The 257813-nt window shown below is 49.0% G+C and overlaps 4 protein-coding genes across 5 annotated transcripts in view; 1 reads left to right on the top strand and 3 right to left on the bottom strand.

Annotated features, from left to right (window-relative positions):
- The window catches only part of DNAJB2 (DnaJ heat shock protein family (Hsp40) member B2), a 53840-nt gene extending 53487 nt beyond the window's left edge, over positions 1 to 353 (bottom strand). The window contains exon 1 of the mRNA XM_038753279.1: positions 325 to 353. Coding sequence (XP_038609207.1) covers positions 325 to 353 — 29 coding nt within the window. The remainder of the gene's footprint in view (positions 1 to 324) is intronic.
- A 14902-nt stretch (positions 354 to 15255) lies between these two features.
- DDX18 (DEAD-box helicase 18) lies at positions 15256 to 57869 on the top strand. The gene is made up of 13 exons (XM_038751611.1): positions 15256 to 15445; positions 26335 to 26472; positions 30958 to 31093; positions 33788 to 33888; positions 37346 to 37545; positions 37629 to 37743; positions 43138 to 43277; positions 45500 to 45661; positions 46738 to 46890; positions 47000 to 47113; positions 51437 to 51493; positions 57336 to 57513; positions 57640 to 57869. The coding sequence occupies exons 1-13, from the start codon at positions 15337 to 15339 to the stop codon at positions 57789 to 57791; spliced, it is 1755 nt and encodes a 584-aa protein (XP_038607539.1). The 5' UTR covers positions 15256 to 15336; the 3' UTR covers positions 57792 to 57869.
- Positions 57870 to 63316: 5447 nt separating this feature from the next.
- Positions 63317 to 137380, bottom strand: CCDC93 (coiled-coil domain containing 93). Of its 2 annotated transcripts, XM_038751537.1 has the most exons (23): positions 137232 to 137380; positions 132976 to 133089; positions 119415 to 119509; positions 119159 to 119270; positions 111018 to 111116; positions 110829 to 110885; positions 107388 to 107488; positions 105552 to 105588; positions 104049 to 104141; positions 103872 to 103922; positions 102142 to 102228; positions 94568 to 94678; positions 92956 to 93018; positions 92778 to 92851; positions 89341 to 89422; positions 84450 to 84521; positions 77972 to 78043; positions 76493 to 76601; positions 74410 to 74492; positions 73487 to 73524; positions 73301 to 73385; positions 71966 to 72079; positions 63317 to 63510 (listed from the first exon to the last, which is right to left on the bottom strand). In XM_038751537.1, exons 1-23 carry the CDS (start codon positions 137364 to 137366, stop codon positions 63457 to 63459), a joined length of 1938 nt encoding a protein of 645 aa, XP_038607465.1. In that variant the 5' UTR covers positions 137367 to 137380; the 3' UTR covers positions 63317 to 63456. The 2 variants fall into 2 exon arrangements, with proteins under 2 accessions (XP_038607465.1, XP_038607473.1); XM_038751545.1 differs by lacking the exon at positions 103872 to 103922.
- Positions 137381 to 197817: 60437 nt separating this feature from the next.
- Positions 197818 to 216498, bottom strand: INSIG2 (insulin induced gene 2). The gene is made up of 6 exons (XM_038744944.1): positions 216434 to 216498; positions 210907 to 211185; positions 206660 to 206784; positions 202032 to 202198; positions 199210 to 199309; positions 197818 to 198158 (listed from the first exon to the last, which is right to left on the bottom strand). Exons 2-6 carry the CDS (start codon positions 211124 to 211126, stop codon positions 198117 to 198119), a joined length of 654 nt encoding a protein of 217 aa, XP_038600872.1. The 5' UTR covers positions 211127 to 211185; positions 216434 to 216498; the 3' UTR covers positions 197818 to 198116.
- Positions 216499 to 257813: the final 41315 nt, after the last annotated feature.

The following is a 257813-nucleotide window of genomic DNA, read 5'->3' as shown; positions in this document are numbered from 1 at the left end:
CAATTGTCAGCTGGGTGATTTGGGCAAGTCCACTTAACTTCTCTGGGCCCTCAGTTACCTCATCTGTAAAATAGGGATTAAGACTGTGAGCCCCGCTTTGGGACCAACTTGATCACCTTGTAATAATAATAATAATAATAATAATAATAATTGGCATTTGTTAAGCACTTACTATGTGCAAAGCACTGTTCTAAGCACTGGGGAGGATACCTCCCAAGCACTTGGAACAGTGTTTTGCACATAATAAGCACTTAATAAATGCCATCATTATTATTATTATTATAGCAAGGCCCTCCACCCGGAGAACATCTCCCCCCACCTCACCCGGCCCCTCCCTCAACAGTGGTTTCCATGGCAACGGAGCCCCCTCTGTCCACACCCCCTGCCCCGCGGCGGCTCTACCTGTCTAAGAGAGCCAACCGGGCTACTGTGAGACAACTCGGCTCCAGAAGAGACCCATTTGGCTCAGCGAAACCAACGCGAATTGACTTCCCGAACGTCCAGACAGAGTCCCAGACCTGCCCCAGCCCCGGTGAGGAGCGTCTGTGGGTTTGGGGGCTGGGGGTGTCCCCCTTGAGGGAGGCTGGAAATGGGGGGCCACAAGGCCGGGGCGGGGTCCCCGGCCGCTGAGGAGAGGGAGGGTCTCACTTTGGGCCTCTTTGGGGCCTGTTATCCAAAGGCCAGTGCTCCCCAAGAAGGAGCAGAAGGGCCTGGAGGTCATCCTATGGAGCGCTTCCGTGGGCCAGAGCACTGTACTGAGCTCTGGGAGAGCACCCCAGGCCGGGAATCAGGTCCGGCCCCTGCCCCTCGGGAGTCACCTGGTCAACATCATCATCATCATCATCCATCGTATTTATTGAGCGCTTACTGTGTGCAGAACACTGGACTAAGCGCTTGGGAAGTCCAAGTTGGCAACATATAGAGGACAGTCCCTACTCAACAGGGGGCTCACAGTCTAAAAGGGGGAGACAGAGAACAAAACCAAACATACTAACAAAATAAAATAAGTAGAATAGATATGTACAAGTAAAATAAATAAATAGAGTAATAAATAAGTACAAACATATATACATATATACAGGTGCTGTGGGGAAGGGAAGGAGGGTAAGATGGGGGGATGGAGAGGCGGACGAGGGGGAGAGGAAGGAAGGGGCTTAGTGTGGGAAGGCCCTCCTGGAGGAGGTGAGCTCTCAGTTGGGCTTGAAGGGAGGAAGAGAGCTAGCTTTGGCGGATGGGCGTAGGGATTGGGGGCACTCCAGGCCCCGGGGATGACGTGGGGCCGGGGGTCGATGGCGGGAACAGGTGAATGAACGAGGTACGGTGAGGAGATTAGCGGCAGAGGAGCGGGAGGGTGCGGGCTGGGCTGGAGAAGGAGAAAAGGGAGGTGAGGTAGGAGGGGGTGAGGTGATGGACGGCCTTGAAGCCCAGGGTGAGGAGTTTCTGCCTGATGTGCACATTGATTGGCAGTCACTGGAGATTTTTGAGGAGGGGAGTAACATGCCCAGAGCGTTTCTGGACAAAGACAATCCGGGCAGCAGCATGAAGTATGGATTGAAGTGGGGATAACAGTGTCAGCAGCGGGAGGGGCCTGGGGTAGCCCACAGAGAGTGACGAGACGATAAATCATGACATAATGTCGGGCCCCGACGGGAACAGACTGTGTGTAGACTGTGAGCCCACTGTTGGGTAGTGACCGTCTCTATATGTTGCCAACTTGTACTTCCCAAGCGCTTAGTACAGTGCTCTGCACACAGTAATAAGAGCTCAATAAATGCGATTGAATGAAGGAATGAATGAACAGATGTGGTGGGGGGAGAGAGGGAAAGAGTCGGAGAGCGAGGGGACCACGGCCCGTCCCCACTGACGACAGATTTTCCGCCTGTCGCTTTCTTTCCAGAGCCGCCATGGCGGAGCCAAACTGGCAGCCCCCCAAACCAGCGGCGACTGAGCTATTTTCTCAGGAGAGAACGGTGAGTCCGAGTGGGGAGACAAGGCCTGGGATGGTTTCCGGGATGGGCAACCGAGATTGGGGGGAAGGAGAGACGAAGCAAGGGAGGGGGTCCGGCCTGCACTTCCTTCCCTTTAACCAATCCAGTGACATCTTTATTGAGCACTTACTACGTGCTGGAAAGGGACTGAGGGGAAGTGGCTCAGGGAGGAGAAGAGCACCTGAGGGGAAGTGAACCAGAGAGGAAGTGGACCTAAGGGGGAGTGGGCCAAAATGGAAGTGGACTTGAGGGGGAGTTGGGCAGAGAGGAAGTGGACTTGAGGAGGAGTGAGCGTTGAGGGGAAGTGGGCCGGAACAGGAGAGGAAAAGGAAGGGGAAAGGGACTGAGGGAAGTGGCCCAGAGGGGAAGAGGGCCTGAGGGGAAATGAACCAGAGAGGAAGTGGACCTAAGGGGGAGTGGGCATGAGGGGGAGTGGGCCGGAGCGGGAGTGGGCATGAGGGGGAGTGGGCTGGAGCCGGGGAGTGGGCATGAGCGGGAGTGGGCCGGAGAGGAAGTGGACTTGAGGGGAGTGGGCCAGAGAGGAAATGGACCTGAGGGGGAGTGGGCATGAGGGAAGTGGGCAGGAGCGGGAGTGGGACAGGAAGGGGAAAGGGGCTGGAGGGGAAGTGGCCCAGAGAGGGAAGAGGGCTGAGGGGAAATGAACCAGAGAGGAAGTGGACCTAAGGGGGAGTGGGCCTGGAAGGGGAAAGGGGCTGAGGGGGGGGAGTGGGCCAGAGAGGAAATGGACCTGAGGGGGGAGTGGGCATGAGGGGAAGTGCACAGGAGCAGAGTGGGCATGAGGGGGAGTGGGACGGAGTGGGAGTGGGGACAGAATGGGGAAGGGGGCTCAGGGGGAAGCGGTCCAGAGAGGAAGTGGACCTGAGGAGAGTGGGCCAGAGAGGAAGTGGACCTTGAGGGGGAGTGGGCCAGAGAGGAAATGGACCTGAGGGGGAGTGGGCATGAGGGGAAGTGGGCAGGAAGCGCGAGTGGGACAGGAAGGGGAAAGGGGCCTGAGGGGAAGAGGCCCAGAGAGGAAGAGGGCCTGAGGGGAAATGAACCAGAGAGGAAGTGGACCTAAGGGGCAGTGGGCCAGAGAGGAAGTGGACTTGAGGGGGAGTAGGCATGAGGGGGAGTGGGCCGGAATGGGAGTGGGCCAGGAAGGGGAAAGGGCTGAGGGGAAGTGGGCCAGAGAGGAAGTGGACCTGAGGTGGGAGTGGGCCAGAGAGGAAGTGGACCTAAGGGGGAGTGGGCCAGAGAGGAAGTGGACCTGAGGGAGAGTGGGCCAGAGAGGAAGTGGACTTTAGGGGGAGTGGATGTGAGGGGCAGTGGCCGGAGTGGGAGTGGACCAGGAAGGGGAAAGGGGCTGAGGGGAAGTGGGTCAGAAGGGAAGTGGACCTGAGGGGGAAGGGGCCTGAGGGAGAAGTGGGCCAGGAAGGGGAAGGAGTCTGAGGGAAGAGGGCCAGAGCGGAAGAGGACCTGAGGAGAGTAGGCCAGAGAGGAAGTGGACCTGAGGGAGAGTGGGGCCTGAGAGGAAATGGGCCAGAACGGGAGTGGGCCGGGGAGGGGAAAGGGGCCAGGAGAGGGAGTGCACCGGAGGGGAAGTGGGCCAGAGGGGGAAGTGGGCCAAGAAGGGGAAGGGGCCTGAGGGGAAAGTGGCCCAGGGAGGAAGTGGGCCTGAGGGAAAATGAATCAGAGAGGAAGTGGAACCTAAGAGGGAGTGGGCCAGCAGAGAGGAAAGTGGACCTGAGGGGGAGTGGGCGTGAGGGGAAGTGGGCCGGAGCGGGAGTGGAACAGGAAGTGGAAAGGGGCTGAGGGGAAACAGGGGTCAGAGAGGAAGTGGGTCAGTGGAAAGAGCCTGGGCTTTGGAGTCAGAGATCGTGGGTTCAAATCCCACGCTCCGCCAATTGTCAGCTGTTTGACTTTGGGCAAGTCACTTCATTTCTCTGTGCCTCGGTTCCCTCATCTGTAAAATGGGGATGAAGACTTTGAGCCCCCCCACGGGACAACCTGATCACCTTGTAGCCTCCCCAGCGCTTAGAACGGTGCTTTGCACATAGTAAGCGCTTAATAAATGCCATCATTATTATTATTATTATTATTGTTATTAAGTGGACCTGAGGGGAAGTGGGTCAGAGGAAAAAGTGGGCGTGAGGGGTAGTGGGTCGGAGCGGGAGGGGGCCAGGGAGGGGAAAGGGGCTGAGGGGGAAGCGGGTCAGAGAGAAAGTGGACCTGAGGGGGAAGTGGGAGTGAGGGGGAGTGGGCCGGGCCAGGAGAATCTATGGGATGTCTGGACTTGGGACTCTCAGGGACCCATCATCAATCGTATTTATTGAGCGCTTACTGTGTGCAGAGCACTGTACTAAGCGCTTAAGACCCAGATGGGGCAGATCCTGGAGGAGTGGCTGTGGGGGAGATATTTTGTCCAACCCCTTCCTGACTCCTTCCGTTGAGAGAGGGGGACCCACTGCCCCTGCCGGACCCTTAGGTGTGACTCCCACTCTGAGCCCTGCACCTTCCATGCCTTACCTGTGCCCCCCCTCAATCCAGGCACCCCCTCTGGGCTCCACCCCCAGGCCCCTTCCCCTTCAAACCCACCCCCCCTCCCCTCCTGATGGACATCACCACTGGTCCGCGCCGGGAGGAACGTGGCAACAGTTTCACATTCAATCATTCAGTCATATTTATTGAGCACTTACTGTGTGCAGAGCACTGTACTAAGCGCTTGGGAAGTCCCAAGTTGGCAACATATAGAGACGGTCCCTACCCAACAGCGGGCCTCCCAGGCTAGAAGGGGAAGACAGACAAGAAAACAAAACATATTAACAATACAAAATAAATAGAATGAATGTGTACAAATAAAATAAATAAATAAATAAATGGAGTAATGAATCCGTACAAACATATATCAGTCAATCAATCAATCATATTTATGAATGTGTACAAATAAAATAAATAAATAGAGTAATAAATCCGTACAAACGTATATCAGTCAATCAATCAATCAATCAATCAATCATATTTGTTGAGCACTTACTGTGTGCAGAGCACTGTACTAAGCACTTGGGAAGTACAAGTTGACAACATATAGAGACGGTCCCTACCCATCAGCAGGCTCACAGTCTAGAAGGGGAAGACAGACAAGAAAACAAAACAATATTAACAATATAAAATAAATAGAATAAATATGTACAAATAAAATAAATAATAAATAAATAAATAGAGTAATAAATCCGTACAAACATATATACTATATACAGGTGTTGTGGGGAGGGGAAGGAGTTAAGGTGGGGGAGATGGGGAGGAGGAGGAGGGGGAGAGGAAGGAGGGGCTCAGTCTGGGGAAGGCCTCCTGGAGGGCTTCAGTCAGTCAATGGTATTTACTGAGTGCTTACTGTGTGCAGAGCACTGTACTAAGTGCTTGGGAGATTCCAGTAGAACAATAACAGACACATTCCTTGCCCACAACAAGCTAGAGTCCAGGCTGCCGAGCCTGGCCAGAGGCGAGGGTGGCGGGAAAGTGGGCTGGGGGTCCTGCCGACCCTAATTCTCCATCCTTCTGGAGGCTACAGTTCATAATAATAATAATAATGGCATTTATTAAGCGCTTACTATGTGCAAAAGCACTGTTCTAAGCGCTGGGAGGTTACAAGGTGATCAGGTTGTCCCACGGGGGGCTCACATGTATTCATCCCCATTTTCCCGATGAGGGAACTGAGGCCCAGAGAAAGTGAAGTGAACTTGCCCAAAGTCACACAGCTGACAATTGGCAGAGCTGGGATCAATCAGTCAATCAATCAATCGTATTTATTGAGCGCTTACTGTGTGCAGAGCACTGTACTAAGCGCTTGGGAAGTACAAGTTGGCAACATATAGAGACGGTCCCCTACCCAACAGTGGGCTCACCAGTCTAGAAGGGGGAGGACAGAGAGCTCACCTCCTCAGGAGGCCTTCCCAGACTGAGCCCCTTCCTTCTTCTCCCCCTCATCCCCCTCTCCATCCCCCCCATCTTACCTCCTTCCCTTCCCCACAGCACCTGTATATATGGATAAATGTTTGTACATATTTATTACTCTATTTATTTATTTGTTTTACTTGTACATATCTATTCTATTTATTTTATTTTGTTAGTATGTTTGGTTTTGTTCTCTGTCTCCCCCTTTTAGACTGTGAGCCCACTGTTGGGTAGGGACTGTCTCTATATGTTGCCAATTTGTACTTCCCAAGCGCTTAGTACAGTGCTCTGCACATAGTAAGCACTCAATAAATACAATTGATGATGATGATGATGATATTAACAAAATAAAATAAGTAGAATAAATATGTACAAGTAAAATAAATAGAGTAATAAATATGTACAAACATATATACAGGTGCTGTGGGGAAGGGAAGGAGGTAAGATGGCTGGGATGGAGAAGGAGATGAGGGGGAGAGGAAGGAGGGGACTCAGTCTGGATTTGAACCCATGACCTCTGACTCCAAAGCCCCGGGCTCTTTTCACTGAACCACGCTGCTTCTCTGTTCATGCTTCTCAGTTCATGCCTTCATGCTCCGGAGAGGCAATACTGGAAAGACATCTGGCCCTTGGAGGAGGAAGACAAAGAGGAGGAAGAGGAAGAGAATGAAGAGGAGAGACCGAAGGAAGAGGAGGAGAAGGAAAAAGGAGGAGGAGGAGGAGGAAGAGAAGGAGGAGGAGGAGGAGGAGGAGGAGGAGGAAGAGAAGGAGGAGGAAGAGTGGGAGGAGGAGAAGGCAGATGGAAAGGAGGAGGAGGAGGAGGAAGAGGAGAGAGAAGTAGAGGAGGTGGAGGACCCCAGCAGGTGCTCATACAGTACCTCGCCATTGGTAGTGAGGCTCTGCAGACTGAAGACTTGGACCCTGGGGTCTGGGAAAATAGGGTCAGAGGAAGCTGAGAGTGACTACCAGAGGGGGAAAGGAGGGGTGCTGGGCTGGATGGCCTGGGCCCGGAGCTGGGTGCGAAACACCGTGCTGGGGAAGACCAGGGTGCACCCCCAAAATGGGGAATGAGCAAGACACCGGCGATGCCCAGTCAGAACCCAGTGCCCCGGCCCTCCCCGATCCCCGACGGCCACAGGAAGCCCGGCCCTGCCCTCCTCCCGGCTCCTCAAATCAGTTCCACCCCCATCAATTAGTCTACACTGTCTGCCAGGAACGCGTCTACCGGTTCTATTCTACCGTACGCTCCCAAGTGCTGAGTACAGTGCTCTGCCCATACTAAGTGCTCAATAAACACCAGTGATGATGCTGGAGGTGATCACCCTGATCTCTTGTCATATACCGTCGAGTCGTCTCCGACCCATGACGACGGCAAGGACGCATCTCTCCCAGAATTCCCGCACTCCATCTGCCATCGTTCTGGGAGCGGATCCAGAGAGTTTTCTTGGGAACAATCTGGAAGTGGTTTACCATTGCCGCCTTCTGCACAGTATAAATATATATAATGACATTTATTCATTCATTCAATCTTATTTATTGAGCGCTTACTGTGTGCAGAGCACTGTACTAAGAGCTTGGGATGTACAAGTCGGCAGCATATAGAGACGGTCGCTACCCAACAACGGGTTCACAGTCTAGAAGGGGGAGAGAGACAACAAAACAAAACATGTGGACAGCTGTTGAGTCGTCAGAACAAATAGAATTAAAGCCAAATGCACATCACTTATTAAGCGCTTACTATGTGCAAAGCACTGTTCTAATCAATCAGTTGTATTTATTGAGCGCTTACTGTGTGCAGAGCACTGTACTAAGCGCTTGGGAAGTACAAGTTGGCAACATATATTTCAGAATATTTCAGAACGGTGGGCTGGCACACAAAACCCGCCCAAGGAAGAAATCTAAGGCAAGACCTGCGAAATGACCTTAATAACCCACCAAAGTCAAATGAAAAAAGAGCAAAATCAGCCGTTTCGTCCCCGGGAACAGAGCGACCATTATTAAAATAGAGATCTGGGAGTGGGGAGGGGGCTCCCCTTAAGTCTCTCCCTCCCCAAGCGACTTCTGGACCCCAAATCAGCGGATCGGATAAAAGAGGGTCTCTTCCAGCATCCCTCGGGCTACTTGCGGGGAGACCCTTCGGGTTGTCATAGCAACCTGGATGGTTATCATCAATCGTATTAATTGAGCGCTTACTATGTGCAGAGCACTGTACTGAGCGCTTGGTACAAGCATATGGTTGGTAGCATAAGCCGGAGGAAAGAGCTTAGGGATGGGAGAAGGGAAACCCTGGTTCTGTTAATGATAATAATAATAATAATAATAATAATAATAATAATAATAATAATAGTACTGATGGTATTTGTTAAGCGCTTACTATGTGCCAAGCACTGTTCTAAGCGCTCGGGGAGATACAAGCTCATTGGATTGGACGCAGTCCCTGTCCCACATGGAGTTCAGAATCTAAGCTGAGAATAACAATAGTAACAATAATTATGGTAAAAATAATAATAATGGCATTTGTTAAGCGTTTACTATGTGCCAAGCACTGGGGTACATACGACATAATCAGGCTGTCCCACTTAGGGCTCACAGTCTTAATTCCCATTTTACAGATGACATCAGCTGAGGCACAGAGAAGTGAAGTGACTTGCCCACAGTCACACAGCTGACAATTGGTGGAGTCGAGATTTGAACTCATGACCTCTGATTCCCAAGCCCATGATCTATCCACTGAGCCACGGCGCTTCTGGTACTTGTTAAGTGCTTACTATGCGCCAAGCACTGTTCCCAGTGCTTAGGACAGTGCTTCAAGTGCTTAGTACAGTGCCTGGCTTAAGAAATACCATAATTATCATTATTATTCTAAGCACTGGGGTAGATACCACTTAATCAGGATGGACACTGTCCCTTTTTACGTGTTTATTACTCTATTTTACTTGTACATATTCTATTTATTTTATTTTGTTAATGTTTGGTTTTGTTCTCTGTCTCCCCCTTCTAGACTGTGAGCCCACTGTTGGGTAGGGACTGTCTCTATACGTTGCCAACTTGTACTTTCCAAGTGCTTAGTACAGTGCTCTGCACACAGTAAGCGCTCAATAAATATGATTGAATGAATGAATGGGGCTCACAGTCTTAATCCCCATTTTATAGATGAGGGTGACTGAGGCACAGAGAAGTTAAATGACTTACCCAGAGTCACACAGTAGATATGTGGCGGAGCCGGGATTAGACCCCAGGTCTTTTTGATTTTTTTATATAGCATTTATTAAGCACTTACTATGTGCAAAGCACTGTTCTAAGCGCTGGGGAGGTTACAAGGTGATCAGGTTGTCCCATGGGGGGCTCACAGTCTTCATGCCCATTTGACAGATGAGGGAACTGAGGCCCAGAGAAGTGAAGTGACTTGCCCAAAGTCACCCAGCTGACAAGTGACGGAGCTGGGATTCGAACCCATGACCTCTTGGGAGTCCTCTGACTCCCAAGCCCGGGCTCCTTCCACTGAGCCCCGCTGCTTCTCTATGCTGCTTCATGCTTATTACTCTATTTATTTATTTATTTGACTTGTCCCTATCTATTCTATTTATTTTATTTTGTTAGTAAGTTTGGTTTTGTTCTCTGTCTCCCCCTTTTAGACTGTGAGCCCACTGGGGGTAGGGACTGTCTCTGTATGTTGCCAACTTGGACTTCCCAAGCGCTTAATCCAGTGCTCTGCACACAGTAAGCGCTCAATAAATACGATTGATTGATTGATTGATTGATTGATTGGGGAGAGTCACTGTGTCTCTGGGAGTCTGGGTTGCTGGACCTGGAAAATGGGATGAGCTCCGTGCTGGGGCGCGAGGGAGGGACAGGGATAGACAGGGGAGAGTCAGGGGGGTGGGAGGGTCTGTGATGGGTCACTGGGGAGGGTCAGGGAAAATAATAATAATGATGGCATTTATTAAGCGCTTACTATGTGCAAAGCACTGTTCTAAGCGCTAATGGACAGGGGACAGTCAGGGGAGGTGGGATGGTCCAGGCTGGGTCACTGGGGGAGCACCTGTATATATGTATATATGCTTGTACATATTTATTACTCTATTTATTTATTTATTTTACTTGTACCTATCCATTCTATTTATTTTATTTTGTTAGTGTGTTTGGTTTTGTTCTCTGTCTCCCCCTTTTAGACAGCCCACTATTGGGTAGGGGCTGTCTCTAGATGTTGCCGACTTGGACTTCCCAAGCGCTTAGTCCAGTGCTCTGCACACAGTAAGCGCTCAATAAATACGATTGATTGATTGATTGATGGATGGATGGCATTTATTAAGCGATTACTATGGGCAAAGCACTGTTCAAAGCGCTGATGGACAGGAGACAGTCGGGGGGTAGAGTGGTCCAGGCTGGGTCACTGGGGGAGCACCTGTATATATGTATATATTATTGATTTATTTATTTATTTTACTTGTACATATCTATTCTATTTATTTTATTTTGTTAGTATGTTTGGTTTTGTTCTCTGTCTCCCCCTTTTAGACTGTGAGCCCACTGTTGGGTAGGGACTGTCTCTAGATGTTGCTGACTTGGACTTCCCTAGCGCTTAGTCCAGTGCTCTGCACACAGTAAGCGCTCAATAAATACAACTGATTGATTGATTGATTGATGGATGGCATTTATTAAGCGATTACTATGGGCAAAGCACTGTTCAAAGCGCTGGTGGACAGGGGACAGTCAGGGGGGTGGAATAGTCCAGGCTGGGTCACTGGAGGAGCACCTGTATATATGTATATATGTTTGTACATATTTATTACTCTATTTATTTATTTATTTATTTATTTATTTTACTTGTACATATCTATTCTATTTATTTTATTTTGTTAGTATGTTTGGTTTTGTTCTCTGTCTCCCCCTTTTAGACTGTGAGCCCACTGTTGGGTAGGGACTGTCTCTATATGTTGCCATCTTGTACTTCCCAAGCCCTTAGTACAGTGCTCTGCACACAGTAAGTGCTCAATAAATATGATTGATTGATTGATGGCATTTATTAAGCAATTACTACGGGCAAAGCACTGTTCAAAGCACTGATGGACAGGGGACAGTCAGGGGGGTGGAATGGTCCAGGCTGGGTCACTGGGGGAACACCTGTATATATGTATATATGCTTGTACATATTTATTACTCTATTTATTTATTTATTTTGTACATATCTATTCTATTTATTTTATTTTGTTAGTATGTTTGGTTTTGTTCTCTGTCTCCCCCTTTTAGACTGTGAGCCCACTGTTAAGCGCTTAGTACAGTGCTCTGCACACAGTAAGCGCTCAATAAATACAATTGATTGATTGATTGTTGGGTAGGGACTGTCTCTATATGTTGCCAACTTGTACTTCCCAAGCGCTTAGTACAGTGTTCTGCACACAGTAAGCGCTCAATAAATACGATTGATTGATTGATTGATTGAGGGTCAGGGATGGACAGGGGACAGTCAGGGGGGTGGGATGGTCTGGGCTGGGTCACTGGAAAGGGTCAGGGATGGACAGGGGAGTGTCAGGGGGGTGGGATGGTCAATCAATCAATCAATCAATCATATTTATTGAGTGCTTACTGTGTGCAGAGCACTGGACTAAGCGCTTGGGAAGTCCAAGTTGGCAACATATAGAGACCGTCCCTACCCAACAGGGGGCTCCCAGTCTAGAAGGGGGAGACAGAGAAGAAAACCAAACATACTAACAAAATAAAATAAATAGAATAGATATGTACAAGTAAGATAAATAAATAAATAGAGTAATAAATCTGTACAAACATATATACATATATACAAGTGCTGTGGGGAAGGCAAGGAGGTAAGATGGGGGGATGGAGAGGGGGACGAGGGGGAGAGGAAGGAAGGGAATAATAATGATGGCATTTATTAAGTGCTTACTATGTGCAGAGCACTGTTGACAACACTGTTGACAACTTGTACTTCCCACGTGCTTAGTACAGTGCTCTGCACACAGTAAGCGCTCAGTAAATACGACTGATTGATTGATTGACTGTTCTAAATTTGTACATATTTATTCTATTTATTTTATTTTGTTAATATGTTTTGTTTTGTTGTCTGTCTCCCCCTTCTAGACTGTGAGCCCGCTGTTGGGTAGGGACCGTCTCTAGATGTTGCCAACTTGGACTTCCCAAGCGCTTAGTACAGTGCTCTGCACACAGTAAGCGCTCAATAAATACAATTGAATGAAAAGCACCGGGGGAGGTTACAAGGTGAACAGGTCGTCCCCTGGGGGGCTCACAGTCTTAATCCCCATTTTACAGATGAGGTCACTGAGGCACGGAGAAGTGAAGTGACTTGCACGAAGTCACACAGCTGACAGTTGGCGGAGCCGGGATTGGAACCCGTGACCTCCGACTTCAAAGCCTGGGTTCTTTCCAATGAGCCACGCTGCTTCTCAAGTCTGGTCCGTAATGGGGAACTGGGGGTGAGTCCGGGATGGACAGATGAGTCTGGCCTGTGGGATACTGTATCCCTGACCACAACATCTGTGTCTCGGCGTTCCGGTGGCCCCGAAGCAGAAAGATCCCGGGATGGGCGGCCCCTCGCTCCGATCCCGGCCTGGGGATGGTGGCCCGGGCCTAACGCCCGCGAAGGATGGGCGGACTCGGATCCTGCCCGATGCCCAACTCAAACCCACTCGGTCCGACAGGACCGGCCCTGCCAACTGACCCCATGGTGTGACCAGCTCGGAGGGCATCATCAAGCCTACAGGGATGGGAAAGTCAGGGAGAGGACAGGGTTCGGGCGGGAAGACGAGCAGTTCCGATGGGAACGCGGTAAGTGGGAGGCATCGGCGGACCTTCCGAGTGGAGATGTGAGCCCACTGTTTTTGTTTTTTTTTTATGGCATTTATTAAGCTCTTACTATGTGCAAAGCACTGTTCTAAGCGCTGGGGAGGTTACAAGGTGATCAGGTTGTCCCACGTGGGGCTCACAGTCTCAATCCCCATTTTACAGATGAGGTAACTGAGGCACAGAGAAGTTAAGTGACTTGCCCAAAGTCACACAGCTGACAATTGGCGGAGCCGGGGCTTGAACCCATGACCTCCGACTCCAAAGCCCGGGCTCTTCTCCACTGAGCCACGCTGCTTCTCTAACAGCAGCCAACATCCCACTGTTGGGTAGGGACCGTCTCTATATGTTGCCAACTTGTACTTCCCAAGCGCTTAGTACAGTGCTCTGCACACAGTAAGCGCTCAATAAATACGATTGATTGATTGACTGATTGAGATGTCCTGAAGGCAGGAAGAAATAATAATAATAAATGATTACTCTTAGAGAAGCAGCGTGGCTCAGTGGCAAGAGCCCGGGCTTTGGAGTCAGAGGTCATGGGTTCAAATCCCGCCTCCACCACTTGTCAGCTGTGTGACTGTGGGCAAGTCACTTCACTTCTCTGGGCCTCAGTTCCCTCATCTGGAGAATGGGGATGAAGACTGTGAGCCCCCTCATGGGATGACTTGATAACCTTGTCAGTGCTTTGCACATAGTAAGACCTTACCATAGTAACAAATGCCATCATCATTATCATTATTCATTCTTTCATTCAATCGTATTTATTGAGCGCTTACTGGGTGCAGAGCACTGGACTAAGCGCTTGGGAAGTACAAGTTGGCAACGTCTAGAGATGGTCCCTCCCCAACAATGGGCTCGCGGTCTAAAATATTCATTCATTCAATCGTATTTATTGAGCGCTTTCTGTGTGCGGAGCACTGTACTAAGCGCTTGGAAAGTACAAGTTGGCAACATATAGAAACGGTTCCTACCCAATAGTGGGCTCACAGTCTAGAAGGAGGAGACGGACAACAAGACAAAACATATTAACAAAATAAAATTAATGGAATATGTACAAATAAAATAGAGTAATAAATCTGTACAAACATATATACATATATACAGGTGCTGTGGGGAGGGGAAGGAGGTAAGGCGGGGGAGATAGAGAGGGGGAGGAGGGGTTGTTGTAATTATTATGAATAATATAACAATACATAATGATATTGTTGTGCCGAGAATCAGCGAGTGAAACCCAGGTAGTAATTTAGAAGTGGATTTTATTAGCGCGGCGGCTGCAAGGGGCCAGGAACCCAGATCAAGCAGCACCGATCCCATTCTCACTGTGTCTTTTATTGAGTTACAGCAACATGGGAGGGAGCATTTAGGAATTTCAGGAATCCAATTAGGACCCCCAGGATGCTGTAAATTCTCTGTTTTTACTGCCTTGTAAAGGTTGTAGTTATCTGCCCTATGGCCTTGTATAAATAGGTGTGTAAATTCTGTTATCTTCTGTTGTCACTGTCTTGTCAGGATGTCATCTGACCTACGACCTTACATAGATAAGTGTTACTTGTTAATGGCCTTGAAGGCATCTGTTGCAGACAATACAAAAAGGAGTTGTTCTCTCAGCCTGCACAAAATGGAGGGTTCCTGTCAGCATACACAAAATGGAGTCAGTCATGTCAAGTCCGCTAGTGGACAACAGGGATGGCTTTTGTCAGGCAGGTCAGGGTGGGGGAGGCCTTTGTTAGGCAGGTTTTGTGGCGGGAAGTTTTGGCGGGCATTCTTCTTCCATGAGGAAGGGTGTACAAAGGGATGGGAGGAAGGGATGGGAAAACAAAATGGAGATCAGACAAACCCGATCACAACAATATAAGAATATAATTATTAATAATAATAAGAGAAGCAGCGTGGCTCAGTGGAAAGAACCCGGGCTTTGGAGTCAGTGGTCGTGGGTTCAAATCCCGACTCCACCAACTGTCAGCTGTGTGACCTTGGGCAAGTCACTTCACTTCTCTGGGCCTCAGTGCCCTCATCTGGAAAATGGGGATGAAGACTGTGAGTCCCCCCCGTAGGACAACCTGATCACCTTGTATCCCGCCAGCGCTTAGAACAGTGCTTTGCACATAGTAAGCGCTTAATAAATGCCATTATTATTATTATTATTAATAAGGCCACTACTCGAGCACCCCGGCCGGAAGCCCCGCCCCCGTCGCCTAGGTGACGGCCGCCGGTAGCCCCCGCCCTCCCGTTGCCTCGGTGACGGCTCCGGGAAGCCCCGCCCCCGTCGCCTAGTGACGGCCACCGGAAGTCCCGCCCCCGTCGCCTGGGTGAGCGCCTCGGAAAGTCCCGCGCCCCCGTCGCCTAGTGACGGCCACCGGAAGTCCCGCCCCCGTCGCCTGGGTGACCGCCTCCGGAAGTCCCGCCCCCCGTCGCCTAAGTGACGGCCCCGGAAGCGCTTGCTGCCGGCCGGGGTCAGGCTCGCGGGGGCTTCCGGTCGGACGCGCCGATCGCCCGCGTGGGGCCCCGGAGGAGGAGGAGGAAGAGGAGGAGGAAGAAGTCGAGCAGGGCGCCATCCATCCCCATCATCACCGCCGCCATGTCCCACCTGCCCATGAAGCTCCTGCGCAAGAAGATCGAGAAGCGGAACGAGAAGCAGCGGGAGCGGAACCTCCGCAAGCGCCAGCGCCGGGAGCTGGAGCAGCTGGGTGAGCGCGCCGATTATCCGCCTCACGCGTGTCCCCCGGTTATCCGGACAGGAGGCGCGGGCGCCCCCCAGTGGCGGGCGGCTCTCCCTGCATTGTGCCCCCGTTTCATGGGTGCGGGACCCGATTATCCACGCACCCGCGCGGGGGACGCCGGGTCCGATTATCCGCGTGTGGGTCCTGCAGGCGCGTGCAGACCGATTATCCGGGGCGCGCGGGCCGGTTGCCCGTACGCGGGGTCGCGATTATCCGTGCACCTCTCCGATCTTGGGCGCGGAGGCCGTTTATCCGCACGCGGGTACCCGGGCCGCCGGTTAATCCAGTGAGCGCGAATCGATTATCCGCCGCCAGGCCCGCTCAGGAGCCGGTTATCCGGGGAGGAGGCGCGGGCGCCCCCCAGTGGCGGGCGGGCGGCTCTCCCTGCATTCTGCCCCCCTTTCGTGGGTGCGGGACCCGATTATCCACGCACCCGCGCGGGGGACGCCGGGTCCGATTATCCGCGTGCGGGTCCTGCGGGCGCGTTAACGCCGATTATCCGGGGCGCGCGGGCCGGTTGCCCGTACGCGGGGTCGCGATTATCCGTGCACCTCCCCGATCTTGGGCGCGAAAGCCGATTATCCGCACGCGGGTGCCCGGGCCGCCGGTTAATCCAGTGAGGGCGAGTCGATTATCCAGCGCCCGATCCGCTCGGGAGCCGGTTATCCGGGGAGGAGGAGGCGCGGGCGCCCCCCAGTGGCGGGGGACTGGTTATCCGGGGAGCGCAAATCGGTTATCCGGCGCCCGACCCGATCTGGTGCCGGTTATCCGGGGAGGAGGCGCGGGCGCCCCCCAGTGGCGGGGGACCGGTTATCCCCATACCGGGCGCCGGTTATCCGGGGAGCGCAAATCGATTATCCAGCGCCCGGCCCGATCTGGAGCCGGTTATCCGGGGAGGAGGCGCGGGCGCCCCCCAGTGGCCGGGGACCGGTTATCCCGGTAGTGGGCGCGCGATTATCCATGCACCTCCCCCGGTCCTGGGCGCGGAAGCCGATTATCCGCACGCGGGTGCCCGGGCCGCCGGTTAATCCAGTGAGCGCGAGACGATTATCCGGCGCCCGATGCGCTCGGGAGCCGGTTATCCGGGGAGGAAGCGCGGGCGCCCCCCAGTGGCGGGCGGCTGCTCTCCCTGCATTCCTCTCCCCCTTCGGGGGTGCGGGATCCGATTATCCACCTTCCCGCGCGGGGGACGCCGGGTCCGATTATCCGCGTGTGGGTCCTGCAGGCGCGTGCAGACCGATTATCCGGGGCGCGCGGGCCGGTTGTCCGTACGCTGGGTCGCGATTATCCGTGCACCTCCCCGATCTTGCGTGCGGAAGCCGATTATCCGCACGCGGGTGCCCGGACCGCCGGTTAATCCGGTGAGCGTGAGTCGATTATCCGGCGCCCGATCCGCTCGGGAGCCGGTTATCCGGGGAGGAGGCGCGGGCGCCCCCCAGTGGCGGGCGGGCGGCTCTCCCTGCATTCTGCCCCCGTTTCGTGGGTGCGGGACCCGATTATCCACCTTCCCGCGCGGGGGACGCCGGGTCCGATTATCCGCGTCCGGGTCCTGCGGGCGCGTTAACGCCGATTTTCCGGGGCGCGCGGGCCGGTTGTCCGTACGCGGGGTCGCGATTATCCGTGCACCTCCCCGATTTTGGGCGCGGAGGCCGATTAGCCGCACGCGGGTGCCCGGGCCGCCGGTTAATCCAGTGAGCGCGAGTCGATTATCCGGCGCCCTATCCGCTCGGGAGCCGGTTATCCGGGGAGGAGGCGCGAGCGCCCCCCAGTGGCGGGGGACCGGTTATCCCCATACCGGGCGCCGGTTATCCGGGGAGCGCAAGTCGATTATCCGGCGCCCGGCCCGATCTGGAGCCGGTTATCCGGGGAGGAGGCGCGGGCGCCCCCCAGTGGCGGGGGACCGGTTATCCCGATACCGGGCGCCGGATAATCGACTTGCGCTCCCCGGATAACCGGCGCCCGGCCCGATCTGGAGCCGGTTATCCGGGGTGGGGGCGCGGGCGCCCCCCCAGTGGCCGGGGACCGGTTATCCCGATACCGGGCGCGCGATTATCCGTGCACCTCCCCCCACGATCCTGGGCGCGGAAGCCGATTATCCGCGCGCGTGTGCCAGGGAGCGCCGGTTATCCGGTGAGTGCAAGTCGATTATCCGGCCCGCTCTGGGCCCAGCTATCCGGGCGGAAGACGCGGGCGCCCCCCAGTGGTGGGAACCGGGGCGCGATTATCCGCGCTCCCCCCATTCTTGGCGCTGGAGCCGATTATCCGCGCAGTGGACGCGCCGGGCCCGATTATCTATATGCGGGTTATCGGGAGGCGGAGACCGATTATTATACAGTGCTCTGCCCATAGTAAGCGCTCAATAAATACGATTGATTGATTGATTGATTCGGACAGGAGGGCGACGCCCCTCTCCCCCGCCCCCAGTCGTGCGGGAGCCGGTTATCCGGACAGGGGGGTGTATGTTTGTATTATCCGGGCCGCGCCGTCTGATTATCCGCTCCCTCGCGCTTGGGGGTTAATAATACTAATGGCATTTATTGAGCGCTGATTTCATTCATTCACTCAGGCGCATTTATTGAGCGCTTACTGTGTGCAGAGCACTGTACTGAGCGCTCGGGAAGTCCAAGTTGGCAACATATAGAGACGGCCCCTACCCAACAGTGGGCTCACAGTCTAGACGATGTGCAAAGCACTGTTCTAAGCGCTGGGGAGGTTACAAGGTAATCAGATTGTCCCACGGGGGCTCACAGACTTAGGCCCCATTTTCCAGGTGAGGGAACTGAGGCCCAGAGAAGCGACTTGCCCAAAGTCACCCACGTGACAATTGGCGGAGCCGGGATTTGAATCAATCAACCAATCGTATTTATTGAGCGCTTACTATGTGCAGAGCACTGGACTAAGCGCTTAATAAAACTGGTATTTGTTAAGCGCTTACTATACGCCAGGCACTGTTCTAAGCACTTGGGGGGGGGGGGGGGGGATGCAAGATGATCAGGTTGTCCCGCGTGGGCCTCCCAGTTTTCATCCCCCTTTTCCAGATGAGGGAACTGAGGCCCAGAGAAGTGAAGTGACTCGCCCAGAGTCACCCAGCTGACAAGTGGCGGGCCCGGGATTCGAACCCACGGCCACGGCCTCTGACGCCAAAGCCCGGGCTCTTTCCACTGAGCCACGCTGCTTGTTCGCTGTGACCGATTAATCTGTAGGAGGCCGAGTGGATTATCCGCGCGCCGGTGGGTGGGGGGGCCTGGGCCAGTTTCTGGAGCACCTTCCATGTGCGCGCGCAGCACTGGACACAACGCTCCGGACAGCGCCTTAGAATAATGGTAAGAATGGGGTTTGTTGAGTGCTTACTATGTGCTGAGCACTGGAGTAGATACTACCAGAAAAGCAGCGTGGCTCAGTGGAAAGAGCCCGGGCTCTGGAGTCAGAGGTCCTGGGTTCAAATCCCGGCTCCGCCAATTGCCAGCTGGGTGACTTTGGGCGAGTCACTTCATCATCATCATCATCAATCGTATTTATTGAGCGCTTACTATGTGCAGAGCACTGTACTAAGCGCTTGGGAAGTCCAAGTTGGCAACATCTAGAGACGGTCCCTACCCGACAGTGGGCTCACAGTCTAAAAGAGGGAGACGGAGAACAAAACCAAACATACTAACAAAATAAAATAAATAGAATAGATATGGACAAGTAAAATAAATACATAAATAAATAGAGTAATAAATATGTACAAACATACATATATACAGGTACTTCACTTCTCTGGGCCTCAGTTCCCTCATCTGTAAAATGGGGATGAAGACTGTGAGCACCCCCTACCATGGGACAACCTGATCACCTTGTAACCTCCCCAGCGCTTAGAACAGTGCTTGGCACATAGTGAGCGCTTAATAAATGCCGTCATTATTCTTACCGGGTCGTCAGGTTGGAGCCAGGCCCCGTCCCACGTGGGGCTCCCAGCCTTCGTCCCCATTTTCCCGATGAGGGAGACTGAGGCCCGGGGGAGTGAAGCGACTGGCCCAAGGGCATACAGCAGACCTTAGAGAATAATAAATAAATAATATTAATGGCATTTGTTAAGCGCTTACTCTGTGCAAAGCACTGTTCTAAGCGCTGGGGAGGATACGAGGTGATCAGGTTGTCCCACGGGGGGCTCACAGTCAATCCCCATTTTCCAGGTGAGGGAACTGAGGCTCAGCGAACTGAAGTGACTTGCCCAAGGTCACACAGCAGATGTGTGGCGGAGCCGGGATTCGAACCCATGACGTCTGACGCCAAATGGCTCGGTGGAAAGAGCCCAGGCCTGGGAGCCAGATGGTCCTGGGTTCGAATCCCGGCTCCGCCACTTGTCTGCTGGGTGACCTCAGGCCAGTCGCTTCACTTCTCTGGGCCTCAGTTCCCTCATCTGGAAAATGGGGATTAAAACTGTGAGCCCCCCGTGGAACAACCTGTTCACCTTGTATCCTCCCCGGCGCTTAGAACATTGTTGGCACATAGTAGGCGCTTAACAAATGCCACCATTATCCTTATTATTATTATTAACTTCTCTGTGCCTCAGTTTCCCCATCTGCAAAATGGGGGTGAAGACTGTGAGCCCCCCCAGGGGACAACCCGATCACCTTGTGTTTACCTCAGCGCTTAGAACAGAGTAAGCGCCGAACAGGTGCCGTCGTCGTCATCCCAGCAGATAAGCGGCGGAGTAGGATTGGAACCCAGGACCTTCTGACGCCCGGGCCTGGGCTCTAACCACTAGGCCACCCTGCTGCTTCACCGTAAACAGACCCATTCCCTGCCCACGACGAGCTTAGAGGGGGAGTCTAGACAAGAGTTGAAATCAATAAATGAGGGAGCCCACTGTTGGGTAGGGACCGTCTCTAGATGTTGCCAACTTGGACGTCCCAAGCGCTTAGTACAGCGCTCTGCACACAGTAAGCGCTCAATAAATGCGATCGAATGAATGAGGGAGGGGGGGCATAAATGGTGTGAGGCTGGGACGGGGGGGAGGAAGAAACCGTCTCTATATGTTGCCAATTTGTACTTCCCAAGCGCTTAGTACAGTGCCCTGCACATAGTAAGCGCTCAATAAATACGATTGATGAGGATGATGATGATGATTTTCTGAGCGCCTGCCGCGTGTGTGCAGAGCACTGTGCTGAGCCCTTGGGAGAGGACAGTGCAGCTCGTTCGCAGACACGTTTCCCCCCCCCACAAGGAGCTAATGAGAAGCAGCGCGGCTCAGTGGAAAGAGCCCGGGCTTTGGAGTCCGAGGTCATGGGTTCAAATCCTGCCTCCGCCACTTGTCAGCTGGGTGACTTTGGGCAAGTCACTTCACTTCTCTGGGCCTCAGTTCCCTCGTCTGTAAAATGGGGGTGAAGACTGTGAGCCCCCCCGTGGGACAACCTGATGACCTTGTAACCTCCCCAAGCGCTCAGAACAGTGCTTTGCACGTAGTAAGCGCTTAATAAATGCCATCGTTAATGACCCGGGGAGACTGACCTTCATTCATTCATTCATTCAGTCGTATTTATTGAGCGCTTACTGTGTGCAGAGCGCTGGACTGAGCGCTTGGGAAGTACAAGTTTATCCAGCTTGGGGAATTTTTTTTTTTATGGCGTTCACTAAGCGCTTACTATGTGCACCGTTCTAAGCGCTGGGGAGGTTACAAGGGGAGCAGGTTGTCCCCCACGGGGGGCTCACAGTCTTCATCCCCATTTTACAGATGAGGTCACTGAGGCCCAGAGAATCAGTCAATCAATCAATCGTATTTATTGAGCGCTTACTGTGTGCAGAGCACTGTACTAAGCGCTTGGGAAGTACAAGTTGGCAACATATAGAGACGGTCCCTACCCAACAGTGGCCTCACAGCCTAAAAGGGGGAGACAGAGAACAGTAGCGCTTAATAAGTGCCATTATTATTATTACAGATGGATTCTCTGCCCATCAGTAGTAAAATAAAATAAATAATGGCATTTATTAAGCGCTTACTATGTGCAAAGCACTGTTTTAGAGTAGGGTCATTGTAGAAACAGCGTGGCTCAGTGGAAAGAGCCCGGGCTTTGGAGTCCGAGGTCATGGGTTCAAATCCTGCCTCCGCCACTTGTCAGCTGGGTGACTTTGGGCAAGTCACTTCACTTCTCTGGGCCTCAGTTCCCTCTTCTGTAAAATGGGGATGAAGACTGTGAGCCCCCCGTGGGACAACCTGATCACCTCGTAACCTCCCCAAGCGCTCAGAACAGTGCTTTGCACGTAGTAAGCGCTTAATAAATGCCATCGTTAATGACCCGGGGAGACTGACCTTCATTCATTCATTCATTCAGTCGTATTTATTGAGCGCTTACTGTGTGCAGAGCGCTGGACTGAGCGCTTGGGAAGTACAAGTTTATCCAGCTTGGGGAATTTTTTTTTATGGCATTCAATAAGCGCTTACTATGTTGCCAAACTGTACTTCCCAAGCGCTTAGTACAGTGCTCTGCACATAGTAAGCGTTTAATAAATACAATTGAATGAATGATTGAAGAGCGGCGGAGTGGGATTAGAACCCAGGTCCTCCGACTTCAAGCCCCGGGCTCTTTCCGCTAGGCCGTGTTGCTACGGATGGATTCTCTGCACATCAGTAATAATAATTATAATAATAATAATAATAATAATAATGGCATTTGTTAAGCGCTTACTATGTGCAAAGCACTGTTCTAAGCGCTGGGTAGTAGAGTAGGAAGCAGAAAGCAGCATGGCTCAGTGGAAAGAGCCCGGGCTTTGGAGCCAGAGGTCATGGGTTCTAATCCCGCCTCCGCCACTTGCCGGCTGTGTGACCTTGGGTAAGTCACTTCACTTCTCTGAGCCTCAGTTCCCTCATCTGCAAAATGGGGGTGACGACTGTGAGCCCCACGTGGGACAACCTGATCACCTTGCATCCCCCCCCAGCCCTTAGAACAGTGCTCGGCACATAGTAAGCACTTAACAAACGCCATCATTATTATTATTAGTAGGAGAATTGTAGAAGCAGCGTGGCTCAGTGGAAAGAGCCCGGGCTTTGGAGTCAGAGGTCATGGGTTCAAATCCCAGCTCCGCCACTTGTCGGCTGGGTGCCTTTGGGCAAGTCACTTCACTTCTCTGGGCCTCAGTTCCCTCATCTGTAAAATGGGGATTAAGACTGTGAGCCCCCCCGTGGGACAACCTGATGACCTTTTAACCTCCCCAGCGCTTAGAACAGTGCTTTGCACACAGTAAGCGCTTAATAAATGCCATCGTTATTATTATTACGGGTGGATTTTCTGCACATCAGTAGGAGAATTGTAGAAGCAGCGTGGCTCAGTGGAAAGAGCCCGGGCTTTGGAGTCAGAGGTCACGGGTTCTAATCCCGCCTCTGCCACTTCAATCAATCAATCAATCGTATTTACTGAGCGCTTACTGTGTGCAGAGCACTGGACTAAGTTCTTGGGAAGTCCAAGTTGGCAACATATAGAGACGGTCCCTACCCCACAGTGGGCTCACAGTCTAGAAGCTGCCACTTGTCAGCTGGGTGACTTTGGGCAAGTCCCTTCACTTCTCTGGGCCTCAGTTGCCTCATCAGTCAAATGGGGATGAAGACTGAGCCCCCCATGGGACAACCTGATCACCTTGTAACCTCCCCAGCGCTTAGAACAGCGCTTGACACGTAGTAAGCGCTTAATAAATACCGTCATTATTGTTATTAGTGGCGGGGAGACAGATGTGAATACCCTTGACAGACGTCAAGGCCCTGCTGAGAGCTCCCCTCCTCCAGGAGGCCTTCCCAGACTGAGCCCCTTCCTTCCTCTCCCCCTTGTTCCCCTCTCCATCCCCCCCTTCTTACCTCCTTCCCTTCCCCACAGCACCTGTATATCAATCAATCAATCAATCAATCGTATTTATTGAGCGCTTACTATGTGCAGAGCACTGTACTAAGCGCTTGGGAAGTACAAATTGGCAACACATAGAGACAGTCCCTACCCAACAGTGGGCTCACAGTCTAAAAGGGGGAGACAGAGAACAGAACCAAACATAGCAACAAAATAAAATAAATAGGATAGAAATGTACAAGTAAGATAAATAAATAAATAGATAAATAAATAGAGTAATAAATATGTACAACCATATATACATATATACAGGTATAGATGGATATATGTTTGTACAGATTTATTACTCTATTTATTGATTTATTTTACTTGTACATATCTATTCTATTTATTTTATTTTGTTGGTATGTTTGGTTTTGTTCTCTGTCTCCCCCGTTTAGACTGTGAGCCCACTGTTGGGTAGGGACTGTCTCTCGATGTTGCCAGTTTGTACTTCCCAAGCGCTTAGTACAGTGCTCTGCACACAGTAAGCGCTCAGTAAATACGATTGATGATGACGATGACTAGAAATCAGTAAATAGGTAATAAGTCGATGGATTTGTTGATTGATCGCCCAGAACTGTGGCACCGCGGGGCTGGTTTTGGGGGGTCCCTCCAGCCAGGCTGGCATGGCCGTGCCCTCCGCCACAGGCGGGCGGGTCTTGACCGCCGGGCAACCGTGTCTCCCGACAGAGTCCGGGGGTCCGGGGGCCGAGGGGTCGGAGGCCGGGGGTCCGGGGGCCGAGGGGTCGGGGCCCCCGGCCCCCCCCCCCCCGGCCCCAGGACCACAGCGCCCACAGCAAGAAGAAGAGGAGGAGGAAGAAGAGGAAGGAGGCGGCCAACGAGGAGCCGGGTAGGAGGGCGGGTCACCCACCGGGTGGACCCCCCCACATCGCAGCCCCCGGGGTGGGCCGGGGCAGGCGCGCACACATACACATAAACACGCACACACATAGACACAGACACACAGAGACAGACACAGACACATCATCATCATCAATCGTATTTATTGAGCGCTTACTGTGTGCAGAGCACTGGACTAAGCGCTTGGGAAGTCCAAATTGGCAACATCTAGAGACAGTCCCTACCCGACAGCGGGCTCACAGTCTAAAAGGGGGAGGCAGAGAACAAAACCAAACATACTAACTAAATAAAATAAATAGAATAGATAGGTACAAGTCAAATAAATAAATAAATAGAGTAGAAAAATATGTACAAACATCTATACAGGTGCTGTGGGGAAGGGAAGGAGGTAAGATGGGGGGATGGAGGGGGGGGCGAGGGGGACAACAGACATGCAGACACAGATACAATCAATCCATCAATCGTATTTACTTAGCGCTTACTGTGTGCAGAACACCGTACTAAGCGCTTAAGTACAGACACACACATAGACACAAATAGGCACACAGAGACAGACACAGACACACAGATATAGAGGCACACACAGACAGACACAGCAGACACACAGATACAGACACACACACACACAAATAGACACACATAGGTACGCACACACGTAGAGACACAGACACACACACATAGACACACAGACAGGGACATTCATTCAGTCGTATTTATTGAGCGCTTACTGTGTGCAGAGCACTGGACTGAGCGCTTGGGAAGTCCAAGTTGGCAACATAGAGAGACGGTCCCTAGCCAGCAAGGGGCTCACAGGCTAGAAGTCTAGAAACTAAAACTAGAAACTGGAGCTTTTCGAAAGTACACTTACTACAGCACTCAAACGGCAGCAAATCTCAGGCATCATTCATTCATTCAATCGTATTTATTGAGCGCTTACTGTGTGCAGAGCACTGGACTAAGCTCTTGGGAAGTCCAAGTTGGCAACATATAGAGACGGTCCCTACCCAACAGCGGGCTCACAGTCTAAACACAGACACACATAGACACACAGACACGCACACGGAGAGACACAGACACGCATTCATTCATTCAATCGTATTTATTGAGCGCTTACTGTGTGCAGAGCACTGGACTAAGCTCTTGGGAAGTACAAGTTGGCAACATATAGAGACGGTCCCTACCCAACAGTGGGCTCACAGTCTAAACACAGACACACATAGACACACAGACACGCACACGGAGAGACACAGACACGCACATGTAGACACACAGAGACAGACACAGCGGACACACAGAGAGACACAGACACAGAGACACGTAGACACACAGACACAGATACAATCAGTCAATCAGTCGTATTTGCTGAGCGCTTACTGTGTGCAGAACACTGTACTAAGTGCTTAAATGCAGACACACAGATACGCACACACATAGGCACACAGACACACAGAGACAGACACAGACACGCACACAGACACGCAGACACACAGAGACAGACACACAGAGAGACGCAGACATGCACAGACACAGAGACAGACACACAGAGAGACGCAGACATGCACAGACACAGAGACAGACACACAGAGAGACGCAGACATGCACAGACACAGAGACAGACACACAGACACAGACACACATAGACACACAGACATGCACACGTAGGCACACAGACACACAGAGACAGACACAACACACAGAGAGACACAGACACACATAGACACACAGACACGCACACGTAGACACACAGACACGCACAGACACACAGAGAGGCACAGACACGCACAGACGCAACAGACACACAGAGAGGCACAGACACGCACAGACACAACAGACACACAGAGAGGCACAGACACGCACACGTAGACACACACACACACCCCAGCCCCGGGCAAGTCACACCGCCTCTCTGGGCCACACTCGCCTCCTCCGCCCCGTGGGGGAAACCGAGGCGGGCCCACAAGCCCCGGAGGCCCCTCAGCCCCCGGAGGAGGAAACCGAGGCCCAGGGATGGTGAAGAGCAGGGGTGGGGGGCTGGGAGTCGGGAGCAGGACGCTTAGGACAGTGCTTGGCACATAGTAAGCGCTCAACAAATCCCGTCGTTATTAGTAGTGTTATTATTACCTCTCCCTCCCCCCTCAGAAACCAAGAAGGTCAAGTCGGAGGAGGCCAAAGAAGAGGAGGACGAGGAGGAGGCCAAAGAGGAGGAGGAGGAGGAGGAAGGAGACGAGAATCCGGCAGAGGCCCCGGAAATTCCCAGCCTGCCCCTGGGCCTGACGGGTAACGGGAGCGCGGCGGGAGCGCGGCGGGAGCGGGGCGGGAGCGGGGCGGGAGCGGGGCGGGAGCGGGGCGGGAGCGGTCACTTCCCCGGCCCGACGCCCAGTACAGTGCCCCCGAACCAAACCAGACAAGCGGCATCATAGCCGAGGGGCTACAGCCCGGGCCCGGAAGTCCGAGGTCCTGGGTTCGAATCCCGGCTCTGCCGCTTCATCACTTCTCTGGCCCTCGTCTGGAAAATGGGGGGGGAGACTGGGAGCCCCACGCGGGGCGGGGGACCGGGTCCAACTTAGTACCGTGCTAAGCGCTTAGCGCAGTGCTCTGCACACTGTAAGCGCTCAATAAATGCCATTGAATGATTAGCTTGTGTCCAGCCCGGCACTTAGTACAGGGCCTGGCACATAGTAAGCGCTTGACAAATATAGTACATACATATTTATTACTCTATTTATTTTACTTGTACATATCTATCCTATTTATTTTATTTTGTTAGTATGTTTGGTTTTGTTCTCCGTCTCCCCCTTTTAGACGGTGAGCCCGCTGTTGGGTAGGGACTGTCTCTAGATGTTCCCAATTTGTACTTCCCAAGCGCTTAGTACAGTGCTCTGCACACAGTAAGCGCTCAATAAATACGATTGATGATGGTGATACCATCATCATCATCATAATAAAAACCGGTGCTCAGTAGGGCACTCCACACATCATCATCATCTTCATCATCATCATCATAATAATCATAGGCGCTCAGTAGGGCACTCCACACATAACAAAAATAATAATAATGTTGGTATTTGTTAAGCGCTTACTGTGTGCCAACGTATAGAGACAGTCCCTACCCAACAGTGGGCTCACAGTCTAAGCACAGACACACATAGACACACAGAGAGACACAGACACACATAGACACACAGACATGCATACGTAGACACACAGGCACACAGGCACAACAGACACACAGAGAGACACACGTAGACACACAGACACGCACACGTAGAGACACACAGAGACAGACACACAGAGAGACACAGACACGCACACGTAGACACACAGACACACACAGACACAACAGACACACAGGGAGACAAAGACACATGTGCTCTGCATATAGTAAGCGCTCAATAAATACGATTGATGATGATAGACACACATACATGCACACGTAGACACACAGACACACAGAGACAGGCACAACAGACACACAGAGAGACACAGACACACATAGACACACAGACACACACACGTAGACACAGACACGCACAGACACACAGAGACAGACACAACAGACACACAGAGAGACACAGACACGCACAGACAGAGAGAAACACAGACACGCACAGACACACAGAGACAGACACAACAGACACACAGGGAGACACACACACATAGACACACACGCACACGTAGAGACACACACACACACACCCCAGCCCACGGGCAAGTCACACCACCTCTCTGGGCCACACGGTTGTCCCGTGTGGGGCTCATAATCTTCATCCCCATTTGACAGATGAGGGAACTGAGGCCCAGAGAAGAGAAGTGACTTGCCCATGGTCACACAGCTGACACGTGGGGGAGCCGGGATTAGAACCCATGACCTCTGACTCCCAAGCCCGGGCTCTTTCCACTGAGCCACGCTGCTTCCCCACATAGCAGGCGCCCAGTACAGCGCTCCGCACACAGTGTATGCGCAGCGCGGCACCCTGCCTCCATCCCCGTCCAACCCGATTAGCTTGTAATAATAATAATGATAGCATTTATTAGGCGCTTACTATGTGCCAAGCACTGTTCTAAGCGCTGGGGAGGTTACAAGGTGATCAGGTTGTCCCACGGGAGGCTCACAGTCTTCATCCCCATTTTACAGCTGAGGGAACTGAGGCCCGGAGAATGAATTGATCGTATTTATTGAGCGCTTACTGTGTGCAGAGCACTGTACTAAGCGCTTGGGAAGTACAAGTTGGCAACAGATAGAGACGGTCCCTACCCAACAGTGGGCTCACAGTCTAAGAGAAGTGAAGTGACTTGCCCAGAGTCACACAGCTGACAAGTGGCGGGGCCGGGATTTGAACCCATGACCTCTGACTCCAAAGCCCAGGCTCTTCCCACTGAGCCCCGCTGCTTCTTGTTTCCAGCCTAGCGCTTAGTAGTAATAATAATAATAATAATGGCATTCATTAAGCGCTTACTATGTGCAAAGCACTGTTCTAAGCGCTGGGGAGGATACAAGGTCATCAGGTTGTCCCACGGGGGGCTCCCAGTCTTCATCCCCATTTTCCAGATGAGGGAACTGAGGCCCAGAGAAGTGAAGTGACTTGCCCAAGGTCACACAGCCGACAAGTGGCGGAGGCGGGATTAGAACCCATGACCTCTGACTCCAAAGCCCGGGCTCTATCCACTGAGCCACGCTGCTTCTACAGTTCTCCTACTCTACTACTGATGTGCAGAGAATCCGTCCGTAATAATAATAACGATGGCATTTATTAAGCGCTTACTGTGTGCAAAGCACTGTTCTAAGCGCTGGGGAGGTTACAAGGTGATCAGGTTGTCCCACGGGGGGCGGCTCACAGTCTTCATCCCCATTTTACAGATGAGGTAACTGAGGCACAGAGAGGTGAAGTGACTTGCCCAAGGTCACCCAGCCGACAAGTGGCGGAGGCGGGATTAGAACCCATGACCTCTGGCTCCCAAGCCCGGGCTCTTTCCACTGAGCCACGCTGCTTCTCTGGTACAGGGCCTGGCACGTAATAATCACTTAGCAAATACCGTCATCATAATAACGATAGCAGAAACCGGCGCTCAGCAGGGCGCTCCAGCGTGGCGTCCATAACAGTGTCCTTCCTCAAGCCGGGGCTCATTAAGTGGCCGCGTCCTGAGTTGCCGTTGTGTGTCTTTGCGTGTTTGTGTGTGAGCCCGCTGTTGGGTAGCTCGCTCTCTTCCTCCCTTCAAGGCCCTGCTGAGAGCTCCCCTCCTCCAGGAGGCCTTCCCAGACTGAGCCCCTTCCTTCCTCTCCCCCTCATCCCCCTCTCCATCCCCCCCCGCCCTACCTCCTTCCCTTCCCCACAGCACCTGTATATATGTTTGTACAGATTTATTACTCTATTTATTTATTTTACTTGTACATATCTATCCTATTTATTTCATTTTGTTGGTATGTTTGGTTCTGTTCTCTGTCTCCCCCTTTTAGACTGTGAGCCCACTGTTGGGTAGGGACTGTCTCTATGTGTTGCCAATTTGTACTTCCCAAGCGCTTAGTCCAGTGCTCTGCACATAGTAAGCGCTCAATAAATACGATTGATTGATTGATTCAGGGCCCTGCTGAGAGCTCCCCTCCTCCAGGAGGCCTTCCCAGACTGAGCCCCTTCCTTCCTCTCCCCCTCGTCCCCCCCTCCATCCCCCCCATCTTACCTCCTTCCCTTCCCCACAGCACCTGTATATATGGATATATGGTTGTACATATTTTTTTTACTCTATTTATTTATTTTATTTGTACATATCTATTCTATTTATTTTATTTTGTTAGTACGTTTGGTTTTGTTCTCTGTCTCCCCCTTTTCGACTATGAGCCCACTGTTGGGTAGGGACTGGCTCTAGATGTTGCCAATTTGTACTTCCCAAGCGCTTAGTACAGTGCTCTGCACATAGTAAGTGCTCAATAAATACAATTGATTGATTGATTGATTCAAGGCCCTGCTGAGAGCTCCCCTCCTCCAGGAGGCCTTCCCAGACTGAGCCCCTTCCTTCCTCCCCCCCTCCTCCCCCTCTCCATCCACCCCCCCATCTTACCTCCTTCCCTTCCCCACAGCACCTGTATAGATGGATATATGTTTGTACATATTTATTACTCTATTTATTTTACTTGTACATGTCTATTCTATTTATTTTATTTTGTTAGTACGTTTGGTTTTGTTCTCTGTCTCCCCCTTTTAGACTGCGAGCCCACTGTTGGGTAGGGACTGTCTCTAGATGTTGCCAACTTGGACTTCCAAGCGCTTAGTCCAGTGCTCTGCACATAGTAAGCGCTCAATAAATGCGATTGATGATGATGATAGTAAGCGCTCAATAAATACGATTGATGATGATGATGTTGGGTAGGGACCGTCTCTATATGTTGCCAACTTGTACTTCCAAGCGCTTAGTCCAGTGCTCTGCACATAGTAAGCGCTCAATAAATGCGATTGATGATGATGATAGTAAGCGCTCAATAAATACGATTGATGATGATGATGATGATGTTGGGTAGGGACCGTCTCTATATGTTGCCAACTTGTACTTCCAAGCGCTTAGTACAGTGCTCTGCACATAGTAAGTGCTCAATAAATGCGATTGATGATGATAGTAAGCGCTCAATAAATACGATTGATGATGATGTTGGGTAGGGACCGTCTCTATATGTTGCCAACTTGTACTTCCAAGCGCTTAGTCCAGTGCTCTGCACACGGTAAGCGCTCAATAAATGCGATTGATTGATTGATTGTGTGTCCGCATCCCCAGGGGCCTTCGAGGACACGTCGTTCGCCTCCCTGAAGGACCTGGTGAGCGACAACACGCTGCGGGGCGTGGCCGACATGGGTTTCACCGCCATGACCCAAATCCAGCACAGGAGCATCCGCCCCCTCCTCGAGGGCAGGTGAGAGACGCCCCCCACCCCATGGTGGGGGGCAGGTCTGGGGGGATGGGGTGGACGCTAGCCGGCCGCGAGGCTCAGTGGAAAGAGCCCGGGCTTTGGAGTCCGAGGTCATGGGTTCGAATCCCGGCCCTGCCACATGCCCGCTGTGTGACCCTGAACAAGTCACTTCACTTCTCTGAACCTCAGTTCCCTCATCTGGAAAATGGGGATTAAGACCGTGAGCCCCCCGTGGGACAACTTAAGCACCTTGTATCCCTCCCCAGCGCTTAGAACAGTGCTTTGCACATAGTAAGCGCTTAACAAATGCCATCATCATCAGTGGAAAGAGCACGGTCCTTGGAGTCCGAGGTCGTGGGTTCGAACCCCGGCTCTGCCGGTTGGCAGCGGGATGGCTTCAGGCAAGTCACTTCACTTCAAGCGCTTCGTACAGTACAGTAAGCACTCAATAAATACGACTGAATGAATGAATTCTCTGAGCCTCAGTGACCTCATCTGTAAAATGGGGATGGAGACTGGGAACCCCCCGTGGGACAGCCTGATCACCTTGTAATAACAATAATAATAATAATAGTAATAATAATAATGGCATTTATTAAGCGCTTACTATGTGCAAAGCACTGTTCTAAGTGCTGGGGAGGTTACAAGGTGATCAGGTTGGCCCACGGGGGGCTCACAGTCTTCATCCCCATTTTACAGATGAGGGAACTGAGGCCCAGAGAAGTGAAGTGACTTGCCCAGAGACACACAGCTGACAATTGACAGAGCCGGGATTTGAACCCATGACCTCTGACTCCACAGCCCGGGCTCTTTTCCACTGAGCCACGCTGCTTCTCTAACCTTGTAACCTCCCCAGCGCTTAGAACAGTGCTTTGCACATAGTAAGCGCTTAATAAATGCCATCATTATTATTATTATCATTGTTATCTCCCGCTGTCTATTGGCGTCCCTGCTGACGGACCACCGACTAGAAAAGCAGCGGGGCTCAGTGGCCAGATCCCGAGGTCGTGGGTTCTAATCCTGGCTCCGCCTAGTAATAATAAATGTGGCATTTGTTAAGCACTTATTGTGCCCGGTCGTATTGTCCTCTCCCGAGTGCTCAGTACAGCACCCTGCACACAGTAAGCTCTTGAATCAATATAAAAATAATAATGGCATTTATTAAGCACTTACTATGAGCACTTACTATGGGGACGTCACAAGGTGATCAGGTTGTCCCATGGGGGGCTCCCAGTCTTCATCCCCATTTTCCAAATGAGGTCACTGAGGCCCAGAGAAGGGAAGTGACTTGCCCAGAGTCACACAGCTGACAAGTGTGTCAGGGAAGCAGCATGGCTCAGTGGAAAGAGCCCGGGCTTTGGAGTCAGAGGTCGTGGGTTCAAATAATAATAATAATAATGGCATTTGTTAAGCACTTACTGTGTGCAAAGCACTGTTCTAAGCGCTGGGGAGGTTACAAGGTGATCAGGTTGTCCCATGGGGGGCTCCCAGTCTTCATCCCCATTTTCCAGATGAGGGAACTGAGGCCCAGAGAAGGGAAGTGACTTGCCCAGAGTCACACAGCTGACAAGTGTGTCAGGGAAGCAGCGTGGCTCAGTGGGAAGAGCCCGGGCTTTGGAGTCAGAGGTCGTGGGTTCAAATAATAATAATAATAATGATGGCATTTATTAAGCGCTTACTATGTGCAAAGCACTGTTCTAAGCGCTGAGGAGGTTACAAGGTGATCAGGTTGTCCCACGGGGGGCTCACAGTTTTCATCCCCGTTTCACAGATGAGGGAACTGAGGCCCAGAGAAGTGAAGTGACTTGCCCAAAGTCACCCAGCTGACAATTGGCAGAGCCGGGATTTGAACCCATGACCTCTGACTCCAAAGCCGGGCTCTTTCCACTGAGCCACGCTGCTTCTCTCAAATCTTCAAATCCCAGCTCTGCCAGTTGTCAGCTGTGTGACTTTGGGCAAGCCACTTCTCTGGGCCTCCGTTCCCTCATCTGTAAAATGGGGATTAAAACTCTGAGCCCCCCCGTGGGACAACCTGATCACCTTGCAACCGCCCCAGCGCTTAGAACAGTGCTCTGCACACAGTAAGCGCTTAATAAATGCCATTATTAAGTGGCGGGGGCCGGGATTGGAACCCACGACCTCTGACTCCAAAGCCCGGGCTCTTTCCACTGAGCCACGCTGCTTCTCAGTATCATCATCATCGATCATATTTATTGAGCGCTTCCTGTGTGCAGAGCACTGGACTAAGCGCTTGGGAAGTACAAATTGGCAACATATAGGGACAGTCCCTACCCAACAGTGGGCTCCCAGTCTAAAAGGGGGAGACAAAAGCAAACAGACTAACAAAATGAAATAAGTCATCATCATCATCAATCGTATTTATTGAGCGCTTACTATGTGCAGAGCACTGGACTAAGCGCTTGGGAAGTACAAATTGGCAACATATAGAGACGGTCGCTACCCAACAGTGGGCTCCCGGTCTAAAAGGGGGAGACAGAGAAAGAAACCAAACATACTAACAAAATAAAATAAATAGAATAGATATGTACAAATAAAATAAATAAATAAATAGAGTAATAAATATGTACAGACATATATACAGGATGTATACAGTATGAGGGGGTCGGGGGCGTAGCGGGGGGTCACCCCCGGGATCCGCGGTGGATTGTTGGGCGGGATTTTCCCTCCTCTCCGCAGAGACATCCTGGCGGCCGCCAAGACGGGAAGCGGGAAGACCCTGGCCTTCCTCATACCCGCCATCGAGCTCATCTACAAGTTGAAGTTCATGCCCAGGAATGGTGAGGACGCCCCTCTTCTCCCCCCCCCCCCCCCCCTTGCCGTCTTCTAATAATAAGAATAATTGGCATTTGTTAAGCGCTTACTATGTGCCAAGCACTGTTCTAAGCCCTGGGGGGATACAAGGTGATCAGGTTGTCCCACGTGGGGCTCACGGTCTTAATCCCCATTTTACAGATGAGGGAACTGAGGCCTGGCGAAGTTAAGTGACTTGCCCAAGATCACACAGCAGACATGTGGCTCAGAGAAGCAGCGTGGCTCAGTGGGAAAGAGCCCGGGCTTTGGAGTCAGAGGTCGTGGGTTCAAATCCCGGCTCCGCCACTTGTCAGTTGGGTGACTTTGGGCAAGTCACTTCACTTCTCTGGGCCTCAGTTCCCTCATCTGTAAAATGGGGATGAAGACTGTGAACCCCCCGTGGGACAACCCGATCACCTTGTAACCTCCCCAGCGCTTAGAACAGTGCTTGGCACATAGTAAGCGCTTAATAAATGCCATTATTATTATTATTATTATTATGTGGCGGAGTCGGGATTCGAACCCATGACCTCTGACTCCAAAGCCCGGGCTCTTTTTCCACTGAGCCACGCTGCTTCTCTAGATTGCGAGCCCGCTGTCGGGTAGGGGCCGTCCCTCTCCGTTGCCAACTTGGACTGCCCAAGCGCTTAGTACAGTGCTCTGCACACAGTAAGTGCTCAATAAAGCAGTGTGGAGAAGCAATGGGAACGAGCCCGGGCTTTGGAGTCAGAGGCCGTGGGTTCAAATCCCGGCTCCACCAACTGTCAGCTGGGTGACTTTGGGCAAGTCACTTCACTTCTCTGGGCCTCAGTTTCCTCATCTTTAAAATGGGGGTGAAGACTGGGAGCCCCCCGTGGGACAAGCTGATCACCTTGTACCCTCCCCAGCACTTAGAACAGTGCTTGGCACATAGTAAGCGCTTAATAAATGCCGTTATTATATTATTATCATAATAAATGCTATTGAATGAATGGTTCCGTGCCCCTCCTGCCCTCTCCCAGTTGCGCTCACCCCTACCCCGTCAACCTCTGCTGAGAAGCAGCGTGGCTCAGTGGAAAGAGCACGGGCTTTGGAGTCAGAGGTCATGGGTTCGAATCCCGGCTCTGCCTATTAATAATAATAATAATAATGATGGCATTTGTTAAGTGCTTACTATCATCATCATCATCATCAATCGTATTTATTGAGCGCTCACTGTGTGCAGAGCACTGTACTAAGCGCTTGGGAAGTCCAAGTTGGCAACATATAGAGACAGTCCCTACCCAACAGTGGGCTCACAGTCTAAAAGGGGGAGACAGACAACAAAACCAAACATACTAACAAAATAAATAGAATAGGTATGCACAAGTAAAATAAATAGAGTAATAAATATGTACAAAAATACATACATCTATACAGGTGCTGTGGGGAAGGGAAGGAGGTAGGATGGGGGGGTGGAGAGGGGGACGAGGGGGAGAGGAAGGAAGGGGCTCAGTGTGGGAAGGCCTCCTGGAGGAGGTGAGCTCTCAGTAGGGCCTTGAAGGGAGGAAGAGAGCGAGCTTGGCGGGTGGGCAGAGGGATTGGGGGCATTCCAGGCCCGGGGGAGGACGTGGGCCGGGACAAGTTTGTAAGATATAGAGACGGTCCCTACCCAACAGCGGGCCCACAATCTAGAAGAATTGGGAGGAGGGAAAATGTAAATCTGTCAAATCAATCAATCAATCGTATTTATTGAGCGCTTACTATGTGCAGAGCACTGTACTAAGCGCTTGGGAAGTACAAGTTTGTAACATATAGAGGTGGTCCCTACCCAACAGTGGGCTCACAGTCTAAAAGGGGGAGACAGAGAACAAAACCAAACATACTAACAAAATAAAATAAATAGAATAGATATGTCCAAGTAAAATAAATAAATAAATAGAGTAATAAATCTGTACAAACATATATACAGGTGCTGTGGGGAAGGGAAGGAGGTAAGACGGGGGGGGGGGTGGAGAGGGGGAGAGATGGGGAGTAAGACTCCATGGGACAACCTCCCCAGCGCTTAGAGCAGTGCTTTGCACATAGTAAGCGCTTAATAAATGCCATCATTATCATTATAATAAGTGAGAGGGAGAGATGGGGACAACTTCCCCAGCGCTTAGAACAGTGCCTTGCATGTAGTAAGCACTTAATAAATGCCATCATCATCATTATAATAAGTGAGGGGGAGAAATGGGGATTAAGACTCTGTGGGACAACCTCCCCAGCGCTTAGAAGAGTGCCTTGCACATAGTAAGCACTTACTAAATGCCATCATTATCATTGTAAGTGAGGGGGAGAGATGGGGACAACTTCCCCAGCGCTTAGAACAGTGCCTTGCATGTAGTAAGCGCTTAATAAATGCCATCATCATCATTATAATAAGTGAGGGGGAGAGACGGGGAGTGAGACTCCGTGGGACAACCTCCCCATCGTTTAGAACAGTGCCTTGCACATAGTAAGCGCTTAATAAATGCCATCATTATCATTATAATAAGTGAGGGGGACAGATGGGGATTAAGACTCCGTGGGACAACCTCCCTGGCGCTTAGAACAGTGCCTTGCACATAGTAAGCGCTTAATAAATGCCATCATTATGATTATAATAAATGAGGGGGAGAGACAGGGATTAAGACTCTGTGGGACAACCTCCCCAGTGCTTAGAACAGTGCTTTGCACATAGTAAGTGCTTAATAAATGCCATCATTATCATTATAATAAGTGAGGGGGAGAGACGGGGAGTGAGACTCCGTGGGACAACCTCCCCAGCGCTTAGAACAGTGCCTTGCACATAGTAAGCGCTTATTAAATGCCATCATTATGATTATAATAAATGAGGGGGAGAGATGGGGATTAAGACTCTGTGGGACAACCTCCCCAGCGCTTCGAACAGTGCTTTGCACATAGTAAGCGTTTAATAAATGCCATCATCATCATTATAATAAGTGAGAGGGAGAAATGGGGATTAAGACTCCGTGGGACAACCTCCCCAGCGCTTAGAACAGTGCCTTGCACATAGTAAGCGCTTACCAAATGCCATCATTATCATTATAATAAGTGCGGGGGAGAGATGGGGATGAAGACTCCGTGGGACAACCTCCCCAGCGCTTAGAACAGTGCTTTGCAATAGTAAGCGCTTAATAAATCATCATCAATCGTATTTATTGAGCACTTACTATGTGCAGAGCACTGTACTAAGCGCTTGGGAAGTCCAAATTGGCAACATATAGAGACAGTCCCTACCCAACAGTGGGCTCACAGTCTAAATGCCATCATTATCATTATAATAAGTGAGAGGGAGAGATGGGGATTAAGACTCCGTGGGACAACCTCCCCAACGCTTAGAACAGTGCCTTGCACGTAGTAAGCGCTTAATAAATGCCACCATTATAATAAGGGGAATGAGAAGGATGGACGTAAGGCGTCGTGCGGGTGTCCCGGCAGGCACGGGCGTGGTGGTCCTGTCCCCGACGCGGGAGCTGGCCATGCAGACGTTCGGCGTGCTGAAGGAGCTGATGGCCCACCACGTCCACACTTACGGCCTCGTCATGGGCGGCAGCAACCGCTCGGCCGAGGCCCAGAAGCTGGCCAACGGCGTCAACCTCGTGGTGGCCACCCCGGGACGCCTCCTGGACCATATGCAGGTGAGGGGGACGGGCCGGGGGGCGGCCGGTAGGTAGCCGGGGCCGTCTCACCCACCGTCCCCGTCCGTCCGTCCCGCCCGCAGAACACGCCGGGCTTCATGTTCAAAAACCTGCAGTGCCTAGTGATCGACGAGGCCGACCGCATCCTGGAGGTCGGCTTCGAGGAGGAGATGAAGCAGATCATCAAGCTGTTGCCAAGTAAGCGCCCTTCCTCGGGGGCGGGAGGGAGACGCCGCCGTCCCTTTCATTCTGACTCCGAAGCCCGGGCTCTTTCCACTGAGCCATGCTGCTTCTCAGCACTTAACCAATACCACTATTATTATTAATAATAAATACTAATCACCGCCATCACTGATCAATAACGTGGACGGCCTGAGTTGGGGAGGAACTAGGAGCCACTCACGCGACCTCACTGTGGGCAGGGAATGATGAGGAGGAGGAGGAGGGAATTTGTTAAGCGCTCACTATGTACCAAGCACTGTTCAAAGCGCTGGGGTAGACAAGAGGCCATCGGGTTGTCCCCCCGTGGGGCTCGCCGTCTTCATCCCCATTTTCCAGATGGGGTGACCGAGGCCCCAAGAAGTGAAGCGGCTTGCCCAAGGTCAGGCGAGTGAGGGAGCCGGGATTAGAACCCACGTCCTGTGACTCCCCATCCTAGGGTCTTGCCACTGAGCCACACTGCTTCTCCCCGTGTCTGTTTGTTGTTCATTCATTCTTTGAATCGTATTTATTGAGCGCTTACTGTGCGCAGAGCACTGGACTAAGCGCTTGGGAAGGACAATTAGGCAACAAATAGAGACAGTCCCTACTCGTTCATTCAGTTGTATTTAGTGAGCGCTTACTGTGCGCAGAGCACTGGACTAAGCGCTTGGGAAGGACAATTAGGCAACAAACAGAGACAGTCCCTTCTCATCAATCAATCAATCATACTCATTGAGCGCTTTCTGTGTGCAGAGCACTGTACTAAGCGCTTGGGAAGTACAAGTTGGCAACATATAGAGACAGTCCCTACCCGACAGTGGGCTCACAGTCTAAAAGGGGGAGATATTTAGAGAACAAAACCAAACATACTAACAAAATAAAATAAATAGAATAGAAATGGACAAGTAAAATAAATAAATAAATAGAGGAATAAATATGTACAAGCATATATATATATACTCATTCATTCAGTCATATTTGTTGAGCACTTACTATGCGCAGAGCACTGGACTAAGCGCTTGGGGAGTACAATTAGGCAACAACTAGAGACAGTCCCTACTCATTCATTCAATCGTATTTATTGAGCGCTTACTGTACGCAGAGCACTGGACTAAGCGCTTGGGAAGGACAATTGGGCAACAAATAGAGACAGTCCCTACTCATTCATTCAGTTGTATTTAATGAGCGCTTACTTTGGGCAGAGCACTGGACTAAGCCCTTGGGAAGTACAATTAGGCAACAAATAGAGACAGTCCCTACTCGTTCATTCAGTCGTATTTATTGAGCGCTTACTGTGCGCAGTAAGCTCTTGGGAAGTACAATTAGGCAACAGATAGAGACAGTCCCTACTCGTTCATTCAGTCGTATTTATTGAGCGCTTACTGTGCGCAGAGCACTGGACTAAGCACTTGGGAAGTACAATTAGGCAACAAATAGAGACAGTCCCTACTCATTCATTCAGTCATATTTATTGAGCGCTTACTGTGTGCAGAGCACTGGAGCGCTCAATAAATACGATTGAATGAATGAATGACTAAGCTCTTGGGAAGTACAATTAGGCAACAGATAGAGGCAGTCCCTACTCATTCATTCAGTCGTATTTATTGAGCGCTTACTGTGTGCAGAACACTGGACTAAGCGCTTGGCAAGTACAATTAGGCAACAAATAGAGACAGTCCCTACTCATTCATTCAGTCGTATTTATTGAGCGCTTACTGTGCACAGAGCACTGGACTAAGCGCTTGGGGAGTACAGTTAGGCAACAGATAGAGACAGTCCCTACTCATTCATTCAATCGTATTTATTGAGCGCTTACTGTGTGCAGAGCACTGGACTAAGCGCTTGGGAAGGACAATTAGGCAACAAATAGAGGCAGTCCCCACTCATTCATTCAATCGTATTTAGTGAGCGCTTACTGTGCGCAGAGCACTGGACTAAGCGCTTGGGAAGTACAATTAGGCAACAGAGACGGTCCCAACTCATTCATTCAATCGTATTTATTGAGCGCTTACTTTTCGCAGAGCACTGGACTAAGCGCTTGGGAAGTACAATTAGGCAACAGATAGAGACAGTCCCTACTCATTCATTTAGTCGTCTTTATTGAACGCTTACTGTGCGCAGAGCACTGGACTAAGCGCTTGGGAAGTACAATTAGGCAACAAATAGAGACAGTCCCCACTCGTTCATTCAATCGTATTTATTGAGCGCTTACTGTGCGCAGAGCACTGGACTAAGCGCTTGGGAAGGACAATTAGGCAACAAATAGAGACAATCCCTACTCATTCATTCAGTCGTATTTACTGAGCGCCTACTGTGCGCAGAGCACTGGACTAAGCGCTTGGGAAGTACAATTAGGCAACAAATAGAGACAGTCCCTACTCATTCATTCAGTTGTATTTATTGAGCGCTTACTGTGTGCAGAGCACTGGACTAAGCTCTTGGGAAGTACAATTAGGCAACAAATAGAGACAGTCCCTACTCATTCATTCAGTCGTATTTATTGAGTGCTTACTGTGCGCAGAGCACTGGACTAAGCGCTTGGGAAGGACAATTAGGCAACAAATAGAGACAGTCCCTACTCATTCATTCAGTCGTATTTAGTGAGCGCTTACTGTGTGCAGAGCACTGGACTGAGCGCTTGGGAAGTACAAGTTGGCAACATACAGAGATGGTCCCTACCCAACAGCGGGCTCACAGAGAGCAGGCTCACAGTCTAGAAGGGTAGACACAGTAAACGCTCAATAAATACTATTGATTGATTGATTGATAGAAGGGGAGACAGGTGACAAAACTGAACAAGGCAAGGATTGTGTTTATTGTTCTGTTGTCCTCTCCCAATCCATCAGTCCAGTGCTCTGCACACAGTAAGCGCTCAAAAAATACGGTTGAATGAGTCCATCCAAGTGCTGAACAAATACCAACATTATTAGTAATAGTAATAATAATAACGATATCATTTATTAAGCGCTTACTATGTCCAAAGCATTGTTCTAAGCGCTGGGGAGGTTACAGGGTGATCAGGTTGTCCCACGGGGGGGCCTCACAGTCTTTGTCCCCATTTTACAGATGAGGGAACTGAGGCCCAGAGAAGTGAAGTGACTCGCCCAAAGTCGCACAGCTGACAATTGGTGGAGCCGGGATCGGAACCCACGACCTCCGACTCCAAAGTCCAGGCTCTTGCCACTGAGCCACGCTGCCTCTCATTACTGTCTGTGCCCCAGTTATCTCCTCTGTAAAATGGGGATGAAGACTGTGAGCCCCACGGGGGACAACCTGATCACCTTCTATCTACCCCAGTGCTTAGAACAGTGCTTGGCACATCATGATGGCCTTGCTTATTATTCTCTGGGCCTCAGTGAACTCATCTGGAAAGTGGGGACTGAGACCGTGAGCCACCCCCATATCCAGCCCGATTTGCTTGTATTCACCCCAGCACTTAGTACAGTGCTTGGTACATAGTAAGCGCTTAACAAATACTGTCATTATTAATAATGCTGTGTGCGGGGCACTGTTCTGAGCGCTTGGGAGAGGACAATAGAGTGAGGAGACACAGGCCCTGCATTCAAGGAGCTGACAGTCCACTGTGTGCGGGGCACTGCACTGAGCGCTTGGGAGAGCATTCATTCATTCAGTCGTATTTATTGAGCGCTTACTGTGTGCAGAGCACTGTACTAAGCATTTGGGAAGTACAAGTCAGCAACATATAGAGACGGTCCCGACCCAACAGCGGGCTCACAGTCTAGAAGGGGGAGACAGAGAACAAAACAAAACATATAAATAAAATAAATAGAATAATCAATCAATCAATCGTATTTATTGAGCGCTTACTGTGTGCAGAGCACTGTACTAAGCACTTGGGAAGCACAAGTCGGCAACATATAGAGACGGTCCCGACCCAACAGCGGGCTCACAGTCTAGAAGGGGGAGACAGAGAACAAAACAAAACATATTAACAAAATAAAATAAATAGAATAAATATGTATAAGTAAAATAAATGGAGTAATAAATATGTACAAACATATATACATATATACAGGTGCGGCGGGGAGGGGAAGGAGGTAAGGCAGGGGGGATGGAGAATCAATCAATCGTATTTATTGAGTGCTTACTGTGTGCAGAGCACTGTACTAAGCGCTTGGGAAGCGCACGTCGGCAACATATAGAGACGGTCCCGACCCAACAGCGGGCTCACAGTCTAGAAGGGGGAGACAGAGAACAAAACAAAACATATTAACAAAATAAAATACATAGAATAAATATGTATAAGTAAAATAAATGGAGTAATAAATATGTACAAACATATATACAGGTGCGGCGGGGAGGGGAAGGAGGTAAGGCAGGGGGGATGGAGAATCAATCAATCATTTATTGAGCGCTTACTGTGTGCAGAGCACTGTACTAAGCGCTTGGGAAGTACAAGTTGGCAACATAGAGAGACGGTCCCTACCCAACAGCAGGCTCACAGGCTAGAAGGGGGAGACAGACAACAAAACATATTAACAGAATAAAATAAATAGAATAATCAATCAATTGTATTTATTGAGCGCTTACTGTGTGCAGAGCACTGTACTAAGCGCTTGGGAAGCGCAAGTCGGCAACATCTAGAGACGGTCCCTACCCAACAGCAGGCTCACAGTCTAGAAGGGGGAGACAGACAACAAAACAAAACATATGAACAAAATAAAATAAATAGAATAAATATGTACAAATAAAATAGAGTAATAAATCCATACAAATATATATACATATATACAGGTGCTGTGGGGAAGGGAAGGAGGTAAGGCGGGGGGGATGGAGAATCAATCAATCAATCGTATTTATTGAGCGCTTACTGTGTGCAGAGCACTGTACTAAGCGCTTGGGAAGTACAAGTCGGCAACATATAGAGATGGTCCCTACCCGACAGCAGGCTCACAGTCTAGAAGGGGGAGATGGAGAACAAAACAAAACATATTAACAAAATAAAATGGAATAAATATGTACAAATAAAATAGAGTAATAAATCCATACAAACGTATATACAGGTGCTGTGGGGAGGGGAAGGAGGTAAGGCGGGGGGGGGATGGAGAATCAATCAATCATATTTATTGAGCGCTTACTGTGTGCAGAGCACTGTACTAAGCGCTTGGGAAGCACAAGTCGGCAACATATAGAGACAGTCCCTACCCAACAGTGGGCTCAATAGAGTAAGTAGACGCGGCTCCTGCCCTGGAGCGATGTACTGAACGCCCCCCAAGAGAGGCAGGTGAGCCGAGCCCGTGGCCCCGCGGTGGTCAGCTCGCTGTGGCAAGGGAACGTGTCCGTTTATTGCTTTGTCGTCCTCTCCCGAGCGCTCAGTCCAGCGGCCTGCCCACGGCAAGCGCTCACCAAGTACATCTGACCGTCCCGCAGAGCGGAGGCAGACGATGCTGTTCTCGGCCACGCAGACGCGCAAGGTGGAGGACTTGGCCAAGATCTCCCTGAAGAAGGAGCCCCTCTACGTCGGCGTGGATGACCACAAGGACGTGGCCACCGTGGACGGCCTGGAGCAGGTCCGGAGCGGGGGGCGAGGGCGGGGAGGGGGCGTCTGCCGCCGTTCACGCCCCGCGTCATCATCATCATCATCATCAATCGTATTTATTGAGCGCTTACTATGTGCAGAGCACTGGACCAAGCGCTTGGGAAGTCCAAGTTGGCAACATCTAGAGACAGTCCCTGCCCAACAATGGGCTCGCAGTCTAAAAGGGGGGAGACAGAGAACAAAACCAAACATACTAACAAAATAAATAGAATAGATATGGACAAGTAAAATAAACAGAGTAATAAATATGTACAAACATATATACATATATACAGGTATATACTAATATACACTAATTCCTCCCCCCTCCGATCGATTGGAGCTCTTTATCGAGCGTTGCCGGCACGCGGGGCACTGTGCTGAGCGCTCGGGGCAGGTCCGCGGAGGCACGGGCGCCGACGGGCTAGAGGCGATGGAGGCGTATTTATCAAGCACGTCCTGCGTGCGGGGCACCGTACTAAGCGATCAGGGGAAGCAGCGCGGCTCAGTGGAAAGAGCCCGGGCTTCGGAGTCAGAGGCCACGGGTTCAAATTCCGGCTCTGCCAATTGTCAGCTGGGTGACTTTGGGCAAGTCACTTCTCTTTTCTGTGCCGCAGTTACCTCATCTGTAAAACGGGGATTAAGGCTGTGAGCCCCCCGTGGGACAACCTGATCACCTTGTAACCTCCCCAGCGCTTAGAACAGTGCTTTGCACGTAGTAAGCGCTTAATAAATCATCATCATCAATCGTTTATTTATTGAGCACTTACTATGTGCAGAGCACTGTACTAAGCGCTTGGGAAGTACAAATTGGCAGCATATAGAGACAGTCCCTACCCAACAGTGGGCTCACAGTCTAAAAGGGGGAGACAGAGAACAAATAAATGCCATTATTATTATTATTATTATAGGAGAGGGCTTTGTTCTCTGTCTCCCCCTTTTAGACTGTGAGCCCACTGTCGGGTAGGGACTGTCTCTAGATGTTGCCAAATTGTACTTCCCAAGCGCGTAGTCCAGTGCTCTGCACACAGTAAGCGCTCAATAAATACGATTGATGATGATGATGATATATACTAGACACATTCCCTCCCTACAAGGAGCTGAAAGTCTGGACGGGGGGACAGACATGGTTAGAAATGAATAAGTGAGGCAGACGTAAGCGGTGTGGGGCTGGGACGTTTTTGTAGAAAAACGATGCGGGCGGCGGAGTGAAGTCTGGACAGTCCAGTGCTCTGCACACAGTAAGCGCTCAATAAATAGGATCGATTGATTGATTGATTGATTGACCGGAGTGGGGAGAGACGGGAGGCAGGGAGGTCTGCCAGGAGGCCGATGCGAGCCTCCTGTGAGCCCGCTGTCAGGTAGGGACCGTCCCTATATGTTGGCAACGTGGACTTCCCAAGCGCTTAGTACAGTGCTCTGCACACAGTAAGCGCTCAATAAATACGATTGATTGATCCGGGAGAGGAGGAGTGATCGGATCCATATGGGAGCCACTTGGAGAGGGCAGGGCGGGTTTCAGCGGTGCTGCCAAGGTGGTGATGGATGGAGTATGTGGGTTGAGTGAGAGAGACCCCATTGCTGAGTAGGGACCGTCTCTGTTGCCGATTTGAACTTCCCAAGCGCTCAGTCCAGTGCCCCGCACACAGTAAGCGCCCAATAAATATGATTGAATGAACGAGAATGGCCTGTGAGCCCGGGAGGGTGGGGGTGTTGTCTACAGTGACGGAACTGTCGGCCCATATGAAGTTCCCAAGCGCTCAGCCCAGTGCCCCGCACACAGTAAGCGCCCAGTGAATATGACTGAATGAACGAGGAGAACGGCCTGTGAGCCAGGGAGGGTGGGGAGTGTTGTCTACAGCGACGGGACTGTTGGCCGATATGAGCTTCCCAAGCGCTCAGTCCAGTGCCCCGCACGCAGTAAGCGCCCAATAAATATGATTGAATGAACGGGAACAGCCTGTGAGCCAGGGAGGGTGGGGGGTGTTGTCTACAGCGATGGGAATGTCGGCTGATATGAACTTCCCAAGCGCTCAGCCCAGTGCCCCGCACACAGTAAGCGCCCAATGAATGTGACTGAATGAACGAGGAGAACGGCCTGTGAGCCAGGGAGGGTGGGGGGGGGGGGGTGTTGTCTACAGCGCCGGGGAAGTCGGCCTTCCTGGCCGTCTCTCCCCGGCCGCGGGGAGTGGTGTGAACGCCCCGCTCCGGCAGGGTTACGTGGTCTGCCCGTCGGAGAAGCGCTTCCTCCTGCTCTTCACCTTCCTGAAGAAGAACCGCAAGAAGAAGCTGATGGTGTTCTTCTCCTCCTGCATGTCCGTCAAATACCACTACGAGCTGCTCAACTACATCGACCTGCCCGTCATGGCCATCCACGTGAGTCCCCACGCGCCCCGGCGCGCTTACTGAGCACTTCCCCGCCTGCAGAGCGCTGGGCTGAGCGCCTAGGAGAGGGCAGCCTATTCGTTTCACCTGCCTGTTTGCTTTTTTTCTTGTCTGTCTCCCCCTTCTAATAATAATGTTGGTGTTTGTTGTGATGCCAATTTGTACTTCCCAAGCGCTTAGTACAGTGCTCTGCACATAGTAAGCGCTCAATAAATACGATTGATTGATTGATTGTTAAGGGCTTACTATGTGCAAAGCACTGTTCTAAGTGCTGGCGGGGGATACAAGGTGATCAGGTAATAATAATAATTATGTTGATGTTTGTTAAGCGCTTACTATGTGCCAAGCACTGCTCTAAGCACTCCCCCTTTTAGACTGTGAGCCCACTGTTGGGTAGGGACTGTCTCTAGATGTTGCCAATTTGTACTTCCCAAGCGCTTAGTACAGTGCTCTGCACACAGTAAGCGCTCAATAAATAGGATTGATTGATTCACTTCTCTGTGCCTCAGTTACCTCATCTGTAAAGTGGGGGTTAGGATTGTGAGCCCCCCCGAGGGACAACCTGATCACCTTGTAACCTCCCCAGCACTTAGAACCGTGCTTTGCACATAGTAAGCGCTTAATAAATTCCATCATCATCATTATTAGTAGTAGTAGTATGTGCCAGGCACTGTACTGAGCGCCGGGGGCGATGAAAGCAAATCAGATTGGACCCAGCCCCTGCCCCGGATGGGGCGCTCGGTCTCAATCCCCCGTTTTCCGGATGAGGGAACTGAGGCCCAGAGAAGTGAAGTGACTCGCCCAAGGTCACACAGCAGACAAGAGGCGGAGCCGGGATCAGAGCCCCAGGCCTCTGCTTTGTCCACTGTGCCGTTTATTGAGCGCTTACTGGGGGCCGAGCACTGCGGTAAGCGCGTAGGAGAGCACGCCGTGACAGAGTTGGGGGAGCTGGAGGTCCGAAGGGCCGTCGTGGTCGGTCGGTCCCTACTGAGCGCTCAGCGTGCGCAGAGTACTGTACTGAGCGCCCGGGGGAGGCCCGAACCACCGTAAGCCGCCGTCCTCTCCAGGGCAAGCAGAAGCAGACGAAGCGGACCACCACGTTCTTCCAGTTCTGCAACGCGGACTCGGGCACCCTGCTGTGCACGGACGTGGCGGCCCGCGGCCTGGACATCCCCGAGGTGGACTGGATCGTCCAGTTCGACCCCCCGGACGACCCCAAGGTGGGTGGGCGGTGGGGGGACGGGGGGAGGACGGCTCGGAGGCGGCGCCCCCGGGGTCCTGTCGTCCCCCCCCCCCCGCCGACCCGGACTCTGGATTTGCGCCCGGCAGGAGTACATCCACCGCGTGGGCCGCACAGCGCGGGGCATCGACGGCCGAGGGCACGCCCTGCTCATCCTGAGGCCGGAGGAGCTCGGCTTCCTGCGCTACCTCAAGCAGGCCAAGGTCCGGGGGGGCCGCCGGGGACCCACCGGGATCTGGGGGGGCGGGCTCGCCGGGCTCCCCCCATAAAGTTACCCCAAGAATTCGTCCGATTGTATTTATTGAGCGCTTACTGTATGCAGAGCACTGTGCTAAGCGCCTGGAAAGTCCGACTCAGTAACATATAGAGACGGTCGCTTCCCAACAGCAGGCTGACCGCGGATGCCGGCCGGGCTCCCCCCTAACGTTACCCCAAGCGTTCGATCGTATTTATTGAGCGCTTACTGTGTGCAGAGCACTGTACTGAGCGCCTGGAAAGTCCAACTCGGTAAGATATAGAGACGGTCACTACCCAACAGCGGGCTGACCGCGGATGCCGGCCGGGCTCCCCCCCAACGTTACCCCAAGCGTTCGATTGTATTTATTGAGCGCTTACTGTGTGCAGAGCACTGTGCTAAGCGCCTGGAAAGTCCGACTCGGTCACATATAGAGACAGTCCCTACCCAACAGCGGGCTGACAGCGGATGCCGGCCGGGCTCCCCCCTAACGTTACCCCAAGCGTCCATTCGATCGTATTTATTGAGCGCTTACTGTGTGCAGAGCACTGTGCTGAGCGCTTGGAAAGTCCGACTCAGTAACATATAGAGACAGTCCCTACCCAACAGCAGGCTGACCGCGGATGCCGGCCGGGCTCCCCCCTAACGTTACCCCAAGCGTTCGATCGTATTTATTGAGCGCTTACTGTGTGCAGAGCACTGTGCTAAGCGCTTGGAAAGTCCGACTCGGTAACATATAGAGACGGTCCCTACCCAACAGCGGGCTGACCGCGGATGCCAGCCGGGCTCCCCCCTAACGTTACCCCAAGCATTTGTTTGTTCGATCGTATTTATTGAGTGCTTACTGTGTGCAGAGCGCTGTACTAAGCGCCTGGAAAGTCCAATTCGGTAACATATAGAGACGGTCCCTACCCAACAGCGGGCTGATCACGGATGCCGGCCGGGCTCCCCCCTGACGTTACCCCAAGCATTCGTTCGTTCGATCGTCTTTATTGAGCGCTTACTGTGTGCAGAACACTGTACTGAGCGCCTGGAAAGTCCAATTCGGTAACATATAGAGACGGTCCCTACCCAACAGCGGGCTGACTGCAGATGTTGGCCAGGCTCCCCCCTAACGTTACCCCAAGCATTCGTTCGTTCGATCGTATTTATTGAGCGCTTACTGTGTGCAGAGCGCTGTACCCAGTCCCCAGACTGAGCCCCTTCCTTCCTCTCCGCCTCGGCCCGCTCTCCATCCCCCCCATCTTACCTCCTTCCCTTCCCCACAGCACCTGTATAGATGTATATATGTTTGTACAGATTTGTTACTTGTACATATCCTATTTATTTTATTTTGTTAATATGTTTGGTTTTGTTCTCTGTCTCCCCCTTTTAGATTGTGAGCCCACTGTTGGGTAGGGACCGTCTCTATATGTTGCCAACTTGGACTTCCCAAGCACTTAGTACAGTGCTCTGCACACAGTAAGCGCTCAATAAATACAATTGATGATGATGATGTACTAAGCGCTTGGAAAGTCCAATTCGGTAACATATAGAGATGGTCCCTACCCAACAGTGGGCTGACCTCGGATGCCGGCCCGCGGATGCCGGCCGGGCTCCCCAGTAACGTTACCCAAAGCATTCATTCATTCGATCGTATTTATTGAGCGCTTACTGTGTGCAGAGCGCTGTGCCCAGTCCCCAGACTGAGCCCCTTCCTTCCTCTCCCCCTCGTCCCCCTCTCCATCCCCCCCATCTTACCTCCTTCCCTTCCCCACAGCACCTGTATATATGGATAGATGTTTGTACAGATTTGTTACTCTATTTATTTATTTATTTTACTTGTACATATCTATTCTATTTATTTTGTTAGTATGTTTGGTTTTGTTGTCCGTCTCCCCCTTTTAGACTGTGAGCCCTCTGTTGGGTAGGGACTGCCTCTATATGTTGCCAACTTGGGCTTTCCAAGCGCTTAGTACAGTGCTCTGCACACAGTAAGCGCTCAATAAATACAATTGATGATGATGATGTACTAAGCGCTTGGAAAGTCCAACTCAGTAACATATAGAGACAGTCCCTACCCAACAGCGGGCTGACGGCGGATGCCAGCCGGGCGCCGGCCGGGCTCCCCCCTAACGTTACCCAAAGTATTCGTTCATTCGATCCTATTTATTGAGCGCTTACTGTGTGCAGAGCACTGTACTAAGTGCCTGGAAAGTCCAATTCGGTAACATATAGAGACAGTCCCTACCCAACAGCAGGCTGACCGCGGATGCCGGCTGGGCTCCCCCCTAACGTTACCCAAAGCATTCATTCATTCGATTGTATTTATTGAGCGCTTACTGTGTGCAGAGCACTGTACTAAGCGCTTGGGAAGTACAAGTTGGCAACGTAGAGAGACGGTCCCTACCCAACAGTGGGCTCACCGTGGATGCCAGCGGGGCAGGGGCCCCGTGGCTTGGGGGTGACGGGTCTTGGGGAGAAGGGAAGACTGCAGAACCCTTTTTCCTCTCCTCTTCCTCCCCCTTGCCCTCCCACATAAATATTACTGTATTTATATTTGTACATCTCGCCCTCCCACCTAAATATTAGTCTATTTATTTATATTTGTACATGTTTATTCTATTTCTTTTATTTTGTTACTATGTTTGGTTTTGTTCTCTGTCTCCCCCTTCTAGACTGTGAGCCCGCTGTTGGGTAGGGACCGTCTCTATACGTTGCCAACTTGGACTTCCCAAGCGCTTAGTACACAGTAAGCGCTCAATAAATACAATTGAATGAATGAATGAATGAATCCTCCCACCTAAATGTTACTCTACTTATTTATATTTGTACATATTTATTCTATTTATTTTATTTTGTTAATACGTTTGGTTTTGTTGCCTGTCTCCCCCTTCTAGACTGTGAGCCCGCTGTTGGGTAGGGACCGTCTCTATATGTTGCCAACTTGGACTTCCCAAGCGCTTAGTACACAGTAAGCGCTCAATAAATACGATTGAATGAATGAATCCTCCCACCTAAATATTACTCTACTTATTTATGTTTGTACATGTTTATTCTGTTTATTTTATTTTGTTAATATGTTTTGTTCTCTGTCTCCCCCTTCTAGACTGTGAGCCCACTGTTGGGTAGGGACCGTCTCTATATGTTGCCAACTTGGACTTCCCAAGCACTTAGTACACAATAAACGCTCAATAAATACGATTGAATGAATGAATGAATGAACCCTCCCACCTAAATATCACTCTATATTTGTACATGTCTATTCTATTTACTTTATTTTGTTAATATGTTTTGTTTTGTTCTCTGTCTCCCCCTTCTAGACTGTGAGCCCGCTGTTGGGTAGGGACCGTCTCTAAATGTTGCCAACTTGGACTCCCCAAGCGCTTAGTACAGTGCTCTGCACATAGTAAGCGCTCAATAAATACGATTGAATGAATGAATGAATGAATGCCCTACTTCCTTCCCCTCCCCACAGCACTTGTATATAATAATAATGATAATAATGGCATTTACTAAGCGCTTACTATGTGCAAAGCACTGTTCTGAGCCCTGGGGAGGTTACATGGTGATGGGGTTGCCCCACGGGGGGCTCACAGTCTTCCTCCCCATTTTGCAGATGAGGGAACTGAGGCCCGGAGAAGTGAAGTGACTTGCCCAAAGTCACACAGCTAATTGGCAGAGCCGGGATTAGAACCCATGACCTCCGACTCCAAAGCCCGGGCTCTTTCCACTGAGCCATTACTCTATTTATTTTACTTGTACATATTTACTACTCTATTTGGACTAGAGAAGCAGCATGTCTCAGTGGAAAGAGCCCGGGCTTGGGAGTCAGTGGTCATGGGTTCAAATCCCGGCTCCGCCACTTGTCAGCTCTGAGACTTTGGGCAAGTCACTTCACTTCTCTGCGCCTCAGCTCCCTCATCTGTAAAATGGGGGTGAAGACTGTGAGCCCCCCGTGGGACAACCTGATCACCTTGTAACCTCCCCAGCGCTTAGAACAGTGCTGGGCACCTAAGTAAGCGCTTAATAAATGCTATCATTATTATTATTATTTTGTTAATGATGTGCATATAGCTATAATTCGATTTATTCTGACGGTTTTGACACCTATCTACCTGTTATGTTGTCCGTCTCCCCCTTCTAGACTGTGAGCCCGTTGTCGGGTAGGGACCGTCTCTAGAGGTTGCCGACTTGGACTTCCCAAGGCGCTTAGTCCAGTGCTCTGCACACAGTAAGCGCTCAATAAATACGATTGAGCGAATGAACCCCCTACCCTGCCTCCATTCACCTCTGCCGCTGTCCCCTCTAGGTGCCCCTCAGCGAGTACGAGTTTTCCTGGGCCAAGATCTCCGACATCCAGTCTCAGGTAAGAAGGGGGACGAGCATCATGGCACTTCTTCCGCACTTACTAGGCACTAAGCGCTGTTCTAAGCGCTGCGGTAAGTCCAAGTTCACCAGGTTGGACACAGTCGCCGTCCCACGCGGGGCTCACACAGTCTCCGTCCCCACATGACAGATGAGGGAACCGAGGCCCAGAGAAGTAATACTGATGATGATGGTGCTCGTTGAGTGCTTACTATGTGCCAGGCACTGTACTAAGCACCGGGGCGGATACATCGTCATCGGGTTGGATGCAGTCCCTGTCCCGCGTGGGGCTCACTGTCGTAACCCCCATTTTACAGATGACAGCTGAGGTTTAGAGAAGTAATAATAATGATGATAATAATGGTGATGGTATTTGTCGAGCGCTTACTATGTGCCAGGCAGTGTACTAAGCACCGGGGTGGATACATCGTCATCAGGTTGGATGCAGTCCCTGTCCCGCGTGGGGCTCACTGTCGTAACCCCCATTTTACAGATGACAACTGAGGTTTAGAGAAGTAATAATAATGGTGATGGTATTTGTCGAGCGCTTACTATGTGCCAGGCACTGTACTAAGCACCGGGGCGGATACATCATCATCATCAGGTTGGACGCAGTCCCTGTCCCACGTGGGGCTCACTGTCGTTACCCCCATTTTCCAGATGACAACTGAGGTTTAGAGAAGTAATAATAATAATAATGGTGATGGTATTTGTCGAGCACTTACTATGTGCCAGGCACTGTACTAAGCACCGGGGCGGATACATCGTCATCAGGTTGGACGCAGTCCCTGTCCCACGTGGGGCTCACTGTCTTAACCCCCATTTTACAGATGACAGCTGAGGTTTAGAGAAGTAATAATAATGCTGATAATAATGGTGATGGTATTTGTCGAGCACTTACTGTGTGCCAGGCACTGTACTAAGCACCGGGATGGATCCATTGTCATCAGGTTGGACGCAGTCCCTGTCCCACGTGGGGCTCACTGTCGTAACCCCCATTTTACAGATGACAACTGAGGTTTAGAGAAGTAATAATAATAATGGTGTTGGTATTTGTCGAGCGCTTACTATGTGCCAGGCCCTGTACTAAGCACCGGGGTGGATACATCGTCATCAGGTTGGATGCAGTCCTTGTCCCGCGTGGGGCTGTCTTAACCCCCATTTTACAGATGACAGCTGAGGTTTAGAGAAGTAATAATAATGATGATAATAACGGTGATGGTATTTGTCGAGCGCTTACTATGTGCCAGGCAGTGTACTAAGCACCGGGGTGGATATATCATCATCAGGTTGGACGCAGTCCCTGTCCCACGTGGGGCTCACTGTCGTAACCCCCATTTTACAGATGACAACTGAGGTTTAGAGAAGTAATAATAATAATGGTGTTGGTATTTGTCGAGCGCTTACTATGTGCCAGGCCCTGTACTAAGCACCGGGGTGGATACATCGTCATCAGGTTGGACGCCGTCCCTGTCCCACGTGGGGCCCATTGTCTTAACCCCCATTTTACAGATGATAACTGAGGTTGAGAGAAGTAATAATAATAATGGTGATGGTATTTGTCGAGCGCTTACTATGTGCCAGGCACTGTACTAAGCACCGGGGTGGATCCATCATCATCAGGTTGGACGCAGTCCCTGTCCCACGTGGGGCTCACTGTCTTAACCCCCGTTTTACAGATGACAACTGAGGTTTAGAGAAGTAATAATAATGATAATAATAATGATGATGGCATTCATTGAGCGCTTACTATGTGCCAGGCACTGTACTAAGCACCGGGGTGGGTGCCTCCGCATCAGGTTGGACGTAGTCCTTGCCCCTCCCAGGGGTTCCCAGTCTCAGTCCCCAGAGTATGAGGAGGAGGATGATGGCATTTGTTAAGCGCTTATACTATGTGCAAAGCACTGTTCTAAGCGCTGGGGGGGAATATACAAGGTGATCAGGTTGTCCCTCGTGAGGCTCACAGTCTCCATCCCCATTTGACAGATACTAATAATTATAATGGCATTTATTGAGCGCTTACTATGTGCAAAGCACTGTTCTAAGCGCTGGGGAGGTTACAAGGTAATCAGGTTGTCCCACGGGGGGCTCACAGTCTTCATCCCCATTTTACAGATGTGGTAACTGCGGCACAGAGAAGTTGAGACTTGCCTAAATGGGGGAACCGAGGCCCAGAGAAGTCAAGTGACTGGCCCGAGGCCACCCAGCAGGCGCGTGGCGGAGCTGGGATTAGAACTCAGGTCTCCCCGTCCCGAGCCAGGGCTTGGGAGTCAGGGGTCACGGGTTCTAATCCCGGCTCCGCCACATGTCTGCTGGGTGACCTCGGGCAAGTCACTTGACATGGGTTCTAATTCCAGCTCCGCCACGCACCTGCTGGGTGGCCTCAGGCCAGTCACTTGACTTCTCCGGGCCTCAGTTCCCTCATCTGTCCAATGGCGATTCATTCAGTCGTATTTATTGAGCGCTTACTGTGTGCAGAGCACTGTACTAAGCGCTTGGGAAATCCAAGTTGGCAACATATAGTGACGGTCCCTACCCAACAGCGGGCTCACAGTCTAGAAGGGGGAGACTGTGAGCCCCACGGGGGACAATACGGTGGCCTTCTATCTACCCCAATGCTTAGTTCTTGGCACATAGCGCTTAACAAATACCATCATTATCATTATTATTCATTCATTTGATCGTATTTATTGAGCACTTACTGTGTGCAGAGCACTGTACTAAGCGCTTGGGAAGTCCAAGTTGGCAACATATGGAGACGGTCCCTACCCAACAGCGGGCTCGCAGTCTAGAAGGGGGAGACTGTGAGCCCCACGGGGGACAATACGATGGCCTTCTATCTACCCCAACGCTTAGTGCTTGGCACATAGTCAGCGCTTAACAAATACCATCATCATTATTATTATTATTCATTTATTCATTCAATTATATTGAGCGCTTACTGTGTGCAGAGCACTGTACTAAGTGCTTGGGTTATTCATTCATTTAATCGTATTTATTGAGCGCTTACTGTGTGCAGAGCACTGTACTAAGTGCTTGGGAAGTCCAAGTTGTCAAAGGATATGATGGCCTTCTATCTACCCCAATGCTTAGTGCTTGGCACATAGCGCTTAACAAATACCACCATTATTATTATTATTCATTCATTCCATCGTATTTATTGAGCGCTTACTGTGTGCAGAGCACTGGACTAAGCGCTTGGGAAGTCCAAGTTGGCAAACCATATGATGGCCTTCTATCTACCCCAACGCTTAGTGCTTGGCATATAGTCAGCGCTTAACAAATACCATCATCATTATTATTATTCATTCATTCAATCATATTTATTGAGCGCTTACTGTGTGCAGAGCACTGGACTAAGTGCTTGGGAAGTCCAAGTTGGCAAACCATATGATGGCCTTCTATCCACCCCAACGCTTAGTGCTTGGCACATAGTAAGCGCTTAACAAATACCATCATTATTATTATTATTCATTCATTCATTCAATCGTACTTATTGAGCACTTACTGTGTGCAGAGCACTGGACTAAGCGCTTGGGAAGTACAAGTTGGCAACGTCTAGAGACGGTTCCTACCCAACAGCGGGCTCACAGTCTAGAAGATGGAGACTGTGAGCCCCACGGGGGACAATACGGTGGCCTTCTATCTACCCCAATGCTTAGTGCTTGGCACATAGTCAGCGCTTAACAAATACCATCATTATTATTATTATTCATTTATTCATTCAATCATATTTATTGAGCGCTTACTGTGTGCAGAGCACTGTACTAAGCACTTGGGAAGTCCAAGTTGGCAAACAATATGATGGCCTTCTATCTACCCCAACGCTTGGTGCTTGGCACATAGTAAGTGCTTTACAAATACCATCATTATTATTATTATTCATTCATTCAATTGTATTTATTGAGCGCTTCCTGTGTGCAGAGCCCTGTACTAAGCGCTTGGGAAGTCCAAGTTGGCAAACCGTATGATGGCCTTCTATCTACCCCAACGCTTAGTGCTTGGCACATAGTAAGTGCTTAACAAATACCAACATTATTATTATTATTCATTCATTCATTCAATCGTATTTATTGAGCGCTTACTGTGTGCAGAGCACTGGACTAAGCGCTTGGGAAGTCCAAGTTGGCAAACCGTATGATGGCCTTCTATCTACCCCAACGCTTAGTGCTTGGCACATAGCGCTTAACAAATACCATCATTATCATTGTTATTATTCATTCATTCATTCCATCGTATTTATTGAGCGCTTACTGTGTGCAGAGCACTGGACTAAGCGCTTGGGAAGTCCAAGTTGGCAAACGATACGATGGCCTTCTATCTACCCCAACGCTTAGTGCGTGGCACATAGTAAGTGCTTAACAAATACCATCATTATTATTATTATTCATTCATTCATTCAATCGTATTTATTGAGCACTTACTGTGTGCAGAGCACTGGACTAAGCGCTTGGGAAGTCCAAGTTGGCAAACCATATGATGGCCTTCTATCTACCCCAACGCTTAGTGCTTGGCACATAGTGCTTAACAAATACCATCATTATTATTGTTACTATTCATTCATTCAGTCGTATTTATTGAGCACTTACTGTGTGCAGAGCAGTGGACTAAGCGCTTGGGAAGTACAAGTTGGCAACATATAGAGACAGTTCCTACCCGACAGCGGGCTCACAGGCTAGAAGATGGAGACTTTGAGCCCCACGGGGGACAATACGGTGGCCTTCTATCTACCCCAACGCTTAGTGCTTGGCACATAGTAAGCGCTTAACAAATACCATCATTATTATTGTTATTATTATTATTCATTCATTCATTCAATTGTAGTTATTGAGCGCTTACTGTGTGCAGAGCACTGTACTAAGCACTTGGGAAGTCCAAGTTGGCAACATAGACGGTCCCTACCCAACAGCGGGCTCACAGTCTAGAAGATGGAGACTGTGAGCCCCACGGGGGACAATACGGTGGCCTTCTATCTACCCCAACGCTTAGTGCTTGGCACATAGTAAGCGCTTAACAAATACCATCATTATCATTGTTATTATTCATTCATTCATTCATTCCATCGTATTTATTGAGCGCTTACTGTGTGCAGAGCACTGGACTAAGCACTAAGTCCAATTTGGCAACATATAGAGACAGTTCCTACCCAACAGCGGGCTCGCAGTCTAGAAGATGGGAGACTGTGAGCCCCATGGGGGACAATATGATAACCTTCTATCTACCCCAACGCTTAGTGCTTGGCACATAGTCAGCGCTTAACAAATACCATCATTATTATTGTTATTATTCATTCATTCATTCCATCGTATTTATTGAGCACTTACTGTGTGCAGAGCACTCTACTAAGCGCTTGGGAAGTCCAAGTTGGCAAACGATACGATGGCCGCCTATCTACCCCAATGCTTAGTGCTTGGCACATAGCGCTTAACAAATACCACCGTTATCATTATTATTCATTCATTTAATCGTATTTATTGGGCGCTTACTGTGTGCAGAGCACTGGACTAAGCGCTTGGGAAGTCCAAGTTGGCAAACCGTATGATGGCCTTCTATCTACCCCAACGCTTAGTGCTTGGCACATAGCGCTTAACAAATACCACCGTTATCATTATTATTCATTCATTTAATCGTATTTATTGAGCGCTTACTGTGTGCAGAGCACTGGACTAAGCGCTTGGGAAGTCCAAGTTGGCAAACCATATGATGGCCTTCTATCTACCCCAACGCTTAGTGCTTGGCCCATAGCGCTTAACAAATACCGTCATTATTATTGTTGTTGTTATCATCACGGACCCGTGCCGGCCGGTTCCCCCCCCCCGACTTCTCTCCGCGCGCGTCTGTAGCTGGAGAAGCTGATCGAGAAGAATTACTTCCTGCACAAGTCGGGCCAGGAGGCCTACAAATCCTACATCCGGGCCTACGACTCCCACGCCCTCAAGCAGATCTACAACGTGGCCAGCCTGGATCTGACGCAGGTGGCCCTCTCCTTCGGCTTCAGGGTGCCCCCCTTCGTGGACCTCAGTATCCTTTCCGCCGGCGGACGGGCGGACGGACGGGGAGAGGGTCTGGTGGGGGGCGGCCGGACCCCGCGGCCCGGTTCGGTCTGGGGGCTTTATTTCCCTTGACCCCGGGCCCGCGCCCTCCCAGACGTCAACGGCGGGCAGGGGCGGAAGCCGCAGAAGCGCGGGGGCGGCGGCGGCGGCTTCGGCTACCAGAAGCCGCGGACGGTGCGGAAGGCCAAGATCTTCAAGCTCGTCAGCAAGAAGCCCCCCGCCGACCGGCGCCAGTTCTCCCACTGACCCCCAGGCTGGGGGCACTGGGAGGGGGCCTGGATTCGCTCCGAGGCCCGTGGGTTTTGTAATGAATCCGTACCTGGATCCCGCCGGCTGATTTCTCCGTCTCCAGCCCCGATTCCCGAGCGATCGGGTTGATTGAGCGCTTACCGCGGGCCGGGCACTGTACCGAGCGCGGAGGAGGGCACAACGCGATAGGACAGGCACGTTCCCCGCCACGGGCAGCCCCCCTCCAATTAGTAACAACGATAATAATGATGGTATTACCATCATTATTGCCAACTTGTACTTCCCAAGCTCTTAGTACAGTGCTCTGCACACAGCAAGCGCTCAACAAATACGATTGAATGAGTATTAAGCGCTATGTGCTGAGCACTGTTCTGAGCACCAGGGGAGATACAAGATACACGGTCGGCAGGTTGTCCCAGGTGAGGCTCACAGGCTTCATCCCCATTTTACAGATGAGGGAACTGAGGCACAGAGAAGTAAAGAGACTGGCCCAAGGTCACACAACTGACAAGTGGAGGAGCAGCTGGGATTAGAATTAATAATAATGATGATGGTACGTGCTAAGCACTTACTATGTGCCAAGCACCATTCTAAGCACTGGGGGAGATACAAGGTGATCAGGTTGTCCCAGGTGGGGCTCACAGTCTTCATCCCCATTTTACAGACGAGGGAGCTGAGGCCCAGAGAGGTGAAGTGACTGGCCCAAGGTCACACAGCTGACAAGCGGCGGAGCTTGGCATTAGAATTAATGATGATGATGATGGTACGTGCTAAGCACTTACTAGATGCAAAGCACTGTTCTAAGCGCTGGGGGAGATGCAAGGTGATCAGGTTGTCCCATGTGGGGCTCACAGGCTTCATCCCCATTTTACAGACGAGGGAACTGAGGCCCAGAGAAGTGAAGTGACTGGCCCAAGGTCACACAGCTGACAAGCGGCGGAGCTGGCATTAGAATTAATGATGATGATGGTACGGGCTAAGCATTTACTATGTGCCAAGCACTGTTCTAAGCGCTGGGGGAGATACAAGGTGATCAGGTTGTCCCACGTGGGGCTCACAGTCTTCATCCCCATTTTACAGACGAGGGAACTGAGGCCCAGAGAAGTGAAGTGACTGGCCCAAGGTCACACAGCTGACAAGCGGCGGAGCTGGGATTAGGATTAATAATGATGATGATGGTATGTGCTAAGCACTTACTATATGCAAAGCACTGTTCTAAGAGCTGGGGGAGATACAAGTTGATCAGGTTGTCCCATGTGGGGCTCACAGTCTTCGTCCCCATTTTACAGACGAGGGAACTGAGGCCCAGAGAAGTGAAGTGACTGGTCCAAGGTCACACAGCTAAGTGGCAGAGCAGCTGGGATTAGAATTAATAATAATGATGATGGTATGTGCTAAGCACTTACTATGTGCCAAGCACCGTTCTAAGCGCTGGGGGAGATACAAGGTGATCAGGTTGTCCCACGTGGGGCTCACCGTCTTCATCCCCATTTTACAGATGAGGGAACTGAGGGCCAGAGAAGTGAAGTGACTGGCCCAAGGTCACCTGGCAGAGAAGTGGCAGAGCAGGGATAATTCTTGTGATGCCCCCATTGTCCCTGACCACTTGGGGACCCTGCCAGGAGCTGGGAAAGACTTTCGGTGTCTGTGTCCCTGGGGTGTGAGCTGGGGGAGACCCCCCCACCCCAAAAAACCTCAGACGACACCCCCACCCCGGCCAAGCCTCACCTCTGCAGCGTGGCTCAGTGGAAAGAGCCCGGGCTTTGGAGTCAGAGGTCATGGGTTCAAATCCCAGCTCCGCCACTTGTCAGCTGTGAGATTTTGGGCAAGTCACTTAACTTCTCTGGGCCTCAGTTAACCTCGTCTGTCAAATGGGGATTAAGGCTGTGAGCCCCCTTGAGACAACTTGATCACCTTGTATCATCATCATCATCAATTGCATTTATTGAGCGCTTAGTGTGTGCAGCGCACTGTACTAAGCGCTTGGGAAGTACAATTTGGCAACCTCCCCAGCTTGTAACCTCCCCAGCGCTTAGAACAGTACTTTGCACATAGTAAGTGCTTAATAAATGCCATTATTATTATTATTACCTCTGCACATGGCCAGGCTTTGCCCTGTGATGAAGGTGGGGGTGTGGAGATCAGGTGACTTGCCCCGGGTGCGAGACGCTATGCTAAGCAGCACGGTGTAGCAGCTAGAGCATGGGCCTGGAATTGGAAGGTTATGGGTTCTAATCCCAACTCCACCACGCGTCTGCTCTGTGACCTTGGACAAGTCGCTTCACTCCCCTGAGCCTCAGTTACTTCATCTGTCAGATGGGGATGGAGGCTGTGAGCCCTACCCGGGACAGGGACCGCGTCCAACCCGATTTGCTTGCATCTACCCCAGCGCTTAGTACAGTGCCAGGCCTATGAGAAGCAGCCTGGCTCAGTGGCAAGAACCCGGGTTTGGGAGTCAGAGGTCATGGGTTCTAATCCCGGCTCTGCCACTTGTCAGCTGTGTGGCTTTGGGCAAGTCACTTGACTTCTCTGGGCCTCAGTGACCTCATCTGTCAAATGGGGATTAAACCTGTGAGCCCCATGTGGGACAACCCGATTCCCTTGTATCTACCCCAGTGCTTAGAACAGGGCTCAGCACATAGTAAGCGCTTAACAAATACCGTTATTATTAATTATTGGGCAGCACTGGGGCAGATATCAAATATACAAGTTGGGGTGGTCCCTGCATGCCCTCTCCCCCTCCTACGGGCTCAGTTTATGGGGGTGCTTACCTCCTTGTGTCGTTGGGGAAACTGAGGCCCCGAGAAGCTGTAGGGCTGCCCAATCTCCCTGCCTCACCAGAGAGCAAGTTTGGGGGTAGGGGGGTGTCTCAGCAGAGCCTGGAGGCCCCCTTCACCCCAATCCCTGCTGACTGCTATTAATAATCAATCAATCAATCATATTTATTGAGCGCTTACTGTGTGCAGAGCACTGTACTAAGCGCTTGGGAAGTACAAGTTGGCAACATATAGAGACAGTCCCTACCCAACAGTGGGTTTCATTGGGTGATTACTAGGTGCCAGGCCCTGTACTAAGCGCTGGAGTGGGTACAAGCGCTTAGAACAGTGCCTCGCACATAGTAAGCGCTTAATAAGTGCTCTCATTATTATTACAAGCAAACCAGTTTGGATGCAGGCCCACTTGGAGCCCACAGTCTTCATCCTGCCCATTTTTACAGAGGTAGGATTAGAACCCAGGTCCTCCTGATTCCCTCTAGCCCCCCAAGCCACGCTACTTTAATCATAATCATTGTCTCTGTGGAGGGGGCGGCTCGGGGCTGCTGCCACTCGGAAAACTCACATTCCCCTCCGCCTCCCGCTGGGTTACCTCAGGCGAGTCCTGACCCTCTCTGGGCCGCAGTTTCCTCATAATAATAATAATAATAATGGCATTTAAGCGCTTACTATGTGCAAAGGACAATTCCCAAATCTGCAGCCTGGATCTCTCCCCTTCTCTCCAGTCTCACATTTAATAATGATAATAATAATAATGGCATTTATTAAGCGCTTATTATGTGAAAAGCACTGTTTTAAGCGCTGGCGAGGTAACAAGGTGTTCGGGTTGTCCCACGGGGGACTCACAGTCTTCATCCCCATTTTACAGATGAGGGAACTGAGGCCCAGAGAAGTTCTTCTAGACTGTGAGCCCAGTGTTGGGTAGGGACTGTCTCTATATAATAATAATGAAGGCATTTATTAAGCGCTTACTATGTGCAAAGCACTGTTCTAAGCGACTGTTCTAAGCGCTGGGGAAATTACAAGGTGATCAGTTTGTCCCACAGGGGGACTCACCCCATTTTACAGATGAGGTAACTGAGGCCCAGAGAAGTGAAGTGACTTGCCCAAAGTCACACAGCTGACAGGTAGCGGAGCCGGGATTTGAACCCATGACCCCTGACTCCAAAGCCCGGGCTCTTTCCACTGAGCCACGCTGCTTCTCGTAGCACAGTGCTTTGACTGAATGCGAGCGCTTAGTACAGTGCTCTGCACATAGTAAGCGCTCAATAAATACGATTGATGATGATGATTGAATGACTGGGGGCTGGGAAGACAGGGACTGCAACCCTATTTTCCGGAGGAGGAAACTGAGGTTCACTCCATTCTGCCTCGCCCTGGCAGATGAGGTCACTGAGGCCCAGAGAAGTGAAGGGGTTTGCCCAAAGTCACCCAGCTGACGGGGCGGAGCCGGGATTTGAACCCAGGACCTCTGACTCCAAAGCCCGGGCTCTTCCCACTGAGCCACGCTGCTTCTCCTCTTCTGCCTCCTGTGAGTCCGAGTGGGGGTCGGGGACCGGGTCCGCCCTAGTCATCTTGGAGCTCCCCACTGGGCTTAGCACAGTGCTTCGCCCACCAGAGTCCTACATAATAATAATAATAATGATGGTATTTATTAAGCGCTTACTATGTGCAAAGCACTGTTCTAAGCGCTGGGGGGATACAAGGTAATCAGGTTGTCCCACGTGGGGCTCACAGTCTTAATCCCCATTTTCCAGATGATAATAATGGTGGCATTTAATTAAGCGCCTACTATGTGCAAAGCACTGTTCAAAGCGAGTCCTAAAGAGCCAAAGGGAGCGGACAACGTCGACCACCGGGCCCACTTGCCCAGGGGGGCGGCTGTGGGAAGCACAGAGAAGCAGCGTGGCTCAGTGGAAAGAGCCCGGGCTTTGGAGTCAGAGGTCCTGGGTTCGAATCCTGGCTCTGCCAACTGTCAGCTGGGTGACTTTGGGCAAGTCACTTCACTTCTCTGGGCCTCAGTCACCTCATCTGTAAAATGGGGATGAAGACAGCTCCCTGTGGGACAACCTGATCACCTTGTAACCTCCCCAGCACTTAGAACAGTGCTTTGCACATCATCATCATCATCAATCGTATTGAGTGCTTCCTGTGTGCAGAGCACTGTACTAAGCGCTTGGGAAGTACAAGTTGGCAACATATAGTTGCCAACTAGAAGTACAAGTACAAGTACAATAAGTACTCATACTATACTAGTACAAGTATATAAGTACTAGTATATTTAGTTAATATAGTATAGTATATAGCAGTATATAGTATATAGTTAATATACTAATTAATTAGTATATTAATGCAAGTATATAAGTACTTGTCAAGTACAATAAGTACTATATACTATAGTACTATACTATAGTACTATATAAGTACTAGTATATTTAATATAGTATATAGTTAATATACTTATTAATTAGTATATTAATATAAGTACTAGTATATTTGTACTTGTACTAGAAGTACAAGTTGCACATAGTTAAGTGCTTAATAATGCCATTATTATTATTAAGTTGGGGGCTGCTGTGGGAGGGTCGGATCTCCACCGCTTCCCTCCTGCTGCCGCTAAACCCCGCTGGCATTGGACACCTCATTCTGCAGCAAGAGGGATTGGGGGCAGATTGGCAGGAGGACTTCGCAGTGACGGGGGGGGGAGGGATGGAGGGTGAGACGTGAGGCAACAAGGGGGTCACTGAGGAGGGTCTGAGCTGGGTTTATTCCCACGGATGGGGTACACGCGCCCGCACGGGGGGCATTTAAGGAGAAGGGATGGGGGAGAAACGTTGGACCAGAAGTGGGGGGCGGGGGTGTACCCGGTGATGGGCTGGGCGGCCATCTCACAGTCTCTGCGCCTTCACCCTGGACAGCAAGGCCTCGTTCTTCCGGCACTCCTGGAGGGAGACGGTGAACACACGTGTACAGCCGTGCACACAAACACGCGTGCACACTAGTGAGGTGGCCTTGTCTCAACGCAGGCCAGAAAGTCCTAGACTGAGAGCCCGCTGTTGGGTAGGGACCATCTATGTTGCCAACTTGGACTTCCCAAGCGCTTAGTCCAGTGCTCTGCACACCGTAAGCGCTCAATAAATAGGACTGAATGAATGAATGAAAGGTGGCGACCGGGTGGCGTGCCCGCCCTGGGCTGGGCACCTAGGAAGAGGCCACGGCATGGCCAAGTGGATTAGAACAGGGCTTGGCACATAGTACCAAGCACAGAGAGAATCAATCAATCATATTTATTGAGCGCTTACTGTGTGCAGAGCACTGTACTAAGCGCTTGGGAAGTACCAGTTGGCAACATATAGAGACAGTCCCTACCCAACAGTGGGCTCGCAGTCTAGTCAATCAATCAATTGTATTTATTGAGCGCTTACTGTGTGCAGAGCACTGTACTAAGCGCTTAGGAAGTACAAGTTGGCAACATATAGAGACAGTCCCTACCCAACAGCGGGCTCGCAGTCTAATCAATCAATCAATTGTATTTATTGAGCGCTTACTGTGTGCAGAGCACTGTACTAAGCGCTTGGGAAGTACAAGTTGGCAACATCTAGAGACAGCCCCTACCCACCAGTGGGCTCACAGTCTAATAGGGGGAGACAGAGAACAAAACCAAACATACTAACAGAATAAGAGAAGCTGCGTGGCTCAGTGGAAAGAGCCCGGGCTTTGGAGGCAGAGGTCGTGGGTTCTAATCCTGACTCCGCCACTTAGCTGCGTGACTTTGGGCAAGTCACTTCACTGCTCTGGGCCTCAGTTACCTCATCTGTCAAATGGGGATAATAATAATAATGATGGCATTTATTAAGCGCTTACTATGTGCACAGCACTGTTCTAAGTGCTGAAGGGGATTCATTCATTCAATCGTATTTATTGAGCGCTTACTGTGTGCAGAGCACTGGACTAAGCGCTTGGGAAGTACAAGTTGGCAACATATAGAGACGGCCCCTACCCAACAGCGGGCTAAAACTGAGCCCCACAGGGGACAACCTGATCACCTTGTAGCCTCCCCAGCGCTTAGAACAGTGATTTGCACATAGCACTTAATAAATGCCATTATTATTATTATAGTACCATCAACAAATACCATCATTATTATTATAAAACACGGGCCTGGGTTTCAGAAGGACCTGGGTTCTAATTCGACCCCACCACTTGTCTGCTGGGTGACCTCGGGCCAGTCACTTCACTTCTCTCATGAGAAGCAGAGTGGCTCAATGGAAAGAGCCCGGGCTTGGGAGTGGGAGGTTATGGGTTCTAATCCCACCTCTGCCGCTTGTCAGCTGTGTGACTTTGGGCGAGTCACTTCACTTCTCTGGGCCTCAGTTCCCTCATCTAGAAAATGGAGATTAATACTGTGAGCCCCATGTGGGACAACCTGATCACTTTGTATCCCCCCAGCGCTTAGAACAGTACTTGGCACATAGTAAGTGCTTAACAAATACCATCATTATTATTATGCTCTGGGCCTCATCAGCATCATCAATCGTACTTATTGAGCGCTTACTGTGTGCAGAGCACTGTACTAAGCGCTTGGGAAGTACAAATTGGCAACATAGAGACAGTCCCTACCCAACAGTGGGCTCACAGTCTAAAAGCCTCAGTTCCTTCATCTGGAAAATGGGGATTAAGACTGCACGCCCCACGTGGGACAGGGACCGTGTCCAACCCGATTTGCTGGTCTCTATTAGAACAATGCTTGACATAGTATTAACAAAGACCATTATTATTATTATTATTCTCTGGGCCTCAGTTCCTTCATCTGGAAAATGGGGATTAAGACTGCGAGCCGCACGTGGGACAGGGACCGTATCCAACCCGATTTGCTTGACTCCATTAGAACATTGCTTGACATAGTATTAACAAAGACCATTATTATTATTAATTATTAATACTAAAGAGACACAGTTCTTGCCCTCAGAGATTTTCCAACATAGCAGGGAGACTGACACAAACGGTTTCCCAACCAGGGGAGCGGGAGGGATGACAGGAAGCCGGGGAAGGGAGCGGATATGCTCAATGTAGGGGCATAATAATGGTGGTATTTGTTAAGCGCTTACTATATGCAAAGCACTGTTCTAAGCACTGGGGGGATACAAGGTGATCAGGTTGTCCCACGGGGGGCTCACAGTCTTAATCCCCATTTTACGGATGAGGGAACTGAGGCCCAGAGAAGTGACTTGCCCAAAGTCACACTGCTGACAAATGGCAGAGCCGGGATTTGAACCCATGACCTCTGACTCCAAAGCCCGGGCTCTTTCCACTGAGCCATGCTGGGGATTCATTCATTCATTCAATCGTATTTATTGAGCGCTTACTGTGTGCAGAGCACTGGACTAAGCTCTTGGGAAGTACAAGTTGGCGATGGCCATTGATATAAATGACCAATCGTATTTATTGAGCGCTTACTGTGTGCAGAGCACTGTACTAAGCGCTTGGGAAGTACAAGTTGGCAACATATAGAGACAGTTCCTACCCAGCGTGCAACTCTGTGCTAAGCACTGGGAACATCATTCTGCATATGTGTCACTCCTCAAGCCCCTCCAGTGGTTGCCCATCCATCCTTACAGCAGACAAAAGCCCCTCACCGTCGGCTCCAAAGCCATCCATCATCCGGCCCCCTCCCTGACTGTCAAAGAAGCAGCGTGGCCCAGTGGAAAGAGCCCGGGCTTTGGAGTCAGAGGTCGTGGGTTCAAATCCCAGCTCGGACAATTGTCAGTTGTGTGACTTTGGGCAAGTCACTTCACTTCTCTGGGCCTCAGTTCCCTCATCTGGAAAATGGGGACTAAGACTGTGAGCCCAAAGTGGGACAACCTGATCACCCTGTAACCTCCCCAGCGCTTAGAACAGTGCTTTGCACATAGCAAGCGCTTAATAAATGCCATCACTATTATTATCTGGCGCTTAGAACAGTGCACTGCACATAGTGCTTAATAAATGCCATTGTGTGTATATATATATGTAGATATAGATATATCTATATAGATATCTATATCTATATATCTAGACATCTATATACCTATATATATATAGATAGATATACCTACATATATAGATAGATATACCTATACATAGATAGATAAATAGATATACCTTTGATCATTCATTCTCCAAAGGCCTTTTCACTGCTTTCAAACGTGCCCATCATGATGATGGCATTTGTTAAGCGCTTACTATGTGCTAAGCGCTGGGGGAGATAGCAGCGTGGCTCAGTGGAAAGAGCCCGGGCTTTGGAGTCAGAGGTCATGGGTTCGAGTCCCGCCTCCGCCACATGTCTGCTGTGTGACCTTGGGCAAGTCACTTAACTTCTCTGAGCCTCAGTTACCTCATCTGTAAAATGGGGATTAAAAACTGTGAACCCCACATGGGACAACCTGATCACTTTGTATCCCCCCCCCAGCGCTTAGAACAGTGCTTTGCACATAGTAAGCGCTTAACAAATGCCAACATTATTATTATTATTATTATACAAGGTCATCAAGCTGTCCCACGTGGGGCTCACAGTCTTCATCCCCATTTTCCAGGTGAGGGAACTGAGGCCCAGAGAAGAGAACTGGCTTGCCCAAAGGTCACACAGCAGACAAGTGGGGGAGCCGGGATTAGAACCCAGGCCCTCTTGACGTCCAAGCCCAGGCTCTTGCCACTGAATCACACTGTTTCTCATCTCAACTATGTCTCCCCTATCCTAAGCGCTATCCTGAGCGCTTACTGTGTGCAGAGCACTGTACTGAGCGCTTTGGAAAGTACAATGTAACAACAAAAAAGCACATCCCCTGCCCACAAGGAGCTGACAGTCTAGAGGGGGGAGACCGACGTGACTAGAAATCAATAAATGAGGGATGGGGACATCAGTGGTGAGGGGCTGGGAGTGGGGGAGGAAGAAAAGGAGCAAGTTGGGTTGAAGCAGGAGGGAGTGGAAAAAGAGGAAAGGGAGGGCCTTAGTCGAGGAAGGCCTCCTGGAGGAGATGGGCCTTCAATAATAATAATAATAATAATAATGATGGTATTTGTTAAGTGCTTACTATGTGCAAAGCAGTATTCATTCATTCAATCGTATTTATTGAGCACTTACTGTGTGCAGAGCACTGGACTAAGCACTTGGGAAGTCCAAGTTGGCAACATCTAGAGACGGTCCTTACCCAACAGTGGGCTCACAGTCTAGATGACTTGTACTTTCCAAGCGCTTAGTACAGTGCTCTGCACACAGTGAGCGCTCAATAAATGATTGAATGAATGAACCCTTGACTATCAGTCACATATTTAATCTATCACTGACTCCTGTTGGTTCCACCTTTACAACAAGGCTAAAATCCGCCCTTTCCTCTCCATCTAAACTGCGACTGAGTTCATCTCGATCCCGCCTGGATGACCGCGTCGGTCTATTACTCTATTTATTTATTTATTTATCTTATTATTACTCTATTTATTTTATTTGTACGTATTTATTCTATTTATTTTATTTTGTTAATATGTTTGGTTTTGTTCTCTGCCTCCCCCTTCTAGACTGTGAGCCCGCTGTTGGGTAGGGACCGTCTCTAGATGTTGCCAACTTGCATCATCATCATCATCATCAATCGTATTTATTGAGCGCTTACTATGTGCAGAGCACTGGACTAAGCGCTTGGGAAGTACAAATTGGCAACATCTAGAGACAGTCCCTACCCAACAGTGGGCTCACAGTCTAAAAGGGGGAGACAGAGAACAAAACCAAACATGCTAACAAAATAAAATAAATAGAATAGATAGGTACAAATAAAATAGAGTAAAAAATATGTACAAACATATATACACATATACAGGCGCTGTGGGGAAGGGAAGGAGGTAAGATGGGGGGGATGGAGATGGAGCACTTCCCAAGCGCTTAGTCCAGTGCTCTGCACACAGTAAGCGCTCAATAAATACGACAATGAATGAATGAATGACCTCCCTGCCTCCCGTCTCTCCCCACTCCAGTCCACGCTTCACTCTGCTGCCCAAGTCATTTTTCCTACAAAACCGTCCATGGTTCAATTCCATTCAGTTCACGTCTCCCCACACTTCTCCAGCCCCTCCAGGGGTTTCCCGTCCCCCTCCGCATCAAACAGAAACCGGTCACCGTGGGCTTTCAAGCCATCCATGGGGTCGCCCCGTCCTCCCTCCCCTGGCCGCTGTCCTCCTCCGGCCCGGCCCATACGCTCCGCTCCTCTCATGCCAACCTCCTCCCTGCCCCTCCGTCTCCTCTATCTCACCGCCGACCCCAGGCCTACCTCCTGCCTCTGGCCCGGTACGCCCTCCCTCCCTATGTAATAATTATCGTATTTGTTAAGCTCTTACTATGTGCCAAGCACTGTTCTAAGCACCGGAGGAGATGCAAGGCCAACAGATTGTCCTACGTGGGGCTCACAGTCTTCATCCCCATTTTCCAGATGAGGGAACTGAGGCCCAGAGAACAATAATAATAATAATAATGGCATTTATTAAGCGCTTACTATGTGCAACATAGTGCTATATACACTCACTCCCTTGGTGACCTCATTTGCTCCCACGGCTTCAACTATCATCTCTACGCTGATGACACCCAGATCTACATCTCTGCCCCTGCTCTCTCCCCCTCCCTCCAGGCTCGCATCTCCTCCTGCCTTCAGGCCATCTCCATCTGGATGTCCGCCCGCCACCTAAAGCTCAACATGTCGAAGACTGAGCTCCTTGTCTTCCCTCCCAAACCTTGTCCTCTCCCTGACTTTCCCATCTCTGTTGACGGCACTACCATCCTTCCCGTCTCACAAGCCCGCAACCTTGGTGTCATCCTCGACTCCGCTCTCTCCTTCACCCCTCACATCCAAGCCGTCACCAAAACCTGCCGGTCTCAGCTCTGCAACATTGCCAAGCTCCGCCCTTTCCTCTCCATCCACACCGCTACCCTGCTCATTCAAGCTCTCATCCTATCCTGTCTGGACTACTGCATCAGCCTTCTCTCTGATCTCCCATCCTCGTGTCTCTCCCCACTTCAATCCATACTTCATGCTGCTGCCCGGATTATCTTTGTCCAGAAACACTCTGGGCATGTCACTCCCCTCCTCAAAACTCTCCAGTGGCTACCAATCAATCTGCACATCAGGCAGAAACTCCTCACCCTGGGCTTCCAGGCTGTCCATCCATCCATCCCCTGGCCCCCTCCTACCTCACCTCCCTTCTGTCCTTGTCCAGCCCAGCCCGCAACCTCCGCTCCTCTGCCACCGCTCCCCTCCTCACCGTTAGGCCTCCCCCGGGCCTGGAATGCCCCCAATCCCTCTGCCCATCCGCCAAGCTCGCTCTCTTCCTCCCTTCAAGGCCCTACTGAGAGCTCACCTCCTCCAGGAGGCCTTCCCACACTGAGCCCCTTCATTCCTCTCCCCCTCGTCCCCCTCTCCATTCCCCCGTCTTACCTCCTTCCCTTCCCCACAGCACCTGTATATATGTATAGATGTTTGCACATATTTATTACTCTATTTATTTTACTTGTACATACCTATTCTATTTATTTTATTTTGTTAATATGTTTGGTTTTGCTCTCTGTCTCCCCCTTCTAGACTGTGAGCCCACTGTTGGGGAGGGACTGTCTCTATATGTTGCCAACTTGTACTTCCCAAGCGCTTAGTACAGTGCTCTGCACACAGTAAGCAATCAATAAATATGATTGATTGATTGATTGCAAAGCACTGTTCTAAGCACTGGGGAGGGAATACAAAGTGAACAGGTTGTCCCACTGGGGGCTCACAGCCTTCATCCCCATTTTACAGATGAGGGAACTGAGGCCCAGAGAAGTGAGGTGACTTGCCCAAAGTCACACAGCCGACAAGTGGCGGAGCCGGGATTCGAACCCAGGACCTCTGACTCCAAAGCCCGGGCTCTTTCCACTGAGCCACGCTGCTGACTTGCCCAAAGTCACACAGCTGACAAGTGGCGGAGGCGGGATTAGAACCCACGACCTCTGACTCCCAAGCTCGGGCTCTTTCCACTGAGCCATAGCTGACAGACAATGACCCTCTCTCCTCCAGGAGGCCTTCCCTGACTGCGCCCACCTTTCCTCTTCTCCCTCTCCCTTCTGCGTCTCCCTGACTCGCTCCCTTTCTTCATCCCCCGTCCCAGCCCCACACCGCTTATGTCCACATTCATTCATTCATTGATTCAATCGTATTTATTGAGCGCTTACTGTGTGCAGAGCACTGTACTACGTGCTTGGGAAGTACAAGTCGGCAACATATAGAGACGGTCCCTACCCAACAACGGGCTCACAAATCCCTCGTTAATTTATTTCTATTCATGGCTGTCACCCCTTCTAGACCATAAGCTCACTGGGGGCAGGGAATGTGTCTGTTTATTGTTCTCTTGTCCTCTCCCAAGCGCTTAGCCCAGTGCTCTGCGCACAGTAAGCGCTCAATAAATATGATTAAATGACTGAATAAGCACTTAAATACCAAAATTATTATTGCCCTGAACACAGTAAACCAAAAGCTCCTTAAGGGCAGGGATGTTGTCTGCTCACTCTACTGTCCTTCTCCCTAGCGCCCAGCACAGTGCTGTGCACACAGCAGACTGTCAGCTCCCTGAGGGTAATAATAATAGTAATGATGGTATTTGATGATGATGGTGGCATTTATTAATAATAATAATAATAATAATGGCATTTGTTAAGCGCTTACTATGTGCAAAGCACTATTCTAAGCGCTGGGGGGGATACAAGGTGATCAAGTTGCCCCATGTGGGGCTCACAACCTTAATCCCCATTTTACTGATGAGGTAACTGAGGCTCAGAGACGTTACGTGACTTGCCCAAGGTCACACAGCAGACATGTGGCTGAGTCGGGATTCAAACCCATGACCTCTGACTCCAAAGCCCGGGCTCTTTCCACTGAGCCACGCTGCTTCCCAGCGTGGGAAGTACTTACTAAGTACTTACTATGTGCAAAGCACTAAGTGATCAGGTTGTCCCATGGGTGGGGGGGGATCACAGTCAATCCCCATTTGACAGATGTGGTCACTGAGGCCCAGAAAAGTGAAGTGACTTGCCCAAAGTCACACAGCGGACAACTGGCGGAGCCGAGATTTGAACCCATGACCCCTGACTCCAAAGCCCGGGCTCTTTCCACTGAGCCACGCTGCTTCTCTGTTAAGCGCTTACTATGTGCAAAGGATCGTGTCTGCTTGCTCCGCCGTCCTCTGCCCAGTGCTCCGTGCAGCGTTCTGCACCCCGTCACCCGTCCGTTTCCAGAGAAACGGCACGGGGGCCGTGTCCGTGAGGTCTGCGGCCGTCTCCCCCACGGTTGGCATGGCACTGTGCCCCTTGGGGGGGGTCGGGGCAGGGTGGCCCAGGGGGCAGGGGGGTCTCACCTCCTTGAAGTCCTTGACGGTCTTGAAGTAGAGGCGCTGCTTGTCGAGGAGGCCCAGGTGTTCATCGTTCAGCTCGTCGCGACGCATCTTGTTCTCCTGCTTCTGTTTCTCCATCTGAGCGGGCAGCACGATTCAGGACGCCCCCTTTCCCTCCCCCCCACCACCTCCCCACGTGCCCACCCCGAGGGGGGCACCCCGGGGACCCCAGGCGTTGGTCGGCAGCTCGAGGAGCCAACTTTACTGCCCCGGGGTCTGGGGAACTGGGGAGATGGGATGGTCCAGAAACCAGGCCGTGGGAGTGGGCGGGTGGCGTGGCAAGAAGAAGAGGAGAATAATAATAATAATGGTATTTGTTAAGCGCTTACTATGTGCAAAGCACTGTTCTAAGCGCTGAAGGAAGTGGCGAGAGTGGGAGAAGAAGGAGGAGAGGGAGAAGAAGAGAAAGGGGAAGGAGAAGGGGGAGAAGGGGAGGAGGAGGAAAGAACTGAGAAAGGGTAGAGAGAGAGGAGGAGAAGGAGGAAGGGGGAGAGAGGGAAAAGAAAGAAGGAGAGAGAGAAAAGGAGGAAGGGACGGAGAGGGTGTAGGAGGGAGAGGGAGAAGGAAAGGGGAGAGAGAGAAAAGGAAGTGGGACAGAAAAGGAGGAAGGAGAAAGGGAAAAGGAGGAAGGGGAGAGAAAAAAGGAGGAAGGGGAGAGGGAAAAGGAAGGAGAGGGAGAAGGAGGAAGGGGGACAGGGAAAAAGGAGGAAGAAGGACACGGAGAGGGAGTAGGAGGGACAGGGAGAGAGAAGGAGGAAGGGGGATAGGGAAGAGGAGGAAGGGGGAGAGGGAGTAGGAGGAAACAGGAGAGGAAGAAGGAGGAAGAAGGAGAGGGAAAAGGAGGAAGGGGAGAGGGAGAAGGAGGAAGAAGGAGAGGGAAAAGGAGGAAGGGGGAGAGAGGGAGATGGAGTTGGAGGAAAGGGGAGAGAGGGAGAAGGTGAGAAAATGAGGAAGGGGGGATAGGGAGACGGAGTAGGAGGAAACGGGAGAGAGGGAGAAGGAGGGAAAAGGAAGGGGGAGAGGGGGAAAGGAGGGAAAGACGGAAAAGGAGGAATGAGACATGGAGAAGGAGGAAGGGGGAGACAGGAAAAAGGAAGGGGGACAGGGAAAAGGACAAAGGGAGAGTAGAAAAAGGAGGAAGAATGAGTTGAGAAAGAACACAGAGGGAAAAGAAGAAAGGGGGAGAAAGGGAGGAGGAGGAGGAAGGGGAAGAGAAAGGGCCTGGGGGAGGGAGGGGGTGGAAGAGGAGAGAAAAGGGGTGGAGAGGGGGAGAAGGGCCCGAGGAGGGCGGGGACCCACCTTGATCCGGTTCTGTTTGATGCCGTCGACGATCTGGTCCAGCTGCCGCAGGAACTGGTCCCGGGTGCCCGGGGAGGCCATGGCTCTGAGGGGGCGGCGGGCGGCGGGGGGCGGGCGGGGGGCACCGTTACCGGGGAACCCCGAGGGGAAGCCCGCCCCCACCCCCGCCCCACGCCCCCTACTCACTGCTTGAAGTTGTCGTGGATGGAGTTCAGCAGATTCACCTGCGCCCGGGGAGAGAGGGGACAACTTGCATGAATGATGGTGGTAATAATAATAATAATAATAATTTTGGTATTTGCTAAGTGCTTACTTTGTGCAAAGCACTGGTATTGGATAAGCGCTCACTATGTGCCAGGCACTGTACTAAGCGCCGGGGTGGATACAAGCAGATCGGGTTGGACATAGTCCCTGTCCCCCGTGGGGCTCACGGTCTCCATCCCCATTTTCCAGATGAGGGAACTGAGGCGCAGAGAAGTGAAGTGACTTGCCCAAGGTCACACAGCGGACGTGTGGCGGAGCCGGGATTAGAACCCATGACCTTCGAACGCCCAGGCCCGGGCTCTAACCACTAGGCCATGCTGCTGCTTGTACGGTGGGAGGGGTCGGAGAAGGGGAGCTGGGATTGGGGGGGAAGGGAGGGGGTTGTCTATCACAGCCTCCCCTCTGTCTCACCAGGGAACATCTCTGATATATAGAGAAGCAGCGTGGCTCAGTGGATAGAGCCCGGGCTTGGGAGTCAGAGGTCATGGGTTCTAATCCCGACTCTGCCACTTATCGGCTAGGCAAGTCGCTTCACTTCTCTGGGCCTCATCTGGAAAATGGGGATGAAGACTGTGAGCCCCACGGGGGACAACCTGATCACCTTGTATCCCCTCAGCGCTTAGAACAGTGCTTTGCACATAGTAAGTGCTCAACAAATACCATCATCATTATTATTATTATTATATATTGTTCCATTTCCCTCTCCTAAGCCCTCAGTCCAGTGCTCAGCCCACAGTAGGCGCTCAATAAATACCACTGACCGATGGCTCTGCCTGCTGGGGGCATCTCCCCCAGTGCTTCCCAGCTTAACCACACTCTCCTCCTCCTCCTCCTCGGCCTCTCACCTCTTTCTCCAGGCAGACCTTCTTGTCGTCCAGCGTGTTGTACAGCGTGAAGAACTGTTTGGTCTCCTTGTGCGTGGCCAGCACTGTAGAGGGAGGGGAGAGAGAGGACGGGGCTGGGACCCTTCCTCAGGCTACGACACCCCCGGCCCTCAGCCCACTGACCGATCATTCATTCAATCGTATTTATTGAGCGCTTACGGTGTGCAGAGCACTGTACTAAGCACTTGGGAAGCACAAGTCGGCAACCTATAGAGACGGTCCCTACCCAACGGGCTCACAGTCTAGAAGGGGGAGACAGACAACAAAACAAAACACGTGGACGGGCGTCAAGTCGTCAGAACAAATAGAAATAAAGCTAGATGCACCACATTAGCAAAATCGATTCATTCATTCGATCGTATTTATTGAGCGCTTACTGTGTGCGGAGCACTGGACTAAGCGCTTGGAAAGACCCCCAGCCCACGTCCTCCCCTGGGCCTGGAATGCCCCCAATCCCTCCGCCCATCCGCCAAGCTCGCTCTCTTCCTCCCTTCAAGGCCCTACTGAGAGCTCACCTCCTCCAGGAGGCCTTCCCACACTGACCCCCTTCCTTCCTCTCCCCCTCGTCCCCCTCTCCATCCCCCCCATCTTACCTCCTTCCCTTCCCCACAGCACCTGTATAAATGTATATATGTTTGTACAGATTTATTACTCTATTTCACTTGTACAAATCTATTCTATTTATTTTATTTTGTTAGTATGTTTGGTTTTGTTCTCTGTCTCCCCCTTTCAGACTGTGAGCCCACTGCTGGGTAGGGACTGTCTCTAGATGTTACCAACTTGTACTTCCCAAGCGCTTAGTACAGTGCTCTGCACACAGTAAGCGCTCAATAAATATGATCGATGATGATGATGATGATGAAAGTCCAATTCGGCAACAAGATAGAGACAATCCCTACCCAACGATGGGCTCACGGTCTAGAAGATCCCATTGCTATCATGAGGAGCGGCATTGCTTAGTGGAAAAAGCACGGGCTCGGGAGTCAGAGGTCGCGGGTTCTAATTCCGGCTCCGCCTCTTGTCAGCTGTGTGACCTTGGGCACACAGTAAAAGCGCTTAATAAGTACCGTTATTATACAGTGCTTAGAACAGTGCTTTGCACATAGTAAGCGCTTAATAAGTACCATTATCATACAGTGCTTAGAACAGTGCTTTGCACATAGTAAGCGCTTAACAAATGCCATTATTATTATTGACAGGTGTGGAAACTGGGGCCCAGAGAAGGAAGTGACTTACCCAAGGTCTCCCAGCAGAGGAGTGGCAGAGCCAGGATGAGAACCCTCGTCCTCTCTAAGTCCCGGGCCCGGGATATTGCCACTAATCAATCAATCAATCAATCAATCGTATTTATTGAGCGCTTACTATGTGCAGAGCACTGTACTAAGCGCTTGGGAAGTACAAATTGGCAACATCTAGAGACAGTCCCTACCCAACAGTGGGCTCACAGTCTAAAAGGGGGAGACAGAGAACAAAACCAAACATACTAACAAAATAAAATAAATAGAATAGATATGTACAAATAAATTAAATAAATAAATAGAGTAAAAAAAAAAAGGGGGGAGCACTGGACTAAGCGCTTGGAAAGTCCAATTTGGCAACCAGATAGAGACAATCCCTACCCAACAATGGGCTCACAGTCTAGAAGATCCCATCGCTACCATGAGGAGCTTAGTGGAAAGAGCCCGGGCTTGGGAGTCAGAGGTCGCGGGTTCTAATCCCGGCTCCGCCACTTGTCAGCTGTGTGACCTTGGGCACACTGTAAGTGCTTAATAAGTACCATTATTATACAGTGCTTTGCACATAGTAAGCGCTTAACAAATGCCATTATTATTATTGACAGGTGTGGAAACTGGGGCCCAGAGAAGTGAAGTGACTTACCCAAGGTCTCCCAGCAGAGGAGTGGCAGAGCCGGGATGAGAACCCTCGTCCCCTCTAAGTCCCAGGCCTGGGATATCGGCACTAGGCCGTGCTACTGTCAGGATGCCTCCCCCACAGCCCCGGCGAAGCCCCTGGAAGCCCCCCAAAGCCCCCCGCCTGCACCCACCTTGCCCGTAGAGTTCGATGAACCTCTTCTGGTACTGGCTGAGCTCGGCCCGGCAGGGCACTTCGTCGATCTTGCGCTGCAGGATGGCGATTTCCCGGTTCCTGCGGGCCTGGGATGCAGGGGAGGGAGGGGACACGCTTGGGGAGGGAAAGGGGACCCAAGCGTCCGGGACCCCCGGACTCCCTCCACGCTCAGGCCCTGGCCGGAGCGGTGCTCCGCGCTTCACGGACCCTCAACCCCGAAGCTTTGAACAACAGCATGTAAGGACGGTGCCCAGCACTGTCCTAAGCGCTGGAAGGGAAACAAGGTCATCAGGTTGTCCCCCGTGGGGCTCACGGTCTTCGTCCCCATTTGACAGATGAGGGAACTGAGGCCCGGAGAAGTGCAGTGACTCGTCCACGGTCGCGCGGCGGGCAAGCGGCGGAGGCGGGGTGAGTCTGGGCTCTACCCAGAGAAGCGGCGTGGCTCAGGGGAAAGAGCCCGGGCTTTGGAGTCAGAGGTCGTGGGTTCAAATTCCGGCTCCGCCACTTGTCAGCTGGGTGACTCTGGGCAAGTCACTTCCCTGGGCCTCAGTTCCCTCATCTGGAAAATGGGGATGAAGGCTGTGAGCCCCACGTGGGACAACCTGATCACCTTGTATCCCCCCCGCAGCGCTTAGAACAGTGCTTTGCACATAGTAAGCACTTAATAAATGCCATTATTATTATTATTACTGTTATTATTATTACTACTAACCACTAAGCCACGCTGCCGAGCACTGGGCAGCCTGGGGGGAGCACGAGGACCAGCCAATAGTAATAATAATAATAATAATGATGGCATTTGTTAAGCACTTACTACGTGCCAAGCACTGTTCTAAGTACTGTTCACCTTGGGGTGAACATCACCTTGGGGGTGTTATTGTTCACCTTGTAACCTCCCCAGTGCTTAGAACAGTGCTTTGCACATAGTAAGCGCTTTATAAATGCCATTATTATTATTATTATTATTATTATTATTATTACTGGGGGGGATACAAGGTCATCAGGTTGTCCCACGTGGGGCTCACAGTCTTCATCCCCATTTTCCAGATGAGGGAACTGAGGCCCAGAGAAGTGAAGTGACTTGCCCAAAGTCACACAGCTGACAAGTGGCGGAGCCGGGATTAGAACCCATGACCTCTGTCTCCCAAGCCCGCGCTCTTCCCACTGAGCCACGATGCTTCTCAAGACAGAATCACAGTGGTGGGGGCGGAGGGGGAGAACCGGATTTGGGCAAGGGTCTTGTGGGAGCGAGGGGGCGGCCAGCTTGGGCTGCAGTGGGAGGGCATTCGGCTAGACTGCGGAGAGCACCCTCAGGCCGGCCAGCCGGCCTCCTTTGGGGAAGCCCCGGGGCCGGGGCACTGGGGAGTCCTGGGGGAGAGGGAGCCCAGGGTGGGGAGTTGGGGGGTCTGGGGGTCAAGGGTCAGGGGTCAGGGGCCGGGGGTCGGGGACCACTGACCAGCAGGAGCCGGATTTTCTGGAGTTTGTCCTTCTCGGCTTGGTACTGGCGGCCGATCCTTCTCGCCGGCTCCTGAAGGCCGGAACCGCGGGGAGATGCACGGGGAGACGGCCGCAGGGACGGGCGGGGAGACAGTCGGGGAGACGGACAAGGAGACAGTCAGAGAGACGGACGGGGAGACAGTCGGAGAGACGGACGGGGAGACGGTCGGAGAGAGGGACGGGAAGACAGCCAGGGAAATGGACGGGGAGACAGATGGGGAGATGCATGGGGAGACAGCCGGAGAGACAGACAGGGAGACAGTCGGAGAGATGGACGGGGAGACAGTCAGAGAGATGGACGGGGAGACAGAGAGACGGACGGGGACATAGTCGGAGAGACGGATGAGGAGACAGCCAGGGAAATGGACGGGGAGACAGACGGGGAGATGCATGGGGAGACAGACGGAGAGACAGACGGGGAGACGGTTGGAGAAACGGACGGGGAGACAGCCAGAGGGACGGACAGGGAGACAGCCAGAGGGACGGACAGGGAGACAGCCGGAGAGACGGACAGGGAGACAGCCAGAGAGACGGACAGGGAGACAGCCGGAGAGACGGACAGGGAGACAGCCGGAGAGACGGACGGGGAGACAGCCGGAGGGAGGGACGGGGAGACAGCCGGAGGGAGGGACGGGGAGACAGCCGGAGGGAGGGACGGGGAGACAGCCGGAGAGACGGACGGGGAGACAGCCAGAGAGATGGACGGGGAGACAGCCGGAGAGACGGACAGGGAGACAGCCGGAGGGAGGGATGGACGGGGAGACAGCGGGAGGGAGGGATGGACGGAGAGACAGACAGGGAGACAGCCAGAGAGACAGACAGGGAGACAGTTAGAGAGACAGGCAGGGAGATAGCCGGAGAGACGGACGGGGAGACAGCCGGAGGGACGGACGGGGAGACAGCCGGAGGGACGGACGGGGAGACAGCCGGAGGGACGGACGGGGAGACAGCCGGAGGGACGGACGGGGAGACAGCCGGAGGGACGGACGGGGAGACAGCCAGAGAGACGGCCGGTCACCCGGGATACAGGGACACACACGAACCCCCAGAAAGTGCAGCCGCCCCGGACCGACACATGGCGGGCCCCAACAGAGACGCCGAGGCAGAGACGCCGAGACAGAGGGACGGGGCGAGACAGAGACACCGAGAGAGAGTGGGGCGGGCGAGACAGAGACACCGAGACAGAGACACAGCGAGAGATGGTTAGACAGCCACACCAAGATGGAGGGACAGGGTAAGGATAATGATGATGATAATTGTTAAGTGCTTATGACGTGCCGGGCACCGTACTAAGCGCTGGGGTAGATATGAGATAATCAGGTTGGACACAGTCTCTGTCCCACAGAGTCTCAATCCCCATTATCCAGATGAGGAAAACGAGGCCCAGGGAAGTGAAGTGACTTGCCCAAGGTCACGCAGAGGACGAGTGGTGAAGCCGGGATTAGAACCCACGTCCTCTGACTCCCAAGCCTGGGCTCTTTCCTCAAAGCACCGTTCTAAAGCGCTGGGGAGGATACAAGGTGATCTGGTTGTCCCACGTGGGGCTCACAGTCTTAATCCCCATTTTCCAGATGAGGGAACTGAGGCACAGAGAAGTTAAGTGACTTGCCCAAGGTCACACAGCTGACAAGTGGCGGAGGAAGAGGGCGAGACAGAGACACCAAGATACAGAGACAGGGAAAGAGGGGGAGACAGAGACACTGAGACAGAGACACCAAGGCGGAGGGAGAGGGTGAGACTGGACAGAGTCTGTATATATGTTTGTACATATTTATTACTCTATTTTATTTGTACATATCTATTCTATTTATTTTATTTTGTTAGCATGTTTGGTTTTGTTCTCTGTCTCCCCCTTTTAGACTGTGAGCCCACTGTTGGGTAGGGACCGTCTCTATATGTTGCCAATTTGTACTTCCCAAGTGCTTAGTACAGTGCTCTGCACATAGTAAGCGCTCAATAAATACGATTGATGATGATGATGATGATGATGACAGAGACGCCGAGATAGCGAGGCAGAGACAGAGCGAAATCAGAGAGGGAGCCAGAAAACCCGACAGAGACACCAGGAAGCCAACACGGAGGGAATGGGGTTGGCAGAGACTCAGAGACACAGAGACAGAGGGAGAAAGCGAGGCCAGAGGAACAGAGACATGCGGAAGCTAGAGAGACACAGAGCAAGGAAGGGGGAGTTAGGAGAGTCTACTGTGTGCGGAGCACTGCGCTAAGCACTGTGCTGAGCGCTACAGGGAGGATGATAGAGCAAGCAGCCACGGATCCTGCCCTCAAGGAGAAGGCAGGGAAACAGATACTCAAACACATTATATATGTATATATGTTTGTATATATTTATTACTCTATTGATTTATTTTACTGGTACATATTTATTCTATTTATTTTATTTTGTTAATATGTTTGGTTTTGTTCTCTGTCTCCCCCTTTTAGACTGTGAGCCCACTGTTGGGTAGGGACCGTCTCTCTATGTTGCCAATTTGTACTTCCCAAGCGCTTAGTACAGTGCTCTGCACACAGTAAGTGCTCAATAAATACGATTGAATGAATGAATGAATGAATTATAATAATAATGATGGCATTTGTTAAGCGCTTACTATGTTCAAAGCACTGTTCTAAAGCGCTGGGGAGGATACAAGGTGATCGGGTTGTCCCACGTGGGGCCCACAGTCTTAATCCCCATTTTCCAGATGAGGGAACTGAGGCACAGAGGAGTTAAGTGACTTGCCCAAGGTCACACAGCTGACAATTGGCGGAGACGGGATTTGAACCCACGACCTCTGACTCCCAAGCCCGGGCTCTTTCCATTGAGCCACGCTGCCTCTCCAGCAGCACGGGAAGACGGGAAGAGATAAAGGTGGATGGAAAGAGAGACACAGAGGGGTTTGTACTTCCCAAGCGCTTAGTATAGTGCTCCGTACACAGTAAGCACTCAAGCAGCGTGGCTCAGTGGAAAGAGCCCAGGCTTGGGAGTCAGAGGTCATGGGTTCGAATCCCGGCTCCGCCACTTAGCTGTGTGACCTTGGGCGAGCCACTTCACTTCTCTGGGCCTCAGCTACCTCATCTGGAAAATGGGGCTGAAGACTGTGAGCCCCACGTGGGACAACCTGATCACCTTGTATCCACCCCAGCGCTTAGAACAGTGCGTCGCTCATAGTAAGTGCTTAATAAATACTATCACTATTAATAAATACAATTGAATGAATGAGTGAGACTGAGACAGGGCAGTGAGACAAGACGGAGAGACGGTGAAGATAGACAGAGATGACAGAGATAGGGGAGGGAGAGAGAGACAGGGAAGACAGAGAGAGACAAAGAAGACGTAGATGGGAGAGAGAGACAAAGAAGACAGATGGGAGAGAGAGAGAGACAAAGAAGACAGAGAGAGATGGGAGAGAGAGAGAGACAAAGAGAGAGAGATGGGAGAGAGAGAGACAAAGAAGACAGAGATGGGAGTGAGAGAGACAAAGAAGACAGAGATGGGAGAGAGAGAGATAAAGAAGACAGAGAGAGATGGGAAAGAAAGAGACAAAGAAGACAGAGAGAGATGGGAGAGAGGGAGAGAGAGAGACAAAGAAGACAGAGAAAGATGGGAGAGAGAGAGAGCCAAAGAAGACAGAGAGAGATGGGAGAGAGAGAGACAAAGAATACAGAGAGAGATGGGAGAGAGAGACAAAGAAGACAGAGAGAGATGGAAGAGAGAGAGACAAGGAAGACAAGGGAGATGGGAGAGAGAGAGAGACAAAGAAGACAGAGAGAAATGGGGGAGAGAGAGAGACAAAATGACAGAGAGAGATGGGAGAGAGAGAGACAAAGAAGACAGAGAGAGATGGGAGAGAGAGAGACAAAGAAGACAGAGAGATGGGAGAGAGACAAAGAAGACAGAGAGATGGGAGAGAGACAAAGAAGACAGAGGTGGGAGAGAGAGGTGGGAGAGAGAGACAAAGAAGACAGAGGTGGGAGAGAGAGAGAGAGACAAAGAAGACAGAGAGAGATGGGAGAGAGAGAGAGACAAAGAAAACAGAGAGAGATGGGAGAGACAGAGAGAGATGGGAGAGAGAGAGAGACAAAGAAGACAGAGATGGGAGAGAGAGAGAGACAAAGAAGACACAGAGAGAGACAAAGAAGACAGAGAGAGATGGAAGAGAGAGAGATGGGAGAGACAAAGGAGACACAGATGGGAGAGAGAGAGAGACAAAGAAGACAGAGAGAGATGGGAGAGAGAGAGAGAGACAAAGAAGACAGAGAGGGGGGAGAGAGAGACAAAGAAGACAGAGAGAGAGGGGAGAGAGAGAGACAAAGACAGAGAGAGGGGGGAGAGAGAGAGAGACAAATAAGACAGAGAGAGATGGGAGAGAGACAAAAGACAGAGAGAGATGGGGAGAGAGACAAAGAGAGAGATGGGAGAGAGAGAGACAAAGAAGACAGAGAGAGATGGGGAGAGAGACAAAGAGAGAGATGGGAGAGAGAGAGACAAAGAAGACAGAGAGAGATGGGAGAGAGAGACAAAGAAGACAGAGGTGGGAGAGAGAGGTGGGAGAGAGAGACAAAGAAAGAGGTGGGAGAGAGAGACAAAGAAGACAGAGAGATATGGGAGAGAGAGAGAGACAAAGAAGACAGAGAGATATGGGAGAGAGAGAGAGACAAAGAAGACAGAGAGAGATGGGAGGGAAAGACAAAGAAGACAGAGAGAGATGGGAGAGAGAGAGACAAAGACAGAGAGAGATGGGAGAGAGAGAAAGATGACAGAGAGAGATGGGAGAGAGAGAGACAAGGAAGACAGAGATGAGAGAGAAAGAGAGAGACAAAGAAGACAGAGAGAGATGGGAGAGAGACAAAGAAGACAGAGAGATGGGAGACAGAGAGAGACAAAGAAGACAGAGATGGGAGAGAGAGAGAGAGACAAAGAAGACAGAGAGATGGGAGAGAGAGAGAGAGACAAAGAAGACAGAGTGAGATGGGAGAGAGAGAGACAAAGAAGACAGAGAGAGATGGGAGAGAGAGACAAAGAAGACAGAGAGAGATGGGAGAGAGAGAGAGAGAGACAAAGAGGACAGAGAGAGATGGGAGGGAGAGACAAAGAAGACAGAGAGAGATGGGAGAGAGAGAGAGAGAGACAAAGAGGACAGAGAGAGATGGGAGAGAGAGACAAAGATGACAGAGTGGTGGGAGAGAGACAAAGAAGACAGAGAGAGGTGGGAGAGAGGTGGGAGAGAGAGACAAAGAAGACAGAGAGATGGAAGAGAGAGAGAGAGACAAAGAAGACAGAGAGAGATGGGAGAGAGAGAGACAAAGAAGACAGAGAGAGATGTGAGAGAGAGACAAAGACAGAGAGAGGTAGGAGAGAGGTGGGAGAGAGGTGGGAGAGAGAGACAAAGAAGACAGAGAGAGATGGAAGAGAGAGAGAGAGACAAAGAAGACAGAGAGATGGGAGAGAGAGACAAAGAAGACAGAGAGAGATGGGAGAGAGAGAGATAAAGAAGACAGAGAGAGGGGAGAGAGAGAGAAAGAAGACAGAGAGAGATGGGAGAGAGACAAAGAAGACAGAGAGAGATGGGAGAGAGAGAGACAAAGAAGACAGAGATGGGAGAGAGCGACAAAGAAGACAGAGAGATGGGAGAGACAGAGAGACAAAGAAGACAGAGAGAGATGGGCAAGAGAGAGACAAAGAAGACAGAGAGATGGGAGAGAGAGAGAGACAAAGAAGACAGAGAGATGGGAGAGAGAGAGACAAAGAAGACAGAGAGATGGGAGAGAGAGAGACAAAGAAGACAGAGAGATGGGAGAGAGAGAGAGACAAAGAAGACAGAGAGAGATGGGCGAGAGAGGCAAAGAAGACAGAGATGGGAGAGAGAGAGACAAAGAAGACAGAGAGATGGGAGAGAGACAAAGAGACAAAGAAGACAGAGATGGGAGAGAGACAAAGAAGACAGAGAGAGATGGGAGAGAGAGAGACAAAGAAGACAGAGATGGGAGAGAGAGAGAGACAAAGAAGACAGAGAGAGATGGGAGAGAGACAGAGAGAGAGAGAGAGAGACAAAGACAGAGATGGGAGAGAGACAAAGAAGACAGAGAGAGATGGGAGAGACAGAGACAGACAAAGAAGACAGAGAGAGATGGGAGAGAGAGAGACAAAGACAGAGAGAGATGGGAGAGAGAGAGAGACAAAGAAGACAGAGATGGGAGAGACAAAGAAGACAGAGAGAGATGGGAGAGAGAGAGACAAAGAAGACAGAGAGAGATGGGAGAGAGAGAGAAAAACAAAGAAGACAGAGAGTTGGGGGAGAGAGAGAGAGAGAGAGAGAGAGAAAGGGGCAGACAGAGACAGGACAAGAAGCGGCACAGCCCCTGGAGGGGAAGACCACCCCACCTCCCACCCTGGGAGCGGCTGTGAGTTCGAATGGCGCCCCGCGGGGTGGATCTCTCACCTCATCCTCGCCGCCCTCGGCAGCCCCGGCCTTGAGACTCTCGATGTTCTGCTTGAGGCGAGACATCTCCTCCTGGAAAATCACCGGACCCCATCAGACTACCCCCCACCAGGGACACCACCCCCCGCAACTACCCCCGGGGTCCACCCAAGCCCCCCTCAACCACCCCCAAGCCCTCCCTCCTCCCTCCCCCCATAACCTCCAAGCATCTCTGACCCCCGGCCCACATCCTGCCTCCGCCCCAGAACGCCCTCCCTCCTCAAATCCCCCAGACAATGACTCTCCCCCCACTTCAAAGCCTTATTGAAGACCCACCTCCTCCAGGAGGTCTTCCCGGACTAAGCCCCACTTTTCCAGTAAGCGCTTAATAAATACGGTTCGGCAGAGTCAGAGTGAACGTGGCAAAAATGAAAACTTCCCCCGAGTGGGGTTAATAATAATAACTAATAGCAATTAAGGCATTTGTTAAGCGCTTACTATGTGCCAGCCACTGTACTAAGCGCTGGATGGAAGCAAATCAGGTTGGACACAGTCCCTGTCCCCTGTGGGGCTCACAGTCCCCATCCCCATTTTCATTCATTTATTTATTCAATCGTATTTAATAATAATAATAATAGCATTTATTAAGCGCTTACTATGTGCAAAGCACTGTTCCAAGCACTGGGGAGGTTACAAGGTGATCAGGTTGTCCCACATGGGGTTTACAGCCTTAATATCCATTTTACAGATGAGTTAACTGAGGCCCAGAGAAGTGAAGTGACTTGCCCCAAGTCACACAGCTGACAAGTGGCGGAGCCGGGATTTGAACCCCTGACCTCTGACTCCAAAGCCCGGGCTCTTTCCACTGAGCCACGTTGCTTTATTGAGCGCTTACTGTGTGCAGAGCACTGTACTAAGCGCCTGGCAACTGAAGCGATTTGCTCGAGGTCACAAAGGAGACAAGCGGTGGAGCCGGGATTAGAACTCGTGACCTCCGGACCGCCCGGCTAGGGCTCTAACCACTATGCTGTGATACTCCCAAAGATTCTCCTTGTCAGTCTGCGTTTTCCCGGCTCTGATTGTGCGACGACCTTCATCTTAATCTTTTCTATCCCCCGATCTCTTTTCTTTTGTGGTATTTGTTAAGCGCTTACTCTGTGCAAGGTACTGTCCTAAGCGCTGGGCTGGATCCAAGCTCATCAGGTTGGACACAGTCCCTGTCCCACTTGGGGCTCACAGTCTTCATCCCCATTCTACAGATGAGGAAACTGAGGCCCAGAGAAGTGAAGTGACTTGCCCAAGGTTCAATTGTATTTATTGAGCGCTTACTGTGTGCAGAGCACTGTACTAAGCGCTTGGGAAGTCCAAGTTGGCAACATCTAGAGACGGGTCCCTACCCAACAGTGGGCTCACAGTCTAGAAGGGGGAGACAGCGAACAAAATAGAACATATTAAACAAGATAAAATAAAGAGAATAAATATGTACAAATAAAATAGAGTGATAAATCCGTACAAACATATATACATATATACAGTTGCTGTGGGGAGGGGAAGGAGGTAAGGTGGGGGGGATGGGGAGGGGGAGGAGGGGGAGAAGAAGGAGGGGGCTCAGTCTGGGAAGGCCTCCTGGAGGAGGTGAGCTCTCAGTAATAATAATAATAATAATAATAATGGCATTTATTAAGCGCTTACTATGTGCAAAGCACAGTACCCAGTAGGTGCTCAAGAAATAGTAATAATAATAATAATGATGGTATTTGTTAAGTGCTTACTATATGCTGAACACTGTTGTAAGTACTGGGGGGGATACAAGGTGATCACGTGGTGTCCCACATGGGGCTCCCAGTCTTCATCCCCATTTAACAGATAATAATAATGATGGCATTTATTAAGTGCTTACCATGTGCAAAGCACTGTTCTAAGCGCTGGGGAGGTTACAAGGGGATCAGGTTGTCCCACGGGGGGCACAAAGTCTTAACTCCCATTTTGCAGATGAGGGAACTGAGGCCCAGAGAAGTGAAGGGACTCGCCCAAAGTCACCCAGCTGACAAGTGGCGTTGCCGGGATTAGAACCCACGACCTCCCTCGTCTTTGCTGAGCACCGCCAAAGCCCCCCGGAAGAGGTCAAATCTCCCGCGCCCCTCCCCGGGTCTCCCCGGAGACCCCAGGACAAGGTCAGATGATAATGATGGTATTTGCTAAGCGTCGGACACTGTACTAAGCATCAGTACTAAGTACTAATGCTAGCCTTCTCCCTGGGCCTCCATTTCGCCTGTTTATTCATTCATTCATTCAGTCGTATTTATTGAGCGCTTACTGTGTGCAGAGCACTGTACTAAGCGCTTGGGAAGTACAAGACAAAAGAGCAAAGAGAAGCAGTGTGGCTCACTGGAAAGAGCCCAGGCTCTGGAGTCAGTGGTCGTGGGTTCAAATCCCGGCTCTGCCAATTGTCAGCTGTGTGACCTTGGGCGAGTCGCTTCACTTCTCTGGGCCTCAGTTCCCTCATCTGGAAAATGGGGGTTGACTGTGAGCCCCCCGTGGGACCACCTGATCACCTTGTATCCCCCCCCCAGCGCTTAGAACAGTGCTTTGCACATAGTAAGCGCTTAATAAATGCCATTATTATTATTATTATTACAAGTTGGCAACGTCTAGAGACGGTCCCCACCCAACAGCGGGCTCACAGTCTAGAAGGGGGAGACGGAGAACAAAACCAAACATATTAACAAAATAAAATAAATAGAATAAACATGTCCAAATAAAATAGAGTAATAAATCCGTACAAACATATATGCATATATACGGGTGCTGTGGGGAGGGGAAGGAGGTAAGGCGGGGGGGGTGGGCAAGCGCTTAGTACAGTGCTCTGCACACAGTAAGCGCTCAATAAATACGATTGATTGATTGATGGGGAGGGGGAGGAGGGGGAGAGGAAGGAGGGGGCTCAGTCTGGGAAGGCCTCCTGAGCCTATCTCACCGCCGACCCCCGACCCACATCCCGCCTCTGGCCCGGAACGCCCTTCCATCATCATCAATCGTATTTATTGAGCGCTTACTATGTGCAGAGCGCTGTACTAAGCGCTTGGGAAGTACAAATTGGCAACATACAGAGACAGTCCCTACCCAACAGTGGGCTCACAGTCTCCCAAACAATGACTCTCCCTCCGCTTCAAAGCTTTATCGAAGGCCCACCTCCTCCAGGAAGCCTTCCCTGAGTGCGCCCTCCTCTCCTCTTCTCCCCCTCCCTTCTGCGCCGCTCTGACTCGCTCCCTTTCTTCATCCTCCCTCCCACCCCCACACCCCTTACGGATAGATCTATGTATAAATATATCTGTAATTTACCTATTTATATTAATGTCTGTCTCCCCCTCTAGACTGAGAGCTCGCTTTGGGTAGGAATGTGTCTGTTTGTTGCTGCAGAGAAGCAGCGTGGCTCGGTGGAAAGGGCCCGGGCTTTGGAGTCAGAGGTCATGGGTTCAAATCCTGGCTCCCCCAATTATCAGCTGTGTGACTTTGGGCAAGTCACTTCACTTCTCTGGGCCTCAGTTCCCTCATCTGTAAAATGGGGATGAAGACTGTGAGCCCCCCGTGGGACAACCTGATCACACTGTAACCTCCCCAGCATTAGGACAGTGCTTTGCATATAGTAAGTGCTTAATAAGTGCCATTATTATTATTACACTGTTCTCTCCCAAGCGCTTACTACAGGGCCTTGCACACAGTAAGCGCTCAATAAATACGACTGAACAATAATAATAATTACGGTGTCTGTTAAGCGTTTACTACGTGCCAAGCACTGTTCTAAACACTGGGGTAGACGTAAGGTGATCAGGTTGTCCCGCGTGGGGCTCACAGTCTTCATCCCCGTTTTCCAGACGAGGTCACTGAGGCCCAGAGAAGTGAAGCGGCTTGCCCAAGGTCAACACAGCGGACAAGTGGCAGAGCTGGGATTAGAACCCACGACCTCTGACTCCCAAGCCCGGGCTCTTTCCACTAGGCCATACTGGCATAATGACTTTTAGACTGTGAGCCCACTGTTGGGTAGGGACTGTCTCTATATGTTGCCAACTTGTACTTCCCAAGCGCTTAGTCCAGTGCTCTGCACACAGTAAGCGCTCAATAAATACGATTGACTGAATGAACGAATCGGGGTGGATACAAGCAAACTGACCGAGTCCCACTTTTCCTCATCTCCCGCTCCCTTCGGCGTCGCCCTGACTCGCTCCCTTTCTTCCTCCCCCATCCCAGCCCCACACCACTCACGTCCACCTCCCTCATTTATTCATTTCTATTCATGTCTGTCAATCAATCAATCAATCGTACTTATTGAGCGCTTACTGTGTGCAGAGCACTGGACTAAGCGCTTGGAAAGTACAAGTCTGTCTCCCCTCTAAACTGTCAGTTCGCAGTGGGCAGGGATTGTCTCTCTTTATTGCTGAACTGTGCTTTCCCAAGCGCTTAGTCCAGTGCTCTGCACACCCCCTCGTCCCCCTCTCCATCCCCCCATCTTACCTCCTTCCCTTCCCCACAGCACCTGTATATATGTACATATGTTTGTACAGATTTATTACTCTATTTATTTATTTTACTTGTACATATCTACTCTATTTTGTTAGTATGTTTGGTTTTGTTCTCTGTCTCCCCCTTTTAGACTGTGAGCCTAATGTTGGGTAGGGACTGTCTCTATATGTTGCCAATTTGTACTTCCCAAGTGCTTAGTACAGTGCTCTGCACATAGTAAGCGCTCAATAAATACGATTGATGATGATGATGATGACGGCCGGCGCTTAATAAATACGATCGAATGAATGAATGAATGAGTGGGACGGGGTCAGATCTGGTTGCGGGCCAGGCGGCGGTCGTCCCCCGAGCCCCCGAAGCCCCCTCGGCCCGACCCAGGGTGGGCACTGACCCGACAGTGAGCGCGGAATTCCTGCTCCTGGTTCTTCAGTCCGTCGTTCACGGCCACCAGGGCCCGGAGCTGCTGCAGCGTGCTGGGAGGGAGACACGTTCATTCATTCACTCAATCCTATTTATTGAGCGCTTACTGGGTGCAGAGCACTGGACTAAGCGCTTGGGAAGTCCAAGATGGCGACATCTAGAGACGGTCCCTACCCAACAGCGGGCTCACAGTCTAGAAGGGGGAGACAGGGAACAAAACATATTAACAAAATAAAATAAATAGAATAAATATGTACAAGTAAAATAGAGTAATAAATATGTACAAACATATATACATCTATACAGGTGCTGTGGGGAGGGGAAGGAGGTAAGGCGGGGGATGGGGAGGAGGGGGAGAGGAAGGAGGGGGGGCTGAGCGCACTGTCCCACCAGACAGGAGGGTCTGAGCGCAACGTGCTGGGAGACACAAGGGTCTGAGTGCAGCGTGCCAGGAGACACAAAGGGCTGAGCACAACATGCCAGGAGACATGAAGTTCTGAGTGCAACGTGCGGGGAGATATGAGGGTCTGAGCACAATGTGCTGGGAGACACAAAGGGCTGAGCACAACATGCCGGGAGACACTAGGGTCTGAGTGCAACGTGCCGGGAGACACAAGGGTCTGGGCACAATGCCCTGGGAGACACGAGGGTCTGAGCGTAATGTGCCGGGAGACATGAGGGTCTGAGCGCAATGTGCCATGCCGGGAGTCATGAGGGTCTGAGCGCAACGTGCCAGGAGACATGAGGGTCTGAGCGCAATGCGCCTGGAGACATGAGGGTCTGAGCGCAATGTGCCGGGAGACACGAGGGTCTGAGCGCAATGTGCCGGGAGACACGAGGGTCTGAGCGCAATGTGCCGGGAGACACGAGGGTCTGAGTGCAATGTGCCGGGAGACACGAGGGTCTGATCACAATATGCCGGGAGACACGAGGGTTTGAGCGCAACGTGCCGTGCTGGGAGACACGAGGGTCTGAGCGCAACATGCCGGGAGACACGAGGGTCTGAGCGCAACATGCCGGGAGACATGAGGGTCTGAGCGTAACATGCCGGGAGACACGAGGGTCTGAGCGCAACGTGCCGGGAGACACGAGGGTCTGAGCGCAACATACTGGGAGACAGAAGGGTCTGAGCGCAATGTGCCGGGAGACACGAGGATCTGAGTGCAATGCCCCTTTTAGACTGTCCCCTTTTAGACTGTGAGCCCACTGTTGGGTAGGGACTGTCTCTATATGTTGCCAATTTGTACTTCCCAAGCGCTTAGTACAGTGCTCTGCACATAGTAAGCGCTCAATAAATACGATTGTTGATGATGATGATGATGAGACATGAAGGGTTGAGTGCAATGTGCCGGGAGACAAGAGGGTCTGAGAACAACGTGCCAGGAGACATGAGGGGCAGAGAGCAATGTGCTGGGAGACACGAGGGTCTGAGTGCAACGCGCCAGGAGACATGAAGGGTTGAGCGCAATGCCCCGGGAAACACAAGGGTCTGAGCACAATGTGCCAGAAGACACGACAGTCTGAGTGCAACGTGCCAGGAGACACGAGGGTCTGAGTGCAATGTGCCAGGAGACACGAGGGTCTGAGTGCAACGTGCCAGGAGACACAAAGGTCTGAACGCAATGTGCCGGGAGACACGAGGATCTGAGTGCAACACACTGGGAGACACGAAGGGCTGAGCACAATGTGCTGGGAGACACAACGGGCTGAGCGCAACGTGCCGGGAGACACGAAGGTCTGAACGCAACGTGTCGGGATACACGAGGGTCTGAACTCAACGTGCCGGGAGACACGAGGGTCTGAGCGCAACACACTGGGAGACATGAAGGGCTGAGCACAATGAGCTGGGAGACACAAAGGGCTGAGTGCAACGTCCCGGGAGACACAGAGGGCTGAGCACAACGTGCCGGGAGACACGAGGGTCTGAGGGCAATATCCCAGGAGACACGAAGGTCTGAGCACAACGTGCTGGGAGACATAAGGGTCTGAACGAAATGCACCGGGAGACACGGGGATCTGAGCGCAATGTCCCGGGAGACACGAGGGTCTGAGCGCAACGTGCCGGGAGACACAAAGGGCTGAGCGCAATGCCCCGGGAGACACAAAGGGCTGAACGCAACGTGCCGGGAGACACGAAGGGCTGAACGCAACGTGCCGGGAGACACAAAGGGCTGAGCGCAACACCCCGGGAGACACAAGGGTCTGAGCGCAACGCGGCGGGAGACAACAACAATAACAATGATGGTGTTTGTTAAGCGCTTACTATGTGCAAAGCACTGTTCTAAGCACTGGGGAGGCTAATCCCCATTTTACAGATGAGGTAACTGAGGCCCAGAGAAGTGAAGTGACTTGCCCAAAGTCACACAGCTGACAGTTGGCGGAGCTGGGATTCGAACCCATGACCTCTGACTCCAAATCCCGGGCTCTTTCCACTGAGCCACGCTGCTTCTCTAACACGAAGACACGAAGACATGAAGGACTGACCACGGGGCTGTCCACATGTTTTGTTTTGTTGTCTGTCTCCCCCCTTCTAGACTGTGAGCCCGTTGTTGGGGAGGGACCGTCTCCATATGTTGCCCAATTGTACTTTCCAAGCGCTTAGTCCAGTGCTCTGCACGCAGTAAGTGCTCAATAAATACGACAATGAATGAATGAGCGTAACACACTGGGAGACAAGAGGGGTTGAGTGTAATAATAACAGGAGGGGTTGAGTGTAATAATAATAATAATTATAATGATAATGATAGTATGTGTTAAGCGCTTACTATGTGCCGAGCACTGTTCTAGGTGCTGGGGGAGATGCAAGGTAACCAGGTTGTCCCTCAGGGGGCTCACAGTCTTCATCCCTATTTCCCAGATGAGGGAACTGAGGCCCAGAGAAGTGAAGTGACTTGTCCAAAGTCACACAGCCAACAAGTGGCGGGGCCGGGATTAGAACCCACGACTCCCGAGCCCGGGCCCTTGCCACTGAGCCACGCTGCTTCTCTGTATAGAGATGGGGGGCTTTAACTGCAATGTACTGGGAGACACGAGGGGCTGAGTAATAATAATAACAATGATAACTGTGGCACTTAAGTGCTTACTATGTGCCAGACATTGTGCTGAGCGCTGGGGAAGATGCGAGCTAATCAGGTTGGCCACAGTCCCTGTCCCACGTGGGGCTCACGGTCTCCATCCCCATTTTACAGATGAGGGAACTGAGAAGCCAAGTGATTCGTTCAAGGTGACGCACGGCCCAGAGAAGGGAAGTGACTTTCCCACAGTCACCCAGCAGACAAGTGGCGGAGCTGGGATTCGCACCCAGGTCCTCTGACTCCCGGGTTCTAGCGACTTATTCCGTATTCCGGGGCCCCTCCGGTGGGGGTGGGGATGGGGGTGGGGGTGGGGGCGGGGGGGGTGCAGCGTTACCCGGGGTCCGCCTGAGATTCGGCCTCCTGGAGGGTGTCCAGTTCAGCGTCCAGTTGGTTGCGGTGGCTCTGAACCTGGAGGGGCCGGGCGGTCAGGGGGGTGGCAGACCCCGGGGGGAGGCGCCCCCGGCCCCGGCCCCGGCCCCCAGGCCCGCCCCCGGCCCCGCGGTGCCGCTCACCTCTGCCAGCATCCTCTTGGCGCTGTCGCAGTCGGCCTGCAGGGTGGCACGCTGGGCCTGCAGCTGGGGAAGGGGAGGCCAAGGAGGACCACCAGGAGGAGGAGGGGGGGGAGAGGGAGGAGGAGGAGGAGGCCATGGAGGAGCAGGAGGAGGAAGAAGAGGAAGAGGAAGAAGAGGAGGAAGAAGAAGAGGAGGCCATGGAGGAGGAGGAGGAGGAGGAGGAGGAAGAGGAGGAGGTGAGGGAGGAAGGAGGAGGATGAGGAGGGAGAAGACAGGGAGGAGGAAGAGGCAGAGGCCATGGAGCAGCAGGAAGAAGAGGAAGAGGAGGAGGTGGCCATGGAGGAAAAGGAGGAGGAGCAGCAGCAGGGGGATGAGGAAGAGGAAGAGGAAGGGGAGAGGAAGAGGGGGAGGAAGATGAGGAAGCCGCGGAGGAAGAGGGGAAGGAGTGGGGGGAGGAGGAGGAGGAAGAGGATGAAGAAGAGGAAGAGGAGGAAGCCATGGAGGCGGAGATGGGGGGGGGGGGGAGGAGGAAGGAGAAGAGGAGGAGACCATGGAGGAGGAGGAGGAGGAGGAGGAGGAGGCCATGAAGGAGGAGGAGGAATAGGAGGAGGCCATGAAGGAGGGGGAGGAAGAGGAGGCCATGGAGGAGGAGGAGGAAGAGGAGGCCATGGAGGAGGAAGAGGAGGAGGCCATGAAGGAGGAGGAGGAAGAGGAGGAGGCCATGGAGGAGGAGGAGGAGGAAGAGGAGGAGGCCATGGAGGAGGAGGAGGAGGAAGAGGAGGAGGCCATGGAGGAGGAGGAGGAGGAAGAGGAGGAGGCCCTGGAGGAGGAGGAGGAGGAAGAGGAGGAGGCCATGGAGGAGGAGGAGGAGGAAGAGGAGGAGGCCATGGAGGAGGAGGAGGAGGAAGAGGAGGAGGCCATGGAGGAGGAGGAGGAGGAAGAGGAGGAGGCCATGGAGGAGGAGGAGGAGGAAGAGGAGGAGGCCATGGAGGAGGAAGAGGAGGAAGAGGAGGAGGCCATGGAGGAGAAGGAGGAGGAAGAGGAGGAGGCCATGGAGGAGAAGGAGGAGGAAGAGGAGGAGGCCATGGAGGAAGAGGAAGAGGCCATGGAGGAGGAGGAGGAGGAAGAGGAGGAGGCCATGGAGGAGGAGGAGGAAGAGGAGGAGGCCATGGAGGAGGAGGAGGAGGAAGAGGAGGAGGCCATGGAGGAGAAGGAGGAAGAGGAGGAGGAAGAGGAGGAGGCCATGGAGGAGAAGGAAGAGGAGGAGGAGGAGGAGGAGGAGGGCTTCAATAAGACTCCACCTCCTCACCCTCAACTGCCACCTCCCCACAACCCAGTCTGCATCTCCCAGTAGGCCTGGCCCGGTGGTCTGCCCACAGCGGGCGGCCAGCACAGCCTTCTCTGCACACGGTGGGCGCCCAGCACAGCACCCAGCACAGACAGGGAGGCCGGCCCGGCCCGGCCCAGCACCGCCCCGCCCTTTAAGGGTGGAGTTGCGCCCGCCGGTTTTCGGGAACGCGCTGGGAGGATTTCCGGGGGCCCTCCGGCCCCGCGCCCCGCCCAGGCCCCGGACCCCCGGGACCCCCGGGACCCCCGGGACCCCCAGACCGACCTGGTCCAGGAGGCGGGTCTTGTGTGCGATCTGCTTGTTGAGGGAGGCCACGAGGCGGCTGTGCTGCTGCTGCTGGGCCGCTCCCACCGCGCCCTCGCCCGACGCCGACGCCTGTGAGACACCCAAGACGCCATTCCGTCATTCATTCAGTCCTATTTATTGAGCACTTACTGTGTGCAGAGCACTGCACTGAGCGCTTAGGAAGTCCAAGTCGGCAACATCTAGAGACGGTCCCTACCCAACAGCGGGCTCACAGTCTAGAAGGGGGAGACAGACAACGAAACAAGTAGACAGGTGTCAATACCATCGGAATAAATAGAATTAGAGATATATACACATCATTATAAGCGCTTAGTACAGTGCTCTGCACACAGTAAGCGCTCAATAAATACGATTGATTGATTAATGAAATAAAGGAATAAATATGTACCTCACCGTACCTCGTTCTCGCCTGTCCCGCCATCGACCCCCGGCCCCCGTCCTCCCCCGGGCCCGGAATGCCCCCAATCCCTCTGCCCATCCGCCAAGCTCGCTCTCTTCCTCCCTTCAAGGCCCTGCTGAGAGCTCACCTCCTCCAGGAGGCCTTCCCACACTCAGCCCCTTCCTTCCTCTCCCCCTCGTCCCCCTCTCCATCCCCCCATTTTACCTCCTTCCCTTCCCCACAGCACCTGTATATATGTATATATGTTTGTACCTATTTATTACTCTATTTTACTTGTACATCTCTATTCTATTTATTTTATTTTGTTAGTATGTTTGGTTTTGTTCTCTGTCTCCCCCTTTTAGACTGTGAGCCCGCTGTTGGGTAGGGACTGTCTCTAGATGTTGCCAACTTGTACTTCCCAAGCGCTTAGTACAGTGCTCTGCACATAGTAAGCGCTCAATAAATACGATTGATGATGATGATGATGTACCTATGTACACAAGTTCTGTGGGTCGGGGAAGGGCAGAGGGAGGGAGTCGGGGCGATGGGGAGGGGAGATTTGGGAAGCGGTCCATATTTTTCCCTCCCCACATCCGCCAAGCTCGCTCTCTTCCTCCCTTCAAATCCCTACTGAGAGCTCACCTCCTCCAGGAGGCCTTCCCAGACTGAGCCCCCCTTTTCCTCTCCTCCTCCTCTTCCCCTCCCCATCACCCCCACTCCCTTCCCCCCAACACTTGTATAGCTTTGTACATATTGATTACCTTATTTTATTTGTGCATATTTATTACTCTATTTTATTAACGATGTGTATCTAGCTATCATTCTACCTTAATTAATTAAACACATTCATTACTCTATTTATTACTCTATTTATTTATTTATTTATTTTACTTGTACATTTCTATCCTACTTATTTTATTTTGTTGGTATGTTTGGTTCTGTTCTCTGTCTCCCCCTTTTAGACTGTGAGCCCACTGTGGGGTAGGGACTGTCTCTATGTGATGCCAATTTGTACTTCCCAAGCGCTTAGTACAGTGCTCTGCACATAGTAAGCGCTCAATAAATACGATTGATTGATTGATTGATTGATTACTCTATTTTATTTGTGCATATTTATCACCCTACTTTATTCCTTAATTAATTAAACCTATTTATTACTCTATTTTATTTGTACATATTTATCACCCTACTTTATTCCTTAATTAATTAAACCTATTTATTACTCTATTTGATTTGTGCATATTTATCACCCCATTTCATTAATGATGTGTATCTAGCTATCACTCTATCTTAATTAATAACGGCATTTGTTAAGCGCTTACGTTGTGCCAAGCGCTGTTTGACGCCTGTCCCCTTGCTTTGCTTTTTTGTCCGTCTCCCCCTTCTAGACCGGGAGCCCGTTGTCGGGGAGGGACCGTCTCTACCTCTTGTCGATTTGGACTTCCCAAGCGCTCAGTACAGTGCTCTGCACATAGTAAGCGCTCAATAAATACCACTGAATGAATGAATGAATGAATGAATGAGCAGAGAAAAGTGGGGGGGGCACCACCACCACCACGTCCACCCCCACATGGGACGCCCCCACCTCCCGCCCTACTCTGTGCACAACGCTGCGCTGAGCGCTCAGAACAGGACGGCAGCAATAAGGGACACTCCCCCTGCCCTCAGGGAGCTTCCAGGCTACTGTGTGCGGCGCCCTGTGCTGAGCGCTGGGGAGAGGACAATAGAGACAGTAGACAGGATCCCTGCCCTCAAGGAGCTGACGGTCTACTGTGTGCCCGGCACTGTACTGAGCACTTGGGAGAGGACGACGGAGTCAGCAGACACAGAAGCAGCAGCGTGGCTCAGTGGAAAGTCATGGGTTCAAATCCCGGCAACGCCACTTGTCAGCTGTGTGACGTTGGGCAAGCCACTTCGCTTCTCTGGGCCTCGGTGACCTCATCTGGAAAATGGGGGTGAAGGCTGTGAGCCCCCCGTGGGACAACTTCATCACCTTGTAACCTCCCCAGCGCTTAGAACAGTGCTTTGCACATAGTAAGCGCTTAATAAATGCCATCATTATTATTATTGCAACCTCCCCAGCGCTTAGAACAGTGCTATGCACATAGTAAGCGCTTAATAAATGCCATCATCATTATTATTATTATTATTGCAACCTCCCCAGTGCTTAGAACAGTGCTTTGCCATAGTAAGCGCTTAATAAATGCCATTATTATTATTATTATTGCAACCTCCCCAGCTCTTAGAACAGTGCTTTGCACATAGTAAGCGCTTAATAAATGCCATTATTATTATTATTATTGTAACCTCCCCAGCGCTTAGAAGAGTGCTTTGCACATAGTAAGTGCTCAATAAATGCCATTATTATTATTATTATTGTAACCTCCCCAGCGCTTAGAACAGTGCTTTGCACATAGTAAGCGCTTAATAAATGCCATCATTATTATTATTATTGTAACCTCCCCAGCACTTAGAACAGTGCTTTGCACATAGTAAGCGCTTAATAAATACCATCATTATTATTATTATTATTGTAACCTCCCCAGCGCTTAGAACAGTGCTTTGCACACAGTAAGCGCTTAATAAATACCATCATTATTATTATTATTATTGTAACCTCCCCAGCACTTAGAACAGTGCTTTGCACATAGTAAGCGCTTAATAAATACCATCATTATTATTATTATTGTAACCTCCCCAGCGCTTAGAACAGTGCTTTGCGCATAGTAAGCGCTTAATAAATATCATTATTATTATTATTATTATTGTAACCTCCCCAGCGCTTAGAACAGTGCTTTGCACATAGTAAGCACTTAATAAATGCCATTATTATTATTATTATTATTATTGTAACCTCCCCAGCGCTTAGAACAGTGCTTTGCACATAGTAAGCGCTTAATAAATACCATCATTATTATTATTATTATTGTAACCTCCCCAGCACTTAGAACAGTGCTTTGCACATAGTAAGCGCTTAATAAATGCCATCATTATTATTATTATTATTGCAACCTCCCCGGCGCTTAGAACAGTGCTTTGCACATAGTAAGTGCTTAATAAATACCATCATTATTATTATTATTATTGTAACCTCCCCAGCACTTAGAACAGTGCTTTGCACATAGTAAGCGCTTAATAAATACCATCATTATTATTATTATTATTGTAACCTCCCCAGCGTTTAGAACAGTGCTTTGCACATAGTAAGCGCTTAATGCCATCATTATTATTATTATTGCAACCTCCCCAGCGCTTAGAACAGTGCTTTGCACATAGTAAGCGCTTAATAAATACCATCATTATTATTATTATTGTAACCTCCCCAGCGCTTAGAACAGTGCTTTGCGCATAGTAAGCGCTTAATAAATACCATCATTATTATTATTATTGCAACCTCCCCAGCGCTTAGAACAGTGCTTTGCACATAGTAAGCGCTTAATGAATGCCATCATTATTATTATTATTGCAACCTCCCCAGCACTTAGAACAGTGCTTTGCGCATAGTAAGCGCTTAATGAATGCCATCATTATTATTATTATTGCAACCTCCCCAGCGCTTAGAACAGTGCTTTGCACATAGCAAGCGCTTAATAAATACCATCATTATTATTATTATTATTGTAACCTCCCCAGCGATTAGAACAGTGCTTTGTACATAATAATAATAATAATAATAATAATGACGGCATTTGTTAAGCGCTTACTATGCGCGAAGCACTGTTCTAAGCACTGGGGAGATACAAGGTGATGAGGCTGTCCCACAGGGGGCTCACAGTCCTAATCCCCATTTTACAGATGAGGGAACTGAGGCCCAGGGAAGTCAAGTGACTTGTCCAAAGTCACACTTGTCAGCTGTGTGACTTTGGGCAAGAAGTAAGCGCTTAATAAATGCTATTATTATTATTATTATTATTATTATTATTATTATTATTATGTCACTTCACTCCCTACTGAGAGCTCCCCTCCTCCTGGGGGCCTTCCCAGACTGAGCCCCCCCTTTTCCTCTCCTCCTCCACTTTCGCCCCCCCCCACCATACACCCTTCGCCTCCCCACAGCACTTTTATGCCTATTTGGCACTATTTGTGCCTATTTATTACTCTATTTATTTCATTAATGACGTGTCCATAGCTATAATTCTATTTATTCTGATGGTATTGACGCCTGTCTACTTGTTTTGTTGTCTGTCTCCCCCTTCTAGACCGCGAGCCCGTTGTTGGGTAGGGATTGTCTCTATCAGTTGCCGACTTGTACTTCCCAAGCGCTTAGTCCAGTGCTCTGCGCACAGTAAGCGCTCAATAAATACGATTGAATGAATGAATGAACTTCTCTGTGACTCAGTTCCCTCATCTGGAAAATGGGGATGAAGACTGTGAGCCCCACGGGGGACAACCTGATCACCTTTTATCTCCTCCAACGCTTAGTACAGTGCTCTGCACACAGTAAGTGCTCAATAAATACAACTGATTGATTGATTGATTGATTAGAACAGCACTTGACACATAGTAAGCGCTTAACAAGTACCATTATTATTAAGGAGCTGACAGTCTGCTGTGTGCAGAGCACTGTACAGAGCGCTTGGGAGAGGATGATGAAGGGAGTAAGCAGCGTGGCTCAGTGGAAAGAGCCCGGGCTTTGGAGTCAGAGGTCATGGGTTCAAATCTCGCCCCCGACACTTGTCAGCTGGGTGACTTTGGGCGAGTCACTTCACTTCTCTGGGCCTCTGCTCCCTCATCTGGAAAATGGGGGTGAAGACTGTGAGCCCCCCGTGGGACACCCTGATCACCTTGTAACCTCCCCGGCGCTTAGAACAGTGCTTTGCACGTAGTAAACGCTTAATAAATGCCATTATTATTATTATTCATTCATTCAATCGTATTTATTGAGCGCTTACTGTGTGCAGAGCACTGTACTAAGCGCTTGGGAAGTCCAAGTTGGCAACATATAGAGACGGTCCCTACCCAACAGCGGGCTCACAGTCTAGAAGGGGCTATCCCTGCCCTCCAGGAGCTGACAGTCCACTGTGCGCAGAGCACTGTGCTGGGCGCTTGGGAGAGGACGGTCGAGCGAGTAGACCCGATCCCTGCCCCCGCATCCTGAGACCACCATGCTGCAGTCGTCGTCGTCGTCAATCGTATTTATTGAGCGCTCACTGTGCGCAGAGCACTGGACTAAGCACTTGGGAAGTCCAAGTTGGCAACATCTAGAGACGGTCCCTCCCCAACAGCGGGCTTGCAGTCTAGAAGGGGGAGACAGACAACAAAACCAAACATACTAACAAAATAAAATAAATAGAATAGATATGTACAGGTAAGATAAATAAATAGAGTAATAAATCTGTGCAAACATATATCCATATATACAGGTGCTGTGGGGAGGGGAAGGAGGTAAGGTGGGGGGGGATGGGGAGAGGGAGGAGAGGGAGAGGAAGGAGGGGGCTCAGTCTGGGAAGGAAGCACTTAATCAATCGATTGTAAATATTATTATTATTATTATTATGGCATTTATTAAGCACTTACTATGTGCCAAGCACTGATCTAAGCGCTGGGGAGGTTACAAGGTGATCAGGTTGTCCCACGGGGGGCTCACAGTCTTAAGCGCTTACTGTGTGCAGAGCACTGTACTAAGCGCTCGGGAAGTCCAAGTTGGCAACATCTAGAGACCGTCCCTACCCAACAGTGGGCTCACAGTCTAAAAGGGGGAGACAGAGAACAAAACCAAGCTTACTAACAAAATAAAATAGAATAGATATGTACAAGTAAAATAAATAAAAAGAGTAATAAATATGTACAAACATATATACAGGATATAATAAGGATATAATAACAATATATAATACAACATAAATATAATATAATATAATAATATAATACAATATAATATAATATAATGATATAATATATACTATATAATACAATATAATATATTATATAATAATATATAATAGAGAATAGAGAAGCAGCATGGCTCAGTGGAGAAGAGCCCAGGCTTTGGAGTCAGAGGTCCTGGGTTCAAACCCCGGCTGCACCCATTGTCAGCTGTGTGACTTTGGGCAAGTCACTCGACTTCTCTGGGCCTCAGTTCCCTCATCTGTAAAATGGGGATTGAGACTGTGAGCCCCCCGTGGGCCAACCTGATCACCTTGTAACCTCCCCAGCACTTAGAACAGTGCTTTGCACATAGTAAGCGCTTAATAAACGCCATCATTATTATTATTATGATAATGCCATCATTATTATTAATAGAGTAATAAATATGTACAAACATATACACATGTATACAGGATATAACAAGGATATAATAATGCCATCATTATTGTTATTATTATTATTATTATTATCATCACCTGGGCCTGGAATGCCCCCAATCCCTCTGCCCATCCGCCAAGCTCGCTCTCTTCCTCCCTTCAAGGCCCTGCTGAGAGCTCACCTCCTCCAGGAGGCCTTCCCACACTCAGCCCCCTCCTTCCTCTCCCCTTCCTCCCCCTCTCCATCCCCCCCATCTTACCTCCTTCCCTTCCCCACAGCACCTGTGTATATGGATATATGTTTGTACACATTTATTACTCTATTTATTTATTTTACTTGTACATACCTATTCTATTTTATTTTGTTAGTATGTTTGGTTTTGTCCTCTGTCTCCCCCTTTTAGACTGTGAGCCCGCTGTTGGGTGGTATAAAAAAAACCATATTTATTACTCCATTCATTTATTTATTTATTTTACTTGTACATTTCTATCCTATTTATTTTATTTGGTTGGTATGTTTGGTTCTGTTCTCTGACTCCCCCTTTTAGACTGTGAGCCCACTGTTGGGTAGGGACCGGCTCTCTGTGTTGCCAATTTGTACTTCCCAAGCGCTTAGTCCAGTGCTCTGCACAGAGTAAGCGCTCAATAAATACGATTGATTGATTGATTGATTGATTAGGGACTGTCTCTCTATGTTGCCAACTTGTACTTCCCGAGCGCTTAGTCCAGTGCTCTGCACATAGAGAGCGCTCAATAAACACGATTGATGATGATGATGATGATTAGTCAGTCCCGGCCCTGCCTTAGCCCGGCTGGGTGACCTCGGGCAGGTGGCTCAACCTCTCTGGGCCTTGGGGGGTGGCATCCGTAAGACGGAGGGTGGGGTGGTGGGGCGGGGGGCGTACCTGGCTGGCATATTTGGAGGCGGCGTGGCGGATCTCCAGGACCTGCTGCCCGACGATGTGGCCCAGGGCGCCCGCCGTCACGGGACCCTGCCGGACCAGGAGGGCGCTGGGACCACCCTCCCCGGCCCCCCGGCAACCACAACCCGGCCCCCCCAATCCCTCCCCCCCAGCACCTCGGCCCCCGTGAGAAGCAGCGGGGCCCGGTGGCACGAGCCCCCGAGGTCGCGGGTTCTAATCCCGCCGCCGCCACTTGTCACCGGGGTGACTTTGGGCCAGTCACTTCACTTCTCTGGGCCTCGGTTCCCTCAGCTGGAAAATGGGGATGGAGACTGTGAGCCCCCGCCCGTGGGACAACCTGACTCATTCAGTCATTCAATCGTATTTATTGAGCGCTTGCTGTGTGCAGAGCACAGCGCTTAGAACAGTGCTTTGCACATAGTAAGCGCTTATAAAATGCCATTATTATTATTCTCTGGGCCTCAGTTCCCTCATCTGTAAAATGGGGATGAAGCCTGTGAGCCCCCTGTGGGACAACCTGATCATCTTGTATCCTCCCCAGCGCTTAGAACAGTGCTTTGCACATAGTAAGCGCTTAACAAATGCCATTATTATTATTATTATTATTATTATTCTCTGGGCCTCAGTTTCCTCACCTGGAAAATGGGGATGGAGACTGTGAGCCCCCACCCGTGGGACACCCTGATTCATTCAGTCATTCAATCGTATTTATTGAGCGCTTGCTGTGTGCAGAGCACAGCGCTTAGAACAGTGCTTTGCACATAGTAAGCGCTTAAAAAATGCCATTATTACTATTCTCTGGGCCTCAGTTCCCTCATCTGTAAAATGGGGATGAAGCCTGTGAGCCCCACCTGGGACAACCTGATCACCTTGTATCCTCCCCAGCGCTTAGAACAGTGCTTTGCACATAGTAAGCGCTTAACAAATGCCATCATTATTATTATTATTATTATTACTCTCTGGGCCTTGGTTATCTCAACTGGAAAATGGGGATGGGGACTGTGAGCCCCACGTGGGACAACCTGATCACCTTGTATCCTCCCCAGCGCTTAGAACAGTGCTTTGCACATAGTCAGCGCTTAACAAATGCCATCATTATTATTATTATTCTCTGGGCCTCGGTTCCCTCATCTGTAAAATGGGGATGAAGCCTGTGAGCCCCACGTGGGACAACCTGATCACCTTGTATCCCCCCCGGCGCTTAGAACAGTGCTCGGCACATAGTAAGCGCTTAACAAATACCATCACTATTATTATTATTATTATAGGCAGCCCCAGAGCCAGGGGGTAAGGGAGAAACAGCATGGCCTAATGGTTAGAGCCCAGGCCTTGGAGTCAGGAGGACCTGGGTTCCAATCCTGCCTCTGCTACACATCTCCTGCGTGACCTTGGGCAAGTCCCTTCCCTTCTCTGTCTCCCCCTTTTAGACTGTGAGCCCAATGTGGGGTAGGGGCCGTCTCTAGATGTTGCCAATTTGTACTTCCCAAGCGCTTAGTACAGTGCTCTGCACAGAGTAAGCGCTCAATAAATATGATTGACTGATTGATTCTCTGGGCCTCAGTTCCCTCATCTGTTCTGTCAAGTGGGGATAAGAGGGTGAAGCCCACGGGGGACAGGGACCGCGTCCGGCCGGTCAGGTAGCATCTCCCGCAGCGCTTAGAACAGTGCTCGGCACGTAGCAAGCGCTCGACAAGCAGCGCGACCGTCGTCACCTCCTCCGTGGCCGCGGCGGCCATCTTGGTCATCAGGGTTTCCATGCGGAGCTGGCGAGAGGGAAAAGGCAACGGGAAATGAGCGGCCGGAGCCCCCGGGCCGGAGCCCCCGGGCCGGCCCTCACCCTCTGGAAGAAGAGGAGAAGGTTCCCGGGTCCCCCGCGCCCCCCGACCCACCTCCTCGGCCGCCTGCAGCTCCTCCTCAGGGCGGCTCTCGGCGGGCCTGACCCCCGACCCCGGGGCAGCCGGGCCCACCTGCCTCTCCTCCGCCTGGAAGAGACCCCCCCAAGCCCCCCGCCACGGAGGAGACCGAGTCAGCACTAGCTGCCCGCACCCGCCAAAGCCCACCCGCCCACCCAACCCCTCTCCCACCCTCCCATCCATCCACCCACCCATCCACCCACTCAACCCCTCTCCCCTCCATCCGAACTTCCATCAATCCATCCACCCGCCCACCCACCCTCTCCCACCCACCCATCCATCCACCCAACCCCTCTTGCATCCACCCATCTATCCAACCTTCCATCAATCCATCCACCCATCCCCTCTCCCACCCATCCACCCAACCCCTCTCCCATCCATCCATCCATCTATCCAACCTTCCACCAACCCATCCATCCATCCATCCACCCACCCAACCCCTCTCCCACCCACCCATCTATCCAACCTTCCATCAATCCATCACCCATCCACCCAACCCCTCTCCCACCCATCCACCCAACCCTCCTCCCATCCATCATCATCATCATCAATCGTATTTATTGAGCGCTTACTGTGTGCAGAGCACTGTACTAAGCACTTGGGAAGTACAAATTGGCAACATATAGAGACAGTTCCTACCCAACAGTGGGCTCACAGTCTAAAAGGGGGAGACAAAACCAAACATACTAACAAAATAAAATAAATAGAATAGATATGTACAAGTAAAATAAATAAATAAATAAATAGCCTTCCACCAACCCATCCATCCATCCATCCACCCACCCAACCCCCTCCCACCCACCCATCCACCCACCCAACCCCTCGCATCCATCCATCTATCCAACCTTCCATCAATCCATCCATCCACTCAACCCCTCTCCCACCCATCCACCCATCCACCCAACCCCTCTCCCATCCATCCATCTATCCAACCTTCCATCAAGCCATCCATCCATCCATCCCCCCACCCATCCCCTCTCCCACCCACCCATCCATCCACCCAACCCCTCTCACATCCATCCATCATCATCAATCGTATTTATTGAGCTCTTACTGTGTGCAGAGCACTGTACTAAGCGCTTGGGAAGTACAAGTTGGCAACATATAGAGACAGTCCCTACCCAACAGTGAGCTCATCTATCCAACCTTCCATCAATACATCCAACCATCCACCCACCCACCCAACCCCTCTCCCACCTATCCATCCATCCACCCGCCCACCCCTCTCCCACCCACCCATCCAACCTTCCATCAACCCATCGCCCACCCATTCAACCACCCATTCAACCACCCGCCCACCCACCGCCTCTCCCACCCATCCATTCATCCATCCAATCCAACCTTCCACCCACCCATCAATCCATCCATCCATCCGCCCACCCAACCCCTTTCTCACCCACCCACCCAACCCCCTCCTACCCATCCATCCACCCACGCACCCACCCACCCCTCTCCCACCGGCCCAGGCCTCCCCGTTACCTTGGGGGCTCCATCCGGCCGCCTGAAGCCGTACCTCCTGCAGACCCAGAAGGAGAGAGAGCGGTGGGCGGTGGTTGGGCCCCTTCCCCGGCCCCACAGCTGCCCGGCTGGTGTTCGCCCCGGCGCTCAGCACAGGGCTTGGCACCGCACGGGGGCCTCACCGGCCGACCGACGGACGGCTCCAGGATGGGAGAGGGTGGGGTGAGGGGGTGGTAGACTGTGAGCCCACTGTTGGGTAGGGACTGTCTCTATATGTTGCCAATTTGTACTTCCCAAGCGCTCAGTACAGTGCTCTGCACATAGTAAGCGCTCAATAAATACGATTGATGATGATGATGATGATGGTACTGGCCGTCCTCCAGCAGGGGGCAGTCGTCCGGGGGAGGGGGAGAGGGGGTGGTACCCGCCGTCCTCCAGCAGGGGGCGGTGGGGGGAGGGGGGAGAAGGGGGCAGTACTGGCCATCCTCCAGCAGGGGGCGGTGGTCGGGGGAGGGGGCAGTATCTGCCATACACCAGCAGGGGGCGGTGACGGGAAGGGAGGGGAGAGAGGGCAGTACCGGCCATCCTCCAGCAGGGGGCGGTGGCGGGAGGGGGCAGTATCTGCCATACACCAGCAGGGGGCGGTGACGGGAAGGGAGGGGAGAGAGGGCAGTACCGGCCATCCTCCAGCAGGGGGCGGTGGCGGGAGGGGGCAGTATCTGCCATACACCAGCAGGGGGCGGTGGCGGAAAGGGAGGGGAGAGGGGGCAGTACCGGCCATCCGCCAGCAGGGGGCAGTGGCGGGAGGGGAGAGGGGGGCGGTACTGGCCATCCTCCAGCAGGGGGCGGTGGGGGGAGGGAAGGGAGAGAGGGGGCGGTACCGGCCGTCCTCCGGCAGGGGGCTGTGAGGGGGGGAGAGGGGGAAGTACCAGCCATCCTCCAGCAGGGGGCCGTGGTTCAGGGAGGGGGCAGTATCCGCTATACAGCAGCAGGGGGCGGTGGCGGGAAGGGAGGGGAGAGGGGGTGGTACCGGCCATCCTCCAGCAGGGGGCGGTGGTGGGTGAGAGGGGGCAGTCGCAGCGGTCATCCAGTAGGGGGCAGCAGGGGGCGGGAGGGGGCAGTACCAGCGGTTGTCCAGCGGGGTGGGGGGGGGCGGTGAGGGGGCGGGGGGATTACCTGCCATCGTCCAGCAGGGGGCGGGAGGGAGGGGCAATGTCCGCGGTGGTCCAGCAGGGGGCGGTGGTGAGGGGTCGGGAGGGGGCAGTGTCGGCGGTGGTCCAGCAGGGGGCGGCGGTGAGTGAGGGTTCGGGAGGGGGCAGTGTCGGCGGTGGTCCAGCAGGGGGCGGCGGTGAGTGAGGGTTCGGGAGGGGGCAGTGTCGGCGGTGGTCCAGCAGGGGGCGGCGGTGAGTGAGGGTTCGGGAGGGGGCAGTGTCGGCGGTGGTCCAGCAGGGGGCGGCAGTGAGTGAGGGTTCGGGAGGGGGCAGTGTGGGCGGTGGTCCAGCAGGGGGCGGCGGTGAGGGTTCATGAGGGGGCAGTGTCGGCGGTCGTCCAGCAGGGGGCGGCGGTGAGGGTTCATGAGGGGGCAGTGTCGGCGGTCGTCCAGCAGGGGGCGGCGGTGAGTGAGGGTTCGGGAGGGGGCAGTGTGGGTGGTGGTCCAGCAGGGGGCGGCGGTGAGGGGGCGGGAGGGGGCAGTGTGGGCGGTGGTCCAGCAGGGGGCGGCGGTGAGAGGGTTCGGGAGGACGCAGTGTGTGCGGCTGTCCGCCCAGCAGGGGGCGGCGGTGAGTGAGGGTTCGTGAGGACGCAGTGTGCGCGGCGGTCCGCCCGCCCAGCAGGGGGCGTGTGGGCCCTCAGCCTTACCTGCCGTACTCGAGCAGGGTGGCCCGGACCCGGGCGTCCTGGTCGTGCAGCTCGGCGGCGCCCCCTGGACGTCGGTAGCGGCGCAGCGGCTTGTAGATGTCCTGCGGGCGACAATCCATCCATCAATCAATCAATCGTATTTATTGAGCGCTTCCTGTGTGCACAGCACTGGACTAAGCGCTTGGGACGTACAAGTTGGCAACATAGCGAGACGGTCCCTACCCAACAGTGGGCTTACAGTCTAGAAGGGGGAGACAGAGACCTAAACCAAACATATTAACAAAATAAAATAAATAGAATAGATACGTACAAGTAAAATAAATAGAGTAATAAATATGTACAAACATATATACATATATACAGGTCCACCCCTGCGCTCAGCAAGCACAGCTGACACACTAGACTGTGAGCCCACTGTTGGGTAGGGACTGTCTCTATATGTTGCCACTTGTACTTCCCAAGCGCTTAGTACAGTGCTCTGCACACAGTAAGCGCTCAATAAATACTACTGAATGAATCAATGAATGAATCGGTGCAGGCCAGCACATCATAGTAATAATAATAATCATAATAATAATGATGGTATTTGTTAAGCGCTTACTATGTGCAACACACTGTTCTAAGTCCTGGGGAGGTTACAGGGTGATCAGGTTGTCCCACAGGGAGCTCCCAGTTTTAATCCCCATTTTACAGATGGGGGAACTGAGGCCCAGAGAAGTGAAGTGACTTGCCCAAAGTCACCCAGCTGACAGTTGGCAGAGTCAGGATTTGAACCCGTGACCTCTGACTCCAAAGCCCGGGCTCTTTCCACCGAGCCACGCTGCTTCTGTGACCCCCTTCTAGACGGTGAGCCCACTATTGGGGAAGGAACCGTCTCTATATGTTGCCAAATTGGACTTCCCAAGCGCTTAGTACAGTGCTCTGCACACAGTAAGTGCTCAATAAATACGATTAAATGAATGAATGAATAATAATGATGGTATTGGTTAAGCGCTTACTATGTGTCAAGCACTGTTCTAAGCACTGGGGTAATAATAATAATAATTATAGATACAGTAGATTCAATAGATAATAGATACAAGGTGATCAGGTTGTCCTACATGGGGCTCACAGTCTTCATCCCCACTTTCCAGGTGAGGTCACTGAGGCACAGAGAAGTGAAGCGACTCGTCCAAAGTCACATAACCGACAAGTGGCAGAGCCGGGATTAGAACCCATGACCTCTGGCTCCCAATAATAATAATAAGAATAATTTTGGTATTTGTTAAGCACTTACAATGTGCCAAGCACTGCTCTAAGTGCTGGGGTAATAACAATAATAATGACATTTTGTTAAGCACTTACTACGTGCCAAGCATTGTTCTAAGCGCTGGGGAGGCTACATGGTGATCAGGTTGTCCCACGGGGGGCTCACAGTCTCGATCCCCATTTTCCAGAGGAGGGAACTGAGGCCCAAGGGAGGGAAGTGACTTGCCCAAAGTCACACAGTCGATAAGTGGCGGAGCCGGGATTAGAACCCACGACCTCTGGCTCCCAAGCCCGGGCTCTTTCCACTAGGCAACGCTGCTTCATATCCCCCCCAGCGCTTAGTACAGAGCCTGGCTTAACAAATACCATTAAAAAATAAATGAATAAACAAATAAATCCTCATTGTCCCTCCCCCTTAAACTGGAAGACCTGCATGGAATTGGGACTGTATTTTATTTTTTGATTTTTTTTTCCATGGTATTTGTTAAGTGCTTACTAGGTACCAAGCACTGTAATAAACGCTGGGGTAGATAGATATAAGTTAATCGGGTAGGACGCAGTCCCTCTCCCACATGGGGCTCACGGCCTTCGTCCCCATTTGACAGATGAGGGAACTGAGGCCCAGAGAAGTGGAGTGACTTGCCCAAGGTCACACAGCTGACAGGTGGCGGAGCCGGGATTTGAACCCATATCCTTCTGATTCCCAAGCGTACGCTGCACCCACTAAGCCACACTGCTTCTCAGCCTTGTCCGAATGATTATTAATAATAATGATGGTATTTGTGAAACGTTTATTGAGTGCCAAGCACTGTTCTAAGCGCTGGGGTAGACACAAGGTGATCAGGTTGTCCCGCGTGGGGCTCACCGTCTTCATCCCCATTTGACAGATGAGGGAACTGAGGCCCAGAGAAGTGGAGTGACTTGCCCAAGGTCACACAGCAGACAAGCGGCGGGGCCGGGATTAGAACCCACGACCTCTGATTCCCAGGCCCGGGCTCTTTCCGCTGAGCCACGCTGCTTCTCTAATAATGATGGTATTTGTTAAGCGCTTACTATGTGCCAAGCACTGTTCTAAGTGCTGGGGGAGATATAAGGCGATCAGGTTGTCCCCCGGGGGCTCACAGGCTTCGTGGCTCAGTGGAAAGAGCCCGGGCTTTGGAGTCAGAGGTCACGGGTTCGAATCCCGGCTCCACCAACTGTCAGCTGTGCGACTTTGGGCAAGTCACTTCACTTCTCTGGGCCTCAGTTACCTCATCTGTAAAACGGGGATTAAGACTGTGAGCCCCATGTAGGACAACCTGATCACCTTGTAACCTCCCCAGCGCTTAGAACAGTGCTTTGCACATAGTAAGCGCTTAATAAATGCCATTATTATTATGATTATTATCCCCATTTTGCAGATGAGGGAACTGAGGCCCAGAGAAGTGAAGTGACTCGCCCAAAGTCACACAGCTGACGAGTGGCAGAGCCGGGATTGGAACCCAGGACCTCCTGGCTCCCAAGCCCGGGCTTTTGGCCGCTAAGCCCCGCCGCTTCTCAGCGTCGGATGGACTTGCGGAAGAAGCAGCGTGGCCCAGTGGAAAGAACCCGGGTTTGGGAGTCAGAGGTCCTGGGTTCTAATCCCGGCCCTGCCACTCGTCAGCTGTGTGACTTTGGGCAAGTCACTTCCCTTCTCTAGGCCTCAGTTCCCTCCTCTGCAAAACGGGGATGAAGACTGTGAGCCCCATGTGGGGCAACCTTCATCATCAACCATCATCAATCGTATTCATTGAGCGCTTACTATGTGCAGAGCACTGTACTAATCAATCAATCAATCATATTTATTGAGCGCTTACTATGTGCAGAGCACTGTACTGAGCGCTTGGGAAGTACAAATTGGCAACATCTAGAGACAGTCCCTACCCAACAGTGGGCTCACAATCTAGAAGGGGGAGACAGAGAACAAAACCAAACATACTAACAAAACAAAATAAATAGAATAGATATGTACAAATAAATTATATAAATAAATGGATAGAGTAAAAAAAAAAAAAAAAAAAAAACCTTGATTACCTTGTATCCCCCCCAGCGCTTAGAACAGTGCTTGGCACCTAGTAAGCGCTTAACAAATACCATCATTAGTATTATTATTACCCGAGTCGCGGGCAGAGTGCTGGGCCCAGCGATGTGCGCAGCGTTCGGCGCGGGACTTACCAGGACGGCGCTCACCGTCTTCACGGCCTTGTCCCTCCTCAGCAGGTAGTCCACGTCCTGGGAGGGGGCCGGAGGGAGGCAAGCGCTTAGTACAGTGCTCTGCACACGGTAACAGCTCAATAAATACGATTGAATGAACGATGGTGCTGACCCGGCCCCCCCCAGTCCCCCCAAAATGGAGCCCCTCACCTCGGGGAGACAGTGAGTTTTCTGAAACTGAGTCACGGAGAAGGATCGGACGTAATCCCCGCTCTCCTCGCGGCTCTCGATGGCCCTCTTCACCAGCCACTGCCCGGAACAAACCAAACGCTCCGTCAGTCCGGCCCTCGGACGGATTGATCTTTCATTCAGATCACGTAGTAAGCGCTCAATAAATACGATTGATGACCAATGGATGGATTGATCTCTCCCCCTTTTAGACTGTGAGCCCACTGTTGGACTGTCTCTATGTGTTGCCAGCTTGTACTTCCCAAGCGCTTAGTCCAGTGCTCTGCACACAGTAAGCGCTCAATAAATACGATTGATGATGATTCAGGCAATCAATCTTCAAAGAATTATTAAGTTCACATGTCCTCCAAGAGACTTTCTTCCTTTCCATTCCTCCCATCTTACCTCCTTCCCTTCCCCACAGCACCTGTATATATGTTTGTACACATTTATTACTGTATTTATTTATTTAATTTACTTGTACCTATTTATTCTATTTATTTTATTTTGTTATTATGTTTGGTTTTGTTCTCTGTCTCCCCCTTTTAGACTGTGAGCCCACTGTTGGGTAGGGACTGTCTCTATGTGTTGCCAGCTTGTACTTCCCAAGCACTTAGTACAGTGCTCTGCACACAGTAAGTGCTCAATAAATACGATTGATTGATTCAGGCAATCAATCTGCACCTGTATATATGTATATATGTTTGTACATATTTATTACTGTATTTATTTTACTTGTACCTACCTATTCTATTTATTTTATTTTGCTAGTATGTTTGGCTTTGTTCTCTGTCTCCCCCTTTTAGACTGTGAGCCCACTGTTGGGTAGGGACTGTCTCTATGTGTTGCCAGCTTGGACTTCCCAAGTGCTTAGTCCAGTGCTCTGCACACAGTAAGCGCTCAATAAATACGACTGATGATGATGATGACTGTCTCTATGTGTTGCCAACTTGTACTTCCCAAGTGCTTAGTACAGTGCTATGCACACAGTAAGCGCTCAATAAATACGATTGATTGATTGATTCAGGAAATCAATCTTCAAAGAATTATTAAGTTCACATGTCCTCCAAGAGACTTTCCTCCTTTCCATTCCCCCCATCTTACCTCCTTCCCTTCCCCACAGCACCTGTATATATGGATATATGTTTGTACATATTTATTACTGTATTTATTTATTTTACTTGTACCTATCTATTCTATTTATTTTATTTTGCTAGTATGTTTGGTTTTGTTCTCTGTCTCCCCCTTCTAGACTGTGAGCCCACTATTGGATAGGGACCGTCTCTATATGTTGCCAATTTATACTTCCCAAGCACTTAGTACAGTGCTCTGCACACAGTAAGCGCTCAATAAATACGATTGATGATGATTCAGGCAATCAATCTTCAAAGAATTATTAAGTTCACATGTCCTCCAAGAGACTTTCCTCCTCTCCATCCCCCCCATCTTACCTCCTTCCCTTCCCCACAGCACCTGTATATATGTATAGATGTTTGTACATGACGATGATGATGGCATTTGTTAAGCACTTACTATGTGCAAAGCACTGTTCTAAGCGCTGGGGGGGGGATACAGTGTGATCTTTTAGACTTTTAGACTGTGAGCCCACTGTTGGGTAGGGACTGTCTCTATATGTTGCCAACTTGGACTTCCCAAGCGCTTAGTACAGTGCTCTGCACACAGTAAGCGCTCAATAAATACGATTGATGATGATGATGATGATGATGAAGTTGTCCCACGTGGGGCTCACGGTCTTAGTCCCCATTTTTACAGATGAGGTCACTGAGGCTCAGAGAAGTTAAGTGACTTGCCCAAGGTCACATGGCAGACTTGCGGTGGAGCCGGAATTCGAACCCATGACCTCTGACTCCAAAGCCCGGGCTCTTTCCACGGAGCCACGCCGCTTCTCTATTGTACATATTTATTACTCTATTTATTTATTTTACTTGTACCTATCTATTCTATTTATTTCATTTTGCTAGTATGTTTGGTTTTGTTCTCTGTCTCCCGCTTTTAGACTGTGAGCCCACTGTTGGGTAGGGACTGTCTCTATATGTTGCCAACTTGGACTTCCCAAGCGCTTAGTACAGTGCTCTGCACACAGTAAGCGCTCAATAAATACGATTGATTGATTGATTCAGGAAATCAATCTTCAAAGAATTATTAAGTTCACATGTCCTCCAAGAGACTTTCCTCCTTTCCATTCCCCCCATCTTACCTCCTTCCCTTCCCCACAGCACCTGTATATATGGATATATGTTTGTACATATTTATTACTGTATTTATTTATTTTACTTGTACCTATCTATCCTATTTATTTTATTTTGCTAGTATGTTTGGTTTTGTTCTCTGTCTCCCCCTTCTAGACTGTGAGCCCACTATTGGATAGGGACCGTCTCTATATGTTGCCAACTTGGACTTCCCAAGCGCTTAGTACAGTGCTCTGCACACAGTAAGCGCTCAATAAATACGACTGATTGATTGAACGATTCAGGCAATCAATCTTCAAAGAATTATTAAGTTCACATGTCCTCCAAGAGACTTTCCTCCTTTCCATCCCGCCCATCCTACCACCTTCCCTTCCCCACAGCACCTGTATATATGTTTGTACATATTTATTTCTCTATTTATTTTACTTGTACCTATCTATTCTATTTATTTTATTTTGCTAGTATGTTTGGTTTTGTTCTCTGTCTCCCCCTTCTAGACTGTGAGCCCACTGGTGGGTAGGGACCGTCTCTATATGTTGCCAGCTTGTACTTCCCAAGCGCTTAGCACAGTGCTCTGCACACAGTAAGCGCTCAATAAATACGATTGATTGATTGATTGCCCCGGCTCCCATCCCTTCTGCCTCAACTACGTACTTGGATCTGTGACCTTTGGGCATTTGATATTCACCCCACCCTCAACCCCACAGCACTTGCGGACACATCTTTCAATTATATTATTTATTTCTATTAATGTCTGTCTCCCCCTTTAGACTGTAAGCTCATTATGGGCAGGTAACGTGTCTGCCAACTCTTGTAATAATAATAATAATAATAATAATAATAATAATAATAATAACGCTTAATAAATGCCATTATTATTATTATTAAGCGCTTACTATGTGCAAAGCACTGTTCTAAGCACTGGGGAGGTTACAAGGTGATCAGGTTGTCCCACGGGGGGCTCACAGTTTTCATCCCCATTTTACAGATGAGGTCACTGAGGCACAGAGAAGTTAAGTGGCTTGCCCAACGTCACACAGCTGACATGCTCTGCGTATAGCAAGCGCTCAATAAATACCATCAACTGATGGATTGAAAAACCTGTCCTATAGGAAACTGAACATTTGGTGTTGACTTGACACCTGTCCACACGTTTTGTTTTGTTCTCTGTCTCCCCCTTCTAGACTGTGAGCCCGCCGTTGGGTAGGGACCGTCTCTATATGTTGCCAACTTGGGCTTCCCAAGCGCTTAGTACAGTGCTCTGCACAAAGTAAGCGCTCAATAAATACGATTGAATGAATGAATCGTGTTGATTGAGCGCTTACTGTGTGCAGAGCACTGGACTAAGCGCTTGGGAAGTCCAAATCGGCAACATATAGAGACGGCCCCTACCCAACAACAGGCTTACAGTCTAGAAGTCTAAATATGATTGATCGATTGATTGACTGATTAGAAGGCGGCGACAGACGACAAAACAAAACAAGTAGACGGGTTTCGAGACCATCAGAATGAACAGAATTATAGCTATAGACACATCATTAATATAATAAATAATAATACTAATGATGGCCATTTATTAAGCACTTACTATGTGCAAAGCACTTTTCTTAATCAATCGTATTTATTGAGCGCTTACTGTGTGCAGAGCACTGGACTAAGCGCTTGGGAATTACAAGTTGGCAACATCTAGAGATGGTCCCTACCCAACAGTGGGCTCACAGTCTAGAAGGGGGAGACAGAGAACAAAACAAAACATATTAGCAAAATAAAATAAATGGAACAGATATGTACAAGTAAAATAAATACTGTTGTTATTATTGTTAATAAGAGAGTAGCAGTGTGGCTCAGTGGAAAGAGCCCGGGCTTTGGAGTCAGAGGTCACGGGTTCAAATCCCGACTCCGCCACTTGTCAGCTGTGTGACTTTGGGCAAGTCACTTCACTTCTCTGGGCCTCAGTTCCCTCATCTGTAAAATGGGGATGAAGACTATGAGTCCCACATGGGGCAACCTGATCACCTTGTAACTTCCCCAGCGCTTAGAACAGTGCTTTGCACATAGTAAGCGCTTAATAAATGCCATCATTATTATTATTATTAATAACAGCAATTGTTAATAACAACAATTATTGCCGCTTGTCTGCTGTGTAAACTTGGGTGAGGCTCTTCACTTCTCTGTGCCTCGGTTCCCTCATCTGTAAAATGGGGATTCATTCATTCATTCAGTTGTCTTTATTGAGTGCTTAACTGTGTGCAGAGCACTGTACTAAGCTTAATAATCATAATAATTGTGGTATTTGTTAATAGTAATGATAACAATGACAATCATAAATGCCTGGTGGCTTCCAAGCCCCCCGCCCGCCACCCACGACCCCTCTCCGGCCCCACGGCCATCAGTCAATCAATCAATCGTATTTATTGAGCGCTTACTGTGTGCAGAGCACTGTACTAAGCTTAATAATCATAATAATTGTGGCATTTAATAGTAATAATAACAATGCCAATCATAAATGCCTGGTGGCTTCCAAGCCCCCGCCTGCCGCCCACAACTCCTCTCCGGCCCCACGGCCGTCAGTCAATCAATCAAACAATCAATCATATTGATTGAGCGCTTACTGTGTGCAGAGCACTGTACTAAGCTTAATAATCATAATAATTGTGGCATTTGTTAATAGTAATAGTAACAATGACAATCATAAATGCCTGGTGGCTTCCAAGCCCCCGCCCACCGCCCACGACTCCTCTCCGGCCCCACGGTCAGTCAATTAATCAATCAATCAATTGTATTTATTGAGCGCTTACTGTGTGCAGAGCACTGTACTAAGCTTAATAATCATAATTGTGGCATTTGTTAATAGTAATAATAACAATGACAATCATAAATGCCTGGTGGCTTCCAAGCCCCCGCCCGCCGCCCACGACTCCTCTCCGGCCCCACGGCCATCAGTCAATCAATCAATCGTATTTATTGAGAGCTTACTGTGTGCAGAGCACTGGACTAAGCGCTTGGGAAGTACAAGTTGGCAACATATCAGTCAATCAATCAATCGATCGTATTTATTGAGCGCTCACTGTGTGCAGAGCGCTGTACTAAGCGCTTGGGAAGTCCAAGTTGGCAACATATCAATCAATCGTATTTACTGAGCGCTTACTGTGTGCAGAGCACTGTACTAAGCGCTTGGGAAGTACAAGTTGGCCACATATCAGTCAATTCAGTCATTCATACTCCAGCGCTGGGGAGGATACAAGGTGTCCCCCTCTCCGTCCCCCCCATCTTACCTCCTTCCCTTCCCCACAGCACCTGTATATATGTATATATGTTTGTACACATTTATTACTCTATTTATTTATTTATTTATTTTACTTGTCCATATCTATTCTATTTATTTTATTTTGTGAGTACGTTTGGTTTTGTTCTCCGTCTCCCCCTTTTAGACTGTGAGCCCACTGTTGGGTAGGGACCATCTCTAGATGTTGCCAACTTGGACTTCCCAAGCGCTTAGTCCAGTGCTCTGCACGCAGTAAGCACTCAATAAATACGATCGATGATGATGATGACGATTTATTGAGCGCTCACTGTGTGCAGAGCACTGTACTAAGCGCTTGGGAAGTCCAAGTTGGCAACATATCAGTCATTCATACTACAGCGCTGGGGAGGTTAGATGATGATGATAGGGACCGTCTCTAGATGTTGCCAACTTGGACTTCCCAAGCGCTTAGTCCAGTGCTCTGCACGCAGTAGGCGCTCAATAAGTACGATCGATGATGATGACGATTTATTGAGCGCTTACTGTGTGCAGAGCACTGTACTAAGCGCTTGGGAAGTCCAAGTTGGCAACATATCAGTCAATTCAGTCATTCATACTACAGCGCTGGGGAGGTTAGATGATGACGATAGGGACCGTCTCTAGATGTTGCCAACTTGGACTTCCCAAGCGCTTAGTCCAGTGCTCTGCACGCAGTGAGGGCTCAATAAATACGATCGATGATGATGATGACGATTTATTGAGCACTTACTGTGTGCAGAGCACTGTACTAAGCGCTTGGGAAGTCCAAGTTGGCAACATATCAGTCAATTCAGTCATTCATACTACAGCACTGGGGAGGTTAGACGATGACAATAGGGACCGTCTCTAGATGTTGCCAACTTGGACTTCCCAAGCGCTTAGTCCAGTGCTCTGCACGCAGTAGGCGCTCAATAAATACGATCGATGATGATGATGACGATTTATTGAGCGCTTACTGTGTGCAGAGCACTGGACTAAGCGCTTGGGAAGTCCAAGTTGGCAACATATCAGTCAATTCAGTCATTCATACTACAGCGCTGGGGAGGTTAGATGATGATGATAGGGACCGTCTCTAGATGTTGCCAACTTGGACTTCCCAAGCGCTTAGTCCAGTGCTCTGCACGCAGTGAGCTCTAAATAAATACGATTGATGATGATGATGACGATTTATTGAGCGCTCACTGTGTGCAGAGCACTGTACTAAGCGCTTGGGAAGTCCAAGTTGGCAACATATCAGTCATTCATACTACAGCGCTGGGGAGGTTAGACGATGACGATAGGGACCGTCTCTAGATGTTGCCAACTTGGACTTCCCAAGCGCTTAGTCCAGTGCTCTGCACGCAGTAGGCGCTCAATAAATACGATCGATGATGATGATGACGATTTATTGAGCGCTCACTGTGTGCAGAGCACTGTACTAAGCGCTTGGGAAGTCCAAGTTGGCAACATATCAGTCATTCATACTACAGCGCTGGGGAGGTTAGACGATGATGATAGGGACCGTCTCTAGATGTTGCCAACTTGGACTTCCCAAGCGCTTAGTCCAGTGCTCTGCACGCAGTAGGCGCTCAATAAATACAATTGATGATGATGATGACGATTTATTGAGCGCTTACTGTGTGCAGAGCACTGTACTAAGCGTTTGGGAAGTCCAAGTTGGCAACATATCAGTCATTCATACTACAGCGCTGGGGAGGTTAGACGATGACGATAGGGACCGTCTCTAGATGTTGCCAACTTGGACTTCCCAAGCGCTTAGTCCAGTGCTCTGCACGCAGTAGGCGCTCAATAAATACGATCGATGATGATGATGACAATTTATTGAGCGCTCACTGTGTGCAGAGCACTGGACTAAGCGCTTGGGAAGTCCAAGTTGGCAACATATCAGTCATTCATACTACAGCGCTGGGGAGGTTAGATGATGACGATAGGGACCGTCTCTAGATGTTGCCAACTTGGACTTCCCAAGCGCTTAGTCCAGTGCTCTGCATGCAGTGTGGGCTCAATAAATACGATCGATGATGATGATGACGATTTATTGAGCACTTACTGTGTGCAGAGCACTGTACTAAGCGCTTGGGAAGTCCAAGTTGGCAACATATCAGTCATTCATACTACAGCGCTGGGGAGGTTAGATGATGACGATAGGGACCGTCTCTAGATGTTGCCAACTTGGACTTCCCAAGCGCTTAGTCCAGTGCTCTGCACGCAGTAGGTGCTCAATAAATAATAATAATAATAATAATAATGTTGGTATTTGTTAAGCGCTTACTATGTGCAAAGCACTGTTCTAAGCGCTGGGGTAGATACAAGGTAATCAGGTTGTCCCACGTGGGGCTTACAGTCTTCATCCCCATTTTCCAGATGAGGGAACTGAGGCCCAGAGAAGTGAAGTGACTTGCCCAAAGTCACCCAGCTGACAAGTGGCAGAGCTGGGATTTGAACCCACGACCTCTGACTCCAAAGCCCGGGCTCTTTTCCACTGAGCCACGCTGCTTCTCTTCAAATACGACTGATGATGATGAACAGTGGTTCGCACATAGTAAGCGCTTAACAAATGCCAATTATTATTATTATTATTATTACTATCCCGATGATGATGATGATCCCGGGGCCGTTCCCGGCCTCACCTGGACCACGGGGAAGATGTGGATGAAATCCAGGCCCTGGATCTGGTGCGGCTCCAGGCGGTGCGGACACTGCATCCGCGGCAGGACGGACACCAGCTTCTCCGTCAGGGCGCTGCCCGGGGAAGACCCCCCGGCCCGGGAATTGGGAGGCCGACGGCGAGCGGAGGGGAAAGGGATGGAGAGGAGGGAAAAGCGGAGGGAGGTGGGAAGAGTTGGGATGCCCCCCGCCCGCCCCATGGGAGCCCCGGGCCCTCACATCTTCTGCCCGATGGTGGAATTCTCCTGGAACAGCAGGTCGACGTCCACATCATAGCTGCACGTGCTGATACACCACGTCAAACCGCCGACCACCTGCAATGGACCCCCCCCCCCGCACGCCCCTTCCGCTCAGCTCGTCCCCTCCGTCGTCACCTGGACGGCTCCGGGAGCCCGGACCCCTGGCTTAATAATCATAATAACCGCGGCATTGGTTAATAATAATAATAATAATAATAATAATAAAGGATGGCATTTGTTAAGCGCTCACTTCGTGCACTGTTCAAAGCACTTAATAATCACAATAACTGCGGCATTTGTTAATAATAATAATAAGGATGGCATTTGTTAAGCGCTTACTTCGTGCACTGTTCAAAGCACTTAATAATCATAATAACTGCGGCGCTTGTTAATAATAATAATAATAAGGATGACATTTGTTAAGCGCTTACTTCGTGCACTGTTCAAAGCACTTAATAATCATAATAACCGCGGCATCTGTTAATAATAATAATAATAAGGGTGGCATTTGTTAAGCGCTCACTTCGTGCACTGTTCAAAGCACTTAATAATCATAATAACCGCGGCATTTGTTAATAATAATAATAATAATAATAATAAGGATGGCATTTGTTAAGCGCTTACTTCGTGCACTGTTCAAAGCACTTAATAATCATAATAACCGCGGCATTTGTTAATAACAATAATAATAATAATAAGGATGGCATTTGTTAAGCGCTTACTTCGTGCACTGTTCAAAGCACTTAATAATCATAACTGCGGCATTTGTTAATAATAATAATAATAAGGATGGCATTTGTTAAGCGCTTACTTCGTGCACTGTTCAAAGCACTTAATAATCATAATAACTGCGGCATTTGTTAATAATAATAATAAGGATGGCATTTGTTAAGCGCTTACTTCGTGCACTGTTCAAAGCACTTAATAATCATAATAACCGGGGCATTTCCTCTCCCCCCTCTCCATCCCCCCATCCTACCTCCTTCCCTTCCCCACAGCACCTGTATATATGTATGTATGGTTGTACATATTTATTACTCTATTTATTTATTTATTTTACTTGTACATATCTATCCTATTTATTTTATTTTGTTGGTATGTTTGGTTTTGTTCTCTGTCTTCCCCTTTTAGACTGTGAGCCCACTGTTGGGTAGGGACTGTCTCTATGTGTTGCCAATTTGTACTTCCCAAGCGCTTAGTACAGTGCTCTGCACATAGTAAGCGCTCAATAAATACGATTGATGATGATAATAATAATAAGGATGGCATTTGTTAAGCGCTTACTTCGTGCACTGTTCAAAGCACTTACTAATCATAATAACTGCGGCATTTGTTAATAATAATAATAATAATAAGGATGGCATTTGTTAAGCGCTCACTTCGTGCACTGTTCAAAGCACTTAATAATCATAATAACTGCGGCGTTTGTTAATAATAATGATAATAAGGATGGCATTTGTTAAGCGCTTACTTCGTGCACTGTTCAAAGCACTTAATAATCATAATAACCGCGGCATTTGTTAATAACAATAATGATAATAATAAGGATGGCATTTGTTAAGCGCTTACTTCGTGCACTGTTCAAAGCACTTAATAATCATAACTGCGGCATTTGTTAATAATAATAATAATAATAAGGATGGCATTTGTTAAGCGCTTACTTCGTGCACTGTTCAAAGCACTTAATCATCATAACTGCGGCATTTGTTAATAGTAATAATAAGGATGGCATTTGTTAAGCGCTTACTTCGTGCACTGTTCAAAGCACTTAATAATCATAATAATCGCAGCATTTGTTAATAATAATAATAATCAATCAATCAATCAATTGTATTTATTGAGCGCTTACTATGTGCAGAGCACTGTACTAAGCGCTTGGGAAGTACAAATTGGCAACACATAGAGACAGTCCCTACCCAACAGTGGGCTCACAGTCTAAAAGGGGGAGACCGAGAACAGAACCAAACATACCAACAAAATAAAATAAATAGAATAGATATGTACAAGTAAAATAAATAAATAGAGTAATAAATATGTACAAACATATATACATATATACAGGTGCTGTGGGGAAGGGAAGGAGGTAAGATGGGGGGATGGAGAGGGGGACGAGGGGGAGAGGAGGGAAGGGGCTCAGTCTGGGAAGGCCTCCTGGAGGAGGTGAGCTCTCAGCAGGGCCTTGAAGGGAGGAAGAGAGCTAGCTGGCATTTGTTAAGCGCTTACTTCGTGCACTGTTCAAAGCACTTACTAATCATAATAACCGCGGCATTTGTTAATAATAATAATAATAATAATAAGGATGGCATTTGTTAAGCGCTCACTTCGTGCACTGTTCAAAGCACTTAATAATCACAATAACTGCGGCATCTGTTAATAATAATAATAATAATGAGGGTGGCATTTGTTAAGCGCTTACTTCGTGCACTGCTCAAAGCACTTACTAATCATAATAACCGCGGCATTTGTTAATAATAATAATAATAATAATAAGGATGGCATTTGTTAAGCGCTCACTTCGTGCACTGTTCAAAGCACTTAATAATCATAATAACCGCGGCATTTGTTAATAATGATAATATTAATAATAATAATAATAATAATAAGGATGGCATTTGTTAAGCGCTTACTTCGTGCACTGTTCAAAGCACTTAATAATCATAATAACCGCGGCATTTGTTAATAACAATAATAATAATAATAAGGATGGCATTTGTTAAGCGCTTACTTCGTGCACTGTTCAAAGCACTTAATAATCATAACTGCGGCATTTGTTAATAATAATAATAATAAGGATGGCATTTGTTAAGCGCTTACTTCGTGCACTGTTCAAAGCACTTAATCATCATAATAACTGCGGCATTTGTTAATAGTAATAATAAGGATGGCATTTGTTAAGCGCTTACTTCGTGCACTGTTCAAAGCACTTAATAATCATAATAATCGCAGCATTTGTTAATAATAATAATAATCAATCAATCAATTGTATTTATTGAGCGCTTACTATGTGCAGAGCACTGTACTAAGCGCTTGGGAAGTACAAATTGGCAACACATAGAGACAGTCCCTACCCAACAGTGGGCTCACAGTCTAAAAGGGGGAGACAGAGAACGGAACCAAACATACCAACAGAATAAAATAAATAGGGTAGAAATGTACAAGCAAGATAAATAAATAAATAAATAGAGTAATAAATATGTACAACCATATATCCATATATACAGGTTCTGTGGGGAAGGGAAGGAGGTAAGACGGGGGGATGGAGAGGGGGACGAGGGGGAGAGGAGGGAAGGGGCTCAGTCTGGGAAGGCCTCCTGGAGGAGGTGAGCTCTCAGCAGGGCCTTGAAGGGAGGAAGAGAGCGAGCTGGCATTTGTTAAGCGCTTACTTCGTGCACTGTTCAAAGCACTTAATAATCACAATAACTGCGGCATTTGTTAATAATAATAATAAGGATGGCATTTGTTAAGCGCTCACTTCGTGCACTGTTCAAAGCACTTAATAATCATAATAACCGCGGCGTTTGTTAATAATAATAATAATAAGGATGGCATTTGTTAAGCGCTTACTTCGTGCACTGTTCAAAGCACTTAATAATCATAATAACCGCGGCGTCTGTTAATAATAATAATAATAAGGATGGCATTTGTTAAGCGCTTACTTCGTGCACTGTTCAAAGCACTTAATAATCATAATAACCACGGCATTTGTTAATAATAATAATAATAATAATCAATCAATCAATCGTATTTATTGAGCGCTTACTATGTGCAGAGCACTGTACTAAGCGCTTGGGAAGTACAAATTGGCAACACATAGAGACAGTCCCTACCCAACAGTGGGCTCACAGTCTAAAAGGGGGAGACAGAGAACAGAACCAAACATACCAACAGAATAAAATAAGTAGGGTAGAAATGTACAAGTAAGATAAATAAATAGAGTAATAAATATGTACAACCATACATACATATATACAGGTGCTGTGGGGAAGGGAAGGAGGTAAGATGGGGGGATGGAGAGGGGGACGAGGGGGAGAGGAGGGAAGGGGCTCAGTCTGGGAAGGCCTCCTGGAGGAGGTGAGCTCTCAGCAGGGCCTTGAAGGGAGGAAGAGAGCTAGCTGGCATTTGTTAAGCGCTTACTTCGTGCACTGTTCAAAGCACTTAATAATCATAATAACTGCGGCATTTGTTAATAGTAATAATAAGGATGGCATTTGTTAAGCGCTTACTTCGTGCACTGTTCAAAGCACTTAATAATCATAATAACCGCGGCATTTGTTAATAATAATAATAATAATAAGGATGGCATTTGTTAAGCGCTTACTTCGTGCACTGTTCAAAGCACTTAATAATCATAATAACTGCGGCATTTGTTAATAATAATAATAAGGATGGCATTTGTTAAGCACTTACTTCGTGCACTGTTCAAAGCACTTAATAATCATAATAATAATAATAATAATAATGATGGCATTTATTAAGCGCTTACTATGTGCAAAGCACTGTTCTAAGCACTGGGGGGATACAAGGTGATGAGGTTGTCCCACGTGGGGCTCACAGTCTTCATCCCCATTTTACAGATGAGGGAACTGAGGCACAGAGAAGTTAAGTGACTTGCCCAAAGTCACACAGCTGACAAGTGGCGGAGCCGGGATTTGAACCCATGACCTCTGACTCCAAAGCCCGTGCTCTTTCCCACTGAGCCACGCTGCTTCTAACCGCGGCATTTCCTCTCCCCCCTCTCCATCCCCCCATCCTACCTCCTTCCCTTCCCCACAGCACCTGTATATATGTATATATGGTTGTACATATTTATTACTCTATTTATTTATTTATTTTACTTGCACATATCTATCCTATTTATTTTATTTTGTTGGTATGTTTGGTTTTGTTCTCTGTCTTCCCCTTTTAGACTGTGAGCCCACTGTTGGGTAGGGACTGTCTCTATGTGTTGCCAATTTGTACTTCCCAAGCGCTTAGTACAGTGCTCTGCACATAGTAAGCGCTCAATAAATACGATTGATGATGATAATAATAATAAGGATGGCATTTGTTAAGCGCTTACTTCGTGCACTGTTCAAAGCTCTTAATAATCATAATAACTGCGGCATTTGTTAATAATAATAATAATAATAAGGATGGCATTTGTTAAGCGCTTACTTCGTGCACTGTTCAAAGCACTTAATAATCATAATAACCGCGGCGTTTGTTAATAATAATAATAATAAGGATGGCATTTGTTAAGCGCTTACTTCGTGCACTGTTCAAAGCACTTAATAATCATAATAACCGTGGCGTTTGTTAATAATAATAATAATAATAATAAGGATGGCATTTGTTAAGCGCTTACTTCGTGCACTGTTCAAAGCACTTACTAATCATAATAACCGCGGCGTTTGTTAATAATAATAATAATAATAAGGATGGCATTTGTTAAGCGCTTACTTCGTGCACTGTTCAAAGCACTTAATAATCATAATAACCGCGGCGTTTGTTAATAATAATAATAATAAGGATGGCATTTGTTAAGCGCTTACTTCGTGCACTGTTCAAAGCACTTAATAATCATAATAACTGCGGCATTTGTTAATAATAATAATAAGGATGGCATTTGTTAAGCGCTTACTTCGTGCACTGTTCAAAGCACTTAATAATCATAATAACCGTGGCATTTCCTCTCCCCCCTCTCCATCCCCCCATCCTACCTCCTTCCCTTCCCCACAGCACCTGTATATATGTATATATGGTTGTACATATTTATTACTCTATTTATTTATTTATTTTACTTGCACATATCTATCCTATTTATTTTATTTTGTTGGTATGTTTGGTTTTGTTCTCTGTCTCCCCCTTTTAGACTGTGAGCCCACTGTTGGGTAGGGACTGTCTCTATGTGTTGCCAATTTGTACTTCCCAAGCGCTTAGTACAGTGCTCTGCACATAGTAAGCACTCAATAAATACGATTGATGATAATAATAATAAGGATGGCATTTGTTAAGCGCTCACTTCGTGCACTGTTCAAAGCACTTAATAATCATAATAACCGCGGCGTTTGTTAATAATAATAATAATAATAAGGATGGCATTTGTTAAGCGTTTACTTCGTGCACTGTTCAAAGCACTTAATAATCATAATAACTGCGGCATTTGTTAATAATAATAATAATAAGGATGGCATTTGTTAAGCGCTTACTTCGTGCACTGTTCAAAGCACTTAATAATCACAATAACCGCGGCATTTGCTAATAATAATAATAATAAGGATGGCACTTGTTAAGCGCTTACTTCGTGCACTGTTCAAAGTACTTAATAATCATAATAACTGTGGCATTTGTTAATAATAATAATAATAAGGATGGCATTTGTTAAGCGCTTACTTCGTGCACTGTTCAAAGCACTTAATAATCATAATAACCGCGGCGTTTGTTAATAATAATAATAATAAGGATGGCATTTGTTAAGCGCTTACTTCGTGCACTGTTCAAAGCACTTAATAATCATAATAACTGCGGCATTTGTTAATAATAATAATAAGGATGGCATTTGTTAAGCGCTTACTTCGTGCACTGTTCAAAGCACTTAATAATCATAATAACCGTGGCATTTCCTCTCCCCCCTCTCCATCCCCCCATCCTACCTCCTTCCCTTCCCCACAGCACCTGTATATATGTATGTATGGTTGTACATATTTATTACTCTATTTATTTATTTATTTTACTTGCACATATCTATCCTATTTATTTTATTTTGTTGGTATGTTTGGTTTTGTTCTCTGTCTTCCCCTTTTAGACTGTGAGCCCACTGTTGGGTAGGGACTGTCTCTATGTGTTGCCAATTTGTACTTCCCAAGCGCTTAGTACAGTGCTCTGCACATAGTAAGCACTCAATAAATACGATTGATGATAATAATAATAAGGATGGCATTTGTTAAGCGCTCACTTCGTGCACTGTTCAAAGCACTTAATAATCATAATAACCGCGGCGTTTGTTAATAATAATAATAATAAGGATGGCATTTGTTAAGCGTTTACTTCGTGCACTGTTCAAAGCACTTAATAATCATAATAACTGCGGCATTTGTTAATAATAATAATAATAAGGATGGCATTTGTTAAGCGCTTACTTCGTGCACTGTTCAAAGCACTTAATAATCACAATAACCGCGGCATTTGCTAATAATAATAATAATAAGGATGGCACTTGTTAAGCGCTTACTTCGTGCACTGTTCAAAGTACTTAATAATCATAATAACTGTGGCATTTGTTAATAATAATAATAATAAGGATGGCATTTGTTAAGCGCTTACTTCGTGCACTGTTCAAAGCACTTAATAATCACAATAACCGCGGCATTTGTTAATAATAATAATAATAATAATAAGGATGGCATTTGTTAAGCGCTTACTTCGTGCACTGTTCGAAGCACTTAATAATCATAATAACCGCGGCATTTGTTAATAATAATAATAATAATAAGGATGGCATTTGTTAAGCGCTTACTTCGTGCACTGTTCAAAGCACTTAATAATCACAATAACTGCGGCATTTGTTAATAATAATAATAATAATAATAAGGATGGCATTTGTTAAGCGCTTACTTCGTGCACTGTTCAAGGCACTTAATAATCACAATAACTGCGGCATTTGTTAATAATAATAAGGATGGCATTTGTTAAGCGCTTACTTCGTGCACTGTTCAAAGCACTTAATAATCACAATAACCGCGGCATTTGTTAATAATAATAATAATAATAATAAGGATGGCATTTGTTAAGCGCTTACTTCGTGCACTGTTCAAAGCTTTTAATAATCATAATAACTGCGGCGTTTGTTAATAATAATAATAATAAGGATGGCATTTGTTAAGCGCTCACTTCGTGCACTGTTCAAAGCACTTAATAATCATAATAACCGCGGCATTTGTTAATAATAATAATAATAATAAGGATGGCATTTGTTAAGCGCTTACTTCGTGCACTGCTCAAAGCACTTACTAATCATAATAACCGCGGCATTTGTTAATAATAATAATAATAATAATAATGGCATTTGTTAAGCGCTCACTTCGTGCACTGTTCAAAGCACTTAATAATCATAATAACCGCGGCATTTGTTAATAATAATAATAATAAGGATGGCATTTGTTAAGCGCTTACTTCGTGCACTGTTCAAAGCACTTACTAATCATAATAACCGCAGCATTTGTTAATAATAATAATAATAGTAAGGATGGCATTTGTTAAGCGCTTACTTCGTGCACTGTTCAAAGCACTTAATAATCCTAATAACTGCGGCATTTGTTAATAATAATAATAATGATAAGGATGGCATTTGTTAAGCGCTTACTTCGTGCACTGTTCAAAGCACTTAATAATCATAATAACCGCGGCATTTGTTAATAATAATAATAATAATAATAAGGATGGCATTCGTTAAGCGCTTACTACGTGCACCGTTCAAAGCGCTGGGGACATTACAAGGTGATCGGGTTGTCCCACGGTCTTCAACCCCATTGTACGGATGAGGTCACTGAGGCCCAGAGCAGTGGAGTGACTCGCCCGAAGTCACACAGCTGACAACTGGCGGAGCTGGGATTCGAACCCACGACCTCGGACTCCCAAGCCCGGGCTCTTGGCACTGAGCCGCGCTGCTTCTCTTAAGCAGTGTTAAGCAGTGTGGCTCAGTGCTAAGAGCCTGGGCTTGGGAGTCAGAGGTCGTGGGTTCGAATCCCGGCGCCGCCACTTGTCGGCTGGGTAACCTTGGGCAAGGCGCTTCACTTCTCCGGGCCTCGGTGGCCTCATCTGGAAAATGGGGATGAAGACTGTGAGCCCCACGGGGGGGCAACCTGCTTATAATGATGGCATTTATTAAGCACTTACTATGTGCAAAGCACTGGGCAAGGAGCTTAACTTCTCTGGGCCTCGGTGACCTCATCTGGAAAATGGGGATGAAGACTGTGAGCCCCACGGGGGGGCAACCTGCTTATAATGATGGCATTTATTAAGCACTTACTATGTGCAAAGCACTGGGCAAGGAGCTTAACTTCTCTGGGCCTCGGTGACCTCATCTGGAAAATGGGGATGAAGACTGTGAGCCCCACGGGGGGACAACCTGCTTATAATGATGGCATTTATTAAGCACTTACTATGTGCAAAGCACTGTTCTAAGCGCTGGGGAGGTCACAAGGCGATCAGGTTGTCCCCCGGGGGGCTCCCAGTCTTCAACCCCATTTTACAGATGAGGTCACCGAGGCACGGAGGAGTTAAGTGACTTGCCCCAAGTCACCCAGCTGACAACCGGCGGAGCTGGGATTTGAACCCATGACCTCTGACAGTGCCCTGCACACAGTAAGCGCTCGATAAATACGATTGATTGATTGATTGACTCCAAAGCCGGGGCTCTTTCCGCTGAGCCACGCTGCTTCTCTTGTAACTACCCCAGCCCTTAGAACAGTGCTTGGCACGTAGTAAGCGCTTAACAGATACCATCATTATTCATCATCATCATCATCAATCGTATTTATTGAGCGCTTACTATGTGCAGATGCTCTTCACTATGTGCCACGTACTGTACATGTATGGTCCTAGCTGTCCCTGCCGGGGCGGTGGCATTAGGCGAGGGGTGGAAATCCGCAGAGACGGCCCGTGGACGCGAGCCCCCGCCCGCCGCCCACGACTCCTCTCCGGCCCCACGTCCAGTCAATTCATTCATTCCATCGTATTTATTGAGCGCTTACTGTGTGCAGAGCACTGGACTAAGCGCTTGGGCAGTCCGAGTTGGCAACATATAGAGACGGTCCCTACCCAACAGCGGGCTCACAGGCTAGAAAATCCAGACAGTCTAATCAAGCCATCAGCCCATCGTTAGACTGTGAGCCCACTGTTGGGTAGGGACCGTCTCTATACGTTGCCAATTTGTACTTCCCAAGCGCTTAGTACAGTGCTCTGCACATAGTAAGCGCTCAATAAATACGATTGATGATGATGATGAGCGTTTATCGTGTGCAGAGCACTGGACTAAGCGCTTGGGAGAAGGGCAGTAAAGAGTTGGCAGGCAGGTTCCCTGCCCACAAGGATGCTACTGAGGCCCGGCTACTTGTTTTGTTCTCTGTCTCCCCCTTCTAGACTGTAAGCCCGTTGTGGGGTAGGGACCGTCTCTATAGGTTGCCAAATTGTACTTTCCAAGCGAATAATAATAATAATAATAATAATAATGGCATTTGTTAAGTGCTTACTATGTGCAAAGTACTGTTCTAAGCGCTGGGGAGGATACAAGGTCATCAGGTTGTCCCACAGGGGGCTCACAGCCTTAAGCCCCATTGTACAGATGAGGTAACTGAGGCACAGAAAAGTGAAGTGACTTAGTAAGCGCTTAATAAATGCTGTTATTATTATTCTTCTCTGGGCCTCAGTTCCCTCATCTGTGAAATAGGGATGAAGACTGTGAGCCCCACAGGGGACAACCTGATCACCTTGTAACCTCCCCGGCACTTGGAACAGTGCTTTGCACATGGTAAGTGCTTAATAAATGCCATTATTATTATTACTATTATTATTATTATTATTCTCTGGGCTTCAGTTCCCTCATCTGTGAAATGGGGATGAAGACTGTGAGCTCCACAGGGGAAAACCTGATCACCTTGTAACCTCCCCGGCACTTGGAACAGTGCTTTGCACATGATAAGCGCTTAATAAATGCCATTATTATTATTACTATTACTATTATTATTATTCCTGGGCCTCAGTTCCCTCTTCTGTGCAATGGGGAAGAAGACTGTGAGCCCCACGGGGGACAACCTGATCACCCTGTAACCACCCCAGCGCTTAGAACAGTGCTTGGTACATAGTGAGCGCTTACCAAATGCCATCATTATTATTATTGCCCAAAGTCACACAGCTGACAATTGGCGGAGCCAGGATTTGAACCCACATCCTCTGACTCCCAAGCCCGGGCTCTTTCCATTGAGCCACGCTGCTTTGCTTAATGCAGTGCTCTGCACACAGTAAGCGCTCAATAAATACGATTGAATGAATGAATGAATGAAAGGAGCTCACAGTCTAGAGAAGCAGTGTGGCTCAGTGGAAAGAGCCCGGGCTTTGGAGTCAGAGGTCATGGGTTCGAATCCCAGCTCCGCCACATGTCTGCTGTGTGACCTTGGGCAAGTCACTTCACTTCTCTGAGCCTCAGTTCCCTCATCTGTAAAATGGGGATGAAGACTGTGAGCCCCCTCGTGGGACAACCTGATCACTTTGTAGCCCCTCCAGCGCTTAGAACAGTGCTTTGCACATAGTAAGCGCTTAACAAATGCCAACATCCTTATTATTATTATTATTATAGAGAAGGAGATAGACATTACGCTGCGCTCAGTGCGGCCAACAACGGGACCTACCTCTCCCTCCAAATCTGGGAGTCAGGGGTCAGTCTGGGATTGGGGTCAGGGGTCAATCAATCAATCAATCGCATTTATTGAGCACTTACTGTGTGCAGAGCACTCATCATCAATCGTATTTATTGAGCGCTTACTGTGTGCAGAGCACTGTACTAAGCGCTTGGGAAGTCCAAGTTGGCAACATATAGAGACAGTCCCTACCCAACAGTGGGCTCACAGTCTAAAAGGGGGAGACAGAGAACAAAACCAAACATACTAACATAATAAAATAAATAGAACAGATATGTACAGGTAAAATAAATAAATAAATAGAGTAACAAATATGTACAAACATATATACATCATCATCAATCGTATTTATTGAGCACTTACTGTGTGCAGAGCACTGTACTAAGCGCTTGGGAAGTACAAGTTGGCAACATATGGAGACAGTCCCTACCCAACAGTGGGCTCACAGTCTAAAAGGGGGAGACAGAGAACAAAACCAAAACATACTAATGAAATAAAATAGATAGAATAGATATGTACAGGTAAAATAAATAAATAAATAGAGTAACAAATATGTACAAACATATATACATCATCATCATCAATCGTATTTATTGAGTGCTCACTATGTGCAGAGTACTGTACTAAGCGCTTGGGAAGTACAAGTTGGCAACATCTAGAGACAGTCCCTACCCAACAGTGGGCTCACAGTCTAAAAGGGGGAGACAGAGATCAAAACCAAACATACTAACGAAATAAAATAGATAGAATAGATATGTACAGGTAAAATAAATAAATAGAGTAACAAATATGTACAAACATATATACATCATCATCATCAATCGTATTTATTGAGCGCTCACTGTGTGCAGAGCACTGTACTAAGCGCTTGGGAAGTACAAGTTGGCAACATATAGAGACAGTCCCTACGCAACAGTGGGTTCACAGTCTAAAAGGGGGAGACAGAGAACAAAACCAAACATACTAACAAAATAAAATAGAATAGATATGTACAGGTAAAATAAATAAATAAATAAATAAATAGAGTAACAAATATGTACAAACATATATACATCATCATCATCAATCGCATTTACTGAGCGCTTACTATGTGCAGAGCACTGTACTAAGCGCTTGGGAAGTCCAAGTCGGCAACATAGAGAGACAGTCCCTACCCAACAGTGGGCTCACGGTCTAAAAGGGGGAGACAGAGAACAAAACCAAACAGACTAACAAAATAAAATAGATAGAATAGATATGAACAGGTAAAATAAATAAATAAATAGAGTAACAAATATGTACAAACATATATACATCATCATCAATCGTATTTATTGAGTGCTCACTGTGTGCAGAGCACTGTACTAAGCGCTTGGGAAGTACAAGTTGGCAACATCTAGAGACAGTCCCTACCCAACAGTGGGCTCACAGTCTAAAAGGGGGAGACAGAGAACAAAACCAAACATACTAACAAAATAAAATAGAATAGATATGTACAGGTAAAATAAATAAATAAATAAATAAATAAATAAATAAATGAATGAATAGAGTAACAAATATGTACAAACATATATACATCATCATCATCAATCGCATTTATTGAGCGCTTACTATGTTCAGAGCACTGTACTAAGCGCTTGGGAAGTCCAAGTCGGCAACATATAGAGACAGTCCCTACCCAACAGTGGGCTCACAGTCTAAAAGGGGGAGACAGAGAACAAAACCAAAAATACTAACAAAATAAAATAGATAGAATAGATATGTACAGGTAAAATAAGTAGAGTAATAAATAGGTACAAACATATATACATATATACAGGTGCTGTGGGGAAGGGAAGGAGGTAAGATGGGGGGATGGAGCTCACTGTTGGGTAGGGACTGTCTCTCTATGTTGCCAATTTGTACTTCCCAAGAGCTTAGTACAGTGCTCTGCACATAGTAAGCGCTCAATAAATACGATTGATGATGATGGAGAGGGGGACGAGGGGGAGAGGAAGGAGGGGGCTGAGTGTGGGAAGGCCTCCTGGAGGAGGTGAGCTCTCAGCAGGGCCTTGAAGGGAGGAAGAGAGCGAGCTTGGCGGATGGGCAGAGGGATTGGGGGCATTCCGGGCCCGGGGGAGGACGTGGGCCGGGGTCAGGGGTCAGGGGTCAGCCCCCCTCCGCCCTCACCTTGTCAAAGGGCGTCAGGCCCTTGATCCTGGCGCGGAAGTAGCCAGCGGCGACCAGCAGCTCCAGAATCTCCGTCAGCTTGACGCTCTGCTCCTCGTCTTCCCGGCTCTCCGCCTACACACCGCGGACACGGCAGCGCTGGCGTCGGCCTTCACCCGCTGCCCGGGCCGGTGGCATCTCCAGAATCCGCTTGGACAAAGGTCCCCCCACCTCCCCTCAACCCGGGAGAAGATTTTCCCGTCTCCGCATCGTACTGAGGAGGGAAACTGAGGCCCGGAGAAGGGAAGAGGTCACCCGGCAGGCAATAATCATCATTATAATTATGGCACTTGTGAAGCGCTTACTATAATAATAATAATGATAATAATGATGGCATTTATTAAGCGCTTACTACGTGCAAAGCACTGTTCTGAGCGCTGGGGAGGTTCCAAGGTGATCAGGTTGTCCCACAGGGGGCTCACAGTCTTCATCCCCGTTTTACAGATGAGGTCACTGAGGCACAGAGAAGTGGAGTGACTTGCCCAATAATGGCATTTATTAAGTGCTTACTACGTGCAAAGCACTGTTCTAAGCGCTGGGGAGGTTCCAAGGTGATCAGGTTGTCCCACGGGGGGGCTCACAGTCTTCATCCCCGTTTTACAGATGAGGTCACTGAGGCACAGAGAAGTGGAGTGACTTGCCCAATAATGGCATTTATTAAGCGCTTACTACGTGCAAAGCACCGTTCTAAGCGCTGGGGAGGTTACAAGGCGATCAGGTTGTCCCACGGGGGGCTCACAGTCTTCATCCCCGTTTTACAGATGAGGTCACTGAGGCCCAGAGAAGTGCCCAAAGTCACACAGCTGACAAGTGGTGGAGCTGGGATTCGAACCCATGACCTCTGACTCCAAAGCCCGGGCTCTTTCCACTGAGCCACGCTGCTTCTCTATGTGCCGGGCACTGTACTAAGAGCTGGTGGGGGGTGGGGGTGGGGGGGAAATACAAGCAAATCAGCCTGTATATATGTATATATGTTTGTACATATTTATTACTCTATTTATTCATTTATTTTACTTGTACATAACTATTCTATTTATTTTATTTTGTTAGTATGTTTGGTTTTGTTCTCTGTCTTCCCCTTTTAGACTGTGAGCCCACTGTTGGGTAGGGACTGTCTCTATATGTTGCCAATTTGTACTTCCCAAGCGCTCAGTACAGTGCTCTGCACATAGTAAGCGCTCAATAAATACGATTGATGATGATGATGATGATGATTTGACAGAGGAGGAAACTGAGGCCTGGAGAAGGGACGAGACTTGTTCAAGGTCACCCGGCAGGCAGTAATAATTATAATGATTGTGGCATTTGTGAGGCACTTACTATGTGCCCAGGCACCGCACTAAGAGCTGGCGGGGCGGGAGAAATACAGGCAAATTGGGTTGGACACAGTCCCTGTCCCAAATGGGGCTCACAGTCTCCATCCCCATTTCACAGAGGAGGGAACTGAGGCCCAGAGAAGTGAAGTGACTTGCCCAAGGTCACACAGCAGACATGTGGCAGAGCTGGGATTAGAACCCATGACCTTCTGACTCCCAGGCTCTAGCCACTAGGCCAGGCTGCTTCTCTAATCTCTAAAATGGGGATTCAATCCATGTCCTCCCTCCTACTTAGACGGTGACCCCTGTGTGGTATTTAATAATAATAATGACGGTATTTGTTAAGCGCTTACTATGTGCCAAGCGCTGTTCTAAGCGCTGGGGGGAAACAAGGTGATCAGATTGTCCCACAGTCTTCATCCCCATTTAACAGATGAGGGAACTGAGGCCCAGAGAAGTGAAGTGACTTGCCCAGAGTCACACAGCTGACAGTCGGTGGAGCCGGGATTTGAACCCATGACCTCTGACTCCAAAGCCCGGGCTCCTTCCACTGAGCCACGCTGCTTCTCTATTTGTTAAGCGCTTACTATGTGCCAGGCTATGTACTAAGCGCTGGGGTGGATACAAGCAAAAAATCAGGCTGGACACAGTCCCTGTCCCCCACGGGGCTCACGGTTTACTTCCCATTTTGCAGATGAGGGAACTGAGGCCCAGAGAAGTGAAGTGAATTCATTCATCCATTCATTCAATCCTATTTATTGAGCGCTTACTCTACTAAGCGCTTGGGAGAGGACAATACAACAACGGACACATTCCCTACTGAAGGTCACACAGCCGTCAGATGGCACAGCCGGGATTAGAACCCATGACCTTCTGATTCCCAGGACCGGGCTTTACCCACTAGGCCGGGCTGATTCCCCACTAGTCCTGAGGCCTAATAATAATTATAATGATGGCATTTGTTAAGCGCTTACTATGTGAAAATCACTGTTCTGAGCGCTGGGGGGGAAAACAAGGTGATCAGCTTGTCCCATGTGGGGCTTACAGTCTTCATCCCCATTTTACAGATGAGGGAACTGAGGCTCAGAGACGTTAAGTGACTTGCCCAAGGTCACACAGCAGACACATGTGTGACAGAGTAAGTACTAAATAAATACCCCTGTATTATGCGTATTACATATAAATTATATACATAATATTTAACATATATTATACAACATCACATAGTGAGTGCTTAACAAATACCACCATTATTATTATTCTATCACAATATAATATAATTTAATTGTAGTCTATACATATAACATTTGTAAGTTTAAGATTTGCCTCAATTCCCTCCCTCTATACGTATGAGTGTGAGTGTGCGTGAGTGAGTTTGAGAAGCAGCCTGGTATAGGGAATAGAGCCTGAGCCTGAGCAACGTGGCTCAGTGGAAAGAGCCCGGGCTTTGGAGTCAGAGGTCATGGGTTCAAATCCCGGCTCTGCCACTTGTCAGCTGGGTGACTCTGGGCAAGTCACTTACCTTCTCTGTGCCTCAGTTATCTCATCTGTAAAACGGGGATGAAGACTGTGAGCCCCACGTGGGACAACCCGATTACCTTGTATCTACCCCAGCGCTTAGAACAGTGCTTGGCACATAGTAAGCGCTTAATAAATGCCATTATTATTATTATTATTATTAATCCCGCCTCCTTCACTTGTCTGCTGCGTGACCCTAGAGAAGCAGCGTGGCTCAGTGGAAAAAGCCCGGGCTTTGGAGTCAGAGGTCCTGGGTTCAAATCCCGGCTCCGCCACTTGTCAGCTGTGTAACTTTGGGCAAGTCACTTCACTTCTCCGGGCCTCAGTTCCCTCATCTGTAAAATGGGGATGAAGACTGTGAGCCCCCCGTGGGACAACCTGATCACCTTGTAACCTCCCCAGCGCTTAGAACAGTGCTTTGCTTATAGTAAGTGCTTAATAAATGCCATTATTATTATTACTACTACTACATTAAGGGCTTAACAAATACCATTATTATTATTATTATTATTACGGTAAGCGCTTAACAAATCTCATTATTATTATTATTATTACAGTAAGCGCATAACAAATAGGTATTAATATCACTATTATGACGATGACACTAAACGTGCCAAGCACGGCCCCTCACCTGGGCCCCGCCCCCTGACGCAGACCCCGCCTTCATGACGTCACCCGCCCGCGCCCTGCTCCACTACGTCATCAAGCATGTCGTCACGCCCTGATCCACTGCGTCATCGAGCCACGCCCCTGACGTGGGCCCGCCCACATGGCGTCGCCCGGCCACGCCCCGGCCCATTGCGCCATCGAGCCACGCCCATGACGTAAGCCCCCACACGCACGACGTCGCCCGACCACGCCCTGACCTGTTACGTCTCGAGACACGCCCCCTGACGGCGGCCCGCCCACGTGACGTCACCCGGCCACGCCCTGATCCACTACGTCATCGAGCCACGTCCCTGACGTACGCCGCCCGCGGGACGTCACCCGGACACGCCCCTGCCCACTACGTCATCGAACCACGCCCCTGACGTAAGCCCCGCACGCACGAAGTCACCCGACTACGCCCTGGCCTACTGCGTCATCGAGACATGCCCCCCTGACGGTGGCCCGCCTGCATGACGTCACCCGACCATGCCCCGGCCTACTACGTCATCGAGACACGGCCCCTGACGTAAACCCCCGCACGCACGACGTCACCAAGCCACGCCCCCACTCGCACCACGTCCAGACCACGCCCCGGCCCAGGCTATCTTACGTCACCAGACCACGCCCCGATTCGCATGACGTCACCCGGTCACGCCCGGACCCACGCGACACCACCCCGGCCACGCCCCCAACCGGCTACGTCACCAGACCACGCCCCCCGACGGGCCCCGCTACCTCCTGGGCCGCCGCGCCCTCGCTCCCCTTCGGGGCCCCCATCGGTTCGGTTCTGTTCGGCCGGTCTGGATCGAAGCCGGATCCGGAGCCCAAACTCCCCTGCGTCCGCCTCGGCGCAGGGCCGAGCTCGCGCATGCCCAGTACAGCCCGAACCCGCGGAGCGTCAGTCCCGTCCGGGTTTTCACGGCAGCCGAGGCCGCGCACGTCCAGCGCGACGCCGTGACGTCACCACGCACGCAGCTGCCTCAGCCTCGCGGCTCCCCTGCTCCTGCCATTCATTCATTCATTCATTCATTCAATCAATCAATCAATCATATTTATTGAGCACTTACTGTGTGCAGAGCACTGTACTAAGCGCTTGGGAAGTACAAGTTGGCACCGTATAGAGACGGCCCCTACCCAACAGTGGGCTCACAGTCTAAAAGGGGGAGACAGAGAACAAAACCAAACCTACTAACAAAATAAAATAAATAGAATAGATATGTACAAGCAAAATAAATAAATAAATAAATAGAGCAATAAATATGCACAAACATATATACATATGAAACAAAACATATTAGCAAAATAAAATAAATAGAATAAATAGGTACAAGTAAAATAGAGTAATAAATATGTACAAGCATATCCCCCTCTCCATCCCCCATCTTACTGCCTTCCCTTCCCCACAGCACCTGTATATATAATAATAATAATAATATTAATAATGATGGCATTTATTAAGCACTTACTATGTGCAAAGCACTGTACTAAGCGCTGGGGGGGATACAAGGTGATCAGGTTATCCCACGGGGGGCTCCCAGTCAATCCCCATTTTACAGATGAGGGAACTGAGGCACAGAGAAGTGAAGTAACTTGCCCAAAGTCACACAGCTGACAATTGGAGGGGCTGGGATTTGAACCCATGACCATTGTCTCCAAAGCCCAGGCTCTATCCACTGAGCCATGCTGCTTCTCTATGAGTGCTTGTATGTATATATGTCTGTACATATTTATTACTCTATTTATTTATTTTACTTGCACATATCTATTCTATTTATTTTATTTTGTTAGTATGTTTGGTTTTGTTCTCTGTCTCCCCCTTTTAGACTGTGAGCCCACTGCTGGGTAGGGACCGTCTCTAGATGTTGCCAACTGGTACTTCCCAAGTGCTTAGTCCAGTGCTCTGCACACAGTAAGCGCTCAATAAATACGATTGATTGATTGATTGATATACAGGTGCTGTGGGGAGGGGAAGGAGGTAAGGCAGGGGGGATGGGAGGGGGAGGACATTCATTCAATCACATTTATTGAGTGCTTACTGAGTGCAGAGCACTGTACTGAGCGCTTGGAAAGTACAATTCAGCAACAGAGACGGTCCCTACCCCACAACGGGCTCACAGTCTAGAGGGGGGAGACAGACAACAAAACAAAACATGTAGACAGGTGTCAGTACCATCAAAATAGATAAATAGAATCATAGCTAGATACACATCGTTGTCCGCCATCAGACTTGGCACGACCGACTCCATCTTGCGCATACCCACAGTAACCCTCAATTTTGCGCAGAGCGAAAGCACTCCAGTGTGTGTAAAGTACCATTAACCAAAGTGGCTCCTCTCCGTCTGGGATGTCCCCATCCTGTGTTGACCATTATCTCCTGAGACCATCTTATAAACAGGGATTTTAACATTAATCAAACCATGACAAACAAACGGTTATACTTTAACTTAGGATCTAGGAATGCCAAGGCCTCACCTGCAGCACTACTCTCGGGAATCCTTTGTGTAGGTCGGATTTGAAGGTAGGTAGGTCCATCCCCCCCGCCTTACCTCCTTCCCTTCCCCACAGCACCTGTATATATGTATCAATCAATCAATAGTATTTATTGAGCGCTTACTGTGTGCAGAGCACTGCACTAAGCGCTTGGGAAGTACAAGTTGCTAACATATAGAGACAGTCCCTACCCAACAGTGGGCTCACAGTCTAAAAGGTGGGCTCATAGTCTAAAAGATGTTTGTACATATTTATTACTCTATTTATTTATTTTACTTGTACATATTTATTCTACTTATTTTATTTTATTAATATGTTTTGTTTTGTTCTCTGTCTCCCCCTTCTAGACTGTGAGCCCACTGTCGGGTAGGGACCGTCTCTATATGTTGCCAACTTGTGCTTTCCAAGCACTTAGTACAATGCTCTGCACACAGCAAGCGCTCAATAAATACGATTGAATGAATGAATGAATGAATGAATGAATGAATGAATTTGAAACCAAATAAAAGAGGAAAAAGCGGCTGGAATCGGGGCTGCTTGTCACTCATATCTCAGGAGGTGAACGGACAGGTAGCCACCTTCTTTCCTGCTCTATCTGAACTCATGTCTCCGAGTCATTTTTCCCATCTGCGTCACCACCTTGGGCTCTCATTCATTCATTCAATTGTATTTATTGAGCGCTTACTGTGCGCACAGCACTGTACTAAGCGCTTGGGAAGTACAAGTTGGCAACATATAGAGACAGTCCCTACCCAACAACGGGCTCACAGTCGGCCGATGTACACCAGTTAACCTGTTTTGCACCCTACTTGTAGATAACACAGATCATTAATTCAATAGAGTTATAAATCTGTACAAATATAGACAAGCGCTGTGGGGCGGGGAAGGGGGTAGGGCAGAGGGAGGGATTGGGGACGATGGGGAGGGGAGGAGGAGCAGAGGAAAAGGGCGTTCAGTCTGGGAATTATTATTATTATTAGGGAAGCAGCGTGGTTCAGTGGAAAGAGCCAGGGCTTTGGAGTCAGAGGTCATGGGTTCGAATCCCGACTGTCACATGACTGCTGTGTGATCTTGGGCAAGTCACTTAACTTCTCTGGGCCTCAGTGACCTCATCTGTAAAATGGGGATTAAGCATGTGAGCCCCCCGTGGGACAACCTGATCACCCTGTATCCTCCCCAGCGCTTAGAACAGTGCTTTGCACATAGTAAGCGCTTAACAAATGCTAATTATTATTATTATTATTATTATTATGGCATTTATTAAGCGCTTACTATGTGCAAAGCACTGTTCTAAGCGCCGGGGAGGCCACAAGGTGATCAGGTTGTCCCACGTGGGGCTCACAGTCAATCCCCATTTTACAGATGAGGTAACTGAGGCCCAGAGAAGTGAAGTGACTTGCCCCAAGTCACACAGCTGACAAGTGGCGGAGTCGGGATTTGAACCCATGACCTCTGACTCCAAAGCCCGGGCTCTTTCCACTAAGCCAAGCTGCTCCTGGAGGAGCCACCCAGACCAAACCTTTGCCTCCTCTCACCTTCTCCCTGGGCCTCCACCTCACCTATGTCACCACTGACCCCCGGCCCCCGTCCTGCCTCTGGCCCGGGATGCCCACCCTCCTCAAATCCCCCAGACAATGACTCTCCCCCATCTTCCAAGCCTAACTGAAGGCCCACCTCCTCCAAGAGGCCTTCCCTGACTAAACCCCGCTTTTCTTCATCTCCCCCTCCCTTCCACGTCGCCCTGACTCGCTCCCTCTCTTCACCCCCCCCCCCACACAGCCCCACACCGCTTATAATAGTAGTAATAATAATAATTATGATGGCATTTATTAAGCACTTACTACGTGCAAAGCACTGTTCTGAGCGCTGGGGAGGTTATAAGGTGATCAGGTTGTCCCACGGGGGGCACAGTCTTCATCCCAGCTCCGCCACATGTCTGCTGTGTGACCTTGGGCAAGGCACTTAACTTCTCTGAGCCTCAGTTCCCTCATCTGTGAAATGGGGATTAAAACTGTGAGCTCCCCCATGGGACAACCTGATCACCTTGTAACCTCCCCAGCGCTTAGAACAGTGCTTTGCACATAGTAAGTGCTTAACAAATACCATTATTATTATTATTATTATTACCCCCATTTTACAGATGAGGTCACTGAGGCCCGGAGAAGTGAAGTGACTTGCCCAAAGTCACACAGTTGACAAGTGGCAGAGCCAGAATTAGAACCCATGACCTCTGACTCCCAAGCCTGGGCTCTTTCCAATGAGCCACGCTGAGCCACACTGCTTATGTCTACATCCCTCCTTTATTCATTTTTATAATAATAATGGTTGGACCCAAATCCTGTCCCACATGGGGCTCACAACCTTAATCCCCATTTTACAGATGAGGGAGCTGAGGCCCAGAGAAGTGAAGTGACTTACCCAAGGTCACACAGCAGACAGGCGGCAGAAGCAGGGCTAGAACCCAGGTCCTCGTGATTCCCAGGCCTGTGCTTTATCCACTAGGCTATCCTGCACTTACTATGTGCCAAGCACTGTTCTAAGCCCTGGGGTAGATACAACCAATGAATAATAATAATAATTAGAGTATTTCATCATCATCATCATCAATCGTATTTATTGAGCGCTTACTGTGTGCAGAGCACTGGACTAGGCGCTTGGGAAGTACAAGTTGGCAACACATAGAGACAGTCCCTACCCAACAGTGGGCTCACGGTCTAAAAGGGGGAGACAGAGAACAAAACCAAACATACTAACAAAATAAATAGAATAGATATGTACAAGTAAAATAAATAGATAAAGAGAGTAATAAATATGTACAAACATATATACATATATACAGGTGGTGTGGGGAAGGGAAGGAGGTAAGATGGGGGGGATGGAGAGGGGGGCGAGGGGGGAGAGGAAGGAAGGGGAAGTATTTGTTAAGCACTTACTTTTTGCCAAGCACCGGCCTAAGCACTTGGGTAGATACAAGGTGATCAGGTTGTCCCACGTGGGGCTCATTCTCTTAATCCCCATTTTACAGATTAAATAACTGAGGCCCAGAGAAGTGAAGTGACTGGCCCAAGGTCACACAACAGACAAGTGGCAGAGCCGGGATTAGAACCCAGGTCCCCTGACTCCAAAGCCCCAGCTCTTGCCATTACTATTATTATTATTATTATTATTGTTGTTGTTGTTTTATTATTATATTATTATTATTATTATGCCATGCTGCTCCTCTACTAGGCCATGCTGCTTCTCTGTCTGTCTTCTCCTCTAGACCGTAAACTCATTGTGGGCAGAGAATTCATTCATTCAATCATATTTATTGAGCGCTTACTGTGTGCAGAGCACTGTCCTAAGCGCTTGGGAATGTTTCCAGTTCTACTGTACTCTCCCAAGCGCTTAGTAAAGTGTTCTGCACAAAGTAGCACTCAATAAATAAAACTGACTGACATCCACCCCCTGGCTGGTTCAGGACGGACCTAGGCGATTGCATGATGTTATGACATGGCCAGAGCCCCATTCGCCCCTTAGAACTTCGCCTGGCACATAGTAAGCGCTTAATAATAATAAGAATAATAATAATGGCATTTATTAAGCGCTTACTATGTGCAGAGCACTGTTCTAAGCGCTGTGGAGGATACAAGGTGATCAAGTTGCCCCACGTGGGGCTCGCAGCCTTAATCTCCATTTTACAGATGAGGTAACTGAGGCTCAGAGAAGTTAAGTGACTCGCCCACGGTCACACAGCAGAGATGTGGCTGAGTTGGGATTCGAACCCATGACCTCTGGCTCCAAAGCCCGTGCTCTTTCCACTGAGCCACACCGCTTCTCTAAATGCGATAATAATTGTAATAATTGAGGTGCTTGTTGAACCCTTACTATGGATCCAGCACTGTACTAAGAGAAGCAGCGTGGCTCAGTGGAAAGAGCTCGGGCTTTGGTGTCAGAGGTCATGGGTTCAAATCCTGGCTCTGCAATTGTCAGCTGTGTGACTTTGGGCAAGTCACTTAACTTCTCTGGACCTCAGTTCCCTCATCTGTAAAATGGGGATGAAGACTGTGAGCCCCACGTGGGACAACCTGATCACCTTCTATCCCCCCAGTGCTTAGAACAGTGCTTTGCACATAGTAAGCGCTTAACAAATACCACCATTATTATTATTATTATTATTATTACTAAACACTGGGGTGGAGACAAGCTAATCAAGTCAGTATTGTCTAGGGGGGATAGAAAACAGGTTTCTATCCCCATTTCACAGATGAGGGAATCATGGCCCTGAGAACTGAAGAGACATCGCCGTCTTCATAATAATAATATTTGTTAAGAGCTTACTCTCTGCCAAACACTGTTCTAAGCGCTGGGGAAGAGAAGCAGCATGGCTCAGTGGAAAGAGCACGGGCTTTGGAGTCAGAGGTCATGGGTTCGAATCCCAACTCAGCCACATGTCTGCTGTGTGACCTTGGGAAAGCCACTTAACTTCTCTGAGCCTCAGTTACCTCATCTGTAAAATGGGGATTAAGACTGTGAGGCCCCCATGGGACAATCTGATCACCTTGTATCCCCCCCAGCGCTAGAACAGTGCTTTGCACATAGTAAGCGCTTAACAAATGCCATCATTATTATGGCATGGTTCATTATTACAGCGTGGTTCAGTGGAAAGAGCAGAGGCTTGGGAGTGAAAGGTTGTGAGTTCTTATCCTGCCTCTGCCACTTGTCTGTTGTGTGACTTTGGGCAAGTCACTTCACTTCTCTGGGCCTGTTACCTCATCTATAAAATGGGGCTGAAGACTGTGAGCCCCACGTGGGACAACCTGATGACCTTGTATCTCCCCCAGTGTTTAGAACAGTGCTCGGCACATAGTAAGAGCTTAACAAATACCATTATTATTATTATTATTATTATTGTTGTTATTGTTCTTATTGTTATTATTATTATTACAGCATGGGAAGCATCATGGCACAGTGGCTAGAGCCCGGGCCTGGGAATCAGAAGGCCTTGGATTCTAATCCCAGTCCCGTCACTTGTCTGCTGGGTGGCCTTGGGCAAGTCACGTCAGTTCTGGATCCCCTTCTTTTCTCCATTTACACTCACTCCCTTGGAGAACTCATTTGCCCCGGCCCACGTCATCCCCCGGGCCTGGAATGCCCCCAATCCCTCTGCCCATCCGCCAAGCTAGCTCTCTTCCTCCCTTCAAGGCCCTACTGAGAGCTCACCTCCTCCAGGAGGCCTTCCCACACTGAGCCCCTTCCTTCCTCTCCCCCTCGTCCCCCTCTCAATCAATCAATCAATCAATCAATCGTATTTATTGAACGCTTACTATGTGCAGAGCACTGTACTAAGCGCTTGGGAAGTACAAATTGGCAACACATAGAGACAGTCCCTACCCAACAGTGGGCTCACAGTCTAGAGTGGGCTCTCCATCCCCCCATCTAACCTCCTTCCCTTCCCCACAGCACCTGTATATAAGTATATATGTTTGTACATATTTAATACTCTATTTATTTATTTATTTATTTTACTTGTACCTATCTATTCTATTTATTTTATTTTGTTAGTATGTTTGGTTTTGTTCTCCGTCTCCCCCTTTTAGACTGTGAGCCCACTGTTGGGTAGGGACTGTCTCTATATGTTGCCAATTTGTACTTCCCAAGCGCTTAGTACAGTGCTCTGCACATAGTAAGCGCTCAATAAATACGATTGATGATGATGATGATGATGATGAGCCCCTTCCTTCCTCTCCCCCTCGTCCCCCTCTCCATCCCCTCCATCTTACCTCCTTCCCTTCCCCACAGCACCTGTATATAAGTATATATGTTTGTACATATTTAATACTCTATTTATTTATTTATTTATTTTATTTTACTTGTACCTATCTATTCTATTTATTTTATTTTGTTAGTATGTTTGGTTTTGTTCTCCGTCTCCCCCTTTTAGACTGTGAGCCCACTGTTGGGTAGGGACTGTCTCTAGATGTTGCCAACTTGGACTTCCCAAGCGCTTAGTCCAGCGCTCTGCACACAGTAAGCGCTCAATAAATACGATTGATGATGATGATTTGCCCCCATGGCTTCAACTCCCATCCCTACGCAGATGATTCCCAAATCTACATCCCCCGATCTCTCTCTCTCACCCTCTCTCTCTCCTCTCTCGCTCTCTCTCACTGTCCAGTCTCGCATCTCCTCCTACGTTCAGGACAACCTCCCGCCCCGTCAAACTTTTATCTGCATCGCTATCTGTTTGCTTGTATTGATGTCTGTCTCCCCCGCTCTAGACTGGGAGCTCGCTGTGGGCAGGGATTGTCTCTGTTGCCGTATTGTACATTCCCGACGCTTAGTCCAGCGCTCTGCATAAAGTAAGTGCTCCATAAATACGATCAAATGAATGAATGAATGGATGAATTCAACCCACACACTCCATCCGTCACCAAATCCCGTCGGTCCCACCTTCACAACACCGCTAAAATCCACCCTTTCCTCCCAATCCAAACTGCTCCCACGTTAATATAATCGCTCATCCTCTCCCACCTGGGTTACTGTGTCAGCCTCCTCGCTGACCTCCCTGCCTCCTGTCTCTCCCCACTCCAGTCCAGACTTCACTCTGCTGCCCAAATCATTTTTCTACAAAAACGTTCCAGACACATCATCCCACTCCTCGGAAAACTCCAGTGGTTGCTCATCCACCTCCGTATCAAACAAAAACTCCTCACTCTCGGCTTCAAGGCCGTCCATCCCCTTACCCCCTCTTCCCTCCCATCCCTTCTGTCCTTCTCCAGCCCATCCCGCACCCTCCACTCCTCTGCCGCCACTCACCTCCTCCCTGGGCCTCCATCTCTCCCGTCCCTCCATCGACCCCCGGCCCACATCCTTCCCATAGGCCTGGAATGCCCTCCCTCCACATATCCCACAGACAACAATTCCCCCCTCCTCCAAAGTCCCACTGAAGGCCCATTTCCTCCAAGAAGCCTTCCCTGACTAAGCTCCACTTTTCCTCACCTCCCCCTCCCTTCCGCGTCCCCGTGGCTCGCTCCCTTTCTTCATTCCCCGCTCCCAGCCCCACAGCACTTATGTCCGCATCCCTCATTTTATTCATTTTTATTCATGTCTGTCTCCCCCACTCTATCAATCAATCAATCGTATTTATTGAGCGCTTACTGTGTGCAGAGCACTGTACTAAGCGCTTGGGAAGTACAAGTTCGCAACATATAGAGACAGTCCCTACCCAACTGTGGGCAGGGAATGTCACTGTTTATTGTTGGATTGTACTTTCCCAAGCGCACAGTACAGTGTTCTGCACATAGTAAGCACTCAATAAATATGATTGGTTGAATGAATGAATAATAAGCAGATTTTACTTGTACATATCTATTCTATTTATTTTATTTTGTTAGTATGTTTGGTTTTGTTCTGTCTTCCCCTTATAGACTGTGAGCTCACTGTTGGGTAGGGACTGTCTCTATATGTTGCCAATTTGTACTTCCCAAGCGCTTAGTACAGTGCTCTGCACATAGTAAGCGCTCAATAAATACGATTGATGATGATGATGATAATAAGCAGATCCATTCCCTGTCCACAACGACTTTAGAGTCTAGAGGAGGGGATACAGACATTAAATCAATCGATCGTATTTATTGAGTGCTTACTGTGTGCAGAGCACTGTACTAAGCGCTTGGGAAGTCCAAGTTGGCAACATATAGAGACAGTCCCTACCCAACAGTGGGCTCGCAGTCTAGAATATAGATAAATATGGATAAATAAATGACAGGGACTGTGTCCAACCTGATGAACTCCTATCCACCCCGGGATGAGAACAGTGCTTGGCACATAGTAAGCCCTTAACAAGTACCATTATTATTATTATTATTATTATTATTATTATTATTATTATTATTCTCATGTGCCATTGAGTTGTATCCGATTCATAGCGACTCTATGGATCTATTTTCCCCAGAACATCCTGTCCTCTACCATAATCTATCACCTTTGAGAAGCAGCATGGCTTAGCGGCAAGAGCGCGGTCATGGGTTCTAATCCCAGCTCCGCCACTTGTCTGCTGCGTGACCTTGAGCAAGCCACTTAACTTCTCTGTGCCTCAGTTACCACATCTGTAAAATGGGGATTAGGGACTGTGAGCCCCACGTGGGACAACCTGATTATCTTGTATCTACCCCGGTGCTTAGAACAGTGCTTGGCATGTAGTAAATACTTAACAAATACCATTATTATTATTATTATTCTGTGATGGCTGTTATTGTCTTTACCCATCTAGCTGCTAGTCTGCCTCTTCCAGGTTTTCCCTGGACTTTTCCTAGCATTAGTGTCTTCTCCGGAGAACCAGTCCTCCTCATTATGTGTCCAAATAAAAGTCGAGTCATTTGGCCTTCCCAAGACCACTTTGGCTCCATCTGCTCCAAAATAATAATAATAATACTTATGGCATTTGTTAAGCGCTTACTATGTGCAAAGCACTGTTCTAAGCGCTGGGGGGGGGGATACAAGGTGATCAGGTTGTCCCACGGGGGGCTCACAGTCTTAATCCCCATTTTTACAGATGAGGTAACTGAGGCTCAGAGAAGTTAAGTGCCTTGCCCAAGGTCACACAGCAGACATGTGGCTGAGTTGGGATTCGAACCCATGACCTCTGACTCCAAAGCCCGGGCTCTTTCCACCGAGCCACGCTGCTTCTCAAAATCCATTTGCTTGTTTCTCATTCAGTCCACGGGATTCACCGAAGCCTTCTCCGGCACCGCATTTCAAAGCAGCATGGCCTAGTGGCAACAGCCCGGGCTTGGGAGTCAGAGGTCGTGGGTTCTAATCCCGGCTCTGCCACTTCTCAGCTTTGTGACCTGGGACAAGTCACTTCACTTTGTTGGGCCTCAGTTCCCTCATCTGGAAAATGGGGGTGAAGACTTTGAGCCCCACCTGGGACAACCTGATTACCTTGTATCTACCCCAATGCTTAGAAAAGTTTTTGGCACCTAATAAGTGCTTAACAAATATCATTATTATCAATATATTTATTTATTAATATTAATATATTAATTGTTATTATTATTAATAATAATAAGTATTCTTATCACTGATTAGAGAAGCAGCATGGCGTATTGGATAGACCTCGGATCTGGGAGTCAGAGGGTCACGGGTTCTAATCCCGACTCCGCCACTTGTCTGCTGTGTGACCTTGGGTGAGTCACTTCACTTCTCTGTGCCTCGGGTCCCTCATCTGTAAAATGGGGATTAAGATGGTTATAATGGCATTTATTAAGTGCTTACTATGTGCAAAGCACTGTTCTAAGGGCTGGGGAGTTTACAAGGTGATCAGAGAAGCAGCGGGGCTCAGTGGAAAGAGCCCGGGCTTTGGAGTCAGAGGTCATGGGTTTGAATCCCGGCTCCGCCACAAGTCTGCTGTGTGACCTCGGGCAAGACACTTCACTTCTCTGAGCCTCAGTGACCTCATCTGGAAAATGGGGATTAAGACTGTGAGCCCCAGGTGGGACAACTTGATCACCTTGTATTCCCCCCCCAGCGCTTAGAACAGTGCTCTGCACATAGTAAGCGCTTAACAAACGCCACTAATATTATTATTCTTAGGTTGTCCCTCAGGGGGCTCACAGTCTTAATCCCCATTTTACAGATGAGGTAACTGAGGCCCAGAGAAGTGAAGTGACTTGCCCAAAGTCACACAGCGGACAACTGGCGGAGCCGGGATTGGAACCCAAGACCTCTGACTCCAAAACCCGGGCTCTTTCCACTGAGCCATGTTAGCCCCATATGGGACAACCTGATTACCTTGCATCCCCCCCAGCACTTAGAACAGTGCTTGGCATATAGTAAGCTCTTAACAAATGCTATTATTATTATTATTATTATTATTATTATTATTATTATTATTATTATTATTATTATTATCTGGGCCTCAGTTCCCTCAACTGTAACATGGGGATTGAGACTGTGAGCCCCACGTGGGACAGGGACTGTGTCCAACCCGATGTGCTTATATCCATCCCAGTACTCAGTACAGTGTCTGGCACATAGTTAAGCGCTTAACAAATACTATTATTAATATTAATATTAATATTAATATTAATATTAATATTAATATTAATATTAATAAACTGCTGGCCTTAAAGTACCCAGCCGGGATTTCCCTTAGTTCAGCAGCAGATGGTGCCGCAGCTCAGCAAATGGGAAAATCCAACCCCCCTTCCCATCCAGAAACCTAGGAAGAGGTGGGAAAATCATTAATATTTCAATTAAGCGGTAATAGCCGCCTGCCTATTGAATACCCTCCCTCCCGCCGAACACACCGCAATGTTATGACGGCAAACTGGAGGCTGATTGTAAAGGAGTGATTAATTATTGACAATTGCGATGCCAATGACCTGAAACCGGAAAGCGAATTTCCCAACGGCGGGAACGCATTTCTTCTTCCCCCAACTCTTGTGATGGGAGAAGAAGGGAGACTGCCGGGGGAAATGGCCTAGGTTGACATTGGTTGATTAATTTTTAATTAATTAATTGGTTAATTAATTAATTAATGACAAGGCCTGTGTCCAACCTGATGAGCTCCTAACTACCCCAGCGCTTAGCACAGTGGTCTCCAAAAAGCACCCCGACAAACTCTCATAATCAGAATCGTAATAACAATAATATTAACAAGGGTGATGGCTATAATAATAATAATAATGTTGGTATTTGCTAAGCGCTTACCGTGTGATAAGCGCTGTTTTAAGCACTGGGGTAGATATAATAATAATAATAATAATAATGGCATTTATTAAGCGCTTACTCTGTGCAAAGCACTGTTCTAAGCGCTGGGGAGGATACATGGTGATCAGGTTGTCCCACGTGGGGCTCCCAGTCTTCATCCCCATTTTCCAGATGAGGTCACTGAGGCCCAGAGAAGTGAAGTGACTTGCCCAAAGTCACCCAGCTGACAATTGGTGGAGCCGGGATTTGAACGCGTGACCTCTGACTCCAAAACCCGGGCTCTTTCCACTGAGCCACACTGCTTCCACAAGGCAATTAGGTTGTCCCAAGTGGGGCTCACAGTCTTCATCCCCATTTTACAGATGAGGGAACTGAGGCCCAGAGAAGTGAAGTGACTTGCCCAAAGTCACACAGCTGACAAGTGGCAGAGCCAAAATTAGAACCCACAACCTCTGACTCCCGAGGCTTTAGAGTCAGAGGTCATGGGTTCTAATCCCGCTCCGCCACTTGTCAGCTGTGTGACTTTGGGCAAGTCACTTCACTTCTCTGGGCCTCAGTTACTTCATCTGTAAAATGGGGATGAAGACTGTGAGCCCCATGTGGGACAACCTGATCGCTTTGTATCCTCCCCAGCGCTTAGAACAGTGCTTTGCACATAGTAAGCACTTAATAAATGCCATTATTATTATTATTATTATTTCCAATGTGCCGAGCACTGTAGTAGGAGCTAGGGAGAGTACCGTGGATAGAGGCCAGGCCTGAGAGTCAGAAGGACCTGGGTTCTAATCCCAGCTCCGCCACCTGTCTGCTGTGGGACCTTGGGAAAGTCGCTTCACTTCTCTGGGCCTCAGTTCCCTCATCTGGGAAATGGGGACGAAGAACGGGGGCCCGTTGTTGGGTAGGAACCGTCTCTATATGTTGTTGCTTTGTACTTCCCAGGCGCTTAGTCCAGTGCTCTGCACACAGTAAGCAGTCAATAATGAGCCCACTGTTGGGTAGGGACTGTCTCTATATGTTGCCAATTTGTACTTCCCAAGCGCTTAGTACAGTGCTCTGCACATAGTAAGCGCTCAATAAATACGATTGATGATTGATGATGATTGAATGAATGAATGAATGAATGACAGGGAGTGTGTCCCACCTGATTTGCTTGGATCTCTATCTGTTGCCGAATTGTACTTTCCAAGCGCTTAGTACAGTGCTCTGCACACAGTAAGTGCTCAATAAATATGATTGAATGAATGAATGAATGAATGAATGAATTCACCTCAGAGCTCAGAACAGTGCGTGACGCATAATAAGCTCCTAAAAAATACCATCATCATCATTATTCATTCATTCAATCGTATTTATTGAGCGCTTACTGTGTGCAGAGCACTGTACTAAGCGCTTGGGAAGTCCAAGTCGGCAACATATAGAGACGGTCCCTACCCAACAACGGGCTCACAGTCTAAAAGGTAGAGATGGACAACAAAACAAAACATGTAGGCAGGTGTCCAAATCATCAGAACAAATAGAAAATATGCACATCGTTAATAAAATAAAAAGAATAGTAAATATGTCATTACAATGCAACGGAATTAGTAGACAGGACATTCCCTGCCCAGAATGAGTTTATGGTCTAACCTATTAGAAGCAGCGTGGCTCAGTAGAAAAGCCCGGGCTTTGGAGTCAGGGGTCATGGGTTCGAATCCCAGCTCTGTCAGTTGTCAGCTGTGTGACTTTGGGCAAGTCACTTCACTTCTCTGGGCCTCAGTTCCCTCATCTGTAAAATGGGGATTAAGATTGTGAGCCCCCGTGGGACAACCTGATCTCCTTGTAACCTCCCCAGCGCTTAGAACAGTGCTTTGTACATAGTAAGCGCTTAATAAATGCCATTAAAAAAAACTATGATTAGTAGTAATAGTAATAATAGAAGTAGTAATAATAATGATGGTATTTGTTAAGCGCTTACTACGTGACAAGCACTCTTTTGAGCACAGGGGGATATACAAGGTCATCAGGTTGTCCCCCGTGGGGCTCACAGTCTTCATCCCCATTTTACAGTTGAGGTCACTGAGGCCCAGAGAAGTGAATGACTTGCCCAAAGTCACACAGCTGACAAGTGGCGGAGCCGGGATTAGAACCCACAACCTCTGACTCCCAAGCCTGGCCTCTTTCCACTGAAGCACCACGGTCTAGATGAAAGACCTAGGCCCCAAGAGTCTGAGGATCTGGATTCTAATCCTGACTCCACCACATGCCTGCTGTGTGACCTTGGGTACGTCATTGCTTCTCCCTGTGCCTCAGTTCCCTTGCCTATAAATCAATCAATCAATCAATCAATCGTATTTATTGAGCGCTTACTATATGCAGAGCACTGTACTAAGCGCTTGAGCACTGTACTAAGCGCTTGAATCCCTATAAAATGGGGATTCAATCTCTTTCCTCCCTCCTACTCAGACTGTGAGCCCCACGTGGGACCTGATTATCTTGTACCTACCCCAGAGCTTAGCACAGTGCTTGGCGTGTAGTAAGCAAATACGCAACAATAATAATAATAATTGTTGTTAATATTTTTTATGGTGTTTGCTAAGCACTTAATATATGCCAAGCACTGTGCTAAGCGCTGGGGGAGATAGAAGCTAATCAGGTTGGACACAGGCCCTGTCCCGCGTGGGGCTCACGGTCTATGTGCCAAGCACTGTGCTAAGCGCTGGAGGACATAGAAGACAATCAGGTTGGACAGAGGCCCTGTCCCACGTGGGGCTCATGGTCTATATCATCATCATCATCAATCGTATTTATTGAGCGCTTACTATGTGCAGAGCACTGTACTAAGCGCTTGGGAAGTACAAATTGGCAACATATAGAGACGGTCCCTACCCAACAGTGGGCTCACAGTCTAAAAGGGAGAGACAGAGAACAAAACCAAACATACTAACAAAATAAAATAAATAGAATAGATATGTACAAGTAAAATAAATAAATAAATAGAGTAATAAATATGTACAAACATATATGCATATATACAGGACATATATACATATATACATATATGCCAAGCACTGTGTTAAACGCTGGGGGAGATAGAAGCTAATCAGGTTGAACACAGGCCCTGTCCTGCGTGGGGCTCACGGTCTATGTGCCAAGCACTGTGCTAAGCGCTGGGGGAGATAGAAGCCAATCAGGTTTTTGTTTTTTATAATGGCATTTAATAAGCACTTACTATGTGCAAAGCACTGTTCTAAGCGCTGGGGAGGTTACAAGGTAATCAGGTTGCCCCACGTGGGGCTCACAGTCTTAATCCCCACTTTACAGATGAGGGAACTGAGGCCCAGAGAAGGGAAGTCATCAATCGTATTTATTGAGCGCTTACTATGTGCAGAGCAGTGTAGTAGGAAGTGACTTGCCCAAAGTCACCCAGCTGACATTTGGCGGAGCCGGGATTTGAACCCATGACCTCTGACTCCAAAGCCCGGGCTCTTTCCACTTTCCCCTGAGCCACGCTGCTTCTCAGTCCCTTTTAGACTGTGAGCCCACTGTTGAGTAGGGACCGTCTCTGTATGTTGCCAACTTGTACTTCCCAAGCGCTTAGTACAGTGCTTTGCACACAGTAAGTGCTCAATAAATACAATTGATTGATTGATTGATTGATTGATTCTCTGGTTGGACAGAGTCCTCAAAGTGTAAGTATGTGGGCCAGCGTGAGTGCCGGCCTGGGAAGGAGGGGAGGCAGGGAGAGTCCGGTGGCTCGATCATTCATTCATTCAGTCGTATTTATTGAGCGCTTACTGTGTGCAGAGCACTGGACTAAGCGCTTGGGAAGTACAAATTGGAAACATCTAGACTGTGGACTGTGAGCCCACTGTTGGGTAGGGACTGTCTCTATGTGTTGCCAATTTGTACTTCCCAAGCGCTTAGTACAGTGCTCTGCACATAGTAAGCGCTCAATAAATACGATTGATTGATTGATTGATTTTGTTCTCTGTCTCCCCCTTCTAGACTGTGAGCCCACTGTTGGGTAGGGACTGTCTCTCTATGTTGCCAGCTTGTACTTCCCAAGCGCTTAGTACAGTGTTCTGCACACAGTAAGCGCTCAATAAATACGATTGATTGATTGATTGATTTTGTTCTCTGTCTCCCCCTTCTAGACTGTGAGCCCAATGTTGGGTAGGGACTGTCTCTCTATGTTGCCAGCTTGTACTTCCCAAGCGCTTAGTACAGTGTTCTGCACACAGTAAGCGCTCAATAAATACGATTGATTGATTGATTGATTGATTGATATAAGGTAGTTCTAACCACCATCTCCCACGCCTCACCTCTTCCCGGCCGCCCCTCCAGTCCTGCCCGCTCTTCCAAGAGGGGCCTCCATTTCTCCCACTCCCCACCTTTTGGCCCCCCAATAGAGAAGCAGCGCGGCTCAGTGACAAGAGCCTGGGCTTGGGAGTCAGAGGACGTGGGTTCTAATCCCGGCTCCGCCACTTAATGATGGCATTAAGGCCCTACTGTGCTTCAGCGCTTAGAACAGTGCTTTGCACATAGTAAGCGCTTAATAAATGCCATTATTATTATTATTATTACTGAGAGCTCACCTCCTCCAGGAGGCCTTCCCAGACTGAGCCCCTTCCTTCCTCTCCCCCTCGTCCCCCTCTCCATCCCCCGCATCTTACCTCCTTCCCTTCCCCACAGCACCTGTATATATGGATATATGTTTGTACAGATTTACTACTCTATTTATTTATTTTACTTGTACATATCTATTCTATTTATTTTATTTTGTTAGTATGTTTGATTTTGTTCTCCGTCTCCCCGTTTTAGACTGTGAGCCCGCTGTTGGGTAGGGACTGTCTCTATATGTTGCCAATTTGTACTTCCCAAGCGCTTAGTCCAGTGCTCGGCACATAGTAAGCGCTCAATAAATACGATTGATGATGATGATGATGATGATGATGATGAGCCCCTTCCTTCCTCTCCCCCTCGTCCCCCTCTCCATCCCCCCATCTTACCTCCTTCCCTTCCCCACAGCACCTGTATATATGGATATATGTTTGTACATATTTACTACTCTATTTATTTATTTTACTTGTACATATCTATTCTATTTCATTTTGTTAGTATGTTTGGTTTTGTTCTCTGTCTCCCCCTTTGAGACTGTGAGCCCACTGTTGGGTAGGGACTGTCTCTATATGTTGCCAACTTGTACTTACCAAGCGCTTAGTACAGTGCTCTGCACACAGTAAGCGCTCAATAAATATGATTGATTGATTACTATGTGCAAAGCACTGTTCCTTGTGCAAAGCACTTGTCTCCTGGGTGACCTTGGGTAACTCACTTCACTGCTCTGGGCCTCAGTGACCTCATCTGTCAAATGGGGATAAAGACTGTGAACCCCGCGTGGGACAACCTGATCACCTTGTATCTACCCCAGCGCTTAGAACAGTGCTTGGCACATAGTAAGCGCTTCTCCTCTTCAAAGCCCTATTGAGAGCTCACCTCCTCCAGGAGGCCTTCCCAGACTGAGCCCCCCTTTTCCTCTGCTCCCCTCCCCTCCCCATCACCCACACTCCCTCCCTCTACTCTACCCCTTTACCCTCCCCACAACACTTGTGTGTGTATATGTACCTATTTATTACTCCATTTATTTTATTAATGATACGCATATAGCTATAATTCTATTTATTCTGATGGTATTGACACCTACTTGCTTTGTTTTGTTGTCCGTCTCCCCCCTTCTAGACTGTGAGCCCATTGTTGGGTAGGGACCATCTCTATATGTTGCCAATTTGTACTTTCCAAGTGCTTAGTACAGTGCTCTGCACGCAGTAAGTGCTCAATGAACACAACTGAATGAATGAACAAATACCATTATTATTATTGTTATTCTTCTTATTATTATTCGCCCGTGGGACAACCTGATCACCCTGTATCCTCCCCAGCGCTTAGAACAGTGCTTTGCACATAGTAAGCACTTAACAAATGCCAATTATTATTATTCTTTAGACTGTGAGCCCACTGTTGGGTAGGGACTGTCTCTATATGTTGCCAATTTGTACTTCCCAAGCGCTTAGTACACTGCTCTGCACACAGTAAGCGCTCAATAAATACGATTGGTGATGGTGATCTTCCCCGGTGCTTGGTAGAGTGCCAGACACTTAATAAGTGCTTAGCGAATACCACAATTATTGTTATCTCTGGGCCCAACCAAGTACATATCTGTCATTTATTTATTGATATTAATGTCTGTCCCCCACACTCCAGACTGTCAGCTTGATGTGGGCAGGGGAAGTGTCTGTTTGTCGTTGTATCGTCCTCTCCCAAGGGCTTAATACAGTGCTCTGAGCACAGTAAGCACTCTATAAATCATCATCAATCGTATTTATTGAGCGCTTACTGTGTGCAGAGCACTGTACTAAGCGCTTGGGAAGTCCAAGTTGGCAACATATAGAGACAGTCCCTACCCAACAGTGGGCTCACAGTCTAAAAGAATATAATATAAATATAAATATGATTGAATGGATGAATGAATGGATGTCCCACATCAATTTCTCAAGCCATTTAGTATTTTCATACCCAGACAACCTACTCTTAGCACACATCCGCTCCCACGGCTTCAACTCCCACCTCTCCATGGATGATCCCGACTCTGCCAATTGTCAGCTGTGTGACTTTGGGCAAGTCACTTGGCTTCTCTGGGCCTCAGTTACCTCATCTGTAAAATGGGGAGGAAGGCTGTGAGCCCCCTGTGGGACAACCTGATCACCTTGTAACCTCCCCAGCGCTTAGAACAGTGCTTTGCACATAGTAAGCGCTTAATAAATGCCATTATTATTATTATTATGATTCCCAAATCTCCCTCTCCAGCCCTCATCTCTCTCCCTCTCTGCCATGTCACATCTCTTCCTGCCTTCGGGACAATCGTTCTCGCCTGTCCCACCATTGAACCCTAGCCCATGTCCTACCTCTGGCCCGAAACGCCCTCTCTCCTCAAATCCGCCAAACAATCACACTTCCCCCCTTCAAAGCCCTACTGAAAGCTCACCTCCTCCAGGAGGCCTTCCCAGACTGAGCCCCCCTTTTTCTCTGCTCCCCCTCCCCTCCCCATCGCCCCAACTCTCTCCCTCTACTCTACCCCCCTCCCCACCCCACTGCACTTATATATATATATATATATATATAGGTACAGCCCTATAATTCTATTTATATTTTTACCATTTACTTGTTTCGATGTGCATATATCTCTAATTCTATTTACTTGTATTGATTTCTACTGATGCCTGTTCCCTTGTTTTGATGTCTTTCTCCCCCCTCCTAGACTGTGAGCCCGGTGTGGGCAGGGATTGTCTCTCTTTATTGCTGAATTGTACTTTCCAAGTGCTTAGTACAGCGCTGTGCACACGGTAAGCACTCAATAAATACGACTGAATGAATGAATTACATATTTATTACTCTATTTATTTATTTATTTATTTTACTTGTACATATCTATTCTATTTTATCTTGTAGTATGTTTGGTTTCGTCTCCCCCTTTTAGACTGTGAGCCCACTGTTGGGTAGGGACTGTCTCTATATGTTGCCAATTTGTACTTCCCAAGCGCTTAGTACAGCGCTCTGCACACAGTAAGCACTCAATAAATACGACTGAATGAATGAATTGAGAAAATGGAAACCATCAGGCGTGATCTCCCTAAAATCTCCGCTGCTCCTCTCCTGTCCCTGCCTCCTCTTTGACTCTCCCGTCTTTCCCATCTATATCTCAAGGGGCCCTTGCTCGCCTCCTCTCAAAATCCAATCATTCATTCATTCATTCAATCGTATTTATTGAGCGCTTACTGTGTGCAGAGCACTGTACTAAGCACTTGGGAAGTACAAGTCGGCAGCACATAGAGACGGTCCCTACCCAACAGCGGGCTCACAGTCTAGAAGGGGGACAATCAAACAATCAATGCATCGTATTTATTGAGTGCTAACCACCAGCAGAGCGTACGATAAACCAGAGTTGGTAGACCTGTTCCCTCCTCACCACGAGCTGACAGTCAGCTGACAGTCTAGAGAGGGAGACAGACATGAATAGATGTAAATAAACTACGGATCTGGACATAAGTGGTGTGGGGCTGAGGGAGGAGGGAATAAAGGGAGTAAATCCAAGTGAGAGGATGACGCTGAAGGGAGTGGGAGAAGAGGAAAGGAGGGTGCAGTCAGGGAAGGCCTCTTGGGGGAGATGGGCCTTTGATGGGCTCTACCACTTGTCAGCTGTGTGACTTTGGGCAAGTCAACTTCTCCGTGCCTCAGTTACCTCATCTGTAAAAATGGGGATTAAGACTGTGAGCCCCACGTGGGACAACCTGATCACCTTGTAAACTCCCCAGCGCTTAGAACTGTGCTTTGCACATAGTAAGCGCTTAATAAATGCTATTATTATTATTATTATAAGGCTTTGAAGGTGGGGAGAGTCATTGTCTTGTTGGAGGCCTTCCCAGACTGGGCCCCCTCCTTCCTCTCCCCCGTCTTACCTCCTTCCCTTCCCCACAGCACCTGTATATATGTATACATGTTTGACCGTATTTATTACTCTATTTATTTATTTATTTTACTTGTACATATCTATTCTATTTATTTTATTTTGTTAATATGTTTGGTTTTGTTCTCTGTCTCCCCCTTCTAGACCGTGAGCCCACTGTTGGGTAGGGACCGTCTCTAGATGTGGCCAGCTTGTACTTCCCAAGCGCTTAGTACAGTGCTCTGCACACAGTAAGTGCTCAATAAATACGATTGATTGATTGATTGATTGATTGATTGTTAGGAAGAGGGAGGGTGTTCCGGGCCAGAGGCAAGATGGGGGCCAGGGGTCGGCGGTGAGATAGAGGAGATGGAGGGGCAGGGAGGAGGTTGGCATGAGACGAGCGGAGCGTGCGGACCGGGCTGGAGGAGGAGAGCGGCCAGGGGAGAGAAGAGGGGGCGACCCCATGGATGGCTTTAAAGCCAACGGTGACGGGTTTCTGTCTGATGCAGAGGGGGCCGGGTAACCCCTGGAGGGGCTTGAGGAATGGGGACACGTGGACTGAACATTTTTGCGCATCAGGCAGAAACTCCTCACCCTGGGCTTCCAGGCTGTCCATCCATCCCCTCGCCCCCTCCGACCTCACCTCCCTTCTCTCCTTCTACTGCCCAGCCCGCACCCTCCGCTCCTCCGCCGCTAATCTCCTCACCGTTAGGCCTCGTTCTCACCTATCCCGCCATCGACCCCCGGCCCAAGTCCTCCCCCGGGCCTGGAATGCCCCCAATCCCTCTGCCCATCCGCCAGTCTAGCTCTCTTCCTCCCTTCAAGGCCCTGCTGAGAGCTCACCTCCTCCAGGAGGCCTTCCCTGGCTGAGCCCCTTCCTTCCTCTCCCCCTCGTCCCCCTCCATCCCCCCATCTTACCTCCTTCCCTTCCCCACTGCACCTGTATATACGTATATATGTTTGTACAGATTTGTTACTCTATTTATTTTTTTATTTTACTTGTACATATCTATTTTATTTATTTTATTTTGTTAGTATGTTTGGTTTTGTTCTCTGTCTCCCCCTTTTAGACTGTGAGCCCACTGTTGGGTAGGGACTGTCTCTAGATGTTGCCAACTTGGACTTCCCAAGCGCTTAGTACAGTGCTCTGCACACAGTAAGCGCTCAATAAATACGATTGATTTTTATAGAAAAATGATCCGGACAGCAGAGTGAAGTCTGGACTGGGGTGGGGAGAGCCAATCCACCCCCCTCCACCTGTACGTCTGACCCCATCCCTTCACACCTTATCGAAACACTCGCCCTCTCCCTCCTTCCCTCCCTAACTGCCATCTTCAACTGTTCACTCTCCAATGGCTTCTTCCCCACTGCTTTCAAACATGCCCATGTCTCCCCTAGCCTAAAAAAACCCTCCCTGGACCCCCATGGCTCCCTCCAGTTGTCACCCTGTCTCCATTCCTCTCCAAACTCCTTGAGTGAGTCGTCTACACCGCTGACTCCACTTCATTCATTCATTCATTCAATCGTATTTATTGAGTGCTTACTGTGTGCAGAGCACTGTACTAAGCACTTGGGAAGTACAAGGTGGCAACATAGAAGCAGCGTGGCTCAGTGGAAAGAGCCCGGGCTTTGGAGTCAGAGATCCTGGGTTCAAATCCCAGCTCCGCCAATTGTCAGCTGTGTGACTTTGGGCAAGTCACTTAACTTCTCTGGACCTCAGTTACCTCGTCTGTAAAATGGGGATTAAGACTGTGAGCCCCCCGTGGGACAATCTGATCGCCTTGTAACCTCCCCAGTGCTTAGAACAGTGATTTGCACATAGTAAGAGATTAATAAATGCTATTATTATCATTATTATTATTAACATATAGAGACGGTCCCTACCCAACAACAGGCTCACAGTCTAGGAGGGAGAGACAGACAACAAAACAAAACATGTGGACAGGTGTCAAGTCATCAGAATAAATAGGAATAAAGCTAGAAGCACATCATTAACAAAATAGAATAGTAAATATGGACAAGTAAAATAAATAGAGTAATAAATCTGTACAAACATATATACAGGGGCTGTGGGGAGGGGAAGGAGGTACTAGGGTGTGGGGGGGATGGGGAGGAGGAGTCCAGTTCTCTCCTGGACCCCATCCAGTCTGGCTTTTGTCTCCTTCGCTCCACAGAAACCTCTACTCCATCCTCATCCTCCTTCACTTCTCAGCTGCCTTGGACATTGTGGACCACCCTTTTCTCCTAGAAATGGTATCCACCTCGGCTTCCCGGACATTGTCCTCTCCTGGTTCTCCTCCCACCTCTCTGGCCTCTCCTTTTCCATCTCTTTCTCTGTCCCTTTCACGCTCTCACTCCCTCTTCCTCCATCTCTCCCTCTCACTGAGTCTGTTTCTCTCTTTCTCTGTCTATCCCTTTCTCTCTTTGTCTCTCTCTCTCTCTCTCTCCATCTCTTTATCTCTCCTTCTGTCTCTCTCCATCTCTCTCTCTGCCTCTCCCCCTGGAGACCCCCTGGGCAGGCCTGGCCGGATGACCAGTCCGTGATCACTGAAGCAAATATATGACAGGATGAGGAAAGGGAGAGGGGGTCCGGGGGTGGGCTGAAGGGGCAGAGGAGGGACGTGAGGAGGAGGAGACCATTCATTCATTCATTCAATCATATTTATCGAGCACTGACTGTGTGCAGAGCACCGTACTAAGCGCTTGGGAGAGGACAATACAACAATAAACAGACACATTCCCTGCCCCATGACAAACTCACGCAGGCTCTCCATCTGTGAGTGAAACTGCGTTGGGGGGGGTTGCATAAGTGTACACTCACACACACACGCCTGGATCTGGCCACACAAGCACCCAAGGTCACACTCCCCAACTACCCATTCATTCATTCAATCGTATTTATTGAGCGCTTCCTGTGTGCAGAGCACTGGACTAAGTGCTTGGGAGGATGATTCATTCATTCATTCATTCAATGGTATTTATTGAGCGCTTCCTGTGTGCAGAGCACTGGACTAAGCGCTTGGGAGGATGATTCATTCCTTCATTCATTCAGTGGTATTTATTGAGCACTGACTGTGTGCAGAGCACTAGGACTAAGCGCTTGGGAAGTCCAAGTCGGCAACAGATAGAGACGGTCCCTACCCAACAACGGGCTCACGGTCTAGAAGGGGGAGACAGACGACAAAACAAAACATGGAGACAGGTGTCAAAATCGTCGGAATGAATAGAATTATAGCTAGATGCACACCATTAATGAAATAAATGGAATAGTAGTATACTATTCTATCCACATGGATGTGCGCACACAGACACCTATGCAGTGTATACACACAATGCACATGAAACACTCATGCGCCCACCTGCACTGCCCCCCGCCATATGCTCATTGTCCCTTTTCCCCTCTGCCTCCTCCTCCTCTTCCCATTTCTCCTCCTTCTCTTCTTCCTCCTCCCTCCTTCCTCCGTCCTCCTCCTCCTCCTCCTCTGTCTCATCTTCTGCCTCCCTCTCCTCCTTCTGCTGCTGCTCCTCTTCCTCCCACCCGGCAGGCCCTCCCGCAGGCCTCCCCGCCAGGCCTCCCCCTCCGTCCTTCGGGCCGGCCGACCTTGGCCGGTCAGAAATCAATATTTCACCATTAAAATCTCTCTGCAGACACTTCAGGCCCATCTGTCCCCCGCCGGGGGCTGGGGGTGGGGGGCTGGGGCCTGTGGGCCTGGGGGCGGGGGGCCGGGGGCTGGGCCTGGAGGCCGGGGACGTAGAACTGCAGCCCACCGCCCAGGCTCAGGGGTCAGAGCCGCCGCTCCTGGCCCCTCTTGCATCCCCCCGACCCCCGGAGCCCCCTTCAGCCTGCGGGCAGTGACGGACACTCCCTGGGGCCCACCCCCCTAGGCCCAGGGGCAGTGATGGACACCCACCAGAGCATCCAGCCACCAGAGCATCCAGCCACCAGTCTGCCCAGAAACTGAGCCCCTGGGATTCTCCTCCTCCTCCTTCTCCTCCTGCCCCTTCTCTTCCTCGTCCTTCTCCTCCTCTTCCTCCTCCTCTCCCTCCTCCTCCTCCATAACCTTCTCCTCCTCCTCTTCCTCCTGTTCTTCCTCCTCCTTTTCTTCTTCCTCCTCCTCCTCCTTCTCCTGCCCCTTCTCTTCCTCCTCCTCCTCCTGCCCCTTCTCTTCCTCCTCCTGCCCCTTCTCTTCCTCCTCCTCCTCCTTCTCCTCCTCCTTCTCCTGCCCCTTCCTCCTCCTCCTCCTACCCCTTCTCTTCCTTCTCCTCCTGCTCCTTCTCTTCCTTCTCCTCCTGCTCCTTCTCTTCCTTCTCCTCCTGCCCTTCTCTTCCTCCTCCTCCTCCTCCTGCCCCTTCTCTTCCTTCTCCTCCTGCCCCTTCTCTTCCTCCTCCTCCTGCCCCTTCTCTTCCTCCTCCTTCTCCTACCCCTTCTCTTCCTCCTCCTTCTCCTGCCCCTTCTCTGCCTCCTCCTCCTTCTCCTCCTCCTCCTCCTGCCCCTTCTCTTCCTCCTCCTCCTCCTCCTCACCCTTATCTTCCTTCTCCTCCTGCCCCTTCTCTTCCTCCTCCTCCTCCTCCTGCCCCTTCTCTTCCTCCTCCTTCTCCTCCTCCACCTCCTTCTTCTGCCCCTTCTCTTCCTCCTCCTCTTCCTCCTGCCCCTTCTCCTCCTCCTCTTCTTCCATGCCCTCCTCCTTCACCTCCTCCTCTTCCTCCTGCTCCTTCTCCTCCTCCTCTTCTTCCTCCATGCCCTCCTCCTCTTCCTCCTTCTCCTCCTCCTCCTCCTTCCCTTCCTCCTCCTCCTCCTGCACCTCCTCTTCTTCCTCCTTCTTCTCCTCCTCCTCCTGCTCCTTTTCCTCCTGCTCCTTCTCTTCCTCCTCCATAAATTCTCCTCATTTTCCTCCTCATTTTCCTCCTCCTTTTCCTCCTCCTTCTCCATGTCCTCTTCCTCCTCCCCTCCTCCTCCTTCTCATTCATTCATTCAATTGTATTTATTGAGCACTTACTGTGTGCAGAGCATTGGACTAAGCACCTGGGATAGGACAATACAGCAATAAACAGTGACATTCCCGGTCCGCAACGGGGTCACAGTCTAGAGGCCGGGGGGAGACGGACATGAATAGAAATAAATACATGAGGGATGGGGATATAAGTGCCGTGGGGCTGGGACGGGGGATGGAGAAAGGGAGCAAGTCAGGGTGACGCAGAAGGGAGTGGGAGGTGAGGAAAGGAGGGCGCAGTCAGGGAAGGCCTCTCGGAGGAGATGGGGCTTCAGGAAGGGTTTGAAGGCGGGGGAGAGTCATTGTCTGGGGGATTTGAGGAGGGAGGGCACTTCTTCTCCTGCTCCCCCTCCTCCTCTTCCTCCTTCTCCTCCTCCTCCTCCATGGCCTCTGCCTCATCCTCCCTTTAAAGCCCGGATCAGGGGTAGGAATGGGGAGAAACAGCCTCCTATGCCTCCATCAGCACAGCCATGACGGATCTGGAGGGGCAGAAGGATAGGAGGAGCGGCCTGGCTCCGTGTAGCGGGTGCGGGCTATTGTCCTGTCTCCAGTGTCAGTCAGTCAGTCAGTCAATCGTATTTATTGAGCGCTTACTGTGTGCAGAGCACTGTACTAAGTACACAGTAAGCGCTCAATAAATACGATTGACTGATTGATTAGCGCTTGGGAAGTCCAAGTTGGCAACATATAGAGACGGTCCCTACCCAACAGCGGGCTCACAGCCTAGAAGGGGGAGACGGACAACAAAACAAAGCATATTAACAGAATAAAATAAATAGAATAAATATGTACAAGCAAAATAAATAAATAAGTAGAGTAATAAGGCTCTGCTGAGAGCTCACCTCCTCCAGGAGGCCTTCCCAGACTGAGCCCCTTCCTTCCTCTCCCCCTCGTCCCCCTCTCCATCCCCCCCATCTTACCTCCTTCCCTTCCCCACAGCACCTGTATAGATGTATATATGTTTGTACATATTTATTACTCTATTTATTTATTTATTTATTTTACTTGTACATATCTATTCTATTTACCTTATTTTGTTAGTATGTTTGGTTTTGTTCCGGGCTGGGCTGGAGAGGGAAAGAAGGGAGGTGAGGTAGGAGGGGGCCAGGGGATGGATGGACAGCCTTGAAGCCCAGGGGGAGGAGTTTTTGCCTGATGCGCAGGCTGATTGGTAGCCACTGGAGATTTTTGCTCAGCACAGTGCTCTGCACACAGCAGAATGGGAGCTCTTGAGGACAGGGCGGCGTCTATTAACTCTATTGTTCTCTCCCAAGCTGTCAGCACAGTGCTCTTCACACAGTAGACTGTCAGCTCCTTGAAGACTTAAGAGCTTAGTACAGTGCTCTGCACACAGTAAGCGCTCAATAAATACGATTGATTGATTGATTGAAGACAGGGAAAATAATAACGATGGCATTTGTTCAGCGCTTACTATGTGCAAAGCACTGTTCTAAGCACTGGGGGATACAAGGTGATCACGTTGTCCCACATGGGGCTCACAGTCAGAGAAGCAACGTAGCTCAGTGGAAAAGAGCCCAGGCTTTGGAGTCAGAGGTCATGGGTTCAAATCTCAGCTCTGCGACTCTGGGCAAGTCCCTTCATTTCTCTGTGCCTCAGTTCCCTCATCTGTAAAATGGGGTTGAAGACTGTGAGCCCCCAGTGGGACAACCTGATCACCTTGTAACCTCCCCAGAGCTTAGAACAGTGCTTTGCACATAGTAAGCGCATAATAAATGCCATCATTATTAATCCCCATTTTACAGATGAGGTAACTGAGGCTCAGAGAAGTTAAGTGACTTGCCCAAGGTCACACAGCAGACATGTGGGGAAGCCGGGATTCGAACCCATGACCTCTGACTCCCAAGCCCGGGCTCTTTCCACTGAGCCATGCTGCTTCTCTGTCTACTCGCTCATGTCTACTCACTCTATTCCCCTCTCCTAAGCACTCAGCAAAGTGCTCTGAACAATGAAAGTACTCAATAAATACCATCAATTAATAATAATAATAATAATAATAATAATGGCATTTATTAAGTGCTAACTATGTGCAAAGCACTGTTCTAAGCGCTGGGGAGGTTACATGGTGATCAGGTTGTCCCACGGGGTGCTCACAGTCTTCATCCCCATTTTACAGATGAGGGAACTGAGGCCCAGAGAAGTGAAGTGAAGTGAAGTTGTGAGCCCACTCTTCTCGACTGTAAGCCCAATGTTGGGTAGGGACCATCTCTATATGTTGCCAACTTGTACTTTCCAAGCGCTTAGTACAGTGCTCTGCACACAGTAAGCGCTCAATAAATACAATTGATTGATTAAGTGACTTGCCCAAAGTCACCCAGCTGACAATTGGCAGAGCCAGGATTTGAACCCATGACCTCTGACTCCAAAGCCCGGGCTCTTTCCACTGAGCCACGCTGCGATTGAGAAGCAGCATGGCCTGGTGGGAAAGAGGGAGTCTGAAGACCTGGGTTTGAGTCCCAGCTCCGCTGCTTGCCTGCTGTGTGACCTTGGGCAAGTCATTCTACTTCCTCAGTGCCTCAAGTTCCTCATCTGTGAAATGGGGATGGAGACTGGGCGCTCCATAGTGGGACAGGGACTGTGTCGGAGCAGCGTGGTGGAGCGGCTAGAGCCTGGGCCTGGGAGCGGGAGGGACGTGGGTTCTAATCCCGGCTCCCCCACTTGTGTGCTGGGCGACCTTAGGCAAGTCACTTCACTTCTCTGGACCTCAGTTCCCTCATCTGGAAAATGGGGCTGGAGACTGTGAGCCCCACGTGGGACATGGACTGATTAGCTTGGATCTACCTCAGAACATAGTACAGCGCTTGGCATATAGTAAGCGCTTTACAAATACCAAAGTTATTACTTTATTATTATTGCTGTTACAGTGTTTAACACATAATAAACACTTAACGAATCAGTTTATTGAGCACTTGGAGAATACAATACAGCAAAGTTGGTAGATACGTTTCCTGCCCACCAGAGGTTTGACAGATAAGAATGATAATTATTATTAATTGAGAAGCAGCGTAGCTCAGTGGAAAGAGCCCGGGCTTTGGAGTCAGAGGTCATGGGTTCGAATCCCGACTCCGCCACATGTCTGCTGTGTGACCTTGGGCAAGTCACTTCACTTCTCTGAGCCTCAGTTCCCTCACCTGTAAAATGGGGATTAAGACTGTGAGCCCCACGTGGGACAACTTGATCACCTTGTATCCCCCCACTCAGCACTTAGAACAGTGCTTTGCACATAGTAAGCGCTTAACAAATGCCATCATCATTGTTGTTATTATTAATTATTATTATCAGAGAACCTCTGAGTACATGATAAAGCAGATTTTAGACCCTTATCAGTAGCATTCATTGAGCACCTATTCATTCATTCCCTCTTCCCTCTCCCCCTCTTCCCCCTCTCCATCCCCCCGTCTTACCTCCTTCCCTTCCCCACAGCACCTGTATATATGTATATATGGTCGTACATATTTATTACTCTATTTATTTATTTATTTATTTTACTTGTACAGATCTATCCTATTTATTTTATTTTGTTAGTATGTTTGGTTTTGTTCTCTGTCTCCCCCTTTTAGACTGTGAGCCCGCTGTTGGGTAGGGACTGTCTCTAGATGTTGCCAATTTGTACTTCCCAAGCGCTTAGTACAGTGCTCTGCACATAGTAAGCGCTCAATAAATGCGATTGATGATGATGATGATTCATTCGTTCATTCAATCGTATTTATTGAGCGCTTACTGTGTGGAGAGCACTGGACTAAGTGCTTTGGAAGTACAATTCAGCAACAAAGAGAGACAATTCCTGCTCACAATGGGCTCCCAGCCTAGAAGTGGGGAGACAGACATTAAAACAAGTAAACAGGCATCAGTAGCATCATTATAAATAAATACTTTATATATATATATATACATATATATATATATATATATAATATATATACACATGTATACATCGTGGCTCTGTGGAAAGAGCCCAGGCTTGGGAGTCAGAGGTCATGGGTTCTAATCCCAGCTCCGCCACTTGTCAGCTGTGTGATTTTGGGCAAGCCACTTCACTTCTCTGTGCCTCAGTTACCTCATCTGGAAAATGGGGTTGAAGACTGTGAGCCCCATGTGGGACAACCTGATTACCTTGAATCCCCCCCAGTGCTTAGAACAGTGTTTGGCATATTCATTCATTCATTCAATCGTATTTATTGAGCACTTACTGTGTGCAGAGCACTGTACTAAGCGCTTGGGAAGTACAAGTTGACAACATATAGAGACGGTCCCATATAGTAAAGGCTTAACAAATGCCATCATTATTATACATCATTAATAAAAATAAATATAATTATAATTATAGATATGTAGATAGATATTATTGAGAAGCAGTGTGGCTCAGTGGAAAGAGCCGGGGCTTTGGAGTCAGAGGTCATGGGTTCAAATCCAGGCTCCGCCAACTGTCCGCTGTGTGACTTTGGGCAAGTCACTTCACTTCTCTGGGCCTCAGTACCCTCCTCTGTAAAATGGGGATAAAAACTGCGAGCCCCCGGTGGGACAACCTGATCACCTTGTAACCTCCCCAGCTCTTAGAACAGTGCTTTGCACATAGTAAGCGCTTAATAAATACCATCATTATTATTATATGTACAGATATACACACAAGTGCTGAGGGGTGGGGAGGGGGGCAGAGCTGAGGGAGGGAGTTGGGGTGATGGGGAGGGGAGGAAAAGGGGGTGCTCAGTCCAGGACGGCCTCTTGTTGAGGGTGAAGGAATCAGTAGTATTTATTGAGCTTTTACTCTGTGCAGAACACTGTACTGGGGAGAGGACGCTAAACTAGACAAACATGATCCCTTCCCTCACGGAGCTTCCAGTCTACTGCATACAGGGCATTGTTCTGAGCGCCGGAGAGAGGACAGTAGAGTTAGCAGACAACATAGCATGCAGAGCACTGTACTGAGCGCCTGGGAGAGGAGAGTAGAACAACAAACAGACAGATTCCCTGCCCACAACGAGCAACGTACCAGCTCGCGCCAGGGAAGTCAGACTCACAACCAGAAACGCGTCAGCCACACGGAGCTAGAAGCCGAGGCCTTCCCAGACTGAGCCCCCCTTTTCCTCTCCTCCTCCCCGTCCCCTCCGCCCTACCTCCTTCCCCTCCCCACAGGACCAGTATATATATTTGTACAGATTTATTACTCTATTTATTTTACTTGTCCATATTTACTATTCTATTTATTTTGTTAATGATGTGCATCTAGCTTTACTTCTATTTATTCCGACGACTTGACACCTGTCCACATGTTTTGTTTTGTTGTCTGTCTCCCCCTTCTAGACTGTGAGCCCGTTGTTGGATAGGGAACGTCTCTGTATGTCGCCTATTTGTACTTCCCAAGTGCTTAGTGCAGTGCTCTGCACACCATAAGCGCTCAATGAATACGATTGAGTGAATGAATTCTGCTACCTCGGCAGCACACCTACCCATGGTGTGACGACAGTCCAGGAAACAGAAGCGGGAAGGCCTGCCCGTCCTCGAGGAGATGGTCAGATGGAGGGTGGGGGCCGGGCGGCACCTGAGAGGAGAACGACCCCCGGCCGGAGACCCCAAAGACCACTGGGAGGAGAGCCGGGATCGGAAATCAAAAGCCAGGAGGGTGGAGGGACCTTCTAAGGACACCATTTTCAGGGTCTGGCATCTATCCTGCCCCGGAATTGCCCGTGGAGACCGAGCTCATCCCCCATTTCCTCTGCTCCTCCTCCCCTCCCCATCGCCCCGACTCCCTCCCTCTGCTCTACTCTAGCTCTCTTCCTCCCTTCAAAGCCCTACTGAGAGCTCACCTCCTCCAGGAGGCCTTCCCAGACTGAGCCCCCTCCTTCCTCTCCCTTTCTTCCCCCTCCCTATCCCCCACCTTACCTCCTTCCCCTCCCCACAGCACCTGTATATATGTTTGTACAGATTTATTACTCTTATTTATTTTACTTGTACATATTTACTATTCTATTTATTTTATTTTGTTAATATGTTTTGTTTTGTTGTCTGTCTCCCCCTTCTAGGCTGTGAGCCCGCTGTTGGGTAGGGACCATCTCTATATGTTGCCAACTTGGACTTCCCAACTGCTTAGTCCAGTGCTCTGCACACAGTAAGCGCTCAATAAATACGACTGAATGAATGAATGAATACTCTGCTCTCCCCACCCCACAGCACTTGTGTATAACGTGGCTCAGTGTAAAGAGCCTGGGCTTTGGAGTCAGAGGTCATGGGTTCAAATCCCAGCTCTGCCAACTGTCAGCTGTGTGACTTTGGGCAAGTCACTTCACTTCTCTGGGCCTCAGTTACCTCATCTGTAAAATGGGGATTAAAACTGTGAGCCCCCCGTGGGACAACCTGATCACCTTGGAACCTCCCCAGCGCTTAGAACAGTGCTCTGCACATAGTAAGCGGTTACAAATACCATCATTATTATTACACATTTATAATTCTATGTATTTTATTAATGATGTGTATATATCTATCATTCTGTTTATTTATAATGATGCTACATGTCTGTTTACTTGTTTTGTTGTCTGTCTCCCCCCTTCTAGACTGTGAACCCGTTGCTGGGCAGAGATTATCTCTATCTGTTGCCGAGTTGGACTTTCCAAGAGTTTAGTACAGTGCTCTACCCACAGTAATAATAATAATAACAATAATCAATCAATCGTATTTATTGAGCGCTTACTGTGTGCAGAGCACTGCATTAAGCACTTGGGAAGTACAAGTTGGCAACATATAGAGACGGTCCCTACCCAACAGCGGGCTCACAGTCTAGAAGATGGCATTTATTAAGTGCTTGCTATGTGCAAAGCACTGTTCTAAGCCCTGCGGAGGTTACAAAGTGATCAGGTTGTCCCACGGGGGGCTCACAGTCTTAATCCCCATTTTACAGACGAGGGAACTGAGGCCTAGAGAGGTTAAGTGACGTGCCCAAAGTGACATAGCTGACAATTGGCGGAGCAGGGATTTGAACCCATGACCTCTGACTCCAAAGCCCGGGCTCTGCACACGGTAAGCGTTCAATAAATACGATTGATGATGATGATGATGATGATGACTCCAAAGCCTGTGCTCTTTCCATTGAGCCACGCTGCTTCTCGCTCAATAAATACGCTCAGTAAGCACTCAATAAATATGATTAAATGAATGAACTGAATAACCCCGACTCTTTCAGCCGCCCGCTGTGAGTCCCGGACCCTGCCACTCAACCTCTCTGGGCCCTGGCTCCACAAGGTGAGGAGGAAACCCCCACCCCTCTGAGCTCATTCAGCTGGGAGAAGCAGCGTGGCTCAGTGATGATGATGATGATGATGATGATGATGGCATTTATTAAGCGCTTACTATGTGCAAAGCACTGCTCTAAGCGCTGGGGGGATACAAAGTGATGAGGTTGTCCCACGTGGGGCTCACAGTCTTCATGCCCATTTTACAGACAAGGGAACTGAGGCCCAGAGAAGTGAAGTGACTTGCCCAAAGTCACACAGCTGACAAGTGGCGGGGCCGGGATTCGAACCCATGACCTCTGACTCCAAAGCCCGGGCTCTTTCCCAGTGAGTCACGATGCTTCTCAGTGGAAAAGAGCCCACTGTTGGGTAGGGACTGTCTCTGTATGTTGCCAACTTGTACTTCCCAAGCGCTTAGTACAGTGCTCAGCACACAGTAAGCGCTCAATAAATACGATTGAATGAATGGTGTGGGGCTGGGACAGGAGATGAAAAAACGGAACGAGTCAGGGCTGACACAGAAGGGAGCGGGAGAAGAGACGAGGAGGGCGCAGTCAGGGAAGGCCTCTGGGAGGAGGTGGGCCTTCAATCTATTTATTCTGATGACTTGACACCTGTCCACGTGTTTTGTTTCATTGTCTGTCTCCCCCTCTAGACTGTGAGCTCGCTGTTGGGTAGGGACCGTCTCTATAAGTTGCCGACTTGGACTTCCCAAGCGCTTAGTACAGTGCTCTGCACACAGTAAGCGCTCAATAAATACGATTGAATGAGGGAATGAATTAGGCTTTGAAGTGGGGGCGAGAAATTGTCTGTGGGATTAGAGGAGGGAGCGCGTTCCGGGCCAGAGACAGGACATGGGCCAGGGTTCAGCGGTGAGATGGATGGGATGGAGGGGCAGGGAGAAGGTCAGCTCATCATCATCATCATCATCATCATCAATCGTATTTATTGAGCGCTTACTGTGTGCAGAGCACTGTACTAAGAGCTTGGGAAGTACAAATTGACAACATAGAGAGACAGTCCCTACCCAACAGTGGGCTCACAGTCTAAAAGGGGGAGACAAAACCAAACATACTAACAAAATAAAATAAATAGAATAGATATGTACAGGTAAAATAAATAAATAAATAAGCTCCTTTTGGACGCTCCAAGTGTTTCGTACAGTGCCCTCCGCACCATAAGCGCCCCGGCAGAGCGGCCAGGGCCCGGGCCCGGGACTCAGAAGGTCCTGGGTTCTAATCCTGGCTCCACCACATGTCCGCTGGGTGACCTCGGGCAAGTCACGTCTCTCCCCTGTTCCTTGGTTCCCTCAGCTATAAAATGGGGACGGAGCCTGTGAGCCCCACCCGGGACGGGGACCCCGTTCAACCCGTTAGAGAAGCAGCGTGGCTCAGTGGAAATCAATCAATCAATCGTATTTATTGAGCACTTACTGTGTGCAGCGCACTGTACTAAGCGCTTGGGAAGTGCAAGTTGGCAACACAGAGAGACAGTCCCTACCCAACAGTGGGCTCACAGTCTAAAAGAGCCCGGGCTTTGGAGTCAGAGGTCACGGGTTCAAATCCCAGCTCCACTTGTCAGCTGTGTGACTTTGGGCAAGTCACTTCACTTCTCTGGGCCTCAGTTACCTCATCTGTAAAATGGGGATGAAGACTGTGAGCCCCCCGTGGGACAACACGCACAGTCCATCTACATGCACTCCCTTGGTGACCTCATTTGCTCCCACGGCTTCAACTCTCATCTCTACGCTGATGACACCCAGATCTCCATCTCCACCCCTGCTCTCTCCCCCTCTTTCCAGGCTCGCATCTCCTCCTGCCTTCAGGACATCTCCATCTGGATGTCCGCCCGCCACCTAAAGCTCAACATGTCCAAGACGGAACTCCTTGTCTTCCCTCCCAGACCTTGCCCTCTCCCTGACTTTCCCATCTCTGTCGACGGCACTACCATCCTTCCCGTCTCACAAGCCCGCAACCTTGGTGTCATCCTCGACTCCGCTCTCTCATTCACCCCTCACATCCAAGCCGTCACCAAAACCTGCCGGTCTAAGCTCCGCAACATTGCCAAGATCCGCCCTTTCCTCTCCATCCAAACCGCTACCCTGCTCATTCAAGCTCTCATCCTATCCCGTCTGGACTACTGCACCAGCCTTCTCTCTGATCTCCCATCCTCGTGTCTCTCTCCACTTCAATCCATACTTCATGCTGCTGCCCGGACTGTCTTTGTCCAGAAACGCTCTGGGCATGTTACTCCCCTCCTCAAAAATCTCCAGTGGCTACCAATCAATGTACGCATCAGGCAGAAACTCCTCCCCCTGGGCTTCCAGGCTGTCCATCCATCCATCCCCTGGCCCCCTCCTACCTCACCTGCCTTCTCTCCTTCTCCAGCCCAGCCCGCACCCTCCGCTCCTCTGTCACCGCTAATCTCCTCACCGTACCTCGTTCTAGCCCATCCCGCCATCGACCCCCGGCCCACGTCCTCCCCCGGGCCTGGAATTCCCCCAATCCCTCTGCCCCTCCGCCAAGCTAGCTCTCTTCCTCCCTTCAAGGCCCTACTGAGAGCTCACCTCCTCCAGGAGGCCTTCCCAGATTGAGCCCCTTCCTTCCTCTCCCCCTCGTCCCCCTCTCCATCCCCCCCTTCTTACTTCCTTCCCTTCCCCACAGCACCTGTATATATGTATATACGTTTGTACAGATTTACTACTCTATTTATTTATTTATTTTACTTGTACATATCTATTCTATTTATTTTGTTTCGTTAGTATGTTTGGTTTTGTTCTCTGTCTCCCCCTTTTAGACTGTGAGCCCACTGTTGGGTAGGGACTGTCTCTATATGTTGCCAATTTGTACCTCCCAAGCGCTTAGTCCAGTGCTCTGCACATAGTAAGCGCTCAATAAATACGATTGATGATGGTGATGATGACAACCTGATCACCCTGTAACCCCTCCAGCGCTTAGAACAGCGCTGTGCACATAGTAAGTACTTAATAAATGCCATTATTATTATTATTATTGTTATTTGCTCGTCTCCACCCCAGCGCCCAGTACGGAGCCTGGCACCTAGTAAGCGCTCAACAAACAGCACCGCTAATAATAAAGACCATCGACCGGCGAAGGCCCGGGGCCGGGCGTCGAATATCCGCCCCGATTATGTCGTTTCCCACCGCGCCAACGTGGCGCCTAATAAACGCCCGTCGTCCGCTAGGCCTTTCCGCTCCTCTCCGGGCTTTGGAGGGAGAGATCCGGGTATCGATCCGGGTGGACAGACGGAGGAGGGAGAGAAGGAACGGGGGCCAGGAGGGGATAATCGACTCCCAGGCCTGACGCCATCTAGTAAATCTTCCCTTCGCGGGAACAGTTGGGAAGGCGGGGGGACAGGTGGGAATGTGCGGGGAGGAGGGGGCGCCCGGGAAAAGAAGACGAGGTCTTCTCCGTCCTGGCAAACACCCCCCAATTAGCGGCGATTACAGCCTCGTTCGTCTGCGAGGGACACGCGGCGAAGGCCGTCGGAGGGAGGGGGAAATTAATCTTAATTATGCCTACCTGTGTACGTACATGCGGGGAAAAGCGAGGCGCATTAATCTACATTAGACGGACTCCTCGGTTGGCACGTTATCTCCCCGGCCTGGGATCTGACAGGGAGGACGCGGGGTAATTATTCCGGCAGGCCGGGGCCCGGAGACACAATTACTTCCTCAGATGATAAATCAGGGGCTCGGAGTCTCTTTTCCTGTAATTAAAAACAAAACAGAACGGAAAAAGAGGAGCAGGAAGGCAGGGAGCGTCGCCTCCGCCCGGAGTTGCGATCGGCCCATCCGTCGGTGGTATTTATTAGACTTTTAGACAGTGAGCCCACTGTTGGGTAGGGACTGTCTCTATATGTTGCCAGTTTGTACTTCCCAAGCGCTTAGTACAGTGCTCTGCACATAGTAAGCGCTCAATAAATACGATTGATGATGATGATGATTTATTGAGCACCTTTGGTATTGTTCTCTGTCTCCCCCTTGTAATAATAATAATAATAATAATGGCATTTATTAAGCGCTTACTATGTGCAAAGCACTGTTCTAAGCGTAGACTGTGAGCCCACTGTTGGGTAGGGACCGGCTCTAGATGTTGCCAACTTGGACTTCCCAAGTGCTCAGTACAGTGCTCTGCACACAGTAAGCGCTCAATAAATGCGATTGATGATGATGATGATGATGATGATGATGGCCGGGGCGTCGGGCTGAGTTTAGGGGAGAGGGCATGAGGAGACCCCTGCCCTCGAGGAGCTACTGGATGCACGGCGCTGTGCTGAGCGCTCGGAAGAGGACAATAGGGTTGGTGGACACGTCCCAGCCCTCAAGGAGATTCCAGTTTACTGGGTGCTGAGCGCTGTAATAATAATAATAATAATGATGATGGCATTTGTTAAGCGCTTACTATGTGCAAAGCACTGTTCTAAGCACTGAGGAGGTTACAGGTTGTCCCACGGGGGGCTCACTGTTTTCCATCCCCATTTTCCAGATGAAGGAACTGAGGCCCAGAGAATCATCATCAATCGTATTTATTGAGCGCTTACTACGTGCAGAGCACTGTACTAAGCGCTTGGGAAGTACAAATTGGCAACATAGAGAGACAGTCCCTACCCAACAGTGGGCTCACAGTCTAAAAGGGGGAGACAGAGAACAAAACCAAACATACTAACAAAATAAAATAAATAGAATAGATAGGTACAAATAAAATAAATAAATAGAGTAATAAATACGTACAAACATATATACATATATACAGGTGCTGTGGGGAAGGGAAGGAGGTAAGATGGGGGGGATGGAGAGGGGGACGAGGGGGAGAGGAAGGAAGGGGCTCAGTCTGGGAAAGCCTCCTCCAGAGAAGTTAGGTCAATCAATCAATCAATCAATCAATCGTATTTATTGAGCGCTTACTGTGTGCAGAGCACTGGACTAAGCGCTTGGGAAGTACAAGTTGGCAACATATAGAGACAGCCCCTACCCAGCAGTGGGTTCCTGAGCGCTTAGGAAGTGCACAGCCCTGTACTAAGCCTTTGGGAGAGTCAAAGGGGTAGTCAAGACTCCATTTTCCAGATGGGGGAACTGAGGCCCAGAGAATAACGATAAATAATGGCATTAAGTCACACCACTGACGGTTGGCGGAGCCGGGATTTGAACCCATGACCTCTGACTCCAAAGCCCGGGCTCTTTCCACTTGGGAGTGTCCAACAGAGGTGGGAGTCGTGGTCCTTGTCCTCAAGGAGCTGATGGTCTATTGGGTGCAGAGCGCTGTACTGAGCCCTTGGGAGAGGACAACAGACTTAGTAGACATTCATTCATTCAATCGTATTTATCCTTCCCCGCCCCACAGCACTTGCATATATTTGTACCGATTTATTACTCTATTTATTTTACTTGTAGAATATTTACTATTCTATTTATTTTGTTAATGATGTGCATCTAGCTTTATTTCTATTTCTTCTGATGACTGGACAGATCAGCATCATCATCATCAATCGTATTTATTGAGCGCTTACTCTCTGCAGAGCACTGTACTAAGCGCTTGGGAAGTACAAATTGGCAACATCTAGAGACGGTCCCTACCCAACAGTGGGCTCACAGTCTCAAAGGGGGAGACAGAGGACAAAACCAAACATACTAACAAAATAAAAGAAATAGAATAGATATGTACAAGTAAAATAAATAGAGTAATAAATATGTACAAACATATATACATATATACAGGTGCTGTGGGGAAGGGAAGGAGGTAAGATGGGGGGGATGGAGAGGGGGACGAGGGGGAGAGAAAGGAAGGGGATCAGTCTGGGAAGAGGGGCACAGTCTGGGAAGAGGGGCTCAGTCTGGGAAGGATGTGGACATCTGTCCACATGTTTTGTTTTGTCAGCTGTGTGACTTTGGGCAAGTCACTTCACTTCTCTGGGCCTCAGTTCCCTCATCTGGAAAATGGGGGTGAAGACTGTGAGCCCCCCGTGGGACAACCTGATCACCTTGTAACCTCCCCGGCGCTTAGAACAGTGCTTTGCACATAGTAAGCGCTTAATAAATGCCATTATTATTATTATTATTTTGTTGTCTGTCTCCCCCTTCTAGACTGTGAGCCCGCTGTTGGGTAGGGACCGTCTCTATATGTGGCCAACTTGGACTTCCCAAGCGCTTAGTCCAGTGCTCCGCACACAGTAAGCGCTCAGTAAATACGATTGAATGAATGAATGAGTGAATGGGAGCCCATTGTTGGATAGGGACCGTCTCTATATGTTGCCAACTTATACTTCCCAAGCGCCTAGTACAGTGCTCTGCACACAGTAAGCGCTCAATAAAGACGACTGAATGAATGATTGAATGAATGAATAAATTGAGCACCCACTATGTGCAGAGCACTGTACTGAGAGCTTGAAAAGCTGCGTGGCCTAGTGGCTAGAGCCTGAGGCTGGGAGTCAGAAGGACCTGGGTTCTAAACTCTGCTGTTTGTCTGCTGTGTGACCTTGGGCAAGTCACTTCCTTCCTCCAGGCCTCAGTTCCCTCATCTGGAAAATGGGGATGAAGACCGCGAGCCCCATGTTGAACTGTGTCCAACCTGATCGGCTTCTATCCATCCCAGTGCTTAGTACAGTGTCTGGCACATAGTAAGCGCTTAACACGGGGTTGGGAGTCAGAGGTCGTGGGTTCTAATCCCGGCTCTGCCACTTGTCAGCTGTGTGACTTTGGGCAAGTCACTTCACTTCTCTGGGCCTCAGTTCCTTCATCTGTAAAATGGGGATGAAGACTGTGAGCCCCACGTGGGACAACCTGATCACCTTGCATCCTTCTCAGAGCTTAGAGCAGTGCTTGGCACGTAGTAAGCCCCGTCCATTAACATTATCATTATCATTGAGAAGCAGCATGGCTCAGTGGGAAAGAGCACGGGCTTTGGAGTCAGAGGTCATGGGTTCAAATCCCGGCTCCGCCAACTGTCAGCTGTGTGGCTTTGGGCAAGTCACTTAACTTCTCTGGGCCTCAGTGACCTCATCTGTAAAATGGGGATTAAGACTGTGAGCCCCCCGTGGGACAACCTGATCACCTTGTAACCTGAACAGCGCTTTGCACATAGTAAGCGCTTAATAAATGCCATCATTATTATTATTATTATTATTACCATTGCCATTATCATTACCATTATTGTTATTATTATTATTACCATGTCCATTATCATTACCATTACCGTTATTATTATTATTATTATTATTAACAGATACCATTATTTAGAAAGAAATAAGATCCCTGCTCTCAAGGAGTCCACAGTCTTCTGTATGCAGAGCACCGTACTGAGCGCTTGGGAGAGGACAATAGAGTGAGTAGACAGGATCCCTGCCCTCAAGAAGCCGACAGTCTACTGTGTGCAGAGCACTGTACTGAGCGCTTAGGAGAGGACAACAGAGCGGGTAGACACCATCCCAGTCCTCAGGGAGCTTATAATCAAGGAGGGGAGACAGACGCTAAAATACATTAGAACTGGGGGAAGTAACAGGGGAAAAACACAAGTTCTGTGGGGGTGGAAAACACGGTGAAAATAATAATAATAATAATAATAATAATAATAATAATAATAATAATGGCATTTATAAGCACTTACTATGTGCAAAGCACTGTTCTAAGCACTGGAGAGGTTACAAGGTGATCAGATTGTCCCATGGGGGGGGCTCACAGTCTTAATCCCCATTTTACAGATGAGGTAACTGAGGCACAGAGAAGTAAAGTGACTTGCCCAAAGTCACACAGCTGACAATTGGCAGAACTAAAATCACCAGCGTTTAGGGGAAACTGACTCCCAGTCTACAGGTGATGCCGAAAGGAGGGTGAAAACGGTTAGAGAGATGAGTGTCTATCAATCAATCGTATTTATTGAGCGCTTACTGTGGGCAGAGCACTGTACTAAGCGCTGTGTCTAGTCACAGAAGTCTTCCTGGAGGAGGTGTGATTTTAGTAAACTCCTTCAAAGCAAGGTCTGTGCCTTTATCGACTCTACCGTATTGTAGAGAGGCAGCGTGGCTCAATGGAAAGAGGCCGGGCTCGGGAGTCCGAGGTCATGGGTTCTAATTCCGCCTCTGCCACTTGTCTGCTGTGTGACTTTGGGTGAGTCACTTCACTTCTCTGGGCCTCAGTTCCCTCATCTGTCAAATGGGGATGAAGACTGTGAGTCCCACGTGGGACAACCTGATCACCTTGTATCCTCCCCATAACTTAGAACAGTGCTTTGCACCTAGTAAGTGCTCAACAAATGTCATTATTATTATTATTATTATTATTTATGGTACTCGTTAAGGGCATACTAATAATTAATCATTATTATAGTTATGGTATTTGTTAAGCACTTACTCTGTGCCAGACACTGTACTAAGCATTGGGGTGGATACAAGCAAAGTGGTTGGACAAGGGCCCTGTCCCACATTGGGCTCATGGGCTTAATCCCCATTTTACAGATGAGGGAACCGAGGCACAGAGAAGCAAAGTGACTTGCCCACGTGATGATGATGATGATGATGGGATTTGTTGAGCACTTACTATGTGCCAAGCACTGTTCTAAGCGTTGGAGGGGGGATACAAGGTGATCAGGTTGTCCCATGAGGGGCTCACAATCTTCATCCCCATTTTCCAGATGAGGGAACTGAAGCACAGAGAAGCAAATAATAATAATAACAATGGCATTTATTAAGCGCTTACTATGTGCAAAGCACTGTTCTAAGCGCTGGGAAGGTTACAAGGTGATCAGGTTGTCCCACATGGGGTTCACAGTCTTCATCCCCGTTTTCCAAATGAGGTAACTGAGGCCCAGAGAAGTGAAGTGACTTGCCCAAAGTCACACAGCTGACAATTGGCGGAGCTGGGATTTGAACCCATGACCTCTGACTCCAAAGCCCGGGCTGTTTTCCACTGAGCCACGCTGCTTCTCTGCAAAGTGACTTGCCCAAGGTCACACAGCTGACAAGTGGTGGAGCCGGGATTAGAACCCACGACCTCTGACTCCCAAGGCCGGGCTCTTTCCACTATGCCATGTTATTTCTACTATATGCTGCTAGACTGTGAGCCCACTGTTGGGTAGGGACCGTCTCTATATGTTGCCAACTTGGACTTCCCAAGCGCTTAGTACAGTGCTCTGCGCACAGTAAGCGCTCAATAAATGCGGTTGAATGAATGATTATGCTGGGCACCGTATTAAGATAATCGGCTTGGACACAGTCCCCGTCCCACGTGGGGCTCACGGTCTCAATCCCCATTTTATAGGCGAGGGAACTGAGGCCCAGAGAAGTGAAGTGACTTGTCCAAGGTCACCCAGCGGTATTGTACAGTGAGCAGTGCTCTGTTCACGGTAAGTGATCAGCGAATCCGATCGATTGATTGGGAGAGTGATCATCTGCGGGATGTGAGGAGGGAGGCAGAGGCAGACCCCCTCTCCACCCCCCCATCTTACCTCCTTCCCTTCCCCACAGCACCTGTATATATGTATATATGTTTGTACATATTTATTACTCTATTTATTTATTTATTTTACTTGTACATATCTATTCTATTTATTTTATTTTGTTAGTATGTTTGGTTTTGTTCTCTGTCTCCCCCTTTTAGACTGTGAGCCCGCTGTTGGGTAGGGACCGTCTCTAGATGTTGCCAACTTGGACTTCCCAAGCGCTTAGTCCAGTGCTCTGCACACAGTAAGCGCTCAATAAATACGATTGATGATGATGATGTGGGCCAGGGGTCGGGGGCGAGAGAGACGAGATGGCGGGGCAGGGAGAGGGTTGGCGGGGTGTGCCGGACGGGCCGGAGGAGGACGGAGGCCAGAGGAGGGAGGAAGGGGAGACCCCATGGATGGCTTGAAAGCCCACCGTGATGGGTTTCTGTCTGATGCGGAGGGGGACGGGCAACCCCTGGAGGGGCTGGAGGAGCGGGAGACATGGACTGAACGTTTTTGCAGAAAAATGATATGGGCATCATCATCAACATCAATCGTATTTATTGAGCGCTTACTATGTGCAGAGCACTGTATGGGCACTATGGGCAGCAGAGTGAAGCGTGGACCGGAGTGGGGAGCGACGGGAGGCCGGGAGGTCAGACAGGAGGCCGATACAGTCATCCAGGCGGGAGAGAATAATAATAATAATAATAATAATAATAATAATAATAATAATAATAATAATAATAATGGCATTTACTAAGTGCTTGCTAATAATAATAATAATAATAATGGCATTTATTAAGCGCTTACTATGTGCAAAGCACCGTTCTAAGCGCTGGGGAGGTCACAAGGTGATCAGGTTGTCCCACATGGGGCTCACAGTCTTCATCCCCATTTTCCAGATGAGGTCACTGAGGCCCAGAGAAGTGAAGTGACTTGCCCAAAGTCACCCAGCTGACAGTTGGCGGAGCCGGGATTTGAACCCCTGACCTCTGACTCCAAAGCCCGGGCCCTTTCCACTGCTTCCCCAGTGATTGGAATGCGGTGAGCCCACTGTTGGGTAGGGACCGTCTCTATATGTTGCCAACTTGGACTTCCCAAGCGCTTAGCACAGTGCTCTGCGCACAGTAAGCGCTCAATAAATACGATTGGTGATGATGGAATAACGTCGTGGGAGTTGGGATGGAGAGGAAAGGGCCGATTTTCGCCATGTCGTGACGGTCCAACCCGCAGGATTCGGTGTCAGATGGAATATGGGGGTCGAACTCATTCATTCATTCATTCATTCATTCTATCGTATTTATTGAGCGCTTACTGTGTGCAGAGCACTGTACTAAGCGCTTGGGAAGTACAAGTCGGCAACATCTAGAGACGGTCCCTACCCAACAACGGGCTCACAGTCTAGAAGGGGGAGACAGACAACAACACAAAACATGTGGACAGGTGTCAAGTCGTCAGAACAAATAGAATTAAAGCTAGATGCACGTCGTTAACAAAATAAATAGAATAGTAAATATGTACAAGTAAAATAAATAGAGTAATAAATCTGTGCAAACATATATACAGGTGCTGTGGGGAAGGGAAGGTGGTAGGGCGGGGGGGGATGGAGAGGAGGAGAGGAAAAAGGGGGCTCATAATGATGGTATTTGTTAAGTGCTTACTATGTGCAAAGCACTGTTCTAAGCGCTCGGAGGATACAAGGTGATCAGGTTGTCCCACGTGGGGCTCACAATCCTAATCCCCATTTTACAGATGAGGTAACTGAGGCCCAGAGAAGTGAAGCGACTTGCCCAAAGTCACACAGCTGACAATTGGCGGAGCCGGGATTTGAACCCATGGCCTCTGACTCCAAAGCCCGCGTTCTTTCCACTGAGCCACGCTGCTTCTCTAATGAGAGTGACGAGTCCTGGATCAAACAAGCAAGCCGTCGATGGTATTTATTGAGCGACTACTGTGTGCAGAGCACTGTACTGAGAGCTTGGGAGAGTATGCTGTAACGGAATTGGGTAGACACGTTGGCTGCCCACAAGGAGCTTACGGTCTAGAAGGGAAAACAGGCCATCTTCCCCCGGCCCTACTTCCTTCCCCTCCTCACATCACTTTTATTTGTACAAATTTATTACTCTATTTTACTTGCACATATTTACTATTCTATTTATTTTGTTAACAACGTACGTCTAGCTATAATTTTATTTGTTCTGATGATTTTGACACCTGTCTCCATGTTTTGTTTTGTCGCCTGTCTCCCCCTTCTAGACTGTGAGCCCGTTGTTGGGTCGGGATCATCAATCGTATTTATTGAGCGCTTACTATGTGCAGAGCACTGTACTAAGCGCTTGGTAATGATGATCAAGCGCTTACTATGTGCAAAGCACTGTTCTAAGCGCTGGGGAGGTTACAAGGCCATCAGGTGGTCCCACGGGGGGCTCACAGTTTTAACCCCCATTTTCCAGATGAGGGAACTGAGGCCCAGAGAAGTGAAGTCCCTCCCCACATCCATGTCTACCTGTATATATGTCTACCTGTATATATGTATATATGTTTGTACATATTTGTTACTTAATTTATTTATTTATTTATTTATTTATTCATTTTACTTGTACATATCCCTTTTATACTGTGAGCCCACTGTTGGGTAGGGACTGCCTCTATGTGTTGCCAATTTGTATTTCCCAAGCGCTTAGTACAGTGCTCTGCACATAGTAAGCGCTCAATAAATACGATTGATGATGATGATATCTATTCTATTTATTTTATTTTGTTAGCATGTTTGGTTTTGTCCTCTGTCTCCCCCTTTTAGACTGTGAGCCCACTGTTGGGTAGGGACTGTCTTTATATGTTGCCAACTTGGACTTCCCAAGCGCTTAGTACAGTGCTCTGCACACAGTAATAATAATAATAATAATAATAATAATGGCATTTGTTAAGCGCTTACTATGTGCAAAGCACTGTTCTAAGCGCTGGGGAGGATACAAGGTGATTAAGTTGTCCCACGTGGGGCTCACAGTCAATCCCCATTTTACAGATGAGGTAACTGAGGCTCAGAGAAGTTAAGTGACTTGCCCAAGGTCACACAACAGACATTTGGCGGAGCCGGGATTCGAACCCCTGACCTCTGACTCCAAAGCCCGTGCTCTTTCCACTGAGCCACGCTGTACAATTGATGATGATGATGATGAAGCGACTTGCCCAAAGTCACACAGCTGACAATTGGCGGAGCCGGGATTCGAACCCCTGACCTCTGACTCCAAAGCCCGGGCTTTCCCCACTGAGCCGCGCTGCGTCTCTGTGCGTTGCCGATTTGTACTTCCCAAGCGCTTAGTCCAGTGCTCTGCACACAGTAAGCGCTCAATAAATATGATCGAATGAATGAACGAATGGTGCCGCCTACAGTGATGGGAAAACCACGGGGAGGCCGGGGTTTGGGCGGGAAGATGAGGGGCTCTGGTTTGGACGGGTTCAGTTTGAGGAGATTGCTCAATAAATACGATTGATAATAATAATAATAATAATAATAATAATGGCATTTATTAAGCGCTTACTATGTGCAAAGCACTGTTCTAAGCGCTGGGGAGGTTACAAGGTGATCAGGTTGTCCCACAGGGGGCTCACAGTCTTAATCCCCATTTTACAGATGAGGGAACTGAGGCCCAGAGAAGTCAAGTGACTTGCCCACAGTCACACAGCTGACAAGTGGCGGAGCCGGGATTTGAACCCATGACCTCTGACTCCCAAGCCCGGGCTCTTTCCATTGAGCCACACTGCTTCTCGATTGATGATGAGGAGGAGATGGGAAGACACCCAAGGAGAGACGTCTTGAAGGCTGGAGGTGGCGCAGTGGAAAGAGCTCGGCCTTTGGAGTCGGAGGTCGTGGGTTCAAATCCCGGCCCCGCCAATTGTCAGCCGTGTGACTTTGGGCAAGTCACTTCGCTTCTCTGGGCCTCAGTCACCGCATCTGTAAAATGGGGATTAATCAATCAATCAATCAATCAATCGTATTTATTGAGCGCTTACTGTGTGCAGAGCACTGTACTGAGCGCTTGGGAAGTACAAGTTGGCAACATCTAGAGACGGTCCCTACCCAACAGTGGGCTCACAGTCTAGAAGGGGGAGACGGAGAACAAAACCAAACATACTAACAAAATAAAATAAATAGATTAAGACTGTGAGCCCCTCCATGGGACAACCTGATCACCCTGTAACCTCCCCAGCGATTAGTACAGTGCTTTGCTCATAGTAAGCGCTTAATCAATGTCATTATTATTATTATTATTATTATTAGATGCGAGACTGGAGAGGGAGATTTGGGAATCATCCGCATAGAGGTGGGAGTTGAAGCCGTGGGAGCGAAGGAGTTTTCCGAGGGAGTCGGGGTAGGATGGAGACTAGAAGGGGGTCCAGAACTGAGCCTTGAGAGACCCCCACAGTGAGGGGGTGGGAGGCAGAGGAGGAGCCCAAAAAGGAGACGGAGAATGTGCATTAAGCTTTAATTCTATTTGTTCTGACGACTTGACACCTGTCCACATGTTTTGTTTCGTCGCCCGTCTCCCCCTTCTAAACTGTGAGCCCGTTGGTGGGTGGGGACCGTCTCTAGAGGTTGCCAACTTGTACTTCCCAAGCGCTTAGTACAGTGCTCTGCACACAGTAAGCGTTCAATAAAGATGATTGAATGAATGAATGAATGAATGAGGGAGCACTGGAGAGCTACCCTTGGGTCCAAGGGAGCATTGGGTCTGAGGGAGCACTGGAGAACTACTGTTGAGTCTGAGGGAGCACTGGAGAGCTACTGTTGGGTCTGAGGGAGCACTGGAGAGCTACTGTTGGGTCTGAGGGAGCACTGGAGAGCTGCCATTGGGTCTGAGGAAGCACTGGAGAGCTACTCTTAGGTCTGAGGGAGCACTGGAGAGCTAACGTTGGGTCTGAGGGAGCACTGAAGAGCTACTGTTGGGTCTGAGGGAGCACTGGAGAGCTACTGTTGGGTCTGAGGGAGCACTGGAGAGCTGCCATTGGGTCTGAGGAAGCACTGGAGAGCTACTCTTAGGTCTGAGGGAGCACTGGAGAGCTAACGTTGGGTCTGAGGGAGCACTGAAGAGCTACTCTTAGGTCTGAGGGAGCACTGGAGAGCTAACGTTGGGTCTGAGGGAGCACTGGAGAGATACTGTTGGGTCTGAGGGAGCACCAGAGAGCTGCCATTGGGTCTGAGAGAGCACTGGAAAGCTACTGTTGGGTCCAAGGGAGCACAGGAGAGCTACTGTTGGGTCCTACCAATTGTCAGCTGTGTGACTTTGGGCAAGTCACTTAACTTCTCTGTGCCTCAGTTACCTCATCTGTAAAACGGGGATGAAGACTGTGAGCCCCCCGTGGGACCACCTGATCACCTTGTAACCTCCCCAGCAATTAGAACAGTGCTTTGCACATAGTAAGTGCTTAATAAATGCCATTATTATTATTATTATTACTGTTAGGTCCTAGGGAGCACTGGGGAGCTACTGTTGGGTCCGAGAGAGCACTGGAGAGCTTCTATTGGGTCCGAGGGAGCACTGAAGAGCTACTGTTGGGTCTGAGAGAGCACTGGAAAGCTACTGTTGGGTCCTACCAATTGTCGACTGTGTGACTTTGGGCAAGTCACTTAACTTATCTGTGCCTCAGTTCCCTCATCTGTAAAATGGGGATGAAGACTGTGAGCCCCCCGTGGGACCACCTGATCACCTTGTAACCTCCCCAGCAATTAGAACAGTGCTTTGCACATAGTAAGTGCTTAATAAATGCCATTATTATTATTATTATTATTACTGTTAGGTCCTAGGGAGCACTGGGGAGCTACTGTTGGGTCCGAGAGAGCACTGGAGAGCTTCTATTGGGTCCGAGGGAGCACTGAAGAGCTACTGTTGGGTCTGAGAGAGCACTGGAAAGCTACTGTTGGGTCCTACCAATTGTCGACTGTGTGACTTTGGGCAAGTCACTTAACTTATCTGTGCCTCAGTTCCCTCATCTGTAAAATGGGGATGAAGACTGTGAGCCCCCCGTGGGACAACCTGATCACCTTGTAACCTCCCCATTGATTAGAACAGTGCTTTGCACATAGTCAGCACTTAATAACTGCCATTATTATTATTATTATTATTACTGTTAGGTCCTAGGGAGCACTGGGGAGCTACTGTTGGGTCCGAGAGAGCACTGGAGAGCTGCCATTGGGTCCGAGGGAGCACTGGAGAGCTACTGTTGGGTCTGAGGGAGCACTGGAGAGCTGCTATTGGGTCTGAGAGAGCACTGGAAAGCTACTGTTGGGTCCGAGGGAGCACAGGAGAGCTACTGTTGGGTCCTACCAATTGTCAGCTGTGTGACTTTGGTTAAGTCACTTAACTTCTCTGTGCCTCAGTAGTTACCTCATCTGTAAAACGGGGATGAAGACAGTGAGCCCCCCATGGGACCACCTGATCACCTTGTAACCTCCCCAGCGATTAGAACAGTCCGTTGCACATAGTAAGTGCTTAATAAATGCCATTATTATTATTATTACTGTTAGGTCCTAGGGAGCACTGGGGAGCTACTGTTGGGTCCGAGAGAGCACTGGAGAGCTGCCATTGCATCCAAGGGAGCACTGGAGAGCTACTGTTGGGTCTGAGGGAGCACTGGAGAGCTGCCATTGGGTCTGAGGGAGCACTGGAGAGCTACTCTTGGGTCTGAGGGAGCACTGGAGAGCTGCCGTTGGGTCCAAGGGAGCACTGGAGAGCTACTGTTGGGTCCTACCAATTGTCAGCTGTGTGACTTTGGGCAAGTCACTTAATTTCTCTGGGCCTCAGTTCCCTCATCTGTAAAATGGGGAGTAAGGCTGTGAGCCCCCCGTGGGACAACCTGATCGCCTTGTAACCTCCTCAGCGATTCGAACAGTGCTTTGCACATAGTAAGTGCTTAATAAATGCCATTGTTTTTATTATTATTATTACTGTTAGGTCCTAGGGAGCACTGGGGAGCTACTGTTGGGTCTGAGGGAGCACTGGAGAGCTACTGTTGGGTCTGAGGGAGCACTAGAGAGCTGCCATTGGGTCTGAGAGAGCACTGGAAAGCTACTGTTGGATCCAAGGGAGCACAGGAGAGCTACTGTTGGGTCCTATCAATTGTCAGCTGTGTGACTTTGGGCAAGTCACTTAACTTCTCCGTGCCTCAGTTACCTCATCTGTAAAATGGGGATGAAGACTGTGAGCCCCCCGTGGGACCACCTGATCACCTTGTAACCTCCCCAGCGATCAGAACAGTGCTTTGCACATAGTAAGTGCTTAATAAATGCCATCATTGTTATTATTATTACTGTTAGGTCCTAGGGAGCACTGGGGAGCTACTGCTGGGTCCAAGGGAGCACTGGAGAGCTACCATTGGGTCTGAGGGAGCACTGGAGAGCTACTTTTGGGTCTGAGGGAGCACTGAAGGCCACCATTGGGTCTGAAGGAGCACTGGAGAGCTACCCTGAGAAGCAGCGTGGCTCAGTGGAAAGAGCGCGGGCTTTGGAGTCAGAGGTCATGGGTTCAAATCCCGGCTCCGCCAATTGTCAGCTGTGTGACTTTAGGCAAGTCGCTTCACTTCCCTGTGCCTCAGTTCCCTCGTCTGTAAAATGGGGATGAAGACTGTGAGCCCCCCGTGGGACAGCCTGATCGCTTTGTAACCTCCCCAGCGCTTAGAACAGTGCTGTGCACATAGTAAGCGCTTAATCAATGCTATCATCATTATTACCCTTGAGTACTAGGGAGGATTGGGTCCCGGGGAGCACAGGCGAGCTACTGTTGGGTCTGAGGGAGCACTGGGGAGCTACTGTTGGGTCCGAGGGAGGACAGGAGACCTACTGTTGGGCCCGAAGGAGCACTGAAGGCTGCCATTGGGTCTGAAGGAGCACTGGGGAACTACTGTTGGGTCTGAGGGAGCACTGGGGACCTGCCATTTGGCCTGAAACAAAGCAAAAAAAGCCAAACCTCCTCCCCCTGGGCTTCAAGGCTGTCCATCCATCCCCTGGCCCCCTTCTACCTCCCCTCCCTTCTGTCCTTCTTCCCAAGCGCTTAGTACACTGCTCTGCACACAGTAAGCGCTCAATAAATACGATTGATAATAATAACTGGCATTTATTAAGCGCTTACTCTGTGCCAAGCGCTGTTCTAAGCGCTGGGGAGGATACAGGGTGATCAGGTTGTCCCACGGGGGGCTCGCAGTCTTCATCCCCATTTTACAGATGAGGGAACTGAGGCCCAGAGAAGTGAAGTGAGTTGCCCAAGATCACACAGCAGACATGGGGTGGAGTCGGGATTCGAACCCATGACCTCTGACTCCAAAGCCCGGGCTCTTTCCACTGAGCCACGCTGCTCCTCTGCCGCCCCTCACCTCCTCACCGTTAGGCCTCGTTCTCGCCCATCCCGCCATCGACCCCCGGCCCACGTCCTTTCCCTGGCCCGGAATTCCCTCCTTCCACATATCCGCCCAACTATCTCTCTTCCCCCCTTCAAAGCCCTCCTGAGAGCCCACCTCCTCCAGGAGGCCTTCCCAGATTGAGCCCCCTTTCTCCTCTCCTCCTCCCCACCCCCCGCCCTACCTCCTTTCCCTCCCCACAGCACCTGTCTATAGGTTTGCACGGATTTATTACTCCATTTTACTTGTCCAGCGTGGCTCAGTGGAAAGAGCCCGGGCTTTGGAGTCGGAGGTCATGGGTTCAAATCCCTGCTCTGCCAACTGTCAGCTGTGTGACTTTGGGCAAGTCGCTTCACTTCTCTGGGCCTCAGTTCCCTCATCTGTAAAATGGGGGTTAAGACTGTGAGCCCCACATGGGACAACCTGATCACCTTGTATCCTCCCAAGCGCTTAGAACAGTGCTTTGCACATAGTAAGCGCTTAATAAATGCAGTCATTGTTATTATTATTATTATTATTAATTTCTCTGTGCCTCAGTTACCTCATCTGTAAAATGGGGACGAAGACTGTGAGCCCCCCGTGGGACAATCTGATCACCTTGTAACCTCCCCAGCGCTCAGAACAGCGCTTTGCACATAGTAAGCGCTTAATAAATGCCACAATTATTATTATTATTATTACTATTCTATTCATTTTGTTAATGATGTGCATTTAGCTTTAGAATTAAAGCTAAATTTAGAATTAAATTTAGAATTAAATTTGTTCTGACGACTTGACACCTGTCCACGTGCTTTGTTTAGTTGTCTGTCTCCCCCTTCTAGACCGGGAGCCCGTTGTTGGGGAGGGACCGTCTTAGAGAAGCAGCGTGGCTCAGTGGAAAGAGCCCGGGCTTTGGACTCAGAGGTCATGGGTTCGAATTCCGACTCCATCACCTGTCTGTGTGACCTTGGGCAAGTCATTTAACTTCTCTGAGTCTCAGTTCCCTCATCTGTAAAATGGGGATTAAGATTGTGAGCCCCACGTGGGACAACCTGATCACCTTGTAACCTCTCCAGCGCTTAGAACAGTGCTTTGCACATAGTAAGCGCTTAATAAATGCCATTATTATTATTATTATATGTCACCAACTTGTACTTCCCAAGCGCTTAGTCCAGTGCTCTGCACACAGTAAGCGCTCAATAAATACGATTGAATGAATGAATGAATGATGGAGCACTGGAGAAGTGCTGTTGGGTCTGAGGGAGCACAGGAAAGTTACCGTTGGGTCTAAGGGAGCACTGGGGAGCTACTTTTGGGTCTGAGGGAGCACTGGAGAGCTACCGTTAATTAATGATGGCATTTATTAAGCACTTAATATGTGCAAAGCACTGTTCTAAGCGCTGATGGAGGTTACAAGGTGATCAGGTTGTCCCACGGGGGTCTCACAGTCTTCATCCCCATTTTACAGATGAGGTGACTGAGGCCCAGAGAAGTGACTTGCCCAGAGTCACACGGCTGACAATTGGCGGAGCCAAGATTTGAACCCGTGACCTCTGACTCCAAAGCCCGGGCTCTTTCCACTGAGCCACGCTGCTTCTGGGTTCGAGGAAGGACTGGGGAGCTACTGTAGGGTCTGAGGGAGCGATGAAGGCCGCCATTGGGTCTGAAAGAGCACTGGGGAGCTACCGTTGGGTCTGAGGGAGCACTGGGGAGCTGCTTTTGGGTTTGAGGGAGCACTGGGGAGCTACTTTTGGGTCTGAGGGAGCACTGGGGAGCTACTTTTGGGTCTGAGGGAGCACTGGGGAGCTACTTTTGGGTCTCAGGGAGCACTGGGGAGCTGCTTTTGGGTCTGAGGGAGCACTGGGGAGCTGCTTTTGGGTCTGAGGGAGCACTGGGGAGCTGCTTTTGGGTCTGAGGGAGCACTGGGGAGCTGCTTTTGGGTCTGAGGGAGCACTGCAGGCCAACATGGGGTCTGAGGGAGCACCGGGGACCTGCCGTTTGGCCCGATGGAGCACTGGAGAAGTGCCGTTGGGTCTGAGGGAGCACTGGAGAGCCGCAGTTGGGTCTGAGGGTGGAGGGAGAACAGCGGGTGGCGTCAGATGGCTGTGATAATAATAATAATGGTAGCATTTATTAAACGCTTACTATGCGCAAAGCACTGTTCTAAGTGCTGGGGAGGTTAACAAGGTGATCCGGTTGTCCCATGGGGGGTTCACGGTCTTCATCCCCATTTTACAGATGAGGTCACTGAGGCCCAGAGAAGTGACTTGCCCGACGTCACACGGCTGAGAAGTGGTGGAGCCGGGATTTGAACCCAGGACCTCTGACTCCAAAGCCCGGGCTTTTCCCGCTGAGCCCCGCTGCCGACGGCTTGGCATCGGGGCCGGTGCTCGCAGAAGCCCGAGAGCCAGAGACAGGACCACGGGAGGGTTTTCGCCACCGTCCACCCTCTACTCACCCCTCTGGTGTCCTCTCTCAAGTGCTCAGCACATATTAGACTGGAAGCTTCTTGAGGGGCAGGGATCTTGTCGATTAATCCTATTTGACTCTCCCAAGCACTCAGCACAACGCTGCGCACACAGTAGACTGGAAACTCGTCGAGCGCCGGGACGGTGTCTACTAACCCTATTTTACTCTCCTAAGTGCTCAGTACAGTAATAATAATAATAATGGCGTTTGTTAAGCCCTTACTATGTGCAGCGCACTGTTCTAAGCGCTGGGGGTGGATACAAGGTGATCAAGTTGTCCCACGTGGGGCTCACAGTCTTAATCCCCATTTTACAGATGAGGCGACTGAGGCTCAGAGAAGTTAAGTGGAGAAGCAGCGTGGCTCAGTGGAAAGAGCCCAGGCTTTGGAGTCAGAGGTCACGGGTTTGAATCCTGGCTCCGCCACCTGTCAGCTGTGTGACTTTGGGCAAGTCACTTCACTTCTCTGGGCCTCAGTGACCTCACCTGGAAAATGGGGATGAAGACTGTGAGCCCCACGTGGGACAACTTGATCACCTTGTATCCTCCCCCAGTGCTTAGAACAATGCTCTGCACATAGTAAGCGCTTAACAAATGCCATCATTATTATTATCATTATTATTAAGGGACTCGCCCAAGGTCACACAGCAGACATGTGGTGGAGCCGGGATTCGAACCCATGACCTCTGACTCCAAAGCCCGGGCTCTTTTCCACTGGGCCGCGGTACTCGGCACACAGTAGACTGGCAGCTTCTTGAGGGCAGGGATTGCATCTACCAACTCTTATACTGTTATATATGTCGCCAACTTGTACTTCCCAGGCGCTTAGTACAGTGCTCTGCACACAGTAAGTGCTCAATAAATACGATTGCATGAATGAATGAATACTGTCCTCCCGAGCGCCTAGTACAGTGCTCTGACCAAAGTGTTCAATAAATGATGAGTATCTTGTAGGGTCCCCAGGGCTCAGGACAGCGTCGCTGGACTGGAAACTCTTCAGAATGTGCCAACGGTCCCGAACCCAGGGCTACGCACAAGGTGAGCGCTCAGTAAATACCACCAATCAAATTAATCAAGTGCATTCTGTGCACAGCACTGATAATAATGATGGCATTTGTTAAGCGCTTACTATGTGCCAAGTACCGTTCTAAGCGCCGGGAGGGATACAAGCAGTGAGAAGCAGCATGGCTCAGTGGCAAGAGCCCGGGCTTTGGAGTCAGAGGTTGTGGGTTCAAATCCCGACTCTGCCAATAGCAGCTGTGTGACTTTGGGCAAGTCACTTCACTTCTCTAGGCCTCAGTTCCCTCATCTGGAAAACGGGGATGAAGACTGTGAGCCCCCGAGTGGGACAATCTGATCACCTTGTAACCTCCCCAGTGCTTTGCACATAGTAAGCGCTTAATAAATGCCGTTATTGTTATTATTATTATTATTACAAGGTCATCAGGTTGTCCCACGTGGGGCTCCCAGTCTCAGTCCTCATTTTACAGATGAGGGAACTGAGGCCCAGAGAAGCGAAGCGACTTGCCCGAAGTCACACAGCCGACAAAGCGGCGGGGCCGGGATTAGAACCCGTGACCTCTGACTCCCAAGCCCGGGGTCTTTCCACCGAGTCACGCTGCTTGGCCGGTGAGTGCTTGGCGGCCCCGCCAAGTTGGCGAGGTGAGGAGGGATGGGCCACTTCTAGACTGTAAGCCCACTGTTGGGTAGGGACCGTCTCTATATGAGAAGCAGCGTGGCTCAGTGGGAAAGAGCCCGGGCTTTGGAGTCAGAGGTCATGGGTTCGAATCCCGGCTCTGCCAATTGTCAGCTGGGTGACTCTGGGCAAGTCACTTCACTTCTCTGGGCCTCAGTTACCTCATCTGTCAAATGGGGATGAAGACTGTGAGCCCCACGGGGGACAACCTGATTACCTTGTAACCTCCCCAGCGCTTAGAACAGTGCTTTGCACATAGTAAGCGCTTAACAAACGCTATTATTATTATTATTATTATATGTTGCCAACTTGGACTTTCCAAGCGCTTAGTCCAGTGCTCTGCACACAGTAGGCGCTCAATAAATACGATTGAATGAATGAATGGTGCTCCCAGGAGGGGGAAAGTCACAGCAGGCCGGGGTGGGGGGCAGTGACATAAGGACTCGCCCCCCGTGCCCTTTGACCCCACTCCCGTGCCCTTTGACCCCCACTTTTAACCCCCATCTTGCTCTAGGTGGGCAGCGGCCCCAGAGGGAGGTGGTCGGGGGTCCATAAAGATAATAACAGTGATATGTTATAAGTATATATGTTTGTACATATTTATTACTCTATTTATTTTACTTGTACCTACCTATTCTATTTATTTTATTTTGTTAATATGTTCGGTTTTGTTGTCTGTCTCCCCCTTCTAGACTGTGAGCCCACTGCTGGGTAGGGACTGTCTCTATATGTTGCCAACTTGGACTTCCCAAGCGCTTAGTACAGTGCTCTGCACACAGTAGGCGCTCAAGAAATACGATTGGATGAATGAATGGTGCTCCCAGGAGGGGGAAAGTCACAGCAGGCCGGGGTGGGGGGCAGTGACATAAGGACTCGCCCCCCGTGCCCTTTGACCCCACTCCCGTGCCCTTTGACCCCCACTTTTAACCCCCATCTTGCTCTAGGTGGGCAGCGGCCCCAGAGGGAGGTGGTCGGGGGTCCATAAAGATAATAACAGTGATATGTTATAAGTATATATGTTTGTACGTATTTATTACTCTATTTATTTTACTTGTACATATCTATTCTATTTATTTTATTTTGTCAGTATGTTTGGTTTTGTTCTCTGTCTCCCCCTTTTAGACCGTGAGCCCACTGTTGGGTCGGGACCGTCTCTATATGTTGCCAACTTGGACTTCCCAAGCGCTTAGTCCAGTGCTCTGCACACAGTAGGCGCTCAATAAATACGATTGAATGAATGAATGGCGCTCCCAGGAGGGGGAAGTCACAGCAGGCCGGGGTGGGGGGCAGTGACATAAGGACTCGCCCCCCGTGCCCTTTGACCCCACTCCCGTGCCCTTTGACCCCCACTTTTAACCCCCATCTTGCTCTACATGGGCAGCAGCCCCAGAGGGAGGTGGTCGGGGGTCTATAAAGATAATAACAGTGACATGTTATGTTATAAATATATAAGTATATATGTTTGTACATATTTATTACTCTATTTATTTTACTTGTACACATCTATTCTATTTATTTTATTTTGTTAATATGTTCAGTTTTGTTCTCAGTTTCCCCCTTCTAGACTGTGAGCCCACTGCTGGGTAGGGACTGTCTCTAGATGTTGCCAACTTGGACTTCCCAAGCGCTTAGTCCAGTGCTCTGCACACAGTAAGTGCTCAATAAATACAAATGATTGATTGATGTTAAGCGCTCACTGTGCGCTGTACTGAGCGCTGCAGTGGATATCAGCAGATCGGCTAGGACACAGTCCCCCGTCCCTCGCGGGGCTCACGGTCTCCACCCCCATTCTACAGATGAGGGAACTGAGGCCCAGAGAAGTGAAGTGGCTCGCCCAAGGTCACAGCAGACTTTGTTTGGTTGTCCGTCTCCCCCTTCTAGACTGTGAGCCCGCTATTGGGTAGGGACCGTCTCTATAGGTTGCCAACTTGGACTTCCCAAGCGCTTAGTACAGTGCTCTGCACTCAGTAAGCGCTCAATACGATTGATTGAGCCGCCGTTGGGTAGGGACCGTCTCTATAGGTTGCCGACTTGTACTTCCCAAGCGCTTAGTCCAGTGCTCTGCACGCAGTCAGCGCTCAATAAATACGATGGCATGAATGAATGAAGTGGAGGAGCCGGGATTAGAATCCAGGTCCTTAATAATAAGAGTAATAATTATGGCATTTGTTAAGCGCTTACTATAAAAACCAAGGGCCCTTGCCCGTAGTATGTTGTATATATGTTTGTACTGTATATATGTTTGTACATATTTTTTACTCTATTATTTATTTATTTTACTTGTACATATCTATTCTATTTATTTTATTTTGTTAATGTTTTGTTTTGTTCTCTGTCTCCTACTATATTGTATATATGTTTGTACATATTTTTTACTCTATTCTATTTATTTTATTTTGTTAATATGTTTTGCTTTGTTCTGTCTCCTAATATATTGTATATATGTTTGTACTGTATATGCTTGTACATATTTTTTACTCTAACTTGTACATATCTATTCTATTGATTCTTTTTATTTTATTTTGTTAATATGTTTGGTTTTGTTCTCTGTCTCCCCCTTCTAGACTGTGAGCCCGCTGCTGGGTAGGGACTGTCTCTATGTGTCGCCCACTTGTACTTCCCAAGTGCTTAGTACAGTGCTCTGCACACAGTAAGCGCTCAATACGATTGATTGATTGATTGATTGGGCACTGTACTAAGTGCTGGGGTGGATACAGGCAAATTGGATTGGACATGGTCCCTGGCCCTGCCCAGCGTGGCTCAGTGGCGAGAGCCCGGGCTTGAGAGTCAGAGGATGTGAGTTCTAATCCTGGCTCCGCCACTTGTCTCTCCCCCTTCTAGACTGTGAGCCCGCTGTTGGGTCGGGACCGTCTCTATATGTTGCCAACTTGGACTTCCCAAGCGCTCAGTACAGTGCTCCGCACACAGTAAGCGCTCAATAAACACGATTGAATGAATGAATGTCTGCTGGGTGACTTTGGGCAAGTCACTTCACTTCTCTGGGCCTCAGTTCCCTCATCTGGAAAATGGGGATGAAGCCTGGGAGCCCCACGGGGGACAACCTGATCACCTTGTATCCCCCACCGGTGCTTGGCACGTAGTAAGCACTTAACGAATACCATCATTAAGCGCTTAGTACAGTGGTCTGCACAAAGTAAGCGCTCAATAAATACGATTGAATGAAGCAGCAGCATGGCCTAATGGATAGAGCATTGACCCGGAAATCCGGTCATGGGTTCTAATATTACTCTATCATCATCATCAATCAATCGTATTTATTGAGCGCTTACTATGTGCAGAGCACTGTACTAAGCGCTTGGGAAGTACAAATTGGCAACATATAGAGACAGTCCCTACCCAACAGTCCCTATTTATTTATTTTACTTGTACATATCTATTCTATTTATTTTGTTAATATGTTTGATTTTGTTCTCTGCCTCCCCCTTCTAGACTGTGAGCCCACTGTTGGGTAGGGACTGTCTCTATATGTTGCCGACTTGTACTTCCCAAGCGCTCAGTACAGTGCTCCGCACACAGTAAGCGCTCAATAAATACGATTGATTAATCCTGACTCTGCCACTCATCTGCTGCGTGACCTTGGGCAAGTCCCTTCACTTCTCTGGGCCTCAGTTCCCTCATCTGGAAAATGGGGATGGAGACTGTGAGCCCCACGGGGGACAGGGACCGTGTCCAACCCAATTTGCTTGCAATAATAGTGGTACTTAATAATGATGGCATTTTAAGCGCTTACTATGTGCCAAGCACTGTTCTAAGCGCTGGGGGAGATAAAAGGTGATCAGGTTGTCCCACATGGGGCTCACGGTCTTCATCCCCATTTTCCAGATGAGGGAACTGAGGCCCAGAGAAGTGAAGTGACTTGCCCGAAGTCCCACAGCCGACAAGTGGCGGAGGCGGGATTAGAACCCACAACCTCTGACTACCAAGCCCGGGCTCTTTCCACTGAGCCACGCTGCTTCTCATTTTGTACTTGTTAAGCGCTTATTATGTGCCAAGCACTGTACTAAGCGCTGGGGTGGATACGAGCGAATCGGGTTGGACACAGTCCCTGTCCCCCGTGGGGCTCACAGTCTCCATCCCCATTTTCCAGGCGAGGTCACTGAGGCCCAGAGAAGTGAAGTTAGAGAAGCAGCGTGGCTCGGTGGAAAGAGCCCGGGCTTTGGAGTCAGAGGTCATGGGTTCAAATCTCCGCTCTGCCAAGCCGTCAGCTGGGTGACTTTGGGCACGTCACAACTTCTCTGGGCCTCAGTTCCCTCATCTGTAAAATGGGGATTAGGACTGTGAGCCCTCCGCGGGACAAACTGATCGCCTTGTAGCCTCCCCAGCGCTTAGAACAGTGCTTTGCACATAATAAGCGCTTAATAAATGCCTTTCTCCTTCTTTTAGACTGTGAGCCCACTGTTGGGTAGGGACCGTCTTTATATGTTGCCAACTTGTACTTCCCAAGCGCTTAGTACAGTGCTCTGCACACAGTAAGCGCTCAATAAATACAATTGACTGATTGATTGTTATTATAAATGACTTCCCCAAGGTTGTCAGGATTAGAATCCATATCCTTCTGATTCCCAGGCCCGGGCCCTACCCACTAGGCCATGCTGTCCGTGCCAGCGCTTAGCGCAGTGCCCGGCACATAGAGAAGCGGCGTGGCTCGGTGGGAAGAGCCCGGGCTTTGGAGTCAGAGGTCATGGGTTCGAATCCCGGCTCCGCCACCTGTCTGCTGTGTGACCTTGGGCAAGTCACTTCTCTGAGCCTCAGTGACCTCATCTGTAAAATGGGGCTGAAGACTGCGAGCCCCCCGTGGGACAACCTGATCACCTTGTATCCCCCCAGTGCTTAGAACAGTGCTTTGCACATAGAGAAGCAGCATGGTTCAGTGGAAAGAGCCCGGGCTTTGGAGTCAAGGGCCATGGGTTCGAATCCCAGCTCTGCCAATTGTCAGCTGTGTGACTTTGGGCAATAATAATAATGTTGGTATTTGTTAAGCGCTTACTATGTGCAAAGCACTGTTCTAAGCGCTGCGGTAGGTACAAGGTAATCAGGTTGTCCCACGAGGGGCTCACGGTCTTCACCCCCATTTTACAGATGAGGGAACTGAGGCCCAGAGAAGTGACTTGCCCAACGTCACCCAGCTGACAAGAGGCAGAGCCGGGATTTGAACCCACGACCCCTGACTCCAAAGCCCGGGCTCTTTCCACTGAGCCACGCTGCTTCCCACTTCACTTCTCTGGGCCTCGGTTCCCTCATCTGTAAAATGGGGATGAAGACTGTGAGCCCCCCGTGGGACAACCTCATCTCCTTGTAATCTCCCCGGCGCTTAGTACAGTGCTTTGCACATAGTAAGCACTTAATAAATGCCATCATCATTATTATTATTATAGTAAGCGCTCAATAAATACATACGATTGAATGAAAGCGCTTAACAAATACCACACTGATTGTTGTTGTTCTTATATTATTATTCCAAGCGTGGCAAAGCGTGGGGCGGAGGGGGCGGTGGCCGTCGCCTCCCTCGGGCCCCGCGCCATCGGGTGGTGGCCGAGCCTGGGGGTCTCTGAGTCCGACGGCGCGGCGGTGGGCTCCGGGTGCGAGGATCCGCCGCTTCCGCCCTCTGGGCGAGCCCGGGGCCGCCTGGGTTAAAAAGGAGATCGGGGTTCCCGCCGTGCTCTCCGTCCCACGCGGAGGGTCCCTGGAGCGCCCGGCCTGCGCCGCCGCCGCCGCCGTCGTGGCGGCCTCACTCCGGGTGGGCCTTTTCCGCCGTCACTCTGCATTCGTACTGGTGTCGGGGTGGGGGGGTGTGAGGGCCGAAGGCAGCCAGTGAGGGCCATCCCCCGGCCTCCACCCCCCACCCTGCCCCCTAACCTCCCGGCCTCCACCCTCTCCCTGATCCCCCAGCCTCCACCTGCCCCCAACTCCTGGCCTCTCCAGCCTCCCCCGCCCCCCAAAATGCTTGGTCTGCTGACCTCGCCAGCCTCCATTTTCCCCCATGCCTCCATCTGCCCCTGACCTCTACCCACCCCCAGGCCTCTCTGGCCTCCCCCTGCCCCCCCAAATGCCTGGTCTCCCGACCTCACCAGCCTCCCCCCGGCTCCGACTCCCCCCCGAGCCTCCATTCTCCCCCAAACCTCCTCCAGCTCCCTGCCCCCCGACATCTGACGTCCTGGCCTCCACGTGCCTCCGACCTCCCGGGCTTCCACCTGTCCCCAACCCCCGGCCTCTCCAGCCTCCCCCTGGCCCCCAAAATGCCCGGTCTCTTGACCTCTCCAGCCGCTCTGACTTCCCAGCCTCCACTCTCCCCCAAGCCTCCACCTGCCCCCGACCACCCCAGCCTCCACCCTCTCTCTGATCCCCTAGACTCCACCTGCCCCCGACCTCCACCCACCCCCTGGCCTCTCCGGCCTCCCCCTGCCCCCCCCAAATGCCTGGTCTCCTGACCCCGCCAGCCTCCCCCCTGCTCCCTGACTCCCCCCCGACCTCTGATCCCCCGGCCTCCACCTGCCCCCACCCCCCAGTCTCTCCAGCCTCCTCCTGCCCCCCAAAATGCCTGGTCTCCTGACCTAGCCAGCCTCCTCCCTGCTCCCTGATTTCCCAGCCTCCATTCTCTCCCAAGCCTCCCCCTGCCCCCGACCTCGACGGCCTCTCCAGCCTCCCCCTGCCCCCAACCTCCACCCACCACCCCCCGTCCTCTCCGGCCTCCACTCGCCCCCGACCTCCACCCACCCCCGGCCTCTCCGGCCTCCCCCTGCCCCCCCAAATGCCTGGCCTCCTGCCCCCGCCAGCCTCCCCCCGAGCCTCCCCTCGCTCCCGGCCCCCGGCCCCCGGCTCACCATGGCCAGCTGGCGGCCAATGTTCCCCACGGTGACGCCGCCGGCGAAGAAGATGGAGGGGAGCCAGGACCGGACGTAGAGGAAGTCGGGCGAGGAGTACCTGCCCCGGACCGGAGGCGCCGCACACAGACACAGACACACACACAAAGACACACACAAACACACACACACACACACACACAGAGGTGAGCGCAGGGGCCGGGGGAGACGAGGGGGTCACCAGCTCCCGGGCCCGGGAGCCCCTCGTTGGAGACCTGGGCTCCTAATAATGATAATAATAATAATGATAATAATAATAATAATAATGATGGCATCTGTTAAGCGCTTACTATGTGCCAGACACTGTACTAACGCACCGGGGCGGGGGGAATCCAACCAAATCAGGTTGGACACGCTCCCTGTAGACTGTGAGCCCGCTGTTGGGTAGGGACCGTCTCTATATGTTGCCAACTTGTACTTCCCAGGCGCTTAGTACAGTGCTCTGCACACAGTAAGCGCTCGGTAAATACGATTGCATGAATGAATATCCCACGCGGGGCTCACAGTCTCAATCCCCATTTTACAGATGAGGGAAACTGAGGCCCAGAGAAGCAGCGTGGCTCAGCGGAAAGAGCCCGGGCTTGGGAGTCAGAGGTCTTGGGTTCCAATCCCGGCTCCGCCACGTCTGCTGTGTGACCTCGGGCAAGTCGCTTCACTTCTCTGGGCCTCAGTGACCTCACCTGTAAAATGGGAATGGAGACTGTGAGCCCCACGGGGGACACCATGTATTCCCCCCAAGCGCTTAGTACAGTGCTCTGCACACAGTAAGCGCTCGGTAAATACGATTGAATGAATGAATGGTCCCACGCGGGGCTCACAGTCTCAATCCCCACTTTACAGATGAGGGAAACTGAGGCCCAGAGAAGCAGCGTGGCTCAGCGGAAAGAGCCCGGGCTTGGGAGTCAGAGGTCTTGGGTTCCAATCCCGGCTCCGCCACGTCTGCTCTGTGACCTCGGGCAAGTCGCTTCACTTCTCTGGGCCTCAGTGACCTCACCTGTAAAATGGGAATGGAGACTGTGAGCCCCACGTGGGACACCATGTATTCCCCCCAAGCGCTTAGTACAGTGCTCTGCACACAGTAAGCGCTCGGTAAATACGATTGAATGAATGAATGGTCCCACGCGGGGCTCACAGTCTCAATCCCCACTTTACAGATGAGGGAAACTGAGGCCCAGAGAAGCAGCGTGGCTCAGCGGAGAGAGCCCGGGCTTGGGAGTCAGAGGTCTTGGGTTCCAATCCCGGCTCCGCCACGTCTGCTGTGTGACCTCGGGCAAGTCGCTTCACTTCTCTGGGCCTCAGTGACCTCACCTGTAAAATGGGAATGGAGACTGTGAGCCCCAGGTGGGACACCATGTATCCCCCCAAGCGCTTAGAACAGTGTTTTGCACATAGCAAGCGCTTAACAAACGGCATCATCATTATTATTATAAGTGAAATGATAATAATAACAATAATGATGGCATTAAGTGCTTACTATGTGCAAAGCACTGTTCTAAGCACTGGGGAGGTTACAAGGTGATCAGGTTGTCCCACAGGGGCTCACAGTCTTCATCCCCATTTTACAGATGAGGTGACTGAGGCCCAGAGAAGTGAAGTGACTTGCCCAGGGTCACACAGCAGACAAGTGGTGGAGCCGGGATTCGAACCCATGACCTTCAGACTCCCAAGCCCGGGCTCTAGCCGCTACGCCAGGCTCCTGCTACTGGTGTCCTTCCCCCCGCCCCCAGCCCCCCTCCGCGCAGGACCCGGGCTTCAGTGCTGGACGCTGCGCTGAGCACAACAGGTAGGAGCAGCGTGGCTCGGTGGAAAGAGCCCGGGCTTTGGAGTCAGAGGTCATGGGTTCAAATCCCGGCTCCGCCAATTGTCAGCTGGGTGATTTTGGGCAAGTCACTTCACTTCTTTGTGCCTCAGTTCCCTCATCTGGAAAATGAAGACTGTGAGCCCCCCGTGGGGCAACCTGATCACCTTGGAACCTCCCCAGCGCTTAGAACAGTGCTTTGCACATAGTAAGCGTTTAATAAATGCCATCATCATCATTATTATTATTATTATGATTATTAGAAGGTGCCACCCCTCCACCCCCACCCCAAGGGAGCCTCTGTTTTACCTTGACCTTTGCCCCCCAGCCGGCCCTTCCCGGGACCCGGTCCGGGATCCCCGCCCCCTCCCCGACTACGCCCTCTGGGCCCGGCCGACTGGGCGCCTTCGAGCGAGTCCCTTGGCCTCTCTGGGCCTCAGTTTCCCCGTCGGCAAAATGGGGATTCAAGGCCTGGCCTCCCTCCTCCCACGCGCAAAGCACGGTTCCAAGCGCTTGGGAGGTTGCGCGGTGATCAGGTTGTTCCCCCAGTCTTCACCCCCATTTTCCAGATGAGGGAACTGAGGCCCGGAGAAGCGAAGCGTCTCGCCCCAAGTCACACAGCTGACAGTCGGCGGGGGGCGGGATTTGAACCCATGACCCCTGACTCCAAAGCCCGGGCTCTCCCCACTGAGTCACGCTCAGTGACATGGGCAGCGCCTGTGTCCGTTTATTGTTTAGACCGTGAGCCCACTGTTGGGTAGGGACCGTCTCTATATGTTGCCAATTTGTACTTCCCAAGCGCTTAGTCCAGTGCTCTGCACATAGTAAGCGCTCAGTAAATACGATTGATGATTGATGACTGTTGTATCGCCTTCTCCCAAGCGCTCAGTCCAGTGCCCTGCACGCGGTCGGCGCTCAGTAAGTACGACCGAATGATCCCCGCGACCAGACGGTTGCCCGGCCCGCGCCCGGCCCGGCGGCTCACTGGTAGACGCCGTTGTGGACGAGGAGCTGGGTGCCCAGGGTGCCCAGGACGGCGATGCCCAGGCCCAGGCCCAGGCCGCTGCGGGACCGGTCGAACGTCCACCACAGTCCCACCGAGAGGGCGGCCAGGGTCAGCGACAGCTGCAGGTTGTTGGCGAAATCCACTTTCTGGGGCGGCCGTGAAGGAATCGTCCGGTCCGAGGGTGGAGGGCGGCGGCGGCGGCGGAGGCGGCGCCGGGGGTCCCGTCCCCGCCGGGGACACTGAGGCTCCGGCAGGGAACGTGGAAATCCCTCCCCCACCCTTCCCTCCAACTGGAAGAGCCTCCTAAAGTCGCTTACCTCCAGGAAGCCTTCCTGGACTACGCCCTGGCTTCGCCACCTTGGAGTAATAATAGGAATCGCGATGGTATTTGTTAAGCGCTTACTACTGCTACTACTAATACTAATTAGTATTAGTACTACTACTACTAATGTAGTAGTAATATTAGTAATAGTAGTAGCAGTAGTAGTGCTAATACTACTACACTACTACTACTAATAGTACTACTACTAATGTAGTAGTAGTGGTAGTAGCACTACTACTACTACACTGCAATACTACTACTAATAGTACTGCTACTAATGTAGTAGTAGTAGTACTAAGCGCTTAGAACAGTGCTCTGCACATAGTAAGCGCTTAACAAATGCCATCATTATTATTATTACTACTACACTACAGTACCACTACCAATAGTACTACTACTAATGTACTACTAATGTACTACTAATGTAGTAGTACTATTGGTAGTAGTACTGTAGTGTAGTAGTAGTAGTACTAATACTACTATTAGTGTAGTACTGATACTACTACTACACTACAATACTACTACTAATAGTACTACTACTAATGTAGTAGTAGTGGTAGTAGTGCTAAGCGCTTAGAACAGTGCTCTGCACATAGTAAGTGCTTAACAAATGCCATCATTATTATCACTACTACACTACAATACTACTACCAATAGTACTACTACTACTAATGTAGTACTAATGTAGTAGTGCTATTGGTAGTGGTATTGTAGTGTAGTAGTAGTAGTAGTAGTACTACTACTACTACTACTACTACACTACAATACCACTACCAATAGTACTACTACTAATGTAGTAGTAGTGGTAGTAGTGCTAAGCGCTTAGAACAGTGCTCTGCACATAGTAAGTGCTTAACAAATGCCATCATTATTATTATCACTACTACACTACAATACTACTACCAATAGTACTACTACTACTAATGTAGTACTAATGTAGTAGTACTATTGGTAGTAGTATTGTAGTGTTGTAGTAGTAGTACTAATACTACTACTACACTACAATACTACTACTAATAGTACTACTACTAATGTAGTAGTAGTGGTAGTGGTGCTAAGCGCTTAGAACGGTGCTCTGCACATAGTAAGCGCTTAACAAATGCCATCATTATTATTATTACTACTACACTACAATACTACTACCAATAGTACTACTACTACTAATGTAGTAGTACTATTGGTAGTAGTACTGTAGTGTAGTAGTAGTAGTAGTAGTACTAATACTGCTACTACACTACAATACTACTACTAATAGTACTACTACTAATGTAGTAGTAGTGGTAGTAGTGCTAAGCGCTTAGAACGGTGCTCTGCACATAGTAAGCGCTTAACAAATGCCATCATTATTATTATTACTACTACACTACAATACTACTACCAATAGTACTACTACTACTAATGTAGTACTAATGTAGTAGTACTATTGGTAGTAGTATTGTAGTGTAGTAGTAGTAGTAGTAGTAGTAGTACTACTACTACTACTACTACACTACAATACTACTACCAATAGTACTACTACTAATGTAGTAGTAGTGGTAGTAGTGCTAAGCGCTTAGAACAGTGCTCTGCACATAGTAAGCGCTTAACAAATGCCATCATTATTATTATTACTACTACACTACAATACCACTACCAATAGTACTACTACTAATGTAGTAGTACTATTGGTAGTGGCATTGTAGTGTAGTAGTAGTAGTAGTAGTAGTAGTAGTAGTAGTAGTACTAATACTACTAATAATGATGGCATTTATTAAGTGCTTACTATGTGGAAAGCAATCAATCGTATTTATTGAGCACTTACTGTGTGCAGAGCACTGTACTAAGCGCTTGGGAAGTCCAAGTTGGCAACATAGAGAGGCGGTCCCTACCCAACAGTGGGCTCACAGGCTAGAAGGGGGAAAAGCACTGTTCTAAGCGCTGGGGAGGTTACAAGGTGATCCCGTTGTCCCACGGGGGGCTCACAGTCTTCATCCCCAATTTACAGATGAGGGAACTGAGGCCCAGAGAAGTGAAGCGACTTGCCCAAAGTCACACAGCTGACAACTGGCGGAGCGGGGATTTGAACCCATGACCTCTGACTCCAAAGCCCGGGCTGTTTGCCACTGAGCCACGCTGCTCAATCAATCAATCAATCGTATTTATTGAGCGCTTACTGCGTGCAGAGCACCGGACTAAGAGCTTGGGAAGTACAAGTTGGCAACACATAATACTGATGCTCCTCTAACAATAATAATGATGGCATTTATTAAGCGTCTACTATGTGCAAAGCACTGTTCTAAGCGCTGCTGAGGTTACAAGGTGATCAGGTTGTCCCAAGGGGGGCTCAGTCTTCATCACAGGAAAGACCCTGGGCTTTGGAGTCAAAGGTCATGGGTTCAAATCCCGACTCCACCAACTGTCCGCTGTGTGACTTTGGGCAAGTCACTTCACTTCTCCGGGCCTCAGTTCCCTCCTCTGTAAAATGGGGATTAAAATGGTGACAACCTGATCACCTTGTAACCTCCCCCGCGCTTAGAACAGTGCTTTGCACATAGTAAGCGCTTAACAAATACCATTACTATTATTATTATTATCCCCATCTTCCAGAGGAGGGAACTGAGGCCCAGAGAAGCCAAGTGACTTGCCCAAGGTCACACAGCAGGCAAGTGGCCGAGTCAGGACTAGAACCCAGGCCCTTCTGAGGCCCAGGTTCTAGCCTTCTCCATGTGCTTTTCTTGCACGTGTGTCCGTCCCCTTAAAGCCATTTTTTTTCCCTTTTTTGTGGCGTTTGTTAAGCGCTTACTATGTGCCAGGCACTGTACTAAGCACTGGGGTAGATACAAGCTAATCAGGTTGGATTCAATCCCTGTTCCACGTGAGGCCCTCTCCTCAGCACTCAGCACAGTGCTCTGCACACAGTAGACAGTCAGCTCCTTGCGGGCAGGGACCGTGTCCACTAACTCTGCTTTCCTCGCCCCAGCGCTCAGCTCAGTGCTCTGCACCCAGGCGTGGCTTAGTGGCAAGAGCCCGGGCTTGGGGGTTAGAGGTCGTGGGTTCTAAACCTGCCTCCGCCACTTTCACTCCTTCATCCAATCGTATTTATTGAGCGCTTACCGTGCGCAGAGCACTGGACTAAGCGCTTGGGAAGTCCAAATCGGCAACATGGAGAGACGGTCCCGACCCAACAGCGGGCTCACAGTCTAGAAGGCTTGTCAGCTGGGTGACTTTGGGCAAGTCGCTTCGCTTCTCTGGGCCTCAGTTTCCTCATCTGGGAAATGGGGATGAAGACCGTGAGCCCCCCGTGGGACAACCTGATCGCCTTGCATCTCCCCCGGCGCCTAGAAAAGTGCTTGGCACGTAGTAAGCGCTTAACAAATACCATAATCAGTGCTTGCGGCGCGGGAAAGAGCCCGGGCTTTGGAGTCAGAGGTCATGGGTTCAAATCCCAGATCCGCCGATCGTCAGCTGTGTGGCTTTGGGCAAGTCACTTCACTTCTCTGGGCCTCACTGAACTCATCCGTAAAACGGGGATTAAGACTGTGAGCCCCAAGTGGGACAACCTGATCACCTTGTATCCTCCCCAGTGCTTAGAAATTGGTTTGCACATTGTAAGCGCTTAACAAATCATCATCATCATCATCAATCGTATTTATTGAGCGCTTACTATGTGCAGAGCATGTACTAAGCGCTTGGGAAGTACAAATTGGCAACATATAGAGACAGTCCCTACCCAACAGTGGGCTCACAGTCTAAAAGGGGAAGACAGAGAACAAAACCAAACATACTAACAAAATAAAATAAATAGAATAGATATGTACAAATAAAATAAATAGAGTAAAAAATATGTACAAACATATATCCATATATACAGGTGCTGTGGGGAAGGGAAGGAGGTAAGATGGGGGGGATGGAGAGGGGGATGAAGGGGAAGAGGGGGACGAAGGGGACGAACAAATGCCATCATTATTATTATGATTACTGTTGGGTAGGGACTGTCTCTATATGTTGCCAATTTGTACTTCCCAAGCGCTTAGTACAGTGCTCTGCACACTGTAAGCACTCAACAAATACGATTGATGATGATGATGATTTTATTATTATTCATTCATTCATTCAATCGTATTTATTGAGCGCTTACTGTGTGCAGAGCACTGTCCTAAGCGCTTGGGAAGTCCAAGTTGGCACTAAAACGCCAGGGAGCTATTGGGTGACTCGGGTCCTCGTCAAACCAATTCGGGCCCTCGAACTGAAGGCGGCCGGAGGGGAGACGGGGGTGGCCTTTGGGGAGGGCGAGGGGCAAGGATACAGCGCTGGCGTGGTTGATGCCCACGAAGACGGCGACGCAGCGGATGACGCTGGACCACTCCCGCTTGAACTGGTGAGGCTCACCCAGGTGACGATCGATGCACGGGTACAGCAGCCCGATGACGGCTGCCCGCGGGCACCAAACGAGGCCGTGAGCACCCCCGGGGGGGGCCCGGGAGCCTCCGGCCTGGAGTCCCGGCGTCCCTCCCCTGACCGGCTGGGAAAGCCGAGAGGGTGGGCACAGACTCGGCGGGGGTGGAGAACTGGGACTCCGTCGGACAGGTGGGGATGGGCAGGGGGTGGCACTGAGAGGGTCAGGGCGGACAGGGGACAATCAGGGGGGTGGGCTGGTCTGTGCTGGGCATTGGGGGAGAGTCAGGGGGGTTGGAGGGGCTGGGATGGGGCACTGGGGGAGAGTCACAGGCGTGGGGTGGTCAGTGCTGGGTCGCCGGGGGAGAGTCAGGGACGGAGAGGGGACAGTCAGGGGGGTGGGAAGGTCCGTGCTGGGGCACTGGGGAGAGTCGGGAATGGATGGGAGTGAATCGGGGTGCTGTGCTGAGGCACTCTGAAGGGTCGGGGATGTTGGCCCGTCAGTACTGGGTCAGTGGGGAGAGACAGGGATGGAGAAGGGAGAGTAGGGGGGGTGGGATGGTCCGTGCTGGGGCACTGAGGGAGGGTCAGGGACGGAGAGGGGACAGTCAGGGGGGTGGGAAGGTCCGTGCTGGGGCACTGGGGAGAGTTGGGAATGGATAGGGGAGAATCGGGGTGCTGGAGGGTCTGTGCTGAGGCACTCTGAAGGGTCCGGGATGTTGGCCCGTCAGTACTGGGTCAGTGGGGAGAGTCAGGGATGGAGAGGGGAGAGTCGGGGGGGTGAGATGGTCCGTGCTGGGTCGCCGGGGGAGGGTCAGGGACGGAGAGGGGACAGTCAGGGCGGTGGGAAGGTCCGTGCTGGGGCACTGGGGAGAGTCGGGAATGGATAGGGGAGAATCGGGGTGCTGGAGGGTCTGTGCTGAGGCACTCTGAAGGGTCCGGGATGTTGGCCCGTCAGTACTGGGTCAGTGGGGAGAGTCAGGGATGGAGAGGGGAGAGTTGGGGGGGGGGGGGGGGTGTGTGTCCATGCTGGGGCACTGGGAGACAGTCAGAGGTGTTGGATGGTCAGGGGAGAGTCAGGGGGGTTGGGAGGGGTCTGTGCTGGGACACCGGGGGAGGGTCAGGGATGGACAGGGGACAGTCGGGGGGGGGGGGTTGGAAGGTCTGTGCTGTGAAGAGTCGGGGATGTGGGCTGGTCAGTGCTGGGTCAGTGGGGAGAGTCGGGGATGGAGAGGGAAAAGGCAGGGGGGTTGGATGTTCTGTGCTGGGTCACCGGGGAGGGGCAGGGATGGACAGGGGAGAGTCAGGGGCGTTGGACGGTCACTGCTGGATCACTGGGGAGAGTCAGGGATGGACGGGGACAGTCAGGGGGGTTGGAAGGTCTGTGCTGGGTCAGTGGGGAGGGTCAGGGATGGAGAGGGGACAGTCAGGGGGTGGGATGGTCTGTGCTGGGGCACTGGGGGACAGTCAGGGGGGTTGGAGGGTTTATGCTGGGTCACAGGGGAGAGTTGGGGTAGAGAGAGGAGAGTCAGGGGGGTGAAGAGTCTGTATGGGAACTGGGGAGAATCAGGGATGGACAGGGGAGAGAGTCAGGGACAGAGAAGGGAGAGTCAGGGGGGTGGGATGGTCCGTGCTGGGTCACAGGAGGGAATCAGGGCTGGAGAGGGGAGAGTCGGGGTGGAGGGTCTGGGCTGGGGCACTGAGGGAGAGTCAGGGATGGACGGGGAGAGTCGGGGGGTGGGATGGTCCGTGCTGGGCACTGGACTCACGGATGGAGAGGGGACAGTCAAGGATGTTGGATGGTCAGTGTGGGGGCACTGGGGGGGAGAGTCAGGGATGGACAGGGGAGAGTCGGGGGGGTAGGATGGTCTGTGTAGATGGTCAATCTACACTCACTCCCTTGGTGACCTCATTCGCTCCCACGGCTTCAACTCTCATCTCTACGCTGATGACACCCAGATCTCCATCTCTGCCCCTGCTCTCTCCCCCTCTCTCCAGGCTCGCATCTCCTCCTGCCTTCAGGACATCTCCATCTGGATGTCCGCCCGCCACCTAAAGCTCAACATGTCGAAGACTGAGCTCCTTGTCTTCCCTCCCAAACCTTGTCCTCTCCCTGACTTTCCCATCTCTGTTGACGGCACTACCATCCTTCCCGTCTCACAAGCCCGCAACCTTGGTGTCATCCTCGACTCCGCTCTGTCATTCACCCCTCACATCCAAGCCGTCACCAAAACCTGCCGGTCTCAGCTCCGCAACATTGCCAAGATCCGCCCTTTCCTCTCCATCCAAACCGCTACCCTGCTCATTCAAGCTCTCATCCTATCCCGTCTGGACTACTGCACCAGCCTTCTCTCTGATCTCCCATCCTCGTGTCTCTCTCCACTTCAATCCATACTTCATGCTGCTGCCCAGATTATCTTTGTCCAGAAACGCTCTGGGCATATCACTCCCCTCCTCAAAAATCTCCAGTGGCTACCAATCAATCTGTGCATCAGGCAGAAACTCCTCACCCTGGGCTTCAAGGCTGTCCATCACCTCGCCCCCTCCTACCTCACCTCCCTTCTCTCCTTCTGCAGCCCAGCCCGCACCCTCTGCTCCTCTGCCGCTAATCTCCTCACCGTACCTCGTTCTCGCCTGTCCCACCGTCGACCCCCGGCCCACGTCATCCCCCGGGCCTGGAATGCCCCCAATCCCTCTGCCCATCCGCCAAGCTCGCTCTCTTCCTCCCTTCAAGGCCCTGCTGAGAGCTCACCTCCTCCAGGAGGCCTTCCCAGACTGAGCCCCTTCTTTCCTCTCCCCCTCGTCCTCCTCTCCATCCCCCCGTCTTACCTCCTTCCCTTCCCCACAGCACCTGTATATATGTATATATGGTTGCACATATTTATTACTCTATTTATTTATTTATTTATTTTACCTGTACATTTCTATCCTACTTATTTTATTTTGTTGGTATGTTTGGTTCTGTTCTCTGTCTCCCCCTTGTAGACTGTGAGCCCACTGTTGGGTAGGGACTGTCTCTATGTGATGCCAATTTGTACTTCCCAAGCGCTTAGTACAGTGCTCTGCACATAGTAAGCGCTCAATAAATACGATTGATTGATTGATTGATTGATTGCTGGGCACTGGACTAAGGGATGGAGAGGGGAGAGTCGGATGTTGGACGGTCAGTGTGGGGGCACTGGGGGAGAGTCAGGGATGGACAGGGGAGAGTTGGGGGGTGGGAGGGTCTGTGCCGGGGCACTGACGTCAAGGATGGAGAGAGGAGAGTCAGGGATGTTGGATGGTAGGTGTTGGGGCACTGGGGGAGAGTCAGGGATGGAGAGGGGAGAGTCAGGGGAGTTGGGGGGTCCGTGCCGGGGCACAGGGGAGAATCGGGGGTGGAGAGGGGAGAGTCGGGGTGGAGGGTCTGGGCTGGGGCACTGGGGGAGAGTCAGGGACGGACAGGGGAGAGTTGGGGGGTGGGATGGTAAGTGCTGGGCGCTGGACTCAGGGATGGAGAGGGGACAGTCAAGGATGTTGGATGGTCGGTGTGGGGGCACTGGGGAGTGTGAGGGATGGACGGGGAGAATCAGGGGGGTGGGATGGTCCGTGCTGGGCACTGGAGTCAGGGATGGAGAGGGGAGAGTCAGGGATGTTGGATGGTCGGTGTGGGGGCACTGGGGGAGAGTCAGGGATAGACAGGGGAGAGTCGGGGGGGTGGGATGGTCCGTGCTGGGCACTGGAGTCAGGGAGGGAGAGGGGACAGTCAGGGATGTTGGATGGTTGGTGCGGGGACACTGGGGGAGAGTCAGGGATGGAGAGGGGAGAGTCAGGGGAGTTGGGGGGTACGTGCTGGGGCACAGGGGAGAATCAGGGGTGGAGAAGGGAGAGTCGGGGTGGAGGGTCTGGGCTGGGGCACTGGGGGAGAGTCAGGGATGGACGGGGAGAGTCGGGGGGTGGGATGGTAAGGGCTGGGCACTGGACTCAGGGATGGAGAGGGGACAGTCAAGGATGTCGGATGGTCAGTGCGGGGGCACTGGGGGAGAGTCAGGGCCTGACAGGGGAGAGTCGGGGGGGTGGGAGGGTCTGTGCCGGGGCACTGGGGGAGCCCGTGCTGGGCGCGCTGGCTCTGGCCCGTGACCCCGGTGGTGACCTCCGGGGCCGGGGCGGGCCACTTACCGGCGGCGGTCCCGCAGCAGGGGGGCACCCACCAGGCGGACCCCAGGGCGCCGGCCAGCACGTCCGGCGGGAACAGGGTGACGTGACGCTGCACCTGCAGCAGGTTGAGGACCAGGGCCAGCGCGGCGCCCACCGCGAACAGCAGGCCCCCGCGGGCCGCCAGGCTCACGCCCCCGCCCCACGGGCACGGGCACGGCCCCGCGGCCCGCTCCTCCGCCATGCCCGCCGGGCCGGGCCTCAGCTCGGCGGGGCCCGCGCCGCCGGGGAGCACCGGGACACCTGCGGGTGGGAGACACCGGGCGGGGGGACGCTGAGCCCGCTGGTCGGGCGGGACCGTCTCCAAATGTTGCCAACGTGTACTTCCCAAGCGCTTAGTACAGTGCTCTGCACACAGTAAGCGCTCAATAAATACGATTGAATGAATGAATGAATTACTCTATTCACTCATTTATATTACTTGTACATATTTATTCTAATTATTTTATTTTGTTAATGATTTGTTTTGTTCTCCGTCTCCCCCTTCTAGACTGTGAGCCCGCTGTTGGGTAGAGACCATCTCTAGATGTTGCCAACTTGTACTTCCCAAGCGCTTAGCACAGTGCTCTGCACACAGTAAGCGCTCAATAAATACGATTGAATGAATGAATTACTCCATTCATTCATTTTACTTGTACATCAATCAATCAATTGTATTTATTCTATTCTATTTTATTCTATTTTATTTTGTTAATATGTTTTGTTTTGTTGTCTGTCTCCCCCTTCTAGACTGTGAGCCCGCTGTTGGGCAGGGACCGTCTCTAGATGTTGCCAACTTGTACTTCCCAAGAGCTTAGTCCAGTGCTCTGCACACAGTAAGCGCTCAATAAATACCATGGAATGAATGAATGAATTACTCTATTCATTCATTCATTTTACTTGTACATATTTATTCTATTTATTTTATTTTGTTAATATGTTTTGTTGTCTGTCTCCCCCTTCTAGACTGTGAGCCCGCTGTTGGGTAGAGACCCTCTCTAGATGTTGCCAACTTGTACTTCCCAAGCGCTTAGTCCAGTGCTCTGCACACAGTAAGCGCTCAATAAATACGACTGAATGAATGAATGAATTACTCCATTCATTTTACTTGTACGTCAATCAATCAATCGTATTTATTCTATTCTATTTTATTTTATTCTATTTATTTTATTTTGTTAATATGTTTTGTTTTGTTGTCTGTCTCCCCCTTCTAGACTGTGAGCCCGCTGTTGGGTCGGGACCGTCTCTAGATGTTGCCGACTTGTACTTCCCAAGTGCTTAGTACAGTGCTCTGCACACAGTAAGCGCTCAATAAATATGATTGATTGAATGAATGACTTCATTCATTTATTTTACTTGTACATATTTATTCTATTTTGTTAATATGTTTTGTTTTGTTCTCTGTCTCCCCCTTCTAGACTGTGAGCCCGCTGTTGGGTCGGGACCATCTCTAGATGTTGCCAACTTGTACTTCCCAAGCGCTTAGTACGGTGCTCTGCACACAGTAAGCGCTCAATTAATACGATTGAATGAATGAATGAATTACTCCATTCATGTATTTTACTTGTACATATTTATTCTATTTATTTCATTTTGTTAATATGTTTTGTTCTCTGTGTCCCCCTTCTAGATCGCGAGCCCACTGTTGGGTAGAGACCGTCTCTAGATGTTGCCAACTTGGACTTCCCAAGCGCTTAGTCCAGTGCTCTGCACACAGTAAGCGCTCAATAAACACAATTGAATGAATGAATGACTCCATTTATTTTACTTGTACATATTTATTCTATTTATTTTGTTAATATGTTTTGTTGTCTGTCTCCTCCTTCTAGACCGTGAGCCCGCTATTGGGTAGAGACAGTCTCTAGATGTTGTCAACTTGTACTTCCCAAGCGCTTAGTCCAGTGCTCTGCACACAGTAAGCGCTCAATAAATTCATTCATTCATTCAATCGCATTTATTGAGCGCTAACTGTGTGCAGAGCACTGGACTAAGCGCTTGGGAAGTACAAGTTGGCAACATCTAGAGACGGTCCCTACCCAACAGTGGGCTCACAGTCTAGAAGGGGGAGACAGCGAACAAAATAGAACATATTAACAAGATCAAATAAGGAGAATAAATATGTACAAATAAAATAGAGTAATAAATCCGTACAAACATATATACATATATACAGTTGCTGTGATTGAATGAATGAATGAATGAATGACGGGGGGGGGGGGGGGGGGGACACCCCCGCTTACCCCCTACCCCCACGCACTAGAGAAGCGGCGTGGCTCAGTGGAAAGAGCCCGGGCTTTGGAGTCAGAGGTCATGGGTTCAAATCCCACCTCCGCCAATTGTCAACTGTGTGACTATGGGCAAGTCACTTCACTTCTCTGGGCCTCAGTTCCCTCATCTGTCAAATGGGGATGAAGACTGAGCCTCCTGTGGGACAACCTGATCACCCTGTATCCCCCCAGTGCTTAGAACAGTGCTCTGCACAGTCAGCACTTAATAAATGCCATCATTATTATTATTATTATTATTTTCTGGGCCTCAGTTCCCTCATCTGTCAAATGGGGATGAAGACTGTGAGCTCCCGTGGTACAACCTGATCACCTTGTATCCCCCCAGTGCTTAGAACAGTGCTTTGCACATAGGAAACGCTTAATAAATGCCATCATTATTATTATTATTCTCTGTGCCTCAGTGACCTCATCTGTCAAATGTGGATGAAGACTGTGAACCCCACGAGGGACAACTTGATCACCTTGTATCTATCCCAGCGCTTAGAACAGTGCTTGGCACATAGTAAGTGCTTAATAAATGCCATTATTATTATTATTCTCCCCAGCCCCCCAGTCCCTGGTGCCCCTCCCTCCAGTGCCAGCGCTTAGAACAATGCTCGGCACATAGTAAGCGCTTAACAACAACAACAACAATAATAATGATGATAATAACAAAAATAATAATACTAAGAATATAAGCGCTTAACAATAACGATAATAATAATAAAAATGATACTACTAATAATGTAAGCGCTTCATAATAACAATGACAATAATAAAAGTACTGATACTAATAATGAAAGCACTTAATAATAATAAAAATAACAATACTAATAATGTAACTGCTTAACAACAACAATAATAATAACATAAGCATTTAGCAATAATAACAATAATTAAAATAATAATACATAATAATACTAAGAACATAAGCGCTTAACAATAATAATGATCATACAAATAATAATACTAATAGTGTAAGTGCTTAACAATAACGATAATATAAATAATAACACTAAGAATGTCAGTGCTTATCAATAGTAATGATAATGACAAAATAATAATACTAAAAATGTAAGCTCTTAACAATAATAATAATGATAATGATAATAATAAAAATAATGAAACTAAGAATGTAAGTGCTTAACAATAATAATAATGATAATAATAAAAATAATGAAACTAAGAATGTAAGTGCTTAACAATAACAATAATGATAATGATAATAATAAGAATAATAATACTAAGAATGTAAGCGCTTAACAATAATAATGAAAATAATAATAGAAACAATACTAAGAATGTAAGCGCTTAACAATAATAATAATGATAATAATAAAAACAATAATACTAAGAATGTAAGCGCTTAACAATAATGATATTAATAAAAACAATAATACTAAGACTGTAATCGCTTAACAATAATAATGATAATAACACAAATAATAATACTAATACTGTAAGCACTTAACGATAATAATAATGACAATGATAATAACAGAATAATAATACTAAGAATGTAATCGCTTAACAATAATGATAATGATAATACAAATAATAATACTAATAATGTAAGCGCTTAACGATAACAATAATGACAATGATAATAACAGAAATAATACTATTATATATACTATACATATTATACTATACTATACATATACATATGCTATACACATATATAGACACATACTGTACATATAGATATATATATATACACTATACATATTACATATATATTACTATACTAATGCTATTAATACATTACTATTACTATGTACATATTTATTACTCTATTTATTTATTTATTTTACTTGTACCTATCTATTCTATTTATTTTATTTTGTTACTATGTTTGGTTTTGTTCTCTGTCTCCCCCTTCTAGACTGTGAGCCCACTGCTGGGTAGGGCCCATTTCTATCTGTTGCTAACTTGGACTCCCCAAGCGCTTAATACAGTGCTCTGCACACAGTAAGCGCTCAATAAATACGATTGATTGATTGATTAATAATGTAAGCGCTTAACAATAATAAGGATAACCATAATAATAAAAATGATAATACTAACAAGGTAAGTGCTTAACAATAACACTAATGATGATGGTACAATAATAATAATGATGCCATTTATTATGATGATGACAGCATTTTCCCCCTTTTAGACTGTAAGCCCACTGTTGGGTAGGGACTGTTTCTAGATGTTGCCAATTTGTACTTCCCAAGCGCTTAGTACAGTACTCTGCACATAGTAAGCGCTCAATAAATACGATTGATGATGATGATGATGATTTATTAAGCGCTTACTATGTGCCAAGCACTGTTCTAAGCGCTAGGGAGGTTAACAAGGTGATCAGGTTGTCCCACGGGGGGGGGGGGGGGGGGGGAATCCCCATCCCCATTTTACAGATGAGGTAACTGAGGCCCAGAGAAGTTAAGTGACTTGCCCACAGTCCCACAAATAATGACACTAATAACGTAAGCGCTTAACAATAATAATAATAATAATGATGATACAAATAATGATACTAATAATGTAAGCGCTTAACAATAATAATAATGATGATACAAATAATGATACTAATAATGTAAGCGCTTAAGAATAATAGTAATGATGATACATATAATGATACTAATAATGTAAGCGCTTAACAATGATAATTGTTAAGGAGGCCTTCCCAGACTGAGCCCCTTCCTTCCTCTCCCCCCTCCATCCCCCCATCTTACCTCCTTCCCTTCCCCACAGCACCTGTATAGATGTATATATGTTTGTACATATTTATTACTCTATATATTTATTTATTTTACTTGTGCATAGCTATTCTATTTATTTTATTTTGTTAGTATGTTTGGTTTTGTTCTCTGTCTCCCCCTTCTAGACTTTGAGCCCACTGTTGGGTAGGGACTGTCTCTCTATGTTGCCAATTTGTCCTTCCCAAGCGCTTAGTACAGTGTTCTGCACATAGTAAGCGCTCAATAGATACGATTGATGATGATGATAATGATAATAACGATAATACAAATAATAATACTAATGATGTAACAATAATAATGACAATGATAACAATAAAACTAATAATACAAAGAATGTAAGCTCTTAATAATAATGATAACAATAAAAATCATAGGACTAAGAATGTAAGCGCTTAACAATGCTAATGATAAGAAAGATAATAATGAAAATAATGATAGTAATAGTGCTCATCCCCATCCCCCCCCCAGCCCCCTCTCCCCCACTCTGCTCCTGACCGTTGGCCCCGCCCGGGCCTCCCCCTGCTCCGCCGCCATCGTCCGGCCCGCCAGTGCGCCTGCGCGGCCCCTCCGCCCGACGCCAGTGCGCCTGCGCGGCCCCCCGGCCCGACGCCAGTGCGCCTGCGCGGCCCTCTCCGCCCGCCCTGGACTCGGGGCGGAGTCACTTCCGGAAGTCGCCAGGACGCCGAACAGTCGGGGCGAGAAGACTTCCGGTCCCCCGCCGGAAGCGAGGGGGGAGGGGAAAGCGCGGGGTCAAAGGGCAACGGTGTTGGAAGCCCTATTTGGCAGTTGAGGGAATCGAGGCCCAGGGAGGGGAAGTGACTTGACCAAGGCCACACAGCTGACATAATAATAATAATAATGATAATAACCAAGGCCACACAGCTGACATAATAGTAATAATAATAATGATAATAATAATAATAATAACAACAACAACCAAGGCCACACAGCTGACATAATAATAATAATAAAATAATAATAATATAATAACCCAGACCGCACAGCTGACATAATAACAACAACAACAACAACAATAATAATAATAATAATAACAACCAAGGCCACACAGCTGACATAATAATAATAATAATAAAATAATAATAATAATAATAATAATAATAATAATAATAACCAAGGCCACACAGCTGACATAATAATAATAATAAAATAATAATAATAATAATAATAATAATAACAACAACCAAGGCCACACAGCTGACATAATAATAATAATAATAAAATAATAATAATATAATAACCCAGGCCGCACAGCTGACATAATAATAATAATAACAATAATAATAATAATAATAATAATAACAACAACCCCTTCTAGACTGTGACTGTTGTTGGGTAGGGACTGTCTCTATATTCATTCATTCATTCAATCGTATTTACTGAGCGCTTACTGTGTGCAGAGCACTGGACTAAGCGCTTGGGAAGTCCAAGTTGGCAACATCGAGAGACGGTCCCTACCCAACAGCGGGCTCGCAGTCTAGGAGGGGGAGACGGACCAGAAAACAAAACATGTGGACAGGGGTCACATCCCCTGTCTTCATCCCCATTTTCCAGATGAGGTACAGAGAAGTTAATAATAATGATGATGGTATTTGTTAAGCACTTACTATGTGCCAAGCACCGTTCTAAGCGTTGGGTAGGGTACAGGGTCATCAGGTTGGGAAGTACAAGTTGGCGACATAGAGAGACGGTCCCTACTCAACAGTGGGCTCACAGTCTAGAAGGGGGAGACAGACAACAAAACAACACATATTAACAACATAAAATAAATAGAATAGTAAATATGTACAAGTAAAATAGAGTAATAAATCTGTACAAACATATAGACAGGTGCTGTGGGGAGGGGAAGGAGGTAGGGTTGGGGGGACGGGGAGGGGGAGAGGAATGGGGGGGCTCAGTCTGGGAAGGCCTCCTGGAGGAGGTGAGCTCTCAGTAGGGCTTTGAAGGGAGAAAGAGAGCTAGTGCTTAATCCAGTGCCCTGCACACAGTAAGCGCTCAATAAATATGATTGAATGAATGAATGAATGGCATCTATTAAGCGCTTACTAAGTGCAAAACACTGTTCTAAGCGCTGGGGAGGTTACAAGGTGACCAGGTTGTCCCACGGGGGGCTCACGGTCTTCATCCCCATTTGACAGAAGAGGTAACTGAGGCCCAGAGAAGTTAAGTGGCTTGCCCAAAGTCACACAGCTGACAATTGCTGGAATCATTCATTCAATCGCATTGTGTAGGGACTGTCTCTATATGTTGCCAATTTGTACTTCCCAAGTGCTTAGTACAGTGCTCTGCACATAGTAAGCGCTCAATAAATACGACTGATGATTTATTGAGCCCTTACTGTGTGCAGAGCACTGGACTAAGCGCTTGGGAAGTACGAGTTGGCAACATATGGAGACGGTCCCCACCCAACAGCGGGTTCACAGTCTAGAAGGGGGAGACGGACAACAAAACAAAACATGTGGTCAGGTGTCAGGTCATCAGAATAAACAGAGGTAAAGCTAGATCAATCAGTCAATCAATCGTATTTATTGAGCGCTTACTGTGTGCAGAGCACTGTACTAAGCGCTTGGGAAGTACATGCTTAACTTCTGTGGGCCTCAGTTACCTCATCTGTAAAATGGAGATGAAGACTGTGAGCCCCCCATGGGACAACCTGATCACCTTGTAACCTCCCCAGCGCTTAGAACAGTGTTTTGCACGTAGTAAGCGCTTAACAAATGCCATTATTAATATTATTATTATTATTATTATTATTATTATTATCTGCCGATAGGGAGGTACCGAGTCGGGTGTTGCCCAATCCGTTGTGGTTGGCGGTTACGCTATGTTCCTTCTCCATTGCTAAATCATCAACGGACCAACTTGTTTAATCGTGTGTATAAAAGCCGAAGTAAAACTCTACTCATTCCGTCATTCGGTTGTATTTATTGAGCGCTTACTGTGTGCAGAGCACTGTGAGCCCGCTGTTGGGTAGGGACCGTCTCTATATGTTGCTAATTTGAACTTCCCAAGCGCTTAGTACAGTGCTCTGCACACAGTAAGCGCTCAATAAATACGATTGAATGAATACTAAGTGGTTGGGAAGTACAATTCGGCAACAGAGACGGTCCATCCCCAACCACAGGCTCACAGGCTAGAAGGGGGAGACAGACAACAAAACGAAACAAGTAGACAGGCGTCAGCAGCGTGGCTCGGTGGAAGGAGCCCGGGCTTTGGAGTCAGAGGTCATGGGTTCAAATCCCGGCTCTGCCACGTGTCAGCTGTGTGACTTTGGAGAAGTCACTTCACTTCTCTGTGCCTCAGTGACCTCCTCTGTAAAATGGGGATTAAGACTGTGAGCCCCACGTGGGACAACCTGATCCCCTTGTAACAACAGCAATAACAATTTTGGTATTTGTTAGAGAAGCAGCGTGGCTCAGTCAAAAGAGCCCGGGCTTTGGAGTCAGAGGTCATGGGTTCGAATCCCGACTCCACCACGTGTCTGCTGTGTGATCTTGGGCAAGTCACTTAACTTCTCTGGGCCTCAGTTACCTCATCTGTAAAATGGGGAATAAGACTGTGAGCCCCACGTGGGACAGCCTGATCACGCTGTATCCTCCCCAGTGCTTAGAACAGTGCTTTGCACATAGTAAGCGCTTAACAAATGCCAATTGTTATTATTATTATTTGTTAAGCACTTACTATGTGCAAAGCACTGCTCTAAGCGCTGGGGAGGTTACAAGGTAATCAGATTATCCCACGTGGGGCTCACAGTCTTAATCCCCACTTTACAGATGAGGGAACTGAGGCACAGAGAAGTTAAGTGACTCGCCCAGAGTCACACAGCTGACAATTGGCAGAGCCGGGATGTGAACCGGTGACCTCTGACTCCAAAGCCCGGGCTCTTTCCACTGAGCGACGCTGCTTGTAAATTCCCCAGCGCTTAGAACAGTGCTTTGCACATAGTAAGTGCTCGTGGCTCAGTGGAAAGAGCCCGGGCTTTGGAGCCAGAGGTCAGGGGTTCAAATCCTGTCTCTGCCAATTGTCAGCTGTGTGACTGTGGGAAAGTCACTTCACTTCTCTGTGCCTCAGTTGCCTCATCTGTTAAATGGGGATTAAGATTGTGAGCCCCATGTGGGACAACCAGATCACCTTGTATCCCCCCAGCGCTTAGAACAGTGCTTTACACATACTAATCGCTTAGCAAATACCATCATTATTATTATTATTAACAGCATCAAAATAGATAAATAGAATTATAGCAAGATACACATCATTCATAAAATAAATAGAAGAACAAATATGTACAAATACAGACAAGCGCTGTGGGGCGGGGAAGGGGGTAGAGCAGAGGGAGGGAGTGGGGGCGATGGGAGGGGAGGAGGAGGAGAGGAAAAGGGGGGCTGAGTCTGGGAAGGCCTCCTGGAGGAGGTGAGCGCTCAGTAGGGCTTTGAAGGGAGGAAGAGAGTTTGGCGGATGTGCAGAGGGTGGGAATTCCAGGCCACGGGGAGGACGTGGGCCGGGGGTCCATGCTCTCTTCCTCCCTTCAAAGCCCTACTGAGAGCTCACCTCCTCCAGGAGGCCTTCCCAGACTGAGCCCCTTCCTTCCTCTCCCCCTCGTCGCCCTCTCCATCCCCCCATCTTACCTCCTTCCCTTCCCCACAGCACCTGTATATATGTATATATGTTTGTACAGATTTATTACTCTATTTATTTATTTATTTATTTCACTTGTACATATCTATTCTATTTATTTTATTTTGTTAGTATGTTTGGTTCTGTTCTCCGTCTCCCCCTTTTAGACTGTGAGCCCACTGTTGGGTAGGGACCATCTCTAGATGTTGCCAATTTGTACTTCCCAAGCGCTTAGTACAGTGCCCTGCACGTAGTAAGCGCTCAATAAATACGATTGATTGATGTTGATGATGATGATGACGGGCGAGAACGAGGCCCAGGGAGGAGGTGAGCGGCGGCGGAGGAGCCACAGAGTAGTTTTCTCTGTTGGTACATATTTATTACTCTATTTATTTATTTATTTATTTCACTTGTACATATCTATTCTATTTATTTTATTTTGTTAGTATGTTTGGTTCTGTTCTCCGTCTCCCCCTTTTAGACTGTGAGCCCACTGTTGGGTAGGGACCGTCTCTAGATGTTGCCAATTTGTACTTCCCAAGCGCTTAGTACAGTGCCCTGCACGTAGTAAGCGCTCAATAAATACGATTGATTGATGTTGATGATGATGATGACGGGCGAGAACGAGGCCCAGGGAGGAGGTGAGCAGCGGCGGAGGAGCCACAGAGTAGTTTTCTCTGTTGGTACATATTTATTACTCTATTTATTTATTTATTTATTTATTTATTTTACTTGTACATTTCTATCCTATTTATTTTATTTTGTTGGTATGTTTGGTTCTGTTCTCTGTCTCCCCCTTTTAGACTGTGAGCCCGCTGTTGGGTAGGGACTGTCTCTATGTGTTGCCAATTTGTACTTCCCAAGCGCTTAGTAGAGTGCTCTGCACATAGTAAGCGCTCAATAAATACGATTGATTGATTGATTGTTGGTGGTGGGAGACTTGGCCAAACTAACGACGGCAAGGAAGCAGAGTGGCCTAGTACATAGAGCCCAGGCTTGGGAGGAAGAAGGAACTTTTCATTCAGTTTCATTCATTTTCGTTAATTTTCATTGAGAAGCAGCGTGGCACGGTGGAAAGAGCCCCGGCTTTGGAGTCAGAGGTCATGGGTTCAAATCCCAGCCCCGCCAATTGTCAGCCGTGTGACTTTGGGCGAGTCACTTCTCGGTGGAGAGAGCGTGGGCTTTGGAGTCAGAGGTCAGGGGTTCAAATCCCGGCTCCGCCAGTTGTCAGCTGTGTGACTTCGGGCAAGTCACTTCACTTCTCTGGGCCTCAGTTACCTCATCTGTAAAATGGGGATTAAAACTGTGAGTCCCCCCGGGACAACCTGATCACCTTGTAAACTCCCCAGCGCTTAGAACAGTGCTTTGCACATAGGAAGCGCTTAATAAATGCCATCATTATTATTATTATTCTCTGTGCTTCAGTGACCTCATCTGTAAAATGGAGATTAAGACTGTGAGCCCCCCGTGGGACAACCTGATCACCTTGTAACCTCCCCAGCGCTTAGAACAGTGCTTTGCACACAGTAAGCGCTTAATACATGCCATCATTATTATTATTATTCATTCATTCATTCAGTCCAGACTAAGCCCCCTTTACCCTCTCCTCCTCCCCATCCCCCCGGCCCTACCCCCTTCCCCTCCCCACGGCACCTGTACATATGTCTGTACAGATTTATTACTTTATTTATTTTACTTGTGCATACTTACTAATCTATTTATTTTGTTAATGATGAGCATCTAGCTTTAATTCTATTTATTTTGCTGACTTGACACCTGCCCACGTGTTTTGTTTTGTTGCCTGTCTCCTCCTTGTAGACTGTGAGCCCATTGTTGGGTAGGGACCGTCTCTATATGTTGCCGACTTGGACGTCCCAAGCGCTTAGTACAGTGCTCTGCACACAGTAAGTGCTCGATAAATACGATTGAATTCATTCATTCATTTATTCAATCACATTTATTGAGCGCTTACTGTGTGCAAAGCACTCTACTAAATGCTTGAGCTGGGTACTAATCCCATCTCCACCACCTGTCTGCTTGTGTGACGTTGGGCAAGTCACTTTTCTTCTCTGGAGAAGCAACGTGGCTCAGTGGAAAGAGCCCGGGCTTGGGAGTCAGAGGTCGTGGGTTCTAATCCCAGCTCCGCCCCCTTATCAGCTGTGTGACTTTGGGAAAGTCACTTAACTTCTCTATGCCTCAGTTGCCTCATCTGCAAAATGGGGATTAAGACTGTGAGCCCCATGTGGGACAACCTGATGATCTTGCATCTATTCCAGTGTTTAGAACAATAAAGCGCTTAACAAATACCATTATTATTATTATTATTATTAGTGCTTGGCACATAGTAAGCGCTTAACAAATACCATAATTATAATTTGTTGCCAAATTGAGCATTCCAAGAGCTTAGTACAGTTCTCTGCCCACAGTAAGTGCTCAATAAATACGACTGAATGAATGAACAGTGCCTGACACATAGTAAGTGCTTAACAAATACTATTATTATTATTATTATTATTATTATTAAGCCTGGCCCAGACCTGACTCCATCTCGCCCCCTCCTGGCGGCAGAAGGAAATTCATTCATTCATTCATTCATCCAGTCGTATTTATTGAGCTCCTCCTCCTCCTACTAATAATAATGATGGTATTTGTTAAGCGCTCACTATGTGCAAAGCACTGTTCTAAGCGCTGGGGGGATACAAAGTGATCAGGTTGTCCCATGTGGGGCTCACAGTCTTAGTCCCCATTTTACAGGTAAGGTAAATGAGGCACAGAGAAGCGAAGTGACTTGCCCAATGTCACACAGCTGACAATTGGCAGATCCGGGATTTGAACCCATGACCTCTGACTCCCAAGCCCGGGGTCTTTCCACTGAGCCACGCCTACTGGGTGCAGAGCAATTCAATTCAATTCAATCCAATTCAATCGTATTTATTGAGCGCTTACTGTGTGCAGAGCACTGTACTAAGCACTTGGGAAGTACAAATCGGCAACATATTCCCAAGTCCCTTCACATCTCCGGACCTCAGTGTCCTCCCCTGTAAAATGGGGGTCCCATGCCTGTCCCCTCTCCCTCTTAGGTCGCGAGCCCCATGTGGGACAGGGACCGTGTCCAACGCGATTTGCTTGGATCCACCCCAGGGCTTAATACAGTGCTTGGCACATAGTAAGCGTTGGACCAAGGCCAGCCTTAGGAGGAGGACAACGACCATGTGGGGCAAGGCAGAGGGAGCACCACGCTGAGAGGAGAAGGAGGAGAAGGAGGAGAAAGAGAAGAAGGAGAAGTAGGTGTAGAAGGAGAAGTGGGAAGAGAAAAAGAGGAAGGAGAAGAAGAAGAAAAAGAGGAGAAGAAGGAGGAGCAGAGGAAGGAGAAGGAGGAGGAGGAGAAGAGGAAGGAGAAGAATGAGAAGAAGAAAAGGAGGAAAAGAGGAAGGAGAAGAACAAGAAGAAAAGGAGAAGAAGAAGGAGAAGAAGGAGGAGCAGAGGAAGGAGAAGGAGAAGGAGGAGAAGAAAAAAGGAGGAAAAGTGGAAGGAGAAGAACAAGAAGAAGAAAAGGAGGAGAAGAAGGAGGAGAAGAAAGAGGAGCAGAGGAAGGAGAAGGAGAAGGAGGAGAAGAAGAAAAGGAGGAAAAGAGGAAGGAGAAGAACAAGAAGAAGAAAAGGAGGAGAAGAAGAAGGAGAAGAAGGAGGAGCAGAGGAAGGAGAAGGAGGAGAAGAAGGAGGAGAAGAAGGAGAAGGAGAAGAAGAAGAAAGGGGAAGAAGGAGGAGGAAGAGAAGGAGAAGTAGGTGTAGAAGGAGAAGGGGAGGAGAAGTAGGTGTAGAAGGAGAAGGGGGAGGAGAAGTAGAGGAAGGAAAAGAAGAAAAGGAGGAGGAGGAGAAGGAGGAGGAGAAGAAGAAGAGGAAGGAGAAGAACGAGAAGAAGAAAAGGAGGAAAAGAGGAAGGAGAAGAAAAAGAAGAAAAGGAGGAGGAGGAGGAGGAGGAGGAGGAGAAGAAGAAGAAGAAGAAGAAGAAGAAGAAGAAGAAGAAGAAGAAGAAGAAGAAGAAGAAGAAAAGGAGGAGAAGAAGGAGGAGGAAGGGGAGCAGAGGAAGGAGAAGGAGGAGGAGAAGGAGAGGGGGAGGAGAAGTAGAGGAAGGAAAAGAAGAAAAGGAGGAGAAGAAGAAGGAGAAAAAGGAGGAGCAGAGGAAGGAGAACGAGAAGAAGAAAAGGAGGAAAAGAGGAAGGAGAAGAAAAAGAAGAAGAAAAGGAGGAGAAGAAGATGAAGAAGGAGAAGAAGAAAAAGAAGAAGAAGAAAAGGAGGAGAAGAAGAAGAAGGAGAAGGAGCAGAGGAAGGAGAAGGAGGAGGAGGAGAAGGAGGAAAAGAAGGAGAAGAGGGAGAAGTAGGAGGAGAAGAAGAAGAAAGAGAAGAAGAAGAAAGGAGAAAGTGAACAAGGAGAAGAAGGATAAAAAGGAGAAGAAGAAGAAGGAGAAGGATAGAAGGAGGAGAAGAACACAATGGAGAAGAAGAAGAAGAAGAAGAAGAAGAAGAAGAAGAAGAAGAAGAAGAAGAAGAAGAAGAAGAAGAAGAAGAAGAAGAAGAAGAAAAGAAGAAAAAGAAGAAGAAAAAGAAGAAAAAGAAGTAGGATTTGTTAAGCGCTTACTATGTGCAGGCACTGGGGTGGATACAAGTTAATCAGCATGGACACAGTCCCTGTCCCACATGGGACTCACAGTTTCTATCTCCATTTTACAGATGAGGGAACTGAGTCCAGAGAAGCGAAGTGACTTGCCCAAGGTCAGACACAACAGAAAAGCAGCAGAGCCGGGATGAGACCCCAGGTCCTTCGGACACCCAGGCCTGGACTCTACCCATTAAGCTTCTCTGAGAAGCAGCGTGGCTTAGCGGCAAGAGCCCGGGCTTGGGAATCAGAGGTCGTGGGTTCTAATTCCGACTCCACAACATATCAGCCAGGTGGCTTTGGGCAAGTCGCTTCACTTCTCTGGGCCTCAGTTACCTCATCCATCAAGTGGGGATGAAGACCGTGAGCCCCACTTGGGACGACCTGATGACCTTGTATCTACCCCAGTGCTTAGAACAGTGCTTGGCACATAGTAAGCGCTTAAGAAATACCATCATTATTACTATCATTAAGGGGAAGTTGAGGAAATTGAGGCCCAGAGAAGTGACCCGACTCGCCCAACGTGGACGATTCATTCATTCACTCATTCAATCGTATTTACTGAGTGCTCACTGTGTGCAGAACACTGTACTAAATCAATCAATCAATCAATCAATCACATTTATTGAATGCTTACTGTGTGCAGAGCACTGTACTAAGCGCTTGGGAAGTACAAGTTGGCAACATATAGAGACAGTCATCATCAATCGTATCTATTGAGCGCTTACTGTGTGCAGAGCACTGTACTAAGCGCTTGGAGGTACAAATTGGCAACATATAGAGCCAGTCCCTACCCAACAGCGGACTCGCAGTCTAAAAGTGCTTGGGAAGTCCAATTCAGCAATAAAGACAGACGATCCCTGCCCAAACGAAGCGTTCCAGGCCTACAAGCGCTTAGGACAATGCGCTTACAACCCAGTAAGCGCTCAATAAATATGATTGAATCATCATCATCAATCGTATTCATTGAGCGCTTACTGTGTGCAGAGCACTGTACTAAGCGCTTGGGAAGTACAAGTTGGCAACATATAGAGACAGTCATCATCAATCGTATCTATTGAGCGCTTACTGTGTGCAGAGCACTGTACTAAGCGCTTGGAGGTACAAATTGGCAACATATAGAGCCAGTCCCTACCCAACAGCGGACTCGCAGTCTAAAAGTGCTTGGGAAGTCCAATTCAGCAATAAAGAGAGACGATCCCTGCCCAAAGGAAGCGTTCCAGGCCTACAAGCGCTTAGGACAATGCGCTTACAACCCAGTAAGCGCTCAATAAATAAGATTGAATCATCATCATCCATCATCAATCGTATTTATTGAGCGCTTACTGTGTGCAGAGCACTGTACTAAGCGCTTGGGAAGTACAAGTTGGCAACATATAGAGACAGTCATCATCAATCGTATTTATTGAGTGCTTACTGTGTGCAGAGCACTGTACTAAGCGCTTGGGAGGTACAAATTGGCAACACTTAGAGACGGTCCCTACCCAACAGCGGGCTCACAGTCTAAAAGTGCTTGGGAAGTCCAATTCAGCAATAGAGAGAGACGATCCCTGCCCAAACGAAGCGTTCCAGGCCTACAAGCGCTTAGGACAATGCGCTTACAACCCAGTAAGCGCTCAATAAATAAGATTGAATCATCATCATCCATCATCAATCGTATTTATTGAGCGCTTACTGTGTGCAGAGCACTGTACTAAGCGCTTGGGAAGTACAAGTTGGCAACGTATAGAGACAGTCATCATCAATCGTATTTATTGAGCGCTTACTGTGTGCAGAGCACTGTACTAAGCGCTTGGAGGTACAAATTGGCAACATATAGAGACAGTCCCTACCCAACAGTGGGCTCACAGTCTAAAAGTGCTTGGGAAGTCCAATTCAGCAATAAAGAGAGACAATCCCTGCCCAAACGAAGCGTTCCAGGCCTACAAGCGCTTAGGACAATGCGCTTACAACCCAGTAAGCGCTCAATAAATATGATTGAATCATCATCATCCATCATCAATCGTATTTATTGAGCGCTTATGGTGTGCAGAGCACTGTACTAAGCGCTTGGGAAGTACAAGTTGGCAACATATAGAGACAGTCATCATCAATCGTATTTATTGAGCACTTACTGTGTGCAGAGCACTGTGCTAAGCACTTGGAGATACAAATTGGCAACATATAGAGCCAGTCCCTACCCAACAGCGGACTCACAGTCTAAAAGTGCTTGGGAAGTCCAATTCAGCAATAAAGAGAGACGATCCCTGCCCAAACGAAGCGTTCCAGGCCTACAAGCGCTTAGGACAATGCGCTTACAACCCAGTAAGCGCTCAATAAATATGATTGAATCATCATCATCAATCGTATTTATTAAGCGCTTACGGTGTGCAGAGCACTGTACTAAGCGCTTGGGAAGTACAAGTTGGCAACATAGATGAATGCAGTGAGCCTCCAGGTTTCCATGCCGTCATTCCCCGGCCCCCGTCCGCATCCCGGGTCTTCCCTTCGCCCCCCGCCCGCGGTTCCCGGGGGTCCGCATGTCTCCCCCCGGATGCCCCTCGCCGGGCTTCTCCTTCCAGCTGGTTTTTTCTCGCGCCTCTGAGCACGGCAATGCTATGACTTATTCAGAGAATTCACACTCCAGTGGTTTGATGAGCACATAAGCAGCTGGAGGGACTATGGGGAGGACGGACAAGGCTCATCTGTTGGCTTCCACCCAGAGGCAACGCGGGCTAGGGGGTAGAGCACGAGTTTGAGCCGGTTGTCGGGTAGGGACCATCTCTATATGTTGCCGATTTGTCCTTCCCAAACGCTTAGTACAGCGCTCTGCACCCAGTAAGCGCTCAATAAATACGATTGAATGAATAATAACAATCAGAATAAACAAATACTGATGGTGTTTATCAAGCCCTTGCTACGTGCCAAGCACTGTTTTCAGCGCTGGGGTAGATACAGGGTCATCAGGTTGTCCCACACGGGGCTCACACTTTTAATCCCCATTTTCCAGATGAGGTCACTGGGGCCCAGAGAAGTGAGGCGACTCGCCCGAGGTCACACAGCAGACAAGCGGCGGAGCCAGGATTCGAACCCACGCCCTCTGACTCCCAAGCCCGGGCTCTTTCCACTAAGCCGCGCTTCTGAGCCATGCTTCTCCATCTAATCCCGGCTCTCCCACTTGTCTGCAGTGTGACCCTGGACAAGTCACTTCACTTAAAAATAATAATAATCATTCATTCATTCAATCGTATTTATTCAGCACTTGCTGTGTGCACGGCACTGTACTAGGTGCTTGGGAAAGTACAATACAGCAATAAACAGATACTTTCCCTGCCCACGAAAAGCTTAATTATGGTATTTAATAATAATAATAATAATGGCATTTATTAAGCGCTTACTATGTGCAGAGCACTGTTCTAAACGTTGGGGAGGTTACAAGGCGATCAGGTTGTCCCACAGGGGGGCTCACAGTCTTTATCCCCATTTTACAGATGAGGGAACTGAGGCCCAGAGAAGTGAATTGCCCAAAGTCACACAGCTGACAATTGGAGGAGTGGGGATTTGAACCCATGACCTCCGACTCCAAAGCCTGGGCTCTTTCCACTGAGCCACGCTGCTTCTCTTGTTTGTATAATAATGTTAATAATGCTGGTATTTGTTAAGCGCTTACTCTGTGCCAAGCACTGTTCTAAGCACTGGGGAGGTTACAAGGTGATCAGGTTGTCCCACAGGGGGGTCACAGTCTTCATCCCCATTTTATAGATGAGGTAACTGAGGCCCAGAGAAGTTAAGTGACTTGCCCAAAGTCACACAGCTGACAAGTGGCTGAGCCAGGACTTGAACCCATGACCTCTGACTCCAAAGCCCGGGCTCTTTCCACTGAGCCACGTTTGTATTCGTTCTTAGTATTTGTATTGAGTATTTGTTAAGCCCTTACTATGTGAGCCCACTGTTGGGTAGGGACTGTCTCTATATGTTGCCAATTTGTACTTCCTAAGCGCTTAGTACAGTGCTCTGCACATAGTAAGCGCTCAATAATCAATCAATCAATCAATCAATCGTATTTATTGAGCGCTTACTATGTGCAGAGTACTGTACTAAGCGCTTGGGAAGTACAAATTGGCATCACATAGAGACAGTCCCTACCCGATAGTGGGCTCACAGTCTAAAAGGGGGAGACAGAGAACAGAACCAAACATATCAACAAAATAAAATAAGTAGGATAGAAATGTACAAGTAAAATAAATAAATAAATAAATAAACAGAGTAATAAATATGTACAACCATATATACATATATACAGGTGCTGTGGGGAGGGGAAGGCGGTAAGGCGGGGGGGATGGAGAGGGGGACGAGGGGGGAGAGGAAAGAAGGGGCTCAATCTGGGAAGGCCTCCTGGAGGAGGTGAGCTCTCAGCAGGGCCTTGAAGGGAGGAAGAGAGCGAGCTTGGCGGATGGGCAGAGGGAGGGCATTCCAGGCCCGGGGGATGACGTGGGCCGGGGGTCGATGGCGGGACAGGCGAGAGCGAGGTACAGTGAGGAGATTAGTGGTGGAGGAGCGGAGGGTGCGGGCTGGGCAGTAGAAGGAGAGAAGGGAGGTGAGGGAGGAGGGGGCCAGGGGATGGACAGCCTTGAAGCCCAGGGTGAGGAGTTTCTGCTTGATGCGCAGATTGATCGGTAGCCATTGGAGGTTTTTGAGGAGGGGAGTGATATGTCCAGAGCGTTTCTGGACAAAGATAATCCGGGCAGCAGCATGAAGTATGGATTGAAGTGGAGAGAGACACGAGGATGGGAGATCAGAGAGAAGGCTAGTGCAGTAGTCCAGACGGGATAGGATGAGAGCTTGAATTATACGAATTATAAATACGATTGATGATGATGATATGCCAGGCACTGTTCTAAGCGCTGGGGTAGGTACAAGTTAATCAGGTTGGACACAGTCCCTGTCCCACGTGGGGCTCACAGTCTCCATCCCCATTTTACAGATGAGGGAACTGAGGCCCGGAAAAGCTAGGTAACTTGTCCAAGGTCAAACAGCAGATGTGTGCATGGCATAGTGGGTAGAGCCCGGAACTGGGAGTCGGAAGGTCATGGGTTCTAAACCCCGCTGCGCCATTTGTCTGCTGGGAGACCTTGGGCAAGCCACTTCACTTCTGGGGGAGGTCTCAGTTCCCTCTTCTTTAAAGCTGGCCGTGAGCAGCGAATGGGTCCGTTTATTATTGTACCGTCCTTTCCCAAGCACTTACTACGCTGCTCTGCCCACAGTAATAATAATAATAATAATAATGATGATGGCATTTATTAAGCACTTACTATGTGCAAAGCACTCTGGGAAGGTTACAGGGTGATCAGGTTGTCCCACGGGGGTGCTCACAATCTTAATCCCCATTTTACAGATGAGGTAACTGAGGCCCGGAGAAGTTAAGTGACTTGCCCAAAGTCACCCAGCTGACAATTGGCAGAGCCGGGATTCAAACCCATGACCTCTGACTCCAAAGCCCGGGCTGTTTCCACTGAGCCACGCTGCTTCAAGCGCTCAGTAAATATAATTTATTGCCACTTTATTTATCACCCTGCCGCTTCACTGCTGTGTGACCTTGGGCAAGGCGCTTGCCTCCTCTGTGCCTCAGTTACCTCATCCGTAAAACGAGTACGGAGACTGTTAGCCCTGTGTGGGACAGGGACTGTGTCCAACCTCATTAGCTTGTCTCTACCGCAGTGCTTAATATGGGGCCTGGTACAAAGTGCTTAACAAATACCATTATCATTATTATCATTATTATTATTATTATTATGAATGAATAATAATAATAATAATGGCGTTTGTTAAGTGCTTACTATGTGCCAAGCACTGTTCTAAGCACTGGGGGGAATACAAGGTCATCAGGTTGTCCTCGGTGGGGCTCACAGTCCTCATCCCCATTTTCCAGATGAGGTCACTGAAGTGACCTCTGATGACTTGACACCTGTTCACATCATCATCATCAATCGTATTTATTGAGCGCTTACTATGTGCAGAGCACTGTACCAAGCGCTTGGGAAGTACAAGTTGGCAACATATAGAGACAGTCCCTACCCAACAGTGGGCTCACAGTCTAAAATTCACATGTTTTGTTTTGTTGTCTGTCTCCCCCTTGTAGACTGTGAGCCCGCTGTTGGGTAGGGACCGTCTCGATATGGTGCCAGCTTGTAAGTCCCAAGCGCTTAGTACAGTGCTCTGCACACAGTAAGCGCTCAATAAATACGATTGAATGAATGAATGAATAAATGAAGTGAAGTGACTCACCCAAAGTCACACAGCTGACAAGTGGCGGAGCCGGGAGTAGAACCCACAACCTCTGGCTCCCAAGCCCGGGCTCTTTCCACTGAGCTCTGCGCACAGTAAGTGCTCAGTAAATACAATTGAATAATACTAATAATGATAATGGCATTTGTTAAGCGCTTACTATGTGCAAAGCACTGTTCTAAGTTCTGGGGGGACCAGACTGAGCCCCTTCCTTCCTCTTCCCCTCGTCCCCCTCTCCATCCCCCCCATTTTACCTCCTTCCCTTCCCCACAGCACCTGTATATATGTATATATGTTTGTACATATTTATTACTCTATTTATTTATTTATTTTACTTGTACATATCTATTCTATTTATTTTATTTTATTAGTATGTTTGGTTTTGTTCTCTGTCTCCCCCTTCTAGACTGTGAGCCCACTGTTGGGTAGGGACTGTCTCTATATGTTGCCAACTTGTACTTCCCAAGCGCTTAGTACAGTGCTCTGCACACGGTAAGCACTCAATAAATACGATTGATGATGATGATGATGATCAGGTTGTCCCACTTGGGGCTCAGTCTTATCCCCATTTTACAGATGAGGTCACTGAGGCTCAGAGAAGTTGAGTGGCTTGCCCAAGATCACACAGCAGACATGTGGTGGAGCCGGGATTAGAACCCACAACCTCTGCTTCTGAAACCCAGGTTCTTGCCACTGAGCCACGCTGCTTCTCTAATGGGTAGGGACCGTCTCTCTATGTTGCCAATTTGTACTTCCCAAGCACTTAGTACAGTGCTCTGCACACAGTAAGCGCTCAATAAATACGATTGATGAAGATGATTCATTCAATCGTATTTATTAAGCGCTTACTGTGCGCAGAGCACTGGACTAAGCGCTGGGGAAGTCCAAGTCGGCAACATAGAGAGATGGTCCCTACCCAACAACGGGCTCACGGTCTAGAAGGGGGAGACGGACAACAAAACAAAACACGTAGACAGGCGTCAGGTCATCAGAATAAATAAAAATAAAGCTAGATGCCCATTATTAACAAAATAAATAGAATAGTAAATAAGTACAGGTAAAATAAATAGGGTAATAAATCTGTACAAACATATATACAGGGGCTGTGGGGAGGGGAAGGAGGAGAGAAAAAAGGGGGCTCAGCCTAGGCCTCAGTCTCTGAATGAATGAACACTGTTATTTCATGCTCTCCCAAGCGCTTAGTACAGTTCTGGGCACACAGTGAGCGCTCAATAAATGCGACTGAATGAACGAATGCTATGATTTGTCCTCTCCCAAGCACTCAGTCCAATACTCGGCACACAGTGAGCGCTCAATAAATACAGTTGAAGGAACGGATAAACAAATACCACAATTACTACGAGGTACGTGAAGTTTTCCCCTCTCCTCCCGCCCAAAAGGAAAATCCCCACATCCAGCCCCATCTAGGAAAAACAGGCTCTCCCCCCGCCATCTCCCTTTCATCCGGAATCCGAGGGCGGCAGGGAAATGATCATTCTTCGCGGGTTCCCCGCTTATCGGTCATTTCTCTTTGCCTCTCCGCCTCAGACCATTAATTTTCCCCGGGAAACACCCGCCGCCCAAACCGGAGGGGAGAGAAAAGAGGAGAAAAAAAAAAAGGGAATAAAGGGAAAAAAAAAAGCGCGAGGACGCGGGGAATGTAATCTCGGAAGAGGAGCCAAGCAATTATTTCCCGGGCCTAATCTTATCTCCGGCTGTATTGTGGGATGGAGGGTCTACGTTTAAAAGTATTCCGGGGGGGAGCGTTCGGTTGATCCTGCCCTCGGATTTGGGGGGGGTAAATAAATGTCCCCATTTTGCCACCAAGAGTGAAAGGGTTTATAATGAGGAGCGCGGGCAGACCATATATCATGACGTTCGCGTCGGGATCTGGGCCCTTTTCATCAAGCGAGGCCTCTCCGGCCCGGGGAATAAATCTCCCGTCATGGATCTTCCCCGTGGAGGTCTGACAGGGAGCGACCCCTTCTTCCTATCCCGACTGACCTTTCCGTGTCTTTAATTAACCCCTGACCCCCCACCCCCGTCCCCGTGTCTCTTCGGGAGATAAATCTCCGGCCTAGTGGAGCGGCGGGGCCTAATGGGTAGAACCCGGGGCTGGGGGGGGGGTCAGCGGGAGCTGGGTTCTAATTGCGGCTCCGCCACTCAATCCATCGCTCGATCAATCAATCAGCGGTCTACAGGGAGCGCTTTTTAATAATGATGATAATGATAATGATAATGATAGCGTTTATTAAGCGCTTGCTATGTGCAAAGCCCTGTTCTAAGCGCCGGGGAGGTTACACGGTGGTCAGGTTGTCCCACGGGGGGCTCACAGTCTTCAGCCCCGTTTTACAGATGAGGGAACTGAGGCCCAGAGAACAATAATAATGATAGTAATGATGGCGTTTATTAAGCGCTTACTATGTGCAAAGCCCTGTTCTAAGCGCCGGGGAGGTTACGTAGTGATCAGGTTGTCCCACGGGGGGCTCACAGTCTTCAGCCCCATTTTACAGATGAGGGAACTGAGGTCCAGAGAATAATAATAATAATAGTAATGATGGCATTTATTAAGCGCTTTATGTGCAAAGCCCTGTTCTAAGCACCGGGGAGGTTACAAGGTGATCCGGTTGTCCCACGGGGGGCTCACAGTCTTCATCCCCATTTTACAGATGAGGGAACGGAGGCCCAGAGAATAATAATAATCATAGTAATGATGGCATTTATTAAGCGCTTACTATGTGCAAAGCCCTGTTCTAAGCGCTGAGGAGGTTACATAGTGATCAGGTTGTCTCATGGGGGGCTCACAGTCTTCATCCCCATTTTACAGATGAGGGAACTGAGGCCCAGAGAATGATAATAATAATAATAGTAATGATGGTATTTATTAAGCGCTTACTATGTGCAAAGCACTGTTCTAAGCGCTGAGGAGGTTACAAGGTGATCTGATTGTCCCACTGGGGGCTCACAGCATTAATTCAGCCTTCCCAGACTGAGCCCCCTCCTTCCTCTCCCCCTCCTCCTCCTCCCCACCCCCCCCCGCCTTACCTCCTTCCCCTCCCCACAGCACCTGGATATATGTATATATGTTTGTACGGATTTATTACTCTATTTATTTATTTTATTTGTACATATTTATTCTCTTTATTTTATCTTGTTAATATGTTCTGTTTTGTTGTCTGCCTCCCCCTTCTAGACTGTGAGCCCGCTGTTGGGTAGGGACCGTCTCTAGATGTTGCCGACTTGGACTTCCCAAGTGCTTAGTACGGTGCTCTGCTCGCAGTAAGCTCTCAATAAATATGATTGAATGAATGAATAATCCCCATTTTACAGATGAGGTAACTGAGGCACAGAGAAGTTAAGGGACTTGCCCAAAGTCACACAGAAAGTGAGCGCTTGGGAGTGGGTAGAGCCTGGGCCTTGGAGACAGAAGGAGCTGGGTTCTAATCCCTGCTCCGCCGCTTGTCTGCTGGGTGACCTTGGGCAAGTCGCTTCACTTCACTGGGCCTCAATGACCTCATCTTTCATTCATTCATTCAATCGTATTTATTGAGCGCTTACTGTGTGCAGAGCTCTGTACTAAGCGCTTGGGAAGTACAAGTTGGCAACGTATAGAGACGGTCCCTACCCTTCCCTCATCCGGAAAATGGGGATGGAGACTGTGAGCCCCACGTGGGACCACCTGATAAGCTTCATTCATTCACTCATTCATTCATTCAATCGTATTTATTGAGCGCTTACTCTGTGCAGAGCACTGGACTAAGCGCTTGGGAGAGGACAAATAGGCAACTTACAGGGATTGTCCTTACCCAATAACGGGCTCACAGTCTAGAAGGGGGAGACAGAAAACAAAACAAAACAAGTAGATAGGGGTCAATACCATCAGAATAAATAGAATTATAGCTATAGACACATCATTGATAAAATAGAGTAATAAATAGAATTATAGCTATAGACACATCATTGATAAAATAAATAGAGTAATAAATACGTACAAATAAACACAAGTGCTGTGGGAAGAGGAAGGGGGTAGGGTGGGGGGGAGATGGAGAGGAGAGGAAAAGGGGGCTCAATCTGGGAAGGCCTTCTGGAGGAGGTGAGCTCTCCTTTTATGTACCCCCATGCTTAGAACGGCGCTCGGCACATAGTAAGCGCTAAGCAGCGTGGCTCAGTGGAAAGAGCCCGGGCTTTGGAGTCAGAGGTCATGGATTCAAATCCCAGCTCTGCCACTTGTCAGTTGTGTGACCTTGGGCAAGTCACTTCACTTCTCTGGGCCTCAGTTCCCTCATCTGGAAAATGGGGATGAAGACTGGGAGCCCCACGGGGGACAACCTGATTATCTTGTATCTACCCCAGCGCTTAGAACAGTGCTTGGCACATAGTAAGCACTTAACAAATACCAACATTAGTAGTAGTAGTAGTAGTAGTAGTAGTAGTAGTAGTAGTAGTAGTAGTAGTAGTAGTAGTAACAGCAGCAGGAGGAAGAGGTAGTAGTAACAGCAGCAGGAGGAAGAGGAGGATGAGAAGGAAGAGGAGTAGGATTAAAAAGGAGGAGGAAGAGTAACAGTAATAGCAGTAGGAGAAGCAGCGTGGCTCAGTGGAAAGAGCCCGGGCTTTGGAGTCAGAGGTCATGGGTTCAAATCCCGGCTCCGCCAACTGTCAGCTGGGTGACTTTGGGCAAGTCACTTCATTCCTCTGTGCCTGTTCCCTCATCTGTAAAATGGGGATGAAGACTGTGAGCCTCCCGTGGGACAACCTGATCAACTTGTAACCTCCCTAGCGCTTAGCACAGTGCTTTGTACATAATAAGCGCTTAACAAATACCATTATTATTATTATTATTAGGAGTAGTAGCAGCATGGCATAATGGCTAGAGCCCGGGCCTGGGAGCCAGAAGGCCATGAGTTCTAATCCCGGATCCACCACTTGTCTGCTGAGTGACTTTGGGCAAGTCACTTCACTTCTCTGGGCCTCAGTTCCCTCATCTGGAAAATGGGGATTGAGACTGTGAGCCCCACGGGGGACAGGGACTGTGTCCAACCTGATTTGCTTGTGTCCACCCCAGTGCTTAGTCCAGTGCCTGGCACATAGTAAGTGCTTAACAAATACATTATTATAAGTAAAAGTAGTAGTAGTAGTAGTGGTAAGCATTTATTGAGCGGTCTCTGCATGTAAGGTTCTGTAGTGCTTGGCACGTAGTAAGCACTTAACAAATGCCATTATTATTATTATTATTATTATTATTATTATTATTCTGTAGCAAGTACCTGGGAAGGGACCCAAATTCAGAGCCCAATTCCAGAGCGGGATTTCGGAGCCTGATTTCAGAAACCAGGCAAGTCAGCTTTCCCTCTCCAGGCTCCCAGCTCCGGGAGGAAGGGGGAATAATTTATGGGTTAACATTTCCTTTTAATGCAGAGAGCACTTTGCTCATTTGGAGTTAATTGGGTTAAGCATGCACGGGGAGCAAAGAGACACAGGCTCGGAGCGACACTCTGGACGAGAAGTGATTTGGACCAAGTGTCTATTAAAGCATCTACTCCCGGCTCTGCCGCTTGTCGACTGTGTGACTTTGGGCAAGTTACTTCACTTCTCTGGGCCTCAGTTACCTCATCATCTGTAAAATGTGTATTAATAATAATAATAATAATAATCATCATCATAATAATGGCATTTATTCAGTGCTTACTATGTGCAAAGCACTGTCCTAAGCTCTGGAGAGGTTACAAGGTGATCAGGTTGTCCCACGCGGGGCTCACAGTCTTCATCTCCATTTTACAGATGAGGTAACTGAGGCCCAGAGAATACTACTACTACTACTACTACTACTACTACTAATGGCATTTGTTAAGCACTTACTATGTGCAAAGCACTGTTCTAAGTACTGGGGGGGTTACAAGGTGATCAGGTTGTCCCACGCGGGGCTCACAGTCTTCATCTCCATTTTACAGATGAGATAACTGAGGCCCAGAGAAGTGAAGTGACTTGCCCAAAGTCATACAACTGACAATTGTCAGAACCGGGATTTGAACCCATGTCCTCTGACTCCAAAGCCCGGGCTCTTTCCACTGAGCCATGCTGTTTCTCTAATAATAATAATAACAATAATAATGGTATTTGTTAAGCGCTTACTATGTGCAAAGTACTGTTCCAAGCTCTGGTGTGGATACAAGGTGATCAGGTTATCCCACATGGGGCTCACAGTCTTCATCCCCATTTTACAGATGAGGGAACTGAGGCACAGAGAAGTGAAGTGATTTGCCCAAGGTCACACAGCTGACAAGTGGCGGAGTCAGGTTTCGAACCCATGACCTCCGACTCCCAAGCCCGGGCTCTTTCACCTGAGCCACGCTGCTTCTCTACACATCTACAAAACAGCGCTTGATGTCATGATGTCACACAGCGCTGCACGGTGATGTCAAATGTGTCTGTGATGGGCATCCATGTCCCAGGGAAGCTCTGCCTGGAGGAGAGATCCTGGGAAAAATGGCTTTTTAAAAAAAAAGGTATTTATTATGCGTTTATATGTGCCAGGTGCTATACTAAGTGCTAGGGTAGATACAAATTAATTGGGCTGGACACAGTCCCTGTCCCACATGGGGCTCACAGTATTAATCCCCATTTTACTTGTGTGCAAAGTATTGTACTAAGCACTTGGGAGAATACTATTCAACGACAGACACATTCCCTGCCCACAGTGGGCTTAAAGTCTAGAGGGGGAGAGAAAGAAAGGAAGGAAGGAAGGAAGGAAGGAAGGAAGGAAGGAAGGAAGGAAGGAAGGAAGGAAGGAAGAAAGGAAGGAAGAAAAGAAGGAAGGAAGAAAAGAGACTAATTAAAAAGAAAGGAGGAAAGAGAATAATAAAGTGAGAGTAAGAAAGGAGAGTAAGAGAGTAAGAAAGAAAGAAGGAAAGAAAATAATATAGTAAAGAAAGAGAGTAATAAAGAGAATAAGAAGGAGGGTAAGAAAGAAGGAAAGAGTAATAGAGTAGTAAAGAGAGTAAGAAAGAGTAAGAAAAAGTGAGTGAGAAAGAAAGAAGGAAAGAGAGTAATAGGGTAAAAAAGAGAGTAGAAAAGAAAGTAAGGAAGAAAAGGAAGAAAGAAAGGAAGAAAAAAGGAAAGAAAGAAAAAGAAAAAGAAAGAAGGAAAGAAGGAAAGAAAGAAAGAAAGAAGGAAGGAGAGAAAGAAGGAAAGAAAGAAGAAAGAAAGAAAAGAAAAGAAGGAAGGAAGGAAGGAAGGAAGGAAGGAAGAAAAGAGACTAATAAAAAAGAAAGGAGGAAAGAGAATAATAGAGTGAGAGTAAGAAAGGAGAGTAAGAGAGTAAGAAAGAAGGAAAGAAAATAATATAGTAAAGAAAGAGAGTAATAAAGAGAATAAGAAGGAGGGTAAGAAAGAAAGAAGGAAAGAGTAATAGAATAGTAAAGAGAGTAAGAAAGAGTAAGAAAGAAAGTGAGTGAGAAAGAAAGAAGGAAAGAGAGTAATAGGGTAAAAAAGAGAGTAGAAAAGAAAGTAAGGAAGAAAAGGAAGAAAGAAAGGAAGAAAAAAGGAAAGAAAGAAAAAGAAAAAGAAAGAAGGAAAGAAAGAAAGAAAGAAGGGAGAGAAAGAAAGAAAGAAGAAAGAAAGAAAGAAGAAAGAAAGAAAAGAAAGAAAGAAAGAAATGAAGGAAAGAAGGAAAGAAAGAAAGAAAGAAGGAAGGAGAGAAAGAAGGAAAGAAAGAAGAAAGAAAGAAAAGAAAAGAAAGAAAGAAAGAAAAGAAAGAAAGAAAGAAAGAAAGAAAGAAAGAAAGAAAAGAAAGAAAGAAAGAAAGAAAGAAAGAAAGAAAGAAAGAAAGAAAGAAAGAAAGAAAGAAAAGAAAGAAAGAAAGAAAGAAAGAAAGAAAGAAAGAAAGAAAGAAAGAAAGAAAAGAAAGAAAGAAAGAAAGAAAGGAAGGAAGAAGCAGCACAGCCTAGTGAATGGAGCCCAGGCTTGGGAGTCAGAAGGACTTGGGTTCTAATCTCAGCCCTGCCACTTTGCTGTATGACTGTGGGCAAGTCCCTTCACTTCTGTGCCTCAGTTCCCTCATCCGTAAAATGGGGATGAAGACTGTGAGCCCCACGTGGGACAACCTGATCACCTTGTATCCCCCCACAGTGCTTACAACAGTGCTTCACAGATAGTAAGCACTTAAAATCCCGGCTCCATCAGTTGTCAGCTGTGTGACTTTGGGCAAGTCACTTAACTTCTCTGGGCCTCAGTTACCTCATCTGTAAAATGGGGATTAAGACTGTGAGCCCTCCGTGGGACAACCTGATCACCTTGTAACCTCTCCAGCGCTTCGAACAGTGCTTTGCACATAGTAAGCACTTAACAAATGCCATTATTATTATTATTAAATGCCATTATTATTATTATTATTACAGTGCCTGGCGCATAGTAAGCATTAAACAAATACTATTATTATTATTATTATTATTATATTATATATAATATAATATATTATATATATTATTATTATATTATTATACTGTAAGGCTTTGAAAAGGGGGAAGAGTCACTGTCTGTATATTTTCCACTCCCTGAGTCCTCTCTTTTTTAATTAATTAATTAATTAATTCAATCATATTTATTGAGCGCTTACTGTGTGCAGGGCACTGGACTAAACACTTACGGCATTGACTTGATGGTTCCTATGAACTGAACGCTGGGACGGATCTAAGATAATCGAGTCAGGTACAGCCCCTGCCCTACTAGGGGTCCACAGTCTAAAGTAAGGACCAGGGGTCCTCAGTGACCTCATCTGGAAAATGGGGATGAAGACTTGTGAGCCCCACATGGGACAACCTGATGACCTCATAACCAGCGCTTAGAAAAGTGCTCGGCGCATAGTAAGTGCTTAACAAATACCATGACTGTTATTATTATTAAATTATAATAATTTGATATATTAAATTATTATAATTTAATAATTAATAATTTATAATTAATAAAGGGCAGAGCAGAGGACAGAGGACAGAGGAGAAAACCGAAGTTCAGAGAGGGTGAGCAACTTGCCTAAGGTCACAGAGCAGATGAAACTAGAACCCCGGTCTTCCGACTCCCTGTAAACTCTAGGGTGCGTTCAGGCAAATTGAGTTGAACACAGTCCCTGCCCCTCGTGTCCCTAGGAAGCGCTTAATAAATGCCACCATTATTATTATTATTATAGGGTGTCCCGGGCCAAGAGAAGCAGCGTGGCTCAGTGGAAAGAGCCTGGGCTTTGGAGTCAGAGGTCATGGGTTCAAATCCCGGATCCACCAATTGTCAGCTGTGTGACTTTGGGCAAGTCACTTAAATTCTCTGGGCCTCAGGTCCCTCATCTGGAAAATGGGGATTAAGACTGTGAGCCCTCCGTGGGACAACCTGATCACCTTGTGACCTCCCTAGCGCTTAGAGCAGTGCTTTGCACATAGTAAGCACTTAAAAAATGCCATTATTATTATTATTATTATTTTTATTAAAGACAGGACATGGGCCAGGGGTCAGCGGCGACATAGGTGAGCCAGAGGCCCAGTGAGAAGGTTATCAGTGTGTGGACTGGGTTGGAGTAGAAGAGTGGCCAGGGGCAATTAATCAATCGATGCTATTGATTGAGACCTGCGATAATTAATTGATTAATTAATGATGGTATTTATTAAGCGCTTACTCTGCGCAAAGCACTGTTCTAAGCGCTGGGGAGGTTACAAGGTGATCAGGTTGTCCCACGGGGGGGCTCACAGTTGTAATCCCCATTTTACGGATGAGGTAACTGAGGCCCAGAGAACTGAAGTGACTTGCCCAAAGTCACACAGCTGACTGTTGGTGGAGCCGGGATTCGAACCCATGACCTCTGACTCCAAAGCCCGGGCTCTCTCCAGCTTCTCAAGATCATCAGATCCTACACGGGGCTCACATTCTAAACAGGAGAAAGCACAGGTAGTCCATCTCCATTTTGAAGACGAGGGAACCGAGGCCCAGAGAAGTGACGTTACTTGCCCAGGGTCACACGGCAGAGCAGCGGTGGAGCCGGGAGTAGAACTCAGGTCCTCTGAGTCCCAGGCCCGGGCTCTACCCACTAGGCCTCGCCGCTTTCCAGTGCTCCCGGCCCACTCTGTGTCCTCTCAATCAATCAATCAATCAATCGTATTTATTGAGCGCTTACTATGTGCAGAGCACTGTACTAAGCGCTTGGGAAGTACAAACTGGCATCACATAGAGACAGTCCCTACCCAACAGTGGGCTCACAGTCTAAAAGGGGGAGACAGAGAACAGAACCAAACATACCAACAAAATAAAATAAGTAGGATAGAAATGTACAAGTAAAATAAATAAGTAAATAGAGTAATAAATACGTACAACCATATATACATCTATACAGGTGCTGTGGGGAAGGGAAGGAGGTAAGACGGGGGGATGGAGAGGGGGACGAGGGGGAGAGGAAAGAAGGGGCTCAGTCTGGGAAGGCCTCCTGGAGGAGGTGAGCTCTCAGCAGGGCCTTGTGAGCTCTCAGCAGGGCCTTAGAGCTCTCCCCAGTGCTCAGCACAGTGCTCCGTGCCCAGTAGACTGTCGGCTCCTCGAGGGCAGGGATGGCGTCTCCACAATCCATCGTGGTCGCCCAAGCACTCAGTACAGTGCTTGGGGCCCAGCAGGCGTAGAATCCCTGCCATGGGTGGAAGGCTGGTTTTCCGGCCTAGTCGGGTATCATCCCAAGCCCTGGGAGCTTGGTGGGACACCCCAAGTAGTCCGGATCCTCCCTCCGGGAAGCGGCGAACAGTCGTCTCCCGGTCACCCCCTCCCCACCCTGGGGTCCCCCCATCCCATCCCCCGGCCCGGCCCCATCTCCCATTGCCATGGAAACGCATCCTGGTCCGTGCGGCCTGCTCCGATTGGCTCCCGCGCTCTTCCAGGCATCCCGGCTCCGGATGTCCAATCTGTCATCCTTAATCAGGTCCCCCCTCACCCCCCTCCTGCTTCACTCCAGCACCAAGGCCCCCGCCAGGATTAATATTCTGGGCGAAACGGGCGAGAAATCATTTGTCCATAATTAGCGCGCGGCAAGGTTACAGCTGACACGAATTTTTATCTTAATTATGAGAGGAATTTGTTCCATTAATTTAATTTGTTCGGCCTGAGCGGGCCCTGCCTTCCTCGCACACCTGGCTCAGCCCCGCCGGGGGGGACGGACGGGCTCCGAAAGCCAACCCTCTGTTGCCTCTGCCACGCGCCATGATGTTGTCATCGTTGGTGGTGGCCTTGGTGGGGGGAGGAGGAGGAGAAGGAGGGGGAGGAAGAGAAAAGGAGGAGAGGAGGCAGAAGAGGAAGGGAAGGAGGAGGGAGAGAAGGGAGGGGAAGAGGAGGAGGAGGAGGAGGATGGAGAGAAGGAGGAGGAGGATGGAGAGAAGGAGGAGGAGGATGGAGAGAAGGATGAAGGAGATGAGGAGGAAAAGGAGGAGGGGGGAGGGAAATAATAATAATAATAATAATGATAGCATTTATTAAGTGCTTACTATGTGCAAAGCACTGTTCTAAGTGCTAGGGAGGTTACAAGGTGATCAGGTTGTCCCACCGGGGGCTCACAGTCATCATCCCCATTTTACAGATGAGGTAACTGAGGCTCAGAGAAGTGACTTGCCCAAAGTCACACAGCTAACGAGTGGTGGAGCTGGGATTTGAACCCATGACCTCTGACTCCAAAGCCCGGGCTCTTTCCACTGAGCCGCGCGGCTTCTCTAAGGGAAAGGAAGAGGAGGAGAAGGAGGAGGATGGAGAGAAGGAGGAGGATGGAGAGAAGGAGGAGGAGGATGGAGAGAAGGATGAAGGAGATGAGGAGGAGAAGGAGGAGAATGGAAAGAAGGAGGAGGAGGATGGAGAGAAGGATGAAGGAGAAGAGGAGAGAGAGAAGGAGGAAGGAGAAAGAGGATAAGGAGGAGGAGGAAAAGGAGGAGGGGGGAAGGAGAGGAGGAGAAGGAGAGGGAGGAGGCAGAGGAAGAAGAGGAGAAGGAGGAAGAGGAGGACAAGGTGGGGGAGGAAGGAGAGGAGGAGGAGGGAGAGGAGGAGGAGGAGGAACAGGAGAAGGAGGGAGAGGATCAGGAGGAGGAGGAGGAGGAGGAAGGGGAGGAGGAGGCCGGGGGGTGGGGGAGAGGGATGGGGACCGTGTCTGTGGGAGATAATAATGGGGATGGGGACTGGTGGGGGATAATCATAATAAGAATAATTGTGGTATTTGTTAAGTGCTTACTATGTGCCAGGCACTGTACTAATCACAGGGGGGGATACAAGCAAACTGTGTTGGACATAGTCCCTGTCCCTTGTGGGGCTCCCAGTCTCCATCTCCATTTTCCAGATAAGGCAACTGAGGCCCAGAGAAGGGAAGCGACTCGCCCAAGGTCAACCAGCAGACAAGTGGCAGAGTCGGGATTAGAACACAGAACCTTCGGACTCCCAGGCCTGGGCTCTAACCACTAGACTTTGCTGCTTCTTGGGGACTGTGTCTGGGAGATAGATAGGGAGGGGATTGTGTTTGTGGGAGATGGAGGGGGTTGGGGCCATCGGGGGAACCAATCATTCCTTCCCTCTGCTCTACCCCCCACCCACTTGTGTATTTATCAATCAATCAATCAATCAATCAATCAATCGTATTTATTGAGCGCTTACTGTGTGCAGAGCACTGTACTAAGCGCTTGGGAAGTACAAGTTGGCAACATCTAGAGCCAGTCCCTACCCAACAGTGGGCTCACAGTCTAAAAGGGGGAGACAGAGAACAAAACCAAACATACTAACAAAATAAAATAAATAGAATAGATATGCACAAGTAAAATAAATAAATAAATAATTAGAGTAATAGATATGTACAAACATATATACATCATCATCATCATCATCATCATCATCATCAATCGTATTTATTGAGCGCTTACTGTGTGCAGAGCACTGTACTAAGCGCTTGGGAAGTACAAGTTGGCAACATATAGAGACGGTCCCTACCCAACAGTGGGCTCACAGTCTAAAAGGGGGAGACAGAGAACAAAACCAAACACACTAACAAAATAAAATAAATAGAATGGATATGCACAAGTAAAATAAATAAATAAATAAATAGAGTAATAACTATGTACAAACATATATACATATATCCAGGTGCTGTGGGGAAGAGAAGGAGGTAAGATGAGGGGATGGAAAGGGGGACGAGGGGAATGTGTACATATTTAGTACATATTTATGTACATATTACATATTTACATATTTATGTACATATTGTGTACTTATTTAGTATTCTACTTATTTTCTTAATGTGCATATAGCTATAATTCCATTTATTGATATTGACGCTATCGGTGCCTGTCTACTTGTTTTGTTTTGTTGTCTGTCTCCCCCCTTCTAAACTGTGAGCCCATTGTGGGGTAGGGATGGTCTCTCTTTGTTGTCTAATTGGACTTTCCAAGCGCTTAGTACAGTGCTCTGCACACAGTAAGTGCTCAATAAATATGACTGAATGAATGAATGAATAACAAATGCCATTACCGGGTATTGGTTTCCTCCTCTATGTAATGGGGATTCAGTTATTGTGCTTCCTTCCCGTCAGACTGTGACCCCTGGGAGGGACAGAGACTCTGAGTTGATTATATAATAATAATAATAATAATAATGTTGGTATTTGTTAAGCGCTTACTATGTGCAAAGCACTGTTCTAAGCGCTGGGGGGAACACAAGGAGATGAGGTTGTCCCATGTGGGGCTCACAGTCTTAATCCACGTTTTACAGATGAGGGAACTGAGGCACAGAGAAGTGAAGTGACTTGCCCAAGGTCACACAGCAGACACGTGGGGGAGGCGGGATTCGAACCCATGACCTCCGACTCCCAAGCCCGCGCTCTTTCCACTGAGCCATTATATCGTGAATGTACCCCAGCGCTTAGGGCAGTCTTTGGTAAAGGGTAATAATAATCATATTAACAATAGCTTTGGTATTTGTCAAGTGCTTAAAACGATAAGAATAATAATTATGGTACTTGTTAAGCGCTTACTATGTGCCAAGCACAGTTCTAAGCGCTGGGGTAGTTACAAGGTCATCGGGTTGTCCCATGTGGGGCTCACAGTCTTCATCCCCATATTACAGCTGAGGTAACTGAGGCCCAGAGAAGTGAAGCGACTTGCCCAAAGTCACACAGCTGATAGGTGGCGGAGGCGGGATTAGAACCCACGTCCTCTGACTCCCAAGCCCGGGCTCCTTCCACTGAGCCACGTTGTTTCTATGTGCCAAGCACTGGGGTAGATTCGAGATAAGCGCCCAGTACAGTGCTCTGCGCGCAGTAAGCGCTCAATAAATACGATTGAATGAATGAATACGAGATCCTCGGGTCCCACAAGGGTTCACAGTCGAAGTGAACAGGAGAACAGGATCCCCATTCTGCAGAGGAGGGAACTGAGGCCCAGAGAAGCGAAGTGACTTGCCCAAGGTCATCCAGCAGACAAATGGCAGAGTCACGATTAGAACCCAGGTCCTAATGATTCCCAGGCCCAGGTTCTAGCCACTAGACTGCACTGCTTCTCCATCTTAGTACGGTGCTCGGCACCTGGTAAACCCTTGTTGATAAATATTATTATTATTATAATTATTCACAGGTCTCAGTTTTCTCCTCTGTCAAATGGGGATTCAATACCCAGTCTCCCTCCCCTTTAAGCCGTGAGCCCCACGTGGGACGGGGATTGTGTCCGACCCGATTATCTTCTCCCGATTATCCCAGACTGAGCCCCCTTTTTTCCTCTCCTCCTCCCCATCCCCCCTGCCCTACCTCCTTCCCCTCCCCACAGTACCTGTATATAATAATAATAATAATAATAATAATAATAATAATAATGGCATTTATTAAGCACTTACTATGTGCAAAGCACTGTTCTAAGCGCTGGAATTTTGGGGGGGGTGGATACAAGGTGATCAGGTTGTCCCACGTGGGGCTCACAGTCTTAACCCCCATTTTACAGATGAGGTAAATGAGGCTCAGAGAAGTTAAGTGACATACCCAAGGTCACACAGCGGAGCTGGGATTAGAATCCATGACCTCTGGCTCCCAAGCCCGTGCTCTTTCCACTGTGCCACGCTGTATATATGCTTGTACAGATTTATTACTCTATTTGTTTTACTTGTACATATTTACTATTCTATTTATTTTGCTAATGATGTGCATCTAGCTTTATTTCTATTTATTCCGATGACTTGACACCTGTCCACATGTTTTGTTTTGTTGTCTGTCTCCCCCTTCTAGACTGGGAGCCCATTGTTGGGTAAGGACTGTCTCTATCTGTTGCCAACTTGTATTTCCCAAGCGTTTAGTACAGTGCTCTGCACACAGTAAGCGCTCAATAAATACAATTGAATGAATGAATGAATAAATCGTCTACCTACCCCAGTGCTTAGAACGGTGTTCGACTCCGAGTAAATGCAGAACAAATAACACACTCATTGGGTCATCCCCACGTGGGACAACCTGATGACCTTGTACCTATCCCAGCGCTTAGAACAGTGCTTGGCACATAGTAAGCGCTTCACAAATACCATCATCATCATCATCCCGAACGCGATTGACTCTTCTCGCAGTGACCTGTCTCCCCGCACGTCAATCGGCCTTGGCAGATTGCAGATTTTCCCACCTCTTTATTAACCCAATGACAGATCTCATTCATTCATTCACTCATTCATTCAATTGTATTTATTGAGCGCTTACTGTGTGCAGAGCACTGTACTAAGTGCTTGGGAAGTACCAGTTGGCAACATATAGAGACGGTCCCTACCCAACAGTGGGCTCACAGTCAAGCGCTTAGTACAGTGCTCTGCACACAGTAAGCACTCAATAAATACGATTGATAAATACGATTGATGATAGAAGGGGGAGACAGAGAACAAAACAAAACATATTAACAGAATAAAATAAATAGAATAAATATGTCCAAGTAAAATAAATCAATAAATAGAGTAATACTCGTGCTGGGTGGCCATCAAGGTTGGGGTGGATCTGAGGGGCCGGGGCGCAGACCCCGAGGCTTCCCGCCCCATCTCTTCCTAGAATCCGAGGGTTCGGGGGCAGACAGGTAGGGTCTCCCCACCCCATCTGGTCCAATCAATCAATCAATCGTATTTATTGAGCGCTTACTGTGTGCAGAGCACTGTACTAAGCGCTTGGGAAGTACAAACTGGCAACATCTAGAGACAGTCCCTACCCAACAGTGGGCTCACAGTCTAAAAGGGGGAGACAGAGAACAAAACCAAACATACTAACAAAATAAAATAAATAATAATAATAATGATGGTATTTGCTAAGCACTTACTGTGTGCCGAGCCCTGTTCTAAACACAGGGGGAGATACAAGGTGATCAGGTTGTCCCCCGTGGGGCTCACAGTCTTCATCCCCATTTTACAGATGAAGTCACTGAGGCCCAGAGAAGTGAAGTGACTCGCCCAAAGTCACACAGCTGACAAGCGGCAGAGCCGGGATTAAAACCCATGAATAATGATAATAGTGATGGCATTTGTTAAGCGCTTACTATGTGCAAAGCCCTGCTGAGAGCCCTGCTGAGAGCTCACCTCCTCCAGGAAGCCTTCCCAGACTGAGCCCCTTCCTTCCTCTCCCCCTCGTCCCCCTCTCCATCCCCCCATCTTACCTCCTTCCCTTCCCCACAGCACCTGTATAGATGTATATATGGTTGTACATATTTATTACTCTATTTATTTTACTTGTACATATCTATCCTATTTATTTTATTTTGTTGGTATGTTTGGTTTTGTTCTCTGTCTCCCCCTTTTAGACTGTGAGCCCACTGTTGGGTAGGGACTGTCTCTATGTGTTGCCAATTTGTACTTCCCAAGCGCTTAGTACAGTGCTCTGCACATAGTAAGCGCTCAATAAATACGATTGATGATGATGATGATGATGATGAAAGCACTGTTCTAAGCGCTGGAGGGGATACAAGAGGATCAGGTTGTCCCACGTTGGGCTCACAGTCAATCCCCATTTTACAGATGAGGTAACTGAGGCTCAGAGAAGCTAAGTGACTTGCCCAAGGTCACACAGCAGACATGTGGCGGAGCCGGGATTCGAACCCATGAATCTGACTCCTAAGCCCGGGCTCTTTCCACTGAGCCACGCTGCTTCTCTATGGGGATAGAGCCCGGGCCTAGGCGTCGGAAAGACCCGGGTTCCAATCCCGGCCCTGCCGCTTCCCTGCCCTGTGACCTTGGGCAAGCCGTTTAACTTCTCTCTGCCTCAGTTCCCTCATCTCTGGAAAATGGGGATGAAGACGGTGAGCCCCGTGCGGGAAAGGGACTGTGTCCGACCCAATAAGCTCGTATCTTTGCCAGCTCTTAATACAGTGCCTGACGTGTAGTAAGTGCTTAATAAATACCACAAATTATTATTATTTTTATTATAATCTGAGGGTCCGGGGGCAGAGAGGCGGGGGGCTCCCCTCCCCACCTCTCCCTAGAATCCCGTTAGAGGATGAGAGGCGTAGATATCTTGGGCCTCGGATCTTACCCAAACCAGCTACTAATTATCTCAGCAATTATAACGTCAGATTCATCAAACACGATGGATAGGTGAGGTGGGACAGTTTAGATAGCAGAATATGGAGCCTCTTATTTATTTTCCTGACAATTAGCTCCTCGTTGCAGTTGACAAAAATCAGGGCCTCATAGCCGAGCGGGGTGTAGGGCTCAGACACTGGCCCGCCACTTGTGAATCGATTTACCTCCAGGAGATTGGAAAAAGCTGAAAAGCAGGGATTCTGTCTATTCACTCATTTATTCATTCATTCAAATGTATTTATTGAACGCTTTCTGTCTGCAGAGCACTGTACTAAGCACTTGGGAGAGTCCAATGGGTCAATAACCAGACACATTCCCTGCCCACAACAAGCTTAAAGTCTTGGGGAAGCAGCGTGGCTCAGTGGAAAGAGCCCGGGCTTTGGAGTCAGAGGTCAGGGGTTCAAATCCCGGCTCCGCCACTTGTCAGCTGGGTGACTTTGGGCAAGTCACTTCACTTCTCTGGGCCTCAGTTCCCTCATCTGTAAAATGGGGATTAAGACTGTGAGCCCCCCCCGTGGGACAACCTGATCACTTTGCAACCTCCCCAGCGCTTAGAACAGTGCTTTGCACATAGTAAGCGCTTAATACACGTTATTATTATTAGAGGGGGAGACAGATATTAATAGAATAAATAACTGACGGATGGGGTATTTGTTCAGTCATTCATTCATTCAAGCATATTTATTGAGCGCTTACTGTGTGCAGAGCACTGTACTAAGCGCTTGGGAAGCACAAATCGGGAACATATAGAGATGGTCCCTACCCAACAATGGGCTCACGGTCTAGTTCATTCAATCGTATTTATTGAGCGCTTACTGTGTGCAGAGCACTGTACTAAGCGCTTGGGAAGTACAAATCGGGAACATTTAGAAATGGTCCCTACCCAACAATGGGCTCACAGTCTGGTTCATTCAATCACATTTATTGAGCACTTACTGTGTGCAGAGCACTGTACTAAGCGCTTGGGAAGTACAAATTGGCAACATATAGAGATGGTCCCTACCCAACAGCGGGCTCACATGTGGTGGAGCCAGGATTAACTAATAATAATAATAATAATAATAATAATAATAATGGCATTTATTAAAGGCTTACTATGTGCAAAACACTGTTCTAAGCGCTGGGGAGGTTACAAGGTGATCAGGTTGTCCCACGGGGTGGCTCACAGCCTTAATCTCCATTTTCCAGTTGAGGGAACTGAGGCACAGAGAAGTGTAGTGACTTGCCCAAAGTCACACAGCTGACAAGTGGCAGAGCCGGGATTTGAACCCATGACCCCTGACACCCAAGCCCAGGCTCTTTCCACTGAGCTATGCTGCTTCATAGTAATAATGATAATAATGATGGTATTTGTTAAGCGCTTACTACCTGCCACGCACCACACTAAGCGCTGGGGAGGAGACAACCGAATCAGGTTGGACCCAATCCCTGTCCCCCATGGGGCTCACAGTCTTCATCCCCATTTTACAGATGAGGGAACTGAGGCCCGGAGAAGTGACTTGCCCAAGGTCACACAGCAGACAAGCGGCGGAGCCAGGATTAGAATCCACGACCTCTGACTCCCAAGAAGCAGTGTGGCTCAGTGGAAAGAGCCCGGGCGTTGGAGTCAGAAGTCATGGGTTCGAATCCCGACTCCGCCACATGTCTGCTGTGTGACCTTGGGCAAGTCACTTAACTTCTCTGAGCCTCAGTTCCCTCATCTGTAAAATGGGGATGAAGACTGTGATCCCCCCGTGGGACAACTTGATCAGCTTGTATCCCCCCCCCCAGTGCTTCGAACAGTGCTCTGCACATAGTAAGTGCTTAACAAATGCCAACATTATTATTATTATTATTATCATCACCTGTATATATCATCACCTTTTAGACTGTGAGCCCACTGTTGGGTAGGGACTGTCTCTATTTGTTGCCAATTTGTACTTCCCAAGCGCTTAGTACAGTGCTCTGCACATAGTAAGTGCTCAATAAATACGATTGATGATGATTGATGATACACCTGTATATATGTATATATGCTTGTACATATTTGTTACTCTATTTATTTATTTATTTTACTTGTACATATCTGTCCTATTTATTTTATTTTGCTAATATGTTTGGTTTTGTTCTCTGTCTCCCCCTTTTAGACTGTGAGCCCACTGTTGGGTAGGTACTGTCTCTATATGTTGCCAACTTGGACTTCCCAAGCGCTTAGTACAGTGCTCTGCACACAGTAAGCGCTCAATAAATACGATTGATGATGATGATATTATTATTATTATTATAGCCCAGGCTCTTGCCTCTAGGCTACGCTTACTTCTCCTAAGTGCTAGGGTAGATACAAGATAATCAGGGTTTTGATTTGTTTCTTTATTTGTTGAGCACTTACTATGTGCCAGACACTGTACTACTTCCCAAGCGCTTAGTCCAGTGCTCTGCACACAGTGAGCGCTCAATAAATACGATTGAATGAATGAATGAATGAATAAAACAGGGATGAAGGCTGTGAGCCCCACCTGATGACCTTGTATCTCCCCCAGTGCTTAGAAGAGTGCTTGGCACATAGTAAGCGCTTAACAAACATCAGCATTAACGTGGCTCATTGGAAAGAGCCCGGGCTTTGGAGTCAGAGGTCATGGGTTCGAATCCCGCCTCCGCCACTTGTCAGCTGTGGGGCCTTGGGCAAGCCACTTAACTTCTCTGTGCCTCAGTGACCTCATCTGTAAAATGGGATTAAGACTGTGAGCCCCACGTGGGACAACCTGATCACCTTGTATCCCCCAGTGCTTAGAACAGGGCTTTGCACATAGTAAGCGCTTAATAAATGCCATTATTATTATTATTATTACAATAGAGAAGCAGTGCGGCTTAGTGGAAAGAGCTTGGGCTTGGGAGTCAGGGGTTGTGGGTTCGAATCCTGGCTCCGCCACTTGTCGGTTGTGTGACTTTAGGCAAGCCACTTAACTTCTCTGCGCCTCAGTTACCTCATCTGTAAAATGGGGATGAAGACCGTGAGCCCCACGTGGGACAACCTGATCACCTTGTAACCTCCCCAGCGCTTAGAACAGTGCTTGCACATAGTAAGCGCTTTATAAATGCCATTATTATTATTGTTATTACAATAGAGAAGCAGTGTGGTTTAGTGGAAAGAGCTTGGGCTTGGGAGTCAGGGGTCGTGGGTTCGAATCCCGGCTCCGCCACTTGTCGGTTGTGTGACTTTAGGCAAGTCACTTCACTTCCGCGGGCCTCAGTGACCTCATCTGTAAAAAGGGGATGAAGACTGGGAGCCCCACGGGGGACAACCTGATCACCATGTAACCTCCCCAGCGCTTAGAACAGTGCTTGGCACATTGTAAGCGCTTAACAAATACCGTCATTATTATTACAATACAGCAATATAGAGTGGCATTCCCTGCCCACAGGGAGCTGACAGTCTAGAGGTGGGGAGACGGATTTGAACAGAAAGGAATAAATGAGGGATGTGATGAAGATGGATGAGGAAGAGGGATGAAGAAAGGGAGGGAATCAGGGTGGCGCGGAAGGAAGCGGGAGATGAGGAAAAGTGGGGCTTAGTCTGGGAAGACCTCCTGGCGGAGGTGGGCCTTCAATAAGGCTTGGAAGCGGGGAAGATCGATCAATCGATCAATCGTATTTATTGAGCGCTTACTATGTGCAGAGCACTGTACTAAGCGCTTGGCAAGTACAAGTTTGTAACATATAGAGACGGTCCCTACCCAACAGCGGGCTCCCAGTCTAGAAGAATTGGGAAGAGGGAAAATGTAAATCTGTAAAATCAATCAATCAATCAATCGATCAATCGTATTTATTGAGCGCTTACTATGTGCAGAGCACTGTACTAAGCGCTTGGGAAGTACAAGTTTGTAACATATAGAGACGGTCCCTACCCAACAGCGGGCTCCCAGTCTAGAAGAATTGGGAAGAGGGAAAATGTAAAACTGTAAAATCAATCAATCAATCGATCAATTATATTTATTGAGCGCTTACTATGTGCAGAGCACTGTACTAAGCTCTTGGGAAGTACAAGTTTGTAACATATAAAGACGGTCCTTACCCAACAGCGGGCTCCCAGTCTAGAAGAATTGGGAAGAGGGAAAATGTAAAACTGTAAAATCAATCAATCAATCGATCAATTATATTTATTGAGCGCTTACTATGTGGAGAGCACTGTACTAAGCGCTTGGGAAGTACAAGTTTGTAACATATAGAGACGGTCCCTACCCAACAGTGGGCTCCCAGTCTAGAAGAATTGGGAAGAGGGAAAATGTAAATCTGTAAAATCAATCAATCAATCACTCAATCGTATTTATTGAGCGCTTACTATGTGTAGAGCACTGTACTGAGCGCTTGGGAAGTACAAGTTTGTAGCATATGGAGACGGTCCCTACCCAACAGCGGGCTCCCAGTCTAGAAGAATTGGGAAGAGGGAAAATGTAAATCTGTAAAATCAATCAGTCAATCACTCAATCGTATTTATTGAGCGCTTACTATGTGCAGAGCACTGTACTAAGCGCTTGGGAAGTACAAGTTTGTAGCATATAGAGACGGTCCCTACGCAACAGCGGGCTCACAGTCTAGAAGAATTGGGGAGAGGGAAAATGTAAATCTGTAAAATCAATCAATCAATCAATCGTATTTATTGAGCACTTACTATGTGCAGAACACTGTACTAAGCGCTTGGGAAGTCCACGTTGGCAACATATAGAAACAGTCCCTACCCAACAGTGGGAGTAATCATTGATCTGTTACTATGGGCCAGGCACTGTATTAAGCAATGAGGTAGTTAACAGATGATCACAGTTTTGTTTTGTTTTCTGGTATTTGTTCATTCATTCAGTCGTATTTATTGAGCGCTCACTGTGTGCAGAGCACTGTGCTAAGCACTTGAGAAGTACAATTCAGCAACAAAGGGAGACAATCCCTGCCCACAACGGGCTCACATAACCACTTACTATGTGCCAGGCACTGTACTAAACGCTGGGGTAGAGGTGAGATAATAATAATAATACTAATGGCATTTATTAAGCGCTTACTATGTGCAAAGCACTGCTCTAAGCGCTGGAGTTTTTTTATGATAGTTTTTAAGTGCTTACTATGGGTCAGGCACCGTCCCCCCATCTTACCTCCTTCCCTTCCCCACAGCACCTGTATATATGTATATATGTTTGTACATATTTATTACTCTATTTATTTATTTTACTTGTACATATCTATTCTATTTATTTTATTTTGTTAGTGTGTTTGGTTTTGTTCTCTGTCTCCCCCTTTTAGACTGTGAGCCCACTGTTGGGTTGGGACTGTCTCTATATGTTGCCAATTTGTACTTCCCAAGCGCTTAGTACAGTGCTCTGCACATAGTAAGCTCTCAATAAATACGATTGATGATGATGATGATGATTGAGCACTTACTGTGTGCAGAGCACTGTACTAAGCACTTGGGAAGTACAATTCAGCAACAAAGGGAGACAATCCCTGCCCACAGCGGGCTCACATAAGCACTTACTATGTGCCAGGCTCTGTACTAAATGCTGGGGTAGAGGTGAGATAATAATAATGGCATTTATTAAGTGCTTACTATGTGCAAAGCACTGCTCTAAGCGCTGGAGTTTTTTTATGATAGTTGCTAAGTGCTTACTATGGGTCAGGCACCGTCCCCCCATTTTACGTGCTTTGCACATAGTAAGCACTTAATAAATAAATGTTATCATTATTATTATTATCGATTCTAATCCCGGCTCCCTCACATGTGCCCCCGCCTTACCCCATCCCCCCGCCTTACCTTTCATTCATTCATTCAATCGTATTTATTGAGCGCTTATTGTGTGCAGAGCACTGGACTAAGCGCTTGGGAAGTACAAGTTGGCAACATATAGAGACGCTCCTTTCCCTCCCCACAGCACCTGCATATATGTATATATGTTTGTATATATTTATTACTTTATTTATTTTATTTATACATATTTATTCTATTTATTTTATTTTGTTAATATGTTTTGTTTTGTTCTCTGTCTCCCCCTTCTAGACTGGGAGCCCCCTGTTGGGTAGGGACTGTCTCTCTATGTTGCCAACTTGGACTTCCCAAGCGCTTAGTCCAGTGCTCTGCACACAGTAAGCGCTCAATAAATACGATTGAATGAATAAATGAATGTCAGCTGTGTGACTTTGGGCAAGTCACTTCACTTCTCTGGGCCTCAGTTCCCTCATCTGTAAAATGGGGCTATCTACCCCAGTGCTTAGAACAGTGCTTGGCACATAGTAAGCGCTTAACAAATACCATTATTTAGAGGCCCAGTGGCAAGAGCCTGGGCTTGGGAGTCAGAGGTCATGGGTTCTAATCCTGACTCTGCCACCTCTCAGCTGTGTGACTTTGGGCAAGTCACTTCACTTCTCTGGGCCTCAGTTCCCTCATCTGGAAAATGGGGATTGAGACTGTGAGCCCCACGAGGGACAACCTTGATTACCTTGTATCCCCCCCCCAGCGCTTAGAACAGTGCTTGGCACATAGTAAGCGCTTAACAAATACCAACATTATTATTATTATTATTATTATTAACTTCTCTGGGCCTCAGTTACCTCATCTGTAAAATGGGGATTGAGACTGTGAGCCCCACAGGGGACAACCTGATTACCTTGTATTTAACTCCAGTGCTTAGAACAGTGCTTGGCACATAGTAAGCGCCTAACAAATACCATCATTATTATTATTCTCTGAGCCTCAGTTCCCTCATCTGTAAAATGGGGATTCAAACTGTCCCCATGGGACAACCTGATGGTCTTGTATCCTCCTCAGCGCTTAGAACAGTGCTTGGAGCATAGTAAGCACTTAACAGATACCATCATTATTATTCTTCTCTGAGCCTCAGTTACCTCATCTGTAAAATGGGGATTGAGACTGTGAGCCCCACAGGGGACAACCTGATCACCTTGTATTTACCCCCAGTGCTTAGAACAGTGCTTGGTGAGCCCACTGTTGGGGAGGGACCGTCTCTATATGTTGCCAACTTGTACTTCCCAAGCGCTTAGTACAGTGCTCTGCACACAGTAAGCGCTTAATAAATACGATTGATTGATTGATAGTAAGCGCCTAACAAATACCATCATTATTATTATTCTCTGAGCCTCAGTTCCCTCATCTGTAAAATGGGGATTCAAACTGTGAGCCCCCCCACGGGACAACCTGATCATCTTGTATCCTCCTCAGAGCTGAGAACAGTGCTCCGCACAGAGTAAGTGCTCAATAAATACGATTGATTGATTGATTGATTGATAGCAAGCGCCTAACATATACCATCATTATTATTATTCTCTGAGCCTCAGTTCCCTCATCTGTAAAATGGGGATTCAAACTGTGACTCTCCCCATGGGACAACCTGATCATCTTGTGTCCTCCTCAGAGCTCAGAACAGTGCTTCGCACAGAGTAAGCGCTAAATAAATACGATTGATTGATTGATTGATAGCAAGCGCCTAACAAAGACCATCATTATTATTATTCTCTGAGCCTCAGTTCCCTCATCTGTAAGATGGGGATTCAAACTGTGAGCCCCCCATGGGACAGCCTGATCATCTTGTGTCCTCCTCAGGGGTGAGAACAGTGCTTCGCACAGAGTAAGTGCTCAATAAATACGATTGATTGATTGATTGATAGTAAGCGCCTAACAAATACCATCATTATTATTATTCTCTGAGCCTCAGTTCCCTCATCTGTAAAATGGGGATTCAAACTGAGCCCCCCACGGGACAACCTAATCATCTTGTATCCTCCTCAGAGGTGAGAACAGTACTCCGCACAGAGTAAGCGCTCAATAAATACCATTGATTGATTGATTGATTGATAGCAAGCGCCTAACAAATATCATCATTATTATTATTCTCTGAGCCTCAGTTCCCTCATCTGTAAAATGGGGATTCAAACTGTGAGCCTCCCACGGGACAACCTGATCATCTTGTGTCCTCCTCAGAGCTGAGAACGGTGCTCCGCACAGAGTAAGCGCTCAATAAATACGATTGATTGATTGATTGATAGTAAGCGCCTAACAAAGACCATCATTATTATTATTCTCTGAGCCTCAGTTCCCTCATCTGTAAAATGGGGATTCAAACTGTGAGCCCCCCATGGGACAACCTGATCGTCTTGTGTCCTCCTCAGAGCTGAGAACAGTGCTCCGCACAGTGTAAGCGCTCAATAAATACTATTGATTGATTGATTGATAGTAAGCGCCTAACACATACCATCATTATTATTATTCTCTGAGCCTCAGTTCTCTCATCTGTAAAATGGGGATTCAAACTGTGAGCCCCCCATGGGACAACCTGATCATCTTGTATCCTCCTCAGAGGTGAGAACGGTGCTCCGCACAGAGTAAGCGCTCAATAAATACGATTGATTGATTGATTGATAGTAAGCGCCTAACAAACACCATCATTATTATTATTCTCTGAGCCTCAGTTCCCTCATCTGTAAAATGGGGATTCAAACTGTGAGCCCCCCATGGGACAACCTGATCATCCTGTATCCTCCTCAGAGCTGAGAACAGTGCTCCGCACAGTGTAAGCGCTCAATAAATACGATTGATTGATTGATTGATTGATAGTAAGCGCCTAACACATACCATCACTATTATTATTCTCTGAGCCTCAGTTCCCTCATCTGTAAAATGAGGATTCAAACTGTGAGCCCCCCATGGGACAACCTGATCATCTTGTATCCTCCTCAGAGGTGAGAACAGTGCTCCGCACAGAGTAAGCGCTCAATAAATATG

The sequence above is a fragment of the Tachyglossus aculeatus genome, chromosome 1, assembly GCF_015852505.1.
Source record: "Tachyglossus aculeatus isolate mTacAcu1 chromosome 1, mTacAcu1.pri, whole genome shotgun sequence".
Lineage (NCBI taxonomy): Eukaryota > Metazoa > Chordata > Mammalia > Monotremata > Tachyglossidae > Tachyglossus > Tachyglossus aculeatus.
Note: the sequence above shows the minus strand (reverse complement) of the source record. Positions and strands in the feature narration are given on the sequence as shown.

Excerpts from the sequence above, each read along its gene's own strand:
- INSIG2 (XM_038744944.1), bottom strand. The coding sequence starts at position 211,126 with ATGGCGGAGGAGCGGGCCGCGGGGCCGTGCCCGTGCCCGTGGGGCGGG. Across the intron at positions 206,785-210,906 it reads CTGCTGCGGGACCGCCGCCG|CCGTCATCGGGCTGCTGTAC; the intron begins GTAAGTGGCCCG and ends GCCCGCGGGCAG. Across the intron at positions 198,159-199,209 it reads TTGGCCGCCAGCTGGCCATG|TACGAATGCAGAGTGACGGC; the intron begins GTGAGCCGGGGG and ends CCCCGACACCAG.
- CCDC93 (XM_038751537.1), bottom strand. The coding sequence starts at position 137,366 with ATGCGCGAGCTCGGCCCTGCGCCGAGGCGGACGCAGGGGAGTTTGGGC. Across the intron at positions 119,271-119,414 it reads TCCACCATCGGGCAGAAGAT|CGCCCTGACGGAGAAGCTGG; the intron begins GTGAGGGCCCGG and ends TTCCCCGGGCAG. Across the intron at positions 84,522-89,340 it reads AATTCCGCGCTCACTGTCGG|GAGGAGATGTCTCGCCTCAA; the intron begins GTCAGTGCCCAC and ends GTGATTTTCCAG.
- DDX18 (XM_038751611.1), top strand. The coding sequence starts at position 15,337 with ATGTCCCACCTGCCCATGAAGCTCCTGCGCAAGAAGATCGAGAAGCGG. Across the intron at positions 46,891-46,999 it reads ACCCCCCGGACGACCCCAAG|GAGTACATCCACCGCGTGGG; the intron begins GTGGGTGGGCGG and ends TGCGCCCGGCAG. Across the intron at positions 47,114-51,436 it reads GCTACCTCAAGCAGGCCAAG|GTGCCCCTCAGCGAGTACGA; the intron begins GTCCGGGGGGGC and ends TGTCCCCTCTAG.